This window comes from Lissotriton vulgaris, chromosome 8 (assembly GCF_964263255.1).
Source record: "Lissotriton vulgaris chromosome 8, aLisVul1.2, whole genome shotgun sequence".
NCBI lineage: Eukaryota > Metazoa > Chordata > Amphibia > Caudata > Salamandridae > Lissotriton > Lissotriton vulgaris.
In genome coordinates, this window is record NC_141696.1 from 1,249,545,077 (window position 1) to 1,249,833,434 (window position 288,358).

General features: G+C 44.9%; 1 protein-coding gene across 1 annotated transcript; it reads right to left on the reverse strand.

Moving 5' to 3' along the window:
- Positions 1-48,212: 48,212 nt before the first annotated feature.
- On the reverse strand, positions 48,213-49,697 carry LOC147698556 (uncharacterized). The gene has a single exon (XM_086933458.1). It carries the CDS (start codon positions 49,695-49,697, stop codon positions 48,213-48,215), a length of 1,485 nt encoding a protein of 494 aa, XP_086789584.1.
- Positions 49,698-288,358: the final 238,661 nt, after the last annotated feature.

Genomic DNA, 288,358 nt, shown 5'->3' on the forward strand with positions numbered 1-288,358 from the left:
TCTATTTGAACTGATGGTAGGCAGTGTTACCAGATTGTTTGCTGAGTCTTATAGCGAGATAAATTCATGGAGCAGTTCAAATTGGAAGAGATGCAATGATGCGAGTGTTCAGACAAATGTGGTTTAACCCAAAGTGTAGTGTGTTTGCCGAAGCAGTGTCCCACAGATGTGTTATGTGCCAACAGATGAATGCTGGAAAGAAAACTATGGTTGCTTTGAGTCACATTGGGAATCTGGGAGACCTTTCAACAGAATTCAGCTTGACTTCACTGAGATGCCTAGGCTGAGGTTCATCCTACCAAAATGTGTGGAAAAAGTGTTTTTTTTCAGCTAAAATTGAGGTTTGCAGTGGATTCTGTGTAGGAAAACGTTGGGGGGGACCAGGCAAGCCATACCTCACTGGACTCCCCAGGGTCTCAAGTTTTCAGAAATGGGTGGGTTTGGTAGGTTTCCCTGGCTGCGAGCCCGGGACTAAAAAAACAGGTGCCCCTCTGCAAAACCTGGTCATTTTATGATAGGTAATTTTGAAGTCTCCACAGTACAATTTGGGCCATTTCCTGTTGCTGCCACTATGCCTACCCACACAAGTGAGGTACCATTTTTATTGGGAGACCTGGGGAACCCTGGATGGCAGGAGATTTGTATCAGCCCGGTGATCCTTCAACTTTCCCACACAAAATTGTAAGAAAAATTTGATTTTTTCAACAAAATTTGAGTTTTGCAGGGGATTCTTGGTAGAGGGGGTCCATGCAAGATATTCCTCACTGGACTCCCTAGGGTGTCTAGTTTTCAGAAATGTGTGGGTTTGGTAGGTTTCCCTAGATGGCCGCTATGCCCGGGCCCAAAAACCCACGTGCCTCCGCCCAGCAAAACCAGGTTGTTTTATGATGGGTGATTTATAAGTATCTACAATATGTTTAGGGGCCTTGCCTGTCGTGGGTACTTAACCCACCCACACGAGTGAGGTACAGTTTTTATCGGAAGACTTTGGAGCATGCGAGGTGGGTGGAAGTTTGTGGACCCCCACAGGGTCTAGAACTTTCCATCACAGAAATGTGGGCAAAATGTGTTTTTCTGACAAAGTTTGAGGTTTGCAAGGGATTCTGGGTAACAGAACCTGGTGCAAGCCAGACAAATTACTCCATCCTCGATTTCCCTGGGTATCTAGTTTTCAAAAATGTATAGGTTTTCTAGGTTTCCCTAGGTACCGGAAGAGCTAGGAATCAAAATCTACAGTTTGGCACTTTGCAAACAAAGGTTCGTTTTCACTGTAAAAATGTGGTGTGTCTACCTTGTGTTTTGGGAAGCTTCCTGTCGCGGGCATTATGCCTACCCACACATGTGAGGTATCATTTTTATTGGAAGACTTTGTGAAATGCCAAGAGAGTGGAATTTGGAGGATCCACTCAGATTTCAGAACTTTCCATCACAGAAATGTGAGGAAAATGTGTTTTTTTAAAACAAAGTTTGATGTGTGCAAGGAACTCTGGGTAACACCCCACCCTAGATTCTTCTGGTGTCTAGTTTTAAAAAATGTGTAGGTTTGCTAGGTTTCCCTAGGTACCGGCAGAGGTAGGGTTCAAAATCTACAGCTAGGCACTTTGCAAAAAAAGGGTCAGTTTTCACTGTAAAAATGTGGTGTATCCATGTTGCATTTTGAGCCGTTTCCTGTTGCGGGCACTAAGCCTACCCACACAAGGGAGGTGCCATTTTTATTGGAAGACTTTGCAGAATGCAGGGTGGGTGGAATTTTGTGGATCTACGCAGATTCCAGAACTTTCCATCACAGAAATATGAGGGAAATTTGTTTTTTTGCCAAAGTTTGAGGTTTGTAAGAGATTATGGGTAACAGAGCCTGGTGAAAGCCAGACAAGCCACCCCATCCTGGATTTCCCTGGGTGTCTAGTTTTCAAAAATGTATAGGCTTGCTTGGTTCCCAAAGGTGCCTGCAGAGCTAGGGTTCAAAATCCACAGTTAGCCACTTTGAAAAAAAGGGTCAGTTTTCACTGTAAAAATGTGGTGTGTTCACATTGCATTGTTGGCCGTTTCCTATCGGGGGCACTAGGCCTACCCACACAAGTGAGGTACCATTTGTCTCAGAAGACTTTGGGGAATGCGAGGTGGGTGGAATTTTGTGGATCTACGCAGATCCCAGAACTTTCCATCGCCGAAATATGAGGAACATTTGTTTTTATTGCAAAGTTTGAGGTTTCCAAGGGATTCTGGGTAACAGAACTTGGTGAGAGCCACTTATGTTATCCCATCCTAGATTCCTCTGGGTGTCTAGCTTTCAAAAATGTATGTTATGTTATGTTAATAATAATTTCTAAAGCGCACGGGCACCCAAGGGGTTCATGGCGCTGATAGGTTTGTTAGTTTTCCCTGTGTTCCAGCTGAGCTAGGGTTCAAAATCCACAGCTAGGTACTTTGAAAAAAATGGTTCTGTTTTCACTGTAAAAATGTGAAGTGGGCGCGTGGCCAACCATCATGACCAATCGGACATAACTCCGATCGGTTCCTGTCGATGTCCTGCAAGATCTCTATGGCATAAGGCACCTACATCACCCAAAACCGACTCACCTGTTGTCAGAAGACATCCAACGGTGAGGGGTGTCCCCGGAGGTGAGCTTGAAGCCCTGGGTGTCGTTCCGTGAAGCAGGGTCGATCTGGTGGTCATAGCCCACGCCACCTCGTAAAATGACGGCCGCTCCTGAGTCTGCTTACTGTGACGGGCGCGGCTGCCCCGAGACCTGAGGGGAGCCGTGCGACATCTGAGGGAATAGCGAACACCGGGGGGAATATTTTGCTGACCCCCCCATCTCTCCTCTAAATCTCACGGCGGTGCAAGTCCAGAAGAGGTGCCCATGAAGGGATGGCGGCGCGCCAGTTCAGGATCCCCACCGGACAGAGGAGACCTTCAGGGGTGCTGCAACCCTGAGGACCCGGCATCGAAGGAAGCACCAGGCATGGAGGGTAGTGAAGGGGTACCCCCGCCATGAGCAGAGGCACCAGGAACACTTGCGAGCAGCCTGGTGCCTGACCTTAAGATGGCGGCGGTCAGGCGCTGTTTCACAGCCTCGTGGGGAGCCCTGATTTATGGCCCTGTAGCATGCATGCTGCCTCTGTCCTAGGCGCCCCCTTAATGTGAATGAGGAGTCTCTGGGGCTCACCACCTTTCAATAAGCAAGCTCTCCTATGGCGAGACTCCAGTGGCAGGGAGCTCCGTGGCATCAGATTGGAGGGAATGTGGACCCCGGAGTAGGGAGACCCACTGAGGTCCTGGGTGGCGCGGAGCCTCGGATGACAACACCCCCCCTCAGGCAATATTTGCCAGTTGAGGAGAGAGAATGACAGATAGACATGGGCTGTTTACAGTTGATGAGCGGTGAGGGGCTACTACACTACTTGAAGGGGGTCCCTGGGCCCAGTGAGGTAGGTCTCTGATGCACCCCTGGCAGTGAGCCCCTAGCAAACCGACCCAAGGAATTCCCGGGATCTCCAACAAGATATTACCAAGATCCAACGGTGGTCCGTGCCGACGGCGCTACTCACCCATCTTCCCTCTCAAGAAGATCTCCCAACCTACACAGGGGCGCAGAGATGGTGTGATGGGACGAGTCCTGGTTCCCCCCCTGAGTGGTGTGTTTCTCCTTCCTGCTGCAGAGAGGCCCCGGTCAAGCGGAGGACGTAGGTCCATATGCCACCCAAAAAATACAACTCACAAAGGTCTCCAGCTTCTTCACCACACTCCTAAAGGATAGGGCAGTGCATCCGGACGGAGCAATGGCTCACATTACATGCATTTAAGTAAGATCTCAGAGACGTCATCAAGGCTGACATGGGGGCCTCTTTTAATGCATTCAAGGCTGAAATGGGGGGGCCGACTGGTGTCGCTTCAGGCGGATGTTGACTCAATAAGGGCCCATGCTCTTGACCTAGAAGCAAAGTATCAGGAACTGGAGGACCGCCTGCGTCCCTTAGAGACCCACTCTCATGACCTGCTATCCCAGCTGAAAGCCACGGTGCTCCGATGTGAGGACCTTGAGAATTGCTCCAGACGGGACAATATCCGGGTGAGGGGCTTGGAAGAAGGTTGCGAAGGTCCCGATCTGGAAGCCTTCATGATGGGTCTCTTTTCCACGTTGCTGGGAGACGCTGAGCAGGAGGTGTGTCTTGAGCAGGTCCACAGCGTGGGGCCCCGCTCTGCAGGTGATGCCAAGAAACCCAGGGACGTTCTGACAAAATTCAGCTCCTTCAAAGTCAAGGAGCTGGTTCTTCAGAAAGCAAGAGCAACCAACAAGGTATCCTTCCAGGGGGCAACGTGCTCCCATTTACCAAGATGTAGCCCAAGCCACACTTGCCAGACGACAGCTATTACGCCCTGTCATGACTGCACTAAGAGACCGCAAGGTGAAATATAGATTGACTTACCCCTTTGTATTAGCCTTCTCACTAGATAACCACTGCACTGAACTGGAAGAGGCATCATCTATACTGCGTATCGAGTTGCCAGCTCCAACCCAAGCACTAGAATAAAGAGCAGTGAAGGAACCAACGGGCCCAAGGAAGCAAGGGGGGGGGGCCTTGGCTACAGCAGCAGAGGGCTGGCAGGAAACCCATGGGATGAGGATGTACTTGCTCCTGGCTATACACAAGTCGTATTGTTTGCAGGAGCCTTGACCGGGTCCGCGGTCTGCGGGGCCTGACGAGGGGTTTAGTCTCAAGTCCTTCAGACATCGCCCATTCTATTGACTAAAGCAGAGGTTGGGGGGAGGGGGTCAGGGGTGCTCTGGCCGTCATTGGCACTGAAGGTGATCCTTAGCTTCTAACATTCTGGTGCCCACATTCTACGGGCCTTGGAGGCAGAATTTGGACCGCCCCAGGTAATGCTCGACTTACGATCTCCTTTGTGGTAGAGAACCCATAAGCTTACTGTTATGGACTGTACTTGTTATTGTTTGTATTGTTTGGGTTTCACAGTTCTTCATGCTTTTATTTTACATTGCTGTGGTATGAGGGAAGGGGGGAGGCAGCGCTCCCAGAGCTCAGTGGGTGCATCAAGCAGAAGGCCTGAACATTAGCTGATGGGGGTTAACTGCTTTACATGGAATGTGAAAGGCCTCAATTCCCCTAACAAGAGGAACCAGGTCAGGAAATTCTTACACCACCACCAGATTAAAATAGCAGTTCTGCAAGAGACACATCTCCCACGCAAGGATGAACAGCGCTTGAAGCTTAGGGCCTATACGCAGATTTTTTGCTCCTCGGCACACATAAAACACAACGGGCTCCTTTTTCATGCATCGGTCCCATTTACTTACCATGACACTAAAACGGACAAAGAGGGGAGGTTCCTGATGTTTAGGGGAGAGCTACGTGGTCGAACCTGCGCCATAGCCACAATGTATATATATGAAAACAACAGGAGAAAACCCATAAACCACGTTGGGATGGGTGCAATATGCAGATGAGGACAGTTCCCAACAGGTATTATGTAGAGACAGTTTGAAAGATGTATGCAATAAGCATTACGGAGAAGGAAGAGCCAAGGAGTCAATAAAGTTGTTCATAAACAGTGGTATTATTTCCAAAATGGTTGAAGGTCAATACAGTTAAGACAGCACTGTACAGAGTGGATCGTGTGACAACCCGGTGACACTTGGTGCAGGTGCTATATACAATCAGTGACATGTGAGTGTGCAAGTGTTTTAAAATAACAGCAATTGCGACGCATTAAAACAGAATTCACAGCATCAACTGATGGCCCCAATGGAGACAAGTAATTGTTTACTCGAAACAAAGTTATTAGGATGGGAGCACAAGATGTGGAATGCGTCTTTAAGTTCGAGCTGTCTAGTCGACGGCGTTTCGATCCCTGTTGTTCAGGATCCTCATCAGGACGGGGTTGTCGATGAGAACAGTGGTAGTAGCTTTCCTAGGATGGCAAAGTCCGAATCCTGGATTAAAACTCAGATTTTCAAGGTAACTGGATGATTCTTCCGTCTGGGCAGCGAGCGGCGTAGGCGAGTCCTGAATGAATCAAGGAGGTTGGCCGTAACCGGGGTCTGCTGTCACAGCGGGTTGCAGGCATTGTTCTCATCGACAACCCCGTCCTGATGAGGATCCTGAACAACAGGGATCGAAACGCCGTCGACTAGACAGCTCGAACTTAAAGACGCATTCCACATCTTGTGCTCCCATCCTAATAACTTTGTTTCGAGTAAACAATTACTTGTCTCCATTGGGGCCATCAGTTGATGCTGTGAATTCTGTTTTAATGCGTCGCAATTGCTGTTATTTTAAAACACTTGCACACTCACATGTCACTGATTGTATATAGCATCTGCACCAAGTGTCACCGGGTTGTCACACGATCCACTCTGTACAGTGCTGTCTTAACTGTATTGACCTTCAACCATTTTGGAAATAATACCACTGTTTATGAACAACTTTATTGACTCCTTGGCTCTTCCTTCTCCGTAATGCTTATTGCATACATCTTTCAAACTGTCTCTACATAATACCTGTTGGGAACTGTCCTCATCTACATAGCCACAATGTATGCACCTAACACAGGGCAACATGATTTTCTGCTCTCTTTTCTTGCAGCACTAGAGGGGCTTGCAAGGGGTGACATCCTATTGTTTGGGGACCTCAATCAGATATGGGACTTGCCATTGGACACCTCACACTCCCAGAGGGCACAAGGGGGGGATATTCAGAAAAACACTTAAAAAAGCTCTTATGGGGTTGGGGTTAGTAGACGCATGGAGATTGGCCCATCCTGTGACCCGGGATTACTCCTTCTTCTCGCACTCGCTCAGGACATACTTCAGGATTGACCATGCATTCATAAGCCAGTCCCTTCTCTATACAGTGGCGGGATCCCAATTTTACCCGATGTCTTGTGGATCACACACCAGTAGACCTGGTTCTTGACTGGCCTGCCCCACGTTCCAAACTCGCCAGGTGGTATTTCCCCAATTTCCTGTGTAGAGACAGACTCCTCAGGGACGAGCTAAGAAAAGCAATTATAAAGTTCTTTGACCTCAATGACCCGGAGCAACCCTCCATAGCTAATAATTGGAATGCCTTCAAGGCAGTAATGAGGTGGAAGTGTATTGAGCTAGAGGCCACGCTTAAGACGCAACGCAAAGGAGAATGCTTTCTTCTTGCGGTGAGCATTGCACTGCCGAGAATGCTCATAAGTCAAATCCTTCAGTACAATCCGTCTGTAAGGTTACTCAGGTCAAGGGCAAGCTTCAAGCTATCTATACCGATGGGGCTGAAAAGACAGTTATGCGGAAGGGAACAAGGTGAGCTTGCTATTGGCCCGCCAGCTACGTGTACGGCAGGAGAGGGATTACATCAGGTGCATAGTAGATGAAAGGGGGGTTTCCCACCAGAGTGAGTTGGGGAAGGCCAAGACCTTTGGGTACTTTTATCTCTCCCTGTACACCGCAGACCAATTAGACACGTGAGTCCAAGGCCATTACTTGGAGGACCTTTCCCTGCCCAATGAGGAGTTAAGTAGGCCCATTACCACCAAGGAGGTCCAAAAGGCGATCGATTCACTAAAGCTCCAAAAAGCACCTGGCCCGACGGCCTTAATGCCCACTTCTATCGTGCATTTGGTACGGAAATATTCCCCAGTCTGGTGACGCTTTTGAATTATATCGCTGTTACACACAAGGTGACCCCTTCGATGGGTGATGCGCTGATATCCGTCATTCCCAAACAAGGGAAAGACCCCTCCAACTGCGCTTCTTTTAGATGTATAACGCTCTTAAATTTGAATGCCAAACTCTGTTCCAAAATGTTGACTGCCCCACTGGAAAACATCATACCGTTTCTCGTGCAGCCCGACCAAGCAGGCTTTATCAAGGGGAAACAGACCCATGATAACCTCCGAAGAGTAGTTCACATCATTGAGAAAGCATAGCTGAAGGCCACACCTGCGGTCCTTCTCTCGCTCAATGCAGAGAAGGCCTTTGATCGGGTGGATTGGACCTTTATGACCCGTACCCTACTTCGGTTTGGCTTCGCTGAGACCTTCCTTGGAATAGTCCAGGCAAATTATTGTGCACAGGGTTCCAGGCTCATGGTAATTGAAGTCACCTCAGAACCTTTTAATCTTGTGGGGGCACCCATCAGGGGTGCCCTCTATCCCCCTCCTATTTCCGCTCAGCATAGAACCTTTCGCAGAGCGCATTCGTTCCAACCCAGACATAGGGGGATCCCATTTGGCACTGATGAACACAAGATATCCCTATTTGTGGATGATGTGCTTCTTTGAGTCATGAGGCCGGACTCATCTCTCCCAGCGATCCAGACTGAACTCACCTCCTATGAACAGGCTCCGGGCTTCAAGGTGAATCTCTCACAATCCTTCCTCCTTAATCTCACCGTGCCCAAGTTGGAAAACTTCTATGGAGCTAACTACCCTCCTCTGCTGCGCCAGCTTCAAGTTGATTTTAGTAGATGGCGGACGGCCTACCTCACTTGGATAGGGCGGGTCAGTGCTATAAAAATGAACATTCTCCCACGCTTGTTATATCTCTTTCAAGGCCTTCCAATCTCCGTGGTCCGGGGGCTTTCCTCCAACTGGAAATCAATAATTACCAAGTTTATTTGGCAGGCGCAGAGAGCAAGGCTCTGCAACCGTGTGTTAATGCGGTCAAGTGAAGAGGGAGGATTGGCCTTACCGGACTTCTTGGGATACTATAGGGCAGCTCAGCTATGGGTGATAACAGAGTGGTCCCTACGAGAGCCGGAAAAGCTCTGGCTCCATATGGATCGACAAATAACAGGGAGAACGATCTGGGATCTCTTGTGGAAACAAAACAACATCGGCCATGCAATGCCTATATTAGCACTCCCAGGGTGACTACCCTAGGGGTTTGGGACGTCTTGAACAGATCCACTCGTCTCACTACCTTACCTCCCCATATACATTTCAACCCCAAGTTTCCTCCGGCGTTGCAGGAGGGTCCATTTGAGGCTTGGGGGAGGGAGGTCGTCTTATGCTTTCTCATCTGTTTGAGGGGGGAAGTTGTTAATCTCTCCAGAATGCGCCCAAACATTTAATCTTCAGCCAGTGTCAGAATAAGATTCTCTCCGATGCGACCCCCTCAGGAACAGATGCTCTTAGCCCAGATCCCACTAACCAAGACCAGCGACAGCTGTGAATACACTGTCCCTGAACTTAGTCTCGGGGGAAAGGGGAAGTGGAAGACAAAACAAGAGAGACACGCCTCTGGGCACTGGCTCCAACTTCTTGAATTAAACAGGATACCCTGTAAGATAACACAACAATTATCATTTTCAAACCCTGCTATATCTCTAGAATCTCACTACTCTTGCCCTACTGAAAATAATCTTACCTGTGCCCTATTAGAAGCTAGCCACTCTCTACGCTGTTCTGTCTATCAATATTTATTGTAATGTCTGATTAATTAGAAGAACCCAGCTGGCTCAAAAGTTATGTGGTTGTGAATTTATTTTAAGAAAGCCATGCACAATGTTTCTTCACCTTCTTTTATTATTGTCCAGTCTCTTAAAATTTCCTTCTCAGAATAAATTTTTAAGAAGTCTCAAAGAAAAAGTATTTTATATAATTTGGTCATAATTCTCTGAAAACTTTTCCTTATTGTCTCTGGCCTTTCCTTCATTGGCCTTTTTTATTAATCATTGTGGAAACTCTGCAGTAGCTCTGAATTTATCTCAATGACTCTGAATACTAATGCTGCACAATCAATACAAATATACGTTGTCTCTTGTGGCCACTGATTTCCTTTTAGACCCAGCGAGAGAACAATAAATCAAACTGAACACTCTTAGTTGGAAAATTTGAGCTCTTCTCTTGACAGAAGATACTCCAGAATGCTTGATCCTTTAAGCTCTCTGTTGCGCCATGAAACCGGCACTCATTCTCCTCAGACTCCAGGTTACACAAGCTGCTGAAGAAAAAGGGGTTATATTTTACATTGCTCCAAAACACACCAATGCTGCTCAATATTAATTCTTCCCTTAGGAAAAAAACTAATGCCAGCCAATTTCAAGAACTTCCGTGAGGTACACTGTTTTGACAGCGACCGAACGCCACAAGCTCCTGTCAGATGAAAATATTCAGGTGAAGTGCGCAGGGTGCTAGCCGCGCATGCGCATTACTGTCCGTCTTCAAAACTGGGGAGAAACAAATAGACCGTGGACCACTATAGGAAGTGGATGCAGTCCGATTTTCTATCTTTCTTGTCAGAGCATTGCAGTCCAAACAATAACTGACGAAATGAAGATTTCCAACATGGATTTCTTCTTTTCCACAGTGGTAACTTGATTACTGGTGAGGGGGTATAGGCCCATGCTTTTCTCTTAAAGCCCCCAACTGAATCTTGCTTGGGATTCCTGACAGTCAGCTGAGGAATTCCACTAAGTGCATCTTACCCATTGGGTCCTTCAACCACAGATAAGTCAGGCCGCCACCAGGGAGTTACTTGCCATTGAGAAATTTGGCCAGTCCGGGGCCTCTTCAAAGGGGACCATCTCCTTCCTTTATTCACTCACACAGGCGTTGGGTTCTCATCAAGCTCTGAGACACCAAAGGTTCTGGGATGCACTTTTAGACACCAGATTGCAGAAGATACAATGGTCTTCTCTATATAGAGTTATATACCCAAGTTTAATCGCTCTATGTTTTTAAGAGAGGCTCATTACAAAAGTTGTAAAAATGGTACCTACGCCCCCAGAGGCTTCACACCATCTTCCCAAATTCCTCGCACAGGTGTTGGAGGGGTTGCAGGTTGCTGGGTGATAATTAAATGCACATCTGGTAGGACTATCCCAACATCAAACCCTTCTGGAAGGAGTTCCTTGCAAATATCAAACTGATTTTGGGTTACCCGATTCCGGACACACTGGAACACACACGCTTGGGGATCCAGGATTCCAACTTGAAACACCAGACACATGTTGACTGATCAGTAATGTGGCTGTGTCTCGGGGCAACTAAGATGGCTGTGGCGGCCGCGTGGGAAAAAAAAGGGGACCCCTCCCTCACTCAGTGGCATGGCAGGTTATGGCTGGCGTTGGCGATAGAGAGAATGGCAGACATCGTAGAGGATTCCCGTAAGGGATTTGACTATGTGTGGGCCCCTTGGTTGAGTATCTATCTGAAGGGTTGCACCTGTTTGCTTGTGGTCCGTGACTACGAGCACTCCACCTCTTCCATATCTAGAGCTACCACTGACTTCCCCGATTTGATGTGGAGTCTTCAGGGATGGAGAGATTCCCCTCCCCCTGGGGCCCGGACTTCAACAGCAACTGCATCTGAATTTTCTTTGACAATGACACCTTAGTTTGAATTTTTGTGTTTTTTAGTTATAAGTTGGGGGGGCAAGGGGGAGGGGAAGGTAGATGGCAAGGTTTGTGCGTATCTCCCATGAGATCTAGATGGTGTTTGTAATTGCGGGATCTGGGGGAAACCTATGAGTTGTACGCTGTGCATATTCTAAGTTTGCCGATTCCTAGTCCACAAACTATACGTGATATTCTAGCACACTGTAACGTTCGGCATACACAATGCATTGGGGTCTCCTCCCCTGGTATGTTGTTTTTCCCTCCTGTGTACTGCTATTTCTTTGAAACTAATAAAAAGATATTTGACAAATAATGTGAAGTGTCCACGTTGCGTTTTGGGCCATTTACTGTCGTGGACACTAGGCCTACCCACACAAGTGAGGTACCATTTTTATCCGGAGACTTAGGAGAATACAGAATTCAAGAGCAACTGTTATTACCTATTGACTTTTGATTTACTTCTGCCTTCTAAATATAAGACAATGTGTAAAAAATAAGTCACTTTGAAAAATGTCCTATAATTTACATGCTAGTATCGGTACCCACAATTTCGGAGATGGGAAAATAGCTACTGTTTCTAAACTGTATATTTTGTTTCCATTTCAGAAATACATAGGTATCTTTCATACCGATTTTTTTATTATTTATATTATTTATATTTTCCCAAATGAATTGCTATATACCCGGTACACAGTAAAAAACTATTGCAAGACGCTGCTCAGTTATTGGCTCTGGGTGCGTCAGGCTCTTGGTAAACATACAGGTCCTAAATAGCCCCAGAACCAGAAGGGTCCAGCGGATAACGGTATATTGCTTTAAAAAATATGTCATACTTCAATCTTTCCTATTTTCAACTGTTAGTTTCTATAAAAAAAAAACCTTGAAATGAACCCCCTTGCTGAAATTCAGAATTTTGTCTACTTTTTTGAAATATATAGCTTTCTAGGATCCATTATTGCTTTCTAACCCATTTCTACCATTAACTGAAAGGGGGATGAAAGCACAAAAAGTAGTAAAAATAGACTATGTCCCAGTAAATGCAAAAATTGTGCAAAACATTTTGGTTTTCTGACAAAGGTCTGTGAGTCTCTGAAAGCTGGGAATATGGTTATATCAGCACAACAAACTCTTTGTTGAAACCATTTGCAGGGGAAAAAACTGACGCTTTCATCAGCAGCACTTTTTACAATGTTTTCTAAAAAAAACATTCAGCTGTAATTTGGGAAATTTCTGGGTCCCCTCCTAGGGAATCAACAAACCATGGGTACCTAAATTCCCCATGATGTTAGAAGAAAGGAACGCAAATTTGGATACCTTAGGTGGTCAAAAGGTTACGGGGGCCTAATCGCGAACTACCCCAAATAGCCAAAAAAAGGCTCCGCATAGGGGGAAAAAAGCCTACCAGTGAAGGGGTTAAATCTATTTTTGTACTTTTTAAATTTTGTTTATTTTTTTTGTGTTTTTGAAAACTGATGTCCACATGTAAAAAGTAGTATGAGGTGTTTTAAAAAATGCTTGTTGTACCAATGGCTAGTGTTATATAGTATACTATTAGTATTTTTCAGAATGTTCAAAATATCAATTTCCCTAATCATTAGTACAGGAAAAATAATCATGTTGATAATGAGTAATTTTGTTTAGGCTGTCTTTTTCAGTTAGAGAAAAGTACCTTCAGTTATATAAATGTATTGATTTTCAAATAAACTCAGAACAAAATGGCCTACTTCCTGTACATCGTTATTGTGTTTGCTTGTCCTTTTTCTCTTTCATTGTATTCCTGCCATGAGCAGCCAAAAAGACATATCAGACCTCAGTCTTTGTTATTGGGAGTTTGTGTGAAAATTTTGTTACAAGACTGGAGGCTCAGATTATGTTTATTTCTTGCTTTCATTAAAACAGCAGCCAAGAAAGGACTACAATACCCAGACACCCTGGGAAAGTACAACATACTTTGCATCACAATACAGTATCCAATAGGACATCGAATACAGTAATAAATAGCTTTACTGAGAGCAACAAGCCCTCTCTTCTTGCTGCTCAAAGTCAAGATATTCTGCTTTCATCCATACTAATATAATAAAGAGAGAGCCCAAACCTTTGAGGCGGGTAATCTCAGGAACCACAGCACCAATCACAACACCCAATACAGCGTTGGAAAGGGCAGTTGCAGCAGAAGGACATAGGCTATGCAGACGCCCACCATATACATTTAAAATGTAGAAGAACCGTGCCAGCAAAGTAGTCCTTTGAGGGCGTGTCTGCGTGTGCTGTGGGCGTGTGCTGGGGGCGTGACAAACGCTGGGGGCTTGTGGTACGTTCCGCCCTTCATGCCATATCTCATATTGTGTGCTAATCCCACCCTGCTCCCTTTAAATACCCCTGCACCCCATAATCATAACCCACCGTTACCCCTTAAAATACCCCAACACCCTTAAACCCTAACCCATCTTAACCCTATAAATATACCCTGTACCCCAAAACCCAAACCTATCCCTAAACCCTAAAAATACCCTTGTACCCCAAAACCCAAACCTAGCCCTGAACCCTATTGTAGGAGAGTAGGGTCTGCAATCCCATGATCACCCAGATTTTTCGCTTTTGTTTCACTGGTTTACGACTTTCTCTGGCTGTGGGCCTGCCAATCAGACCCACAGCCTGGCTGTTCTCTTTCTAAATTACGAGATGTACCCTAGGTGCATATACCAATTGGTACTGGGCCACCTTATCAGACCCTGTAACCCAGGGCGTAGGTGTATCCAGGGCCGCCAGGGGCTGCAGCATGTATTATGCCACCCCTGACTGGCCTCCTAAATTTGACACAACTGGCTGCATGACAGCTGGGGCAAAGTCGTGTAATCACCCTTTGCTTTAGATATAGTAGCCCTATATCTAACCCTCCAATGGACACCCGAGTCCCTATCAGTCACTCCTATGGCAGGCCTTGACAATCCTGAAGGCAGAGTGCATGGGCTCGCGTGAACTAAGCTCTGGCCCGAGCCGAGCCCGGTTGCAGCTTGCGGAATCAAGACCCAATGGCTGTTCCATGATAACGCGTACCATATCGGTAACTTCGGTGTCGCGTTATCAAGACATGTCGAGTAAGGTGTCATACGAATCGGGATGCTGTCCTCTCACCAACTCTGGCGACGAGGTTAGCATTCCGCCCTTCTAGAGGGACACGACATGTACGTAACTGTGAACCCCGGTTAAAGTTAACGAAGGCCTCAGTTCCACAAAATGGATGCTGCCACCACAGACACAAGTCTGACCTCCTGCTGCTGGGAGTCCTTCCAGCAAGGAGCACTTGGACAAAGGGTTTCCTGTCGAGGGCGGTGTTCGCACCGTCCCAGACAGGGTTTGTGTATTCTGGGTAGGTAGGGCTTTTGCGAGAAGGTGACTGCGGAGTGGCACCCCGGTGCTCACTACGCATCTGCCGGTTAGAACCAGTTCCAGGGGCGACAGCCCTGGCCTGGGGAAAGTCCGGCAGGGGAGAGGGGTGTAACTACCCCCCTTCCTGGTCCCACCCTTAGGGCAGGACCTAGTCATGTACCCACCCCTTTCTTTAGGATAAAGGCCGGAGCGGGGACCCTTCCAAATTGGATCATCTTTGAATCAAGAATACTTTCTACGAAAGGACTTCAAGACTCTTCTTAAGATTTCTCCCTTGTGACTAAGGAGTAGTCACCCTGCATCAGCGGGCACCATCTAAGAACTCTGCGGTTTGCTGTAAGTCCTTCCTCAAGGAATCCGACGGCCCAGCTCGACGAGAACCGGCTTCCCTGGCACCTCTGACCTCTACCCACGTCATCAGCTCAGCTGTGATCTGTGGGTGCGACGAGACCTCGAGGGACCGGCCATCATCAGAACCTGCACGCTCTTAAAAACCAGCACGACCATCGAGATAACTCTCTGGTGAGTGCTCTGGGGTCCGAGAAGCCCCGACCCTGAGCCGCTCTAGCACCGAAGTGCAGCCTCCCAGCATCTCCACGATCTGCGTGGGGCCCTTCTGCTCGCTGCTCAGCACGTTGTCTGGTCACTAGCCGCTGGCTTGTGCCCTTCTGTGACGACGACCAAGAATCAACACTGCCGGTCTGGTTGCTCCAGACTGGCCCTTGCTTCCATCTTTTGAGAAGCACCCCGGACCCTCCTGGTCCACTCAAGACGCCGACAGCGACATCCGTCGTGGGACAGCTCGCACCTCCACCGTGGTCGCCGATAACGCCTCCTGGTCCGTGAGACTGCAGAGCCTAGCGTCGCCCACTCACCTGGTCGAGGTGACGGCCAACCGGTGCCTTCCTGGTACCCTCTAACTACTGGCTAGTAGTACGAACTTGGTCCCCTCTGCTTTCAGGTTCCATCAATCTCTACGAACTATTCAACACTGGTCGCCGGCCAGCAACTCCTTTTCTTCCGGCTCCTGGCTCGTCAGCGAAGACCCCGACGCCTGTAAGACTTGTGCAGCCGCAGCCCTCGTGGCTAGGTAACTCGGCATTTCGGTGCCTGCATAGCCTCCTTACTCTAGGGTCCCGAGTCCCTCGCTTCCGACTTGCCTTAACCTTTCCGTGTCCTCGGACACTTGTCTTTAAACTGTGCACTTGAAGTATTTGCTAAAGGGATTTGGTTTGTGCTTAGTACCCTGTCCTCATAAAGAGTACAGGGCTGTTGTGATTCTTAATAAATATACTGTTTATTTTCATAACACTTGTGTGGTGTCCTTTCACTGGGTGTTCAAGGGGTACATGTGTGGTAAACAGCTGGCTTAACGCGCCCTCTCGAGTCTTTAGCCTTAGACTGCTCGTATCCACGCTACTAGGATAGCTGGTCTATAGGTTGACTTACAACCAAACACCATAAGGGTCGTTGGAACGATACATAGCGGTCGCTAGAATAGCGAACGTTGCATATCGGGCCAACTTCTCACACCTATAAATACCCGTACCTCAAAACCCACCTACCCCTGAACCCTAAAAATACCCCTGTACCCCAAAACCCAAACCTAATCCTGAACCCTAAAAATACCACTGTACCCGAAACCCAAACCTACCCCATAACCCTAAAATACACATGTACCCCAAAACCCAAACCTAGCCATGAACCCTTAAAATACCCCTGTACCCCAAAACCCAAACCTACCTCTGATCCCTAAAAATACCCCTGTACTCCAAAACCCAAACCTAGCCCTGAACCATATAAATAACCCTGTACCCCAAAACCCAAACCTACCCCTGAACCCTAAAATACCCCTGTACCCCAAAACCCAAACCTAGCCCTAGCCCTGAACCCTAAAAATACCCCTGTACCCCAAAACCCAAACCTAGCCCTTAACCCTTAAAATACCCCTGTACCCCAAAACTACCCCTGAACCCTAAAAATACCCCTATACCCCAAAACCCTAACCTAGCCCTAAACCCTAAAACTACCCCTGTACCCCATAACCCAAAACTATATCTGGACCCTTAAAATACCCAAACACCCCAAAACATATACCTCAGTACCCCAAACATATACCCCTATACCCATACTTACCTTATCCAAACATTAAACATGCTTTTACCATTCATGCATTATTTACAACGAATTTTGTTGTAACTGTATGTGTGGTGAAAGCATATAAAATGTAATGCCATGCGTTATAATGGCATTGCGGAGTCATGGTACTTTCGTAATGAAAGTATGCGGAGTGATGGTATGCGGAAAGACAGTTGCGGAATAATGGGTGTTTACCTTCCCCCGGTAAGTACATTGGTGGCACGGCGGCCCACATCTCCAGCAACTTACTCATATATTTTCACCACCCATTTGAAACATGTACAGGTCTCACTCACTGATGGCCAGCACCGACATACACTTTTAGACACACCTCCCGCCACAAGTTCTAGAATTGCGAACTTTAGAGCTGGGGAGCTACGTTCGAATCTCGGCATCAGCTCAACATCCTCTGATTCCAGGAAAATCGCTTTGTCTCCCCGTGCCTACCACAAATGAATGCGTTCTTCTGTAATGTAAATTGTGCTCATGCCATGTTGTTGAGTTCGCGCTATATAATATTGCAAGGAAAAAAAAAGTAGGGAAACTCGAGTTCACACACTACTGAACGCGCACTCTTAAGTGCATCAGCAGTGCACTGTGAATCGGAGCGTTTCACAGGCCTGTCACAGATAAGAAATGCTATCAAAACGAAATCCTACAAAACAATATACTACTGGCCGGCAGCAATTCATACCCGGACAACGTCGGGACGGGCTTCTAGTGTTTAATATAATGGTTCCATATATCTTTATATTAATATGCTTACTGTTGAGTGTTTGAGGTGTTCCTCGCACTCGAAGTCGCGTTAGCAGTAGCGCTTGTGACATTCTAAAACTGTTGCCCTCTGTTTTTCTTCAACAGCTTTGCTCGCTGCTTCTTTACTCACGTTGGTGTTTGCGGCTTGGTTGGTAGAGCTTTTTCACATTTAGCACTCATGTAGTTTGGCCTGCAAGGGTTTCCCTTGCTTCCCACTGGGTATATTTCGTCTGTCTGTGCTGTTTTCCGTGTCCTGGGTTTCCCAGCTTGCGGCCTGCCCCTGGACACGCCCCTGTCTCCGGCGGTCCACGCCCTGCCTTTGGCAATCATTTTTCTGCAGTTGAGTCAACCCTTTAGGCCCTCTATGACTCTCATTTGGTTAGATGTTATTTTGGGTGGCTTTTTGAGCCCTTTCTGGCAGTTTAGTAATAAAATGGCAATGTCTGATGATGAGGAAGCCCAATCTGTGAAAGAAAATGTTAAATCTTTTATAAAAGATTCTGTACAGCACGCTGTGTTTGTTTCTATGTTGGATGTTTCAAAAGAATTTGGAGGCCTCTATTTCCAAGATGTTACACGGCCTAGTGAGATTCCTTCCAAAAAGGGAAAGAAGCGTGTTAACCCTAGAAGTGGGTTTTCAAAAGGCGTTTCTATCAAGTTCTATCAAGTTTGGTCCTCCCACCTGAGAGGTTGCTTCTTCGGGGCTTCTTTCCTTCCCCCTAAACATTATAAATTTGTAGGACACTGACTTTGATGATGATGGAGTCTTGGATGATGACAGGGCTGATTTGAATATCATCGATGATTTTTCTGATAATGGGCCATGGAGAAAAGGCGTAATTGTCTACCTCTGAGGGTCCTTCCCTTTCAGTGTCCAATGCCCTTGTGGATCATTTGGGGGAACCTATGTTCGATCCTGTAATGAAATATCACCCAAATTACACAGAGTGGTTTCCTTCTGAATATGTGTCAGATTATGTTTCCTTTTATTTGAGGCACTCCCTCGAAAAGTCTTTCAGAAATAAATTGAGATCAGAATGTCGCCACCCGTCCCTTCCGAATAAAGTGGATGATACCTCTTCTATAGACCCAAATATGTTACTGTTCTTTACTAAATTTGGCAAAGACCCCAAAAAAGGGGTTGATACATAAACCACCTTGGTCTAATTGCCAGGACAGAATTCTGGATTTGGTAGGTCCACCGGCCAGGATTCTGGATTTGGCAGAGTAGGCTAAGATGAAGGGAGAGCAGGTGGACCCTGATACCCTCTTGAACTGGCCTCAGCGGGCCAAATGTATATTGAGTAATGCAAATGCCTATATTTCTCAGAGACACATAAGAGACTTTTATTGAAGATAGATCCTAAATTGAGTAGCCTTTTTGCTAACGAAGAAGGCCCACAGGCTAATGGCTTCTTGTTTGGGGATTCCTTCATTAAAAGAAATGAGAAAATATGTGTCAACTTTTGCCACATTTGACAAGGGCCAGTTTAATATAAAGAAGATCTTTTCCAGACGGGTTTTTGGCAGGGCAAGCAAAGATAGGAGTCACTTTGCCAGCTGCTATTCTGCCAGGGGTCAATCCCTCCACAGAGGATCCTTTGGTTAAGGCTCCCAACAGGATCTCTGTCAAGAGTACAGTCCCCAGTTCTATCCCCGCCATTCCTGTGGATTCCGGAATAGGGGATTCAGAACCAAAGGAGAGCTGTTCTCAGGTAATTTTGGCCTTCCTCCAGTGGGAGGCAGGTTGGTGCGTTTTCTAGATGATTGGTTGTCTCTAACCTCAAATCCGTGGGTAATTCAGTCAGTCAACTGTTATTGCATAGACCTGTATCAAGTCCGGATACAAGGCCTTCTTACTCAGCCCCTTCATTCTTTACAAAGTCAGTCTCACCTTGTCCAGGAGGACATTCAATCTATTTTTTTAAAACAGGCCATAGAAGAAACCATCTTCGATCCATCAGGTTTCATCAGCACCATTTTTCTGGTTACCAAGAAGAACAAAAAGTATAATCCAATGATCAACTTAAGGGTTTTCAACAATTTTGTAATATATCATCATTTCAAGATGGAGATCATTCTTCGTCTCAGAAATGTACTTCTTCAGGACGATTGGTGGTTGCGTCTGGATCTTCAAGAAGTTTATCTGACGGTTCCGGTTCATCCATCCTTCCGAAAGTTTCTGCAGTTTCCGTGGGGCCAGAGTTTTTTCTGTTTCAAAACTCTACTGCTTGGTCTCTCTTCAGCCCCTTGGTGTTTCACCAGATTCTGAACCAGTTGTAGCTTTCCTCAGGAGTCGGGGTGTGTGACTCATTGTAAAACTAGATGATTTCCAAATACTGGCTCACGACAGTGCTTGTCTTTTGGCTCATTAGCAGCTTTGTCAAGATATTTTATCAAGGCTAGGAATCCTTATAAATCTTCAGAAGTCCTCTCTGGTTCCCGCTCAGCGACTGGAAGTTTTTGGCTTTGTCATAGATAATACTCAGTCATTTCTTCAACTTCCACAACAGAAGGTGGATGTTATAAAGAAGGAGATTCTTCACGCTATGTCCCTTCCTCTCTGTTCTCTATGGTCACTGGGTTGTCTAGTGGGTCTTCTGGCTTCCTCCATTCAGGCCATATTTCTCGGTCCTCTGCATTACAGGGCCCTTCAGAGACTGAAGATTTGCCATCTGCACAAAGGATTTGCTTACTCGGATCCAGTTGCTCTATATTCAGAATCCAGAGAAGAACTCTGGTGGATGGGACATTTAGATGCTTGGAACCGGAGAACGATTGTCTCTGTCACCCCAGATCTTGTCTTAGAGTCAGATGCAAGTCAGAAAGGATAGGGCAAAAAATCCTGGTCCTTGACTAGAGGTTCGTAGTCTCTTCAGGAGTCATCACTACACATCAATTGTCCGAGTCACCATCAAGTCCCTTTACCTCTTACCTGCCTTTCCCTCTATACACCCCTGAATCCTCAAGTCACACTCATCTGTTAACCTCACCACCTCTGAACCCTCACGTCATCCTCACTAGTCACCCTAACCGCCCTTTACCTCTAACCATTACTGAGACCTGAAATTACCCTAACCTCTCTTTATCTCTATTGTGAGAAAAAATTGTATTATCCTAAAGTGGGAGAAAGTGGATATACCAAATCTCACACATAGTATAGTTACTACAATGTCAAAGGAAATTAAAACCTGTTTGGACCCACTCTCACACACAGAGGAATTAGAAACAGCTTTTGATCAAATTCTAACAAAAATTAATGATACCCTATAGCAGTACGATTAGGGGCACAGTGCACTGATTTAACGACTGATGCACTAAAGCTCTCAAAAGTATTCATACTGCCCTGCGTGCAAATACAAGAGATACCAAGCTGGTAAAATTCCTTCGTCTTACTTACAAATCAGAAAGAGAGAATAAATTAAGGGAGTTAAAAGCAGAGGCATGGGATAAATTAACAAAAGTAGCTACCCAAAAAAATGGTACGGATTTCTGGTGTCTAATTAATGCCCCGTTTCTTAGAGAAGAGTCTGATCCATTCCTAGACTGGCATGTGACGGAAGATGACTGAGTAAGTCATTTCTCTGGGATTTAGGCAGTGAAAAGGAAGCCTCATTGGAGGAATCTCAGTGTCAGCTTCCACGTAATGAATCTCATTTACTTTTTACTTTAGATGAAGTGAAAGTGGCACTGAATCAATGCAGTACTCTGAGGGCAGCAGGCCCCGACAGGATTCCCATTGACTTCTTTTTAAACAAGCAGGAGCTGTGGGCCCCATTACTTACTAATGCTCCTAATGCTTAGTCCAAAATGTATCCACTCGATTCCTGGAAAAAGTCTATTATTATACCGATTTTTAAAAAGGGGGGCAAAGCGCTAGCGAATAACTATCGCCCTATTTTGCTGTTAGACAGCACTGCAAAATTAATGGGACGACTCTTATTAAATATGCTTGAATCATGGGTGGAAGAGAATAACATATTAATTCAAAGTCAATACAGGTTCAGAAAGACAAAGGGGACAGTGTATCAGTGCCTTAATTTAAATTTGTTGATAGCTATATTTATGGCAGCTAAAAAGGGTCAGCTTTATTTGGCCTTTATGGACCTGTCAGCAGCCTTCGATCGTGTGGCCCATTTGAAGCTCTGGTCCATAAGGGCCGAAATAAGGATAGACGGTACAATAATCAATTTCATTTCTAAACTGTACGCCTCAGCGGAGGCTTGCGTACTCATGGGGAGAGAGGGGGAGAGCTCCCACCCCTTTTCCTTAGCATGTGGTGTAAGGCAGGGTTGTGTACACACCCCCTTCCTATTCTTTCTCTACACGAACGATGTAGAGGCAGCATTGGTGGGGACCACGAGCGATGTTCCTATTATCGATTCAGCTCCATTTCCTATAATCCTATAAACTGATGATGCGGTCCTGCTGGCCCAAACTGAGAATGCATTGCAGAGGCTAATAGATACTGACGGAAGTTTCATGAGCAGTTTAGATCTGAAAGTTAAAGAAACTAAATCCTTTGTGCATGTGAAGGGAGCCAGACTGAAAATGCAAATGAGGTGGTATACTGAAGGGAGGAAATTGGAAGCAGTTGAATCATTCACCTATTTGGGAGTATTGTTTGACTCAAAAAACTCATGGCGCAATATGCTAGAAAACCGAGCCCTTATGATGTAAAGAAGCATAGGGGGCATCTGTAGTTTCATTAACCCCATGGCTGCTAAGGCAATTCCCCTCCTGTGCTGGGATTTGCTATATTTCATTGTTTTATGACGAGCTGGGCTCGTCATCAGTGTACGAGGAGGCTACACCATGACGAGCCCAGCTCGTCATCAGCTTGGAAGGGGTTAAGGAACTTGGGACCAAGCCGATAGAGACTATAAAAAAAGATAAATGAAGCAAAAACAATCTCAGTCACTACCTGTGAGGGAGTTATTCAAAGTTTGCAAAGCTATTTGATGATCCAATGACCTGTCCCTTCATCTCCAGGTCGAAGTTGAAAAAACTTTTAATTGAACAGCACGGAGAGGAGAGATGGGAAATCAATCAATTTAAACCTTGGGTAAGACAATATCACCTCGATCCTAAAACAAATTCACTTAGTTTTAACTATTTATCGTTTGTGACTAGTCATTATCAAAGATTTTTGTTGATAAGATTTCGCATGAATTACATCCCATTGATGCTTGGTTACCCTGCTAACACCCAGTCACTGACTGCTCTGACTCATTGCCCTTGTGACTCCTCATCTAGGTAATGTGATCTCCATCTGCTATTCTTTTGCACGCTATATAGAGAGGAGAGAAAGAGATGTATTTGCCCTATCTTGTGTAAACGCGGCCTGAGGCAAGGTCGACCAGCCCTTTATCTTTTAAAACGGCTACCTGACCCGTATATTTCTTATTGCCGGGCTCGGTTTCTCCCAAAGCGTTATAAGGACTCGCAAATGCCAATCATGAGGATAACTTTGTACAATTTACAAATGTACAGTTTATTTTTTAATCATTTTATAGATCTGATTGGAATTTTAAAGTATTTTTTAGTGTTTTTAGATTTTTGATTTTAGATGATGATAGAATACTTTTTATACTGTTTGTTATAACTAGCGAAATAAAGTACTTTGACTGATTAACTGACAATATGGAATATAAAAATGGCTTTTCACCCTTTAGGATCTTGGCATTTCTTCCTTGTTAGTTTCCATTGTCAAATCAGTAGGTCTCATTACAGACCAAAACATGTTAACGCCATCCCAAATCTCCATATATACTAAATTAGCCATCTTCTAACTATTTCTCCAAACAAAATGAAGCATTCTTCGAAGCAGTCATTCAGGCTTTGGCAATGTGAGGCTAAATGACCTCCCCATATCCACCCCATATACCTTGAGAGCCATCCTCCCAGCTGCAGCTTTCCTAGTAAATGGAGCAAGGAAATCAGATCACATCACACCCCTTCCTGGAGACTTTCCTCCTGAAACACAGAATCTACTCCGAAATTATATGTACCAGTCACTGACCACTCCTATTAGACAAGTTGCACACCACAGGGGGATAAACACTAGAATACAATCTCTCTTTTTTCTTGAAATCCTAACAATGAAAAATCTGGTACTCTCAAAAAAACATTCTTGACTGAAGCCCCTAGACTCTGGAAAGGCTTACCAGAGAATGTCATTCTTATCAACAATCTGCTCTTTTCATAAACCTATTCAGGGTCTAACTGAGAGTCTAATTGTTCTCTCCTACTCAATGTAATCCAAGATTTCAGGATATAATAATATAATCTCTGGTTTTACAAACAGTGGTTTGTTGCCCATGTGGCTACGTCCGCTCTGTTTAAATGTATTTAATAAATAAATAAATAATGTTCTTCATTTTGTTATTACTGGTATTATGTTGATTTTTCTCTAGCACAGCAGGAAGATCCCCAGTACTAGTTAAGACCACTACAATCTCCTGTGTCTGAAAGGAAATCACACCATTGTATAAGGTACTCCAACACCAGCATTGTCCTGTTTCACAATGTAAAAAGTCACCTGTGTTACTGAGCAAACTGGGTTCTTTATCTTTTAGGACAGTACTGCATTATAAGCAAATATGAATGTTAAACTATTTAGTTCCCTTCATTTGATATGTTCTCAAGTACTCTTTTATAGGAAGGAGATGTGTAGTATTGGCTCCTTCCACTGAGCGTTTACTATTTTTATCATGAACTGTTATATATTCTTCTGTGTATTTATTGCACCATCTAGTTATACCTTTCACCTCTGTGTAACCTTTGATATGCCCCTTCCCCCCTTCCTTGTTCCCTCCTTGGAACATTCTGTGTTTGGAATGTTATCACAGAATGACAATTGTGATGGTTGACTCTGACTTGGAGTTGTGTAAGGTATCAATAAACTAACATCATCATTCCAACGCTTTGGCTCCTTCGTCTTTAAATCACTACATATATAGTAGCCGCCAAGGATCACCTTGCAACAGGGGAGCTAGACTTGTTGCATTTCTCTACTCACTGCACCGCTAGAAACTCGGAGTCCCGTGATTCCCTGAAACGTGCTCAAAAAGCGCATGAAGTCCTGTGGCCTCGTAGCCACCAGCAATCACCTTGCATCAGGCGAGCAAGCCGTGCTGCATTCTGTACTCACCCCACCAATGGGGACTCAGAATCCTGTGAGCCCCCATGCTTGCAAACGTGGGGGCGCACCCGGGGTGTGCCTGGGCCAAGGGTGGGCGCGTCCATGCCTGTCCTCGCCCGGAAGAGGCTGGGCTGGGCCACCCCCCTTCCACCTGGCCATAGGCACAAGGAAAACAAGGTCTGCAGAACTGGGAGGAGAGATAATAACCACCCTGGACTGCTTTCTGATTACCGCGGCTAATATCCTGTCAGACAAAATTGAGATCACTGAACAACGCCTCTTGTTGGAAGAGCTAAGACTTCCCCTTATATTAACACTCAAGAAGATGTAAGGGAGGGAGGAGGTCCTTCATCCCCATGGGATTGCTTTAGCTAGTATTTCGTCCTCAACAGTGACACCTACGAAGGACTCACTAAAGGACACTAACCTGGCCAGAACAGAATACAGCACCGCCAATTAACCCCCTGGCTAACAGAAGAGGGGGGGGTCAAACTAGGCACAATTAGTACCAGTATCAACAATGGAAAGGTCCCTAAACAGTGCCAAAATACTGTGACATAAGGAACCAGGTGAGAAGGGACACTATAACCACAACCTCAATGCTAGCATCCCCTCACCCCCTTTTAGAGGACACGCTAATAGAAAAAATGGATCTCATTCTACGTACTGTCTTACAGCCAATTACAGATAGGCTAAGTAAGATAGAAGATGCTCTCAAGTCCCTATTGAGAGACAATCAAAAGCTTCCCCAACAGTCATTGGATCAGGGGCTTGCCCCAAGCAACTCGCATAGCAATACACAGGGGGTCATCGAAAACATAGACACTCCCCCTAGACAGTCTCTGCCTCCCAGAGAGCAAGAAAGACCAGAAGTAGATAAGCCCTCTCTGAAACCCCAACAATATGGCGCTTTATAGTGTGATAATATTCAGCTGATTGCATTATCAGGAGTATGAAGACAGGGACAGAACAGGACGGGACCCGTATATGAGGAACAAAGGGGCACTTTCAGAGAGGGAAATGGTCCCATGTTCGTGGAGTATTCAAGATCGATGGAGGAAGCACAGCCCATATCACACGATGAACACATGGACCTACCTCTAGACACATGCCCGTACGTCATCATCTTAGGCAAGGTGCCAGAACTCCAACTGCACCTGCATGAGACAACATCACAGTTGATGGACAAAGCCTTACATTGGCTTTATAAATTTAGCAGGGCGGATCTTAGGATGTATGTCAGAAGGTGGGTTGGTATATGCTGTCCACTAGTTAAAGTGGGCACCTTAAACCAGGCCACACGACCCTTATGATGTCTGAGGTCAAAGATAACCTTATTGAAAGCTATCCTAGAGGTAGCTATGGAGAGCAGCCTTCAGGCTTAATCTTGAAGGAATGTAAAGCAGCTTGTTTTACCAGAATATCACCTCCTAAATGATTAAGTGAAAGGAGAACCACACAGTGTTTATATAAAAATATGTATTTACTAATATAACACTCTCTAATAGTCTCTACACGAGACTAGGGCACAAAACACACAATACTAGATCAATAGAACATTTGTAAATAGCGAAATACACAGCGGGCTCCTGGGGGAGACCGAACCATATACTAAAAAAATGGTATAAGAACAACAACTTCAATAGACATAGTGCCTAGAGCGCGTAGAATCGCTAGGACCCCAAGGAACCACCCAGAGGAGTGACACAGGGAGCCCATGTAGGATGGGTGCAGTGAAAAAACGCAGACGTGTGCTCCGTACAACTCCATGGGAAAGTCACGATTGGAAAATTACAAGTTAAGGACACTTCTAAGAGGACTTCGAGCAAACCTGTTGGAACTTAGGAAGTTCTAAGGCCAACCCACCAGTGAGTACCAAAGTACCCGTGTTACCTATCCCAGAGGAGGTGGGTGCATAGGGGTCAAGTGGTGTCAGAAACCGTTGTTGTTTTTAATGGGGAGCTGCAAAGAAGTCCTGCTGCCAGGAGGACAAAGAATGTCCGGTGGAATCCAAGACTGGATTCGAGGTGAGAAGAACCTGAAAGCAGAAGGGACAGAGTCTGGGTCACTTCAGGTGACCAGGGGTTCGGTAGTTGAATGCCCTCTGCTGTCGAGTGAAGGAGGGTTGCTTGACTCTGCAGCCACGGGGACCAGAAGATGTCAAGGATGACCAAAGTCCAGAGGTGAGCTGTCCCACAAAGGATGTTGAGAGCTGAGGTTTCGATGTCCGGCTGAAGCACCAACAAGCCTTGGCAACTACAACCCGTGCAGTCAGAGGAAACAGAGTACGGTGTGGACCAGCAAGGTCCAGGAGACTCTCCAAGCAATGGAGAGTAAGGGCACATCTGAAGCAACCAGGTAAGCCCAAGAATTAGCAAGGTGACCCTCGCCAGGACCCACAGGCCAACGGACCAGTGATCGCGAGTAGACCTCAAGCAAGTCTGCAAAGCACCAGCCTACAGGACACTCATGGAATGGAGGCCGGAAATCTTTGGTGCAAATACTGCTCAGGGTCAGGACCACACAGAGTCTAAAGCACAGGCTCAGGAATCGTCACTAAGCACATGCACTTGCAAAAGTATGCAGTGCACAGGGGTTCTGGTTGCACGATCCCCACAAGGGATACAGGTCTCAGAATCGCTGAGAGGGTAGATCGACCTCAGGGACCTTTGTGAACCCACCTTCTATGTTGCTGTCCTCAGGAGCTTGGGAGAAGCAAACCGGTCAGATGCGTTTAGGTGCCTGCTTTCGCAGGGGAGTAACTCCTTTACTCCAAGGGAGATTGTTCAGTCGTCCAGCGTTGTGCAGGCAGTGGAAGTACTTGGTTTATTCTTAGCAGAATCTTGTCCAGGTAAAATCTAAAGTCTTGTAGCCAGGTAACCCACTGTATACCCATGGGAAGGGGTTGGAAAGATTCTGTGGACCCTCCTAGGGGAGGAGCAGGACAGAGGGGTGGCTACACCCATGTCCTTTGTCCAGCTTTGCACCAGAGCAGGAGCAAATGGCTCCTGGAACTGGTTTGAGCTGGACTATGCACGGGGACACCAAATGTGCCCCCAGTGCAGACTTTCTGCCACTCTAAGAGTGCACCCACCCAGCCCCAATACACTAAATATTGTCTGGGAGGTGGTTATACCTTCCTGTGACAGGATGCCTATTCTCATGCCTTCCTCTGTGTGAGCTTGGCTAAGCAGGAGGAGAGCTGAATCATGTCTTTGGCTGACAGCATCCATTTTGTGCTGCCCTGGTCGAGAAAGCTGGTACCCGGTATATCGGTGACCCACATATGATTCTTCAGAAGGGTGGAATCATACCTCCCCCGCCAGTTGCTGGCAGTGAGGTATGACTCCAAGGTGTTTGACATCAAGCACAACATGTTTCTAAGCAGCAGTTTTAAAGTTTGCATTTATCGCATGGATAATGCACTTAAACATGCATCACAGACAACCCCGGAGAATGGTCTTCAAAGGCTGCAGAGGGGCTCTGCTCATGCAGGGGTACCCTCTCACATAAATCCCAGCACCCTGCCTTCAGGATTGTTAAGGCCTGCCATAGGGGTGACCGATAGGTATTTAAGTGTAGTGATTTAAATAGATATAGTGAATCTATATCTTAAGTAAGTGGTGCAAGCACCAGCTTACACAGTCTGCTGTAGCAGGCTGGTCAAGTTCATTTTGATTAACTTTTTAGGGGTAGCACAATACATGCTTCAGCCCATGGAAGATCTCTGGGGTACCTATGCCATATGTACATGGTGTATATAGTATATACTAGGGACTAATAAGGCTACCCCAGAATCCAATCTGGAGTGTACCTAAAGTACATGTATATCAATGTACAAGAGAAAGCAGATAGACTGGGGTCCTGGATAGCAGGAACCCAGTCAAAAACAGTGTGACGTCAGCAAAAAGTGGGACTAACCATAAGAAGTAGATACTACTTTCCTACACTGTATAACCATATTATAATGGCGAGCCGAGTGAAATAGGTGGTTACTGGTACAAAATCTGTAGGGGGGACTGTGTTGTGATAAATTTTAACAATCAAAGGCTGGTAGAGCACCTGTTGTATGTATTATCAATCGCGCCCATCCTTGAATCACATAATTTCTCACTGCCACTCTGCTTATTTTATAAACCTCTAGAACCCCTAAGGCACACTAACAATCGACAGGCAAGGCCTTTCCTAACTTGCCCCAAAATAAGCATTTTAATAACTGGTCATTGGTGCCATTGAAAAATAGATTTGAGTTTTTAAGTGATCTAGAGGTGTGTGATTGACTTACTAATCTCTCTGATTGACTCTGTTGTTAAGGTTATTGGGGGGAAATTTTAAAAAGATTGTGTACTTGGGCGGAGGACAACAACATTATCTCGGACATTCAGTACGAGTTCCGCCCAGGGCATTCTACCATGGCCCAATGTCTAAACCTCTATTCCATCATAGGGAAGTACACCATGGCTCGCTCTGGATCCGTCTACAAAGCCTTCATGGACCTCTCATCCGCCTTTAATAGCGTCAATCGGGGAAGGCTGTGGTGGTCCATGGAGGCCATGGGGGTGGAGCACGCCTTGGTTGACTTCTTGAGAGATCTTCACAGAGACACCAAGGCCAACATTAGATATTCCAATGACCTGCAGGTATCGAGGAAGTTTGATATTGAAAGGGAGGTCAGGCAAGGGTGCATACTGGCCCCCTTCCTTTTTAATTTATATATTAACGATCGGGAAGGTTCCTTGCTAGAAATTGGGGCTGATTTTCCGTATGTGGGAAAGCGAGGACTGCCAGTCGTGCTTTGTGCGGACGACGCAGTCCTCTTGGCACGAACCCCCAAAGAGCTCCAAACACTACTTGATGCATTTCATGGTTTTATGGACAGGCGTGACCTGTCCATAAACAACTCAAAATCGTACATGATGCACATAGGGCCTCGTCCTAAAAGAGAGTACACCTTTGCGGTGAACGGAGTGAGAGTGCCAAACTGTACAACATTCTCCTATTTGGGCGTCCTGCTGGATCATCGGCTTAATTGGGCTTCACTCCTAAACAAAAAAAGGGCCAGGTAACCAGGGCAAATGCAGCACTTTTTGGCTTTGCTGCCAAAATGGGCAACCGGCCAGTGGCAGCAATGCTAGAAATTTATCGTCTAAGTGCATATCTATAGCAAGCTATGGCAGCGATCTATGGGGATATTGTGGCCTCGAGGGTCTTCAGGTGACAGAAAACAATTTTTTAAAACAACTATTGAGCCTCCCAAAGGGGACTGCAAATTTGTCTGTCCATGAGGAAACCGGCATGCCCTATTTAAGTGGCACTCTGGCTTTACGTTCGCTTACATTTTGGTTGCCATGCTGGCTCAACAAACACATAAACCTCACTCACACTATACTCAGAGAGACCCTGAGTCTTGATCATATGATAAATATTTCCTGGTTCAAATACCTAAAAACCCATTTTTATGAGTTGGGACGCTTGGACTTGTTTTTAAATCCTGAAGGTATCAATAGACTGGATGTCGCGCTTGTAAAACATTCCTTCACACAAATTAGGAAAATGGAAAGAGAAGAGAAAGAACTATTGAAACCTAGTGTGAGGACACATTTGATACTTAAAACCACTCTAGATATTGAGCCGTATCTATTGTGGCCGCTGCCTGCTTATGAGCGATTTCTACTAACGAGACTCAGATTTAACCTTCTTCATTTTTTATTAGCAGTTCCAAGGGGCAGTCACAAAGGGAATGTGTTGGCTTCCTGTGGCTGCGACTCAAAGTCTCCACAGGACCTACTTCACTTCATGTTTTTTTGTAAATACTATGAAATGCCCAGGACTATTTATTTGAAATCTCTTTTAAAAAGCTAAATTTTGCACAAGTATGTCCCGCTCTGTTTTATTTGCAATTGCTTAAACCTGACTGTATCCCGTTTGTGGCCGGCTTCCTAAAATGTGCAATGAACTACAGAAAATGTCTGGATTTTTTAAATTACCTCAAAGGTCTTTTCTAATGGTCATTTTGCCCCCCCCCCTTCTTGTATTAATGCCATTTTAAATCGTTTTTATCATTGTGAATCACTGTTATCAATTTATTGCTTTTAAGACATCGAATGTGTTGTATTTTAAAATGTTACTTTTATGGTTTCTATGAAAGAATACCGAAGAAAGTATTTTTTGAACTTTGAACTTTGGACTTACTAGTCAAACTGTAGCACAGGCCCCGAATTCTGCCCTCCCATGTAAGTTAACATCTACCCTGGTTCCCGAACAGCACATCCTGACTTTTATCTTGTGGAATATAGCAGCTTCAGGTTGAAATCACAGGATCATGAATGGGCACAAATTGTTTAAAATGTTGATATTGTGTGTCTACAAGAAACATGGGAGTTGAAAACGATCAGCATAGATGGGTTTAGATCTAATCAAATGCCGGCAGTAGCATCACGTATAACCCTGAGCGTACTTCGCGTAGTAGCGCTATGCGTAGCTACGCGAAGTGCACTTCGCACTACGTGAGCTACGCGTAGCTACACGAACTGCGTAGTGCACTGTGCAAAATGCTGTTCGCACTGATTGCACAGTGCCGGATGCTTGTCCGCACTGTGCAATCAATGCAAACCGCATCTTGCATCAAGCGGTCGTTTTCTGGCGCTCGAGTAGACTTCTACTCGAGCGGCAGCTTTCTCAATGTGGACTGGTAGTTTCTCATCGCGAGGGGTCGTGAGCATACACAACCACTCGCAATGAGAAACCTGACCTCCCCACGTTGAGAATCTTGCTGTCAGGTTTATTTTCCACGCTTGCGATCGGCAACTTGATGTTGCTGATCGCAAACGAGGAAAAGTCTCGCCGGGATGTCATTTTGCTCGCGTGCGGTCGCCAACTTGACGTTGAGGACCAAGAGCAAGCAAAAAATGACCGCTACGCTACGCATGTTTGCACTGTGCTATGTGCAATTCGCGTAGTCCGAAGTAGCGCAAACTTCGCAAACTACGCGAGCGTAGCGTAGTACTTTGCCCTAGGTTAATCACGTAGAGGCTGCGCTAGAGGGGGGCTGGTTAGTCTAGTAGCCTGCAATAGTGGGATTGAGGTAAAATAGTTCACAAATATGTCAACGTACTATCACATTCTTTTATGTGAAGGCAGACAAGGAAGGGATTGGCTCCTAATTAACCTGTACAATAACAACTTTGCAGGTGATATGGCTTGACAATCTACAGGAAAGCAATCCTAGTCTGTTAGATATCCTATGGCTGGGGGATTTCAACTTCACACGTGCAATAGGTCAAACCTTCCCTATGTGGTATAACGGATGATCATGGAGACCCGATTTGCCACTTCATTCATAATGATTGTGGCACTTGTCTAAATAGACTACTTTCGATCCATAACTTGGAGATAATAAATTCAGTAGATGTCAACACAGGCGTACTAGACCATACTTTTTTAGCACAATCTTTTAAGACAACAATAGATTTTATCTTAGCCTCTGAATACTTAAAATCTCAGGTTTCCACTTCTAAGACAACAGTTTTCCCTTTCACGACCATGCGTCAATTAGCTGCCAAATACCCTGGGTAGGAAGACCTCTATCTCAGGCGAATGTGTTCCTCTACCCTCTATTGCGAGAAAAAATTGTATTATCCTAACATGGGAGAAAGTGGGTATACCAAATCTCACACATAGTATTGTTACTAACATGGCACAGGAAATTACAACCTGTTTAGACCCACTCACACACCCAGAGGAATTAGCAACAGCTTTTGAGCAAATTCTAACTAAAATGAATGATACCCTGTTACGTTCCTATAGCAGTACGATTAGGGGCACAGTGCACTTAACAACTAACTGTTGCACCAAAGCTCCCAAAAATATTCATCCTGCCCTGAATGCAAATCCAAGGCATACCATGGTGGTAAAATTCCTACGTCTTACTTACAAAACAGAAAGAGAGAATAGATAAGGGAGTTAAAAGCAGAGGCATGGGATAAATTAACAAAAGCAGCTACTTTAAAAAATAATAAGGATTTCTGTTGCCTAATTAATGCCCCGTTTCTTAGAGAAGAATCTGATCTATCCACAGACTAGCAAGTGACGGAGGATGACTAGGTAAGTCATTTTTCGAGGGTTTTTGGCAGTGAAAAGGAAGCCTCATTAGAGGAATCTCCGTGTCAGCTTCCACTGGATGAATCTCACTTACTTTTTACTTTAGATGAAGTGAAAATGGCAATGAATCAATGCAGTGAGGGCAGGAGGCCCGACAGGGTTCACATTGACTACTTTTTAAACAACCAGGAGCCGTGAGCCCAGTTACTTACTAATGCTCTTAATGCAGTGTCCAAAACTTATCCAATCGATTCTTGAAAATAGTCTATTATTATACAGATTTTTAATAAGGGGGACAAAGCGCTAGCGAATAACTATTGCCCTATTTTGCTGTCAGACAGCACTGAAAAATTAAGGGGGCAACTCTTGTTAAACAGGCTAGAGTCATGGGCCGAAGAGAATAACATATTAATCCAAACTCAATACGGGTTCAGAAAGACAAAGGGGACAGTGAATCAGTGTGTCAGAAAAGGATACACTGGCGCGGTCCCCTCAGGAACAGAAGCTCTTACCCCAAATCCCACTAGCCAAAACCAAGGACAACAAGATATCCGCTGCCCTTGGGATTAACTTTGAGGGAAAGGGGAAGTGGAAGACAAAACAAGAGAGACAGGCTTCAGACACTGGGTCCTCCTCGGGATGGGACTGGAGACTATCTGTAAAGCAAAGCAATAATTAACCTTCCTACTTAACAATGTTATTCTATTCTAGTTACTGTTCTCACTATCTTTTCTCAAGTCTTACCAGTGTCAAATGAAAAGCTAGCTACTCTCCAACTAGTTTTGACTGTGGTGTAGTAGTCAATATGATTAACTGGAAGAACTGGCTGGCGCTTTGTTAGACCTGTCAGGGGGGCGTGGCTTGGACGCCGATCGGGATGGCGGCGTGAGCTCGCAGCTCCGCGCGGAATCCCGCTAATTCTCCTGTTTTTCGGGACCCTAGGCGACCCGGAGACGGCGTTCCTGCCCTCTGAAGTGTAAGGGGACAGCTGGACGCAATCGGAGAGTCGCTGGGGGACTGCCGGCCCCGAGGAGATCGAGGAAGAGGCGGCCGAGGTGTAGTCCGGGGTGTGAAGAAAATGGCGGCGAGGAGGTCGGACGGTCCCGAACTTCAGCCCTGAGTCCGGCTGTCGCCAAGTAGCGAGGGACCCTGCACCCGGCTGCCCGACGCACTAGGATTGGCGGCGCGATGCCCTGAGACCGAGGGACGCTGCCCGATTCACCCAGAAGATCAGGGGTTCTCGTCGGCCACCGCCCTAAGACTCATCCTACCCCACAGGCCCAGTGGGGGTGACGGAACGGAGCTCGTCCGCCTGGTCATTGCTCCTGAGACCGTCGGCGGGGACATAGCACTGCCCGGTGTCCGGTGGCCGGCACGGACCCACGGGCGTTCCAGCAGAACGGGTGACCGGACTTGTGACGCAGTGCCCTGACATGGCGGCGATCGGAGGGCCGATGCCCGGGAGCCGCGAGGGGGACTCGGCGACATCGACCCGGCTGAGTGAGAGTCCCTCCCCGGAGCTTGACCAGGAACAGCGGCTGAACCGGCGCTTGGATGCCATCCTTGAGGCGATCACCTCCACTAAGGAGGCGTTGCACAATGACATTGCCCAAGTGGCCACGGGCCTGGGGCTGCTACGCGCGGATCACGCGAAGCTGGCGGATCGGGTCAAGGATCATGACCAACTGTTGCTGGACCTGAAGCCATCGGTGGTGACCGCGGAGCACAGGATCACGGACATTTTGGCCCGACTGGACACTCTAGAGCGGAGGGCGGAGGATGCCGAAGGCCGCAATAGGCGGAACAACGTGCGGGTCGTAGGCCTGCCGGAACGGATTGAGGGGGAGGATGCGGTGGCCTACATGGAGAACTGGTTCCGCACTGTGGTGGCGCCGGAGGGGCTTACTCCATTTTTCACTCTGGAGCGAGCTCACCGGGTGCCCGCTCGCCCGCCGGGGCTTGGCCGCCCCCCCCGACCGATGGTGGTGCGGCTCCTCCACTACAAGGACCGAGATCTCCTCATCCAGCGGGCCAGGATGTCGGGCCCTTATGAGGTGGAGAACAGCAAGGTAACGATCTTTCCGGATTATACGCAGGCGGTCCAGAAGGACAGGGCATCGTTCCTTGCTGTGAAGAAGGAGCTCAGGGAGGAAGGCATCCAGTACTCCTTGCTCTACCCGGCCAAGCTGCGGATTATCATGGATGGCACCACACACTTTTTCCAGACTCCGGACGAAGTCTGGCAATGGCTTGAGTCGTACAGAGCGGGGACGGACAGGACGCACCAAAGTCGGCGAGACCAGACCAAGCAGCCCCGGGTGCGGCAGTCACAACGCATCAGGTCCCGCAACAGGCGCCAGCGGGAGAAACGGGAGGCTCAAATGGCGGCGGAGAAGAGGGATGCACTCGCGGCGACGGCGGCCATTACAGGGTCGCAACAGAACAGCGAACGGGCCGAAACGGACTCGGGAGGGGAAGGCAGCAGGACAGGAGAGGAACTTTCGGAGGCGGAGAGCCAGAAGGGGCCGAAAGTGACCCCACAGACTTCGGATGATATTTTCTGCGGCTGAGATAGACTTGGGACTAGATCGGGACTTCATGGTAGGGTGATATCCTGTTGCTGGGGGGCGGGTTGCCGGGTGGGGGAGCTGTGTGTTTTCGGAGGGGATGAAGGGCGGGACGCGGGCTCCGCTAGCTGGGGTCGGCGGCGACTCACCCCCCCTAGGCCCTTAAGGTCGACTGTGGTGGAGACCACAGGGTAAGTGTGCGAGAAGTTGGATCAAGGTTTGGATGGGGGCGGCCATTGGGTTCGTGTGCTCTGTCCTGGGGAGTGGGGTTTGGGGAATGTTTCAGTTTTGGGACTGTTTGGGGGGGGCAACTGCATTGGGGGGGTCATGGACCGTTGGTATTTGATTCGGACTGTACGGAATTGGAATGGGGACATTACCTAATTTGAAATGCCTAACGTGGAATGTCCGGGGGCTGCGGACTATGGTGAAACGTCACAAAGTACATGCATACCTGGTACGCAGGGGGGTTCAGATAGCTATGCTCCAGGAGACTCATCTCGCCAAAAAAGAGTGCGCTGCCTTGCAGAAAAGATGGCGGGGCCAGGTTTTTGGCACCACTTACTCAGCGTATGCCAGGGGGGTCTTGATCTGGGTGAGGGCGGGGATACCCTTTCAAGTGCTGAATCAGGTAGTTGATCCGGATGGCAGGTTTGTAGCGGTGGAGGGGAGATTATATGGACGGGATGTGGTTTTCTGTTGTGTTTATGCACCGAACACTGACCAAGGCCGATACTTTGATAGCCTCTCGGGGTCCTTGGCCTCTTTCCTGGCGGGTCCGATAGTGCTAGGGGGGGACTTCAACTCGATTACGGATGTGGCTCTGGATAGGTCCCATCCCCCCTAGTAGACTCTCCTGTGCGCAGGCTGGCCGCGCACAGGAAGGACTGGCAAGAACGATGGGGGTTGCTGGATGTCTGGAGGGAGGGGCACAGGGGAACCAGGGATTACTCCTTTTATTCCGCTCTCCATGATCTACATGTCAGGATCGATTCGGTGCTTTGCGGGAGCTCCCTAGCCCCATTGATTACCCATGCTGAGTACCTTGCTAGGACTATATCCGATCATAACCCCCTATTGGTGCATATTCAGTGGCAGAGGGAGCGCTCAGTAATACCAACATGGCGGCTTCGGCTGGAGACGCTAGAGGATTCTGTGTTCGACGAAGCGGTCCGGCAAGGCATTGATAGTTATTTCGGTGTGAATGAAGGAACGGCGACGAGTAGGTCTACTGAATGGGATGCAATGAAAGTGGTGGTGAGAGGGGTGTGCTTGGGCAGGTTCTCGAATGCTCGAACGACTGTGCTGAATGACTTAATGAAAGCGGAGGAAACTTTGAGGGACTTGGAGCGCCGCAGGCCAACTAGGCCAGGTCTACAGGCCCAGTTATTGGAGGCGAAGGAAGTGGTAGCTGCGGAGACGGAACGTTTGAGATGTTATGACTATAGGCAGTACATTATCAGGGCACACGCAGAAAGGGACAAGGTGGGTACCCTCTTAGCCAGACTAGCTAGCCCGGAACTTAGGGGTTGCCCGATCCTCAGCATTACTAATGCGCAGGGAGAGATGGTGTACTCCCAGGCAGCTGTATTGGACCGCTTCAGGGGATATTATGAGGACTTGTACCGGAGTCAGTTGGGAGTGGGGGTTCAGGACATCGTGGAGTACCTGGGGGAGAGGCCGCTTCCGGTCCTGGACGAGGACGACGCGAAGGACCTGGGTAGCCCGATCACACTTACGGAAATCCGAGTGGCTATCAAACATATGGCCCGTAACAAGACGCCCGGGGTGGACGGACTGCCAATCGAGTTCTATCAGCACTATGTGGACGCTCTGGCGCCCAGGCTGCTGGTGGTGTATACGGAAGCCTTCGAGAAGGGGGCATTGCCTGGCTCCATGCGGGAGGCCTTGATAGTACCGCTCCTCAAGCCTGGCCGGGACGCCGCGGACGTGAGGTCTTATCGCCCGCTGTCCATGCTGACGGTGGACTATAAGATCCTGAGTCGCATCCTAGCCACTAGACTGACCCCGCACATGACGGGCCTGGTGCACAGGGATCAGGCCGGGTTTATACCCACGAGGAGCACGGCGATGAATATCCGCCGCCTGGTGGGAATAATGGACGCCATCTTGGATGGGGAGGGAGCGCCGGCGGTTCTGTCCGTGGATATCGAGAAGGCCTTCGATAGTTTGGAATGGCCTTTCTTGGATGGAGTGCTGGAGCGGTTTGGCATGGGCGACGGGTTTCGAAGGTGGACGAGGGTCTTGTATAACTCGGCGACGGCGAGAGTTCGATTGGGCGGCCTGGTGTCTGCCGCGTATCCGGTGGGCAGGGGAACACGACAGGGATGCTCTCTCTCCCCTCTGTTGTTTGCCCTGGCGATGGAACCCTTGGCGGTCCATGCGAGGTCAGGCGACCGATACGCGGGAATAGTGAGTGATGGGCAATGGCATTATATATCGCTCTATGCGGATGACCTGCTCCTGTACCTAGCTGACACCTCGGGGGCACTGGTTGGAGCGATGGATCTGTTGTCCGAGTTCGGCCGGCTGTCGGGCCTTAAGGTCAATTGGGCGAAGACGTGCGTGTTTCCGCTGAGAGCGGGATCGCCAGCCCCTAGCAGCGACTTGGGTGTAGCATGGGAACCCTCTTGCATCACCTACTTGGGTGTCCGTATTTACCACTCGGCTGCTGACCTTTTGGAGGGTAACATTGGCCGTTGTGTCCGGTCACTGCGGGGTAGCTTGTCTTTCTGGTCGACCCTCCCGCTGACAGTCCTGGGCAGGATAGCACTGTTGAAAATGGTGGCGCTCCCCCGCTTCCTCTATTATTTCCGTACGCTACCTGTCTGGATTCCCCAGGGGGTGTTTAGGGAACTGCGGTCAATGATTACTGGCTTTCTATGGGGGCATGGCCGTCGAAGAATAGCCTTGAGCACGCTACTTCGCCCCAAGCTGGAAGGGGGCATGGCCGTGCCCGACCTTGAGCTGTATTATCTAGCGGCGCAGTTGCAGGTCCTTACGCAGAACGTAGCCAGGGTGTTCCGGGGGCCGGAGGAAGACCGGGGTCGGGGGATACAGCGCCACGTGCTGTCATACATCATCATGCAGCAACGGCTCGAGTTACGGGCCCTCACCATGGAGGAGCGGACGCTCCGGCTGTGCTGGCAAAGGAGCCTTCGGAGAGCGAGGGCACCGCGGCCTTATGCCCCGGAGATCCCGATCGGGATGTTGACGGCTTTGCCGCACGGAGGAGATTGGTCCCCGTTGTTGGATTGGGAGGAGGCGGGGTTGCAGGTAGTGGGTGACTTGTACATAGATGGGGCGTTGGCGCCGTTCGACGTGCTCCGGGACCAGTTCGGACTGCCTGAGGGGGGCTTCCTCCTACACGCGGCAGTAGTGGCTGCCATACAAAAGCACTGGAAAGAGGGGCTCCTGGAACCCGCGACGACTATGGCGTGCCAATATGTGGTGATGGCGGCTGGTACATTCAAAGCTGTGACGTGCCTCCATAATAGGATGCTGAACGAAGGGCTGGAACCACTCCATGGGCTCAAAGCTAAATGGGAGGGGAGCGTTGGTCGGCCCATACCGGATACGGCATGGGGCCATATCCTGCGACGCACGTGGAAGGGCACCAGGAACGCGCGCTTCCAGCAGGTCCATTTCTATGTGCTCCATAGGGCCTATTTAACTCCAGAGAAACTACAGCGGCACTTTCGGGTGCCGGATGCCTGTTGCCCCCGGTGTTCGTCCCTCGGGGCGGACATGGACCACTTGTTTTGGGGGTGTCCACAACTGGGAACCTATTGGGCGGAGGTAGGGGAACTCCTGAATGAAGTGACTGACAGGGAGGTAGAATTCGACATGGCGGCGTGCCTATTGCTTTGGTTCCCGCATACTAAGCACACCAAGGTGACAAGCAAATTCATAGATCTGGGTCTGATATTGGCACAAAGGGAAATATCGTGGCACTGGAAGTCCAGGGGAGGCCCCTCACTGCGTAGATGGAAGAATGAGTTGCTGCGGTGGTCTGACTGCGAGAACGTGCTCCGGATGAAGCAAGCAGTAAAGTTGGGGAATGAGAAGGCTCTGGATGCGGCGCGTGCATGGGAGTTAGTGGTACAGGCTCTGCGTGATGCTTTGGTTGAGGATGAGGACGGCGAGAACTAAGCCGCTGGACACCGCGGGGCGAACACAGAAGTATGGCACTACGCACTGTAGTGGACCCATCCAGTACAATAGAGCGAAGCACACACCTTAGCAGTTGCCAGGGGGGGGGGCTTTGGGGGGGTTAGTTGTAGGGGGGTTTGTGGAGGGCCGGAAGCCATTGGAGGGTTGCTGGTTGAGGCCTTGGCACTACTGGGACAGGGGGTATTGAGTGGTGGGTAGACTGATTGGGTGGAACGGCCTGGCACGAAGGCCCGTATAGCCTAGAGCAGGCCCCGGCAGGGGCAATTACGTTGATTTCCACGGAGATGGCTGACGGGAATGTTGTTGCGGGTGGGGGGGTAAAAGCAGATACGTAAAACGACCTTCCGCCAGGGTCCCAATGGGACGTACACTGTGCTGTGTTCCTCTCGAGCGATGTGATATGCCGCCCGGCCTCCGGGATGCGGGCTGAATGTCTGTGTACAACTGTGAACTGTCATTGGACGGGGGGAGCCCACAAGTGCACTGGCTGTTTAATTTTATCCTGTGGTTTATAACTCTGCAATAAAAATATAATTAAAAAAAAAAAAATTGTTAGACCTGTCAGCCCTAGGGTGGTCTTTCACTATTTTTTTCGCCCTTGCCACATATTTTCCCACCTTCTTTTTGCTGGCCCTTAGGTCTCCGGGCACCTTTCCATGGCTAATCCATGTTAAGGCGCAGGTGCTCTCTACTCCAAACATGGCTGCCACTGGCCCCTGCTACTGCAGCGTGGTCTTTTAGTGTAGCACCCTAGTTGCCAGGAGCTGGCTGGGACCCCATACATTGTTGCAATGCCAGCCTGCCATCGCCTGCCCATAGGTAGAGTGGGGAAGCTCCTGGAACCTTCCAGAAGAAAGGCGGAGCCTATCTTTGCCACCTTAGAGAGTGGTCACCTGACCTGGGCATATATAAGTAAGGGAGGGAACTTTTTTTAGTCAGTTGGGGCATCACTGACCTGGGGAACCCATGCAGGAGATTTAGGCGGTAGGGTCTAGTCAGGGACTTATGCCACTGGGAGTGACAGGACTTAGGTGCTGCCTCTTAAGTTGAGTGAGGTATCCTAGGCTAGCCCACTGATCTGGCCCAGCGGTAGGGGAACCCAGGGACCATCTTCAGTGACCTGAGGAAACTTGTAGCCTCCAACTCAAGCCCCCTTCCTCAAGAAACTACCTCATAAGGGTGCAGAACCAACCAAGCGCCGAGAAGACTACTTGCCCTTCATACAGAGACTACTGGGGGATCGACCAGGTACTGGACTGTGTTGCCCCTGCGCACTCCCTGCCTCCACCTGGGCCTGTGCTGTCCTACCTGCCTCCCCCTGACTGTATTGCTTTGACTCCTGTCTTGAGGAGCGCTGTACCTTGCTCTCCTCATCAGCGCTGTCATCTGCCCCGGCTGAAGAGACTGCTGGGCACTGGCCCTAGAACTGCCTCAAGCGCTTCCCTGCTGTACTCCTAAGGAGCGCCGTAAACCCCCTCAGGCACGATCCTCACCAAGCGCCGTGTGTCCCTTTCAGAGCTCACCTGCAGTGCCCGGCGAAGCGCCGAGATTGCCCCTGGGCGGCCCTCGGTGCCAGGAGAGGGTCGCCGCTGTCTGCGTGTGGGCCACGCCTGGCCCGAGACTCTGCCGTCCCTGCGCCGGCCTCCGGAGCTCTGAGGAGGCCTCTGCAGCCATCGGCCTGGCTGTGTCACGACTGGAGGCCCCAGCCCCCGGGCCTAGTAAATTCCTGTCAGCGGCGAAGCCGCAGTAGGCCTGAAGCCAGCTCCTACCCTACGTGACGGGGGAACACCCCTGCCCCGACCCTCCGAGCACCACGCAGCCATTGGTCCTGGCTGGCGCGCCCCCGAGGCGAGCCCCGTGATTGGTCCCTGCAGCCCGGCCCCTCCTCTCTGGGTCCAGTATTGGTTCCCGGGCCGTGGAGGTGCCTGGAGGCCCGGGAACAGCCAGCAACCTCGCTGGAGGGCCCCGAAGGAAGTCCGGGACCTCCCAATTCCAGCCTCCACCGCAAGGGCTCCCGTGGGAGCCAAAGAATGAAAGGTAACCCCCGGGGGGGGGAGGAGGGCGGCCGCGGGAGTGAACGTGGGGCCCCCAGGAAGATCGAGGGAGGCCCCGGGGCCGCGCCTCCCCTGTCGGGACTGTTGTTAGGCCCGGTGGCCTTCAGTCACTGGCACAGGAGACCGAGAGTCGGTGAACTGGGCCCTGTCGGCCCTACTCTACCTAAGGAAGGCCCTGAACTGGGCTAGAGCCCCCAAAGCCACCGTGGGGCCTTAGTTACAGAAAGTTAACCCCTGGCTAGGGGTCTGGATCTGCATAAGAAAGTACTGTTTCATGTTGCCTGATGCCTGAGTTAATTGCTGAGTTATAAAGTACCTTCGCTTGGGGCATTACCTATTTTGGATGAAGAGCACATCGTACCTGATGCCACAGTGGTATAGGAAAATGTGTTATGCCTGCTAACTGAACTATTAATTGAATGCCTTGTGTTGAATTCCTTGCAGGGGCGGGATTCATGGAATAATTAGGGAGATGTGCTATATTGCTTATTGACGTCCCCCCTTACTACTTCAATGAAATGGTTATTCTGGAGGAAGGAATCTAATGAAATATTTACCTTTAATGAACTGTTTATTCTAATAGGATGTATTGCTCATTCTTACTACTTGAAATGCTAGTTCATGATAAGTGAAAGGATCCACTTTATGTGATGAAAAGGTTACTGCGACAGGCTATGTTATTTTCTGAATTGCTACCTTTGCTCCCATAATGAAAATGCTTTAGTGAAATATTCTAGGAAATGTTGATGAATTGATTGCCCTGATCTTAATCTTAATCTTAATCTAATCTTAATCCTATATAAAAGCTATTGATTTTTAACCACAAATACTTGTGTGGTCTCCATTATTGTGCCCACTTATTGTCTCAGTGGATGAGTGTGTTGTGTAGCTACTTTACACGTAAGCCCCTGGTTGCCTACCTGCTCCAGCCAAGCTACCCCCCGGGGAACTGGCGGTCCCAGTTCTTACACGCTCTCTTACTACCTTCTGCACTCTCGTGCACCAGCGACTATTCTCCTCACAGTTTTCCTCTAACGAAGCACTACTGGCTTTCAAACATTCTCTGTTCTTTCAGTTCATACATAACAGGCTCTTGAAAAATATTGCTATGGAGCTCTGGAAATAGTCTCTAGAGAACTCGAATGTCTGTGGTCTATGAACAGGTCTTTAACATTCCTTGAATTCCAAGACGAAGTAAAGAAAGTCTCTTTAAGGCTCGAAGCAACAGTAGGGTTCCCAAACTAGTTGTGCCTAATAACCTTGAAGCTTCTCAGTCATTGCCAGAGACTTGACAATCTATTAAATACTCTTACTTGCAAAGGGGTGAGTCTTCTCTTGACTTAAGACGCTCCTTGAATACCTGCTCCTTATTCAATACAAAAACTGCCACAGGAACTTCCTTCATGAAGCGCTGAGGAAAAAAGCCTGATTAAAACATGCTCTTCATGTTACAATCAAACGTCATTATCATACTTCCCATTTAGAAGACTTCGAATATAATTTTCATCGAATTGTTCTCAAAAATTGACAGCGATCATTGGCAGAAAGCTCCTGTCACAAGAATCTGTCAGTTGAAGTGCGCAGCACGTAAGTCACGCACGCGCATTGCAGAAACGCTCCGATTCTAGAGAAGACAACTAGACCGCTGCCCATCATTAAGAATGGGGACAATCTGATGACCTCCCAACATGGCGGAGCGCTGTAGCTCCAACAGCATTTGCCGCAGTGAGGATCTCCAACATGGACTTCTTCTAGAGCGATGAGGGTGGATCCTGACACAGTGCCTCAATTTAAATTTGTTGATCGCTAAATTGATGGCGGCGGGAAAGAGTCAACATTATATGGCCTTTATGGACCTGTCAGCTGCCTTCGATTGAGTGGCCCATTTGATGCTCTGGTCCATAATGGCCGAAATGGGGATAGACAGAACAATAATCCATTTTATTTGTGAAATGCTCTCTTCAGCTGAGGCTTGCGTACGCATGGGGAGAGGGGGGAGCACTCCAGCCCCTTTTTCTTAGCTTGGGGTGAAAGGCAGGGTAATGTACTCGCCCCCTTCCTATTCTCTCTCTACACGAACGGTGTAGAGGCGGCATTGGTGGAGACCACGAGCGATGTTCCTATTATCAATTCCGATCCAGTTCCTATACTCCTTTACGCAGATGATGCGGTTCTGCTGGCCCGAACTGGGAATGCATTGCACAGGTTGACATATAATGATGTAAGTTTCATGAGCAATTTAGAGCTTGATGTAACTTTCATGAGCAATTTAGATCTGAAAGTTAACGAAACAAAATCATTTGTGCTTGTGTAATGGATTACTTAGTTTGGTATCACGCGCCATGCCAAGAATGTTAGGCGCGTGATACCTTATGTATCGTTGTGTTGCTATGTACATTTGAATTGTACCTCATGCATGGAGCACTGTTGAGGGAATGTTCAAATGTATTTAATCAGTTGACCTTCTAGCAAGAGGATGCTCCGTGTGATGGGTGGATGATTTCACTCTTCAAAATAAACTTCGATCTGACTTTCAAGAAGAATGTATGATTTATTTCATTTGGCGACGATTGGGAACTGCTCCAACCATCAGCCCACGCGTTTTCTACAACCTTTATCCAAAGTGCTGCATCTAAGGGACACCTTCCCCTTACCTCTTCAAAAGTGGTCGGACTTCATTATCAATGGTGGTCTGATGTCAAGTGCTGTGGGGTAAGGTGCAGTAATCAGCCCAGAAGAACAGCAAAGGTATGTTTCAGGAATTTACTTTGGAGTGTTGTTTTGCTCGCGCATCCTTCGCGAGAGCCTCCTCGAATTAAGGCGTGTGCGTATTCAAGTCGAACTTTTCTGTCCCAGCTGACGTCACAACGTTCAATACGTGACGCCATTTTGAATTGGAATATCCTGCCTCCAACTCAACCGGAGAAGTCCAGTTCGCATCTAAGCGGCTATTCGGCTTTTCATTACTCTGCGTGTCACCGGATTTCCTTCCGACGACACGCATGTCATTACCGCTCATTATTTAGATTGCCTATCTGTCTTTTATTACTCTGCGTGTCACAGGATTACTTTCCGACGACACGCACATCATTACTATTCATTATTAAGGTTGGCTGCGTGTTGCCGAACACCTGCGACGACACGCATGTCATTTATGGGCATAATTTATCCATGGAGTAAAGCTCATCATTATTCATTATTTTACCTATGTGTCAATTACTTGCGACAACACGCACATCATTTTTGTGCATAACTTATTTACAGAGTAAACCTAATCAAACAATTGGCCATAAAGTGTTCTCAGCGTGTCACAGGATTACTTCACGACGACACGCACGTGATTAATATTCTATATGTTTTATTTTCAATGAGAAGCACGCCATCACAGTGGGAAAGATTATAATAGCTAATACTTATTCATTCATTTATTTATTTGTTTATTTTCTCTACTTCTTTGTATGTTTTCGTCAGTATTATAGATTCCAACATGGCTGCAAATACACAACAAATCACTCAACATCCACCTTTTCTTAGTAAACCTGGCAGCCCACCAATTAACTGGATTGAATGGTTCAGACTTTTTGAGAACCATCTAGTAGCTATGGACGCTATTAATTATTCTCCAGCATGCACATTTGCTTTACTATTTGGCTGCCTTGGTCAATCGTCTCAAAGAATCTTCAACATCATTATTCCTATTCCACCGCCACCATCTCATTCAGGTGATAATCAATGGAACGTTTATCTGGAGGCTGTCGCACATCTTAAAAAACAATTTGAAGAAGAACCAAATATTATGCTAGAACACCACAACTTTTACAAATGCAAGCAAAAAGAGGATGAAAAAGTGGAGGAGTACATTTCGGCCCTCAGAGTTTTAGCTACCACTTGTGGTTTTGGTCCGCTAGCTGATAACTACATTAGGGATCAATTGGTGTTTAATTGTGCCTCTCGTGAAATAAAAGAAAGAATCTTGAGTTTCAAACATCATTCTTTGTCAGAAGTAATTGAGTTGGCCCTGAGTATCGAGCGGTGAACTATTTCTAGTAGAGTCATGCAAGACCATACCAAGACCAGGATTAATTCAATTACTTCTAATGATTCGGAAAATGAATGTTCATTAGCAGCTGTTAACAGTAAGAGCAAGAATACAAAATTAATTCAGAAGAAATAGCCTGTGTTTTGTTACAGATGTGGTTCAAGGAATCATATTGGTAGTTTTCCAGGATGCCCACCCATTAATAAACGTTGTGTTATATGCAGAAAAGTAGGTCATTTTCAAGGGGTTTGCAGGAATTCTAAGAAAACCATCGATGTTCAAAGCATAGATAGAGAGGTCGATTCATGTTCAAATTCATTGAACAATGTGATTGTGTAACATTAGATTGTGGAAACTTTTGTATTAAGCGTCCTTTATGTTCAGCTTCAATCGATAATTTTACTTTACAGGTCATGGCGGAATCCGGATCTCTGAAAACCCTTTTGAGAGTCTTAACATTTTTTGAATGGTGTAAGGATAAAGAATTAGATTAATCTGATGTATACCTCAAAGATTTCGGGGAGAAAGACATTGATATGTTAGGATAATTTTCTTGTGTTGTACAATGTCTTGGGAGGGAGAGAGGGGCAAAAATTAATGTGGCTGAAAAAGGAAAGGATATATTTGGGTGGAAAGATTTGGCACGCATGGGGTTGTATTAAGGCCCAGGACATGAAAACCCAATTAAGTTGAGAGATTTACCCATATGCAACATCGATTTTCCAGAATCAGGCGGAAACATGATATGTTTGTATGGCATTTTTGATGAATTTAAACCTGTTTTTAGTAATAAAGTAGGTAAGGTAAAGGGTGTTGAGCATCATATTAAATTGATACCTGAAGCACAACCAGTATTGCATAAAGTTCGCTCAGTCCCTTTGAGCGTCCGTGAAGATCTTAAACTCAATCTACAAAATGTATGTGACCAAGGGATCATAAGCCCGACAGATTCTTCGCAGTGGGTGGCTCCCATTGTGGTTGCACGAAAAAAATCCGGCGAGATCAGGCTTTGTGCCGACTTGCGCGCACTTAACAAGAACATAATCGTGGATTACCACCGACTGGCCAGAATTCACAAACTGCTGGCAAACCTAGGGGGAGCCAAGTGGTTCTCATTAATTGATATAATGTCAGCATATCACCAGGTTTCGTTATCTAAAGACACAAGATTTAACAACATTCGTGACTCCATTTGGTGCGTATGAGTTTCTTCGTCTTCCATTTGGTCTAGCATCAGCGGGGAGCGTGTTCCAAAAATGAATGGACACACTTTTGAATGGGATAGTCGGAGTTCAAGCATGTTTGGATGATATCCTGATCTTTGCCAAATCCCTTGAAGAACACAATGTAATCTTAAAATGTGTTCTGACAATTTTAAAGTCCAAAGATGACTGTGAGATCAGATAAATGCAAGTTTGCTGTACAAGAACTTGAATATTTAGAGCATACTGTGTCCGATAAAGGGATTAGAGCGATTGAAGATGCAAAAGCATCAAAGGATAAGGACTTGTTGTGTTAATTTCTCGGCTTGGCTGAATATTATGCAAGATTTGTACCTAGTTATGCTCAGTCTGTGGAACCTCTGCATGAGTTGTTAAAAAAAGGTCATGGGTTTAAATGGGATGATGAGATGGAGTCTGCATTTAAGAAGGTATAGAAATTGATAATATCTGCCCAGGCTGTGGTAAATATTTTAGTAATTTACCTTGATCGGAATTTCTATAATATCAATAAGATCAAGTATGAAGAGCAGAGTCCGTGGTGGTTCGAATTCAGGGTCTTTATTCAGTAACTCGAGTTAAGGGAGAGCTCTGTCACCTGAGGAGGATCGGAAGAATCTCTAACTTTATTCTCAGAACACAATGTATTTATACATAGAAAAGAGGAAGGAGCTTCCCTTTAATGCAGGCACATGTCATATGTTGCAATAAAACAGAAGTCATGACTAAGGAAAAGAGGCTGCGTCATGAAAAATAGGAAACATGGCAGAGGAGATGAGGCTGCGTCATGATTAAATGAGGAAGCACGAGAGAAGCAGAAATGTGGAGAAATAACCCTAGGCTGGTTCCTTAGATAAGAGAGAGATGGTCGTGACAGGATGTCTGTTTGTCGTGTTTCAGCATTCGGGGGCTCTTCTTCTCGGAATTGGTTGTCGTGGTTTAGCAAAATGGGGCCTATTTCTCGGAATCGGCCCGATTATAGGGAAATGGTTACAAATGGGGGGGGGGTCTTTTTCTCTGAATCGGCTTAACCATAGGAATGTACAGTTTGAGTTTTAGAGGAAGGAGAGTGCGTGTGCAACTTTGTGTGCGCGTGATCGGGTTTGCTCGTGTTCTCGTTTGCTTGTTTTTCGACATGATGGGCTCGGGGACGTGACTGAGAGGGTGTATGATGGGACATAAACTACGAAAAATAATCTTTTTCCACATTCCCTCCTTGTCCCATAATATACCCCTTTAAAATTCTTCTTCTTTTTAGTCTACTTCTATACTCATTAGGCCGCCTACTTGTTCCTGTAACATGATTCTTTCCTTTTCTTTCTTTCTGGACTGGGGTTTGGGAATGCAGGCAGTGGTACAGAAACTACAGAGAGCTGGGCCACACTGAATACAGAGGCAACAGGTGAAGAGAATGGCTAGAGCAAGACCTATTATCATAAGGACCTTCCATCCCCATGAGGACAGGAGGCCCCAGAGCCATCCCGTCAGGGACCAGGCAGCATTGTCTGCGTCTAGTTTCTTTGAAAGTACATGAAGGCGGGAAATGGCAGAATATACTGAGGGAGTATTATCTGGAATGTATATACAGCAGCTGGATCTGATCAGTTCACATACGCCACCACGGTCCGCTAATATGATATCTAGGACCATACGGTTATGTAACGTCATGAGTCTATCGGAAGCCATCTCAGCGGTAATGTTACTTAATGCACCAGCTGTTTCGTTTATGGCTCCCTGGACTACACGAGTCAGTTGTCTTATGTGGCGTCTATTGATCATGGGCCCCCAGAAAGGGATGATTCCTTTGAAGAAATCGCCAGCCTCCTGATTCACTGTGTCTTCAGCATCCATGACCCCCCTTCGCCGTCTATTAATCACGGTCGGAGGATCACTTAGATGATAATCTGCTGGGGCGGTGTAGGTAGGGGGGAGGAGAAATGCAATGTAGCACTTTCCGGACCAGCCTTGAGGTAGCCAAGTACGTGCGTGAGGTCCACAAATAAAATAAGTGTTGGGGGCGGTGGTCATTGTTGGGAAGTTTAAATCAGGTAGGGTGTACGTCATATTACACTCACTGTCTCCCATCTTCTGACCCTTGCCCTTACCTCTTACACAAAACAGGCCCTTATGAGGCACAGCCCATCCTCCCTGCTCTGTCTGTCTCTTCTGAACTGAGAATGTTTCTCTAAAGGAGGTAGTATCGTTAAAGAGGGAATAACTGGTATTTTCACTATTATCTGCTCGTCCCCATGTAGCGGTGAAATCTACCATCTTTTGAACAGCGCGCACAGTCTTTGTTTTTATCTCGTTCCAGGTACTAGTGTTCTTGGTCTTGGTCTCAGGGATGTTTCTAACAGAGGCGGAGAATATCATAGAGAGAGCATAGGTAGATCCAGCATAGCCGAAAGGGAGAGGGATAAAAGGCATACCTCCGTGTACGGAGTGTGGCTTTAAGCCGCAGACCCAACAGTTGGTTTTGTTGATAACTAGTTGGTGTTGATGAAGTGTGGAGATGAATGTGTTATTGAAGAATTCTTTTCTCCTACTTTCGAGATGCGGGGAAAGATCTACGTGTGAATGCATAGCAGTGTTGTTCAAAAGCGTAGGGGAAGAAAGTGGAAAAGCTAGAAGAAGGAACCAACCTAGACAAGCCATGATGCAGAAAATAAGAATCATGATAGAAAGGAAAATGGAAACTTTGTTCTGTAATAATTTTGCACAATGAGTCTTTGTCTTCATGATTTCGGCTTCTTAGACTGAGTAAAGTATGCGCCAGTGACCAGACGCTTCCCAGCAACCGCTTCACCAAGCGTCCGTCTTGGACTTAAAGAGCCACTGGTAGGCCGAGGTCAGGCGCAATGTCTCAAGTCTGTTTTGGATACGATCGCAGCCGCGATTTGTACTCTTCTTTGGGCAAAAGTTCTGGAAGGGGTGAAATAAAGTCTGTCGTATCAGTGTCTTTAGAGTCTGATGGTTTAGTGCCTCTGGTCACGGGATCAGCAACAGCGTCCAAAGGAGTTGGTCCGTAGAAGGGCTTGCAGTGGCTCACGTGGAGCCACCCTTTTCGTCCTTCGACTTTGACGGCGGTCCTCGTTGTGAGCAGCACCAGCTTGGGAGACGTCCACCTTCTTTCCAGAGGGCTGGTTCGGTCAAAATTTCTGACGAGCACCCATTGGCCAGGCTGAAGGGAGTGCTCGTCGGGTGTGGTCTTGTCTGGAAAGGCTGCATCCACCTGTGAACGGCAAGAACGTAGTGCAGACATCAAAGAAGCCAAGTAATCTGTCAGTACATTTGCGTCAATATCAGTTAGCTTTTTAGGAGATGGGACACCCCAGATATTTGGAGGTCTCCCATATGTGACCTCATAGGGTGACATGCCTGTCCGAGAATGTGCCACCATTCGCATGTAGAACAGGGCAACTGGAAGAGCTGTCACCCAGTCTATTTGCTTGTCAGCGCATATTTTTGCCAAATTGGTTTTTAAGGTCAGGTTGTGTCGTTCAACCAGGCCTGCTGCTTGGGGGTGTCTAACACAGTGAAATTTGCAGGTATATCCTAACAGTAGGGAGACTGCTTCCATTAATTTAGAGGAGAATGGTTGTCCATTGTCAGAGTAGATGACTCTGGGCAACCCGTATCTAGGGAAAAATTCCCTCACCAATTGTTTAGCTGTCATATGGGCACCATAGTCTCGGACAGGGTAAGCTTCAGTCCATCGGGTTAAGGTGCAGACTACTACGAGGACATACTTGTATCCTCCACATCTTTCCATTTGAATATAATCCATTTGGTTGACTTCAAAGGGGTGATCTGGAGGATGGAACCCTCCTTGTTCAACTGATACACTTTTCCCGGGATTGAACTGACAGTAAATCATACAGGTTCGTACTTTTTGTTTGGCTGCTGCTCGCAGATGCTTGTTGTGCCATATCAAATTCAGACTGTCTAACATTCCTTTTTCTCCTAGATGGGCGGGACCATGGGCAGTTTCTATCATTACGGGAACCATTATGTCAGGGAGAAACCATTTGGACTTGTCTTTTGTTACCCAACCTTGATCTGTGTGTGAACCTCCCTCTTCCTCCCATTTTCTCTTTTCGGTCTCTGTGGCTTGGTTTTGGATGTCTACTACATCTTTGGTGGGATCGATAACTGGACAGATAGTTCTAATGATGGTTTCGGTGTTTAGTGTTCCTGTCTGAGCAGCATGTTTAGCTGTGGCGTCCGCCAGAGCATTACCTCTAGTGATAGAGTCTATGACTTTGGTGTGTGCTTTGCATTTTAGTATAGCTACTTCTGTGGGTCTGTGTATTGCTTCTAGTAGCTGGAGGATAAGATCTCCATGTTGGATTTTTGTTCCATGAGAGGTTAGGAAACCTCTCTCTCTCCACAAGATGCCAAAATTGAGGACTACCCCGAACGCGTATTGCGAATAGGTGTAGATGTTGACTCGTTTTCCTTTAGACCACTCACATGCTTGTGTGAGAGCTATTAGTTCTGCTGCTTATGCTGGATGTACGGGCATCCTAGCTACTAAGAGGACTGTGTTTTCTGTAGTGACAGTATAGGCTGCTGAAAGTTCGCCTGATTGGAGGCGCATACAGGAACCGTCTACAAACAGTGTGTGTTCCGGTGTACTTAGAGGGACATCTGTAAGATCAGACCGGGGCTTTGTGACTAGTTCGACTACCTCAAAGCAGTTGTGAATATGATTGTCAACTGGAATAGTAGGCAGTAACGTAGCTGGGTTGAAGATATTGCATCTTTTGATGATGATGTGGGGTTGGAACAGAGGGACTTCGTAACCTGTGAGGCGGGCTATGGTCAAATGTTGTGTCTGTGTCCTATTCAAGAGTAGTTCTACTGCATGTGGAACTTGTACTTCAAGAGAGTGTCCTAGTACTATGAAATCACTTTGTCGTATTGCTAGAGCTGTAGCTGCGACAGATTTCAAACAGGCAGGCAAACCTTGTGCAACAGGGTCAAGAGTGCTAGAAAAATAAGCACAGGGACGATGTTTGTTGGCTTGTGTTTGTGTGAGTACTGACAAGGCTGGACCTTCCCGTTCTGTGACAAAGAGGACAAAAGGTTCGGCATAATCGGGTGTAGCTAGGACGGGTGCAGAGCATAATGCTTGTTTAAGGGTGTCAAAAGCAAAAGTATGATCAGGTGTCCATGGCAATGGGGAAGAGGTTGTGGTTGTTAGCTGTATCAGGGGTTTGGCCAAGTATGCAAATTGGGGAATCCACTGTGTACAGTAGGACGTGAGGCCAATAAAGGCACGGACTTCTTTCTTTGTCTTAGGGACAGGAATGTTAAAAATGAGTTGAATTCTTTCAGGTGTGAGTGCCTTACCCTCCTTTGACAGCAGGTGTCCTAGGTAGGCCACCTGCTGTAAACACAATTGTAATTTCGAGGGTGACACCTTGTGGCCATGTTGTGCAAGGAACATTAGGACAATTCGTGATGCTTGTTCACATTCTAGTTCAGAGCGTGCGGTGATCAGTATGTTATCGACATATTGTAATAATGTTGTATTTGAGGGCATAACAATGTCGTCTAACTGTCTTTAAAGTGCCTGACTGTAGATACAGGGACTTTCTGTGTACCCTTGAGGAGCTCTTGTGAAACAGAAACTACGACCTTGTAGTGAAAATCCAAATAGGTACTGACTGTTTTGGTGAATGGGTACACTGAAGAAAGCGTTCTTCAGGTCGATTAAAGTAAAATGTGTGGCTTCAGGATCTATAGCTGTTAGCAGAGTACTGATGTCAGAGACCACAGGGTATTGTGGTACCACACACTTGTTTAGTTCACGTAATTCAACTACTAGTCTGTAAACTGGGGGTGCACCGTCATCTGTTTTCTTTCTTACTGGTAAGACTGGTGAATTACATATGTTGGAAGGTACTTCTCTGACTACTCCTTTCTGTATTAAGTCATCGATAATATGGATGAGGGCTTGTTCTGCATCTGGAGGTAACTTGTATTGTCGGACACGAAGTAGGACAACACCTTCTTTTAATGTGACCATGTGTGGTGTAATGTCCATGAACCCTACGTCAGTCGGATCTGTAGCCCATAATGTAGCAGGAATGTCTCTTAGTCTGACGTCTAATTCTCGTGTGGTGAAATGACCTTTGAAATCTCGGAGGAATAGTCGTATTCCTTCCGGGGAACAGCATATCACGGCACCCAGTTCCTTTAACGTCTGGATGCCGAGTAAGTTTTCGGATCATGACTTAGTAAGTACCAAATCAGTGGATGTTGTAAGAGGACCAACTTGAAGTGATACTGGTTCAGAAACCTTGTTGATGACTGGTGTACCTGAAAAACCCAAGGAAATACTATTCGAGCCAGAGAGGGGTACCTTGGGAACTTCGTTGTGTTGTACTGTTATCCTACTGGCCCCGGTGTCTATTAGAAATTTTGTTTCCTTACCAAAGAGTTTAGCATTTACATAGGGACCCTTTTGGTCTACCGGGACCGGGATCAGTGGACGACTATCATGTTCCTCCCAGCTGTCTCATGAAATTGAGGGGAATTCAGGATAGGATGACACTGGGTACTAATAGAGTTGGGTGGCAGGTTTAGTATCAGTTGGGGGAGCTGATGTGGGAACAGAGGGTCGTGGGGGATAGTTACGGGGTTGGGTCTTCCCAGTGGCAATATTATATTGTAATACTGGACAGTCACGGACAAAGTGACCTGGCCTTTTACAATAATTGCAAGTAACTTTTTCTTGTCACACTTGAGACTGTTTAGGGGTCTGTTGGATTGTATTAGTCTGTGCTACCAATACCTTCATTTTAGTATCCTTTGTTCTTTTCTTTTCTTGTTCTTGTTCATCTCTAATTCTATTTTGGTGATATTGGAGCATCTGAAGTGCTTGTGAAGGGGAGCTTGCTTGCCAAGTACTCTCTACCTTCAGTACTCTATTTCTGATCGTAGGCAAGGCATTCTCTACGAATTTGGAGACAAATAATCGACTATAGGTGTCTCCACCTGAAGAGAGGCCGCTGTTGATGAGAAAACATTTATCTAACCTTGTATAATAGTCCCCTATATCCTCATCTGGTTTCTGTTTGCATGCAGAGATAGCATCCCAATCTTCCTTTTTAGTGGTCAACAACTGGGAGAGTATTTTCGGGAGAAGGCGAGGGAGTTCTAGGACTAGAGGTCCAAAGCCTTGTCCAGCAGCATGAGTATTTTCTTCTGCCTCTAAAGCTGTCCATGCTATCTTTTTCCCTTTATCTCCCAATCTTTCTCTTTTAGTTTGTCATATGTCCCTGAGGCAGTAGGACCTTGAGGAGAATATTAAGATCCTTATAGGTAAAGGAACCCATTTGGAGAATATCCTTGAGTTCCCTATGGAAACCCGAAGGATCTTTTTCATGAGAAGGGACCATTTTCTTCATTTCTAATATTTCTATTTTTGTCAGGGGTGTGTAGACAAATGTTTGTTGTAGCTTTCCTCCAGAATCTACAACGGGATGTACTTCTCGGAGAGGGAACTGTCCTTGGTCATAGTGATGGGGATTTGCGTCATAACTGTCTGAAAAGTATTGAATATATCGCTGTCGTAGGTCAAGGAAAATATTTGGGAACTCTTGTCCTCTGGCCACCCACCTCCTTTCTAATCAGTCTCGTAAGAGAGAATGTAACTTTTTGGCCAGGCAACCAGTATCTTCGTACATCGTAATGAGGTGTTGAACCATATATATGCTTGCTAGCCTTTGGGATGTTAGAGGGATCGATAAAAACATTTGAGCGACTATATCAGGGCCATCTATAGAGTATTGAGATACCCAATGGGTGCTTGATCGAGCTAGTTCTTTTTCTTGGGTAGTGAGTGGAGGTTCGTCGTCCATCCAATCATCTAGAGCTTCTCGTGTTCGTTGGAACAATCTATCTGTAGGATCTGACAATTTCTTAGTTTTAATTTTGAATTGTCCACTATTCTGGGAACGAGGGATACGGGAGCACTGCTCCTTGGAAGGCAGTTTCTTCTTCCCTGTCTGTACTCTCATTCTCTATTTCCTGAATAGGGGTGTCTTTTCGATGGGAATCAGAAACCTTGCTTGTAAAGAGTGGAATAAAAAGATCTTTTTATTTTATTTTATTGTAATTACCTGCAACCAATGCTTGATCTAGTTGTAATAAATCATCAGGAACTCTTTTTCCTGCACTAGCTATCATTCTGATAAAACATGTGATCATGAATCGTGAGAGGCATTTTCTATGCGCTATGGGCCTATTTTTAATAGCTTCTTGTAGGGCTTCTAAATTTTCTCCTGTTCGAAGAGCCTCGTAAATCTTGTTTAGGCAATTTGTGACATTCGGTACCTCCCGTATACCTTCTAGAGCCTCTCGTAGGCGAAGGGAGATATCCACTTGTGAACCTTCCCCTGGGGTCGGGTCGTAATCACATTCTAACATGGGTGGATCTCCGCTTGAGGTGTCAGAGATGGTTTCAGTCTGGGTGACTATTCGTCTGGCTGTTATTTGATTGGTATAAGCAGGAGGAGGTTCCATTAAGTAAGTGGTAATGAAGTCTTTGGGAGCAGAAGGAGTTTTAGGACATGGAGGTGCTGTGGGAATACTTGGGTTAACTGTCAAGACTTCAAGCACTATAGCTAGCATTAGGTCAGTGCAAGCGAAAACTCAGCGGTCATTAAAGCAGGTCTCTAAATATCCACGTTGGAGGAGGCAGCATAGAGTGACCACGTTATTCCTGCAGCACTGTGTCCTGAACCTAGGAAAGCGAGTACCCCAACATGGCCGCCGAGGAGGATCACGAACAGTGTGGAGTGAGCGTTCCAGTCTTCGAGAGCGCGCGAGCAGCTGTGGAGATGAAGCGCACGGCTGCTCTGGAATCTGCGCACTTCAACTGACCTCTTCACCGGAGACATAGCGCGGCTCTCGTGTGAAATTCCTGTCAGCGCTTCTTGTTCTTAGTTGTTTCTTATCGCATGCGCAATGTGGGATTCTGGCAAGTGACTTTATTTGAAGAATTTCGTAGTATTGCATTTAGTTAGTGCCACTTCATAGGATTCCAGTTAGATATGTCGTAGTATCAGAGTAGGGGTTATTACCTCACCTTAGATTAAGACTGTTTTCTAGAACTATAGTTAGCTTACTTATAGCAATGTTTAGTCATTTCAGTGTCGACTTCAGCGTTCATTTCTTGAGTCAGAACATTCACCATCCTAATTCCCCAAGAGACTCTCCAAGCCAACTTCCTATTAGTCCTTCGCTTTGGGCCACTTGAAGGAACGGTTAAGAACCCGTCAGCTACCACATCGAGAGGCCATCCAGCTCATACAGAGGGTAAGAGGCATCACCTGTTATTCCAAGTAAATCACAGCAACTGTTTAGAGTGTAATACATAAGTTATTCCTTTTAGAGGTGGTGGGCATAGGAACCTGCGTCGACTCCAGTGTTACTTGAACCTTCTGACAGATTGAAGTGCCAACTTTTCACTCGAGTCGACATGGCTGAGGGATTTGCTATGAACTCCTTGGCGGGAATCTTAGAAGGGTTACAGGCCCAGCTTACATGCTCCACAGAAGAGAATAGAGTCCTTAGGGATGAGGTAAAAAGGTCCCAACAAGAAACTCGTCACGTTCAACAGAAATTAGAGGAACTCATAGCGGGAACAACTCCTTTACCTAGTTTCAATTCCTCTCATAACTCTGGTGCAGAAGTGGCCACGCAAGTGATTCATTCAGTGGCTCCAATTGTTCCTTTAGCCAACCCAGAACGCTTTAGCGGGGACCCCCATAAGGCCCAAATTTTCCTCACGCAATGTTCCTTGCATTTCTTGTGCAGATCAGTAGTTTTCAAAGAGGATCAAGCCAAGGTCGCATTCATGTTGTCTTACTTGAGCGGTGACGCCGCTGCCTGGTCTATGCCGTTGGTCTCTCGAAATGACGCAGCATTATATGATTTTAACCGTTTCAAGAAAGAATTTCTATGAATATTCGATCGAAGAACGGCCAACCAAGCTACAGACAATGAACTCCTAGATCTCAAGCAAGGCAATCGAGAATTGGTAGCATATATAGCCCAGTTCAACAACCTAATCGTCGAAACAGATTGGCCCGACAGTAAACGTGCGGCGATATTCTATCGAGGTCTTAAAGATGAAATAAAAGATGCCTTAGCACAGATCCCAAAATGTCCTCAGGAAATATCAGAACTTATAGATTTAGTTCTTCAAATTGAACACCGATTGTTTGAAAGAAGGTCAGAAAAGAAGCGAGATTACACGTCATTTGTGCCACGCCTAGACCGTATGAGATCTGAACCCTCAAAACCCGACACTGGTACCGGAGAGGAACCAATGCAAATAGGTTCCATCAGAGGACCTCTCTCACAGGAAGAAAAAGACAAGAGGCGAGCAAACCAGTTGTGCTTGTATTGTGGTACCTCAGGACATTTTGTGAGAGAGTGTCCGAAGAGAAACAAAAATAGCCAGGGGTTAAAAGAGCGATCCCACCAGTAAAGGGAGTTGCCCTGGTGGGATGTTCCGAACAGTCAACTCATGAACCTCCGCAACTGATTAACACATTACAGTCAGCGGCCCCTCACCTTACTGTGTTTTTTACAGTCAAATTCGGACCCCAGAAGTTGGAAGAAGTTTCAGTTATGATTGATTCGGGGGCCACAGGGAACTTCTGCGACCTGAAATATGCGCAAGAGATGGGCATAAAGGCGATTAAGAAGAAGAACCTCGAAGTAGTAAAAGCGGTCGACGGTTCCAATTTGACTTCAGGACCCATAGTAGAAGAAACGGAGACCTTAGAATTGGAGGGGTTGCAGGGTCATCGAGAATTTATCAGATTTAACCTCATAGATGCACCTCAGTTCCAGCTGATCTTGGGTTTGCCATGGTTGACTACTCATAATCCGATTATTGATTGGGAGAGGAGGACGGTCAAGATGAACTCGGAATTTTGTCAGAGGAATTGTTTTGCTAAAGGTCCAGAAGAGTGCGAGGGATCGCCGGCTACGGAGTTGGCTAAATTGTTGCTCCGCATTTGCACTGTTAGCGCAGGAGAAATACCTGAAGAATACCAAGATTTTGCAAGTGTGTTCGACAAAAGGAATGCAGAGAAACTACCGCCGCACAGGAGCTACGATTGTAAGATTGAGTTGGAAGCTGGTGCCAACCTGCCCTGTAGTCGAGTTTATGCGCTCACAGAAAAGGAAAACATCTATCTCAAAGAATATTTGGAAGAGTACACTAAAATGGGATTCATAAGGCCATCACAATCTCCAGTTTCGTCTCCGCTTTTCTTCCGGCCCAAGAAGGATGGGACCCTCCGCACGTGTATTGATTATAGAGCCTTGAATCAAGTCACAGTAAAAAAACGGTACCCATTACCTCTCATCAATCAGCTATTGGACCAAGTCAAAGGAGCAAAAATTTACACCAAGCTTGATCTGCGTGGGGCTTACCATTTGGTGAGAGTGGCCGAGGGTGATGAATGGAAGAAAGCCTTTCGGACCAAGTATGGATTGTTTGAGTATCAAGTGATGCCTTATGGGTTGAGCAATGCCCCAGCAGCCTTCCAAAACTTCGTAAACGATGTTCTGCGAGAATTCTTGGATCGAGTGGCTGTAGTGTATATTGATGACATATTGATTTTTTCCGACAAGATGGAAGATCACGTCAAGCATGTGCGAGCCATACTCCAGAAGCTTTTGGATAACCACTTGTACGTGAAGTTGGAAAAGTGTTCATTCCATGCCGAGAAGGTGGAGTTCTTGGGATTCATGTTGTCCGCAGCTGGGGTCGAGATGGATAATTCAAAGGTCCGTACCATTCAGGAGTGGTCGTCACCAGGGAGTGTGAAGGAAATCCAAAGTTTTATTGGTTTTGCCAATTTTTACCGGAGATTCATTCCTAATTTCTCGTCTAAAGTCACTCCCATTACTCACCTGCTAAAGAAGGGGCAAAAATTTGTGTGGACCGCAACTGCAGAACAAGCCTTCCAAGACTTGAAGACTGCCTTCATTAGCGCCCCTATCTTAATGCACCCCGATCCGGAACAAGCATTTTTCGTTGAAACAGATGCATCAGACTTTGCAACCGGAGGAATTTTATCGTAGAGAAACAAAACGACGGGACAACTGCATCCGGTGGCCTACCGGTCCAGGAAGCTGTCTGACACGGAGCGTAATTACTCCATCGCCGACAAAGAATTGTTGGCTGTTTGAGAAGCATTCCAAGACTGGCGACACTACTTACTGGGGGCCAAGCATACTGTCACTGTATTTACAGACCATCGTAACCTCCAATTTCTCAAGTCTGCAAAAACACTTTCGCCACGTCAATTGAGATGGTCTCTGTATTTCTCAGAATTTGACTTCGTGATCACGTACAAACCAGGTGCGAAAAATGGGAAGGCGATGCCCTTTCGCGCATGAACCCAACAGCCGAAGAAAAACCTTCAGTCGAAGAACCGATAGTTCCGTTGAAACAAATTATCGGGGCCATGCAAATGAAAGAATTCGATGAACAAATTCAGCAAGTTTGCTCAGAGGAGGATCTCCGTAAGTGGGCCGAGTTGGATAGAAAAAGAACTCTTGTCGATGGACTTCCTTATCATGAAGGCAAGCTATATCTTCCGACCAGAAAACTTCAAGAAGAGGCCTTGAAAGGTTGCCACGATGACCGGTTGGCGGGTCACAAAGGAGTTAAGAAGACTGAAGAACTGGTCAGACGACACTTTTGGTGGCCAGATTTGGCAGCCCAAGTAAGACAATATGTTTCGACCTGTGAGATCTGCATCAAGGGGAAGCCTAGTCGACAGGCCCCGCAAGGGTTATTGCAACCCTTACCCAACGCACCCTACCCATGGCACACAGTGACACTAGATCTGATAGTGGATCTGCCCCCTAGTCAAGGCAACACGGTGATTTTGGTGGTGGTGGACTCATTTTCAAAAATGGGACATTTCATTCCCTTCAAGACTGTACCCACAGCTTCACAATTAGTGCAGACCTTTAACCAACACATAATTCGGGCAATCGGGATTCCACAAGTAATCATTTCAGATAGGGGGTCACAGTTCATGTCGAAATTTTGGAAGACCTTTATGCACAATTTAGGTATAGATACACGTTATTCGACTAGTTATCATCCTGAAACAGACGGTCAGACCGAGAGGTTGAACCAAGATCTAGAGCAGTATTTACGCCTCTATCTGTTAGAGCATGATGTTGAGTGGTCTGAATTACTGTGGACCGCAGCATTCGCATACAATAACGCAACTCATGACTCCACAGGGTTTACTCCATTTTACTTGAACACAGGCAGACATCCGGTTATCACACTTGGAAAACAGATTGGAGAGGTCCCCGCCGTTACTAGTGTAATGGAAGAGCTACAGGGTTCTTACAAAAGAGCATTGAGAAACTTAATCAGGGCCAAACAATCCTATAAGAAACAGGCAGATAAAAAGAGAAGACAAGGTCCCCAGTTTGAAGTAGGCGATCAGGTGTGGCTATCCACAAAACATTTGAGATTGAAGGGTAATCGGAAGTTTCAGCCTAGATTCATAGGGCCATTTAAAATCCAGAAGATCGTTAACCCTGTAGTGGTGAAATTACAATTACCAAAGTCATTGAAAATTCATTCGACCTTCCACATTTCCCTTCTGAAGAAAAGTCCAGATAAGGTCAGGTTAAAAGACTCCCCACCCGCTATAGCGGTAGAATCTAGCGAGGAGTATGAGGTCAGCAGGATCTTAGATTCCAAGGTCACTAAGAATAAACTGTTTTACTTGATAGAGTGGAAGGGGTACGGACCTGAAGAGCGGTCGTGGGAACCATCAGTCAATGTAAATGCCCCACGACTAGTTGAAGTCTTTCATAAGGCGCACCCCAACAAACCCACTTTGGAAGGACCATTCTTGAAAGGGGGTACTGTCAAGACTTCAAGCACTATAGCTAGCATTAGGTCAGTGCAAGCGAAAACTCAGCGGTCATTAAAGCAGGTCTCTAAATATCCACGTTGGAGGAGGCAGCATAGAGTGACCACGTTATTCCTGCAGCACTGTGTCCTGAACCTAGGAAAGCGAGTACCCCAACATGGCCGCCGAGGAGGATCACGAACAGTGTGGAGTGAGCGTTCCAGTCTTCGAGAGCGCGCGAGCAGCTGTGGAGATGAAGCGCACGGCTGCTCTGGAATCTGCGCACTTCAACTGACCTCTTCACCGGAGACATAGCGCGGCTCTCGTGTGAAATTCCTGTCAGCGCTTCTTGTTCTTAGTTGTTTCTTATCGCATGCGCAATGTGGGATTCTGGCAAGTGACTTTATTTGAAGAATTTCGTAGTATTGCATTTAGTTAGTGCCACTTCATAGGATTCCAGTTAGATATGTCGTAGTATCAGAGTAGGGGTTATTACCTCACCTTAGATTAAGACTGTTTTCTAGAACTATAGTTAGCTTACTTATAGCAAGGTTTAGTAATTTCAGTGTCGACTTCAGCGTTCATTTCTTGAGTCAGAACATTCACCATCCTAATTCCCCAAGAGACTCTCCAAGCCAACTTCCTATTAGTCCTTCGCTTTGGGCCACTTGAAGGAACAGTGAAGAACCCGTCAGCTACCACATAGAGAGGCCATCCAGCTCATACAGAGGGTAAGAGGCATCACCTGTTATTCCAAGTAAATCACAGCAACTGTTTAGAGTGTAATACATAAGTTATTCCTTTTAGAGGTGGTGGGCATAGGAACCTGCGTCGACTCCAGTGTTACTTGAACCTTCTGACATTATCATCGGACTCTGTCTTTTGTGAAAGGACGGGATACATCCCCGTCACAGAGGCCGAAGCCTCCCTCTTTATTTGTTCAAAATTAATATCCGCATTCTGTTCTCATAACTGTCTCATCTTACTTTCTTCTCACATTCTATTTGCTTTCTCTACTTTCCTTTGCTCTTTCTGTTCCCTTTAATGTGCTTCTTTTCGCCATAATTTGATACTCTCTAACATCGAGGGTCTTGCTTTCTTTTCCCAACATTTCTTTTCAACTGCCATGATACAATTCAAATCCCATGTGCCACTCTTTGGCCATCTAATCGCAATTTCTAAATCTTGAGTGTACTCTTTCCACAAATCCAAGTACAAAACGGCACCAATTCCATATTTCATATACATAAGAAAACCAGGAGTATCCTTTGTGGGGACTGGTACATCTTGTTCCAGTAACCCCCTCCGGGTACCCAGTTTACACAACTTTGAAAACAAAGGCATTGTGACAATAAACAACAAACAACAAAAAACTTACACTTGATAACTTGATATATCCTGAGTATCAGAATATAAACATACCGTTTTCTAGAAACCTAGAACCCGTCTTGACCGTGCTCTGAAAAAAAATCAGAACCCGTCTTGACCGTGCTCTGAATAAATCAGAACCCATCTTGATACACCCCCAGCAGTACTCACTGAGGTGCAGAGAACTTGAAGATCTTGAAGATCTGGACACTGGACTAGTTGCGCTGCGCTCTTGATCGGGGGACTTGTCGGGGTTCTGAAGACCTCGGACTCGGCAAACTTCACAAGATTCGGGCTCTGGTTTGAGACTTCCGCTGTCGTCCTCACCGCCTCGTATGGAGGCTCAGACCTCAGACAGTCTCTCTTGGACACGGAGGAGTTCCTGCAGGAACACCCTGCAGCGTGCACTCTTTTGAAGTCCGTCGATGTCTTGAAGAGACCGGTTTGGATCCGCATCACCGGCGTGTGGGGAGAAAGAGATGTTCCTATTCTGGCGCCAATTTACTGTGGTAAATATTTTAGTAATTTACTTTGATCGGAATTTCTATAATATCAATAAGATCAAGTATGAAGAGCAGAGTCCGTGGTGGTTCGAATTCAGGGTCTTTATTCAGTAACTTGAGTTAAGGGAGAGCTCCATCACCTGAGGAGGATCGGAAGAATCTCTAACTTTATTCTCAGAACACAATGTATTTATACATAGAAAAGAGGAAGGACCTTCCCTTTAATGCAGGCACATGTCATATGTTGCAATAAAACAGAAGTCATGACTAAGGAAAAGAGGCTGCCTCATGAAAAAGAGGAAACATGGCAGAGGAGATGAGGCTGCATCATGATTAAATGAGGAAGCACGTGAGAAGCAGAAATGTGGAGAAATAACCCTAGGCTGGTTCCTTAGATAAGAGAGAGATGGTCGTGACAGGATGTCTGTTTGGCGTGTTTCAGCATTCGGGGGCTCTTCTTCTCGGAATTGGTTGTCGTGGTTTAGCAAAACGGGGCCTATTTCTCGGAATCGGCCCGATTATAGGGAAATGGTTACAAATGGGGGGGGGTCTTGTTCTCGGAATCGGCTTAACCATAGGAATGTACAGTTTGAGTTTTAGAGGAAGGAGAGTGCGTCTGCAACTTTGTGTGCGCGTGATCGGGTTTGCTCGTGTTCTCGTTTGCTTGTTTTCCGACATGATGGGCTCGGGGACGTGACTGAGAGGGTGTATGATGGGACATAAACTACGAAAAATAATCTTTTTCCACGAAGCTTTACATGCCTTTAGAGATTACTGTATGTCTCTTATAACAGTAGATGCGAGTATGTCTGGTCTGGGTGTGGTCCTGAGTCAGAGAGTGGACGGAAGAAAACAAACAGTGGCATTTGCGTCCAGATCACTCAAACAATGTGAGAAACAATACAGTATGATAAAAAGAGAAGCTCTGGCGTGTGTATGGGCGGTCCATAAATTTAGGATGTACATTTGGGGACCCAGATTTGAGTAGGTAACCGACCATAAACCTTTGATATATATATTTAACAAAGTTAATACTTCCTGTCTGTCCACTAGACTCATGCGTCTAGTTTCTAAGCTTCAAGAAATCAACTTTTCCGTTAAACACATTCAGGGAAGAATTTTTTTTCTTTTCAAGCTGCTTGTTTGTCTAGGTTGCTGATGGATAAAGATGTCAAAGAAGATTCCCTAGTAGATAATATAGAATGTGTTGCGTTGGAGGATGCTGTTCAGTTGTATGATTCAGTATTGTCAGAGGATGATTGGAAGGATGCATGCAACAAGGATGCAGTGATAAAAAAGGTAATTGAATATTCAACCAGTGTATGGCCAGAACCAATGTGCCTTAACGGGGATCTTCGTATTTTTGCTCAAGTGACGAATGAGTTGTCTATCGAAAACGGGATTATACGCCGGCGGGACAGATTTGTTCCTCCAGTTGTGATGCGTTCAGTAATTATAAATAATGCTCACCTGGGATACTTGGGGTCAACTAAAACTACTATGAAGATCAAGCAACATTATTGGTGGCCAGGGGTCGATTCTCAAGTTAAGTCCACTATTGATAAGTGCCCAGAAAGTTATTGTCTGACAAATATTGGCGTACTGTGAAAACTCCGTTGCATCCCACTGAGTTTCCAAAAGCACCATGGGAAAAATTAGTTTGGACTTTTCAGATCCTTATTCTGTACTCAATCAAACAAGAAGTTCATTATATTGGCTGTTGATTATTTCTCAAAGTGGATGTACCACTGTTTTGGCAAATCTCCTGATACTGAATTGACTTTAGCATTTCTAAAAAAATGTTTTACACTTGAAGGTGCTTCAAAAGTAATTGCAACTGACGGCACACATTTCGTCTCTGGAAAAATGTGTAAATCTTTAAAGCAACTAGGTATAAAACATCTTAAAGTAGCATTGTATTCGCCAACTTCCAACGGATTAGCGGAAAGAGGTAATAAGGGTGTGAAGGAGCGTTTATGTCTTTGCTCTTTCTTTGTGTGCTGCATTCTGTAGAACACATAGAAAGAGCAACTCACCTTAAAAGATTGTTTATGAGCAGGAAGGTACCTCTTCCTGCACATAAAGAATCATTCCCTGCAACACAGACACCCTTGCACCGTGGCACAAGTGTGCCTCGATTGCAGGGATGATTCCCTGCAACGCAGGCACCTTTGCACTATTGTGTAATGATGCCCTTTGTTGCAGGAAATCAGCCCTGCAACGCAGGCACCCTTGCACTATGGCGCACAGGTGTCTGCGTTGGTGCTATGCAGCTATTTTTCGCATCAGCTCAAGGGAAAACAGGGATGCGCCTCATTCTTGTGAATACAGTGCAATCATGAAATTTTAAAAGATGCTGTGCGGTGCTGCAAAATTTACTGCCATGCTGTGCCAATTCCATGTGAATAGACCCCTGTGTTTGAGGTCATTAACAGACATATGAAATGGCTCTATTTATTGGCTCTGGAAATACCTGCTTAACTTCAGGGGGTGGTCAAGAGCCTCCCTACAAGCAGTTACGTATTTGCACATTATGTTCGAAACTAAAAGACAAAACACTTCTCCAAAAACCAGGGCTGGCATCAGGGTGTTTGTGCCTGCACTTTGCAATTTCTTTATTAACTCTGAGTTCCATTTATTGATTTCGATCCAGCATGATGCTCCTTTCTTCACAGCTGACCTGATACTTATTGTTTTATTTTTAGATAATTATAATCTATTATCTTGTTTTCTTGTACAAAAACGTGTCCACCAATCATCTTAATGAGTCAGTAGTAACGGCTGGTGGTGGTGGCTCCCAAACGCCACCTCCGATCAGCCAACCACGCCCTCGCCGCCGTCCCCCGCATCCGAAGAGCGACTTCAGGAGGAAGGTCCTTCTCCTTCCTGGCCGCCAAGACCTGGAACCCCCTCCCGATCGACCTGCGCCTGACCCAAGACCACCTCTCCTTCAGGAAGAAGCTGAAGACCTGGCTGTTCGAGCAGTAGCGGTACCCCCCTCCCCCCCAGCGCCTTGAGACCCTACGGGTAAGTAGTGCGCTCTATAAATGCCATTGATTGATTGATTGAATGGTAGATAAGAAGAAGGCGTGGACTGTCATTATGGTTAAAAGGTGGCATATTTGAAGGAATATCTGTTTATCACTAGATGGGTTTGGGGTTTAAATATGAGAGCATCTGTGAAGACCAGCCTGGTAAATCTAAAGTGATACATATGTAGAAAGTACTAACATATCAAAGAAGCTGAGGCAGCGAAGAAGTCGGTGTCACTTTAGACTGTCATAATGCCTCAGTAGTCTCAACAACCTCTCAGGGAGCGGAGGTGTGGGGCTGAGTAATTCTCAGTGTTGGAGCGGGGAGGGGCAGATTTTGAAGTGAACACTATCTGATCCATTGTAACCTTTCTTGTTGCTTCTCTTGTTGGATGCTGGAATCCGTGGTATCATTAATGGGCGGGCCCTAAAGCCACTACTCTTCTGGGCATAGACCTGGTCCAATCATAAGCTCTCCTTTTACAAAGGAGCATTAAAAGAAGTAATAGGAATGGCAGGTGCAGGCAGTCTCATTTGGTTAAGAACTGTAAAAGTCTATTTACAGAGCCTGACTATGAGGATTATTGAAAGACTCAAGAATTTTCCTCTGTCTGATGAAAAGATGATTCAAATAGAAATATTGGTGCCTGATTGGAACTAGATATATGTAAGAAAGAATGGATGCTAAACTAACCTGACTGAATCTAGATTTACAAATGCTGGTTCACACCACTGAAAATCTCAGGAGGTCCGACTTCCAGAGATAGAATGGGAGATCCCAAGAAAGCAAGCTGGTGAATCCTCACCAAACCCGGCCTGGTGAAGAGCATTGAGAGACCCCGGCAGAAAAAAATTAATATTTGTATAAATTGGTATGGGATTTTTATTGTGTGTTGTGTCTTAATTATTTACTGAATAGGAATTTTTAAAATGCTTTGCATACCTGTCTCTTAAGTTAAGCCTGCCTGCTTGCAGCCAATCTACCAAGGGGTGGAGCATGGGAATAATTTACTAGACCTGTTCCGAGCCCTAGACTGTGTTAGTGGCCTTATTGCCAGAGGTAGATGCATATTTACCACCACTAATAACACGCTTCCCAACAGTTGTGCTTTCAGTTTATTACTGTTTGTGTGCTGCATACATATTTAACACAGTGCCTTTAAGTTAAGCCTGGCAGCTTCTAGGCAGGGAGCTTTGCTGCTCAGCATTTTAAAGTGCAGTGTAGTTTCGAGTAGTTTCTACAGCTGCTTTCCAGGCTTCATAAAGGTGTGCACAGCAATTGCCTATGAAGGGTGTATGTGTTTTTGATGAAAGCTTACACAACTGCTGTCCATGCTGCACCTGGTTTGGATACCTGTTCCCATTATATACAACTTTTTAAGGAGTAATGCATCGCTGCTTTTTGTAAATATGTATTTTGTACGGTATTCCCAAGCGTTACCTAATTTCTGAGAATTGCCTAAACAAATGCTCTATATACTGTTCTTGTTTAGTGTAAGAGAGGGTTGTGCTCCATGTCTTTACCGTTAAATAATTGTTTTCTAAGGTAGGCATAGATAGCTCTAACTGTTTTGTGAGCAAGCTTCTTACAACCGATTTCCATATTTTGGAAGCAAGACTTGTCCAACTACTGCCTGTGCCGTACCAGAGATAGGTCAAAGTTTCTCTCAGAGCTGAGCCTTTTCTGCATGGGAACCATTTGCATTTTAACTGCCCTGGTATTGCCTTATCTGTGTGAGGGAAATTTAATTGTAGGTACCTTTTACATGTTTTGGTGTTTGGAAGGTTACAGTGCCACTATAAATATCTTAGTTTATTTGAAGAAAGCCTGCACAGCTTTTCAACTGTATCTCTTTTTTGAGAAGTGTGCAATTCTACTGAATGTGTTGTGCTGTTGTGAGTGTGTGAAGTTGTGGCTGCTAATACTTTTGCTCTGCCTGTTATCCGGCTCTGCACCCATCTGGAATGTTCTGGCTATGGGTATTTGGAAGTCAACAAGAAAGACCATTGCCATAGTTAAGCTCTACAGAGTTCAGGCAAAAATAATAGAAACCGATAAAAGGTCTTTGTTGAAAGTGTAGAGTTTCACAGAAATGTTTGTCCATTGTGAAACATACAATGGCACATAATGTTATGGAAGGCACATAGGTGATTTTCAGCTGCAAAACATAGTGATTCTTATATCTGTGGCAGACCCTGAAGTGTAGGGATTTTTCACTGTACCTGCTTCAGCCTATGAACCAGATGTTTCTCTATGTATTGTTTTCATTCCTATTTACTTCACCCTCTTACACCACTCAATGCATTCCATTCTCTGTATGCTTATCCCATTCATCCTCACACCAAACCACTTTTCCATCCCCTCCTCCATCCATCCATCCAACCAATCTATCCGTCCATCACATTTATCATACATTGTTTTAACTTAAAGTGTGTACAGTAGTAATTTACCAAATCCAGACTGAAATATTGTACCTATAAATTATGTGAAACCTATGGACATATTTTGTTTACAATACTGTACCGAGGAATGAATGCCAAAAGTAGTCAAGTTCTTTGGATATTAAAATAAGACTTTATTAAGTCTTTTAGAGGAAGAAAGATAACGGACCCACAGCAGGGCGGCTGTTCGTTACAGGAGAGAAAGACGGAATGAATCCAGCTTGAATTCTAGAATGAATAGGAGAGACAAGAAAAAGATAGAAATAGAAGAAAGAGATAAGGACATTACACATCTTCTCCTTAATGGAGAAACAAAAGTAAGATATAAATTTCAAAGTTATTTTAAAACTATATAACATTATAATAATACAACATTTATTTTAAAAATGAGTGGATAACTTATAGATTCTTTTTGAAGACAAATAAAATACAACAAGGTGCATTTTAGGACTACATAAGATTAAGATAATAGAAAATCTTTAAAACGAGCAGGTAACTTACAAATTCTTTTTGAAGGCAAATTAGAAATACAGCAAGGTGTGGTACCAATTAATGTACAGAGGAATGAATGCCAAAAATAGTCAAGTTCTTTGGATGTTTAAATAAGATTTTATTAAGTCTTTTAAAGAAAGAAAGATAATGGACCCACAGCGGAGCGGCTGTTCGTTACAGGAGAGAAAGACGGAATGAATACAGCTTGGATTCTAGAATGAATAGGAGAGACAAAAAAAAGATAGAAATAGAAGAAAGAGATAAGGACATTACAAACACACAATTTTGGGCCAGACTAACATAAGAAGAGAAAGACAAGCAGAAAAAAGAGAGAGGTGAAGAACAAAAAGGAAAGATGAGAGATCGGGGTAATTAAAAGCAAGTTTAGTGAGAAACAAAATAGAAGAATGAGAATAGGAGATATGGTATTGAGGGTTTGACCCAAAAGTACCTTCATCCAGTAATTGGCCTGAGAGCATATAGTACCATAAGAGCTGAAGTTCATTTTCTCATGTCAAACCTATGGGTTTTTAGGCACGTTCTATAGGACATTTTCTCGAAAACACCTAGTTTGCTTTCATTTTTCTTGAATATTTCTTGAAGGGAATCACCTCCCTTAAGCCCTCTTGCAGCTACTGAGTGAAGAGGCTCTAATGTTGTCAGACAAGGAAATCAAAGTACTTAGAATATTTGTCTTGCCTAGAATTACATTGTTTGCTGAAGGAGGCAACAGAGATCTGAATTAAAGTTTTCCAGTTGTGAAATCTGTAACTTAGTCAGTAGTCCATTTGTGGGGCTATTCATACTATCTTTATTTAGCAGTGATGAGTAAGTGGTTCAATTTAATAGCATTGTGAATTCAGTTCTCCTGAGCAGCCACTGCAGAGGTTGTCAATGGGCCCGCTGTAGCTGTTGTGTTATACATTATTAGCTTTAACTTTAATGGACTCATCAACTTTTGAGACAAGAATAGCACTACACAGAAGCTCTTCAGTAACACTACAAGAGAATAGCCAAGTAGAGTTGAGAAATGTGGCTTGAGGCGAGGTAGAGAGAAAGAGAGACAAATAGTGAACACTTGGAATTTGGCCAAGTACATCCTTTCCACACTAGGTTCTCAGGGATGTGGGAGCGAGAAGTCTGAGGTATCTCAAGAAGGTAATGTGGGGAGCAGAGACTCAGAACTCAAACAACCAAGCAACAAACACAATTCACTGTCTTGCCCTGAGCTTGTCATTGTCAAAAAAAGTACTTTAATGTCACAGAAATGAATTCTTATTATTCACAATAATAGTGGGCTATTCAAGAGGCTTCTGTAATTCCACCTATTGCTCTAGTCATCTTCCGTGACCAATCACTCTTCTCAAGCTGTCCCAATATCTTTGGTGACTTAGCAGAGATAGGCAGTCATAGGCTACAGTTAGGCACAGGTGTGACTTCATTTGGCGATGACCTTGTCAGGTGCAAGTTAGGTCATTCAGTTCTTGAGTAAAAGTGTTCAAGCTGGCAAATATTAACTTCCTCACTGTAGGATTATCTTTCTGTGTTCAAGAAACAGTCTCTCTGTCTTTCGATCTCAGGTCCTTTGTTAATTTTTCAGCAGAGATGAGACTTGGTGAGGCACTGGATGGTGTATTCATCAGGCTTACACCAACGGTGTCTTCATCAATGGGTGCAATATCATAGATGGTGAAATCGTTCATCACTCAGGAAACTGGAAAGAAGAAGTGTGGAGGTTTTCCCATCAGTCCATGGTATAGATTCTCTGCTACACTGATCCCGGCACTGGTGCACCACATATTGAGGAAGTGGTATACAAGTCTCACTGGTTGTGCTGCTGGGGTGCCAGACAGCATAGATTTCTTTGGTCTTAGTTACTTCGTGCAGTTAGTCACATGAGCAATGCCGGGAGACAGGGTGACCCCTCACAACATGAGTTAGAACTAGTTGCATTCTTGATGTCAGTCCGCTCCTCTGGCTGTTCCAAAGGCCGGGAACATGGGTGCCCTCTCCTCCTGGACAAATCCTACTCCTGAAGAGCCAGGCACTCTCCTTCCCTCTCAGAGCTGGCACACAGGCCTATAGGTACTAGGTAGATTGACACCTTCTCCAGCAAGCTGTGCAGACTTTCAGTTATGTCCCTTCACCCCTGAGAAACTGGTACCTAACTTGTGTGGGTTGGCCTAGTGCTTGCAACAGGAAATGGCGCAGTTATGTCCCTTCACCCCTGAGAAACTGGTCTGCAGCCGCCAGCCCTCGACTCACAGCAGCTCTCCAAGAACTCTGTGGATTGCTTTCTTTCTTGGTCAAGACGTACTTGAAACCAGAAGAAAGTGGGATGGATTAGATCCTGTCCCACTTTACCATTTTCCAGAGAGGGGATGTTGATTCCCTGTATCAAAACTTGGGACTATTTTGGGATGGTTAATTGTCAACTGTAATTTTCTTGCTGGAAGGCAGGCATAGCCTTCATACAGGGTAATGGCCCTTACAGCAGGTAATGTTGATACTGGTTCCAGGCAGGTATATCCAAACACATTGCCACAATGAAGTGTGAAGAATTCAAAATGAATTCCACTGATTCCAGCAGTTAGACTCTCACCCTCACATGCAGCTTTGCTGCGATCTGCACCATACATACAAGCACTCAATAAACACACACAGAATGTCAGTGCTAGTGTCACATCCGAGTAGAACTTTTACATTTCGTCAGTTCTATTAAATCACAAGAAAATAAGTATGCTGCCACCACATTGCCAATATCCCAGCACATGGACAGTAGACCATGTCCATAAATAAGGCCTGCTTGGTCTGTCTCTGCAGGTCACAGAACAGACTCTAGACCCTGAACTTAGTATGAGGAGGCCTAGGTTTTGGCGAATACTTGAGATTAGCGTGCCAGCTGATGCAACCTAAAGTCAGAAAGCCAGTTTCATATGCTGTCGAGTCAAACAGGGCAGGTAAACATGCCTGTTTACTATGCAGCTGACAACTCAAAAGACACCTGTAGCCCATCTCATCTCTGTTCATAGACTAAAAATGGACACATTTGGCTTTTCACATAGCTGCAGGATAAGCTTAAATACTGGTTACTCCTACCTCCCTCACTGAGTCATCTTTTTAAAGTTTCTATATGCTTTTAAAACTGTAGTTTGTTTTTCTCTGCCAGAATCTTTTGCAGCCTTTTGCATAAATGATGTGTTGTAGAAATGTGCCAATAAATGTTTGCATATGCAGGATTATAAATAAACTTAACATAACAATCAATTCATACCTCATACTTTCCCTTGGTGGACTAGGTTTATTGTCATGATTGTTATTACTTATGGGGCAATAATGTTGACATGGCTGGGCTTCTTTTCTATTTATAGGAATCACATATGTTTACTATTACCAAGAGAAGCATAAGGAAGAATGTGATCACTTACAGGTTTCACACAACCCAAAGCACAGACATCAATGTCCAACCTATCCAAAAAATGTAAGACAATGGACATGACAACATGATTTGAGGTTCAGTAGGGCAGAGTGCTAGTATCAAATTTAGTCATATGCCTTTTCAGTCATGCTCCATGGCTTGTCAGCTAGAGTAAATATTACAAATTTGGTGGATCTAAAACCAGACACCTATCAGTGAAAGGATATGAAACATGCCCTAAGGAATATTGGATTTGAATAATTGTATCAGATTTAGATGCAACCCTGTTAATTTCTTCTTGCTATTTTTTAGCAAGTGTAGTGCTGGTTATGACCAAAGACAATAAGTGAAGTACCAAGCAGATATATAGAGTGTGGCAGTATTAAATATAGTTATAGTTTTTTAAGTCAATCTCAGCTGCTTTTCAACAAGGGTAACACTGGATAGAATAGTGGGCCAAGGGGTATTTATTACTGTAAAATTCAATCACCCACATTTCCCTTCATAGTGCACTGCTTCTCGCTGAGGGTGAATCAGGAGACTATGGAGGTTGTGTGGTCACAGAAGAGGATTTTTGCCAAGCCAAATGCAGCTTACTAAATATGAACTGAAATTGGGGACAATGGTACATGTGGGGGAAGACTGCAATCGATCTGTAACTTTAGGACTCCTAAATGCATTCTTCGGCCTTCTGTGAATACCAAAAGTCTTAAAGTTAGGATTTTTCTAAGTTTAGGAATAGTAAAGTTAGGACTCTTAACTTTAGGACTCCTAAATAAGCATGGGCGAATTTTGCGAATCTCGCGTTCGCGAATTTTGCGGATTTGCGAACTCGCAATCCGCAAAATCCGCGAATTCTCGCGAATTTGCGGATTTTTTTTTTGTGTTTGCGCGGGTTTCTGCCAGTTTGCGAGGGTTTTGTACAATTTCGCAAACGCGAACTTACCTGTCGGGTCGCAAGTTTTGCGAACTTGTTGTTTCTACGTGTCCAGCCTGTTTGGGACACTCTTCTTCATCACTGCCACCCTCTGTCACCACTGCCACTCTCTGACTACTCATGCCACCCTCTGGCCCACCCATGCCACCCTCTGTTTCATCACAGCACCCTCTGGTTGTCCAGTGTACATTATTGTGGCAAAGCAAAGCACACCTTCCCTGCCTCAAGTGACCTGAATTAATTTGGGGCTGATTAATGTGTCACAGAATATTTTTTTAGCTGGCACCTGCTTCCTTAGTGCTTCCTGATTAGTGATCTTTTGCACTTGCTAAGTGCTTTCATTGTTGCAAAATTAGTTACAACACCTGCCCTGCCCCAACTGACAATAATGAATTAGGGGCTGATTAATGTGTCACTGGATTTGAACTTCCAGCCGGGCTCCTGCTTGTCTCCCTTAGCTGTAATTCAGGACCTTTGTGGCATATGTGTAACTATTCTGAGGGTCAGAGCAGGGTCACATAATAGTTGCAAGTAGGCAACTGAACTCTGGAGGGGCCCCTCAGGAAGCACTACAGGAAATGGCTACTAATGATGAGCTTGAACTTTTGAACCTGGTAAGTAGTTTCAGTTTTGCTAAGATCGTATTTCTGCAATTTAGCGCTTATTCGCGGGGCGCGAAGATGAATTGGGAAGCTGCAAACTCACGCGAACAGTGCGAGCAAGCCATAAAATCCGCTACTCGCGGATTTTGAGGGAAATTCGCGAATCTCGCGGATTGCAAATTTACCGAAAATCCGCAAAATTCGCGAGCGGAACGGATTTTCCGCCCATACTTACTCCTAAATGACTTCTGTGAATACCGAAATGAGTAAGTACCTTCTGGGAATACCAAAATGAGTAAGTGCCTTCTGTGAATAGTAAGTAAGTTTAGGGTTTTGTCTTAAGTTAGTTCTGTGAATTGGGACCCTGGTTTCTATCCACAATTCAGCCTTCAATCCTCTAATGACAATCTGATAAAACTAGCTAAAATTAACTTCATAACCAAAGGTGGTAAGATCCTGACCTATCTATCCTCTAGAGACTGGAATTCCATGCCCAAGAATCTCAGGTTTCTGATTCAAGAAAACCAGTTTAGGAAGCAACTAAAAACCTGCATTTTCAATCTCCCAGAAGAATATGTCATGGCCGCTATCTAATTCTGCCTCAGCAACTGCTTGCTAACTATCTAGCCAGCGCCAGGATGCTCCTTCCGGAGCGATAGTTGCGCTTTATAAATACACAATACAAATACAAATACAAAAAGCACTCCTCCAGTTTCCTCATAACAATGTTTTCATTATAGATAATAGTTATATTTGCCTTAGAGTTCTGTTGGACCAATAGACCACAAAGCATTTCTCAACATCCTCTCCCACTGAATGGGGATAGAAGATTTAATCCTGAAATGGTTTAAATCCTTTTTTAGTGCACAATTCAAGGTTGTAAAGTATATGACTACACGACTATAAATCTCACACTTGCTTCTAAAATGTGTTGTACTTAAATGTTCTATCTTATCCCCTTCCTGTTCAGTCTTTAAATGAAACACTGGAGCTATTGACTCCGGGAAATTGGATTTCTTTACATCAAAAAGTTAATGATACCCAACTTTGCTAAGAATAGGAAATCCTGTTCTAGTGTTCTTGTAAAAACTTAACAGAAAAACAGATAAGTTAGATATACTTTTTTTTCTCAATCAATTCCAACTAATATGGAAATCCTCCTCCTACTGCATTCTAGAAAATCTTACTGTGGAATTTAAAAATGGCTTGGCACTCTTTCAGATCTTGCCATTTCTTCCTTGTTGGTTCCGTTGACAAATCAGTAGGCTTCATCATAGACCAAAATATGTTAATAACAACACTCATGTCCATATTTACTAAATCAACCATCTTCTGACTAATTTTCCAAAGAAAATGGGGCCCTCCATCCCTCCAGCAAATTTCAAAGCAGTCGTTCATGCTTTGGCAATATGAATCTAAATGACCTCCCCAAATATACCCCTGCTACCTTGAGAGCCACCCTCCCTGCTGGAGCTTTCCTGATAAATGTAGCAAGGAAATCAGATCACATCACACCCCTTCCTGGAGATTTTTCTCCTGGAACACAGAATCTTCTTTGAAATTATATATATCAGTCACTGAGCATTCACATTAAACATCTTACACATCTTAGGAGGAGAAACACTAGAATACAATCTCACCCGTTTCTTGAAATCCTAACTGTGAAAAAGTCTGGCACACTCAACCAAACTTTCTCATCTGAAGATCCTAGACTCTGGAAATACTTACTAGAGAATGCTAGTTTATCAACAATCTGCTCTTTTCATAAACATATATATGGGCTAACTGAGAGTCTAATTATTCTCCCTCACCTCAATGTAATCCAAGTTTTTAGGATATTATAATATAATCTCTGGTTTTACGTACAGTGCTATATTGACCCTGTTGCTACGTCCGATCTGTTTAAATATAATTAATAAATAAATAAGTGTTTTTCATTCTGTAATTACTGGTATTATTTTCATTTTTCTCTAACACAGTGGGAAAATACCCAATACTAGTCAAGACCACTGGCATCTCCTGTGTCTGAAAGCATGAGGTATTCTAACACCAGAATTGTCCTGGTTCCTACTGAAAAAATAAAGAAAGAAGAATATTGATAGTGATGTACCTTAATGATGATACCCCTGGATTACAGGGCAAACTGGTGTTTGTATGTTTTAACCAATTCGCTGCTAGGCGTTTCCCCCCCCCCCTGTGCTAAGCCTTTTTTTGGCTATTTGAGGTAGTACGTGCTTAAGCCCCTGTAACTTTTTGACCACATAAGGTATCCATGCCAAATTTGCATCCTTTTCTTCCAACATCATGGGGATTCTAAAGGTACCCAGGGAAATGGGAAAAACGGGCTGCAAATGAAAGCGTCTGGGTTTTTCCCTGCAAATGTTATAAAAAAAGGGTTTGTAGGGCTGAAATCACCATTTTCCCAGCTTTTAGGGAATGACAGACTTTTGTCAGAAAACCAACATTTTTTACACAGTTTTGACATTTTTCTGGGACATAGCCTATTTTTGCTATTTTTTGTGCTTTCAACCTCTTTCCAGTTAATGGTAGAAGTTGTTGTGAAAGCAATAATGGATCTTGGAAAGCTATACATTTTAGAAAAGTAGACAAAATTCTGAAGTCAGCAAGGGGTCATTTGTGTAGATCCATCAAGGTTTCTTTATAGAAACTAACAGTTAAATATAGGAAAAATTGAAAATAAGTTGAAAAAAACAGCCTTTTGTGTCAATGTTTTCACCTGTAACTTCTTGTAAATATGACAGTTCTTTAAAAGCAATACAGCGTTACATCCACTGGACCTTCTTGGTTGTGGGGATATATAGGACTTGTAGGTTCACCAAGAACCAGACGAACCCAAAGTCAAAAACTGAGTAGCAATTTGCAATGGCTTTTTATTACGTACCGGGTATATAGCAATTATTGTATGAAAATGTATACATGGAAAAATCGGTGTGAAAGACACCAATGTATTTATGAAATGGGTACAAATTATAGAGTTTAGAAACATTACATATTTACACATTTTCAAAATTGGGAATACTCATACTAGCATGAGAATTATCGGTCATTTTTCAAAATGACTTCTTCTTTACACAATGTCTTTCATTTGGAAGGCAGAAATGCATCACAAATCAATAGGTAATACCAGTGGCTTTACAAATATGAATTACCCTAAGTCTCCCGATAAAAATGGTACCTCACTTGTGTGGGTAGGAAAAGTGTCCACGAACAGAAAGGGCTCAAAACCCACGTGAACACACCAGATTTTCACAATGAATATGTATTCTTTTTTTTCGAAGTGTGTAGCTGTTGTTTTTGAACCCTAGCTCTGCCGGCACCCAAGGAAACCTAGCAAACCTATACATTTGTAAAAACTACCCACCCAGGGGAATCAAGGATGAAGTGACTTGACTGCCTGCCACCAGGTTATAATACCCAGAATCCCTTGCAAACCTAAAAAATTGTCAAAAAGCCACATTTTCCCCACATTTCTGTGGTGGAAAGTGTTGGAATCTGCGTGGATCCATACATTTCTATCCACCATGCGTTCCCCAAAGTCTTGTGAGAAAAACAGTACCTCACTTGTGTGGGTCAGGCTAGTGCCCGCAACAGGAAACAGCGCAAAACGCCACATGGTCACACCTCAATTTTGCGTTGAAAAATGACCCTTTTTTTGCAAAGTGCCTAGCTGTAGTTTTTGAACCCTAGCTCTGCCGGAATCTAGGGAAGCCTAGCAAACCTATACATTTCTGAAAACTAGACACCCAGGGAAATCCAGGATGGGGTGACTTGACTGCCTCCCACCAGGTTCCGTTACCCAGAAACCCTTGCAAACCTAAAAAATTGTAAAAAAAAACACATTTTCCCCACATTTCTGTGGTGGAAAGTTCTGGAATCTGCGGGTATCCACAAATTTCCTTCCACCCCGCGTTCCCCAAAGTCTTCCAAGAAAAATGGTACCTAACTTGTGTGGGTCGGCCTAGTGCCTGCGACAGGAAACGGTGCAAAACGCAACGTGGTCACACCTCAATTTTGCCGTGAATATTACCCTTTTTTTGCAAAGTGTCTAGCTGTAGTTTTTGAACCCTAGCTCTGCCAGTACCTAGAGAAACCTAGCAAACCTATACCTTTTTAAAAACTAGACACCACGGGCAATCCAGGATGGGGTGACTTGACTGCCTCCCACCAGGTTCTGTTACCCAGAAACCCTTGCAAACCTAAAGAATTGTCCAAAAAAACAAATTTTACCCACATTTCTGTGGTGGGAAGTTCTGGAATCTGTGTGTATCCACAAATGTCCTTCCACCCTGCGTTTTCTAAAGTTTTCCGAGAAAAATGGTACCTCACTTGTGTGGGTCGGCCTAGTGCCTGCGACAGGAAACGGCGCAAAACGCTATGTGGTCACACCTCAATTTTTGCAGTGAAAAATGATCCTTTTTTTGCAAAGTGCCTAGCTGTAGTTTTTGAACCCTAGCTCTGTCGGCATCTAGGGAAACATAGCAAACCTATACAATTTTGAAAACTAGACACCTAGGGGAATCCAGGATGGCGTGACTTGACTGGTCCCCACCAAGTTCTGCTACAGGCAAGGGCCCAAAACATTTTTTGATAGGCAAAGTTGATGTTGCCTCAAAAATTTTTGTGCCCTGGCATGTCGTGGGTACTTGGGCCTCCCACACAAGTGAGGCACCATTTTTATCGGAAGACCTGGAGAAACGCTGGGTGGTAGGAAATTTGTGTGAGCCCGGTGATGCCACACTTTCCCACACAAAAATGTGTGAAAAAACGGATTTCTTCGGCTAAAATTGAGATTTGCAAGGGATTCTGGGTAAGGGAACGTTGGGGGATCCACGCAAGCCATACCTCCTTGGAAGCCCCTGGGTGTCTAGTTTTCTGAAATGTGTAGGCTTGGTAGGTTTCCCTAGATGGCTGCCGAACACGGGGCCAAAAACCCAGGTGAACCCCCTTGCAAAACCAGGTGGTTTTGAGATAGGCAATTTTGATGTCGCCTCACTACGTTTTGGGCCCTTGCCTGTCGCAGGTACTTGGGCCTCCCACACAAGTGAGGCACCATTTTTATCGGGAGACCTGGGGGAACGCTGAGTGGTAGGAAATTTGTGTGAGCCCGGTGATGCCACACTTTCCCAACCAAAAATGTGTGAAAAAAGTGAGTTTTTTCAGCTAAAATTGAGGGTTGAAGGGAATTCTGGGTAAGGAAACGTTGGGGGATCCACGCAATACATACCTCATTGGACTCCACCGGGTGTCTAGTTATCAAAAATGTTTGGGTTTGGTACTTTCCCAAGATGGCAGCCGAGCCCGGGGTCAAAATCTCATTAGCCCCCCACAAAACCAGGTAGTTTTGCTATGGGTAATTTTGAAGTCTCCACAGTACAATTTGGGCCATTTCCTGTTGCAGCCACTATGCCTACCCACACAAGTGATGTACCATTTTTATCGGCAGACCTGTGGGAGCACCGGGTGGGAGGAAATTTGTGGATCCACGCAGATTCCAGAACTTTCCCACACAGAAATATGAGAAAAAAGTAAAATTTTGGGCGAAATTTGCGGTTTGCAGGGGATTCTGGGTAGGAGAATGATAGGGGACCCATGCAAGTCATACCTTGCTTGACTCACCCGGGTGTCTAGTTTCTGGACATGTATGGGTTAGGTAGGTTTCCCTGGATGGCCGCCGGGCCCCGGACAAAAAACTCATGGGACCCCCCTTGCAAAACCAGTGTGCTTTGTGATAGGTAATTTTGATGTTGCCTCAATAGGTTTTGGGCCCTTGCCTATCGCGGGCACTAGGACTACCCACGCAAGTGAGGTACCATTTTTCTTCGAAGACTTTGGGGAACGCGGGGTGGGTGTAATTTCGTGGATCCACGCAGATTCCAGAACTTTCCAAAACAGAAATGTGAGAAAAATGTGTTTTTTTTAAAATTGTTTTGCAAGGGATTCTGGGTAACAGAACCTGGTAAGAGCCAGTCAAGTCACCCCATCCTGGATTCCCCTGGGTGTGGATATCGGGGGGTTGCCCCATTATGCCCCCAAGGGCGGCAGAAACACTGTGGCTATTTTTTAAGGGGGGGGGGGGGCATTGGTATGCCCATTCTGGGCAGCCACCACCTCCACGCACAAAAAAGCCAGCGTAATCGGTTGGCGACTAGTGGGCTTTTTGCCCTCCCCCTGGTGGGGCAGATTAGGGGCTAATGTCCCATCTACACTCCCCAGGGGGGCAGAAACCTACTAGATGCCAGGGATTTTTTGGGGCAAATTTTAAATAGGGTGAGGGCTTCCCAAAACTGCATGCCAATGCCCCCACCCTCATTAAAATTTGCCAAAATAATCCCTGGCATCTAGTGGGCTTTTTAACCCCTGGGGGGGCAGATTGGGGGCTACTGCCCCATCTGGCCCCGAGGGGGGGCAGGAAAGCTGTCATTTTTGTGGGGTGGGTGCATCAGCATACCCATTTTTGGCAGCCCCCACTCTAATTAAAATTTGCCCCAAAAAAATCCCTGGCGACTAGTGATCTCCCCCCCTGGGGATGCAGATTGGGGTCTTATGGCCCCATCTGCCTCTCAGGGGGTGCAAAAAGCCTACTAGACGCCAGGGATTTTTTTGGGCAAATTTTAATTAGGGTGGGGGCTGTCCAAAACAGTATGCCAATGCCCCCACCCTAATTAAAATATGCCTGAAAAAATCCCTGGCATCTAGTGGGCTTTTTGCCCCCCCCCAAGGGGGGCAGATTGGGGGATACTGCCCCATCTGCCCCCCGGGGGGGCAGGAAGGCTGTATTTTTTGGGGGAGGGGGTGGGGGCATTGGCATACCCGTTTTGGGCATACCCCACCCTAATTCAAATTTGCCCCCAAAAAATCCCTGGCGACTAGTGAACTTCCCCCTCCCCCCCCCGGGGGGTGCAGATTGGGGGCTAATGCCCCATCTGCCCCTCAGGGGGTGCAGAAAGCCCAGTAGACGCCAAGAATTTTTTGGGGCAAATTTTAATTAGGGTGGGGGCTGCCCAAAACAGGCATGCCAATGCCCCCAACCTAATTAAAATTTGCCCCAAAAAATCCTGGGCATCTAGTGTGCTAATTGTCCCCCCGGGGGGGGCAGATTGTGGGCTACTGCCCCATCTGGCCCCCAGGGGGTGCAGGAAGGCTGTCATTTTTGTGGGGGAGGGGGTGGGGGCATCGGCATGCCCATTATGGGCAGCCCCCACCCTAATTAAAATTTGCCCGAAAAAATCCCTAGCGACTCAGGGGGGCAGAAAGCCCACTAGATGCCAGGTATTTTTTTGGGCAAATTTTAATTAGGGTGGGGGCTGCCTAAAATGGGCAGGCCAATGCCCCACCCTGATTAAAATGTGCCCCAAAACCCCCTGGTGTCTAGTGTGCTTTCCCCCCACCCCGGCGGGGCAGATAGGGGGCTACTGCCCCATCTGCCTCCCAGGAGGGGCAGGAAGGCTGTCATTTTTGCGGGGAGGGGGTGGGGGCATGGGAATGCCTAATTTGGGCAGCCCCCACCCTAATTCAAATTTGCCCCAAAAAATCACTGGTGTCAAGTCGGCTTTCTGCCCCCCGAAGGGGCAAATTAGGGGCCAATGCCCAATCTGTCCACCTGGGGGGGGGCAGAAAGGCTGTAATGCTGGTGGGGGTAGGGGCATTGGCGTGCCCATTTCGTACAACACCCAACCTAAAAATAATTGCACCCAAAAAAATCCCTGTCTTTAAGTGAGCTTTATGACCCTCGGGGGGCAGATTGGGGGCTACTGCCCCCATCTACCCCCCAGGGGGGGGAATAAAGGCTGCAATGGTAGCGGGTGGGTGGGGGCATTGGCGTGCCCGTTTCAGACAACCCCCACCCTAAAAAAAACTTCAAAAATCAAATCCCTGGTGTGTAGTGGGCTTTCTGCCCCCTGAAGGGGCAGATTAGGGGCCAATGCGCCAATGACCCATCTGCCCCCCGGGGGGGGGGAGAAAGACTGTAATGATTGGGGGGCATGGGCATGCCGGTTTTGGGCAGCCACCACCCTTATTCTAAATGTATTTAAAAATCCCTGGTGTCTAGTGGGTTTTTTGCCCCCCTCCCCCGGGGGGGGGCAGATTGGGGGCTACTGCCCCCATATGCCCCCCAAGGTGGGCAAAAAGACTAAATTGCACCAAAACTATTTGGGGGGAGCAAAAGCCCTTGCCCAAGGGGCCGCTCCCCCCTCCCTGGTGTCTAGTGGGTGGATCCCTGCTTGGGGATCGCCCCTGTAGTAAAGGAAGATGCACAGTCCACTGTGTATGTCAAGATCCTTTATTGCAAGTTCCTTCCAAGTTAGGTAGACAGGTTAAGATTGTAAGTAAAACCTAAGAAAGACCCCACCAGGAGCCAGCTGTTAGCAGCTCAGCCTGAGATGACCAACTGCCACAGTAAGTAAGAGAGAGGCACTGTGAGCCAGAGGGACACCCAGGCATTCTATGATGTCACAGATATCATAGTACAGTCTATCCATGGAAGAACAGTGGAGAGGAAATTTACTACACATCCTCTTCCCTTATGGAATAAGAACAGAATAAAGAAACATTCGGCAAAATACCTCAAATGCAACATCAGCAGGAAAGTACAAAATTGAGATGAACCAAAAGTAATAATGTACGACAAGAGATGACGTTAGCATGAGGTAACATTAGCAGAGAAAAGAACAAAGAAAATAACATTATGTCACAATATGCCTCATCCCCATCCCTTAACGAAACAGCATGGTTTCGAAAAAAACAAGACTAACCACTAAGTTAGCTTGTGACACTCATAACCTCCCCACACATGGGTACACCACAGGGTAAACACCCTAGAAATGAAAATGAGTGTAGGCTGGGAGAGACACAATAGGGGTAAGATTCACAAGAGATAAACCAAGAGAGCAAACCCCTTTAACAAGAATTCAGCAAAGAAAAAAAAACAAAAAACAAACTACCCCAGATAAAGATATGCTGACACTAAACGTAAGTAAAATTCACAGCTCAAAATCTTACCAAAATGAAGCCCTGGCCTGAAGCTGCAAGAAGGTAGACTTTGACAAGAAAATAGTGCACAGACAATCTCCACCAAAAACAGGGGACAGCGCAAAGTAAGGAGAATGGACTACCCGCAAACACTGAACCTCCCCTGAAGAGGGTACACTGCAGGACAGTAACCCTGGGAATAAAAATGGGCATTGACTACCCGCAAACACACAACCTCCCCTGAAAAGGGTACACCGCAGGGTAAACAAATTAACCCTGGGACGGAAGATGATGCATGGACTAACCGCAAACATCTAACCTCCTCTAAAAAGAGTACACTGCAGGACAGAGATCCTGAGAACAAAAATGGGGCATGGACTACCCGCAAATACCCAACTTCCCCTGAAAAGGGACCACCGCATGATAAGAACAATTACGCTGGGACAAAAGATGGGCATGGACTACCCGTAAACACTCAACCATAAAGGTACACCGCAGGAAAGTAAACCTGGGAAAAAACATGGGGCATGGACGACCCTCAAATACCCAACCTCCCCTAAAAAGGGTACACCGCAAGGTAAGGACAATAACCCTGGGAAGAGAATAAAAAGGACTGGTGGGGATGCACACCCTGTGAACTGGTATGGGAATTGACTACCCACAATGACACCACGCCCACACTGATAAACAAAACTACACCAAGCCCTACATAGGATACACCACGAGGTACAACATAACCCTAGTAACCTGATTTTGACAAAGCCTGACTCAGAACTTCCCCAAAGAAGGGCACACGGTAGAGTTAAAAGATGTGGACCTGATCCCACATACAAACGATAGGGCAAACACAGCAGAGACCACCAAAAAGTTAAAGCAACAAAACAAAAGATTATGCTCAAAACAGTATGCAATCATCACGAACACTGAGGAGCTAAGCACATCCAAACAAAATAATAAATAATGCCAGCTCCGGTGAGCGACCTCTCACCCGAGGTCTGTGTACACTGCTCCTTGCAGACGCCGCTGAGCTCCCTGCAGTCGCCGTGGACTTTCGTCAGCCAAGTAGAATGTGATCAAGTCCATGAGTAAAGTCCCTTCCACTCCGTTGCTCCGCACTTCCTTTAAACTAAACATCATGGTCAGCACCATGAAGAAAGTACAGAGATGACCAAATATACACAGGTGTGTATATAACCGAAGGAAATACAAACGCGCTAGGTCTCATGCGTTGACTGTAAACGCTACGAGTGGCAGTTGTTGCTATAGCGACTTAAACAAACAAAAGATGGCTGCTACGTTAAAACGAAGTGATTAGCGTGAAGCGTGAAAGGAAGGAGCGCTCCAAGAAATACCCCAGACGTCACTGAAATGTCGCTGCATGAGGAAAGCTTCGCCGACTCCCAGCACGTTCTATTCACGTCATCAATTGGACAGTGGTGGGAGAGGAGAACAGATCGCTGCCGGCCAACCGCCAATCACGTTTAAAACAGCGGAGAGACGAAGACAAAGAGGTACAGTGACTGAAATAGCTTTAGGAAAGTAATTTCACAATTGCGCGCTGAAATGATAAAGAAAACGCTGGAGTAGTCATGCACTTTTCAATTAAAACAGCAAAAAGTAGGACTTGTAGGCGACTTCTGCGTGCTGAGCACACCAAAGCGAAGCAAAGAATCTGACCTGCGCTGATGACCAGTTGTTATGAGAGTGCACGAAGCAGGACTCTTAGAATGCAGCAGAAACCTCTTAAACCAGGCAAAATGTCTCTCGAGTGAACACACGCCCTGGGTGCAGGCTGTCTAGGTGGAACAGGACACTGGGGGGTCAGCAGGGCGTTACCGTTAGTCTGAAAATGAAGTCTCTTTGAAATTCTTGATTTCTTAAGTTCCTTCCTTTAACTTGTTTAGTTCCTTAAGTAGTCTTTATCCTTAGATCACGCGTAGGTTCATTCTTTTAAGCCTCGTCGCCAAACTGTAGTAAAGGAAGATGCACAGTCCACTGTGTATGTCAAGATCCTTTATTGCAAGTTCCTTCCAAGTTAGGTAGACAGGTTAAGATTGTAAGTAAAACCTAAGAAAGACCCCACCAGGAGCCAGCTGTTAGCAGCTCAGCCTGAGATGACCAACTGCCACAGTAAGTAAGAGAGAGGTACTGTGAGCCAGAGGGACACTCAGGCATTCTATGATGTCACAGATATCATAGTACAGTCTATCCATGGAAGAACAGTGGAGAGGACATTTACTACAGCCCCCCTGTGGCAATCCCCAAGCAGGGATCCACTGGGGAGGGATACCATTGGAAAGGGGGGACTCTCCCCTTTCCAACGATACCTCTCTTGCTTTCTACGTGCTCAGGGGGCTGAGATAGCCCCCTGAGCACGTAGAAAGGGAAACTAAAATGAGCCTCTTGGCTCATTTCAGTTTCGGTTTCACTGAAATGACGTCAGCGCGACATGTGCGCTGATTGTCATTTCATGGAAATCAGGGGGGGGCCTCGGGAGCTGGGGAAGCTCTTCCCCAGCTCCTGAGGCTTTGGGGGAGAAAAGGGAATCCCTCTGGTGCCCACACCAGAGGGATTTCCGGGGGTGGGTGCATGAGCACACGAGCACTGTGTGCCATGACGAGCTCAGCTCATCCTCAGCAGGGAAGGGGTTAAGTCAAAACAGCATTATAAGCAAGTATAAGAGGTAAACAACATTAGTCTGTATACTCCAAAAACAAATATTTATATCTCGATACTATTTCTAACCCCATTGATCGGGCTTTGTATTTCAAATTCAGAGTAGAGACGTTACCTGTAAGCGAACTAACTGCCCGCTGGAAATCTTCCAATCAGTCCTCTCCCTTCTGCGCGAGATGCCTAACACGAGTAGAGTCGGTTGCCCACATTTTTTTCGAATGCGTGCTTACTTAGCGCCGACGCGGTGCTGGCTCAAACCTTTATGCAGACAACTAGGCACCCGGCAGCATAAAGTGGCGTTACGTATTTTAATGTCTGATACACGCACTTTGTTCGTCTGCGGTGTGTCCAAGTTTTTAAAATGGTCTTGGTTAATTCGCTCAAAAAGGCTTTCTTTGTCCATTTAATGCTTGTTTTAACTGCTTATACAATGTTTTATATGTGCAAATAGAATGTGCTTGTTTTAAATATTGCCTTTTAAATTCGTTGTACAACGCTTTTATGATATTTTATATATCGATATAAAGCCTTCATTCATTCATTCATTCATTCATTCATTCATTCATTCATTCATTCATTCATATTTGAAAAGCCAAATGCAGCTTCTTAAATATAAACTGATATTTGGGACAATGGTACCTGTGTTTAGTGTAATGCTAATGGTATACATCGCGCGGCCTGTCGCGTGATGTATATTACTCGCGCTGTTGCACGTGTTATAAACATGTTATTAATTGAATGGTAACACTTGCGCATGGACGGCTGTTCTGCAGTTGGCTATTGTCACAGTTGGCTTTACCGCAGAGCAGATGCTTCATGATCGGGTGGAGTATTGATCTTCAATAAACTGGATTATTCACATAAAAAAGGACTCGCTCTTACTTCCTTTGAGCTTGTTACATTTGGCGACGATCGGGAAATCGCTCCACCCGCACCCACGCAAGAAATTATTCATTTTAATTACCTGATTCGAGTTTCTCGAACACCACCTGCACCAGGATATCATCCTGGTAGGAGTAATCTATCATTTATTCGGAGAAGGTATGTTCTGTGTATAAGACATGAAGCATGATTGGTAAGCCACAAGCTATTCATTGGCTTTTAGATTTTGGAAGCGTGTCTGGAGATATCCTCGCATCTAACTGGATGACTGACTGATTTTAATGGGATCTCCTTCACAATTGGCTTGTGAAAATCAGCAGTAACGAATTAAAAAGATACCAATGCATCGAGTGAATGTTATTATACAGGCGCATCGTTACAGCGATGCGCACGCTTAATTGAATTGGAAGCTGTTCGGATTTAGTGCAATTAAGCGTACAGTTACAGCGATATGCACGCTTACTTCTTAAGCGGTTATTTCTTTAATATAAAGGCGTATCTCTACAGCGATACGCACGCTTGCTTTTCGAGTGGTTTTTCAAAATAAAAGTCAAGGCGTATTCATTCAGCGATACGCACGCTTGCCTAAAAATTAATTGTTTCAATATATCTACGATTCAAAAGGTTGTTTCCACTTAAATGACTTCAATAAGAAGCGTATTGTTATAGTGATACGCACGCTTTTCTGCTAATTGATTACTTCATTGTTTTGTGTTACACTGATTTACAATTTGATTAGTTCAATTTAGAGTGTATTCTTAATACAATTCACACACTAGTTTACTAATTGATTGTGCCATTGTAATTCGCCAACAAAAATACTCTGTGATTGTAATTGATCTTTATTTTAAACATTTGGATATAACTTTAAGTGAGTAACAATTTTATGTAATCTTGGCAATTAATTATTGTATTAGTCTAGTAGTGATTATGGCAAACAACCAATGGCATCAAATTACTCAGCCACCCCCTTTTCTAGGTAAACCAGGGACCCCAGATATTATTTGGCCTAAATGGTTTGGTTTATTTGAGAATCATTTGGTCGCAATTGATGCTTCAGAATATTCTCCTCAACGCAAGTTTGCGATTCTTTTTGGATGCCTTGGCCAAGCTGCCCAAAGAATATTTAAAAGCATTACTCCTATTGCTCCTACTCCAACTCAAGATGAAAGTGGCGATAATCCATGGAATGTTTACATTGAAACTGTTGCTAGGTTGAAGAAACAGTTTTGTGATAAAACAAATATTATGCTTGAACATCGTAATTTTTATGCAAGGAAACAAAAAGAAGAGGAGAAAGAGTTCTAGCTATTACATGTGATTTTGACCCATCACCAGACAAATTCATCAGAGACCAATTTGTGTTTAATTGTGCATCAAGAAAAATTAAACAAAGGATTTTAGGTTGTAAAAATCCTTCTTTAAATGAAGTAATTGATCTCGCCTTAAGTATTGAGCGATCTACCTTAACAAGTAGGGTAGTGATGTACTCTCCTAAGCAAGGAGTAAATATGGTTGACTCTTCTGACTGTGAGCAAGAGAGAACTATTTGTGCAATCAACACGAAAAGCAAAACACAGTTTGTCCCTAAACCTGCTCAGAAGAAACAACTTATATTCTGTTATATATGTGGCTCTAAGAATCACATAGGCAATGCTCCAAACTGCCCAGCACTAAAAAAAGTTGTACAATTTGTAAAAAAATTGGTCACTTTCAACGAGTGTGCAGATTTTCTAGAAAACCTCCAAATGTTAATTTTATTGAATATGATGTTAATGAATGCTCAAATTCTTTCAACAATATTGTTGTGACTCTAGATTGTAATGGGGATGTTGACTCTATCAAGGGACCTTTATGTTCTACAATAATAGATAGCATTCCTTTGCAGGTAATGGCAGATTCTGGTTCCCCATTCACAATTTTAGGAGACTCAACGTTTTATGAAAAATGGAATAGGAAAGTTGACCTAGTGAAATCTGATGTTAATGCCAAGGCATTTGGAGAAAAAGATATCAATATGATTGGCTATTTTTCAGGTTTAGTTCAATGCCTAGGAAGAGAAACTGTAACTAAGATGTATGTCGCAGAGATAGGAAAGAATATTGTGGGGTGGAAAGATCTCGCTCGAATGGGTCTGTCTCTGGGTCCTGGGGATGACAACCCTATTAAGGTTGGTGACTTACCCAAATACATTAAGAATGATCTACCTGTCTCCATAGTTGATTGTTCTAATTCTACAGCTACAGCTGTCCAGGATATCCTTGCTGAGTTCAAACCTGTTTTTAATGATATAGTTGGAAGTGTAAGAGGGTTTGAGCACAAAATCAGACTGATTCCCGAAACACAACCCGTTGCACATAAAGCACGGGCGGTTCCCTTAAGTGTAAGGACTGAGATAAAGAAAACATTGTAAGACTTATGTGATCAGGGTATCATAACAGCTATAAATTCATCACAATGAGCGGCCCCGATTGTGATAAAAAAGGACACGCTCTTACTTCCTTTGAGCTTGTTACACTGTGGGAGAAGACTGCAGTCGATCTATACAAATGCACTCCCTTGTGATGTAGTGAACTTGTAACCTACTGATTAGGATGTCATGGCTGCCCATGAAGGTTCTGAAGTTGTCTGTTGTTCAATGCACTGGTAGCATATCAGGAGCGTGGTGGTAGTCCTTTGGATTCCCAGGGAAAACTGGTAGAAAATCGCTTAGATTTGTGATACTTTTTATTTTATCATTGTACTATCTTTTATTTACCTTACTGAATCACCTTAAAATACCTTGACTGGTACAGTACTATCTCAACCATCTTCGGGAGAAGCCCTGCTGGGGCTGATATTGGGATATGGACAGGCACGATTAAGATAGAAGTAGGATTGAGGATGACATTTTATTTTTTATTATCATGGGGTTGAGGGTGAGGAAAATCAGCAGTGTTGTCTAGTATCGAGGGGCAGATTTTGAAGCAAACAATATCTTATCAATTGTAACCTTTCTTGTTGATCCTCTTGTTGGATCCTGGAATCTGTGGTATTAGTCATGATACCGGGTGCTGATGCCACTACTCTTCTAGGCAAAGATCTGGTGAAATCATAAGCTCTCCATTCACAAAGCAGTATTGAAGGATGCAATAGGACTGCCAGGTGCAGGCAGCCTTGTTTAGTTAAGAACTATGAATGTCTATTTTCAGATCCGGACCATGAGGATTATTGACAAATTCAAGTTACTGCCTGTCTCTGATAAAAAGATAATTTAAAGAGAAATATTGTTGCCTGATTGAAAATAGATGGATGGAAGAAAGAACAGATGCTAAACTAACCTGACTGAATCTAGATGTGCACATTTGTGGGGAGAGAACCATACCTTAATTGTGTTAGGAGATTAAGTTATATGAAGCTGTACATGACATTTAAACTGGGATTTCTACCAATGACAGTAGCAACATACAAGTGACAGACAGGAGATGGTCCATGCTCCATGGCTTTTCAAGTAGAGTAGAGATTACGAATATGGTGGATCTACGATCAGACACCTATCAGTGGAAGGATATTAAACATGCCCTAAGGCATACTGGATATGAATAATTGTATCAGATCTAGAGGAAACCCTTTTAATTTCTTCCTGTTATTTTTAGCAAGTGTAGTGCTGGAGACCACAGATAGTTTATGACCAAAGCCAATAAGTGAAGTACCAAGTAGATATATAGAGAGAGGGGCAGTATTAAATATACTTATAGCTTTTTAAGTCAATCTCAGCTGCTTTTCAACGAGGGTAAAGCTGGATAGAATAGTGGGCCAAGGAGTATTCATTACTGTAAAATTCAATCACCCACATTTTCTTTCATAGTGCACTGCTTATCGCTGAGGGGGAAGCAGCAGACAATGGAGGTTGTGTGGTCATAGAAGACGATTTTTTCCCCTTAAAACAATGATAATACTAATCTGCTCACCATGAACTGCCTTTTTAGCCGCAACCATACTAATGAATGAGAAGCTGGTTCGGCCTCTGCCTTAGTGAGCAGATTAGTATTGCATTCATGTACAGGAGCATACATGCAAATGCAAAGGCCTCACTTCAGGACATGCCTGCTGCAGCATGAGGTTATCCATCTCTCTGTGGAGCTGACATTGGATCTATGAAGGTATAATATTTTACTGTTTTATTTGGGAAAGGCAATGGTAACACTCTGGAGAGGGGTTAGACTCCAGTACAGTGCCTGCATCTGTGCAGGTTAAAAGGTGAACCCAGGTAAGCAGTTCTACACATGCACACACGATCAAGCATACATAAAAGCTCATACATGCACACACTCTCTAACACAAACTCACCCACAAGTGTGCACACAAAATACATTTAAAAGCTTTTTATTTTACCTACCTAATATGCTATTTAAGATCCAGTTCCAGATCCTGCTGCTCCACTTTTTATTACACTAATAGTGAATGATAAACTAGTATTCATTGTTAATGCAATAAAAAACAGCAGATAACTAGAAAGTTTTAGCCTGATGCTGATAATGAGAGACACCTTTGTGATCTAACCACTGATTTTTACATCTCTGAGGTCAGGGGTCGCAAAGGCAGTGCCTGTGGTCTCACGGGGCAAGCCAGGGGTCATAGCTGTAACCCCTGATGATCCCTACATTGATTGCGTTCATTTCTTGAACTCTGATCATCTTATTAACATAATGGACAGTATGGACATTTAAATATGGAGATATATTTGTATTGTACTTTATGAGAAAGAGTGAACATCTGGTTTCTATCCACAATTGAGCCTTCGAACAGAACTCCTACAGTTTCCTCATAATATTGTTTTCATTATAGATATTAGTAACATTTGCCTTTGAGTTCTGTTGAACCAATAGATCACAAAGCGTTTCTCACCAACCTCTCCCACTGAATGGGAATAGAAGATTTAATCCTGAAATGGTTTAAATCCTCCTTTAGTGCACAATCCAAGTTTGTAAAATATATGACTACTTAGCTACAAATCTCACACTTGCTTCTAAAATGTGTTGTACTTAAATGTTCTATCTTATCCCCTTCCTGTTCAGTCTTTACATGAAACACTGGAGCTATTGTTCCTGGGAAATTGAATTTCTTTGGGACAACTTCACGGCTTCCAGTTTACTTGCAGATGCTCAAGCACACGCGCCTCATGCTTTTTTCACCTTCACTCCAGGAATCTGTTCTGGGCACATTGTTTGCATCAGCGATACACACGCCTGTTGTGTATCCAAAACCTGCATTATTGGAAGAACACTGCCTCTCTCTTCGGCAATACACATGCCACAGTACTCCTCCATTAAGTATTGAGCGATCTACCTTAACAAGTAAGGTAGTGATGTACTCTCCTAAGCAAGGAGTAAATATGGTTGACTCTTCTGACTGTGAGCAAGAGAAAACTATTTGTGCAATCAACACGAAAAGCAAAGCACAGTTTGTCCCTAAACCTGCTCGGAAGAAACAACTTATATTCTGTTATATATGTGGCTCTAAGAATCACATAGGCAATGCTCCAAACTGCCCAGCACTAAAAAAACGTTGTACAATTTGTAAAAAAAATGGTCACTTTCAAGGAGTGTGCAGATTTGCTAGAAAACCTCCAAATGTTAATTTTATTGAACATGATGTTGATGAATGCTCAAATTCTTTCAACAGTATTGTTGTGACTCTAGATTTTAATGGGGATGTTGACTCTATCAAGGGACCTTTATGTTCTGCAATAATAGATAGCATTCCTTTGCAGGTAATGGCAGATTCTGGTTCCTCATTCACAATTTTAGGAGACTCAACGTTTTATGAAAAATGGAATAGGAAAGTTGACCTAGTGAAATCTGATGTTAATGCCAAGGCATTTGGAGAAAAAGATATCAATATGATTGGTTATTTTTCAGGTTTAGTTCAATGCCTAGGAAGAGAAACTGTAACTAAGATGTATGTCGCAGAGATAGGAAAGAATATTGTGGGGTGGAAAGATCTCGCTCGAATGGGTCTGTATCTGGTTCTGGGGATGACAACCCTATTAAGGTTGGTGACTTACCCAAATACATTAAGAATGATCTACCTGTCTCCATAGTTGATTGTTCTAATTCTACAGCTACAGCTGTCTAAGATATCCTTGCTGAATTCAAACCTGTTTTTAACGATATAGTTGGAAGCGTAAGAGGGTTTGAGTACAAAATCAGACTGATTCCCGAAACACAACCCGTTGCACATAAAGCACGGGCGGTTCCTTAAGTGTAAGGACTGAGATAAAGAAAATATTGTAAGACTTATGTGATCAGGGTATCATAACAGCTATAAATTCATCACAATGGGTGGCCCCGATTGTGATAAAAAAAGGACACGCTCTTACTTCCTTTGAGCTTGTTACACTGTGGGAGAAGACTGCAGTCGATCTATACAAATGCACTCCCTTGTGATGTAGTGAACTTGTCACCTACTGATTAGGATGTCATGGCTGCCCATGAAGGTTCTGAAGTTGTCTGTTGTTCAATGCACTGGTAGCATATCAGGAGCGTGGTGGTAGTCCTTTGGATTCCCAGGGAAAACTGGTAGAAAATCGCTCAGATTTGTGATACTTTTTATTTTATCATTGTACTATCTTTTATTTATCTTACTCAATCACCTTAGAATACCTTGACTGGTACAGTACCATCTCAACCATCTTCGGGAGAAGCCCTGCTGGGGCTGATATTGGGATATGGACAGGCACGATTAAGATAGAAGTAGGATTGAGGATGACATTTTATTTTTTATTGTCATGGGGTTGAGGGTGAGTAAAATCAGCAGTGTTGTCTAGTATTGAGGGGCAGATTTTGAAGCAAACAATATCTTATCAATTGTAACCTTTCTTGTTGATCCTCTTGTTGGATCCTTGAATCTGTGGTATTAGTCATGAGCGGGTGCTGATGCCACTACTCTTCTAGGCAAAGATCTGGTGAAATCATAAGCTCTCCATTCACAAAGTAGTATTGAAGGATGAAATAGGACTGCCAGGTGCAGGCAGCCTTGTTTAGTTAAGAACTATGAATGTCTATTTTCAGATCCCGACCATTAGGATTATTGACAAACTCAAGTTACTGCCTGTCTCTGATAAAAAGATAATTTAAAGAGAAATATTGTTGCCTGATTGAAACTAGATGGATGGAAGAAAGAACAGATGCTAAACTAACCTGACTGAATCTAGATGTGCACATTTGTGGGGAGAGAACCATACCTTAATTGTGTTAGGAGATTAAGTTATATGAAGCTGTACATGACATTTAAACTGGGATTTCTACCAATGACAGTAGCAACATACAAGTGAAAGACAGGAGATGGTCCATGCTCCATGGCTTGTCAAGTAGAGGAGAGATTTAGAATATGGTGGATCTACGATCAGACACCTATTAGTGAAAGGATATTAAACATGCCCTAAGACAACCTGGATATGAATAATTGTATCAGATCTAGATGTAACCCTTTTAATTTCTTCCTGTTATTTTTAGCAAGTGTAGTGCTGGAGACCACAGATAGTTTATGACCAAAGCCAATAAGTGAAGTATCAAGTAGATATATAGAGAGAGGGGCAGTATTAAATATACTTATAGCTTTTTAAGTCAATCTCAGCTGCTTCTCAATGAGGGTAAAGCTGGATAGAATAGTGGGCCAAGGAGTATTCATTACTGTAAAATTCAATCACCCACATTTTCTTTCATAGTGCACTGCTTATCGCTGAGGGGGAAGCAGCAGACAAAGAAGGTTGTGTGGTCATAGAAGACGATTTTTTCCCCTTAAAACAATGATAATACTAATCTGCTCACCATGAACTGCCTTTTTAGCCGCAACCATACTAATGAATGAGAAGCTGGTTCGGCCTCTGCCTTTGTGAGCAGATTAGTATTGCTTTCATGTACAGGAGCATACATGCAAATGCAAAGGCCTCACTTCAGGACATGCCTGCTGCAGCATGAGGTTATCCATCTCTCTGTGGAGCTGACATTGGATCTATGAAGGTATAATATTTTACTGTTTTATTTGGGAAAGGTAATGGTAACACTCTGGAGAGGGGTTAGACTCCAGTACAATGCCTGCATCTGTGCAGGTTGAAAGGTGAACCCAGGTAAGCAGTTCTACACATGCACACACGATCAAGCATACATAAAAGCTCATACATGCACACACTCTCTAACACAAACTCACCCATAAGTGTGCACACAAAATACATTTAAAAGCTTTTTATTTTACCTACCTAATATGCTATTTAAGATCCAGTTCCAGATCCTGCTGCTCCACTTTTTATTACACTAATAGTGAATGATAAACTAGTATTCATTGTTATTGCAATAAAAAACAGCAGATAACAAGAAAGTTTTAGCCTGATGCTGATAATGAGAGACATCTTTGTGATCTAACCACTGATTTTTACATCTCTGAGGTCAGGGGTCGCAAAGGCAGTGCCTGTGGTCTCACGGGGCAAGCCAGGGGTCATAGCTGTAACCCCTGATGATCCCTACATTGATTGCGTTCATTTCTTGAACTCTGATCATCTTATTAACATAATGGACAGTATGGACATTTAAATATGGAGATATATTTGTATTGTACTTTATGAGAAAGAGTGAACATCTGGTTTCTATCCACAATTGAGCCTTCGAACAGAACTCCTACAGTTTCCTCATAATATTGTTTTCATTATAGATATTAGTAACATTTGCCTTTGAGTTCTGTTGAACCAATAGATCACAAAGCGTTTCTCACCAACCTCTCCCACTGAATGGGAATAGAAGATTTAATCCTGAAATGGTTTAAATCCTCTTTTAGTGCACAATCCAAGGTTGTAAAATATATGACTACTTAGCTACAAATCTCACACTTGCTTCTAAAATGTGTTGTACTTAAATGTTCTATCTTATCCCCTTCCTGTTCAGTCTTTACATGAAACACTGGAGCTATTGTTCCCGGGAAATTGAATTTCTTTGGGACAACTTCACGGCTTCCAGTTTACTTGCAGATGCTCAAGCACACGCGCCTCATGCTTTTTTCCCCTTCACTCCAGGAATCTGTTCTGGGCACATTCTTTGCATCAGCGATACACAGACCTGTTGTGTATCCAAAACCTGCATTATTGGAAGAACACTGCCTCTCTCTTCGGTGATACACACGCCACAGTACTCCTCCATTAAGTATTGAGCGATCTACCTTAACAAGTAAGGTAGTGATGTACTCTCCTAAGCAAGGAGTAAATATGGTCGACTCTTCTGACTGTGAGCAAGAGAAAACTATTTGTGCAATCAACACGAAAAGCAAAGCACAGTTTGTCCCTAAACCTGCTCAGAAGAAACAACTTATATTCTGTTATATATGTGGCTCCAAGAATCACATAGGCAATGCTCCAAACTGCCCAGCAATAAAAAAAGTTGTACAATTTGTAAAGAAAATGGTCACTTTCAAGGAGTGTGCAGATTTGCTAGAAAACCTCCAAATGTTAATTTTATTGAACATGATGTTGATGAATGCTCAAATTCTTTCAACAATATTGTTGTGACTCTAGATTGTAATGGGGATGTTGACTCTATCAAGGGACCTTTATGTTCTGCAATAATAGATAGCATTCCTTTGCAGGTAATGGCAGATTCTGGTTCCCCATTCACAATTTTAGGAGACTCAACGTTTTATGAAAAATGGAATAGGAAAGTTGACCTAGTGAAATCTGATGTTAATGCCAAGGCATTTGGAGAAAAAGATATCAATATGATTGGTTATTTTTCAGGTTTAGTTCAATGCCTAGGAAGAGAAACTGTAACTAAGATGTATGTCGCAGAGATAGGAAAGAATATTGTGGCGTGGAAAGATCTTGCTCGAATGGGTCTGTATCTGGTTCCTGGGGATGACAACCCTATTAAGGTTGGTGACTTACCCAAATACATTAAGAATGATCTACCTGTCTCCATAGTTGATTGTTCTAATTCTACAGCTACAGCTGTCTAGGATATCCTTGCTGAATTCAAACCTGTTTTTAACGATATAGTTGGAAGCGTAAGAGGGTTTGAGCACAAAATCAGACTGATTCCCGAAACACAACCCGTTGCACATAAAGCACGGGCGGTTCCTTAAGTGTAAGGACTGAGATAAAGAAAACATTGTAAGACTTATGTGATCAGGGTATCATAACAGCTATAAATTCATCACAATGGGTGGCCCCGATTGTGATAAAAAAGGACACGCTCTTACTTCCTTTGAGCTTGTTATACACTGTGGGAGAAGACTGCAGTCAATCTATACAAATGCACTCCCTTGTGATGTAGTGAACTTGTCACCTACTGATTAGGATGTCATGGCTGCCCATGAAGGTTCTGAAGTTGTCTGTTGTTCAATGCACTGGTAGCATATCAGGAGCGTGGTGGTAGTCCTTTGGATTCCCAGGGAAAACTGGTAGAAAATCGCTTAGATTTGTGATACTTTTTATTTTATCATTGTACTATCTTTTATTTATCTTACTGAATCACCTTAGAATACCTTGACTGGTACAGTACCATCTCAACCATCTTCGGGAGAAGCCCTGCTGGGGCTGATATTGGGATATGAACAGGCACGATTAAGATAGAAGTAGGATTGAGGATGACATTTTATTTTTTATTGTCATGGGGTTGAGGGTGAGTAAAATCAGCAGTGTTGTCTAGTATCGAGGGGCAGATTTTGAAGCAAACTATATCTTATCAATTGTAACCTTTCTTGTTGATCCTCTTGTTATATCCTGGAATCTGTGGTATTAGTCATGAGCGGGTGCTGATGCCACTACTCTTCTAGGCAAAGATCTGGTGAAATCATAAGCTCTCCATTCACAAAGCAGTATTGAAGGATGCAATAGGACTGCCAGGTGCAGGCAGCCTTGTTTAGTTAAGAACTATGAATGTCTATTTTCAGATCCCGACCATTAGGATTATTGACAAACTCAAGTTACTGCCTGTCTCTGATAAAAAGATAATTTAAAGAGAAATATTGTTGCCTGATTGAAACTAGATGGATGGAAGGAAGAACAGATGCTAAACTAACCTGACTGAATCTAGATGTGCACATTTGTGGGGAGAGAACCATACCTTAATTGTGTTAGGAGATTAAGTTATATGAAGCTGTACATGACATTTAAACTGGGATTTCTACCAATGACAGTAGCAACATACAAGTGAAAGACAGGAGATGGTCCATGCTCCATGGCTTGTCAAGTAGAGGAGAGATTTAGAATATGGTGGATCTACGATCAGACACCTATCAGTGAAAGGATATTAAACATGCCCTAAGACATACTGGATAGGAATAATTGTATCAGATCTAGATGTAACCCTTTTAATTTCTTCCTGTTATTTTTAGCAAGTGTAATGCTGGAGACCACAGATAGTTTATGACCAAAGCCAATAAGTGAAGTACCAAGTAGATATATAGAGAGAGTGGCAGTATTAAATATAGTTATAGCTTTTTAAGTCATTCTCAGCTGCTTTTCAACTAGGGTAAAGCTGGATAGAATAGTGGGCCAAGGAGTATTCATTACTGTAAAATTCAATCACCCACATTTTCTTTCATAGTGCACTGCTTATCGCTGAGGGTGAAGCAGCAGACAATGGAGGTTGTGTGGTCATAGAAGACGATTTTTTCCCCTTAAAACAATGATAATACTAATCTGCTCACCATGAACTGCCTTTTTAGCCGCAACCATACTAATGAATGAGAAGCTGGTTCGGCCTCTGCCTTCGTGAGCAGATTAGTATTGCATTTATGTACAGGAGCATACATGCAAATGCAAAGGCCTCACTTCAGGACATGCCTGCTGCAGCATGAGGTTATCCATCTCTCTGTGGAGCTGACATTGGATCTATGAAGGTATAATATTTTACTGTTTTATTTGGGAAAGGTAATGGTAACACTCTGGAGAGGGGTTAGACTCCAGTACAATGCCTGCATCTGTGCAGGTTAAAAGGTGAACCCAGGTAAGCAGCTCTACACATGCACACACGATCAAGCATACATAAAAGCTCATACATGCACACACTCTCTAACACAAACTCACCCACAAGTGTGCACACAAAATACATTTAAAAGCTTTTTATTTTACCTACCTAGTATGCTATTTAAGATCCAGTTCCAGATCCTGCTGCTCCACTTTTTATTACACTAATAGTGAATGATAAACTAGTATTCATTGTTAATGCAATAAAAAACAGCAGATAACAAGAATGTTTTAGCCTGATGCTGATAATTAGAGACACCTGTGTGATCTAACCACTGATTTTTACATCTCTGAGGTCAGGGGTCGCAAAGGCAGTGCCTGTGGTCTCACGGGGCAAGCCAGGGGTCATATCTGTGACCCCTGATGATCCCTACATTGATTGCGTTCATTTCTTGAACTCTGATCATCTTATTAACATAATGGACAGTATGGACATTTAAATATGGAGATATATTTTTATTGTACTTTATGAGAAAGAGTGAACATCTGGTTTCTATTCACAATTGAGCCTTCAAACAGAACTCCTACAGTTTCCTCATAATATTGTTTTCATTATAGATATTAGTAACATTTGCCTTTGAGTTCTATTGAACCAATAGATCACAAAGCGTTTCTCACCAACCTCTCCCACTGAATGGGAATAGAAGATTTAATCCTGAAATGGCTTAAATCCTCTTTTAGTGCACAATCCAAGTTTGTAAAATATATGACTACTTGGCTACAAATCTCACACTTGCTTCTAAAATGTGTTGTACTTAAATGCTCTATCTTATCCCCTTCCTGTTCAGTCTTTACATGAAACACTGGAGCTATTGTTCCCGGGAAATTGGATTTCACACGCCACAGTACTCCTCCATCCTCAGTGTTTCAGGTACTTTTGTTTTGGAAAATCGGGGGCACACTCAGCTTTACTTACCTAATGCAATGAGTTAAATATCAATACTATTTTCACAAAAATCCATTGTTTTCATACATGGTATTTACTCACTTGTGCTAAAGAAAATTCCACTTTTCATTGTTTTAGTTTGAATTTGTCATGGCTTCACAGAATTGCTCACAAAGTTGCTCAGTTGTACTGTCCCCAAGTTTTCCCGCTAATTCTGGTCAACCAAGCATATCTTGGGAAGATTGGTTCCCAATGTTTGGGAATTACCTTGATGCTCTTGACGTCTAGGAATATTCAGCAAAAAGGAAAAAAGAGTTATTGTTGTGTTCATTAGGGAAAGAAGGTCAACAAGTTTTTCGTTTTCTTCCTCAAGCTCACCAAGCGAATGGCCAAGCGCTTCCAGATGAGTACAAGGAAGCAATATCGCGATTAGAAGTTAGATATTCTAAAGAGGAAAACTTAGTCATGAATAGATACAAATTTTATACCAAGAGTCAGAAGACTGATGAATCAATCAATGATTTTGTTTCAAGATTCAGAGAAATGTCTGTCAAATATAAATCTGGAAACATGACCGACGAACTAATCAGGGAGCAACTCATAGTCCAATGTAATAATAAAAAGATCCAAGAACGTTTTTGGGCAGCTAAAAATCCAAACTTGCAAACTGCGATAGAATTAGCCAAAATAGTGGAACAGTCAGAAGGGTGCATGAAGGATCTTGAGAAAAGGTCGTCTTCTAGTGATGTCAACGAAGTTTCAGTCCAAGAGTCAATAGATCAAATTCAGAATGATGATGATCAAAGTGAAATTGCAGCGGTCAAGAGCAAAAAGATGACCAAGAAAACTGTTCCAGTAAAAACCATTAACACTCCGAATTTACTTAATGTCATAATGTGTATAAGGTGTGGAAGTACTCTACACTCCTCTGATTCAAAATGTTGTTTTGCAGCAAAACAGGAGTATCTAAAGTGTGGTTGCATAGGCCACTATGCCAGAGTCTGCAAGGGTAAACTTCGTTCTAGTGTGGCTTATGTACAACATTCTTCACACATGGTAGGAGAATAACAAAATTTTGGTGGTCGAGTCAAATTTCTCATCTGAGCTAGAGGAAGACAAAAGTAAGAATAGACCCAAAGCCTTGTTCACGGTTAATAGTCAAGACATTTATTTAATGGTTGACACTGGGTCGAGGTACACAATAGTTCTTAATGATTTGTTCATAAAGAATTGGGGTGTCTGACCACTTCTTCCAAAAGACAACACTCCTGGAGGTTACCAAGGGGAATCTATAGATATTTTAGGTTATTTTGAAGCAGATATCAAATTCTCTCACAGACATATACAGACATATACAAGGCAAAGTTTTTGTGTCAGTTTCTGGACCTGCCATCCTTGGATGGGTTTACCAATATGACCTAGGGATTATAGTCAATCCCTGCTCTAACCCTCAGGTCATGATCATTGAGGATGGAGATTTAAATACTATTCTCTCTGATGGCAAAAGTGTATTTAAAGAACTCAAAGGCTATTCTCATCAAATCATTTTGAAAAAAGGTTCAATTCCAGTCAACACAAAGTTAGGCGGGTTCCTATTGTTGTCAAAGAAGAAGTTAAGGGGCTCATTCAGGACATGTGAGAATCTGGAGTCATAGAACCTGTAGAGGCTTCACCATGGGTTTCTCCCATTATCGTCACAAAGAAGTCGGACGGAAAACTCAGCTTCTTTGTGGACTTGAGGTCTTTAAATCAGTGTGTGGTCGCAGACACATTTCCATTGCCCAATATTTCAGAACTAGTTACTACTTTGAAAGGTGCTAAGGTATTCTCTAAATTTGATTTTAGGAGTGCCTATCACCAAATCAACTTACACAAGGATTCAAAACACTTGACGGCTTTCATTACACCCTATGGCACATTGCAATTCACACGCCTTCCTTTTGGACTCAATTCCGCGGCCAGAGTTTTCCAGAGAATGGTGTCCAATATTTTTGAGGGTGTAGGTAATACTGTCTACTTTCAAGACGATATTTTGGTTTATGGACAGTCAGTTGAACAACATAAGACCACTTTGAAGGTAGTTTTAGACAGACTCTCTTCAGCTGGTCTCACTCTACGTAGAGAAAAGTGTAAATTGTTAGTCGATCAGATTGATTACTTAGGTTACACTATTAGTTCTTCAGGGGTGAAACCAAAAAGGGATTAATGTCAAGCTATTCATTCAGCACCTCAGCCTAAAGACAAAGACCAATTACGTTCTTTTATGGGTCTCATTGAGTATTACTCAAAATTTGTAAAAAAAAATTCAGATAAAACATCATGTATGAGATCTTTACTTAAACGTGGGGTGAGTTTTTCATGGAGTGTTCAACATCAGGAATGTTTTGAGAATATCAAAAAAGAAATTTGTAATGCTAAGGTATTATCGCCTTTTGATGTAAACAACAAATCTGTTCTTACGGTGGATACTAGTTCTAGTGGCCTTGGAGCTATGCTTTCCCAAATTAAAGATGGGTCTGCACATACTGTGGCTTTTGCGTCACGGACTCTAACTGATGCTGCAAAAAACTATTTGCTTATCAAAAGAGAATTGCTGGCTGCTTCTTGGGCAGTGGAGTATTTCTGAACTTATCTGTGGGGCATGAAATTTATTTTAAGAACAGACCATAAACCACTTCTTAAAATTCTTTCTCCTGGGGGCACTAGCAAAGGTTCAGCTAGGCTTGTCAAGCTTGATTCAAAACTTCAAGAGTTTCAATATTCCATTGAATATATCCAGGGGTAGAAGAATGTACAGGCCGACTGTCTATCAAGAATGTCTTTAGATTGGCGTACCATTCATGATTCATTTGTTTCTGAAGGTGCTGATGACATTGCTGTTGCTTCTATAGAGGATGCTGTGTTTGTGGGTGAGGGTGCCTTTGAGGCTAGTGACTGGGAACGTGAAATTAATGCTGATCACACTCTTCAGGAATTGATCAAACTTCTTAGGCTTGGTTCTAGGAAAGAAAGTTATGTCTCTTTATCAGTCAGACCCTTTGTCAAAGTTCTAGATGACCTTCCTATCATCAACAATTGCATTTTGGTTAAAGATGAAAAATGTATACCTCCATTCGGTATCAGAAGTAAACTTTTCACCTTAGCACATGCGGGGCACTTGGGTCAAACTCTTACACAGCGTCGACTCAAGAACCGCTTCTGGTGGCCAGGAATGGTTTCTCAAGTTGTAGAATGTGTGGAGAATTGCTCTATTTGTAGGGAAGATGAAAAAAGACTCAAAGTGGGACCCAAGTCCAAAGATGCACACATAGCAAACCCAGGTTCATCCTGGCACACGATCTGTCCGGATTCTATTGGTCCTATGGGGGAATTCAATGAAAAGGACAGATTTGCTATTGTCGTAGTTGATATCTATTCTAAATGGTTGGTTGTAGAGTTCACCAATGATGTCACCACTGAAAGTACTATTAAGTTCTTAGGTAATCTCTTTAAAGATTAAGGTATTCCTTCAGTCATTATTACGGACAACGGCACACAACTTACCTCTAAAGAGATGCAAAAATTTCTTAAGAGTTGTGGTGTTTCTCACCATTACACTTCTTTGTACAATCCTCAAGGCAATGGAATATGTGAGAGAGCTAACAAAGTGGTCAAAGGGATTATACAAATGGCCTCTGCCAATATATCTATTGTGCGGAAAATGGTTAAAGAGATGTTATGGTCATATCGCACTACTCCCTTGGTTGATGGTCAGCTTTCGCCTTTCCAACTTATGAGAGGGCAAGCTCCCGGTTTGAAATTAGTACCAGCTTGGATGAAGCAAGTTGTTACTTTACAAACTAAAGCCATAATCTTGCCTTTGTCTACAAAGGTGTAATCTCCTTTCATGGTAGGTGATCTTGTTAAAATTAAGAGTGATAGAGTGCAAAAAGGGCTGTCTAAGTTCAAAGGACCTTTTACTGTCAAGAAAGTTCTTGATCATTGTGTGATTCTCAATAATAGCGAATGTTGGATTTTCAGGAAAGTGGCGCTATATAAAAGAGGGGTTGTTGTGACTTCTGTCAAGAATGGGGCATCTTCTACTCTCAGTAATAGTGGCTATCTTTTAGTGCATACACCTGTCGAGACTGTTTCTTTAGTTCCAAACGGTGAACCACGCAATGTGGGAAGTGGAGATGCTCCCAGTTCTGATAATCATTCTCTACACACATCTAATTTACCTGCTAGGGGTTTGGTCAGTGATCGTGCTCCAAGGCAACTTATTTGCAAGATTTCATTTGCTAGTAAGTTCTTTATGTAACTTATTTTTCTTTTCATTTATTAAGCTTTTACCATTTTTCATTTGTTGTTAACAATAGAAAGGAGGAAGATGTGTAATACATAAGTATCATCTCTAGTTTTTACAGAATGTACTTACTTCATTCAGAATGTACTTCTCCCTTAAGTTCTATGTTCGCTTGTAATTTATGAGTCCTGTTCCACAGCAGTTACTGGTTACCTCCGTGGTGAAGAGTCCGCTCTTGTTACTTCTCTGTATTCTATTAATGGACTTTAATAACTTCACTTGGATCCTGTATCACCTATTTACCACAGATTTCTACCATTGACAGTAGCAAAATATACGTGAAAGACAGGAGATGGTCCATGCTCCATGGCTTGTCAAGTAGAGTAGAGATTACGAATAGGGTGGATCTACGACCAGACACCTATCAGTGAAAGGATATTAAACATGCCCTAAGCCATACTGGATATGAATAATTGTATCAGATTTAGATGTAACCCTTTTAATTTCTTCTTGCTATTTTTTGGCAAGTGTAGTGCTGGAGACCACAGATAGTTTATGACCAAAGACAATTAGTGAAGTACCAGGTAGATATATAGAGAGAGTGGCAGTATTAAATATAGTTATAGCTTTTTAAGTTAATCTCAGCTGCTTTTCAATGAAGGTAAAGCTGGATAGAATAGTGGGCCAATGAGTATTCATTACTGTCTTAGTGAGCAGATTATTATTGCATTTATGTACAGGAGCACACATGCAAATGCAAAGGCCTTACCTCATGACATGCATGCTGCAGCATGATCTTATCCATCTCTCTGTGGAGCTGCCATTGGATCTGTGAAGGTATAATATGTTACTGTTTTATTTAGGAAAGGTAATGATAAATCTCTGGAGAGGGGTCAGACTCCAGTATCATGCATGCACTTGAGCAGCCTAAAAGGTGTACCCAGGTAAGCAGTTCTACACAAGCACACACGATCCAGCATACATAAACACTCATACATGCACACATCTCTAACACAAACTCACCCACAATAGTGCACACAAAATACATTTAAAAGCTTTTTATTTTACCTACCTAATATGCTATTTAAGATCCAGTTCCAGATCCTGCTGCTCCACGTTTTATTACACTAATAGTGCATGATAAACTAGTATTCATTGTCAATGCTTTAAAAAAACAGCAGAAAACAAGAACGTTTTAGCCAGATGCTAATAATGAGAGACACCTTTGTGATCTAACCACTGAACGTGACACCTCTGAGGTCAAGGGTCGCAAAGGGCAAACCAGGGGTCATAGCTGAGTGGCAGTATTACATATAGTTATAGCTTTTTAAGTCAGCCTCAGTTGCTTTTCAACAAGGGTAAAGCTGGATAGAATAGTGGGTCAAGGGGTATTCATTACTGTAAAATTCAATCACCCACATTTTCTTTCATAGTGCACTGCTTCTCGCTGAGGGTGAAGCAGGACACAATGGACGTTGTGTGGTCATAGAAGAGGATTTTTGCCCCTGAAGACAATGATAATACTAATCTGCTCACTATGAACTGTCTTTTTAGCCGCAACCATACTAATGAATGAGAAGCTGGTTCCGCCTCTGTCTTAGTGAGCAGATTAGTATTGCATTTATGTACAGGTGCACACATGCAAATGCAAAGGCCTTGCTTCAGGACATACATGCTGCAGCATGAGGTTATCCATCTAGGATTCATTGTTGATGCAATACAAAAACAACAGAAAACAAGAAAGTTTTAGCCTGATGCTGATGAGAGACACCCTTGTGATCTAACCACTGATTTTGACACCTCTGAGGTCAGGGGTCGCAAAGGCAGTGCCTGTGGTCTCACGAGGCAAGCCAGGGGTCATAGCTGTGACCCCTGGTGATCCCAAAATTGATTGCATTCATTTCTTGAACGCTGATCATCTTATTAACATAATGGTCAGAATGGACATTTAAATATGGAGATATATTTGTATTGTACTTTATGAGATAGAGTGAACATCTGGTTTCTATCCACAATTCAGCCTTCAAACAGCACTCCTGCAGTTTCCTCATAACATTGTTTTCATTATAGACAATAGTGATATTTGCCTTTGAGTTCTGTTGGACCAATAGATCACAAAGCATTTTTCAACAACCTCTCCCACTGAATGAGAATAGAAGATTTAATCCTGAAATGGTTTAAATCCTCTTTTAGTGCACAATCCAAGTTTGTAAAATATATGACAATTTGGCTCCAAATCTCACACCTGCTTCTAAAATGTGTTGTACTTAAATGTTCTATTGTTTCCCCTTCCTGTTCAGTCTTTACATGAAACACTAGAGCCATAGCTCCAGGGAAATCAGATGTCTTTACATCATACAGTTAATGATACTCAACTTTGCCTAAGAATAGGAAATCATGTTCTAGTATTCTTGTAAAAACCTAGAAAAACAGATACGTTAGATATACTTTTTCTCTCAATAAATTCCAACTAAAATGGAAATCCTCCTCCTACTGCATTCAAAAAAATCTTAACATGGAATTTAAAAATGGCTTGGCACCCTTTCAGATCTTGCCATTTCTTCCTTATTGGTTCCGTTGACAAATCAGTAGGCTTCATCATAGACCAAAATATGTTAATAACAATACTCATGTCCATACTTACTAAATTACCCATTTTCTGAATAATTTTCCAAAGAAAATGGGGCCCTCCATCCCTCAAGCAAATTTCAAAGCAGTCGTTCATGCTTTGGCAATATGAAGCTAAATGACCTCCCCAAATATACCCCAGCTACCTTGAGAACCACCCTCCCTGCTGCAGCTTTCCTGATAAATGTAGCAAGGAAATCAGATCACATCACACCCCTTCCTGGAGATTCTTCTCCTGGAACACAGAATCGTCTTTGAAATTATATATACCAGTCACTGAGCACTCACATTAAACATGTTACACATCACAGGAGGAGAAACACTAGAATACAATCTCGCCCGTTTCTTGAAATTCTAACTGTGAAAAAGTCTGGTACACAGAACCAAGCCTTCTAATTTGAAGCTCCTAGACTCTGTTAATGCTTACTAGAGAATGCCCAGTTTATCAACAATCTGTTTTTTTCATAAACGTAGAAAGGGTCTAACTGAGATTCTAATTCTTCTCCCTCTCCTCAATGTAATCCAAGTTTTTAGGATATTATAATATAATCTCTGGTTTTACGTACAGTGCTTTATTGACCCTGTTGCTACGTGTGCTCTGTTTGAATATAATTAATAAATAAATAAATAAATGTTCTTCATTCTGTAATTACTGGTATTATGTTCATTTTTCTCTAGCACAGTGCAAAAATACCTAATATTAGTCAAGACCAATGGCATCTCCTGCGTCTGAAAGCATGAAGTACTCTAACACAAGAATTGTCCGGGTTCCTACTGAAAAACTCACAAAAATAATGAAAGAAGAATATTGATAGTGATGTACCTTAATGATGGTAGCTCGGGATTACAGAGCAAACTGGTGTTTGTATGTTTTAAGCCAAAACGGCATTATAAGCGAGTATGAGAGGTAAACAATATTAGTCTGTGTACTCCAAAAACATATTTGAAAAACCAATTGCAGCTTCTTAAATATAAACTGATATTTGGGACAATGGTATCTGTGGGAGAAGACTGCAGTCGATATGTACAAATGCACTCCCTTGTGATGCAGTGAACAGTCCCCTACTGATTATGACGTCATGGCTGTCATGACTGCCCATGAAGGTTCTGAAGTTGTCTGTTGTTCATTGCGCTCGTAGCATCTCCGGAGCTTGTTGGTAGTCCTTTGGATTCCCAGGGAATACTGGTAGAAAATCTCTTGGATTTCTGATAATTCTTTACTTTATCATTGTGCCATCTTTTATTCATCTTACTGAATCACCTTAGAATACCTTGATGGTACAGTTCCATCTCAACCATCTTCGGGAGAAGCCCTGCTGGGGCTGATATTAGGATATGGACAGACACGATTAAGATAGAAGTGTGGTTGAGGATTACATTTTATTTTTTATTGTCATGGGGATGAAGGTGAGTAAAATCAGCAGTGTTGTCTAGTATGGAGGAGCGGATTTTGCAGCGAACAAAATCTTTCCCATTGTAACCTTTCTTGTTGATCTTCTTGTTGGATCCTGGAATCCGTGGTATTAGTCATGAGCGGGTGCTGATGTCACTACTCTTCGGGGCAAAAATCTGATCCTGTCATAAGCTCTCCATTCACAAAGGAGTATTTAAAAAAGTAATTGGATTGCCAAGTGCAGGCGGCATTGTTTAGTTAAGAACTATACATGTCTATTTATAGATCCCGACCGTGAGGATTATTGACAAATTCAAGTTACTGCCTGTTTATGCTGAAATGATAATTTAAAGAGAAATATTGGTGCCTCAATGGAACTAGATGGATGAAAGAAAGCACAGATGCTAAACTAACCTGTCTGAATCTAGACGTGCAAATGTTTGGGGAGAGAACCATACCTTAATTGTATTAGAAGATTAAGTTTTATGAAGCTGTAAATGACATTTAAACTGGGATTTCTACCAATGACAGTAACAACATATAAGTGAAAAACAGGAGATGCTCCATGCTCCATGGCTTGTCAAGTAGAGTAGAGATTACGAATATGGTGGATGTAAGACCAGACACCTATCAGTGAAAGGATATTAAACATGCCGTAAGGTTTTTTGGGTTTGAACAATTGTATCAGATTGAGATGCGACCCCTTTCATTTCTTCTCTGCTGTTCTTTTTAGCAATTGTAATGATAGAGACCACATATCATTATGACCAAAGAGCAATAAGTGAAGTAACAAGTAGATATATAGAGAGAATGGCAGTTTTAAATATAGTTATAGCTTTTTATGTCAATCTCAGCTTCTGTTCAACAAGGGTAAACCTGGAGGGCTATGGAGTTATGTAAGGGGTATTCATTACTGTAAAATTCAATCACCTACATTTTCATGCATAGTACACTGCTTCTTGCTAAGGATGAAGCAAGAGAAAATGGAGGTTGTCTGATCACAGAAGAGGATTTTTTGCCCCGGAAAACAATGATAATACTAATCTGCTCTATATGAACTGCCTTTTTAGCCGCAATCATAGTAATGAATGAGAAGCTGGTAAAATAGGTTTCAAGAAAATCTATATATTTATGAAATGGGAACAAGACATAGAGTTTAGAAGCAGTTGTTATTTGCACATCTCTAAATTTGTGGGTACCCATACTCGCTTGTGATCTAGAGGGCATTTTTCAAAACAACTTTTTTTACACACTGGCTTACATTTGGAAGTCAAAAATGCATAGAAAGGCAATTGGTAATAGCCCCTGTTCTACTATTCTGTGTTTCCCTATGTCACCCAATAAAAATGTTACCTCACTTATGTGGGTGTACAAATGCCCACAACCGAAAAAGGCAAAAACTAAATGTGGACACATCACATTTTTGCACTGAAAACTGAACCTTTTCCAATGTGCCTAGCTGTGGATTTTGGACACTAGCTCAGTCAGCACCGAGGGAAACATAGCAAACCTGTACGTTCGAGGGAAACATAGCAAACCTGTACGTTTTTAAAAACTAGACACCCAGGGAATTCCAGAATTGGGTGGCTTTAACCACGTTCAGTTACCCAGATTCCCTTGAAAACCTCAAAATATGTCTAAAAAACACATTTATGTGATAGAAAGCTCTGGAATCAGAGGGGAGCCACATACTTCCATCCACCCAGCATTCACCCAAATCTCCCGATAAACATTGTAACTCACTTATGTTGGTAGGCCAAGTGCCCGTGAGATGAAACAGCCCAAAACCTACTGTGGAGACATTAAAATTATCTATCACAAAGCAACCTATTTTTGAAACGGGGGCATATGTTCTTTTGGACCCAGGCTTGGCGGCCATCTAGAGAAAGCTACCAAACACAGATATTTCTGAAAACTAGACATTTAGGGGGGCCAGGGATGTGTGGCTTGCATGGATCGCAATGTTTTCTTACCCAGAGTCCCCAGCAAACCTCAAATTTAGCTAAAAAATCGAATCATATTTTCCTCACAGAGAAAGATAGTAAAGATAACTGTTTCTGCCCATCCATCTATTCCACAAGTACACACACACATACTACTTGGATTAGGCGCAAGGGTGAGTGAAGGTTAAGATTGTAAAATTGTATTAACAAGAGAGTTCACAAAAATGATATGCACTTTTAATAATTAAAAAGGTTAAACCGTGAATCACTGACTCACAGCTCGTGAGCTGTAAAGCCACGGCAAAGCACCAACCTCTTTACTGGCCATTCACACACCTTTTATACGAGACACACAAAAGACAATTTACACCATCAGCTTCAGGCCCAGCACATTACAACACTCACATCAATGGACGGCGCCTTTCAAGGACCCATCACTTCGATACGCCCACATGACTGACATAGCAATTACACCGCTTGCTGGTTGATGGAGTGTGTATAGTGGTGCTTGGCTAGCTGTGTGTGTAATCACCAGCAGCAAGCCACTACTCAAACACCGCCAGCAAAACGCCAGTCCACACACACCGCCAGCAAAACGCCAGTCCACACACACCACCAGCCAAACACCAGTCCACGCACACCACCAGCCAAGCGCCAGTCCACGCACACTACCAGCCAAACGCCACTCTATGCACACCTCCAGCCAAGCGCCAGTCCACACACACCGCCAGCCAAGCATCAGTCCATGTACACTGCCAACCAAGTACCAGCCCATGCACACCACCAGCCAAACGCCACTCAATGCACACAACCAGATAAAACACCAGTCCACACAGCACCAGCCAAATGCCAGTCCATGGACACTGCCAGCCAAACACCATATGATGCACACCACCATAAATAAAATGTATACAAAAAAAGAAAACACCAACCAAATTTAAGTAGATACAAAACTATAACTACAAACACAACAGCTCTAAGTATATACATCACACTAATGCCAACCATGAAATCTGAACAAAAAATATAAAAACGATACTGACCAGTCAATTTACTTTTAAGCACATGGTTTTTTATTTTTTATTTAAACAGTTTTATATAGCGCTGGCTAGACCCAGAGGTATCAGAGCGCTTTACAAGGGTTTGAAGTCGAAACAGAATTACAGTTTTATGATCATACAAAGGAAAAGGGAGTAAAAGACAATATAAACAGAGTATGCAGAACATTAAATACATTGGCAGGACGGTCAGCAGTACCGGAAGACCATGAATATGATTAGCATAATCGTACAAGCATAAATAGCAAGATATGATGGGGGAAGAGTATGGGGGTAGGGCAGAATCTAGGAGATACAAAGCATGAGGGAGTAGATGGAGGTAGTAAGGGGGTAAATAGTAGGATGGTGGGCGTATAAGTGAGGAAAAGTGTAGCACTCAAATGGGCAGGTTGAGAGACCATGTAAGGTGGCGGGATTAAGGACCCCAGCATTTCAGGAGAAGATGTTGTTTGAGGCCTTTTTTGAAGCTGAAGTAGGAGGGGTTCCAACGAACATCATTGGGGAGAGTGTTCCAGATAGTAGGCGCGTTTCCGGCGAAAGCGCAAGATTGGGTAGACTTCCTTTTAGTTTCAAATGTGTTTTATTGATTTTTCCAGTAGAAGTAAAGCAAGACATCGCAATAGATTGTAAAGGCATTAGGCATATACAGCGGACGGGACAAACAAGCATGTCTTCCCTGAAATTGAATAGCAAAGCTGGGTACATATGCCAGAGATATATTACGATATCATAGATGCAAATGTCAAGCGTTGCAAGAAGACAAAATAAGAAAATTAACAATAACCAAAACCCCCCACCCAACGCAGCCCCGGCCCCCCCACCACCACCCCAACCAGTGTGCCATGTAGTATCAAAGGGTCCGTCAACAGGCCAGTGAGGATCAATGCGATTGTCCGAGAAGTCACCGAGAGTCATGGGTGGTGTCAGTGAGGCGTAGAACCTTAAGGTACTTAGGACATGTGACTTCATTGAATTCCTTGGATAGGAGGGACAGCAATGAAAGCCACATTTTCCGAAATGCATCGGTGGAGTTTGTAATAAAAGTCAAAGAAACTCTCCAGGAAACAATGGAAACGGAATCCAAATTAATTCGGTAAGCAGATCCTTTAATATGCAGCCAAAAGCATCAGCGTACAAATTGAATGCCGTTTAACTGCACGGCAACACTATTTAAGCAAGGCATTTACGTTCAAGCAACAACACAGACACGCGACTCAAACCTGCATGCACGCCGCAACATTCAAAGGACAACATACAGACATGCGGCACAAATCTACATACACACCTCACGCGAACACAACACGCGACATACACACATTCAAACCATTACACGATGTTTATTGTTTGTGAATGACGCGCGTGCGTTCACGCGCGTCATTTCAAACAATAACCATATACCACACACCTCCCTCTTTTTTTTTTAAGAAAGAACAAAGTCATTGAACCTTGATGGAATTCTGCGATACCTTGAACTTCTTAGTAACTCTTGCGTGTTGGAACCACAATTGGTGGAAGTAGTAGGTAATTCAGATGACTTTGAATCATTTGCGTCAACATCCAAAAATACATTAAATGAGTCATCCTCATCCGAAACCACATTAGATGAATCATCTTCAGAAGATTCTTTGTTGATATTATATTTTGAAACTCTGCTAAAATGCCAAACACTTCCATCAAATACCCTTACAGCATTCTTAAATACTTCAACAACCTTAACAGGATCAGACCACTTCGCCAATCCTTTATGTACATAACTGCCTTTTTTTAATCTCACAAGATCACCTACACGAACAGACACACAACTCCTTGTTTCCACTTTTGACAGATCCCTCTTCATTTTTTCCTTATAAACATCAACTTTCCTGCGAATTTCCTCAAAATCAACTTCTGCAAAATCAATACGACTACTATCCTTGTTCTTTAACCACCAAGGAACCAAATTAGTACTGGGTTTACGCCCTCTCAACATCTCAAAAGGAGATAGCAAAGTAATGGCATTGGGAGCAGTCCTATATGATAACAGCATGGACTGTAATGCTTTGTTCCAGCACACCCCACCTTTGACAGCTAATTGGATAGCCTCCTTGACCACTCTATTGAATCTCTCTATTTGACCATTGGCTTCGGGATGGAATACTGCTATTCTTCTGTGAAAAATGCCACATCTACTAAAATACTTTTCCATTTGCTTACTGACAAACTGTGGACCATTATCCGTTACTACTTCTCGAGGAATACCCTCTCTGCAGAAAACTTCATCCATAAATTTCCAAGTGAAACAGCCAATGAAAACGATTTGTTGAAAAATGAGAAAAAGCTTCTGAAAATATACTCGTTGCACGCATGGAAACGTGTTCCTGATCGTCGCCAGTGTAATAAAAGTCAAAGAAACTCTCCAGGAAACAATGGAAACGGAATCCAAATTAATTCGGTAAGCAGATCCTTTAATATGCAGCCAAAAGCATCAGCGTACAAATTGAATGCCGTTTAACCGCACGGCAACACTATTTAAGCAAGGCATTTACGTTTAAGCAACAACACAGACATGCGACTCAAACCTGCATGCACGCCGCAACATTCAAAGGACAACATACAGACACGCGGCACAAATCTACATACACACCTCACGCGAACACAACACGCGACATACACACATTCAAACCATTACACGATGTTTATTGTTTGTGAATGACGCGCGTGCGTTCACGCGCGTCATTTCAAACAATAACCATATACTACAGAGTTGGTAAGTGTCGCCTGTATGCGCTCCATCCCAAGTGTAAACCAAAGCTTGTGGAGCCACCCCGTGTGTGTGTGTTTAGTCGCCGAGCCCCACAATGATAGGATATGCTGCGTGGCTGCTTGTATGGTGATCACCATCTGGCGACCCCGTAGTGATTTCAGAGGGAAAGTTCATGCATTGGGGAGACCCAGTAGAGCATATGCAGGGAATCTCGGGATTTCAGTCTCAAAAGTGGAGTCAATATCATTCAGCACCTTCTCCCAGTAGTCCCCAAGTCCAGGACAGTCCCAAAGGAGGTGGGTTAGAGTGCCCCTTTCCCCGCAACCCCTCCAACAAAGCTCGCTACGTGACGGATTTCCTTTGTGAAGTCGGTCCGGGGTGAGGTGCCAGTACATAGCCAGTTTCACTGCTGCCTCCCTCGCTGCTGTATTACGTGTGGTGTGCGAGGCCCTGTAATATACGTAGCTCCATTCTTTAGATGTTAAGGCCCTACCCAATTCAGCCTCCCAGCGCCTCTGACTTGGTGTTTTATCCGGGGTGTGTGGTGGTGTAAGCATTTTGTAAATTTCTGAAATGAGGTGTTTATCTGTGTCCTTAGTAAGTAGCCATTTTTCAAAGGTCGTCATAGGGTGACCCACCATGGCGGCAGTGTCTGGGTTAGTGAGCCAATGTCTAAGTTGAAAGTATTGGAAGAGGTGAGGATTCTCTACGTTGTACCCCTGTTTGATGTCTGTGAAAGGAAGAAATCCTCTTAGGTCGAAGAGGTCGCCGGCGGAGCGACACGCCGTACCTCGCCACTGGGGGAATGCGCCTGCACCATTTCCCGGAGAAAATTCTGGGTTATCCAATATGGGGGTGAATGGGGAAGGAAAGATTGTCAGCCCATTCTTGAGAGCCACCCTATCCCATACATGTAAAGTTGTGAGGGTAATGGGTGACTTTAATAAGTATCGTGGTCTATATTGCCTAGCGAGGAATGGAATCCTCCAAAGCGGAGTTTGCGCCATAGCTCTATCCTGGAAGAGCCATCTCTTCTCCGACTCTGGTCTGTACCACTCTACTAAGTAGCGGAGTTGGGAGGCATGGAAGTACTGCAGTAGGTTGGGGATTCCGAGGCCTTCTTCATCCATGCTCTTGTACACCAATTGTTTATGGACACGTGCGCGTTTCCCCCCCCCAGATGAAGTGATGGAGAGCGGCCTGTAGGTCTTTCAGGGTACCTGCCGGAGGCATGACCGGGATGGTCTGGAAGAGATAGAGGATTCTAGGCAGGATCGACATTTTCACCGCTGCCACTCTTCCCAGCAAAGAAAGCGGCTGTTTTGACCAGCGCGCCAGATCCGTCCGGATCTGGGTGGTGAGAGCTTTGTAATTGGTTGATACTGTTGAATCTGTTGAGGAGGTAAGGGTAATCCCCAAGTACGGGACTTGGGCGGCCAGCTGAAGACCGCTCCTATGTCCAATGGCAGAGTCATGTATCTGTGCATTTTTGCCCAGCGGCAATATCAGAGATTTACCTATGTTAATGCGGAATCCCGAGACAGAGCTGAATGAGTCAAGTTCCTCTATAAAGGCGGGTATGGAGCTATCTGGGTGGTCAAGGGCGACTATCACGTCATCTGTGTATAAACTAATCGTATGGGGTTCATGCCCGAAGTTGATACCCTGAATTCCGGGGTTATCCCTGACCTTCTGCGCTAGAGGCTCTATATACAGGGCAAATAGAAGGGGGGAAAGGGGACAGCCCTGTCTAGTGCCGCGCTGAATCTCAAATGGGTTTGAACGTAAGCTGCCCAGTCGGACTTTAGCCTGGGGGTGATGGTAGCAGCATGCTATCCAAGAGCAGAATCGGTCACCCAGTCCGAAGCGCCACAGGACCTGTTGTAAATATGTCCAGTCCACGCGGTCGAACGCCTTCTCCGCGTCAATGGCAAGCAATGCGGAGTCCGAGGCTTGAAAATGCGATTTGTCAATTAGATGGAGTACCCTTTTAGTGTTGTCGCTACATTGCCTGGGTACAAAGCCTGATTGGTCTGGTTCCAAAATCCCAGGAAGGCAGGGGCCAAGGCGTGTGGCAAGGATGCCAGTAAAAAGCTTTAGGTCAAGGTTCAATCATGAAATAGGGCGGAAAGCAGAGCAGTGTGTGGGTTTTTTACCGGGTTTTGGCAATACCACCACCTCCGCGGCCAGCATGTCCGGAGGGATAGCGCCTGGGCCCTCGAAAGAATTGAAGAGGCGGGTGAGCACTGGGACTATCTGCCGGCTGAAGATTTTATAAAATCCCGCCGAGAATCCGTCGGGACCCGGGGACTTGAGCGGGCGCAAGCGAGATAGGGCCGCATGGACTTCGTACTGGCAGATGGGGACATCCAGGGCGTCCGCGTGTGTCTTGGAGAGCTCGGTAAGGGCCGTCGTACTCAAGTAAGCCTCTATGTCCGAAGGGATAGTCTCTACCGCCCCGTACAACGAGGCATAGTAAGATCAGAATGCCTCGGCTACTTGAACGTCATCCGTGAGAACTGCCCCAGTGTCGTCCGTGAGACCGGTAATCTTAGAGCGTTGGGTCTTGGCCTTCAAAGCACTGGCTAGTAAGCAGCAGTTCTGTTACCCCTGACATAATAAGTATGTCGAAGACGGAGGGCCGCAAATTCCGCTCTGTCGGTATCTAGGCTAGCTAGTTGGGCCCTAGCTGCTTTTAACTGCTTCCAAACACGCGGAGCGCAGGTGCGACTGTGGACCCTTTCCAATTCGGCGACACGCGCTGTGAGGTCGTCTCTTTTAGTCTTGCGATCTTTAGCCTCAGCTGCTGCTATGGCAATTAATTCGCCGTGAGTGACCGATTTCAGGGCTCCCCAGAGAGCCGTCATGGAGATTCCCGGCGTGTCGTTAGTGGCCAGATAGTCAGTAATGCAATCGCTAATTCTTTTGGTGACATCAGGCCGTTGCAGTAAGGTTTCGCCTAGGCGCCACGAGCCTCGGGGACGGTGGGCCGCGCAAAGTCTTAGTGACAGTTCTGCCGCGTCATGGTCGGAGATGGCTGCAGGTAGTATGCTAACATCCTCAAGAGTTTTGAGTAGTTCCGAAGAGCCTAGGAGATGATCGATTCTAGCGTATGTGCGGTGCACATGCGAGTAAAAGGTGAACTGCGATTCAGTTGGCAGTTTGGCCCTCCAGAGGTCTACCAATCCCCTATCTTTTAGCCACTCAAGTCCATTTGACGAGACCGCACCAGTCCCTCCATAGTAGTGCCCTGACCTATCGGCATATGTATCCATGACGATGTTAAAATCCCCGCCCAGGAGTAAGGGTGAGTGCGAGGATTGAAGCGCCTCCAAGATTGCGCCTTTTAGAAAGGCCTCCTGTCCTGTATTCGGGGCGTAAAAGGAGGCGATCGTGAGATGTGTATCTTCCAGCTGAAATGTGTGTGCTAACAGGCGACCCTTAATCTCCCCCACCTTGTTTCCCACCCATCCTCGAAAGAGTTTAGATATTAGGATCGCTACCCCAGCAGTTTTCGTAGGGAGGGAGGAGAAGATTTGTTGTGGGAAGGCATGGCAACGCATTCTATGCCAGTCCTTTTGCAAGAGGTGAGTCTCCTGTAATAAACAGATATCGGCCCGGAGTTTTCTAGGTAGGAGATAATAGCCCTTCTCTTAACGGGGTTATTCAATCCTTTCACATTGAGGGTCAATATTCTAAGGATGGTGTCAGCCATGGCCCAGTGAACACGTGGCGTAGCTCAAAGTCATCAGCTCTTGTATGTGGTGCATCGGCGCCTCAGTTTGCAAACCGTAATCCCTCCTGTGACCTCGCAGATCCCCCTCAACCCCCCGGTGACAGTGAAGTGTCATGTATCGTAACTGGCGTAATAATGGCATGTCGATGCTGCATTCAATAGAACCCGTCCGGCACACTGGTTCCCACCCTTGGACCCCCCGCACACCAAAACCCCCCCAAACAATCCAAAAATCAAACTGCATGTTCAAATGAAAAGTAGTCTGTCCTGAGGCTAGAGGATCACCCCCCCTTCCCAACAACCCCCTCCCAACCCCAACACCCAAAAAATACAGAGTCCCAGTCCTGTTAGTCCGCACAGGGCTATGGTATAGTGTTCTGAAAGGGTCATCTCCGACGGCGGCCTCTCCGGCCCCCCCCACCCGACCCCATGAGCCGCAGGGGCAAAGCGTGTGCTATAGGTAACCTCCCCTGGAAAGGAGCATTTACTCAGATGTAGAAGTTTCTTTGGCTACCTCTGCCATCGCGGTCTCGCGCTCTCGTGAGATGACAGAGGCGTCTGGTTTAAGGCGGTGTGACGGGGATCTCTTATAGCTCACAGTCCGCCAGCCCCCCTTGGGTGGTCCTTGTGAGTGTCTTGTCATAGGTTCATCATCGTCCTGGTCAAGTCCCAGGAGGGTGCAAGTGTCTTTGAAGGACCGCTGCTGATGTAGACATCCATTCCATTTGAATATGATTCGAAATGGGTGTCCCCACGAGTAGGGGATCTCCTGTTGTCGCAGGAAGTCCGTCGCTCTCTTGAATTCCTTTCTTTTTTGTAGGGTGATGCAGGAGAGATCCTGGCATAGGGCGATGGGATGACCCTGAAATTGAAGGGGTTGGGTTCGCCGAGCCTCACGGAGAATCTGCTCCTTCAACGGAAAGTCAGGGAGGAAAACCAGGATGTCTGGTGGCGGGGCTGGGGCTTGTCGAGGTAGCCCAACTCTGTGTGCCCTGTCGATGCGAATGGCAAAGTCCGCAGGTTCCCCCTGTATGCTCCTGAAGAGGGCTTGTAGATATCCTGAGATGTCGGTCCCCACTTCCTTTTGAGGGACCCCCCGTACCCGTATGTTGTTTCGACGGGAACAGTTTTCAAGGTCCTCCGCGTGGGCTTGGAGGTCAAGCTGTTGGTCTGTGAGGCGCAGGATCTCTTGTTGGAGCTGCGTAGCTTCCTCGCTCCTGGTCTGGTCAGCCTCTTCAACAGCGACCATGCGTTCTCCGAGGCCCTCCACATCGCGCCGGAGCTCACGAACTTCGCCCGCCACCTCCTGCTTTAGGGACTTGAAGTCCTCCCTGAGCGAGTTAAATAATGTCTATAAAAAGAATCTGGTATTGGGCACTTGGTCCTCCGTTGGTGGTGGCTGCGGTTTCACGGTCATCGGGAATGGTGGGTGGGTCCTTATTAGACTTGGGCTGGGACTTAGCCATCATTTCGGGAAGTGTCTGGGGCCCCTTCTTCCCACGTTGTCCCGCCATGGCTAGCGCAGCCTCAGAGAAAAGTAAGTGGTTGGTGTTGGGGCTTGCGATGAAGGAGGACGGTGGCGTAACTTTTAGAGCAAATTTCACCAGTGCAGTTCAGGTAGCACCTTTGGAGACTCGGGGTCAGGGAATGGTGGTGCACAGTGTCCCCGTACAATGCGCCCGGTTGGTCCCACCACATGGCTCAGCTACGGCCACTGCAGCTAACCCCATGCCGGGGGCTCGATGGTGCCCCCCGAGCCTTCTCTTGTGCACACATCTGCCCTCCTCATCTCTGCTGTCGTTGTATCAGGAGCGGCCCGTCGTCTTCGTCCGGAGCCCCAGCGTCGTTCGCTCCTCCTTCGAGTAGGACCTGTGGCTCTGGGGGAGGTTGCGGTGTGTGGTCCGCCGTCAGCAAGGCCCGCTTTGGCTGTGCAGGGTCTCTCCGGCCGGCCGCACCGATGTGCTCGAGAAGTATGCCCGAAGCCTGGGCCTCTATTTTCGTGACCCTCCGGCTGGGTCCACCTCGATCGCCGGTCGGGCCGCCGGGGTGGCGACACGTCGCCTCTTGTTCCCCAACTCTGGTGGTATCGGCGGGAGGTGCAGAGCAGGTCTCCCAGCCCGCAATGGTGCAGGAGTGTCCGGTCCGCCACAGAGACTCCGAGGCAGCGGCACCCAAGCTGTTCAAGTCTCCGGCGCGGCCGCCATTACGGACCGCGGAGTAGCGTCTTCACCCGTCCGGGTTCCCGGACGGAGCTCGCAGGCTGATAGAGGCTCAGCGAGTCACCGCTTCCGTGCTGTACCTTCTTGTACGCTGTAGCTCGCCTTCCAGGAGGAGATTAGGCGAATTTAGCGGCGTTTAGGCGGGATCGGGCATGGAGCTTCGGAGACCTGCGTCCGATCACGCCGCCATCTTGGACACGCCCCCGGTAGACTTCTTTTTAACCAAGGGAGGTACCAGCATGAGAGAATTAGTGCTTCTCAATTCTCTGGCACAGCCCGGCTTGTGGAGTTTTTGTGATAGATACAGTGGGGTTTGAAGATGCAGGGCTTTGAGTGTAATGCACGCATTCCTGTAAAGGGATCTGCCCTCAATTGGGAGCCATTTGAGATCTCTGAGGACAGGAGAGATGCAATCAAACCTCTTACAATCAGAGATAAGCCTAGCCGCGAGATTAAGGACAGACTTGATTGTGGATAAATGGACTTTCGGAGTTCCGGCAAGAATGGCGTTTCCATAGTCCAGTCTGGAGAGTACTAATGATTGGACAACAGATTTGAAGTCGTCAAAAGAAATGAAGGGTTTGATTTTCTTGAGGTGATGACAAGAAAAGAGAGCACCTTTTGCTGCATTTTTTATGTGGGGCGAGAGGCTGATGTTTTGGTCAATACTTATTCCGAGAGATTTAACTGAGCTGGAGGTGGATAGAGAGCAGTTAAGGGCTTTAAGATCAGAGATCCAGTGATGTATAGGAAGTTGATTATTTTTAGGGGCAAAGAGGATGACTTGTGTTTTTTTGGGGTTGAGTCTAAGGTGATTGTGATGGAACCAATGTTGGATCTTAGCCAGGGCATCATTGAGGTGAAGAATGTCTGAATGGGAATTGATTTTATAGTAGAGCTTGGTATCATCGACATAGAGGTGATAATTGATTCCAGCTTCCTTGAGAATGAGAGTGAGGGGTTCCATTAAGAGGTTAAATAAAGAGGGAGAGAGGATAGAGCCATAGGGAACACCCAAGGAAACTGGTTTAGGTTTAGAAAGACAAATATTGTTTTTAATCTGTTGAGTTCTGAACTGGAAAAAGGAGGTGAACCAGTTGAGAACAGGGCTATTGAAGCCGAAGCCGATCCTTGAGTGTGTTGAGTAAGGCAGAGTGATTTACAGTATCGAAAGCTGCCGAGAAGTCAATAAGAATGAGAAGGGAGACCTCCCCCGTGTCGAGGGAGTGATGAATATCATCCACAATGTTGAGCATCGCAGTTTCAGTACTGGTTGCACCCAAAACCTATGTTGCGTGTGTGGTAATTTAAAACATGTGGACCCACACAGCCCAGGCTTAGAAGGACAATTGGGGCAGTACATATGACTCTCCTTTCGCATACCTCTTCGGACACAGATTTCATTTCTTAGCAGGAAAGTTTTTTAACCTTGGGAGGAATGTGATCAGGAAAGTGGCGATCTTTCAGTTAAGCCACATCCTCCAACACTGCTTCTCTAGGAACTCTTGCCTGTGCCAATACAACAATGCTGCCTGTCAAAGACTGCTGAAACTGAACAAAAGTAATCTTTGACTCTGGAGAACAATCTTTAACAACAACAAAAGCATTTAATGTTGTTAAATAGAATAAACGGATAGCCAACTTCTTATACCAAACGTACACCTTACGAACAGCAGTGTAAGGTTAAATCCTCTTATCTACTCTACCTACAACATCTGTGTGCTTATTGTAGTCTAAAATGCACACAGGTTCGTGCACTTCAGCAACCTGACCCCAAAAATCCCAGGTGAAGTACTTTCATCATGGTTGGTAGTCAGCATGTAGACATCTCTCCTGTCAAAACGTTTCAGAGCTAGAAGTTCATCGCTACGCAAGACACTGCACTTTCCCTTCTTTTACAAGCGAGCTTGTTTCTCTAATCCTTATTGTTAGAGTGGATTGTACCCCAAGCAACAGAGTCCCTGAACACCAATGTGAAGATTATCTAGGTATAAATGGTGAACTTTGGTAAAAAGTCCTCTAACAAGTTCCCACACAGTTTTTTCTGTAACTCCAAAAGTAAACAGACAACAGGGGGTCAATACTGGAATTCCTACTGGTACACCCAGATTCATAGACATATCTAGTACTAGTCTCAAACAGCATCTACATATTAATTCCAAAATGTGCCCTCTTGCTAGCAATGTACTGCCTAAAAACAAATCAGGCCTTGAAAAGGACATAAGACTCATCCACAGCTATTTCTTTCCCTGGAACACAAATCTCTGAAAATCGATCTACAAAGTGATCAAGGACAGGCCAAATCTTAAAATGACGGTCACAATCAGGATGATCTTGTGGCAATGCTAAAGCATTATCAACAAAATGCAGCCGGAGAAGAGGCGAATACCGATGCGGCTCATGGCTGCAGGAAATATAGATGTTGCCGTCAAGGGACTAGTAGACCAATATGAAGACAGCAACGTCATCAAAAAAGTTAAATCCAAGAACTTCTTCAACTCATCCAGATTTGTGGTAGTCCACTGGGTAGCTCTAAAGTGGAGCTTAAGCCTGGCACTGTTGTCTTTCAAATACTGTTCAGCATACAAATTAGTCTGCTCAACAATATCATCCAAAAATACATTGTCCATAAACAACTGAGAACAAGTTATAGGCAAAAGGTTTTCAGTATTCACTCTACAACCTGCAACACTACCAAAGACAGGCAACACCAGCTGCACCATATTTGAGTTTTCCCAGAGCCCAGCACTTCCAATGGTAAGCCTTTGATCCCCGGCTTCAATCCAGATGCCTCTTGATGCTGTATTGGCACATCAGCTTCTTCCACTAAAAGCAGCACATCATCGGCACTGAGAGTGGCTTCATCATCAGATGATTTCCCTTTGCCAAAATTTTCACTGCCAGAAACCTGGACTTCCGCCTCTGCCTCCGATGCAGAGCCAGTCTCATAATCATGGTCAGAAGAAGACTCGAAAAGCATTCTAACAACCTGCTGAGCGGTCATCCTGTGGCTAGCCATAATTACTAAGAAAAGTAAATTGACAAACAAGTCGACAATCCCCAACACTGTATAAAATAGGTAATAAACAAAGTGTGGCTTTATCAAACGTAAGGTAAAACTACAGGGTATAGTAAAATCTAGAAGGAAAAGCCAATCAATAAAAAGCACACAAAGAGCTCTCTACTCTAAAATGATACAGCCCACTTGCCAGAGACAGTAACACTAAGGATCAACTGCATTTACTCCGCACAGACACAGCAAGCACTATAGAGATCCCACTGGAATGAAAGGAAAACAATGGCAAAAAACAACATTATACGTAAGGCAGTAAATAACGTGCATAAATCTAAATGTTAATTTGAAAGACAATCACACAAAAAGCTAACACAACCAATCATACAAACAGGCGAATGATACACATTAGATGAAAAGATTACGAAATGAGTAGCTTACCAACCACAACTTCACAAACTGCAGATCTGCCAAAGCTGCACCTGCAAACAGGATTCACCAAGAAGACAAAGGAAATAATTGGTTCTACAATAAAAAATAAAAAAAATTAAAACTCGACTGATAATGAGAACAATATATCAAAATACACTGATATTCCCCCGAAAGGAGGGGTGGTACCACCAGATGGAAGTAAATCAAAAGCATATCTCCCACCACATACGTAACCTTATTCCTAGGTGACTAAATGTTGCCACCCACCCTGAGGCTCAATCCACTCATAAATCTCTCAAGGGGGCAAAAACACACCCCAGAGGGCAGATAGGCCAATACAAATGCCCAATTTGCCCTCAGTGGAGGGTGACACAAAAATAAATATGGCCACCAAGGGGTCTCTCCCCATTCAAAACATAACTCCCTGGTTTCTGGTAGGTTTCTGCCCCCAAAAAAGGCAAATCAACCTGAAAACGGCTGATCTGCCCTCTGGGGAAGTGAAATAACTAAAAGAACTCTCCCACAAGGGAAGAACCCTTGTCCTAGGGGCCGCTCCCCAAACAAAAAACAAGCCCAGGTGGTTTAATGGCCTTCCAGCCCCGAGAGGGCAGCTCAGCCTAAAAACGGCTGATCTGCCCGCTAAGAGGGTGGAACTACCAAAAACAGATTAGTCCCCAAGTGGAGTGACCCTTGCCCAATCATAATAAAATTAATACTCCCTGCCTTTTAGTGGGTTTCGACCCCCCTCCCCCGTCGGGGGCCAAAACATGTATCAAATAAGCAGAAGTGTTTGCTCCCCCAAATATCACCAAAAACCTCCCTGGTATCTAGTGTTGTGGATTCCTGCTCACGAGCGTGGCTCTACCTGCGATCGTGGAGCAGGACTCCACTCTACAGACTCAGGGGGAAAGTATTTTCCCCCTGTGTCTGTATTCCGATAAATCCCCCCCTTAGAGAAGGACTCACCAAAAACTCATCCTCACCCCGAAAGTAAATCGTTTCCAGCACGCCAACGGTATCAGATAGCCGAGGTGGGGGCCGGGGTGGCAGGGGAAGCGCTTCTGCTGCCATCCCCAGTGGGGACATGTGCGTGGGTGCCCCACGAAGGTACCACCAGCTTTACATCCTTTGCACAGTAGCACCATGGCCTAGGACGTAGCCATTACGTCCATGGCACCCAAGTGGTTAGAGAACAGACGCATCAAAACCACTGCACCGCTGCCGCTGCAGTATGGGAAGATCGCTGCATCCGCTACAGAACAAATGCCTCTCGCTCGGCATATCGTGTTCAGAACTGGTGCATCACCAACACTGCATCAAGAAAATTGACACATTACCTAAACTATGTGATTGACACCAACACATCGCTCGGCTATACCCTGCACCGCGCTGTTGCGAGCAGGATCGAGGTACTTTGGTCAGTGTGCCTACTCAGCTCCTTTATCCGTCTTGCTCTCCATGGCAGTTGGCCTGAACTCTTGACTTTGCCAGTCCAGCACAATCAGATAAAACCTGTAGGGGCTTATTGCTTCCAAACGCTATTTTTACATTTAATCTTTAAAAATTCACTTTGGTCTTTTTTTATTTATAAAAATGTATATCTATTTTACTAACCTGGTGTGGAGTCTCTTTGGGGTGTTTTCATTGTGCTGCTGTATGTTGTGTTGCACAAATACTTTACTCTTAAGTTAAGCCTAACTGGTATGTGCCTAGCTACCACTGGTTGAGCACAGGTTAATTTATGATGCATATCTGACTTACCCTGAATAGAATTGTGGTTCCTGCTTGGACAGTGTGCATATCGCTGCAAACCAGAACCCCAATTTCTAACAGTTTCCTTAAGAGGAACCAGTTGCTTAGACATGGAGCAATCCAATGCCTGATTCAGTAATATTATGTTTGCGTGAGTAGGTGCAAATATTTGCTAATTTTCCAGGAGTTACCTAACCTGCCTGAGAAAAATGTTTTGTAAATGAAACCCTTAAACACAGATAAGTGAAATACCTTGAACCCCCTTGCCAAGACTAAAACTAAGGTAGGCCCTAGGAGCCCATAGGGCAGGGTCCCATATAATGAAAAGGTTGGACATGTAAATGTAACTTTTACATGTCCTGGTAGTGAAAAACTCCCAAATACATTCTTCACTACTGTGAGGCCTACCCCTTTCATAGGAAAGCATTGAGGATTTCTTGTTACATTTAGTAAGCTGTAATTCCTAATTGAGAGGAGGGAGTGTAGGAAGGTGGCTACCTGACTATGGTTACCCCAGATTTTTTGCCCTGTGTTTAGCTGGTTTTCGACTTAGTTGGCCTGGTTCCCTGCTAATCAGGGCCCCAGGCTATCTGCTCTCTCTGTAAAATGGATTCCATGTACCCTAGGTGCATAACTAGATTGGCTTGGGTCACCTTATCAGCCCCTGTACAGAGCACTATAGGTGCCCAGGGCATAGGTGCATCCAAGGCCTACCAGGGGCTGCAGCATATCTTTTGCCACCCCGGGCTGGTTCTTAAATTGACACAACTGGCTGATCACTCAGCTGGGGCAAGTGGGTGTAATCACCCCTTGCTTAGATATAGTATACCTATATCTAAACCTATATCTGGACACATATATAGCCTGTAAGCCACTCCTATGGAAGGCCTCATCAATCCTGGAGGCAGAGTGCGTGGTTTTATGTGAGATGGTGCTCTGGCATGAGCTGAGCCTGTCTGCAGCTGTCGGGAACAACTCCCTAAGCTGATAATGCCATACCATATACTCTTAAGCGCATTATAATCCTCGCGGTTATATAGCAACTTTGGTTTGGCTTTATCAAAACATGTCGTGTAAGGTGTCATACGAACTGGAATACTACCCCCTCGCCAGTTCTGGCGACGGGGGTAGCATTCCACCCTTCTAGAGGGAGAAGACATGTTACTTTACTGAAACGCGGTTGATTTAAAATGAGCCTCAGATCCACAAAATGGATGCCCCTGCCACAGACACGGGTCTGACCTCCTGCTGCTGACCGAAACCCGGCAGAGGAGGCCTGGACAAAGAGTTTCCTGTCACAGGGCGGTGTCAAACCACCCCAGACAGGAGATAGTGGATTGGAGTAGGGAGGTTTCGATGAAACCAGACACTGCCTGGGGAGCACAAGGCTGCCCCTTGCAGGATCCGGCCAAACCGGTTCTGGGGCCTCCCAGCCCCTGTCCCAGCGCGGCCAGGATCAAAGGAGAGGGGTGTAACCACCCCCTTCCTGGGTCCCACCCATAGGAGGGGACCTAGCAGGATGTCCAACCCCCTAGATTCGAATAAGAGGGGGAGCAGTCCCAACGGACCTCAGATCATCCTGAAGAAACATAAGAAACGAAATCTGGACCCTTCGACTTTCTACACGACGTGAGAAGACTGAAGAATCTCCCTTGTGGTCAAGGAGTGACCACCCTGTGCAAACAGGCACCATCCAGCCCTCGACCCTTGCTTTGTTGCAGTTCCCGCCGGAACTCGAGCGACAGAGATCGACGAGATCAAGCTTGCCTGCCTTCTACCTGCCCGATCCACAGTCCCTGCAGAGCTGGGACCCGTGGAGGCGACCGGAAGCGTGGGGCACGCCATCTTGAAAAGGCCACGAGACGCTGACCGTGCGGCCCACGAGTGACCCTCGAAGCTGTACACCGGGGTTTGAGAAGCCCCAGCCCCGAGCTCCACTTGCACCAAAGCTCACCCCTCTACACTCGCTGAGTGCTGCGTGGGGCCCTTCTGCTTGTGTGCGCTCGACGCGTTGGCCCGGTCACTTGCCAGCTGGCTTGTGGCCCCTGTGCCGACGAACTTTGAAATCCGACTTGCTTTTCTGGTTGCTCCAGATCTGCACCAGCTCCTGTGAAAAGGAGCACCCACTCTGACCCTCCTGGTTCGAGTGATAAGCAATCTCCCGGTTCCGCATGGATTGCTTTTGCCAAGTGCTGTTTGCTACAATCTTCAAGCCGACGGTGCTGACGGCGAGAGCCTACGTGGGACAGATCGTGACCCGCTCCTGGACGTCGCAGATGCCCCAGAGCCCACGTGACAGCGGAGAGAAGCCTATCGACAACTGCCTGATTGCGCCCGACATTGCCTGGTTCCGTCCTGGTTCCACCCTGGTCACTGCTGAGTGACCCAGACTCTGTCCCCTCTGCTTTCAGGTACTTTTCTACATCGATCCACCCTTGGATCGCACCGGACACTTCTGCTTCACAGCGCCTGCAGCTGCAACAGCTCCAAGCACCCAGAACCTGCGTGACAGAACCCGACGCCACTTCGACCCTGTGCACCCACGGCCTGTGGGTGAGGTAACTTTGCAACGCCGGTGTCTTTACACTGGTACACACCTCTAGGGTCTGTGTCTAGGTTCAGCGGAAGTATCTTTTTATTCACTTTAATTGACTTTTACGCACCATTGACAGTGCATTGGTGCGCGCCGCACTTTCCGTGCTGCACCCGTCTCCTGTGGGCTACTCCCGACTTCTTCATTGCTTGTCCTGACTGCTCCCAGCGAATCTCTAGGCCCTAGGCCTAACCATTGTTCGTAAAGTGTTACTTATACCACTTTTTTGATATATGGTCTGAGTGGCCACCCGCCCTCATCCATAAACGTGCAACTTTATATGTGTAACAGTGCTTTTGATTTAACGCTTGTGCCCCTTTCCTCATAAAGAGTACTGGGGAGTAATTTAGAAATAAATACATATATTTTTATAATATATACTTGTGTGGTGTCCTTTCATTTGATTACAGGATTGTATGTGGTAAAACAGCTCGCTTAACACGACCTCTTAAGTTAAGCCTTTAAGGCTGCTTAGTCCATGCTACCACTAGGATAGCTTGTCTACAAGGTTGACTTACAACCTGACATCTTTGGGGTTTGTTTGGACTGATAACCAGTGGTTCCAGAATTGGAAACACTACCTATCAGGCCAACTTCTCACAGGGAGATATTTCATGTTTGGTACCTATGAAATTGTATTGATAGATCCTCTTTATTAGTACAGTTGGATTTTTCATTACAGTTTTGAAAATGCCACTTTTAGAAAAATGTGTTTTAACTTGAAGAGTTGGGCCTATACAACAGTCTGAGACTAGACCACTTTAAATATGCAAACTATGCAATGCCTAGGCTGCAATTATTTGCCACACTAGGGGCCAGATGTAGGTAGCCTAATACCGGTCGGTAACGGCCGCAATTCGGTAATTTCAGCCATTACCAACCAGTATATTGTAAATGAGATGAAGGAGTTAAAAATCTACCGATTCGGAAAATATGAGTCTGTATTTTTCTGAATCGGAATTTACCGAATCCTTAGTTACCGAATTCTTATTTACCGAATCGGTAAATAAGAAATGGTAAAAAATGTCTATGGAGATGTAGGTAACCAAAAAAATACTGAATTTCATGAAATTTGGTATTGAAGAGTTGGTGTTTACCATGGATTGAAAGCAGGTGGTAACCAGGTGCAGGCTATAAAATAAGGCCCCTAAATGCAACAGTGTAACCAGAATGGCGGCATTCTACGTCATAGCAAGGCAGCTACGGCTACAGGCAGCAGGAGAGAGGGAATGGATAAGGGAGGAGCTAGTGTACAGGCAGAAGATAACACTCTTCCAACTGACTGAGCCATAGATACTGCAAAGGTACAGGCTACAACCCCAAACCATCCTGGACCTGATCAGGGTCCTGCACCCACTCCGGGAGCACCCAACACCAAGGGTGCCTACCATCCCACCCCATGTGCAGGTGTTGTGTAGCCTACACCTGCTTGCCTCTGGTAGTTACCAGAGTGTGATTACTGCAGTAGGTGGTGTATCCCAGAGCTTCCTGTCCCGTTTCTTCAGGAAGTGCCTTGAGGCCATGATGCATAGGATGCATCATTATATTCGTTTCCCTGACACACCTGTGGAACTTGTGAAGACCAAAACAGATTTATATCAACTGGCACACTTCCCTCACATGATAGGCTGCATATATGGAACCCACAGCTCACTCTGCCCACCTGCAGCCACAGAACACATATACAGGAACCAGAAGTCAACACACTCCATCAATGTGCAGGTGATATGCAACGCTGGCAACATCATTACAGACATTGTGGCCAAATTCCCTGGGAGTACCCATGACTCGTACATATTCCAGAACAGTGGGATTTACACATGCCTTGTTGCTGGAGAGTTTGGGGACGGATACCTGCTAGGTAAATGACTGTGAGACACCCTAATATTAATAGCAGATGAATGTATCATGACTATGTAACTAATGGCACTCTCTTTCCCACCTAGGCGATAGTGCATACGCCCTGAGGTCTTTTATGCTCACCCCCACCTCAATCCATCTAGCGAAGCCAACAAATCCCTCAACTCCTCTCAGTCTGGCTTCCGAGCAAAACACAGCACTGAGACCGCCCTCATCGCAGCAACAGACGACATTCAAACTCTACTGGACAATGGAGACACAGTCGCCCTCATCCTCCTCGACCTCTCTGCAGCCTTCGACACAGTCTGCCACAGCACCCTTTTACAACGCCTCAGAAACATCGGAATACAAGGAAAAGCACTTGAATGGATCACCTCGTTCCTCACCGGAAGAACCCAGAGAGTCCGCCTCCCACCATTCAAGTCCGAGGCCACTGAAGTCATCTGTGGCGTACCACAAGGATCCTCACTCAGTCCCACCCTCTTCAACGTATACATGAGCCCCCTCGCGGCCATCGCCCGCCAACACAACCTCAACATCATCTCTTACGCGGATGACACTCAACTGATCCTTTCTCTCACCAATGACCCCAGCACCGCCAAAACTAACCTACACGAAGGAATGAAAGAAGTTGCCGAATGGATGAAACACAGCCGTCTGAAACTGAACTCAGATAAAACAGAAGTCCTCATCTTAGGTACACCCCCCTCTGCATGGGACGACTCTTGGTGGCCGGAAGCCCTTGGAAAAGCACCCATCCCGACAGACCACGCACGGAACCTAGGCGTTATCCTGGATTCTTCACTTTCAATGAACAGACAAGTCAGCGCCGTCTCCTCATCCTGCTTCAACATTCTTCGCATGCTCAAAAAAACATTTCGCTGGATCCCAACCGAAACCAGAAAAACAGTCACCCATGCTCTGGTCACGAGCCGACTGGACTACGCAAACACCCTCTACGCAGGTACTACCGCTAAACTCCAGAAAAAACTCCAACGAATCCAAAACGCCTCAGCCAGGATCATATTGGACATCCCGCGTAACGAACACATCTCTGGCCACCTGAAAAACCTCCACTGGCTACCCGTCAATAAGAGGATCACTTTCCGACTTCTGACCCACGCACACAAGGCACTCTACGAAATCGGACCAGAATGCCTCAACTCACGACTGTCCTTCTACACCCCCCCCCGCCAACTACGATCCTCCAGCCAAGCCCTCGCCACTGTACCTCGCATCAACAAGACCACCATGGGAGGTCGATCCTTCTCATACCTGGCGGCTAAAACATGGAACTCACTTCCCACTTACCTTCGCCTTACCCAGAACCACCTAGCATTCAGAAAGCAACTTAAAACGTGGATATTTGACATGTAATCCTCCTCCCCTCCCTAAGCGCCTTGAGACCCTCTGGGTATGTAGTGCGCTATATAAATTTTATGACTTGACTTGACTTGTGGCTCACAGATCGATTCGCAACGCTGTTGAACGCACATTTGGACTCCTCAAGAGCAGGCTCCGCTGCCTCCACACGAGCGGAGGTACACGCCAGTATACTCCAATCATGTGCTGCAAAATGATAGCGACCTGTGCCATGTTGCAAACTCTTGCCACCAAGGAAGGCTCAGAGGTGGAGATCACACATCATGAGGACATTGATGATGACACAGAACAGGCAGAGCCCTATGCAACAGGAGCAGCACCAGCAACAGATGGGAGACTGAGACGGGCAGAGATCACACGCCGATATTTCTAAGTAAGGAGACACGACCAGGCTTAGTTTTTGAAGTACGTAGTTTAATTGTCACTACAGCATTTAAATAATACAACACCATGGTACTACAGTGTCTATTATCAGGAGTGGGTGGTCACAGTTAACCTCACCGTGACCTGTCCTGTGGGTTGAGGGCATGTTCAACGTTTGCGTCCATGCACTACAGTGCGAGATGCAGGAGGCTGGGTCTCAACGCTTTCGGTGGTGCCTGGGTCAGCAGATTGGCGCCTGCTGCTCCTACGCATTTGAGGGACAGGAGTGCTAGAGCCACTCCTGCTGGTGGAGTCTTCTGTTTCCCCGACACTTGTGTCTCCAGCAGTGGCTACTTGTTGTGTGAGTATCAGATCCATGGCAGAGGTGACTCTCCCCATCCCCCTTGACAAATCCGTGCAGCAGTGCATAATTGCATCCTGCATGGTGACAGAACGCCGGCACAGCAGGGAGGTTGCAGTAGCAAAGCGGTTCATTACTTTTGTCTGTTGCCGCCTACACTGGCGATCCCTGCGCCTCTCTGAGTGGTCTCTATCTAATTTGTCACAGAGAGCACTCATGCAGTGGGTCATGTCCGTCATCCCCTTTGCGATGGACTGCATTGCCTCTGTCATGTTGCCAATACCCTGGTCTATGTTTGACATCTTGCCATTTATACTGCGAACCTGCCTGTGAATTACTAATATTGCCTTTGCCTGCAGGGGCTGAACTTTTACCATGGTTGCCTCAAGACCGCAGAAGACCCCTCACCATCTTGGCCTTCGCCTCTCTCCCGTGCCGTTCGGCCTCGGACACTGGCCCGCACAGCTCCTGAAGTAGTCTGCTGCCCAGCGTTGTCAGACACAGGTGGATTACTTGGCATGACACCCTCCACATCTTCCTCATCTGTTGTTTCAAGAATCCTGAGAGGGGGCACTTCAAGCCTCCTTGACCTTCCCTGCACAGATGACTGTGATATTTGTGTGGGGGATAGTGCTGCTGGTTCCGACTCCTGTGTCCCGAACAACAGAGGTGACTGAGGCTGTGGTGTGGTGGGTTGCTCAGGTGTAGTGGCTGCCTGCGCTGTGGTTGTGTCTTGCTGAACAGCGCTATGACCTGCTCTGTCTTTTGTCTTCTCCTACCTCTCAATTGTAAGAAGTTCAGCGGAGGGTTATGGAAGTGTTCAGAAATATGATGGCGCTCTACAGGTAGTGGTCAAATGGTAGTTGCGAGGTCTGGGTGATTGGTGCTTCTTGATCAGAGATAACCCTGGGCTCCGAAAAAAGAAGGGGGAGAGGAGCTCTACCTTCTGTGAAAATGCAAAGTCAAGCGCACACAACCTAAATTAGTTAATAGGTAATGTTTTGTGTCATTCAAGGAAAGGATAAGATCAAACTCAAATGTTATTGTCTTGTATGTTTTTTATTCATCTGATGAGAAGCTCCCCTAACCAGAAGGGAAGTTTTTCTTTCACAAGAAAGCAGCCGACACGTGTTTCGTCAATAATGGGGTAGACCCGTGACTCTTCAGGGCTGAATAGTTAGGCTGAGGGCAGTATCGGGGAACCGGTGATAATTCCAACCTGGTCCTGATCAGGTACAAATAACCGTAGACGCAAGAAGAAGGTGCTTCAAATGCATCAGGAAGCGGGTGTAAGGGATCGAGAGATCCGCCGCTGGGTATGCGGTCGGACAGCGTAGGGAAGCAAATCCGCTTGCCCTAACTCGTTGGCTTGTGGCTGTATTGAGGAACTAAAGAAAAGTACGTTGGTTCTCCGGGTCGGTGGCCTCTCCTCCCTCTCCAGTGCTGTACTGCGCGATGACTCTCCTGTGGACAGATATGGACATTGGGTCAGTGGTGTAGTTCACCTGTGTGTCATGATTAAATCACATTCCTATCACACAATTGCCTAGTCTCCCTCAGCTTCTGGAAGTAGTGTGTCGCATGCCTTACTGAATTCTATGGTGACTGCATTGATGTATGTACCTATAACTACATCTCCCGTGATGCATTGCTGGACATAGGTGAAACCTGTTCTGGAGTGTGATGCAGACACACACAGTGGGGAAGGGGGACAGAGAATGGGTGGGGATTTATGTCCATGCATCTTACCTTGTTTCCTTGCAGTTCTGGCAGAGCTGTCAGCGTCCCCAATCCCATGGATACTTTCTGGCTCCAGGGTGGATTCAACCAGCTCCTTAAGGTCTGTCAGTCTTGGTGCTCTGTTTCTACATCCACCTGTGGCTGCAGATTCTTTTTTCTGTGCAGTAAGTTTTTTCTTTGTGATGATCCGCAGATCGTACCATCTTTTTTTGAGGTTATCTGTGGGTGACCCCAATGGCATTTACCTTGGACTGGATGTCAAGCCAAGTGGTACGTTTCAGAGACTCTGCAACATGCAGTGACTGTTTTCTAAAAATGTGAGTGTGGTGTTTAACCACCTCCTCAACCAGGACCTGCAGTTCTGCTGGGCTGAACTTGATTTTCCTCATGCGCTCAGCTGCATCTTTCTGGCCATTCTGGGTCTCCATTCTGCTACTCAGGTATGCTCTGGGAAGCCTGCTCCTCTGTATTTCCTCCTGGTCTCAAAGCAGTTCAGTTTCTCTGCACCTGCATGGATGTGGCCACTCCCAGGTACTGGGGAGGGGTGTGTCTAGCGTGGAAGTATATCTAGGCAGAAATCCAATCTCCTCGGAAGCGACAATAGTATCACTCTCTTTCCAAAAGATATCACCCTAACAGCGTCTCAAAGAACACCAAGGTAAACATCTATCAAAAAGGGAGAGACCAAAATCCACAGGTCCGCCAAAGGAAGAGGGAAGAAATTCAGGTAGGGCTTCAACTCAGCGCCTCTCACTGCAGTAGGGAGAAAGACAAACACAGGATAGCAATGATAAGCGTGTGTACAATAGACAACAGAGTGATTCGACAAATATCCCCTGATTGTGTGCTACCCCACACTCACCTGACCTGAGGACCCAAGATGCATAGGAGATATCCAATGGTCTTGAAATAACTGAAGAAAAAAGGAAGGTGCTTTAATTTGGTCTCTCCTTGAAAGAAAAGCAGAGTTGCCGCTATACTCTGTAATGGATAAAGAAAGAAGGAGGAGGAAACGCTTCCTTGCATTTTCCTGAGGTCTGGAGCAAAGGAACCACGAGATCTGGCGTTATCAATTCTTATTGGGGTGTCCAGAAAAAAGACGTGTCCTGCGTCTTGAACGGAAGGGGCACACTCGCCACTTCTAAGAAACAACAACTAAAAATGAACGCGACCTTGCGTTTAAGAAAAAAGCAGCTTGTCACTTTGTAGTGTTCCCAAGGAGTAAATGCGTCCTAGCGTTTACAGGATTTGGCACATGAGGGGGACAGGTAACAGAGCTTCCCAAGGCAGCGGCAGGTACCGGAGCTTCCAAAGGCGGCGGCAATATCCAAGGAACCAGGCGGCCGGCGGTGTCAAAGCAGCAGCGCAGCCGGGATCAATAAAGTTCAAACAAAAAGAAAAAAAAGAAAAAAAAATGTCTCAAGTAATTTGTTTGTTGGGAAGTGGGGGGAAATGCTTTCCGATGTTACAGGCAGAGCGATAACAAAGGGATTGGAAATCCCTGGGATGAAGGTATGATCAAGGGAATACACGAGTCTTCAGGAGTCGGATACTGGTAACGAGTATTCAAGACAACGAGTAAGGAGAGGAGGGTGATTAGATTATGGAGGGTTCAGCGAGGAAAACCAAGCACCGCCATCTTCGCAGGAGAGGCTTAAGAACCTCCTCTTGGATCACATGATTGGTCCCTAGGCAGTATGGGACAGCACACAATCCTTCTCTATGGTAAGGCATTCTGGGACTTGTAGTCCAGAGAGAGTTTACATGCTTCTAGTCCTAACAGGGTGGTTGTATCTGATTGGTTGGTTCCTCTGTGGCTTTTTTGTGGGGTGTGGTGGGTGTTCCTGATTGGTTCACAGGCTCACATGGGTTATTTTTATAATGACCAAATTGGTATTTACAGAATCGGTATTTTCCGAATCGGTAAATACCAATTCGGTAAATCCCATTCATTCCTATGACCCAGGAGGATCATAGGAATGAATGGGTATTACCGATTTGGTATTTACGATTCGGAAAATACCGATTCAGTAAATACCGATTACATACTCCGAGTGTTACAGAATCAGTCAATTTTACTGATTTTTTTCCTACATCCCGTTTTCCGATTCTGAAATACCGATTCGTTATGAGTCGGTATTTAAGAGTCGGAAAACGTATTTTACCTACATCTGGCCCTATATTTCTTTATTTAGGGTTCAGGGTTTTGATTACCTGACACCTTGGTTTTTTTTTTACCAAGGTTTAATAATTCATTGTTTTTTTTGTCAAACTCATTAAATTGCATACATCATCGGGTATATGTGCCCCGTTGTGCCTGTGTTTAAAACAAAGTGACGATTTTTACATTTATATACATTCCTAAAAAACTCTAAATCCTATTTTAAAACATGGCCAAAAGTGAATAACTGTTACCAACAAATTTGCTGCATAAACCATATATGTAGAAACCTTCAGAACACCCTGTCTTGAATTTTTCAAAAACACGAGTCGGTACTTAATATCACTATTTGTGTAAGACTCATGAATGTCCGCAGTTTAGTGAGGGTTTGTGTTGTCTGCTAAATTTCAAGGAGGACACCTGACACAGTTCTCGGTTCCCTCAAAAATCGAGGTTCAATTATTTAAATTCAACACCCTCAGAGTTGAGAAAAGTCAAAGAGTTTCAGATTTATGAACCACATCTTCTGTATCTGGATAGGGACAGAAAATGCTTTGAAATCTTTCTTCAATTGGCTGAAACACAGGCTACAAGATATACAATTTTGCATGGCCCACAGTTCAAACAATATTACATTTTTGGATGTAGAGGTAGTCGTAGAAGAAGGAAATTTATCATGTGTGTTGGTATTAAGCTTCCGGCATGTAATGCAGTCAGTTCAGCAGCAGTAAAAACAGTGGCTGGTTTGAAAAATGCCTAGTGTGCAGAACATTGAACTTTTCTGAGCTCTTCAAGCTCTCTGAGCAGCTTTGGATATTCTCGCCCAACATGAAATAACTAAGCAGCTCCGCTACCTTGTTTTCTGTATCACAGACCTCCCCCCTCCCTCAGAGTTATCCCCTTGTTCTGCCCCATCCCACCTTCCCCTACTCCCCTATCCCCTTCTAACTAGGCCTCTAGTCCCCCGAGACCTACACCTTCAGCGGCCAAGCATAGCATCGTTGATCTGACAGACAGGGGACGAGAACCAAGAGGAGGAGTTACCATTTCACCTGGCCCGACCGAGAACCACTGCAGTGCCCACGGAGAAGTATGGTGGCTTGGTCAGCAATATAGAGGGGGCGCTCGAGGTGAAGACCATGGACTTCGGCTCCTTGGTTGTAGGGAAGAAGTGAGCCAACAAGCCACCACCAAAGGCAAGTGCCACGGGAGAACAGGCAAGGGGACCATGGAAACACAGCCCCTCAGTTGCCCATGGGCAATGGCAGCGCTGGCATCGAGATCTTGACCTCAACAGGGAAGGAAGTGCTGCAGAACCTTAGCGCTGAAAACAAGTGAGGGTGGTCCTGTAGCTCCATGCACAACGTCTCACACAGACATGAAACTGTGCAGAGTTGCAGACAGATTCTGCGCAAACATAGACAGCTCTCTGTGAACAACACTGGTAGTTCACCTGAATGGTGATGATTCTGCTTTTTCATACCTTTTTCTGCTTGATGGGTGACGCTGGTCTGATGAGAGCAGCAAGGGCTGTGTTGGTTCTCGCACAATGTATACCCCATCCTTTAATTTGCAGCACCTTTGCCAGCTGCACTCTGCTAACAAATCTGGACGGGTGACTAGGCAGTGTTTTAGATCCTTCAGAGAAAATGACAATGGTGAGACATCACAATTTTTTTGTGTCATTCACAGAAAGAAATACACAGACCACTCTATAATCTGCTTCCCGGCGTGCAGGGCACGAGTTGGGGGTATATGCAGGTACTCCGCGTCCACCCACTATTTTCACAGACTGGATGCCATCACCCCTGCCAAGAAGTTGGGCCCCACAGAGATATGCTGAACTTGTCCCGGTGTAGTTTTTTGACACCAAGACACGTTCAGCAGCACCTGTACATTGTCTGCTTCTATTCTCAGCAGCAATGTGCACGCAGTGAGGGGGCTTTCCTTTTCTACTCCAGCAAGGCTGAAATTCAGGGGTCACCAGGCCTCCTTTTGTTTGAATATACTGACTGGAGTCCGCCTAGAGCCTTGCACTTAAATGTGAATGCCTCATTCAGTCCCTGTATATAAGAGATGCATGTAAGAATGTCAGAAGTGTTGGTCTGTGCCAGTATTTACACAAATAACTATTTCAATAGCACTGTTTTATTTCTTTTATAGCGCTATGCAACCCAATTCACAGTGTCAGAGCTCTTTACCTAACATACACATTATTTATTGACAATAAATCATACACATGTGTAAAATCAATGTACAAGATGAGTTAAATGAGGCAGGGTTACAAGTTGTAGGAGTCACATGTCCTTCACAGCGCACTGTGTTATAAGACAAGGCTTACAATTTATGAACTGCAAGTAACAAAAAGATCTCTGTATTAAAAGCAGTAACCCACTTTACTATCTACATAAAATAAAAACTGTCATCTGCGTGTTACGTGATGTGCTGTGCAGGAGACACATTAACCTTATACTACTTTGAATCTCTTCAAACTTATACTACTTTGATTCAAATCTGAGACTTTACAAAATGCAGATACCTCAAAAAAATTAGTTAAACTCCAGAGTTATCTCACCATTAATACTATTCCCTGCGATGTACTGCTCATATTAAACAGCAGATGTCTTAACCCAATCAAATATTTTAAAATGCAGACTTTGCAACCAATTAAGCCTTTGCATTCGTTAGTAGGCTTGTTAGTCCCTCCTTAGTATGGCCTTGTCTTCATTTGTAACCTACCATGGCTACTAGCCCTTTTACTTTGGTTGTTACACAGGACCTGTATTTAGTCCATAAGCACTATTTACTTTATTGAGTTTCTCTTACTGCAGGCCGGACATGCGCTGCTTCAGCTGAAACCGATTGTGTTTTTTAAGAAGCACGGCCGCCCCCATAACACGGGTGCCTGCTTTCAATCACTTTAACCGGCATTATTTCATGTCTATTTCAAAACCCCCAAATCAATTGGATGTAGAAATGATTAGCAAATTAAGTCATGTGAATTCTAGGTAGCACATATTCATGTGCTAATGGGCTGAAGCTGAAAACAGCACATCTGTGTTATATGTCATCTGTACTAAAGCCACCGGACGGGTTGTTTTCAATAACCTGTTTTATTAACAACACCACCACCAATACCACCACCACCAATACCAATACCAATACCACCACCAATACCAATACCACCACCATCACAATACCACCAATAGCACCAATACCACCACCACTACCAATATCACCACCAAAACCAATCTCACCTCCACCAATACCATCACCACCAATACCAATACTACCACCACCATTACCATTACCAATACCACCACCAATACCACTATCATCAATATCACCAAAAACAATACTACTAATACCACCCGCCACCACCAATATCGCCAATACCAATACCACCAATACCAACAATTCCATTACAAATTCCACCAATACCACCACCACCACAACCACAATCGCAATACCCATAATACCACCACCAATACCACCATCAATACCACAATACCAATACCACCACCAATACTTATACCACCACCACAAATACCACCACCATCAATACCAATACCACCACCACCAAAACCACCACTACCAATACTAATACCACCACCAATACTACCACACCCACCAATAGCTCCACCACCAATATCCCTCCACCATTGCCACCAACACTACCACCAATACTAATACCAACGCCTCCACCACCAATACCACCAGTACCACAGTCACCAATACCACCACCACCAATACCAATACCACCATCACCAACACCACCACCAATACCACCACAAATATGACTGATACCATCACCACCAATACCATTACCACCACCAATACCACCACTAATACCACCACCACCAATACCAATAATACCACCAAAACCAATGGCATCACCAATACCACCACCAATACCACCACCAACACCAATATCACCAACACCACTAATACCAATACTGCCACCACCCATACCACCACCACCAATACCACCACTAACAAAACCACCACCAATACCACCACCACCACCAAAGCCACCACCAATACCACCACTACCAATACCAATACCACCACCACCAATTCCACCACCACCATTGCCACCACCACCAATAGCACCAATACCAACACCACCAAAACCTCCACCAATGCCACCACCAATACCACCATCACCAATACCATCACAAATGTCATCAATACCACCACCACCACCAATAGTACCAATACCGCCACCACCAATACCACCAACACCAAACCATCAATACCACCAACACCACCAATAATACCACCAATGCCACCACCACCAATACCATCACAAATACTACGAATACCACCACCACCTATACATCTACCACCATCAATACCACCACCACTACCAATATTACCATCACCAATACCACCACCACCAAAACCACCAAATACCACCACCAGCAGGGGCACTGTACGAGGCCGCAGCCATGACCATCCCTCCCTCCCTCCACGCCTGCCATAAAGCACAGCCTGGCTTGCACCAGGAAGTAAAGCCAGGGCCATACTACAGCTGGGGTGTTTTTAATTAAACTAAACAATGTGGATGAACCCACTGAGTAAATGTGATATAATCACTGTTGTGATAAGCACATGGAACCATTAGTTTTTCTTAAAAGACCCCTCAGACACCAACCTAGTTGGTGTCATGCTTCATCATTGAGGTCCCAACCGGGTGGCTGAATACCCCCGGTTGTGCTACAAAGCCTGAATACAGCACAGCTTGTGTGGTGTGAATAAAAAGTATCTCTGAAAATCCTTGCCTGTAGTATTTATTACTGACGGCCCAGGATATGGTTAAAAGCTGGTGGTGCAACTACTGGAGGGGTATTATTTGCTCCTAGTTGGCTTGTAACATGCTCTACATGTTTCAGCCCAAAAAGGTAAGTACAGTGGGCTTTCTTCAGGACCAGGTGAGTGAAAAACGTGAGTGGCAAAATGAAGTTGTCACGTGAATTTGTGAAGTGCCGACACACGTGCTAAGGTGTGTGGCAGTAACTTTGGGTGTCGGTGTACTTACAGACACTGTCAAATAAAAACCTTTTGGGAGAAAGAAGACAAAACAGCACACATATAGCAGCAACATAAAATGGGTTCTTAAATTTGGGCCGCTGTTTGAGTCCCAGGTAAGTGATTACAACAGTGAGATAATACATAGCCTTTGTTGAGTGGCAGCCCTGCTGCTAATGACTCGTTGTGCTTGCAGCGACATTATTGCGACATGCAGCGGTGGAGCTCATACTAGTGGCTGCACAGCTTAGGCGGCGTTTCGTCGTGGAGGTTTAGTGTGCAAATAGGAATTATGATAAATGCAGGGCCAAGGTGTAACCCTGTGAGGGCCCATGGTGAGTTGTAGCACGATGGGCTCAGCAAGGGGTGACCACTTGTGATTAAATGTCTTGCGGTCACCTAAGGTGGTATGCAGTTCAAAAAGCATTTAGATTGCTAGCATGCAAAATGTTACATTTAGATAGCTCATAATTACACTAGATTTAAGTGCTAGGCAGAGATTCGATGCTCGGTAGGGGAATCATCTGTAGTCCCGCTCTGAGGAATGAAGAGAGGGAGACATCGTGAGCAAAGGTTTCTAATGGTGGTCTGGCGTCTGGGAAAGAGAAGCGGATGCGCAACCTTACTTGGTGTAGATGAGTATCCCGTCAAAAACCTGATGTTGTCTCCTGTAGACCCGGCTGGTAAGGCATCGCGTATGCTGGCCATTTTTATGCATCTGGATGGGGTAAGGTACGTGCGAGGTTGTGCGACCTCTGGGAGACAGGTAGTAACCGGAACTGTCCTTGCGCATACACGCGCTTGCGCAAAGATCAGGAGATCAGGTCAATGGATGGCAGGCTTGACCGCAAGATGCAAGTGCAATGTGTGGCAGCCATCTTAAGAGGGTGATGTGAATTATAATACTAAGTACCCGCAGGCAGGCAATTGAGAACCGGGTGTTAGATGTTGAAACCACGCATCACTTAACTTAAGCTTGTTCTTATTTATGGGTTGCATTGGGTATGAATGAATGGGACATACAGACCTGGACAGCCACTTGTATTAGGTTTGGGCCGGTTGATGTGGACTGAGGGTGTAGGTTAGAAAGTTTGGATATCAAAATGTTCACGTCCTTGTTAGCAGACCAGAAAAAGAACCTGGAAGGATGACAGAGTATTAACAGTTTGTATGCCAGTTTAGAGCCTCTTGAGGGTTTCCTGAGGCTGTTCCATGGAATGTTGTCATTAAGGCCTGTAACATGGTAAATCCATCTTTGCTCTTTCTCTAGTAGGCGGCTCTGTATGTTGGGTAGATTAGGGTCTAGTGTTTCAATCCCAACTCACCACATGTCATTTATTGTATGGCCCACCTCTAGGAAGTGGTTAGTCAATCGTGTGGTATTTTTCTTACATCTTATGGTAGTGCGATGCTCACAGATCCGGGTCTTTACCTTGCGGTTTGTCATCCCGATGTACGTAAGGTTGCAGGGGCATATGATGCGATAGATGACATGTGCAGTATTGCAGTTCAGGTGCTGTCTTATTTGCCACGTTTTTCTGGGTTCCAGATATAGGCTTTTAGTTGTTTCTGTGATGTGGCATACACTGCAGTTGCCACATGGGAAGTAGCCAACAATGTTCAGTAGCCCCCAAGCATTGGGAACTGTGCTTTTGGGTTGTTGTGGAGGAATTGGACCTGTAGATACTAAGGTGTCTTTTATGGATTTTGCTCTTTTGTGTGAGAGAAGAGGTGGTTCCCATTTGAGGTTGCCAGTCTGGAGTATCTTCCAGTATTTTTTGAAAATGTGCGATACTTTGTTAGAGACTGCGTTGAAAGTGGTTATGCATGTTAGGGGTGTGGAGGTTGGTTCTCGTATTGCGTCTAGTAGACCATCATAGTTTTTTGTTACGTGCACGTTTCTTATCTTTTTCTGCGATACGCTTTGGGTGGCCTTGGTGTTGTCATTTAGTGCTTAGGGCGTTGGCCTGACATTTGAAATCATGGACATCCCTGCAGTTTCAACGGAGCAGGAGAAACTGGCCGTAGGGAAGATTTTCACACAGGGTTTTGGGGTGGAAACTGGTGTAGTGTAAGAGAGAGTTGCGGGCAGTGGGTTAGATATGTGTGTTTTACTTTTCAGTTCATCCCCCACTGCTTGTATCTCTAGGTCCAAGAAGGTCATGTTATGTTTGTGGAAACTATATGTGAATTTAAGGTTAGGGTCACAGGTGTTTAGCCATTGGCAGAATGTGATGAGGAACTGCATGTCCCCTTCCCAAATCAGTAGGATGTCGTCTATGTAACATTTATAAATCCTGATTTGGGGGACCCGTGGCATGTTGTCGTCAAGTAGGTACCTAGTCTCGAAGTTGTACACATACAGCCCCACTACACTGGGAGCAAAAATGCTCCCAATTGAAGTGCCGTATTTCTGTACATAGAGTTGTCCCTCATAGCCTCATATCCTATAAAATCACACAAACTAGAGAGGCGCACCACAGCTTCATGGAGGGCATGGGGAGCAGTAAGCCATACTATGAAATGAAATGAAATTAAATGAAAAGGGTTCTTATAAAGCGCATGGCTACCTGGGAGTGTCCCAGTGGAATCATAGACCCTCTCCCCCTCACACCTCCCTGGGTCCCGGAAATGGAGCCATCACAGCAATATTAGTCTACAGAAGCAGGCTAAGGGTCAATACATGTCTACTCATCATTGACAAAACGTATAATGTGGTATAAAAAATACTCCACCCATTCACAGAACTCCACGAGCTCCGCCCAGGCCTATGGTGAAATTGCCTCTAGGTTGAGATTGACTACTTTTTCTGCCAAGCTATCTAGGAATAAGCGTATGTTAATTTAGTTATTTTTTCTGGCTTACCCTGCAAGGGATTGTGGTTGTAGCTTGACCAGGGCTCACACCCCAGTCAGCCAAGAACCCAATTCCTCACAGTACTGTTTACAAATAGTTAGATTGCTGCCTTCTATGGGTGTTTTCAAATAGTTAGATTTCTGCCTTCTATGGGTAATCTTAAATAAATTCCTGGAAATTGGATGATTTCGAAATGTATTTATGGTTTATAATTTTGAGTAATATTTATTGATTGTTTTATGACAATTGTTTTAAAACTAAAACACAATTGAATTTAGTTCACCTTTTCTCTTTATTTTGAGGATGAATTGGATCGCAAGGCAGGATCATCAGATCAGGCCCGCAGATGAAGGTGCCATAATATTCAAGGACACAATCAGCGACACCACCTCCATGGACACTTCTGCTACCTACATAGAACACCTCTCATTAAAACTACACATCACTATGTGTGGAACTCTTGTAAACAGAGCACCAGGACCTTGCACCAATCTACCAGCAGCATCACAGCCTTTGTCCTGTCTCTAATCATTACTACACTACCTCCATCCTCATCGGAGACCTGAACTTTCATCTGGAAGACCACACCACCCCAAACTCTATAGCCATTCTAGAAAACCTCAAAAGTCTTGGCCGTACCCAGTACATAACAGAACCCACACTCACCTCCTTCGGCAACATTAAAGTCGATAAATCATCACTGATCACCTGTGCAGACTACACCCTCATCAGATTTGGCATTCCTTTAGCACACTACCACAGATCCACAATCACCAGACCCACCTCCTGGAGCTGGATTCACTCTTTGAGTCTCAGTGTCTCAACTCCTGTTCCGGTTTCTGAGTTCTGACGTTTGTGAGGCATGGCGGAGCAGAGTGCAGCAGCAGTGGTCTCGGCTCCTGGCTCCTCAGCCCCCTTGTAGCTGGCCTGTTCGAGCAGCTGCGACAGCCATTCTCTGGTTTCGGTCCGGCTCTTGCCGCCTGCCTGCTATTCGCTATCCAGTTCCAGTTCCAAGACCCGCTCTGCCAGGACGGCCCGGGTTGCTGCAACATCATCCTGCCCACCCTTCAGCCTTTCTGCTTCACGGGACAATTCCAGGCTGGGCCAATTCAAGGCAGTAAAGAGTGACACCAGTGCTGACGGAAATAGCAAAGTGAGGGGGAATGTTTTGACTTCCGCTCGACAAAAGACTTCCAGTAGGGGAGCCATGTTAGGTGGCCGAGCCAGCACTCGGTGTGGCTAACAGCCCTGTGCCCCCCTTGGTCCTCTTGGCTCTCTTGGCTGCTCTCTCCACCTCTCCCCTACTGGCTCTTTGCCAAGTTAAAGATACAAGGATATATAATAAATCTGCCTGCAAAAAATACATGAAAAAAAACAAAAAAGCATCTTGGCAACTGTTACTTCGCACACTCTTGTTCCTGCGTGCTCATGCTCCCCCTCCCCAACTATAGCAAGGCAAGTCTTGTGGGAGGGGTGAGACAGCACAGCCCTGTCAGAGAAAGACCTGCGGATAAATCCCCAAGCCTCATTGACAAATGCAAACTCGTAGTGCCACGTTGGCTCCAATCCAGTTTCAGCAAAGACCTCCCAAGCCAGCAAAACACCAAAAAGAGATACTTCTGTAATCTAGCAAACGTGGTTCCAGAAATACTCAAGGAGTGACTTAGGAAAAAATTAACCAGGATTTGGATATACGTAAGGAGGACACCTCTTAGGCTAGCAAGGAAGCCTGCAAAGAGGTCGACCTTGTCCAGGGAAAGCTCAAGAACGACTTTCAAGGATATTTTGCACAGGGTGTATAGCATGAATTATATATACATGGGGCACAGGGTCAAGACTGATTTGCATATGGCTGGGTCCAATCTAGGGTGGCGCAGTGAGCAAAAGAACAATGGATTTAACCCAGATCTTTTGACTGGGGGAGAATGTTTGCATTGTCAGCATTCTGCCCATCATTTGTTTGCTGTAACACATGAATCATCTATACTAGCACAGATAAATAAACTCAGTCATGAAGCACGAAACAGTCTAACATGGGCCAAACAATGGGCCTCTCTAGGACATATTCCTGGGCAGCCACTTGGCAGAGTGATACCAATAAGCCCTGATATACGAGTTGTTAAAGGAAAATCTATTGCATAAAAGGAAGCACGGAGCTCCATGGGGGACCCTTACCCCTCCATACATGGATCATTCAGTGGAACTCCTAAGTACCCGCAGTAACATACACAGACGAAAAGCTACTATATGTCCGAGATCTGGAGACAAATTCTCTCACCAATACTGTGCGAAGTGGAATGATTTGAAAAGCTCTCTGGTTTCCAGATCAATTGGGATAAATACATAACTTTCACGCTCATCGCTGCAATGACACCTATAAGATTTGAATACCCATTGCATTGGACAACTGACTCTGTCTGATATTTGGGGATGCAAATTCACCTCAACTCTGAATATGTTGTTAGGGATAACTACGGTACAGTAGAGCAATGTATAAGCTAGGACAAGACATCGATCGATGGATCAGACTCCCCGTGTCCCTAATGGGGAAGGTCCACCAAAGACCTCACAAATCAGCAATATGCCAAAAACAGAGAGCAAACTTTGTTCAAGAATTACTCAAGGAGTGACTAAGGAAAAAAATAACCAGGATTTGGATACACCCAAGGATGGTAAAGAAACCTGCAATGAGGTCAAGATTGTCCAAGGAAAGGTCAAGAACGACGTTCAAGGATATAATTCGCAGAGTCTCAAGCGTGAATTGTTTATGCTAGCACAGATAAACCAAATCCTGGAGCATGAAACAGACCATCATGGGCCGAGCAATAGACCTTTCAAATACACTTGGGATGAAAGTGTAACATCTAACCTGCCCACACACTCAATCGCAACCCAAATTGCAACATCAAAACCTCATAAACCAAATCTCACCTTGGATAAAACGAGGGCCCAGCATTGGCGATCTTCTCCATCAGTGAACTCAATCTTGTGGGTGGAGGGCACAGCCCTCACTGAGGAAAAATCTACCAGGGATATTCCTTGCCAGGCATTTGGCAGAGTGATACCACTAAGCCTTGAATGACAGTGGTAAAATAAAAGTCTAATATAGAGAAGGAAGCCCGGAGCTTCATGGGAAACCTAGGTAACCGCTCCACACACGGAGCCTTGAGTGTAACTCCTAGGTACCCTCAGTCAGAACCCCCTTCTACACCCTCCACACAACAAAAAGAGATATCAGGTGCAGGAGAAGCCATGAATACAAAAGAGAAAAGAGAAAAGGGTAGGGTAAATGTCGGATTGCAGGGAAAAAAAACTAATTACAAGCAGTAGGTCAGAAAATGCTAGAGAAATCTTAAAACTGCATCTCAAGCTGATGCTCCGGCAGGAGGGCCGGTATAACTAGAAGCATTTGGTAACCACAAGCCCTTGAAGGAACTGCCAGATGAGGCTGGTCCAGAAAAGTGCTCCCTGTCCAGCTGGTGCTCTGACTTCTCAAGCTCATGCTTCATTTACCATCAGCCGCCGGAGGAGCCATCCAGCATGGCGGAACAGCAGACAGCAACTATGCCGCAAATTACAGCACTAGTAAACATCAATAAAAAACTTGATGCAGGTGTGGCCAAGATGGCGGCAGAGTAGCAGCTACTTTCAGGAGCTCCACTCGCCGTGTCTGATTAAAGCACATTATTTGCACATCCTGGGACTATAAACATCACTAAGGTGTCGCACGGACGCAGTCACGCAAGTGGACAGAGCTGGGCATTTCACCGGGTCCGGGAGACCCACTGTGGACAAAGAGGCGGGACCGCAGCTCTGCAGGCTGCTGCAGAGGAGGCCTGGGGTGCAGCATGTGGACAGTCGAAATGCTCGGGCAGTGATTCGCGCCAATGGAGCGGACGGAGGACCTGTCCTCAGCAGTTGAGTGCGGAGCAGTGCTTTCCGGCTCAGTGACACGGCTGGTAGAGGCTCAGAGCCGGATCATCAGTCCTGCCAGATCCGAATGCTCAGGCCACGACAGTGGGAGCCACGTCTAACGAGCCCGAGCAGGGGAGCGTGCACGGCAGCTGGTAGTAGAGGCGATGGCACGGTCCCAACAGGCTGGCATGAGAGCAGGCCCTGACGCTGGAAGTAAAGGCCGAGAGTGACCACATCGGTTAACGGAGTCGTCACCGCAAACAGGCAAAAAGGTGAGCGAAAGGTACCCAGCTCCCCCTCTGCACTGCTCATGCTGATTCAGAGAGGCAGAGAGGAAGGTCGCATTCTGGCCTGGCTGAGTGAGGCTCGGAAGAGGCATCGGCCAGCAGCAACCCCGAGCTAACGTAGGCCTACAGGCGTCCGGGCGGGAGATTCAGGCGGAGTAAGAAGGCCGCAACCATAATGCACCACAGGCTGGTCCTAGCAAACTGTGCTTGAACTGGGCCTTGCACTGGGAGAAGGGGACTGAGACCGACCCTCTGATCAAGAAAGAGTACACCGCAATTGCAGTCCCGGGGTGACTCCGCCTGGGGTTGGAATAAGAGGCCCGGGTGAGATCTGATTTCAGGGGCTCCAAAAGAGACGAGGCCTGCAGATCAGTGGCGCTTGTGAGGCTCAGGGTCCGAGCCCGGGGCTCCTGATTGTTCTCATCACCAGTGCGAGTAGACATAGACACCATCGAACCACTGGGGTATCCGGTGCAGACCAGTGAGCGCCTTGGCCAGACCGACTGGAGCTACTGAGGAGCCCACCAGGAGAGACATGGGACGGAGGAGGTAGGTCAACTCACGATCCAGGACAGGAGAGAGGAGTCAGAATTGGTCCTTGGCCCAACCTTGCTTGCTCAGAGCTGTATACAAACAGCCAATCATGATGTCAACTCATAGGGCGAGGAAGGACTCCACAATCAAAGACCTCCTGCAAAAATCAAGTTCCAAAAAAAACAGAGACACAGGGGCCAGAACAGCTACAGCTGCAGCCCCCACGGGAAAGATATGGAGCTGGTGAGTGACCAACTGATTGAGCCGATAACACGGGGCTTCTTGGAATAACTCATTGGCATGCTCAGGTAGGATTTTGTGGCCCTGACCAAGGACGTTGCCTCAGACATTAAGCAGCTCAAGGCAGACGTCCAAGAGATTGGAAATCGGGTGGACTCCCTCAAGCGAGCGGGCGACCGCAGGGACTAGGAAATAATGGAAAAGATCCGAGAATTGCTGTAACTCGGGGACTGCAATGAAGAACTTCACCTCCGCTTGAAAGACCTGGAGAACTGCTCTTGGAGGTCCAACATCTGCATTAAAGGTGTGCCACTGCATGCGGATGGTGTGAAACTGAATGACTGGCTGGTGCACTTTTTCCGCCATGCTGCCCCCGAACTTGGGGACGGTGAGATTATTCTAGACCGCACTCACCAAGCAGGTAGACGGGCGTCGGTCACTGGGCAGATATTCTAACCTGCCTTCACTTGTACAGACAGAAGGAGCTCATAATGAACGCTACCAGGGACAAAGCAACTATTGCCTTCGAGAGACTCCAGGTTGGAATATATCAGGACCTCTAGCCTCTCACCCTCCTGCGCTGTAGGGTCCTGAGACCGGCCACTCGTCTATTAAGAGAGGAATGAATCCACTATATCTGGGGACACCGATTCAGTGTGTCTTTGTGTGGGATAAAGAACTGTGGACGGTAAGGTCCCTGAAGGAGGCTCAAGAAGTTCTCAGCATCAACCTGGATGAGGATGAGTCCTAGGGCCGTCAACGAGAGGCCTCATCATCCCAGAGGCAGACGAGCCCAAGACGGCGTCGGAGGATGGGCAGAGGGAAGCCCACAAAACCCATATAACTCAAACGGCAGAAGGAAAGGGAGGCCCTGATCCGACAATTGCAGAGCAGGGGGGACCCGGAGGAACCCAAGAGCAACTGATTCGAGACGCCCTGCGGATGATACGGGCCATCGGCCATCGGCCTCCAACTTCACGAAATGCCTGAACTTAATTGAAATTGGCCTGGGGATGGGTGCTCCACTTCCCTGAAGATGACGACTTACTGTGGGACACATGGACCCATGCACATTAGTGTGCTCAATGCCCGATGGAGGGTGATCTCTTTGTTCCTGTTGACTCTCTATAATGTTCTATTGTGTCGTTCCTCTCCCTTTCACCTTTCTCTTAGAACTCTGGAAGCGCTTCCTGTAGATACAAAAATAAGTCTTCAGTTAGACAATACAAAGACACAGGTCAGATTAGGACTGGGCGTAGTTCGCAGAGTTTTGCTTCGCGGAACTCCGCAAAGTTACAATAAACTCCACAAAGTTCCGCAAGTGGCAGAGAGCAGTGCAAACTGCAGTTTGTGCTAGTATTTCTGCCGCTTGGGTAGAAATTCTATCCAAGCGGCAGTGGGAAAAAAACTCCACTGCACATCGCGAAGCGGAGTTTTCTGCACTCTGCGAGCTCCGCAGAGTGCGGAGTGCAGAAAACTTAGCAAACTCCGCAAAAGTAGCGAAGTTCACCGCCCAGGCCTAGTCAGGATGGGCTGTGTGATGACAAGGCAGTTTGGGAGCAGTCGCTGGTGGTTGGAGGGAGGGGGGCTAAAGGATTGTGGGGAGGTTGGAGATACCCGGAGGTACTTGAAGGGGGACTTGGCGTAGACCCATCAACCAGGCCCCATGATGGCACTTAAAGTGAGTATCTTGAGCTTTAATGTTAGGGGCCTCAATTCTCATGTTAAAAGATGTGCGCTCCTGGTTCTACTGAAAGACTCCACGTGTGATAGATGTCTCTTACAAGAGACTCACTTATTAAAAGCGGACTGGAAGCACCTCCGATCCAGATGGTTTGACAGGCAGTACTTCTCCTCCACAAGGGGGATGAAGGCGGGATCGCAATTGTTTTTCCTACACATTTCTCAGGTTTAGTCCTGGACATACAGGCAGAGGTGCCAGGCAGAGTATTGGCTTTGAGAGTAGCAGTGGGGAACCACACATATAGAATTGCATCTATTTATGGCCCAAATGAGCACCAAGAAGTATTCCTTGTAGACGCATTGAGCGCCGTACTAGAGTCACCAGATGAGGATCTAGTTCTGTGGGGAGACTTTAAAATAGTACCATATGCGCTGCTAGATAGATCGGCACACCGACTGGGACACTCTGGTACATTCCCAGACTCAATGCTGCAAAAATTGAGAGATGTCAGGCTGACAGACGTGTGGAGAAATCGACATCCCAATGCAATACATTTTTCTCAGCCGGCCATCAAATCTATGCGCACATAGAATTGTTTTTAACCTCCCTGCGGGTTACAAGGGACACACAAGAAGTCACGATGGGGACCTCTACGCTCTCAGATAATTCGCCGATCCTCCTACAGCTGCAAGTTCACGGGGGACCGCCAAGTCAGAGATCATGGAGGCTAAACCACAAACTGACCACTTATGAGGCTAATATTTAAGAGATTCGGGGCTACAATACTGTCGTACTTAAAGATCAATGGCGACGGTATGACTCCAGTCTCTCTTCTGTGGGACCCACTTAAGGCTGTCATCCAAGGGTGTTTTTTAGCAATTGTCACAGGCACGAACAGGGATAGGAGAGAAAAACTGGAACACCTGGAATCATAGGTTAAATAATTAGAAAGGGTGCACCTCCATAGGAGAGGGGTCCAAGTTCGGTGACAGCTTAACGCTGGTAGACAGCAGCTGAAGGCCTTGGACTATGATAGCGCAGAGCACTCTATCTTGCAGATCAAACAGGGCAACAAAGCTGGAAAATTCTTGGCTAATTTGCTACATGCCCAAACAAATGCACACTGTATTGCAGGGATTAATAACCCCAGATGCGAGATTCTACAATCAGACTTTGATATCTCTGCCACTTTTGAGTCTTTTTACACTGACTTGCACGCGGCTGATATCCTAGATCTGGAGGCTGCCGAGGCTTTTGTGCAGGATGTCCCGGTGGCGTTTCTCCCCCCACTGGAAGTGACAAACTTGGACGCAGATGTCCACCTTGATGAGGTTCTTAAGGCTATCCTAGGACTTACATTGGGTAAGGCTCCTGTGGAGGACAGATTCTCTACTGACTTTTAAATTTGCCCATGATCTGGTGCCAACGCTGGTTCACCTGTTTAACTCTTTTCAGTGACACCGGAGGTCTAATCCTGGCCATGACTACGGCCGAGGTGGTCGTGATACCTAGGCCTGGCAAAGATCCACTGGATTGTGCATCATACCACCCTATTTCTTTGTTAAATGTTGATCTGAAACTCTTTACAAGTATACTCACCGTTCGATTCGCAACCCACATGCAGGGTCTAGTGGATCTAGACCAGTCGGGGTTCATCCCGGAGTGTGGCTGTAGTGAAGGGACGAGGCGAATGTGTCACCTGCCGGACAAAACCCAGCGCACTCAGCATCCTGCGGTGCTTCTCTCGATAGATGCAGAGAAGGCATTTGATTGGGGCCACTGGCCATATCTGAAACAGGTCTTGTGCAGGTTTGGGGTCAGGGACCGATCTCTGAGATGGGTGGACTGCATATATAGAGACCTGCAGGTGCGGATCAGGGTGAATGGGGTAGTCTCTCGAGCCCTTCGAATTAGGAGGGGGACAAGGCAGGGGTGTGCTCTATCGCCCCTGCTCTTTGCTCTATATATGAAGCCGTTCATCGAGAGAATCTGATAAGACCCGGATATCTCTGGGATTAGAATGGGAGACAGAGAGCATAAAATATAGCTATATGCAGGTGATATGTTGCTATTTCTTACACAGCTGATGACTTCACTGCCCCTCCCCCAAAGAATGAACTTGAAACCTTCAGTCATGCTTTGGGCTTTAAAGTTAACTTCCACAAATTGCAGACCCTCAGCTTGACCCTCCCTAAAATTGAGCAACAGAATCTAACAGCACAGATCCCTTTCAAGTGGGCTTCGGATGGTGTCCCATACCTGGGTCTACAGATTTTCCCGACGCTCGATAAGATAGCACAGCTGAACTATTTTATACTTTTGGCTGAGATCGGGAGGGAGCGCTCAAACTGGAAAAGGCACACTACGTCTTGGCTCGGCAGACTGGGGGCCATTAAAATTACCTTTCTGCCGCGTATCCTATACATAATGCAATCACCATCGCTACGGCCTCCAGCCTAGCTTGTGGCACAGTTGCAGAATCTCATAGGGCACTATGTATGGGTAGGGAAGAAGATAAGGATGGCTCAACATCTGACGTATCTGAAGCAGGAAGATGGGAGACTCGGGGTCCCGCACCTGGAATGATTCTTCTAAGAGGCACAAATGAGATACATGATCGAGTGATACAAATTGGAGTCATAGAAGCACTGGTGCCTTAGTGACGGCTCGATAGCGGGAATGCATGTTTGGAAAGTACCATGGCTCCCACGGCGACACCGCCCACCCGGGGTCTATGTCTCCCCGGTCCTGAGAACCACCCTTGGAGTGTGGGATAGAGAGCAGGAGTGGTGTGACCTCTCGTCCTCCTTGTCTCCCCTGATCCCCTTTATGACCCCCTTTATAGGCCAAGAACGGGAAATGGCTACCTACACTGGCAAGAGGCCAATTGCAAAAGAATTGGAGACCTCTATGACGAGAAGGAAGTAATGGAGTTCACTAGCCTTATCACAGGTTTTGGGACACCCCAGAATGTGCAATGCCAATATCTGCCATTGGGTGACCCTACCACAGGTGTACCCCCATGCTAATCGTCCCCTGACCAAATTCAAGCTGTGGTATATCACCCGTACCTCGGACAGACGCCTGCTATCGGACATATACACTTTACTGAATGCCCCTAAACAGGGTAGAAAATCTCCTGAGCAGCACCGATGGGAATAGGAACTTGAGTATGAGTTTTCCACTAAGGAGTGGCACGACATTATACATAGAGCTAGAGCCTCCTTGTGCAGCACAGCTGGCAGGTAAATGTTTTTAAAGATAGCACACTACTGGTACTACCCCCCGGTAGAATTACTAGGTGGAAACCAGGAGGAAATGGTCTATGTTGGCACCAGTGTGGTCTATCGGGCACCTTTTCACATACTCTTTGGTATTGCCCAAAGATGCAGAGTTATTGGGAGGCGATCCTCCAAGACATAGACGACATATACCATACGGACATACCCAAACTTGCCACCTTTACACTGTTGGGATTTCCCATTGCACTAATGTACGCTCTTAAATCCTTCCAGGGGAGAACAATCACCCTGGCATTCGGTGCTGCCAAACAGGTGTTGTCCAGGTGGGGAACGGAACCAAGAAGATACCGACCCGACTGAACTGATTGCATAAGCTTTGGGAGACGTTGGGGATGGAAAAGATCACTGCGGGTTCACACGTACACTCCCCCAGTTCGACAGGACCTGGGGCACCACCATAGAATTCTAATCCACAGAATTCACAGAGCTCACATGCCGGAGATAGCTCCGAGTACTGCAATTCACTAATGCACGTCCCTCCAAGGACGAGTGAACACACACAGATTAGAAACCCCTAAGATAGCCATAAGATACCTGGTCGATTCAAAGCCTCCCTCCAAAGGGAAAGTAGGCTTATCTCTCTTCTCCTCTCTTCTCTGTCCTATCTCTCTATTTGAGTTATATATTAATTTTGTTTCCCACCAGACCAGTGGATGTAGGTGGCGGCTATTGTTATCATTGCCTTTCACGCTAATAAAAAGATTTAAACCATAAAATACTTGATGTCATGATTAACACTGCACTGTTACATGCAGATAAACTTCAGGTTCAAATTTCCATTCTGCAAACAATCACCACTTTAATCAGAAGGATTGATGAGAAATTGGATATCCTAAATAAGTTTATTTTCAAAGCTCAAGATTAAGACCATATTGTAATAAAAGCATGATCTGTTCGCTTGAAGGCCAAATAGAAAAGTTATCAATGTTACCAGCAGTGATGACCTGAAAAAGTCAGTTATCACCCAGGATTCCAGAAATAGGCCAATACCATGTCATTGAAGCCGAGGAACACACGACCCTTATAAGAATGCTACCCCTTTAGTAGTAGAGCCAATGCAGGAGGATGAGAACGTCTCCCAGAAGATATGGGGAGCTGCAAATGTGCACATGGATTCTCTCACTGAGCTACATGTATATCTGGCACCACCAAAACCTGCATGGATACCTCTGCTAGTGGTCCTGGCTGACCCCACCGAGATTTTGGGTGTACTCGCTCAGTCAATCCACATTGTATATCTTACATAAAGTTATTGTTTAGCTCCTAGCTTTCTCTTAACCTATATGTACCTCACATGCATGACCATTTTCTTTTGTACTAAAACTAATGGTCCATTTGACAGGGGTTTTTCTATCTCCTTTCGTAACTCTCTGTCAGTAGCCTAGTCTCAGGGGGCCCAATTCACAGAACTAACTTACGACAAAATCCTAAACTTACTACTTTTGATATTCATAGAAGGCATTTAGTAGTCTTAAGTTAGGATTTTGTCCTAAGTTAGGATTTCGTCTTCAATTAGGATTTTGTCCTAAATTAGGATTTTGTCTTAAATTAGGATTTTGTCTTAAATTAAATTTAAGACAAACTTAAGTTAAACTTAAGTTTAATTTAAGACAAAATCCTAACTTAAGACAAAATCCTAATTTAAGACAAAATCCTAACTTGTTTTTTTTTTTAAACCATATTTTATTGGCATTTAATTCTTAGTATCACAGACATTTCTTGATGTTGAAGAAGTCCATTGGGTACTTGACAAGTGTGCTGGTGATCGTCATGAATTAGTACAATCAGTCTTCTCACTAGGTAAAACAGTAGAACAGTAAAATAGTTCCGCCCTCCCCCTTCCCCTCCCTGGGTTGCAATTGAACAAACAGTATATGAGGGCAGTGTTTCAGTAGCTGCAGTACATGCTGAGCCCATCGGCCGTGTGTGGTGTTGGCCTAGTTAGGATGTGTTAAATTTGGTGTCCTCCCAGTCCATTGCCTGGAGCCGCGTCATCTGCCCTAGGGGAGCCCGGATCTTTAACGTCCTCCCACCCAGATGCTATTAGTTCATCTACCAAAGTTCACCAAACTTTGGCCCCTGTTCATCTTACCAATCCCTCGGCTGGCTTCTCTAAGTAGCAGCCTACTTTCTGCGCCCGCCCACTTTTAGAGTTCTCCACCTTCCAGTGACGTTACTGGTTCCATAGTGGTGCAAATTTAACTAATCTTAGTTTTCTTTGATTAAATACAATGTCTGATGTGCTGTTTTTGCCATGCCAGCTATGATCCTCATCAGCAATTCATGTTCTCGTGGGTCCCTCCTAATATCGCTCTGTGCCTTAACTGAATTTTGCCCTACCCTCTGCAACCATATATGCTCCATCATCCCACTTTAGTGGTTGTCTGGTCTGGGCCTATACCACTAATGATTAGCCCAAACTACTCCTACGTGATGTAACATATTATGCCTTTTCGCTGTTCCCTGCTCTCTCCGAGCTGGAAGTTGTTACCCACACTTCTATAAATCATTTCCCCATAGAACCTTCTACTACGCTGCCCCTGTCCTTACAGGATTGCTGATGGGGTCTATTTATCTGGTGATATGATGGGTTTAATATAGCATTTTTTCTGTTATTTTATAAGTTAGCTAAGCCCCTTGCTCTCCATGTAGTTCCCGTTTGACCCCTGTGAGATCCCATGCAGTCATGGGGTTGTCTTAAGATTCTGCTTACTGCATTTAACACAGACTTTATTTCTCTCCGTCCTTTTCTCAGTCGAGCTGTGCAGATTTGCTCCTGCTTTTGCACAATTACTTATCCATTTTTCTCTACAGGTATGTCCTTAGTTTCATATGATTGTGGCAGGGGTTGGAGTGGTTGATGTTGTATTTATAGCATCACTCCCCATGCCTTCTCCTCCACTCTCCTGTGAAGCCTTCCTAAGCATAATTGCTTACTCTATATGTGATTGTATTGCCTCATAATGTAGCCATAGGCTTGAGCCCTTCTCTCTGGATCCTGCCTGCCCTTGCAAGTGTTGCCAATTGTCCCTTGAACGGTATTACGTCCTTTTAGATCTTTTCCTTTCAGGAGATCCTTCCCTTTCTCAATGATCCTGCACCTTACATTACCTGACAACTCTACTTTTACAACTCTTTTTTGTCCAGAGTCATGTGATACTTGTGTCTCCCTCCAGATCTCCACACACAGTGTGGTCAACTACATGATGTAGCCTCTTGGACAACTACCTCTCTCCAATGGCTACATCTAATTCCCCTATGCTCAAAGTAATTTCCCTGAATGCCAAGAGACTTAATCATCCTATCAAATATAAGAAATTCTCTGATTACTGACTCTCTCACAGGAGATTTAGTGTTTCTCCAAGAGATGAAAATAAAGAGGTACTTTCCTTTCATACTGGATGGGTTTCAGACCTACCCTGCTCCCCTGCCATTGCAAAGAAAAATGGGTTTCCAACCTTTATTTCCAAAAGCTCTTGCCATTCTATTATTTTCTCTGAGACGGAAAACCGAAGTAGATGGCTAATTTCATGCTTTCAAAACCCTTCCCTGAAATATTTGCAATAAACACTTAAGCCCAAAGAATGATGATCCTAAATTTTGGAATGAATTATTCGCTAAAATGGCTCTTCATCCCCAAAATGCACGCATTGTTCTTGGGGGTGATTTTATTATCCCTATAGATCCGCCATTAGACAGGCAATCTGCCTTTTGATATAGAATCCCTAAATCACATAAAGCACTTCAAGCCATGTGCTCTGCACATAAACTATCCAATGCTTGGTGACTTGAAAATCCCAAAGGCTGTGACTTCACCTTTTCTTTCATCACCTCAGAACACATTCTCTAGAATGGATTATCTTTTATTTGACCCTACTCTTCTCCCCCTCTCCAACAATGCCTACATTGAGCCCATAACTGTTTCGGTACAAATTCAGGTTCTGCCTACCACCCCACCACCAAAAATTTGCCACATGACTCTAGAAATTCTAGAGAACAGGCAAGCTACTAAGGAAATTAACAATTAACTATTGCATACATTGAACAGAAGTGTTGTCTCCTCTCCAGTATCAAAAGGAATTCCTCTCTGTGTTACTGACTTTCTATTAGTGACCAATAGGCCTACACACTAATGGGAAACTCTCTTTTTTGAAAGTCTCCTCTCCAGTTACTCTTTGGGACTCCGGTGAAATGCTACTGTAGGGGCCTTGTTATCAGTCGTATGTCTCGTAAAAACAAACTCATTAAAGTTTCTGTTGAAAACTAAACACGGAAATCAAAGTGGCACAATTGTCCTATTGTCATCAAAATGACCCTGCCACCCTGTAACACCTAAAACGCCTTAAGTATGAACTCAGTGTCATCCTCAGCAAACGTGCCCACCTTTGTGTTCATGTCCAAAAAGGAAAAATACTGTTCTATCTCAATGGAGCTTGTAAAGCATTGGCAGCCTACCTAATGTTTAAGTGCAATTCTACGATGATCAGTAAAATTTAAGATTAGCAGGGCACTCGCCCTTCCTCCACTGACATGATCCTCAAAACTTTCCAAAGCTTTTATTTAAAGCTGTATACACCCTCAGTTCACTCACCACTCGGTGTCTGTCTACATTTTTTGGACTGCCCGCCCATTAAGCAAGTCTCACATACTGACTAGCTTGCCCTTGCTGATCCAATCGCGGAAAAGGAGATTGCATGGGCCATCAAATTTATCCCCCATGGTAAAGCATCGGGACTCAATGGATTCTCCATTGAGCTTCACAAAACATGTCTTAGTATAATTATGTGACCTTTAAAATCGATCCTCTACCATTTTGCTAGATTTTGGCAAAGTATCAACTACCGCTTCTGAGGCCACTATTGTGGTTATTCCCAAGAATGGCAAGAACCATTCTGATGGCAAAATGATAGGCCAATCTCACAGATTAACATGGATGCTAATATCCTGGCATTTCGATTATCCCCCTTGATTACCACACTAGTTCATCCTACTCAAACTGGCTTTATCAAAGGCCGACTTGCTAGTGATAGCATCCCTCTTTTTTCTCATATTATTGAGAAGGCCTCTGACATGCTTTTTTCGCTGGCCTTGGCAATTCCCCTGGACGCAGAAAAAGCATTTGACAACGTTTCCTGGCCATATCAAGAAGCCGACCTTCCCAGACAGGCTTTGGTAAAGAGTTTATTAAGATGACAATGGCACTTTACTCAAGCCCTTCTGCAAGGATTAGATTTAACTGATTTCTATCTCAGCCCTTCACTCTTCATCAAGGTACACGTCCGGGCTGCCCCTTATCCCCGTTGCTGTTTTTACTAGCCATTGATTACCTTTTACTAATGCTAAACACTTCATCAGATATTCCTGGCATCCTTTTTAGTAATTTCTCATACAAAACGGCTGCTTATGCTGGCTGCATTTGAATATTTACTCAGTCTCTAGAGTCCTCCATCATCGCCATTCTATCTTGTATCGACATTTTTACTAAGGTATCAGGCTATTCTTTGAATAGGGATAAGACGGAGATATTGCCGCTTAATATACACTTTCACCCTACAATGGATGGTTCATCTAACTTCCAATGGAAAACCACCCTCACTTACCTTGGTATATGGTTCTTCAGAGATCTTAGAGAGTATGGGCTAGATGTAGGTAAATCTAATTTACCACTTCTAAAATACCGAATCATACCGATTCGGTATTTAAGAAGTGGTAAATTAGAGGGGGGGAAATGTAGGTAATTCTGATTCGGTAAATACCGAATCTGTAAGATTCGGTATTTACCGATTCTGTGAATACCGAATCGGTATCCCCCATTGATTCCTATGGGCCTTGAAGCCCATAGAAATCAATGTGGAATACTGAATCGGTATTTACCGATTCGGTAATTACCTATTCTTGCAAGGGTGCAGGGGGTGTCACTTTGACACCCTCTAGCACCCCAATTACAGGCTAGTGTGCCATGTGGCACACAAACATGCCCTAAGGGCATGTCTGTGTGTCACATGGCACAGGTGTGCATGCACAGATGTGCATGCACACCTGGATTCGGTATTTTACCACCCAATTGGATTGGGTGGTAAAATACCGACTCTTGAAGGCCTGTGGCACTCTTCAGAGTGCCACCTACATCTCTATTTACCGATTCTGTACATTTACTGATTCGGTATTTTACCGAATCGGTAAATGTACAGAATCGGTAAAATTACCGAATCTGTACTTATGTAGCCCCCTACATAAGAAAACCGTAATACTGGTCGGAAACGGCCGAATTCAGCCTTTTCCGACCGGTATTAGGGCTCCTACATCGGGCCCTATCTCTCTATCAATGAGGTTAACACTCTAAACAAAATTAAAGACTTGCTAGCAATATGGTCCCTGAAGAACATATCTTGATGGGAGATATTAGAAGATGATGGTCTCTCGGCTAATACATTTTTTATTGAGTACCTGTCGCTCTCCAGAGTTCTTTCGCAATGTTCATAAGGCTGTTTCACTCTTCCTTTGGGACAATAAAAAAACATGCATTAGCCTCATGTAATGGAGAATGCCCATGAAAGCTGCTGCTGCACGTTCCCAGATTGTGCCATTTATAAAACAGAATACTCTGCCTCCCAAGGTGTTAGGTGGTTTGAACCTAATCCTCTTCTAAAACCTTTTTGGCTCGTGTTTGAGGATGCTATATGCCACACCTTTCAACTCATCCACTCTAACAATGTCAAACTATCCCTACTCCCAATCCTATACAATTTTTAAGGACACTATAGCCACTATGCTTTCCACTGACTTTATATTGGAAACTACCATCTGTACCTCAACTATGGCATCCCTCTGGTATAAAAAGAAACTATTCACTCCCAACTCTCTTGAGTTTGGACATTTGTGGGCTGCCAAAACGATTACAACGATTTCTAATTTAACCCCTTCCTTGCGGGGCTAGTTCCCTTGCTGTGCTGGGGGCGTGCACAGCGCCCCGGTGCTCGTGATGAGCTCAGCTTGTTATGCGCAGCATGGTGGCTCGTCATGACCACGCCTGTTTTAATGGAAAGCTCAGCACAGCGGGGGAATTAGCCTCGCGTGTGAGCGCCGCGCATGTCATGACGAGCCTAGCTTGTCATGAGCACACGGCCACCATGCCTCATGACGAGCTGAGCTCGTCATGAGCACGGATGAGGTTAAACGATACTTCCAGTCCGCTACCTTTCTCATCCTTACAATATATACATAACCTGTCCAATACAGACTTTTAGGACTTCTCAAAATTAAAACATAGAACAGTAAAAGGAGTCCTCTCTCTAATTCTCAACTCGTTCTGAAATTACAAATGTTTCTTACACAAGGTCACTCTATCTCAAAATTCATCTTCAAAATTTCCTCAGCATCCACCTCAAGAACAGAAATTGTCTTCTTTTTTCTCCTCCAATAACCTTGTTCTACCAGAAGCGGACAACTGGTCTAGGGTAGGTTCACAACTACTCCAACATAAACTGATTCTGTCGTTAACCCAGACCAGACTCTTTGCAGTGCACCGTATTTATTGGATCCCGATAAAACTGTTCTGGCTAAAGTTAAAGGACGCTAATACATGCTGGGCCTGCGACTCGTCCCCCGGTGATGAGGAACACATGTTCTTCTCCTGCACTCATGTACCAAATCCTACTGGCCGGAGGCATCTCTACAGCTTCAGGACATTTTTAGAACACATATCTCACTGTCCCTTCTAATCATCCTCCTGGGACTTCAGATGGCGGACTCTCCATTTTTATCTTTCTGCCAAGGACCTATCACTCCTTGCTCTTCTTCTCACCATTGCTATTAAAGTTATACTACTTGACAGGAAATCCTCCAATAATGTATCCTTTCATACCTGGTCTGCCTGGGTAACCTATCTACATAGAACACATCTCAACCAATCTCATACAAGAGGTTGCCCGGCCTCCTTTCAGGGTATTTGGAATTTGCTTGACCTTTTTATTTTCAACTCTTCAGCTGAAAGGAAAACCTCGCAATCACCTACTGACCTGCTAACTCTTGCTCTTCTTACCATATCTGAATCTCAGAGCCTGCATGCACATAGTATCATATGACTCCCGCTCTCTTTGCTGTCCTACTTCTCCCCCCACTCCCCTCTCTTTCCTACTTTATCTCTTTTTCATTTACTGCATCATTGGTGGATTCGTGGAAGGTAAACGTCTGACAGGTGCACCTGGTTCATTTCACCGAGTCCTATTTGATCTACATAACTAGGTACCAACTGCTTCTGTTCCTTATGTACTGGATTCATACCTATTGTTTTTTCAAGCCCTTTATCATCTATATATGTAAATGCCATATTAATGTATACCCTCTGCAAGTGTCAAATGTTGGAGATTGAATCTTTTTCTTGCCTCCTCACTTTCTCTGTACTGCTTTGCATTATAAAATCAACAAAAATGGATCAGCTTTGCATACTAGCAACAGGTTTACTAACGAAATACTAGTTTATATTAGTATACCTTCAATTTTGGTCCCTAAAGATCACTGAAGAAAATTCAAGGATTGCAGAGTATCTCTTATGTCTCTAAAGAAGTATCACTACATGATATGATGCCTTGCAATCGCACCCAATTCGCGACATAAAAGAGTGGGTAATTGTGCGAGACCAAGTCTAAAACATACCCGCTAACTTAGTCATTATAGGAGTATGGGAGATAACAAGTAACACCAAATCCACCATTCCCAAACATTCCCTTTAATGAGCAGAAAAATAGCACACTGTGGGCATGTACACATTTTAAAATACAAGTGGCATTTAAAAAATATGACTGATGTATAAATCCCGAAAACGCTTAAGTCAATGGATAACAGATAAGTCCTTATGGATTCAGGCAGTCCCCCTTAAGAAATGTTAGAATGATCCCCACTCCCTCCTTTACACCCTGGCATGCGCTGCAGAATTGCTCCTGCAGCTCCTTTAGAATTTAACTTCTGACAGGTAACATGACAGCACAGAAGCACAGGGCCCGTTGCGTCATTCTGATCACCCCACCCATCAGATTTTTTCAAATGCATTAGCCTTCTTTCATTCACGTTCTTCACAGACTGGGCTCAGGCAGTGTCAAGCCCAATTAAAATCTTCTTCTCCAGGTTTTTCAATTCAGCGTGTTGCTTTAAGAATGCAAATTTGATAAGGACAGTGTTATAATCAATTTGTTTATGGTTGTATCTGGAATGTCAGCTCGTGGCATGGAATGGAATGATCTCATGGGAATATCATGGATCATTCATTCTATGCACAGCTGGCCAGCTGACATGTCGGTGGTTTTCTGTCCTGAATAAAAAGACTTCTGGAAAGGCCTACAGTCTCCTGGATTTAATACTTGCGACAAGTGACTCCGCCTTATTGAGGACCAGCGATCTGACCACCAATTCCCCTACTCGCAGACTTGGACCCACAACGGAAAACGTGAAATGTGAGGAAAATTTCAGGCAATTGTGTGTATTCGCTTTTTAACTCGAAAAGAGCTTTATATGAATGAGAGGATTGAGTCAATTCCACAAACCGGATCCTCTACTTTCACCAAAATATTTCATCTAAATAGTGAGTACTTTCAAACTAACCATTTGTCTTGGCTCATGCAAGGCTCACTTCTGCTTAACGCACTCTCCGTCGGTACCTCAAGCTCGCATCTGAGGGAGAGTGGGGGCCTCGTAGAACCTGAGCAAGGTCCAGGTGAGGTGAGGTCAATTCCCCTACCATGAAGGAAATCCTACTTTTCATTTGACATGGAGGGTTAATGTTTCCGGTTGTTACAGGTCGTATTGTATTCAACCGTTTCCTGAATTATTCCACTTTTGTGGTGGTGGTAGTTTTTGTTTTTGGATCACTGTAAGTGCAATGACTTAAAGAACAGAGGCCCTGATGAAAGCCATGGGACAGGTTGCCCGCTAGTCAGAAACATGGTGGCCCATTATTAGACATGTATTTGTTGACTGTCTCTTTTGCACTGTTCTAGTTTTTAATTAGGAGGTGTTGTTCGGCTGCAGAATGAAATTTATATATGGAGGACATACCATCCTATTTTAATTCACTATATTGTTTGTGTTGCACTAGAATTCACTTAACCATTAAAGATCAGCAATCATAGGGCGGCTCATGTGTGTTGGTGGACCAAATCCGGAACCAGCAACAAATGGTGTGGCTCTTTAGGTCCCAATGATCAGGGGACAAGCCTAACTCACAACTTGGTATGGCCAGATGACAGGACTGATCATCAAGTCATTTTGATGGTAACCCATTGCTAAATGGTATGGATTTTGTAAACCAATCTCTAAAAGACCTATAAAGTGTCTGCGTTTCCTAGAACATAGTGTTCACCCTTGTTTTAATAGGCTGTCCTTATGTGATTTAGGCACTCCGAGATCTTGGTAATTCGGATTGGCAGCCCAGCTACATAATTTGGCTGTTAGACCCCCTTTCTTCTTGTGTTGTATATGTAGAAGTAGCTGGGGATATTAACCAGGCATGGGTCTCTAAACTTTAAATCCCTGTGACCCTCTCTCAACGGTTTGTTTTTGATAATGTTGATGGGGAACCTGCTGATGTCTATGAAATGTCAATGACAATGCTGGAAAGATATTTTGGTCCTCGTATTAATGTAGTGCTAGAGCATCACATATTTTTCACCAGCATTCATGGGCCAGTTGAATGAGTGGGTAGTTAAGTGGCATCATTAAAGACTCTTGGCAACGCGTGAATTTGGTGATTTATCTGATTCCTTAGTAAGAGACCAGTTGGTGAGATGTACCAACAGTACCAGGGTACAAGAGAAGCTGTTATCTAAGAATCCCTCTTTGGCATAGGCTATAGCTATTGTTGAAGGAGTTGAAAACACATCAACTTGGGAAAAAGAAATGAGAAAGAATCTTGAGGACAAGAAAGAAGCCCAAGGCAACGTTCATGCCTTGTCAGACTCTGACAATAATTAAGTGTTTTCTGACAGTGTTGCTAAAGTTTCTTCCAATGATAAGGGAAAAGGGTTTGAGAAAGACACATGTGTCTTGCACAACTCTAACAGGCAAAGTACAATTGTGTCCTGAACGTGACGTCCGACAACGAAGTTCTGATCGTGATCTACATGAGAAGGGTATCAATGACTCTCACAAAACAGGGTGTTATAGATGTAGAACTGTAACTGTTATGCAAGAGGGTCAGTGTGTAAGAGATGCGGAATTAAGGGGCATTAAGCCCGTGTGTGTAGGTCCTCTGGAAGAAATGCAGTGGCTGAGCATACTTCTGAAGTAGTACGCACCATAATTTTGAATGTTAAGGATGGTGATGGTGAAGTTAACTCTGGAAATGTGATTATGCCAGAGTGTGACATTGAAGTGGATGGGTGAGATTTTGTTGTGTTGGTCGACTCTAGTTCACCTTTTACTATGATTGGTAACAAACAGTGGGATGAAAGTGTGGGATTAAGTATCATGACACTTCTACCTTCTGATATTAATCCAGTTAGTTATGGAAGTTCAAGCATTAATGTACTTGGATATGTTGTAGCGGAAATTCAATTTAGAGGCAGACATACTGTAGGGGAAGGTGTATGTGGCTGAAAGGGGTGACAACTTGTTGAGGTGGAGGCATCAGCATGATTTGGGTATTATTTTGAATCCTGGTGTCAGTAACCCTAAAGATCAAGTTATGTTGGTTGATTATGTGAGTAGTGTGGAGGAATGTTTTGAAGATTTTACTGAAGTGTTTGTCGAGATGCTGGGATGTCTCAGGGTTTTGAATATCGCATTATCTTGAAAAATGGGGCCAAGCCATGTGTGCATAAGGTACGCAGAGTGCCTAACATGATGATGGAACCTTTGAAAATGGAGCGTAAGAGATTGTTGGATTTGGGAGTCATTTATGAAATAGAGGCTTCGGAGTGGTTGGCTCCGATTGTTATTGCTCCTAGGTATGGTGGTGCCAGTGTCAGGCTGTGTATGGACTTGGGAGGGCTGAATGAGTGGATTTGGGAGGATCGTCAACCTGTTCCAAACATTTCTGAGTCCACTAGCATGTTGAAAGGTGCAAAAATGTTTTGTGTGTTAGACCTCTTGTCTGCTTACCATCAAATTGTTCTACACAGTGACTACAGGCACCTGACTTCCTTTGTAACTCCGTTGGGAGCTTACAGCTTTTTGAGGATGCCCTTTGAACTAGCCTCGGTGGCGGCTTGTTTTCAGAGAGTTATGAAGGTGGTTCTTGGTTGTTTGGCTAATGTCCTGTTCTTTCAGGATGATATCCTGATTTATGGAAAGGATGAAGTGAAGCATGGAGTGATGAGAGTATTGGTAAGATTGAACGAGAAAGGGCTTACAGTAAAAAGAGAGAAGTGTTGTATTGGTTTGAGATCTGTTACCTAGCTTGGGCATGTCTTATCTGGAGAGGGAATTCAACCTAAATTGTAGCTTGCTGAAAGTATGGTGAAGGCTCACACGCCAAGGTGCAAGTAGGGGCATTTTTAGGACTGGCGGAGTTTTACATCAAATTTGTCATGGGGTTTGCAAGTGTGGTTTAGACTATCAGGGCATTGTTGAAGAACGGAGTGCATTTTGAGAGGTCCAGTGACTGTGAAAACGCTTTTGTGACAATTAAATCTGAAATTGGAAAAAATGCCAACCTGGGGTATTTTGATGTCAAGCAAAAAAACAAATTTTGACCACGAATGCCAGTCTCAAAGGGCCAGGGCCGTACTTTCTCATATTGTTGGAGGAGAAGAAAGAGTTGTTGCTTTTGCTTCCAGAGCATTCAAGGATGCTGAGACAAACTACTCTTCCCTAGAGAGAGAGCCCTAAAGTGTGTTTTGGGCAGTGAGACATTTCAATTTTTATTTGTGGGGTGTTTAGTTTTTGGTCAGGTCTGATCATCGACCTCTGGTGCAAGTTTTTTCTTGTCATCATAACAATCACATGACTCCCAGACTCAAACGGAGTGAAGGACTACAAGAATACCATTTTCATGTGCAATACATTCCTGGTCTGAGCAACAAGTCTGCTGATTGCCTGTCTTGCTTACCTTTGGGGCATGAACAAAGCGAGGATGAGGTGAGTATGTGAACTGGGTTGCTGAACCTACCTTGTCTAATGAAGAATGGTTAAACAGTGTCAATAAGGACAAGGTGTTTTCTTCTCTCAAGCCAATCATTACCAAAGGATGGCCTTATTACAAAACTCTTGATCTGGACCTTAGACCTTTCTGGTCTGTGAGGAATGATTTGACTTTTTGCCAAGGTAATCTCATGAGGGGAGATAGAGTTGTTCCGCCTACTGATTTCAGGGACAATATTGTTACTCTTGCTCATGAGGGGCATCTTGGCTGAAGTCTCTCCAAGGCTTGTGTGAGGGAGCGGTATTGGTGGCCTGGGATGGACCGCATGATTGAAGGTGACGTTAAGGATTGTCTGTTGTGTGCTATTAATGACAAATCTCATGTCACCAGTCATGCCCCTTTTTCTCCAGTGGAAGTCCCAAATATGGTATGGTCCAAATCGTGATCGCTAGTTGAGCCAATCAAAGAGCATGGAGCTTTAAATAGCGCTGCACAGATTGTCAGGTAGTAGCGGATTGGCCGACATTACGCAAACGAGGGACGTTTTCATTTCTCAGTAAGTACAGCGCGAGAGAGGAGCAAAATGTTTGTCAGGCTAAACTCTTTTTTGTCTAGTATTAGTTTGTGGTTAAACCAGATCTAATGTGTTTTTTAATCAGGGTGTTTTATTTTGAGCGTTTAACAGGGTCTTGGTGTTTGGCATATTTTTAGCGCTAATACAAAAACGTACATTTTTTGTGAATAGTGAAAACGATCGATATAAAAGGACATGCCATGATTTACAGATGTTTGTTTGCACTTAAGAACATAGTAGGTTTAAATATATGTAAATGTCAATGTACATATGCACAAAGGTTAAAGGGCTGATAGCAACTTTTTCTTGATTTTACCAATAGAGACCCCCGAAGAAGGGTCACCATAGACCCGAAATGCATTGGGTAAATGGGAGATGTTAATTTGAATTGTCCTGGAAACTAAAGGATTCAGATGAATTAAAAAGAAGTAATAAACAGAGATCTTTGAAACAAGGAGTACTGTATGGATCCTCATTATTATTTTGGTTTACAAGTATACCTGAGGAGAACCAAGTGGTTCAAGTGAAAGTGTGCAGAACATTACCATTTAGACATCGGGATTTCCCAGTGTCTCACTGTTCGCCAAATTGGGATTGGACATAATTGGTCCTTTCAAATGTATGCCCTCTTATGAAAGGATTGTTCTTCTACTGGTGGATTACACCTCTAAGTTGTTTGTGACTAAGTGTGTGGCTGTAGTCAATACCAGAACGGTGATTGAATTTCTTAAGGATGTGTTTGTGTCTGAGCATGTCCCGAAATGCTTAGTCATGGATAATGGTGTGCAATTTGCGTCTCAAGAGATTCAGGTTTTTCGCAAAGATTTTGCTATTGTTCATCACAAAACGATCTTGTATGAACCACAGGCCAACCATTTGACAGAAAGAATGAACAGGGTGGTTAAAAGCTGTGCTCAATGGGTATTAACATTAAGGCTGTCATTTGGAAGTGTTTTGAGAGAAACTTGGTGAGCTCATCATACTGTTCCTAATATGGTCACGCAGAGATCTCCCTTTGAGGCTTTTGAGAGGAAGAAAGGCCACTTCTAAGTTGAATCCTGTGTGGTTACCTTAGTGCAACAGAGTGGGTGTTACTGATGAGTCACGGAGGACCAGGCTTTTGAACTATCAGCAAAAGTATAAAATGAGTTATGATGCTAAGACGTCTGTCAAAAGGAAGAAGTGGTGTCTTGGAGACCAGGTTCTGGTGAAAAAAGCGGGACACAGCTGCAAAGGGATCTCAGTTTTATGGGTCCTTACACCATCACTGCCATCAGGAAAAATGTTGTAGCAGTTGATACTGGTAGTACTTGGAGCATGTTTTTTTTTTTTCTTTTCTTGATTGTCAAAACAGCCAAAAGATTGGCAGACGCTCTGCTGGACAAAATTACAGCTATAGAAACAACGATGAAGACAGCCGTTAGTAAAAATTCTAAAACGGCCTTCTCAGCTAAACTCGCAGAGATTAATCAGGAGATTGCCGATAATCAGGAATATCTCCTTAAACAGAAATTGTCCAAACTTGAAAAAGATGTAGCAAGGTTTGAGAAAGAAAAAGTTTACCCTTACCTTAAGGAAGGATACACCAATAAGAAAACTGGGTATTCCTCCGATGAGAATTCTGGCTTTGAAAGTCGAAGAGGGTCCTCAAGCAGTGACTCTAGCACTGGCACCACCCCTAACAACAACCGCCAGCAACGGCGCCCCAACTGGAACCGGGGCTTCCATCAAGGACCCATGTTCCATGGACCCCCACAAATGCTGCCTCCATGGCAATACCCCTTTTACCCGCAAGGCCCCCCACAATTCTACCCCCAGAACCCTTTTCACGACAGAGGTTGGGGCAGAGGAAAAGGGCGCAAACGAAGCGGCACAAGAGGGGTGCAGTGGCAAGACCAGCCATCGACATCAGCCCCGATGGAAACCAGGAGTACAGCGAGGGGGAGAAGAGCTTAGTGGTCAATCTCTCAAACAGAGTTCTCTCTCCTATAGAAACGACTACTCTTGAAAAGGGCTTAGGGTTTGTTCCCACGCCCATCCCGGACAGTTTTACAGAAATATGCGAGATTAAACAATTTTTCCGCAAAGTACGCCTTAGGGCCTACTTCCAGGACCAGCCTTCCAGTGAAAAAACTGATACGGGTCTACATAACCCCTCCACCTTTACCCCAACGGACGGGATGGTCCCCCCTGAGGTATTGACCTTTGAGAAGGCTGTACTTAAGTCCTTGGAGAATAAACCAAACTCCAGTAGTTACAATAATCTGAGCAAAGCTGAAAGACAAGCAGTCCTATCCCTTGGCAATGACACCGCCATCGTGATAAAACAAGCTGACAAAGGGGGAGCAACTGTCATACAAGACGCCATCGATTACGACACAGAGTGTAAGCGCCAACTGGCCAACACTACCCACTACAGACCCCTCCCAGCAGATCCAACTAACAGACTAATTACAGACATCTCCAGTCTGATCATTGAAGGTGAAGCCAATGGCTGGATCTCTAAAAAAGAGGCAGAGTTTCTCCTGACGAAGCACCCTGTGGTCCCGTATTTCTATACTCTGCCTAAAATTCATAAAGGGACCAGTCCAGTCCCAGGGAGACCCATTGTCTCTGGTATTGGCTCATTACTGGAACCCTTATCTAAGTTTTGTGATGTATTTCTTCAACCCATTGTAAAGGAAATACCCTCCTACCTACAAGATACAAGAGATGTCTTACGTCTCATTGAGTCAATTGAAGGGCGAGAAGATGTAGACCTACTTCTCACGCTTGATGTAGAAGCGTTATATACTAACATTCCCCAAGCAGCCACACTAGAAGCCGTGGAATCCGCCCTTATGCAGCAGGAGTGGTCCTCGCCTACCCATATATCTTTCATCATGGCATGTGCAAGTATCGCGGTGACGGAAAACTTCTTCCAATATGGGTCACAGCTGTACCACCAGATCAGAGGTACCTCTATGGGTTCGACTTTTGCTCCTAGCATTGCTTGCATCTACATGGCGGCTTTTGAGAACCAGATCATCTATCCCGACTCTAACCCCTTCCGACAACATCTCACACTATGGCGTCGGTACATCGACGACATTCTGATATTATGGAGGGGTGACCGAGAGAGCTGTAATCAGTTCTGCACCTGGATTAACTTACAGAATCCCTACCTTAAATTCACTGGGACAATGTCAGAGACAGCTTTGCCCTTCCTTGACCTCACGATACGGCTGGGACCAGCCGGTCTGAGTACCACTCTGTTCCGTAAAGAGACGGACAGAAACAGCCTCCTTCTGTTTAACAGTCATCACCCCAGAGCACTACGCGAAAATCTTCCCTTCGGTCAATTCTTGAGGATACGTAGGAATTGCTCCTCAAGGGATGATTACAGACAGGAAGCTAATACCTTACAAAGTAAGCTGCTTGACAGAGGGTATCCCACCAAATTGATACGAGACTCTAGTAAGAGAGCCCTTAACAACCATAGGGAGGCCCTCCTGGAAGTACACCAAAAAGAACGCGACAATCTTATAACATGTGTCACTAGCTTCACCAGGAATTCAAACTTCATTAAGAAAACAGTGAATAAACACTGGGGCATCCTCAATTCAGGGGGCACTGATTTACCCAAGCCTAGGTTTGCATTTAAACGGACAACGAACCTAAAAGACTCCCTGATACACACACGTCCTAAGAAATCACCTGTTGCTGGACAACGTACATTATGGGACCTCCCACCCGTGGTTGGACACTACCCTTGTGGGGGCTGTGCCGTCTGTCCCCAATCTAGACAGTGCAAAGAAATCACATTAACAGACTCTTTCACTTGGAAACTGAATAGACATACTAACTGTAATAGCTCTAAGTGTGTCTATCTCCTTATCTGCCCTTGTGGCAAATTCTACGTCGGGATGACCATGAGACAGGTCAAATTGAGAATAACGGAGCATAAAAGCAACATACGATGCTCCAAGACTCATACGAGACTGTATGAACACTACCAACAACATAATCACCCGGCCGACAGCATCCAATGGCTAGTGCTTGAGTCCCAACCAGCCATGACTAGACAAGCTTTGTTCAGGCTTGAACAAAGATGGGTGCATCGTCTCCAGCTAGACACAATAGGGCTGAATGACGCTATTCCCTGGGCGAGTGTCTCGAGGTAGATACCCTCTACTCTAACACCTGTTTACCCCTCCTGTAATGGTATCACATCCTAGACACACCTCTCCTGCCATATACCCCTGACTAGCGGTGCAACATAACCTACAGCCCAACCCCTTACTGTCTCTGCTATCCCTGTCCACCTTGATCCCTCTTAACAGAGCACCTCCAGTACATTACTCCACGGACTGACTGGGTTTAGTCACGCAGTCCCGGCAGCACACAGTCATTACAGACAGTGTCCTGACATTATGTGTAGACTATGACGCAATATGCGCTAACATCCGCACCATCACACTCCTTATGGCCACTTTATGAATACTCACTCAGGCACTTCCTGTTACATCTCCTCCTCTGGTCTAATCACACCCGACTCCCTGAGGTATCTGATCTCGAAGCAACTCTCGATTTGTTCAAGCATTATTGCCACTCCCAAGATGGCCCCTTTACTGAGCCATTCGAGTATCTAGCTCTGCCCATTGTACCAGACAGGGTGCTGCGCATGCGCATGACGCATTACAGATGCGCCTTCACTTCCTTTAAAACGGCGGACACCAGCGGAAACCTCCACCAGCTGCTCCGCACCCTGACCAGGTGCCGTGAGCGTGAGGGGTAGGTGTTCCGCCGTTCCAGTGTCTACGCCAAGGTAAGCTTCATTCGAGACCGTCAAAACCCCAGTTTCCCTATGGAGCGTGGATGACGGGACAATATCGGGCCGAGTTGTTCGACTACCGCATGGGCCCGCCAAAGATCACCTTGCCGATCGGAAGCCTTCCCGGAGGCCCCGCGATTCAGATTGTATATGACTAATTATGCCCCGCCTGGCCATTCACCTGACCCGCCCCCAGCTCGCCGGGTCTCCATTTATATAGAAACAGGGCCGGGTGTTGTTTCACATAAGCCTCCCTGGGGTCCCTCTGAGCGTATTTTTAAGCATAATATGTTAAAGCATAAATATTATGGCCCACTTGACCAGGTACCCGCCCCCATCCCGCCCGCTCTATTGCTGAAGGGGCTGAGGGCTGTACCTCGGCTGCCTCTCTGTCCCCTATGTCAATGGATAGGAGTGGTGTGAGTGATACGTGTCTAACATCACATGACAAGTACTGTTACCCAGGGAGCCATATTAAATGGGGACTATCCCGCCCAGCCTCTCTCCCTACCTGACCCGATTATGAATTGCTGCTGGGAGAATGTTTTACGCTCTATCTGGGGCCGCTATTGCTGCTGCTAAGTGTACCACCATTCACATCTACCTTACCTGTCTAAGTTACCAGCTACCAATTTTTACATCCAATAGGTGTTTCCAAACTTATAACGCTGGCCTCCTGGGAGCATGCTGCGGGGCCCAGTCTTAATCCCCTTAGGGTAAGAACATGACTAATGCTGCACGCCTGCTGTTGTTTCCTTAGGGACGGGTTGTTATCTTGAAAGCTTCGGCTATATACCACAGTTTTTTCTTAAACACACAATGGAAATTCCCCAATTGTGACATTTGGGTGGTGTATGACATAGAAGGGACGTTGCACCCAAATTCCCGGTTCAATTGGTTTTCCCTTCCACACCACCCCCTTCACTTCTCACAGTGTGGAGCCTGTGTCACAAGAGTCACGCTGCACGATTTGAGCATTGAGTCACTATGTTGCATTTGACTTGAGCTGTTCTTTCTGTTTTTATATTTTGTTCCCCTACCTCTAGGTCGCCTAAATAGAGCAGGACCCCTTGGCCCTCTTGTCCTCCGACCCAGCGAGGTTGTATTTGCTTTCTTTATATAGATTGAGCATTGAGTCCACTTTTGTTTCTTTGTGTAGTACTTTATTTTAGGTCCTGACGAATCGCCTCTTGGCGAGAAACATGTTGACCACACTAGGGGGTAGAGTTATTGTTCTGTACACCTTTACGGTCTCTAAACTCCCCTCCCACCCCTTTTAACTAAGGAATCAGCCACGTTATTAAAGTTGGAAGTGGACTGATTACCTTTTTTATCGCCTTCACTCACCATTGCACTGACTACACCTTCCTTTATCCTCACCCACATCCACCATCGGCAAGGAACTAAAAGAACCCCGTTAAAAGAGTACCTTTGGGGACTCCGTCAGACATTGCAGCGCCGGTCTGACGAGGGGCAGTGAGCCGATGATGACACCGGACACCCTCTAGTAAGGGTGTGTTTCACGCTTATTACTTTGGGTGTGTGAGGCTCTCTAAGTTCCGACTAGGGAACCCTTTCTTTGCAGCCACGGTATTTATAATACCAACTCCTTGCTCCACATTGTTAAACGCCCCCTGGGGAACTTTGTACTCTGCTGCTAGCAGTACTTGGAGCATGTCCAGACTTGTTAAATTTTCTGGAAGATCTCCTGGTGTCGTTGTTTTTTTTTTTTTTGTTTTTTTTTTATCCTCGTTTGCCGTCTTGCCGCCCATATCTTTGTTACTTTCCCACCTCTGGGCTGTTATTGTCTCTTGGGCTGGTCTAGAGTAATGGGGCGTGAACCGCACATATTTTTGAGTCTGGTCCCCTCTCGAAACTCCTTCTTGACCACCTGACCCAAGATGTGTATTCTCCACCATCTCTATTCCTCGTTATCGATTCCAAATACCAGCGAGACAGGCACGGGCTTAATCATTGGACTTTTAACATAAATATAACTTTAACCAAAATTTAGCAGGAAGGGTATCCAAAAACCTCTATTTCTTTTAGAGGTATCTAACATATCTAACTTTGATGTATATCTCATGGCTAATATCCAGTCCAATAAAGTAGGACTGAGTGGTGAGACCCATAATTTACATATCTCCCGACGTGCTAATAACATACCATAAAAAATAAGTCTTACATTATTACCCAAAACTCTATTTTGCAAATCATATCTCCCAGAAATAATTAATTCGGGGCTTACCTCGATGGGTTGATTCAATGATTTGGAGAGGGAGTTACTCACGTCAATCCAAAATTGTTTGATATTCGGGCATGATACGAACATATGGAGGTCATCAACATTTGGGGCTTTACATTTTGGACATTCCACCAATCCTCCATTCTTAAATTTAGAAAGCCTGTAGGGGGTCCAGTATGCCCTGTGGATAGTAAATAAAACATTTCGCCTTAGATTGGCAGGTTTAACAATTCTATATAGCATGCTCATAGTTACTTGCCATTGGTCTTCTGTAGCAATCCTTGGCAAGCTATTCTTCCACAGGGTCTCTGGTAGATCAAATATCCCATCCTCCATCTCCAATATTTGCCAGTACCAGCAGGCAACTTCCTTCTTAAAACCCTCTCGTTCCAGTTTTAGTTCAAATTCATTTTCCTGTCCAATCTCTGATACTGCGTGGTTTGCCCAACTTTGAATCTGTACATACTTGTATTTTGAGAAAACTAAGCCCCAATTTTGCTGACATAAACTCCATGAAATTAGTCTTCCATCTTGAAATAGATCTCTCCATCTTTGTAGAGCTGGCTCCTTTATCAAGTTTGAAGCTAACGCATCTCTTGTCCAAGTCGGAGCTCCCGGCGATTCCCATATTGGAGCCATGTAACTAAGATAAGGAATCTTAGTAATTTTTCTTATTTTATACCAAGTCTCAGCCAGATCTTTTAGAGTCTTGAGTTTCACTTTTTTAAAAAACTTAGGGTCTCCAAACTTATATAAGTAACCAAACTCATGATACCCCGATACTTTCAGCATTATCTTAAAAAGTTCGCCTATATGTGAATGAACAAGGGAACCCAATAACATCCTGCAATTTTTCAAACAAAAAGCCCACGCATATATTTGTAGATCAGGAGCCGCCAATCCTCCTTTATTTACGCTTCTTCGTATTTTCCTCCATGAAATTCGAGAGGATTTAGATGCCCAAATAAATGACGTTATCATGCTTTGTATTTTCGCCAACCATTCCTTTTTAAAACATAATGGAATAGCTTCAAACAAAAAGGTAATTTTTGGAATAATCATCATCTTTACTAGATTAGATCTCCCATATATTGACAGAGGTATATTCATCCAGCCCTTCAGCAAATCACCAACCTCTTTTTTTACTCTGTCAAGATTAGTTTTAGCCAAGTCCTCAATCTTCTGTGATATCTCATTTCTGATGTTGTTTTTACTCCTCTTGTGTTAAGATTCCAGGTCATTATCTCAGTCTTTTCTTGGTTTAGCTGGTAACCAGAAATCCTACCAAAATCTTTTGTTATTTTTACTAGATTTTCCAACGAACTAACTAAACTAGTAGAATAAACAATAATGTCGTCCGCATATAAACCTAGTTTCCTTGACCAGTCCATCACTGCAAAAGGGGGTATCTCTTCTGATTCCCTAATTTTACAGGCTAAGGGTTCTATATATATATTGAAGAGTAAAGGTGATAAGGGGCATCCTTGCCGGGTGCCCCGCATTACCCTGATGGGAGATGTAAGAGTGCCATTTACAAGTACACGTGAAGTCGGAGCACTGTATAGTGAGAAAATGGAGTGGGTAAATTTATCTCCTAGATTGAGATATTGCAGAAGAGTTTTTAAATAAACAAAATTAACACGATCGAAAGCCTTGGCAGCGTCTAATGCTATCGCTGCCAAGGGATAATCATACTTAGAAGCTAAATCTATCATGCCTATCAAAGAATAGGTAAGATCTTTTAAATACCTCTTCTTAATAAAGCCTCTTTGATCTTCATGTATTAATTTATGGATGATTTTACTAAGCCGGTCAGCCAAAATTTTTGTATAGAATTTATAATCGCAGTTTAAAAGCGAAATCGGCCTATACGCATCCATATTTTTTGGGGATTTCCCTGGCTTAAGAATTAGAATAATATTTGCCTCATTCCAAGAGCTTGGGATTTTCGCTTCCCCCCGGAATATTTTATTATATAAGTGACAAAGAGTAGGGACCAACGTAGTATCAAGAGCTTTATAGACTTCTGCAGGTAGGCCATCTGGTCCAGGGGCTTTTCCTCTCTTGCTATCTTTAATAACTTTCATCAGCTCCTCCTGAGTGATTTCCTTATTAAGCCCACTCATATCCTCATCTGATAATGGTTTCATTAAAGATAGCCAGGTCTCAATCTCCCCCATATCTGGACACAAGTCTTCTGCATAGACATTCGTGAAATGTTCCTGAAATGCTTTTACCATCAGTTTATTTTCCGATATAATTTGATCTGTGCCTGGTTTCTTGATCTCTTTAATATGATTGCGTACGACATCTTTCTTAGCTTTCCAGGCTAGTAGCTTGCCACATCCCTCCCCATATGAAAAATGTGCCAACCGACTAGCTTCCCATCTTTCTTTGACTCGTTGTGCAAGTATCGCAGTTAGCTGAACCTTTAGGTCTAAAAGTTTTTTATCCCAGGGACCATCTAAAGTAATACCATCCTGGGGAATCCGGTTCATTTCGCACTCTCGAATCTCTTTTTCTAACTTAGATACCTGGCAATAATACAATCTTCTTCTCTTTGCGCCCTGGACTCCCATTCTGCCTCTCATAAATGCCTTGCACGCTTCCCATACTGTGTCGTCCCTGGCTGAACTCACATTTACTTCTAGGAAAACTTGTATCTCTTCTTTGAGAATCTCTAAGATTTCTGTATCGGCTAAAATTGTCCGGTCTAATCTCCAAACTGAAGTGATTTTCTCTTCTTCCAAACTCAGATTTAGACTCACCCCCGAGTGATCTGATAAATGCGCCCCTAAATGATCTACATCCGTAACCCTCTCTCTCAATCTACTATCAACCAAAAAAAAATCTATACTTGAGTTGTGTTTATATTTTTTGTTATAGAAAGTAAACCCTGACTGTTGTGGAAATTTACATCTCCAAATGTCACAAAGCCCAAGTTGCCCCATCATTGACTTAAGTTTGGCAGTCATTTTAATATTTGTTATTGCTCTAGAATTACCTGCCCTGTCCATCTTCCCATCTAGTACCGTATTAAAATCCCCTGCCATGATTACTTTGCCAGGAAAATCCAATACCTCCAATTCAACTTTTTCTAAGACTGCGGGATCGTCTATATTCGGACCATAGTAACCCACTACTATTAACGTTTCACTCAAGAGTCGCAGACTACAAATCACCCATCTTCCTCTACTATCTACTACACTGTTTTCGACTACTATGTCGGATCCTTTCCTTATCAGAATAGCTACCCCCTTTGTAACCAAGTCTTGGGATGTGAAAATAGCGTTTGCTATCCATTTTTGGGTGCTAAAAATCTCATTGCTTTCCTTTTGTGTTAAATGTGTTTCTTGCAAGATGATGATCTGTGCGGATGAATCCTCCAAATATTTCAGAATCAACTGTCTTCTAGATTTAACTCGGAGCCCATTAACATTCCAGCTAAGGAACCTTAACTCCTTATCTCTGGCCCTGGTCATTGTAGTTATCATGCTTGCCATATGCTGACCATTTCTTCTTCCTGTTTAAGTCACAGCAAGACTGCTCATGAGGAATATTTTTTTTTAATTTTCTCCCTTTCCCTTATCCCACCCCTCTCCCTACTCTCACTTCCCACCCCGGAAAACCCAACCATTACTCCCATGGCCTAGGCCTGTGGATGTCTGAGTGGTGGTGCCTCTTAAATTTACGAATTGTTATGGTCGATAGTCTTATCCCCTTGCAACATCCAAAAAAGCATCTACCTCATCCACCGTTCGAAAGGTATACATTTTGTTGTGCCACATAACTTTAAGAAAGGCTGGAAATTTTAATTGACCGTGGCTCCTAACTCCCTTAATGGTGCCAACCGCTTTCCCATCTCCCATTGCCTATTTGCTGTAACTGGTGACAGGTCTGACCTAATATCAACTGATATTCCATCTATTAAAATAGATTTTTTTTTCAAAGCAAGTGACAAAATTTTTTCTTTTAATGAGTAGGTTGCGAAATTGATCAAAATTTTTCTTGGCTTAGTCCGGTCAGGATTCAACCTAAAAGGATCGCGATGTATTCGTTGTATGTCCCGAGCCAAATTTTCCTCATCTTCTTCTAGTGCTAGCTCTTTCTTCAGTAGCTGCACTACAAAAGCCTTTAAGTCTGTCCCTTCTTTTCCTTCTGGCAGTTTAAGAATTTTTAGGTTATTACGCCTTTGCATATTTTCCAACCGTTCTAGCCTTTCGTCCATATGCCTATCTTGGGAATATAGAGTCTCTATCTCCTTTCGATTGTCCTGGACTCTTCCCTGCATAGTTTTCATTGCAGATTCCATCTCTCCCGCCCGAGTCGTTAGTTTATCTATCTTGTCCTCTAACAAGACGCATGTAGCACTAATACGCTCTTGATTTTTTCTAGAGGCTTCAAACCCTAAATGCATGTCTCGTTCTAATTTTTTTAAGAGTTCCATGACGGTCCCATCTGTGGAGGCAGAGCTCTCTTGCTGTCTTAAAGTTGACTCAGTGTTAGAGAACCCCGACCTTTCATTCATAGGGGATTCTTCTTTCCTTGTGAATATATCCTCTTCCACCTTATTTTCCATGACATCAATAGGTGAACTTTCAATTAATTCACTTAATGTGGCTGGTATGTTAGATTGAAATATCTGTTCCGTAGGCGCCTCAACCTCATCGCTACTGCCCTTATCCCCCTCCATCTCTGTATCTAAAACCTGAAATGGGTTAGGTGTAGAAAGAATTGACCAGTCCTGTTCGCGTTCTTCCCTATATTCGGATATATAATCCCTTTTTTCTTCAGATTCTACCTCTTTGCCAACCCTATTTTGACGCTGAGAGACAGACTCAGGTTTCAACACCAACACCTTTGGGACTGGCTTAAAATAAAGGTTCAGTGAGGGAGCTATAGGGGTCTTAAACACTGCCCTTTCTTTTTTCTGTCTTTTTTTCCTTTCTTTCTTAGACGGTGAAGCCTTAGATTTATGCACTATAGATTTAGAGAAAGCACTTTCCTCTGACTCCTCGTTATTTATTTTTTCTACTTGTATGTTTTCACTTCCACTTGGTCCCACAAACGTTTCTTTGTTTAGCTTCTTACTCCTCAACTGATAACCTGAGGACTTATCTCCCTCCTTCCCCTTCTTGCTTACTTGTTCTGTAATAGTCCGCTGTAAAACACTTTTCAATTCCGGATTACTTGTAGCAGCTTCCAGCCCTTGACCCCTTCCTCCGCTTGCTGGAGTGCCGATTTTTGCAAGCACTCGGCGGCCTCTGCAGACACCCAGTGCTGCTCGCTCCCAGCTCCCGGCCGGCAGGTAACGCGACTCCGCCCCCACAGTCTCGGTCTCGGCGGGTTGTTGCGCTGTGTCCTCCGCCATCCGCCGCTGCCGTTTCTGCTGGTCTCCCGTGTCCAGCCGGCAAACGGCTTCTAGTATCCTCCGGTAGCTCGCCGTGGCTCACAGCAAGTAAGTGCTCGTAGAAAAAACAAAACTCCAGTAATCGACGATCGACCTCGCATTAGCCTGACACCATCACTCTCCTGACATCCGCGACCCGCTAGTTAGCCGGCCGCCATGTTTTCCTTGCCTCCTGGTGTCGTTGTTACTGTATTTTTGGATGGCAATTTTCCTGGGACCGCTGGTGATAGAGACATGAGTAGCTCTTTTTCAAAAAGGTGCAGAAATGTGCCTAAGAAGTTGAAGGATTATGTTATTTATTAGAACCATTGTTATGGTACTTTTCCAAAGTTGAATAACATCTTCTGTCAAATTTATGAATATATTCTTCGCTTATCACATGTTTATGTGAACTTAATTTCCTTGTTTTTCCTTATTTTTTTCTTGTTTTTTATTTTTGTTGTTAGGGGGATGTGTTATAATCAACTTGTTCATGGTTGAATCTGGAATGTCAGCTTGTGGCATGGAATGGAATGATCTCACGGGAATGTCATGGATCATTCCTTCTATGCACAGCTGGCCAGCTGACATGTCAGTGGTTTTCTGTCCTGAATAAAAAGACTTCTGGAAAGGCCTACAATCTCCTGAATGTAATAGGCAGCATTTCAAATGCTGCCATAGATAAAGCGAAAAATAGAAAAATGACCTAAGCCTCAAATCGCTTCAAACACATTACTGATATGAAGTAAGATAAACAAAAATTAATACGTTTATCTTGGCAATGAATTTTGCCTTTTATTTCATGTTTTTTTTTATTTATGATTTTAATCACAAAAAGAACACATCATCTACTAAACAGAATGCCACAATGGTACAAAAACTGTGCAAAAACAAATAAATTGTGTCTTATCGTACATATAACTACAAATACATATTCCATACATTTACACACAACAAATGATATGTCAAAAAACAGTTGATATATACATGATTAATCTCATATAGTTGTCATAAAATGAAAGAATTTCGACAACTAAACAACCCTATACTTAGAAAATAAATAATTCTAATACTCTAAGCATTCATGCACTTGAATCAGTTTCCTAGTTATTCAAGAACTTAATGCCATTGCCGACGCGTTTCGAGTTCTGGTTTGTGGATTACCGGACTCTCATCAGGGCTGGAATAATCTTTTCCATAAAAGACTGTTTATGACAAAAAACACAAAAAAGTTTTTTTAGAAGGCTTCCCCAACGCCCTAAGTGCTCATTGCGTTATTTACATTGTTCATGGCCACATACCTGCATGGTGCCAATGTAGGTTGTGAGCCTTAGCAATGTGTTTCAACGCAGTGGGTGCCACTCTGCAACAAAATGCCAAATTCTTAGTAATACTGCATCATTAAGCCTTTTGAATTACATATTACGACTGTTTTGGGGAGGAGAAGATTTACCTTATTAGCGGTGTGTTTGTTCAAACCCACTTGTGCTTTCAGAAATTTTGGTCAGGACACTCGCAGGTCTTTATTTCTGCAAAAACGGGTAATCACGATTTAACCATATGTTGGTATGTTGTATGGAAACATTGTATCCCAACAACCAGGAATAGCTACTTACTCGTTAGAGGGCCGGAGCTGCAAACTGAGGGAGAGGTTTTTTCATTTTTCAATGTCAGTCGTTCTTTGTTTTAAGATTGCTCGACTGTGGAGACAAGGGCAGAGTTAGTCCCCGAATTCCTACACGGACAGCGCTGAGCTAAACTAAGTCCATTCCGATGGTAGCTCACCTTTTTCGGCTTCTGGAGATATTTCAATTGCGTTCCCACTCCGTGTTTGTGAAAAACAAACAGGGACAGCTTTAGTTTAGTTTACCGAGCTGCGTCATCACGTGATCGTTATCGTGACCAATCACGAATGCGGGCCTCCCCGTGGCATTGGTGATGGATTGTGGGAGTTGTATTTCAGTGACAGAGATTAAAAAAAAAAATTTAAATCTTATGTTTGAGAACCCTCCCTGTTTGATAGCATCAATCGGGGCCTGAACTGCATGAGTGAGTTAAATAAAGTGTAACTTGTATGTCACAATTGAATGGGTTTGCTTAGATTGAGCCGCACATCTTAGATTTGTTACGCCAAGTGTAATCGTGACAAACAGTCATTAGGCAATTGCAACTACGGCGAGGGTGCTGAAGGTATATGACACCTACCCACCAAGGTGTCGTTTCCTCCCAAGATCCAAAGGGAAACTTGGGTCACATATGCAAAGATACAATACCTCAGCACACCCTTCTCATTATTTCTGTAAATCGTAGTCTCAGTATTACTTGACACAATTTTGGCAAACTCAGTGCCCTGTACGATATAGTCCAGAAAAACAACTATAGTTTCAGGAAGTAATGATATGATAGTCCAAACAGGTCTCCTTGGATTGAAGTTTGTTTATTTTCATATATCACTGGAAGCAAGCAGCCTGTTTTTCTGGACTATATCGTACAGGGCACTGAGTTTGCCAAAATTGTGTCAAGTAATACTGAGACTACGATTTACAGAAATAATGAGAAGGGTGTGCTGAGGTATTGTATCTTTGCAAAGTGTAACTTGTATCCGGCAATTTATCCTACTGGGTTACTCCATACAGGGATGGGGCACCAAACTGCTTATCTCTGTCCATCTGATTAATATGTGATTGGGAAGCACATATCTGCTAATTTAAACATGAACGGCAAGTTCAGAACGGGGAGGGTTCTCAAACATACGGTTTAATTATTTATTTTTTTAAATCTCTGTCACTGAGAACTAATGGGTTGATGACCCAAGGGAAATTGTCTCTGAATATTGCTCCTCAGATGAAAACACAGTAGCAGAGTTGCAGGTAGCAGAATCGATCCCCTTCAGAAAGAACATATTCCCCTTCCACCTCTTCAAAGGATTTACTTTTCAGCTGTTAAACAGGTCACACATTCTACAGCAACCTCTTTCTCCCATGCTGAAAATCCATTACTAGCCAACCAAAGCTAAACGCAGTATGCCCCAATAAAAGCGAGAATAGTGATGGCAATATAACTAGTCACCTTATTTTGGTTGCATAGATCCAAAGTTTGAATGTGGTGCTGATGGCTGAGGAGGCACAGAGGCCACCCCCTCGTCTCTTAGGATCTTAGGGATCTTTTCAACAGAGCAAAATCAAGATTCTTATCAATAAAGCACCACAATGTATCTGTTTGCTAAAGTCACGGTTCAACATATATTGAAGGTGGAAGCTTTAGTAGTAATGCAACAGATCTGGTACAACCAACCCACCTAGTCTCAGCTACGCTAAGCACCTAACCAAGTTTAATCTAGGTCTTTTCCCTCCCCAGATATATGCAGTGTAGGGTTTCTGTAAACAACTAATGTCTCTAAGTATTATGCATGAGGAAAGCCAGAAATACATATATCATCTTGGGTCAAATGGTCATTTTTCAGGCTTCAATCCTGCCAAAACAAGACAAATTTTGATTCTTCCAGGCTCCCACTGTAGATTTAAACAAACAAATAAAGATGGAGAAGTTGGCAGCTGTGCAAATTTACAGATTCAGAGTCAGTCTGGACCCCAGATATCTGCCATTGACTAGCTAAATTGAGTCCGGAGCTGCAGAGTCACAAATATTTCCTTCATATTTGTGGAGGTTCACACAGAAAATGGATTGCACACGGAAGCTATCTAATACTCCCATTACTGCCCTCCCGCCCGCCACAATTGCCGTTCCTTTGACAACATCCTAACCCAACCAAATATCCCGGATCGTAGCTGTATGGATGGTCATGCATTTGTTGATGTATGCTGGTCCTACATTGTGCAGGGCTTTGTATCTGTGGGTTAATATCTTGAACTGGAATTTCTTCTAGATCGGGAGCCAGTGTAGCTTCTTCAGGGGAATAGTTCCATATCTAGAGATAAGCCCTGTGTCCCCCCCTCTTGTATTTTTCCCAGGTGCTGTTAGTTTCCCATTCAAGAGCACATTTGCCATTGATTGATGATAGTTGGCTGATACCCAGTGGATCAAATGTCTTCTATAGTTTACATGGACGACACCGTGAACTTCAATCAGACAAGTGTTGGCCTTCGGCATACACTGAAGTGCTAAAAAAATTATTAAATGTGTTAACATTTGATTTATGCATTGTTAAAACTTGAAAATAATCTTACTGGACCATTGAGCGATGTGATCAAAGCAACATTCACTCAAGGTTTAAGAAATAAATGAATGCACCTCCATCTTTGTTTAGTACTGTAACTTGTTCAGATGACTATTTCCCCTGCCAACATCTTCATCACAAGCCCAAATTTGCATTGAATGTAATCTTCTAAATGAGTCTGTGTATCAAGCTGGCTGTATCTTACATTTCTGGCATAACTGCAGATCTGCACAACAGAATCAGGGCAGCAATATGGAGTAAAGTTCAGTCTTGCAAAGGTTGAAACAAAAGTTATTTCAAGAGCATAAGTCAACTCGATCTTCTAATGAAGACAACAACACTTATGCTCTTTTACTATAGATCATTTATTTTTTCACTTTAAAAAACACATTGACACTTTATTCACACCTTATTGGCCAAATGAAATGCAGCTGTACATTAGGGCCATATGATCATTCAGAATGAAAAGGGAATTAACAAAATAACACTTTGGGGGATATGCTCTAATATTTTGCGCTGAGTTATCGTCACAACTGTGATGCTAAACAGCACAAAAAGTTTTTTTCCTGATTCACTTTTCAGTGCAAAACTTGTTTTGTGCTGGAAAGTACCCAAAAGTAACACAAAGCAGAGTGAAACGGGGCTTCGCATGACTTTGCGTAAAGGGGCGTTACATGGGTGGTACATGGGAGTTCCCATGCAACTACCCATACTTTTCGAGGCTAAACCCTATCTACTAACATTAGTAGACAGTGAAAAGTAGGTGTTAGATGGAGAAAACTTTTCATTTCTCATACAAAGTAAGAAAAAGGTTTTTTGACTTGTCTAGCCATAGTATTTTGTAAAGAAAGGATACCCATCCTGTACAAAACCGAGGGTTGACTCAGCATCCTAGCACTGTGGCACTAAGGTGTGTGCCTGGCAAACAGCAGCTGAAATCAGCACCGGCGCTAAAGAGAGGGGAGGAGAGTGGCATATCTCTGTGAATATGGTGCTCTCCTGCTCTCTCCCTATCACGCAATGCAGCGCAGAATTTGTGGTTGATGCTCTGCGCTCCGTGACACCTTGGAGAATCTGAGCCCATGTCTATTTGATGTGGGAGAGATCAGACAGTAATGCAAGTACGTATGTTAATTGCCAAAATGCCGCTTTTGTCAATATTGGAAAGAATCATTGTTGGACTTAGCCCTCTCTGCAGGAACACACCACAAACCTTTTGCCTCTACTCGTCCTGTTTGCTTTACCTATTCTTTTGTTGACTTTAAGGACTCTGTGCACGTTACCTCTGTTAACCAGTGATAAAGTGCTTGTGCCCCCCCAAAACATGGTATAAATGCCTTAGACTTGATTGGTGCTTTCAGTTCACTTTTAGGTCCTTCGCAGGGCCTGTAAATTAAATGCTACTAGTAAGAAGCAGCACTCATTGTGCCTCCCACTAAAAGAAGCCTTTTAAAACATATCTCAGTGCTGCCTTTGCTGCCTGTAGTGCAACTTCAAACAGAATAATCCTTGTGAAAAGCCTAAACCTGTCCCGGTAGTGAAAAACTCTTAAATACGTTTTCACTACTGTAAGGCCTACCTCTCCCATAAGATAACTTAAGGGTATAACTTTATTACATTTAAGAAGTGCTAACTTTTGATTGGGAGCAGGTAGAAATGTTATATTTGCACCCAAATAAATTGTAATTTAAAATCCTCTTTAAAAGTAAAGTTGGGTTTTAGATTACAATTTTGAAAAGACCAGTTTTAGAAAATAGGCATTTTCCTACCGAAAACATTCTGAGCACTTCGAGGAGTTTCCAGCTGTCAGGGCCTGTTAATTGCTCCACTATCAGGAATGAGTACTGGGCACAGACAGTGAACAATAGGACCTAGGTGTAGCTGGAAGAGAATCTTCCCGCCAGGTAAGGAAGGGTGAAGCTGAGTCCTGCCCCACTTACATTTCAAAGTCCTGCCTCCCGCACACTCACAAAGGAACTTGACACTGGCCTTTTGTCACCCTAGACCTCTTCCAGTCTGGACAGGGCAAGAAAGGGGAAAGAAGGAACTATCCAGAACCAGATGTGAGGGTGGACTAGATTTTTCACCCACTTCAAAGGGTGACACCAGGTATAAAGTTTTGACGTCCTGAACCACTTTTTAGTACACTCTCGGACCTGTGGAAGACTTTAGAAGGACTATCTTGCTGCTTGTGGCCTGCCTTGTCTATCAGAGGTCAGCCCTGCTGCTACCAGAGGACTGCCCTGCTCCTTGAGGTCTGCTTTGCTCCCCGGGGGCATGCTCTGCTGCTTGACGCATGCCTTGCTGCTTGAAGAAGAAATGATTATTTCTTTGAACCCAAGATTACCAGAATGACTCCAAGGGCCAATTAGCTGACCTCCTGTATGAGCTATAGAAACATACCACGCTCCAAGCTCCAGGGACCCTGAACCTTACACCTGGCCTCTGCTGGAGTGAGTCCTATCCCCCCAAGTGGTGCACCTCTAGGTCTTAAACCCTTAGTTTTGGTATTGGTGGTACCACTCCCGCCTGATCCCTAAAACTTGGGTATTGGAAGGTTTGGTGGCCTGAGAACTGACAGAAGCCCGGTCCCACTGTTGTACTGTGCCTATTGTTTTCTTTGTAAACGTTCTTGTGCTTTGCTACTGCATACGCGTGAGTGCTGTTCTCTTTTCCTCACCGCTCACACGTCTAGCGCACCGCGTACGCCAGAATGGTGGGTTGCCTTTGTTCTGTTGTTTTTTGCACTTGCATCAGCGCACAGATGCCTTTGATCTGCGCACAGAGGCATCTTTCCTTTCAAAACCAATAGAGCTTTATTTATACAGTTGTCCAGGTCAGTTAGGGCAGATCCTGCCTGGCTTTTGTGTATCTCTGACTTGCTGCTGTGGGCTCCATATTATTTGGATGTTAAAAAAAATATATTTTGGATTTTACTAGCTGCCTTGCTGTTCTCTTCATTCCTGAGGTGGTACCTTCCTGCCTGGATTCTTGTACACACACACCTATTTATTGATCAACCCAAGATTCATCGCCAGTCGACCTGACTACTCAGTAACTCCTGAAACGTCCTTCTCCACATCAGCAAATCCTGTTAAGTAGGTCCTCTGGGTGAAGGTATCTAGGCTTGTGGAGTCCTCGCTGACTATAGCCTGCAACTTATTCTCTATGGAGATTTTCAACTTCCAAAATGACAAAGTCTGAAACGAAAAATCTTCGCGACAACTTCGTCCAGCTGCACCCCAATGATGACGGCTCCTCCTCATACACAACTGGCTGCCTTACCCCACTAAACCTTACCTTCACAGAAATTTTCCTTCAAAATTTCTTTTAAATCTGAAGGTATGCCAAGACCTGGCCAATCCACCTCATATATCTGACCTTTGCTCCATTGCGGCCGGCCTTAACTTTTGTCCATTTGTTGGTCTCGTTCCCCGTTCCTGAGTGCATCTGTGCACTGCTCGGCCAGTAATTGTAGTTTTATTTGCTTGGCACTTACTTTTGACATTTGTACTGGTAATTGGCATTCTCAGGGTTTTTTATCAGGCTCGGGCATTTTCAGTAATTTGTGCCATTTCCTACCATTTTTTGCTGCACTCACAATCCCCAGCTCACTGCCCTTCCGCCTCCCTGCCAGCCCCTCCCACCTCAAAGGACCGCTCATGGAGGCTCCTGTGTGTTCCTGCTGCTCCTAAGGTGCACCAAAGGCTATCCAGTCTGTGCCCGTCCGCACCTGGACCACATCCAGTGCTAGGAACCCTGGCTCTCCGCTCTCCCATAGGTACTCCACCGCAGACCATCATGCCCTGGACCCCAGATGCAGCATCAACTGCCTACTGGCATCACCTCACTTCACAGTGGAACTCTTCAACTGCTTCTGCAACCGGTTTACCGCCACCCTGGCACTGACTAACATCATAACACCCAGAACCACTATAGCCCAGGAGGCCGAGACCCATCTAGAGCAATACACCTGCCATCTGGTCAGCTTCAGATCATAAACACGCCACCAAAGTCTGGGACACAATCTCCACCATTACCCACGTCATAACCTCAATTACATAGACCTGGCTCACCCCTGCATCGACCCCAGACATCGCCACAGCAACACCCAATTGTTACAAGATGAAACATTGCGACGGCACCAACAGGCAGGAAGGTGACACTGCCATCCTTACAGATAACCAATCACCTCCACCATCTCCGGCGACAAAACCACGACATACATGTGACACAGCTCAGCACCAATGGCAACACCACCGTAAGTGTAAGTAAGTGGCCCCCCTGCATACACACTGCCAGGACCATGAAACGGCCTCTGTGATACCATCACTGAATTCATCACCCTCCTCGCCATTGAATCCGAATGCTACATCTTGCTAGGAGACCTCAACTTCCACCTGACACCAACTCCACTGACCTCCTGAAAAGATTAGACAGCATTGTGCTCAAGCAGCTGGCCAGTGACCCCATGCATAAAGCAGGACACATGCTGGACTCCATCTTCAGGCCCAGCAACAGAGTCAGATCCAGCAACTCCTCGGAACTCACCTGGTCAGACCACTCCATTGCACACTTCATCCTTGCTGGTCCTACCAGCACCGCTCCCAACCGACACAGAGCCCCATTCCGAAGCTAGTCCAAGGCCACTCAGCTCAATAGACCAACATCCTTAGTACCACACAACCCAAAGACACCACCATCTTGAATCAGGCAGTACAGAACTTCAACTCAACAACTGGATCTCCAGTGCCGCAGACCAAGTCGTGCCTACCAAGCAAACCAAAACTCAAAATGCAGGTGCACACCACTGCAAAGAAGATGGCGTACCTACAGGAAGCACACCGACCTAGCAACTTTCAAATCAGCTCTCAATGACTATGACCAACAGATCAAAGCTGCAATAAAGGATGCGCTGACCCCACAGATCGAGACCAGTGCCAACCAAGGACCTCTTCATAATCATCCAAGAGTTCGGATGTCTGTCAGCCACCAAAACTCCATCTCCTTATCACAGAAACTCTGTGACGCCCTAGCCGACCACCTACATAACAAGATAGTAACCATCTATAACAACTTTGATCCCCAACCCTCCTACCCCCTCAGCTTTTGACCAACCACCACCACTGACCACCCACTCACCACATGGGAACGACTCAGCACACCGAACACAACCACTCTTATAAACTCAATCCACTTGGGAAAAGCACCGACCCCAGGCCCCACTGACACTTCAAACTTGGACGAGGCGAGATCAGCCGCCAACTCACCACCATCCTTAACTCCTCAATAATCAAAGCCACCTTTCCAGATGCCTGGAAACATCCCACGGTCTGACCCCTCCTCAAGAAACCCTCAGCAGACCCCAGCGACCTCCAGAACTACCAACCCATCTCACTACTCCCATTCCCCACCAAAGTCCTGGAGATGACCATCAATCCTCAAACACCTGGAGAGAAACAACCTACTGGACCCTTCCCAATCAGGCTTCCAAACCAACCACAGCACTAAGACAGCTCTGATTGCTGCAACAGACAACATCCGCACCCTACTCAACATAGGTGAATCATCCGCCCTGATCCTGCTTGACCTTTCTGCTGTCTACGACATGGTCTCCCACCACACACTCATCATCAACCGCACTCAGAGAATGCACCTCCCTTCTTTTCAATCCCAAGCCAAGCACACCATCTGCTGTTACCCCCAAAGCTCATCCCTCAGTCCAATCCTCATCACCGTCTACATGACACCTCTTGCAGACATTGTCAGATTGCAATACATAAACATCATCTCCTACGCCGACGACACAGCTTGTCCGCTCGCTTTCAGCAGATCCTACCTCGACGAAAACCAACTGCCACAACTGCATGAAGAGAATCTCAGCCTGAATGAAGGACAATTGCCTGAAGACGAGCAAGCATGAAGTTCTGATCTTTGTCAAACACACTGCCCTTTGAAATGACTCCTGGTGGCCATCTGAACTTTGACCTAATCCCACACTGAAAGACCACACACCCTACCTTGGCATCGTCCTCAACAGCAAGCTCTCCATAAAATGTCAGGTCAATGCCATGTCCTCAGCCTGCTTCCACATGAAAAATCTTCAAGTGGCTCCCCATCAACACCAGGAAGACATTAATGCAGGGCCTCATCACCTGTCGACTGGACTACAGCAACACACTCTACGCAGGCACAACCAACACACTCATGCAAAGTCTCCAGATGATCCTGAACGCAGCCGCCAGACTGACTCTCAACCTACTCAAGAAAACCCACATAACCCAGTAACTGAAAAACCTCCATTGACTCCCTGTCCTGAAGAGATGCCATTTGAAGCTCCTGACCATGCCTACAAAGCCCTCCATGACCAAGGACTTGCCTACATGAACCAACCCTGCATGCACTACCCCAGGAACCTCAACTCAGCACACCCCGCCCAGATCCCATACGTCACTTCTGTGCCAGAGGATGCTCCTTCTCCCATCTTGCCACTGAAGCCTGGACACTCTCTCTCTCTCCACCTCCACACTACACCCTCGCTGACTGACTTCATGAAGGGACTAAAGATCTGGCTCTTCAACTAAGATATGTAGCAAGCGCTGGATATGCTCTCGGGTTATAAGCAGCGCTCTACAATTATGACTTAGCAGATTGATTGACTTTTCTGTGGTCTCGCACGGCCAGGTACCTGTGTTTGCCAGATTGATCTTTTAGGAGCCAGATTTCAGACCAAAAATGTAAAGTCATAACGCTGGTTCTGCTGATTTAACTTATGTCGTTTTTTATTTATTAACATTTTTTCTACTTTTCTAAATTGGTTTGGGATTTTTCTTGTGTTGTTGTTGCAAAGCCATCCTGTGTGTGCTGTGCACCCCCATTTTTTGCTGACTGATACTGGTGGTAACTTATCCTGATGGTTCCTTGGCTCTGCCTAACCAGGCCCAGGGCCAGTGCTATCATGAAAACACATTGAAAACCCACACACACATGAGGGTATACTATATATTAGGGTACACTTATAATTGACATGACCTACCATATAAGTCCCTACTACATAATAGAGCAGGGGGATCAAAACTACCTTTAAGTCCCTAATATATAATAGGATATGGCAATTTAGAGGCTAGCAGCCCATTCTGCACTTGCATGTGTGCACTGCTGAGAGCCTATGGTCATTTTAAAAACAGGCCTGTATTGCAGCACTGCTTTTACATTTATATTTTGCACAAACTCGACTTTGGCGGTAGGGGCACTTGAGAAGTGATACACTACAATATATTGGCATATTAGGTACGCCCAGGGCTTCCCCTAGATTTCCAGGGTGGGCGATCATGTACTCATAAGGATGACCTTTAAAAATGGTTTTATATGCCCTGGGGATAGAGAAATTGGATATTTCCTTTCTCCAATATGGTAACTTGCTTCCCAAAATTGACTTTTGTGCTAGGAACACTGTGGAGTGAGGATCTAAACTCTTTTTGCGTATTCAGGATCCCTAAAGTCTCCCCATAGGTGTCCCAGGGGTGGGGGTCATGTAGTTATAAGCAGGGTCCTCATAAAATATGTTTTATAGGCCCTGGTGTTGGAGAAATTGCTCATTTAATTTTCCCCATTGTAGATCCCCATAGGCTAACATAGTAATAGCTAATTAATGGCTAACTATCGCTAGGAATTTATGAAAAATACCATTCAAGGACTTAAGAGAATGGTTTTGATAAATCCAACAATATGCTATTATTTAATTTATCCTAAAATATACAAAAAATAAGTTATAAGACTTTCTTGTCTATAAGCAAAATTCAGCCTTTCTGACCCAGCATGCCCTGCTGGTCCATTCCACTGAAAAGCTCAGGAGGTCCGACTTCCATAGTTTGAGTTGGAGCTCCCTAGAAAGCAAGCCAGCAAACCCTCACCGAGCCCAGCCTGGTGAAGATAATCTAACCCTGGCATAACAAGAACCAAATAAGTTTCTATGTCATAAAGTAAAATCTTGACAGAGGCCAACAGCGAGGGGTATCCGAGCAGAGCTCCATCGCGGTTGGCCTGAAACTTTAACTTTGTCCAGGTCAAGTGCGACCAGATGTCCTAAAGTGGGCTGGAGGTTTTTAACTGCTATATAGTGCTGACTCTTTACAAATTCATATTGTTGGTTCCCTACTTTGGATTCGTGTCATTTTGAAGATAACACTTTTCCATTTGTTTAAATTGGTGTGGGATTTTTATTGTGTGTTGGATCTTAATTATTTACTGAATTGGTCGTTTTAAATGCTTTACATACCTGTCGCTAAAGTTAAGTCCTGCCTGCTTTTAGCCAAGCTAACAAGGGTTGTGCATGGGAAAAATTTACTGAGACCTATTCTAAACCCTAGACTGTGTTAGTGGCCTTATTGCCAGTGGTAGATGCATATTTGCTACTACTAATAACCCACTTTCCAACAGTTGTGTTTTCAGTGTATTACTGTTTTTGTGCTGCATACATATTTAACACAGTGCCTTTAAGTTTAGCCTGACTGCTTCTAGGTAAGGAGCTCAGGTGCTCACCATTTGAAAGTGCTGTGTAGTTTCCAATGGTTTCTACAGCTGGTGTCTAGGCTTCATGAAGGTGTGGCATAGCAATTGCCTAGGGAGGATGTGTGAATTTTGATGAACGCATGCACAACTGCTCTCCATGCTGCATCTGGTTTGGATACCTTTTGCCATTATATACATCTTTTTAAGGAGTAATGCACTGCTGCTTTTGGAAATATGCATTTTTGTATGGTATTCCCAAGTGTTACCTCATTTCCGAGAATTGCTTAAACAAATGCTCCATATGCTGTTCTTCTTTAGTGTGAGAGATGTTTCTGCTCCCATGTCTTTACAGTTAAATAACTGTTTTTTAGGGTAGGCATACATAGCTCTGCCTGTTTTGTGAGCAAGCTATGCATGACTGATTCCTATATTTTGGAAGCAAGACGTGTCCAACTGCTGCCTACCAGATTTAGGTGCAAAGCTTTTCTCAGTTCTGAGCCTCTTCCATGTGGGAACTATTTGCATTTCTGCTACCCTGGTTTTGCCTCATCTGTGTAAACATTAAGAATAAAAAATCATGGTAGTAAACTATCACAAAAGGAAAAATATCAACTGGTACTTAGACGGGAAATGCCTGGACCAGACAACCAGCTACAAATATCTTGGAATCCTCATTAAAATCCCAGCTACAAATATCGAGAAATCCTCATTCAAACCCCAGCTGGAGTGCCTACATGGGAAGGGAACCATGAAGCCCCTGAAAAAAATGCTGCCTGATTTAACGTCCGAGCCCTTATTACAGGTAAGGGACTTGACCCACCCTGTGTGTTTGGCCAATATGGTCGTTGCTTCGCAGGCCCTATGTGACTCTCTGGCCTGTGCCTTTGAGGAGAAGACTGCTAAGATCCTGGATGGCTTAAAAAATCCACTGCCTCCGGCTCTTGGCCTGGGAGCTCCGGGTGGCCCGTCCAGTCGACCCCGGCCGGTAGGCTCTGGCCCCGGCTTGGGAGCTCCGGACCAGTCACCTAGTCGACCCCAGCCGAGTGACCCAGTCCTTAGTTTGGAAGCTCCGGATATTCTCTCCAGTCGACCCCAACTAAGACTCTTTCCCAGTCCCTCCTTTGAGGAATTCCGCAGCATGGCATGTACTGTGTCTTCGGGCTCTCCGCTCGATCCATTGCCACTCAAATTCTGGAAAGCTTTTCAGGCGGAACTTTTCCAGCCCTTGTATTCCATCTGCCTCCAGTCCTTGGAGTTGGCAAGCGTTCCCGAATGCTGGAAGCTAGCAGTCGTGTCACCACTGCTTAAGAAACCTACGCTGGACCCTGCCTGTCTCTCCAACTACAGACCCATCTCTTTGCTCCCTTATCCTATTAAGATCATGGAGAAATGGGTGACCCACTCCCTCTCGGGCTTCCTGGAAGATATTGGATGGTTCGATGAGACACAGTTTGGCAATCGTCCGGGGCATGGGACGGAATCCGCACTGGTAACCGTATTGGATAATCTTCGTTCGCGTGTCGACAGTGGTCCGGCAGCCTTTTTGGTGCTGCTCGACATGTCGGCCGCGTTCGATACGGTTTGCCATCGGACCCTTATCACAGTGGCGTAACGAAACCTGGGGGGGCCCCCCTGCAAAGTACATGGAGGGGGCCCCTCATTCTCCGCGCCAGTCAAGAGCTCTCCAGCCAGCGACCCGCCATACTGCAGTGGCTCACCCCAGCCATAAAAAAAGGATTCTGGTTCCTCCATTGGATACATCCGCCTTTTTATCAGGTGATTTACATACATCAGTAAATTTTGCTGCGCCCTCCAGCAAAGTTGCATAACACTGCCTCCAGCCACCCGCCAAACACATCCTTCTATGTAATGTTAATGATCCACCTTCAAGCGAAGCCTGCTCAGTTAACCACCTCCAAACACAGACCACTGCCTTCGTGCCTGCTACTAACGCATCCCTCAAATCTACTCTCGCCCCTACGAAACCCACAGTTATGCTTTCCGCCCGCCTTTTCAAACCACCCCTCGGATGTCACTGCAAACCTGTGACTGCCGCCCATGGCTCCCCTGTCCACCACCGATAGAAAGACTGATGGCCGGTCCCCATGTAACCGCTGCCTACCAGTAAAGACAGAGCCTTTCAGCTGCTGCCCTCCCCCAATGCCACTGTGGTAGTTTAAAACATGTTAAACAATCTCTTCAACTGACCACCCCAAAACAGATCTTCCTGCTAGCCTCTACAGCATCAAAGCCATTCCTGCTACTTTTCATCTTCTGAATGATGCACACAATAATATTAAATGTACAAAGAGTCCTATATTTGTTTCTTCACACCAACATTAATTTACACTATGTTCCCCACTAAACCATACCTCCTGTCAGAGGCAAACCTGATCCCATGTGTAGCACCAGTCAGCAAGTACCCCAAGGACAAACACCAGAGAGAATGTGCGATTCATGTAATTAAACCTATAGTGACAACGTAGCATTTCCCCACCCACTGTCAGCCCTGCGAAGTCTGCAACCGCATAGTAGCCATCAATACCAGCAACATCTAAAGCGCATTTCCACTTCCTTTCAATGGCAGCCCTGGATAAATATACCTATGACTTCCGGGCGGCATCTACCACAGACCACAGCATTCTTTGTCTCCCTAAGACTAACCGAATGCTGTCGGTGAACGCTCCTTCATTACTAATAACTAAGGGAGGATAACAAAATAAAATATAGTATTTTCTTATGCAAATAGCGTATCAAGCACTTGCTGCCCGCAGTCCTCACCAGATCCACATGTTTCAATATTCTGCTATCGCACCATCCAGTCAACCCTATTATTATCTGGACATGTTTTTTATCCCTTTCATGAACTGAGAAAGGCAATACCTTGCACGAAAACAAGTCCCGTTAAAACCTTTGCTACTTATACAAGCACTTACTTGTTTTACTAACTGTCATTTTAAAGCAAACAGGTAACTCATTCTCGGATTGGAATTACAGCTTAGAAGTCTGGAAGTTAATACTGAGACGTAGGATGATTTTGTGCATGTCTGGCAGACCTGCATGCGCACACAATGCAACAATGCAATTTAGCTTAACAAATTGTTCATAAATGTACCGGAAGGTAAAGAAACAGCCCATATTATTTTTACAAAGAAAAATAGACAAACGTCCACTTTAAACCCCATGACATAAAAGCCTTAGCATGCCCAGCTTGTCCAAATCCACGCCACCTAATTCAGTCCTGCCAAGTACCACGCATCTGGTGTTAAACTAACACATTTCAGTGTGGTGATCCGCATCACCGAACTGGAATGCAAAATCACGCATAACAGGCATTGTGCCTCCTCGGGTAGCGCTGCTAATCAAAGCTGGTATAGTTTTTCTATGTGGCCACCGTCTTTTTTCTGGTGCTTTCCCTGTTTCCTACACATGATGCAGTAATTTTCGTTATGCAGTACAGCTGCCTGCATGGTAGTCTTGTAATGAATGTCCCTTTACTATGCCCGCAACATTTTGCCATATTTCCGTAGTGTGTCCATAAAGTTAGGTCTCTCGAGGATTTGTTGCAGGCGCGTGCGCCATGCCCCAGCAGCCCTACGATGTCAGCCGCTTTGAGTGCGACATCTGCAAGGACTGGTTCCTGACAGGAGCTAGGGGTTTGAGAAGGGCACCGGAGCTCTGGAGTGGGTGATGTTGTGACCCAGGATAACCTCCGCCTCCCTGCAGGGAGCGATCTGCAAAAATGGCAGCTCTGCATGGAGAAGCCGGGATCTAAGATTCCAACACAATGACACCACAGCGCTGAAGTGCCCAATATAGCATCACACTGGACCGCCCACCGGCGGTCCGGCGTCATGCTGACTGACATGCATTGTCAGACCAGTGGGTGGTGCGGAGCACACAGCAGCACAAATGCACATGTTGGGTTTAGGTCAGAGAATTTTTCCGACCAGCCCAGTCATGCGCACTAGTGTTAGCTGTGGCTGGTGGCTGCGCATTAGGAGAGCGAGGGTTGATCAACGATGCAACCCTCAGTCTCCTAATGGGCGGCAGGGCAGCGAGTATCCCTGCTAAGCCAATTCTGGTGCTGCTGGGGCAGCGTCAGTATTGGCTGAGAGGGGTTGCCAGTGACGCAGCTGTTCCTGTTGAAGAGCACCAACGCTGGACCCTGGTCCAGGAGCAGAGGCGGTGCGTTACCGGCAAGGTACGTTTTTATTTTAATTTTCAACTCCCCCAGTCTCCACCCAGCAAGTATTGTGAACCACAACTGTGTTAATTCTTTTTTAAAGTTAAAAGATTTCAGAGTGTCCATACCAGCTCTTTTTCCAGTAAAATATTTTTGTATTGATGTTTAAAAGGCCAAAATAAATGGATGGAATACTATTTAGATAATGTCCAATCCACTGGAATGTATTCAGGGCACGCTGTGCCAACTGTGATTCTGTGACTCATCTGGCAGATTCATCACACTGTTATTTATTTCATTTAGTCAGAGTTTTTATAGAGTTCAAACCTACATGCCAGGGCACCAGTGTGCGGCATAATTAGTACAGTCACAAAGGCACACTTCACGATTGGTTCCATCTTTAGGCACTAATAGTATTATTATTGTTCAGTAACTCTGAATCGACCTTGGAAGGATGCAACGTTTAGTAGGCACTGCAAAATGTGAAGCTGTAGTTTTCAGTTTTCACACAGATCTCTATAGTGGGTGCCATTAGTCCACTAAAGCATTTTACAGACAGTAGGCGAAGACATAGGCGAAAACTAATGATCAGCCGGCCTAAGAACTATGCTGAATTCAAATAGATGCAGGACATAGATTGAAGGTGAAAGTTACTCATGGGTGAAATGGTTGCCAAATGGAAACTGTTCAGAAGTGATTCTTCATATGATCTTTTTTAAAAGCTGATAGATTTGTTGTCGACCACACCTAGCCTTCGTGGCTGTGAGTATAGTGTTAGGGTCATTTATCCAAGCACAGCACCTCCTTTACCCCCCCCCCCCATCACTCCAAACAGTAACTCTCTCTGCCCTTCCCAGCAGTGAACTGTCCAATTGTGAAAATGTGCCTGTTACATACAGTACGTCACTGCCAAAAGCATACCATATGCCAATCACTTTTTTGATGTGTGATCCTTACAGTGCTCAAAATAAAAGGGTTTTGGTGATCGAAATACAATATATTGTTATCACTTGTGTTTAATGCAAAATGACTTTATTCCCCACCATGATGAAGTGACACAGTTTTTGCGGTACCCTTTCAACTTCAGCACATTCAGGGATACACACGCAGACACTTATGAGCTTTGTAACTTGGTACAGATATTAACTAACTCAGAGGCACTATTTTTTACAAAGGTTCACTGTGTGCACAAAGCTGCATAGAGGCTGATCATGTGCACAGTGCTGTACCAGAGTTGGCAGGGCGCACAGTGCCAGACAAGGGCAGTTAATATTTAGTAATGCACAGAGGTTCAATAAGAGGGGCCGCTCGTCTGCATCTTGACTAACCGCCAATCGCGCTGTACCAGGAAGTGCTGAATCCCATCCCACTCTGCCTCCACTCTCTCCAGTTTGTACTCCTGCTCATCCCTACTCTCTACTGCTACACCCTCATTCATGCTCTCCAAACTTTCACTCACTCTCCACTGCTCCTTCACTTGCCTATAACTCCTCTTTTTTTTCTGACACATTTTTCCTATCTTCTCTCCATCTCTCTGCTTCTTCTTGCTGTCCATTCCCCTATCTCTCTGACTGGTCATTAGACCCGCCTGTCTATCTCTCAACCAAGCCTTCCATACAACTTACGCATTTTCTTTCCCCCTCCTTCCTCACCCTTTTACAATGTCCCACTCTCCCAGATCTTTCTATTACATACTTCAACCTTTTTACACTACTCCCTCCTTCTTGCTCACCCCTCTCCTAATTACACTTGTGTTTCTCCCATCTTTATCTTCCCTTTATATTCCCCTCCTTCTAACACCTCCTCCTCCCTGTGCCTGCACCTTCTCTTGGCAGAATGCCCCCTTCACACACTATCCTTTCCTCCCATTTACCGTTCATTATCTCAAAAAATTCTTGGGGTGTAACTCCCCTCATCCCAAATGTTCTCAGTTGGGCTTGTTTGTTTGCTCACTCACGATATAAAACTCATCCCGCAACTTTTACGCCCTCCCACTTTCAAAACTCACCAGCCGCCACTGTTCACACAACATATTTACCCTCCACAAAATGCAACTCTGTAACATGCTGCATAATTCCATTTCGCACAATTGTACACCACACCATGCCACATAATGCCACACGTCACACAATTCCACAGCTAAACCTCACACAATTCATCACACAACATAATTACACTCCACATAATACCACTCAGCACCACATAATTTACCTCCACATAATTATTCTCTACTCCATATTGCATAAATACATTCCACACAAATCCAGTCTATGCCACGTAGCAACATTCCACATAATTACACTGCACACCATGCCACATTATTTCACTACACAGATCTAATCTACACAACACAAATCCATAACTTACAATTGTAACCCAAACCATATATGACTTGCATATATGCAAATGCATATATTGCAAAACCATATATTGCAAATGTGTGTTTACCTTCCAATGGGTCCCAGCAGATCCTGATCCTGGAGGGAGCTGCAATCCTTCTCCTGCCCCTGTCAGCTCTCCTCTCTGTGCTGCCTCATGCTTTAACTGGGCCCCCACCCCATCCTCGAGCCTCCTGCGCTCTGACAGAAGAGAAACAATGTTACTTGAAACATTGTTTCGCTTCAGTCCTGGGTCAGAGCGTGCAGGCTGCTTTAGGCTGCTTAAAAGACAGAGCAAGCCTCTCTCTCACCTAGTGAGGGGGCCCCCTTCATTTAGTCCCCTTCCTGGGGGGCGGGGGGGGGGGGGGGCTGTTTCCTGTGTGGCCCTGTTCAGCTCCTGAGAGCGAGGCCTCACAGTACAAACCGCAATGACATTGCAAGGATTTTTATGCTTTTAGCTCGGTGGAAAACAGGCTGCCTTCCACGAGCTTTTCTTTTGGAAGCATGGGGGCATGAGGGGCCCCCCTTGGATAGTGAAGCCTGGGGGCCCCCCCGCACTGCGTGGGCCTGTGTTACGCCCCTGCCTTATCAGGAGGATCGAGGAGTGCGGAATCACAGGGGGGGCAAGAGACTGGCTGGTTTCTTATCTCAGCAACCGGAAACAGCTGGTCGCGCTTCCTCCATTTTGATCTGAGCCACGGAAAGTAGGGCAGGGGGTGCCACAGGGCTCGGCCATCAGCCCTATACTTTTTAATCTGTACCTCTGACCTCTGGCCCAGCTTATAAAATCTTTCGGTATCTCGGCTTTTAATTACGCCGATGACACCCAGCTGGTCTTTTCCCTGGAAGGAATTAACGCGGTCCCGCTGGAGACATTCCATCGTTGTATGGCAGCCACAGCGGATTGGCTGCGGGCCAACTATTTACAATTTAACAGCACAAAGACGGAGGTACTTCATTGCTCCATGGACCGGATTCCGCGGCTACTCCCTGAGAACTTTTGGCCTGCCACCTTCCCTGAGCCAGTGTCGGCTGCGGAGTCAGCTCGCAACCTGGGTGTGATCTTTGGCCCAAACTTACAACTTGACTTGCACGTCAATAAGACCATCTCTACGTGCATGATGCTGCTACGCATGCTGCGTAAAGTTCTGCCCCTCCTCCCCGCCCAGGCCGGACCGGAAGTAGTTCGCGGGACCATAGTAGTTCTCTGTGCTATGCTACCAAGCTCACAAGGTTTCATATTCACCTTACACCTAGTTCTATTCAGTTCATGAGTGTATCTAATTCTCTGTGCTATGCTAACGGGTACTGGTGATTTCTTGGCATTGTCTCTAAATTCTGTCTGAGCCTATTAAGTTCATTTGATGATTTTCTCCCAGTCTTCTCTTGAATTCAAACCACATTTTACACTGTTAAGGGTGGACATATAAAATTGTTCCCTTCTTTTCCTCTTATCATCTTGGTTGCCACCTCTCTTACTACCAGTTATTTTTTCTAATCCGCACCATTTAATATCATCAATTGCATGTCCAGCTATCCTCCAATGTTCAGTGAGAGGTGCTCCTATTTTGTTTGTTCTCAGTGCTGATCGGTGCTCATTTAATCGTAGCCTGATTTCCCTAGATGTCTCACCTACGTATGATTTTTGACAGGGACATTGAATAAGATAAATTGCATTTTTTGTCCTACAGTTGATGAAACTTTTAATGTGTACTGATTTGTCATTAACTGTAATTTTATTACCTTTAATAATACTGGTGCAATTTGCACATCCCGCACAGGGGTGTGTCCCCGTTGGTAAGAATGTATATTATGATGTTTTTAATGTTGTGATTGTGAATAATGAATTCATTTTGTATATGAATAAATCCAAACAAAGTTTTACCAAACATGTATTGTGATGATCATCTTTATAATTAGTAATTGTTGCAGTATTTTATGATAATCCATAATTGCCCTTCCTTAGAGACTGTTATAACTTGAACACACCACATTGTACCTTTGCCTTTCCCACCCAATTGATGGCATGCTGCTTTTTAGATAAATAGATATACCCTCAGGAGTACTTATTGAAATTGGACATATCCCTACACTGTCCATTCTCTTGGGGCTTCTTTCTTTTAAATATCACAAAAAGTTTGGACATAGTAACCAAGAGGCTCAAACATGCATCGCAAGTGGACATTGGTTATATAGAAATAGCCAGGCCGGGCTGTTAATGAAGTCAGACTTGGCAAGCCTTGCTATTGCACTGTATTAACGCACATGCACTTTAGATCCGCCGAAGGTTGTAAGCTCTAAAATGTGAATTTTAATAGGATGTATAATGATATCTGCTTGACTCGGCAAAGCACCTGCTAGCTCAGCTGTCCTTGACGCACACACACTTTAGACTCATTGAAGAGCGTAATGCCCAAATATGAAATTTTAACTTAATGCATAATGATGGCTTTTAGCATTGTTTTATTCATTGAATTATGTATATAAAATTTTGTATTGTTATGTGAGTGCAACGGTTTTAATTAATCACGCCTAATAAACTCACGTTTCTCATCTGTGTGAGGAAAATTTTATTATAGCTACTTTTACGTGTTTTGGTTTATGGAAGGTTGCACTGCCACCATGGAGATCTTAGTTTGTTTGAAGGAAGTCTACACAGCTGCTCAGCTGTGAAACTAGCAGTTCTACTGAATGTGTTGTGCTGTTGTGAGTGTGTAAAGGTAAAGTTGTGTCTGCTGATACTTTTGTTCTGCTTGTTTTATGGCTCTGCTCGTGCCTGTAATGTTCAATCCTTTTCTGGCTGTGGGTTTTTGGAAGTCAGCAACAAAGCCATTGCCACAGTTAACCTCTACTTTTTAGAGGTCAGACAAAAATTATAGAAACTGATATGGAGGTCTTTGTTGAAAGTGTGCAGTTTCACAGAAATATGTGTCCATTGTGAAACATACAATGGCACATAATGTTATAGAAGGCACAAACGTGATTTGCAGCTGCCAAAAATAGCGCTTCCGGTATCTCTGGGAGACCCTGAAGTGTAGGAATTTCTCATTGCACACGCTTCAGCCTATGAACCACTTCTTTCTCAATGTATTATTTTCATCCCTAAGTAATTCTTCATATTACACATCTCGCTGCATACCATCCACTTTGTTTGCTTATCCCATCTATCCTTCCACCAAACGACCTTTCCATCCACTCCTCCATCCCTCCATCTATCCACTAACCATCCACTCAACCCATCCAACCATCCATCTATACATCCATCCATCATACCTTTATCCATCCATCACATTTACCGTACATTGGTTTAATTCAAAGTGTGTACAGTAGATATGGACTAATTCCAAACTGAAATATTGTAACTCTAAATTATGTGATACTTATGGACATTTTATATTTACAATACACTTTAAGTGTAGAATTTTTTTCACCACTATAAATGTCCAAAAAATAACGATAATATTATAGACCACTCCACTTTTGGGCCAGACTGACATGAGAAGAGAAAAACAAACAGAAAATGGCAAAAGTGTTTGAAAGAAAATAATTAAATTAAATGGAGGAGTAAGAGAGGGGTGAAGAACAAAAAACAAAGATGAGAGATCGGGGTAATTAAAAGCAAGTTTAGTGAGAAAATAACGAGAAGAATGAGAATAGGTGATATGGGATTGAGGGTTTGAACCCTCAATCCCATATTACTGGAGTAAATTACCTTTACTCCAGTAATTGGCCTCAGAGCAAATAGAACCATAAGAGCTGAAGTTCCTTTTCTCGTGTTGAACCTGTAAGTTTTTAAGCATGTTCTATGATAAATGATCTCTGAAACACATAGTTTCCTTTGATTTTTCTTGAAGATTTCTTGGAGGGAATTATCTCCCTAAGCTGTCTTGCAGACACTGAATGAAGTGGCTCTAATGTTGTCAGACAAGGGAGGTTCATGTTGGTTAACCCGTTAAGAACAGGCAGGCGGAAAGGGATGTTGGGGGCCCTTTTTGCGTTGCGGCGGGTGTTGTAGCCAGCAGCACCCACAGCAATGCAAACTATAGGCATGGCAACCGCTGTTGTAATGGTCGCATTGTAATGCCCATTGCAGGACTGCAGACAGCCTGTCAGGCGGTCCCTTCTGCGACAGGGTGGTGGGCGGACAAATGTCTGCGCACCATCCTAATCGGACCCTTAGTCACTAGTCCATATGTGAGCCAATTCATACTATTTTTATTTAGCAGTGACGAGTCAGTGGCTCAGTTCTACAGCATTATCAATCCCCTTCTTCCGAGCAGCCATGCAGAGGTTGCCAATGGGCCCTCTGTAGCTGTTTTGTTTTACATGATTATCTTTAACTTTATGAGACTCATTGACTTTGCAGACACAGACAGCACTACACAGAAGCTCTTATATAACACTACAAGAGAATTCCCTAGTATAGTTGAGAAATGTTGCTGGAGGCGAGACAGAGAGAGAGAGAGAGAGAGAGAGAGAGACAAGTGGTGAAATCTTGGGAATATGACCAAGTACACCCTTTCCATACTTGGCTTTCAGGGAAGTGAGGGCGAGCAGTCTGGGGTATCTCAGGGAGATAATGTGGGGAGCAGAGATTCAGAACTCAAACAGCCAAGCAACAGACATAATTCACTGTCCTGCCCAATGCTTGTTTATGTCAAAAGGAAGTTCTTTAATGTCACAGCAAATACTTTATAATATTCACATGAATAGTGGGTTATTCAACAGGCTTATGTATTTCCACCTATGGATCTAGTCATCTTCTGTGACCAATCACTCTTCTCAAGCTGCCCCAGTAGCTTTAGTGACTGAGCAGAGATAGCCAGTCATAGGCTACAATTAAGCACAGGTGTTAGTTCATTTGGCGATGACCTTGTCAGTTAGCCTGCAGTCAGATCATTCAGTTCATGAGCAAATGTGTTCAAGCTGGCAAATGTTAACTTTGTCACTGTAGGATTATCTTTCTGTGTTCAAGAAACAGTCTCTCAGTCTTTCAGTCTCAGGCCCTGTGTTATTTTTTCAGCAGCGATGAGACTTGGTGAGGCACTGGAAGGTGTATTCATCAGGGCCGCACCAATGGTGTCTTCATCAATGGGTGCAGTATCAAGGATGGTGAAATCATTCATCACTCAGGAAAGTAAAAAGTGTGGCAGAATTAGTTGGCAGTTTTTTACTTCGCTCCATGGAATAGGTTCTCCGCTACGGTTGTAACACTGATCCCGGCACTGGAGCACCACATATTGAGGAAGTGGTAGTACAAGTTCCACTGGTTGTGCCTCTGTGGTGCCAGACAGCATAGATTTTTTTGGACTTAGTTACTTCATGCAGTTTATCACATGAGCCATGCTAGGAGACAGGGTGACCCTTCACAACTTCATTCTCAATGTCAGTCGGCTCCTCTGACTCTTCCAAATGCCAGGAACATGGCTGACCTCTCCTCTTAGACAGTTTCTCTTCGTGCAGGGCCAGGCACTCTCCTTCCATCTCAGAGCTGGCACACAGGATTATAGGTACTAGGTAGACTGACTCCATCAAGCAGTGCAGACTTTGAGTTATGTCCCTTCACCCCTGGGAGACTGGCCTGCATGCAGCCACCAGCCCTCAACTCACAGAAGCTCTCCAAGAACTCTATGGATTGCTTCCTTTATTGGTCAAGAAGTACTTGAGTCAAGGAGGAACATGGTGGCAGGCTGATGTCTGCCATGAGAGCTCCGGACCGGGAGGTGATTTCCCCGCTTTGAGGCAGAATCGCAGGCTCCGAAACGGTGAGAAAGCATATGTAGACTCACATTTTACAGCGGCCCTGCTCTGATGTGCTTTTTATATTATTTCCTTATGTTTTTCTACGGCGAGAAATCAACCGCTCCTTAGCCGTGTCCTGGCTGTCCCTGCACTCAACGAGCACTAGGACCCTGCGGACGAGGCAAGCGAGGCGAGCGCCCAGGCTATGGGCTGGTGGGGACGTTCTTCCTGTTGTGTGGTGGACCGGGAGGCTGGAGAGGCGGCTGGAGAGGCAGACGTCGGCTTCGTTGGGTTAAGGAGGAGGCGTACCGGTGAATTAGCGAGGCACATTGGAGGAGGAGATCGGGCGAGTATCTGGCGGCGTTCGAGGCAGCTGTTGGCAAGAGTCAGCCTCAGCTCGCCTTTAAACGGCAACCATTCATACTCATATTCAGAGAGGTCAGTCAAGGGGACATGGGGGAATATTTGGGAGTTGGATTGCCAATTTGCAGGGGCAGTAGGTTTTGGGTTCTTTGGAAGGAGGTCATCAAGGGCTGGTATAGGCTGTGCGGAACTTGTGAAGTGTGGCCCTGCTATCTCAAACCTGACGCAGTGTAAGGGCATGGACCCAGGTACAACCCCTGACACAGTGCATTTGTACCCCCCTCCCCCCCCATATAACAGCGACCGATACAGTATCCTTGACTGGTCCCTCTAAGTGTAGCCTGGTAGGGGAGGAGAGGAATTTCAAGAGAAAGGACAAGGGGCTTGCACACGTGCCCCCGCTCCCCTGGCCAGGAATAGATACCAGCTAAGGTCTAGATTAGAACTCCAGAAGACTGGGGCTGGGACTGGAACTGGGTGTCTGAGTACCTTGAGGGTAGAAGCTACACCATTAACCCCCAAAGAGAAGAGGAGAGAAAGGAGGGGGAATATTGCAAGATCTGGTGAGGTCAAGAAGCGAAAGCTTCCGAAAGTGTGCTTGTCTCTGCCAAAGCCTACACCCTCTCTAAAATCCTATTTTAGAATTATGGAGAAGATGGTTGACCCCAAGGTGGGGGGGCTACTACCCTGACCCCTATACAAACATCTAGTATGGGTATACCTAGTACTCTTAGCATCAGTACTCCTAGCCTCCAGTCAGCTGATTGTCCGAATGTGATAGATTCGCTTAGCGCTCAAAGTTCACCTATCGACAGCTCACCCAGTGTGCTCAGTATGTCCCCCCCCCAGTGCCTCTTAAAAATAAATACACCGTTCTGGCATAAATAGAGGACAGAGAGCGGTTGGAGGAGCAAGCTGAACAAACAGAAATTGAAGGAACAGAAGCAGGGCTTCCAAGTCAGAACTCCCCACAGGCAGATCAAGTCGATTCTTTAATTTCTCCAACTAAACCAGCAGTCGAAATTGGGAGCGATAAAGCCACAACAACCCCACCAGTAACTGCAGAAGGGAGCATATCACAGGTAGAGTCTCTTCTTAGCCTCAGGGAAGACCTTTTGTTGAAATTGGATAAAAAATTTGAGACATCCGAAGCTAATCAAAGAAGCATTCAGGAGCAGTGCGCCAATCTGGAAGCGAAGTTAGACGATGTCTGTAAACGCACAGATGTTTTGGAGGAGGAAGTTAGCCTGCTTACTGGGGCCTCAAAAAGGCATGAAACCCTTAGGGTGCAGAACAAAGCCCTGCAGATGGACGTCGAAAGACTAGAAATCCATTCAAGGAGAAACAATTTAAAATTCTTAAAGATTCCTGAGGGAGCAGAAAATGGTGACGTCTAGCGTCTTATTTGTAAACTCCTAAGAGAGGGAGTTCTCAAAGACAGCCCAGATATTAATCTAGAGGCTGAGATCCAAAGAGCACACAGAGACCCCTTCAGGCAGCGCGCAGGGAGGTGAGGCCCAAAAAAAAGATTTTGGTAAACTTTCTCACTTTCACCGTGAAAGAATTGATTTTAAGCAGGGCACTGCAAGACAAAACTCTACAAATTGGCTCTGCTCACTATCTTATACGCTCGGATGTGGAGAAAGTAACTGCGCAGAGACAGTGGGAGCTGGGGAACCGGATGCCAGACTTAAAGAGCATGGACGCACAGGTGCAAATGAAGTTCCCAGCCTTTTTCAGAGTGGTGTGGAGAAATAAAACATATAATTTTACTTCACCTCAAGAAGTTGATGATTTTCTCACCCTAATGCGCGAAAGTGCACTTTAATAAAATATAAATATATCTGAATTTAAATCATCAGGAAGTTGGTTAACCATAAATACAGCGTAAGACTATTGAGGTATAAATTTCAAGACTGTATAGGATTTCTGAGAAAATTCACAACAAAATGTTGGGTAAGAATAAAGAAAAAAGAGAGAAAAAATAAATAAATAAATAAAAATAATATATATCTTTTGGGTTATAACGGAATAATTTGAAATTAAATTACATACTGTTGGATGCTATGAGAGGGAGAAAGAGTGACACAAGTAGGTAAAAAAAAAAGTTTAAAAAAAAGGGGGAAATAGGAAAGCACTCTTAGGTATACCGGAACACATGAACATACACACGTAGAAGAATAAGGATTATTCAATGGTTTAAGGGTTTAAGGGTTTATAGGTAGGATTTAAAGCTAGCGTTTAGGCGCCTGTATTTAGTTTAGCACACTACAGAGGGACCACCGTCAAGCGTTCCGACGAGCTCTCAAATTGGCGACAAGATCGCCAGAAGGATAAAAGGGGGGGTTCCTCATGGGAGGTGGGTAGGTGGGCGGGGTGCAGGGGAAAAAGCGGGAACAAATAATCCTCATATACATAAACAAATTACACTTTATTCTAATTGGGAGCTGGTTAATGAATCATTAGGTGGATATATCATAATTCGGTCAATATGACATGTAAAATAAAACTCATCAGTTGGAACGTCAATGGGCTGAGGGACAGTAAGAAAACTCGCAGGATAATTGATTTTCTGTATAACTCGGGAGCACATATTTGCCTATTCGAGGAGACTCATTTAGAGAAGGAGGAATGCAAGCAAGTTTTTAAAAAATGCAGGTGGATCCAGGAAGTTGTCTGCTCAGAGCAAAGTGGCAGTACGAGAGGGGTGGCCATAATAATTAGGGCGAACACAGGGATCAGGCTTACGAAACATGAGACAGATTACTCTGGGAGATGGTTAGTGACATCTCTAATTTTAGGGCGTACTCCTCTCACCTGTGCAGTTTACTACGGTCCCAATCAGGATGCTCCAGGGGCATTGTTGAAACTCAAAAACAGCTTAATAGAGACAGATGGTCCTATAATTCTATACCTAATTAACCTAATTTTTATAGAGATCTGGATCGTACCTCTAGAGTGAGATTCACTCCCCCCAAAAAAACTAGATTGGAGCTGAAGAACATCATGCAGGATTTTAACTTAATAGATATCTGGAGACTTAAAAACGCAGGGAAAAGGGATTACTCCTTCTATAGCAGAAGGTATGGCCATCATTCCAGAATAGATTTTTTTCTACTGGACAAAACTCTTTCCTCGGTAGTGGACTCCATAACTTATATCCCGGCCATCTTGTCCGATCATTCAGTTGTGGAAATGGTGATTCATCTGAGGCAAAAAGTACAGCAAAGGAGGTGGACCTTAGACCGGGCATTACTACTAGATGAGGAGGTCAAACAGGACCTTGTGACTCAGACTGAGGAGTTTTTTAGGGTCAACAATGGGTCAGAAAGCAAACAAACTGTTTGGGAAACATACAAAGCTTTCACCCGAGTTCTTCTGACCACCCTGATGATAAGGAAAAACACACAGGGGAGGAAGAAAAGGGAAGTACAACTACAGAAAATTAAAGCAAAAGAACTTGAACTGCAGAGAGCATCAGCAGAGCAGTCTCATAGTAGGCTCCCCCTTCAAAGGGAACTGGACAACCTGCGAGCAGAGTATCAAGCAGAGCTAGATAAAGACTTAAAAGACAAATGGGATGTGAGCAAATTACAACAGTTTGCATATGGGGAGAAATGTGGGCGCCTTCTCGCGTGGAAAGCCCGAGCTGACAGGACGAGGAATGAGATCGATAACCTATTATTGTCAAGCACAGGGGAAACCACAGATGACGATGATCTCATCAGAAAGGAGGCCAAGAGGTACATGCAGTCCCTATACGGTCCCAATTCTTCTCTGAACAGGGAGCAGGCAGAAATCTGGTTGCATAATATACAGCTCCCTGAGTTATCAGACACAGAAAGGTCTTTCCTTAGCTCTGAGATAAGGGAAGGTGAGGTGAGGACTCAATTGTTGAAAATGGTTAAAGGCAAGGCCGCAGGCCCGGAAGGGCTTCCAGTGGAACTTTATAAGATTGTATTGGAACAAATAGCTATAGTCTTGACATTATTATTTAATGAAATCTTACTTCAAGGAAGGGCCGGCTCCAAGGTCATGGGCTGAGGCTATAGTCACACTACTACTGAAGCCGAATAAAGATCCAAGCAAGATAGAGTCATATAGATCCATCTCTCTATTAAATGTGGATTATAAGGTATATGCGGGGGTATTAGCGACTAGACTGGCCAATGTAGTAAAATCGGTCGTACACTGTGACAGATAGGCAGCTCAATGAACTGACTTTTCAAGTGGTTGCGGCAATAGATGTTGCTCAAGAGAAAAAGCTGCCCCTGACCATCGTGGCAGTCGACGCCGCCAAGGCTTTCGATCAGGTAGATTGGGAATATCTCTGGATGGCTATGGCAAAATTCGGCCTCCCAAATAACTTTATTACAGCTATCAAGTCATTATACTCTTCTCCAACAGCAAAAATCTTAGTAAACGGCTCCCTCACAGATCAGATCTTTATTGCACGAGGTACTCGACAGGGTTGCCCCCTGTCGCCCCTTTTGTTTAATCTATATATTGAGGCTTTTGTTTGTTTGTTAAGATCAGATGCACTAATTAAACCCCTTAAGATCGCAGACTTAGAGCTGAAATTTGCATTATACGCAGATGACTTGTTGATGTATACCTCAAATCCGGAAGAAGCCATCCCTAGACTTATACATCTTGCTGAAGGTTTTGGTGAGATCTCCGGGTATACAATCAATAAAGAGAAAACGGAAACAATGGAATGGAATCAGCAGGTAGATACAGTAGGGAGTAAAAATAAAATGAGGTACTTAGGAGTCCATCTAGCTAAAAAAATTGAAGAAATTCCAAAAATTAATCTAGATAGAGCTATCAAGGACACAAATGCCCTACTACAACGATGGTCCTCTCTCCCCTTAAATATCTATGGGAGGGTGAATCTTCTGAAGATGATTATCCTCCCCAAAATCACATTCTTATTTAATTCTATTAGAAAGCTGCAAGGGAAATTGGGATCATTTATTTGGAATTCTAAAGTCCCGCAAATCGCCTGGAAAAAACTAAGAAGAAGCCTAAAAACAGGAGGGCTGGCTTTTTCAGACTTACTTCTTTACTGCCAGGCGTTTCATTTCAAACACTTTAGATTAATGGCTGGCCAAATAGAGCAATCATCTATGGGTCTGCGATTTTCTGCCCTACTACAGGATGTCCCACAGGGATTAGACTATTTCCTCTTTAAGTTTGGGGACCCACAATTTTTTTTAAAAGTAACGCTGAAGATTTTGGGGACAGCCCTGAAAAACTGGGTATTTGTGAGGAATAAGTTGAATATCCCTTACTATGCATCACAGGCCCCTATATGGGATTCACCAGGCCTTCCAGCATGCCTAAACAACCAGCTGTCACTGCCATTAAAGCGGGCGGGGCTGAATTACTGGGGGGATTTGCAGGAGGATGGACAGCTTTTGTGTTGGGATATGTTTTCCAATCTGACAAGGGGTACCCTCACCAGATTTAAATACTATCAATATCTGGGTGGTGGGCAGCAAGGCCAACAAGACCCTCAGATAGTAAAACCCCAAATCCTAAATTCGATGCAGTGACGAGAGGTGGCAGGTGGAAGAGTCAAATATCCTTTTGGTACTCAGCGCTGCTAGAGGGCGAAGAAGTGACAGAAGCGGAGGTAAACAAACTGTGGTCCAACGCTTTAACACTGGACAGTAGGACCTTTATGGATTTTTGGTACGACTCTTACAGCATTTTACTCGCAATAATAAAGCCAGCAGCACTAATAAGAAATCATTTGTACACAATGTACAGTGTCTATATAACTCCAAAGAAACTGGCTAAATATTCCAACATAGATTAACATTGCCCGAGATGTGGTCATCCGAAAGCAGATGATGTCCACATGTTTGCCGATTGTCCCGAACTAAAAGAATATTGGGACAAGATTAGTGAATTTCTGGAAAATGTTCTTTCTATGCCCATCACAATCTTTACCCCCACTATACTATCAGGGCTTATTTCGGGTTATAAAGTAAACGATCTCCCCACTAAATTTGTTTTTTATGTTATTTTACTTGCAAGGCGTGAGATCTGTAGAGCCTGGAAGGACCCAATTCCACCCACCTTCCCAAGCTGTTTACGGCAAATCATGTTAACTAGTAAGTCAGACATGGCTTGTGATCCCGCGAGTCAGGTTAATGTTTGGGCGGCCCTGGAGGCATGGCAACTTCGATGATTGGTTTTCCAATGATTTATCTGGAGCCCTGCTGGTTCCCTAGACTCCTAAGTAGCATGGGCGCCCACAGGTTGGTGAAAAGGAGTATGGATGGGAAGGTAGTGGCCTTGCTTTTGGCCGATTACAACAAAGGATGGATCAGGATGACCAAAGTGCATTGAGGCGCCAGTTTCCCATCAAGAGTTCCAATCATGGTATATGAGGATTACCACAAAAAAAAAAAAAAAGAAGTACTTGAAACCAGAAGAAAGTGGGATGGATTAGATACTATCCCACTTTACCATTTTCCAGTGAAGGGATGTTGAGTCCCTGTATCAAAACGTGGGATTGGTTTGGGATGGTTAATTGTCAATTGTCATTTTCTTGCTGGAATACAGGCATAGCCTTCATGCAGGGTAATGGCCTTTACAGCAGGTAATGTTGATACAGGCTCCAGGCAGGAATATCCAAACATATTGGCACAATGAAGTATGAAGAATTCAAAATGGATTCCACTGATCCCAGCAGTTAGACTCTCACCTTCACATACAGCTTTGCTGCGATCTGCACCATATATACAAGCACTCAATACACACACACAGAATGTCAGTGCTAGTGTCACATCTTAGTAGAACTTTTACATTTCGTCATTTCTATTAAATCACAAGAAAAATGCATGCTGCCACCACCAGTTCATGTCAACATCCCAGCACATGGACAGTAGCCCATGTCAATAAAGAAGGCCTACCTGGTTTTCTCTGCAGGTCACAGAACAGACTTCAGACCCTGAATTTAGTACGGGCAGACCTAAGTCTTGGCACACATGTGAGATTAGTTTACCAGCTGATTCAACATAAAGTCAGAAAGCCAATTTTATATGCTGTCAAGTCACATGATTCAGAAGAGGGGTGGTGATGGACAGAGTATCTGAATTAAGCAGAACACTCCTACCCAGTCAAGAGATCAGGGCTTGATCCATCACCGTTTTTTAGCTCACTACGCCATCCCAGCTCAGAACCTGGCTACATGCAAATTAGTCTGTCCCTGGCCCAGTGCATCATGGGAACAGGGCAGACCAAACTACCAAGCCAATTCTTATACTGGAAAGGAAACAAGCTTCCGAGGACCAGTTTCTGGCATTACAGCCGTCTTCGGCCCGGCTTGCTTGAATCCTGATGGTGCAGTGAGCAAGGGACTCACATCTGAGTATACCCTTCCACGCTTATGGTGGACAAAATGATTCAGAAAAGGGGGTGGTGATGGACAGAGTATCTGAATTAAGCAGAACACTCCTACCCAGTCAAGAGATCAGAGCTTGATCCATCACCGTTTTTTAGCTCACTACACCATCCCAGCTCAGAACCTGGCTACATGCAAATTAGTCTGTCCCTGGCCCGGTGCATCATGGGAACAGGGCAGACCAAACTACCAAGCCAATTCTTATACTGGAAAGGAAACAAGCTTTCGGGGACCGGTTTCTGGCATTACAGCCGTCTTCGGCCCGGCTTGCTTGAATCCTGATGGTGCAGTGAGCAAGGGACTCACATCTGAGTATAACCCTTCCACGCTTATGGTGGACAAAACGATTCAGAAAAGGGGGTGGTGATGGACAGAGTATCTGAATGAAGCAGAACACTCCTACCCAGTCAAGAGATCAGGGCTTGATCCATCACCGTTTTTTAGCTCACTACACCATCCCAGCTCAGAACCTGGCTACATGTAAATTAGTCTGTACCTGGCCCAGTGCATCATGGGAACAGGACAGACCAAACTACCAAGCCAATTCTTATACTGGAAAGGAAACAAGCTTACGGGGACCGGTTTCTGGCATTACAGCCGTCTTCGGCCCGGCTTGCTTGAATCCTGATGGTGCAGTGAGCAAGGGACTCACATCTGAGTATACCCTTCCACGCTTATGGTGGACAAAACGATTCAGAAAAGGGGTTGGTGATGGACAGAGTATCTGAATTAAGTAGAACACTCCTACCCAGTCAAGAGATCAGGGCTTGATCCATCACCGTTTTTAAGCTCACTACACCATCCCAGCTCAGAACCTGGCTACATGCAAATTAGTCTGTCCCTGGCCCAGTGCATCATGGGAACAGGGCAGACCAAACTACCAAGCCAATTCTTATACTGGAAAGGAAACAAGCTTCCGAGGACCGATTTTTGGCATTACAGCCGTCTTCGGCTCAGCTTGCTTGAATCCTGATGGTGCAGTGAGCATGGGACTCACATCTGAGTATACCCTTCCACGCTTATGGTGGACAAAACGATTCAGAAAAGGGGGTGGTGATGGACAGAGTATCTGAATTAAGCAGAACCCTCCTACCCAGTCATGAGGCAGGTAAACATGCCTGTTTACCATGCAGAGGACAACTCAAAAGACATCTGTAACCCATCTTATCTCTGTTCCTAAACTGAAAATGGACACCACATAGCTGCAGGAAAAGCTTAAATCCTGGTTCCTCCTACCGTTCTCACTGAGTCATATTTCAAACATTGCTATATGCTTTTAAAACTGTCGTTTATTTTTCTCTGCTGGAATATATTTTGCAGCAGTTTGCATAGCTGTTGTGTTGTAGAAATGTGCCAATAAATGTTTGCATTTGCAGGATTATAAATAAACTTAAGATAACATTCATATCATACCTCCTTCTTTCCCATGGTGAACTAGGTTTATCGTTATGAATGTTATTACTTATGCGGGCAATAATGGTGACATGCCTGTGTTACTTTTAAATTTCTAATCATGTATGTTTTCTATTACCAAGAGAACCATAAGGAGGAATGTGCTAATTTACAGGTTACAAGCAGCCCGCAGCACAGAAATCAATATCCAATCAATTCAAAAAATTTAAGAAAATGGAAATGACAACTTTATTTGAGATTCAGTTGGGCAGAGTGCTAGTATAAAATGTAATCAAATCCCTTTTCAGTCATGTTCCATGGCTTGTCGAACATGGTGGATCTAAGAGCAGACAACTATCAGTTAAAGGATATTAAATATGTCTTAAGGTATATTGGGTATGAGCTATTGTATCTGAATTAGATGGGACCCTTTTAATTTCTTATGTGCTATTTTGTAGCAAGTGGAGTGCTGGAGACCACAGACAGTTTATGACCAAAGAGCAATAAGTGAAGAAACAAGTAGATATATATTGGGAATGGCAGTATTAAATAAAGCTATAGCCTTTTAAGGCATTCTCAGCTGCTTTTCAGCAAGGGTAAAAGTGGATAGAATGGAGGGCTATGGAGTTATGTAAGGGGTATTCATTACTGTAAATTCAATTTACTGCAATTTCATTCATAGTGAACTGCTTCTCGCTAAGGGTGAAGCAGGAGATAATGGAGGTTGTATGGTCATAGAAGAGAATTTTTGCCTCTGGAAACAGTGACAGTACTAATCTGCTCAATATGAACTGTATTTTTAGCCGCATTCATAATAATTCATGAGAAGCTGGTCCAGCCTGCGTCTTAGTGAGCAGATTATTATTGCATTGGTGTACATATACAAACGCCAGGCCTCACTTCAGATTTTTTATTTTTTATTTTACAAAGGTCCTAGGTTTTAGTGATACTTAGAGAAATAATTTTCACAGGCTCGAGATAAAGACTGTGTTTTCCTTCTTCAGTGTCCAGCCGGACCTAGAAGTATTTATTCGGAACACAATTTTGGAGTATAAACAGAGTAGGGCGAGAAAAGTCGCACATTAGTAACTGGGCACAAGCCTGTACCTAGTCAGAGGAAGACAATACATGGGAGAAAGAAAAATAATTTACAGGCAAACAAGGAGAGCAGGGTGGCTTATAATGCAATGCAAACAATTTTTGAATAAGCTCAAACCCACAGTAACTGCCATGAAAAATGCAAATCATAAAACGAGCAGTACTGCAAAACAGTCGACGAACGTTTCGATCCCTATCTCGAACAATATAGTGGGATCATCTTCAGGACTAAAATGAGCTTTGCCTGATTGGTTGAGTGAGCCTGTAGGGTTTAAACAGGAAGGAAAAAGGGGGAAATAAAGATTTTTCATCATTTCGTTACATAGTGAAGGCTAAACAGCTAGTCAGTAACCACTCTTTACATGCAGGGTGCAACAGGTGCACATGCAGTTGTTTGTTCCAAAGGGCACGGGTGGCTATGTGCTCGTATTTGGAGTGTGAAGTTGACCGAGTAAAGTGGGACATACCGCGTTTGTACATTGAAAGTAGTGCTCAGTGACGGGATACATGGTGCTTGTGCAAAAAATTGACAATGTGGGGGAGTGTTGGCCAGAAGCTCGTCAAGGTTGTGAGTTAACCTCAATACAAGAATTTACCACGAGCGAGGCAAGGTGGGCCGGACGTGGCTGAAAGCACTTCAGTTGGAATTCAGGTTTCGATGTAGCTGATGCCTATAAGAAGGTATTTTTATTATCAACTTTGCGAATAACAGGTTTAATTCAATAAAAACGGAATAGTGTTACCGGGTTTACCGTTTCCGCCTAGCAATTTGTGCGCGGCGTCAGGGAAGTTACTGGCAACAACTCGGTAGGGTCGGTTCAAATTGGACCTGTAAAAAGGTTGGTCAGAAATTAGGGCCTGCTGGGTGAAGCAGAGGTAGCGAGTTAAGTGCAGTGAAGGAGCAGAATATTACCGTTGAAGCCTAGCGTCTCTGGCGTGGGCTTGACGGGGAACTTCAATTGAAGTTAGCCTGTGAAAAAAACATGAGCGATTGAAGGTTGGAAGTGAGTGAGGGTGAGAGTGAAGGCGGCGAGTGCAAGCAGGTAATTACCGTAAAAATGTGGCTTGTGCTCTCCGCAGGGCGCTCAATAGCGTGAGCCTTTTCCGTGCGAGCCTGCAAAGAAGGAATATAGAGGGCGCACATAAGGCATATTGGACTGAGAGGGGCCCTCGTAGGAGCCAGGGTAGTGTATCAAGTCAAGGCTTACCGTAATTTGCTCGTAGTGGGGCCGGAGTGGGGTCCCGTCTTGAGGCTCGATGGCCTAGTGCTGAGTGTCTGCATGCAGCGACGCCTAATGTGGTCCTCGATTGTGGTGATGGAAAGTGAGAAGGGACTAGTCGGAAGTGACAGTGATTCCGATATTGGGCGCCATCTTGGAATGGTCAAGCCAGCGAGTGAGTGAGATAGGTGCATACAGGACGCGGTCTCTAACATAGAACGGTCACAAAAACCAACTGGTGACATAAAAAGGGGGTTAAAAGGAGCACATACAATTATATGGGCTCATGTAAAGGTGCGTTCAAGGCGCGGTTCTCAGCATAACATGGTCACAAGCTAATTAAAAACAACTGACATTTTGGAATAGTTAAAAATGAACACAGACAATTGTATAGGCTCATGCAGAAGGAAGTAAATCATTGATAACCAGCTTATATTAAGCTAGTCCAATCCTCTGTTCTGTTGAGGCCATCCTGGATAGAGTTGAACTGTATGATGGACTTCAGCTCTTCTTTATTGAGTAGTTATCCCATGTTGCCACCTCTCGGTGGAAGTCTCAGTACTTTCAAGACAGTCCATTTCAAATCTCTATCAGAATGTTTTTGGGCTGCAAAATGTTCCACTAAAGGTGCATTTGGAGTGCTGCATCGGATGCGGCTTCTGTGTTGCCCAATGCGAATCTTTACCTTCTGGCTGGTTTGTCCAATGTACACTTTTTGGCATGGGCATAGGATTAAATAGATGACATTGCAGGTGTTGCAGTTGGAGAAGGAACGGCATTGTATGGTAACATTGTTAAAGGTAAAACTTTTTCCTTCTATAGTGCTGTCACAATTATTACACCCACCACATTTAGCATGCCCAACAATGGGGGACAGACCCCATACATTATCAAGTGTAGCCGGAGGTAGAGAATTGGGTAAAGCAGCCCTCACAAGGTGGTCTCTGAGGTTCTTACTCTTTTTAAAGGCAAAAACTGGTTTTTCAATGGAGAGGACACCTGTGTTTAGTATTGGCCAGTGCTTGAGAATAGTCTTTCTCAGTTGGTCGGAAATTGGTGAGAAAGTCGAGACACAAGCTATGCGCTTTGAGTCAGTCTTTGTTATGTTATGTTATGTTATGTTATGCAGGGGTTTTGTATAGCGTACGGCTACTCAGAAGAGTGTCCCGACGCTTTGGATTGCACACTAATCTCATAACACAACAGGGAAAATAAGAAACAGAAATAGAAGTCACCTAAAAGGGACCGAAACTAAGAGGAAAAGAGCCAGGTTTTAAGCCCTTTCCGAAAGGCCAACAAATTAGGAATGCTACGCAGGGACACAGGCAGTTTATTCCATAACTGAGGCGCTAGTAGTTTAAAAGAGCGGCCTCCGATGCGGGCTCTCTTCACACGAGGAACCGTCGCAAGAAACAGGGCTTCAGACCTGAGCGACCTGGCAGGCAAATAAAAGGCCAGCCTCTTCTGCAGGTATTTTGCTCCGGAGGCGTGCAAGGCTTTGTGCGCCAGAGTAAGAGTTTTAAAAATTATCCGCTTCCGGACAGGAAGCCAGTGCAGAGCCTCCAGAAGACCCGAGGCTCTGGCACGGCGCGATAGTCCAAAGATGGCCCGTGCTGCCGAATTCTGGACCACCTGTAGCCGTTGGAGCAGATACTCTGGCAAGCCGAGATACAGGACGTTGGAAAAGTCAATTCTCGAGCCTATAATCGCCTGCACCGTGATCTTCCTATGTTCCTCCGATAACAGGGGAAGGAACTTGCGTAGCATCCGGAGTAGGCCAAAGCAGGTACCCGTGAGACCGATTACCTGAGAACGTAGTGTGAGGCCATTATCGATCTTAATCCCAAGGTTTTTAGCCACCTGGGACGAACTTGCTGGTGGAAACATGTTCTCAGGCCACCACACTTTCCAGTCCGGATCCGAACTGCACCCAAAAAAGAGGACCTCGGATTTATCCGAGTTGCACTTGAGGCTGTTGTGATGGAACCATTGAAACACAGCCTCAAGGCAACCCTGGATCCTCCCTCCATCGAAGTCCGCACCCCTCTCACAGGTGAAGAGGAGCTGGGTGTCATCGGCATAAGAAACGATCTGGGCCCCGAAAGACTCCGCCAATGCCGCCAAAGGGGTCATGAAGATGTTAAATAGAGTTGGACTCAGGACAGAGCCCTGAGGAACTCCGACACCCAATGGCGACATCTCGGCGGAGCAAGCAGAAGCCCAGACCGTTTGTCGACGACCTGCCAGGAAAGATCGAAACCACTGGAGCACCGTCCCTCGGAGACCAACCTCTTTTCCATCGGTGTAAGTAAGGCTTCCCTAGGGCAGTACCAGGCCCGCTTGGTAGCGTTTTTTACTAGTTTCTTTGGATACCCCCTTTCCTTAAGTTTAAATGCTAGGGTGGCAGCTTCTCGGAAATAGTCATCCTTACAGGAGCAATTGCGCCTGATTCGCAGAAATTGAGAGTACGGGAGTGAATCGCGTAGTGCTCTCGGATGATTACTGTTTTAGGCCAAAAGGGTGTTTTTTTCAGTGGGTTTACGATAGAGGCGTGTCAATAAGGAGCCTTCGCTGTGATAAATCGTCAGATCCAAAAAGGAAATGGAGTCATTATTGGTGGTAATGGTGAAAGTGAGCCCTAGACAGTTATTATTCAGCCAGTGTAAGAATTGGCGCAGGCAGTCGTTGTTTCCATTCCATATAATGAAAATGTCATTGGTATACCTGCGCCAAAACTTTATCCCTGAGAGGAAAGGATTAGTAGGGTTGATGATCACATTGGTCTCTATCTCATCCATAAAAAGTATCGCCAAGTTTGGAGCAAAAATTGCGCCCATGGCAGTCCCCTTAATTTGTTCATAGAAATTGCCATCAAAAAGGAAAAAATTCCTTGTGAGGCATATTTCTAGAAGTTGAAGGATAAACATGCTCGGTACAGCGTGGGGTCGAGGTCGTGAGTCCAAAATCTTTTTTATCACTAAGAGTGCTGTGGTCTGCGGGATATTAGTGTAAAGGGACTCAATGTCCATAGTAACCAGAATTTCAATCATTGGGTTATACGGGTGGTGCTCGATCATATTAATCATGTGCATCGAGTCCTTTATGCAGCATTGGGTTGGAGGAACAAAGTCTTTGATAAAAAAGTCTACATAAGATCCCAATGGTTCTAAGATGGACCCGCAGGCTGAAACAATGGGACGGCCTGGAGGGTTTTTCTCATCTTTGTGAACTTTGGGCAGCGTGTATATTACCGGGATTCTGGGCGTCCTGACATTTAAGAAGTTGTACTCTTTTTTGGATAGATATCCTGCCTCAAGGCCTTCTTTTGTAATTTTTTGTATTAGGCTCTGTATTTCTTTAGTAGGGTTATGACTCAGTCTTTTGTAGTGCTCTCTATTCTCAAGTTGTCACATTATTTCTGAAATGTATGCAGTTTTTTCTTGTAATACGATGCCTCCGCCTTTGTCGGCGCTCTTGATTATGAGATTGTCATTGGCTTTGAGTTGGGAAATGGCATTTTTCTCTTCCCTAGAAATATTATAGGGAATAAACATTTTCTTATTTTGGAAGTTCTGCAATTCCTTCAAAATAACCTTCTCGAATGTAACCACTTCAGTGGGAATCATGCTAGCAGAAGTTGAAAAGATGGAAGGTGGTCGAAAGGGGGTATTGGTTGTCCTTTCTGATGTAGGATGTAACTGAAAGAAGGCTTGTAGGCGTATACGTCTGAAGAATCTCATAAGCTCAGTTTGTAAGTCCATGTAATTAGGTGGAATTGTGGGCATGAAAGAAAGGCCTTTCATAAGTAATGATAGCTCTTCTTGTGCAAGTGTATATTTAGAAAGGTTAAAGATTGGAATGCTGTCAATTCTCTGTGGGGGAGTTGGTTCTGCACTCACCACTGGTAATAGTTGTTGCGAGTTCTGCGCTCGCCGGGTGGGTTGTGCTATCGTTGGGGTTTCTTGACCTTTCCGCGTTGCGGTGGGTCCTGGGCCTCACTTCAGGGCATGTATGCTGCAGCATGCGGTTATCCAGCTCTCTATGGAGCGGACATTGAATCTATGAAGGTATATAATTTTACTGTTTTATTCCGAAAAGTTAAGGGTAACATTCTGGAGAGGGGTCAGATTCCCATATCATATACCGGTCAGCCTAAAAGGTTAACCCAGGTACACAGTTTTTCAAATTTTAATATATTTTTTCATGGAGGAGCCAGACTCAGTAACGTCATCTCAGACACCATGTGCTGAAAAATATGGTTCATCCATATGCAACTCTTCTTGCAGATGAAAGTCCATTACTTGTTGAAAACACAGACCTGTCTTCTTTTGCATAACCAATTCATGTGTCTAAGGGTGCATGCTTTCCACCAGTACTTGCAAGTTGCAGCTTTATGCTAAACCATACCTATGCGGAGAAGTCTTTGGGCCAGATATATCAAAGGTTTTGCCCATTCTGTGTCAATGGGGAAATGTGTTGATACATATGGCCCTTTGTCTCTATAGCAACATTTTTCATTACATTTTACATTTTTGTCACAGCAGATGAAATCAATTGACAAAAGCAAAACAAATGAACTCATATTTACCATGTAGTTTTTCACATAAAATACATTCTGTAAGACAACTATAAAATCCAAGCAATAAAAATTCAGTCATTTTAAAATTTGGATAACACAATGGTCATCATCTATCTACGGCAGTCAGATCTCAGAATTCCAAATCTCACACACCAAGCTTATTCTAGGAATTTGGGTAGAGAAAATATCACTTGTGAACTAGAATCCTATTAAAAATGCTCAGCACTTCTTTATAACGTATTATGCCCAGCAAGCAGCAAAGCAGGACCATCCATGTGGTTTGCTGTTTTAGATAGCTGTACAAAAACGAGGGCAATCAGCAAACTGTTTGGATTCTGTAGATTGTCTTCTCCACTTACTAGGAGAAGAAGCTAATGGGAAAGCCTCAATTTGATGTCAAACACCTTCTCGTAGCAGGGTTAGCATAATTGAAGAGCTCTTTAAATCTTGGTTCACATTTCATAGTAAAGAAAAAACATAGCCGGATACCCATTGATGGAGCTGTCTAAAACCTTTACAACTCGCAGTACTAGAATCTTGTTTCACAATATTACGCAAGGCAGAGGTAATAGAAGAAATAGTGTACCAGTAGGTACTTAAACCAAGTTCTATCAAGGTGGTTTTGATATGCCCCAACTAAGACATGTTAGGTACATTCAGCTTTTGGAGACTGTCTAAGGTCCATCCTGTTGAGTTCCAGCTCATCTGTATACCAAATATGAATAAAAAAAAGAACCAGCCTCAATTTAATAAGCCTAATAATATGTTTTATAGCCTCAGTCTCAATGAAAGTAGCGTAGTACATTTTTGGAGTCTCAGCAAATGTCTTAGAAAATTGTTTTCAGTAAGTAGTCCCATGAACATCAACATTGTAGTGCCCCCAGAGTTCAGAGCCATACAATGCAGCACTAATGACTTGCTTTCTGTAAACTTAAATCAATAGGGACAACAGGTGAAAGATAGTATGCCTGGCACACCTAACTATGGTTAGGCCGTATGTTTCAGCAAGATAGAAACTTTGTAATTTGGAATGGCATTGAATGGGTAGGCACATTCTGAGACTCTATCCAGATATGACTCTCCCAACATTAGTTGGCCCCAGAAATTCTTATGTGGGTTGATTGACATAAACTTAATTTTCAGTGTTGATTTCTAGACCATGAACAGTACAGAAAGAGGCAAACCATTACAATAAAATCTGGATCCCTTTCAGTTTTTTTAATACCAGAAGAGTGTTATCAGCAAATAACAGGGCAGGGGTTTTTAAATCAGCCAGAGTAGGCATATCATTTTCACAATTAATTAGATACTCAACACAGCCTTTTATGAAAATAGGAAGGAGTGTAGGCATCAAACCAGAGCCTTGTGGTACTCCTTTGCTGACCGATAGGCTCTAAGTGAGTTCACTATTTGTACACCATGATACCGTAGCAAATCTATCTGTGTGTAACGATATTATATTTTGAAATAAGTCAGGCAGAACTCAGAACCCCTTAATATTTTCATATAAATTCTGCAATGATTAATGCCCACTGAAAGCCATCTAAACATTAAAAAAACAGTAGACCTAGTCAATTGTCCTAATTCTAGGTCTTACACCCCCTGGAAGTAGTTGAGGATATCATTGTCAGACATCAAGACTGTCAGCCTTTCAAGGACTTGTTTAGAAAATATATTCTGGATGTTATCAGAATAATAGGGCAGTATTTACAGGGACATTGTGACAACCCTTCATATGAATCAGGACTATCTCCGCAGCATTCTATGAGGTGGGAACTAGTGCACCAGCTGCTGTAGACTTTGAAAGAGCGTTGATGTATTGTACCCAACCAGTGGGCTCTGAACCATACAAGTCTGTAGGAAATATTTCTAGTGCAGGAGCCTTCCTACTTCTCTGAGTACATACAGCCAAATTGGTGTAGAGGCTTGTTACTTTAGTCTGTAACAAGGAAATGATGCAGGGGACACACTTGAGTCAAACTCCAATGTTTTTCACTTGAACAGGCAGTCCACAAATTTCATATTTTGTATGTGTCACACAGAGGGTTATTTTTAGGTTTTTATTTTTAATGTTTTGAGAATTTAAAAAAGTTTTTCCAAGTAAATGTGTTACAAACAGTACTTCACTCTAATTCCAGCAAAAAGATATAAACTACTAGCATTAAAATGATTAACTAACACATTAATAATATTGTAAAATATTACAGAACTTCTTTATAAAATTGAAAGTCAACACAAAGCTAGCCTTCCTCATATTCACTATGTGAGGGGTGACATTAGTTTAATGGGGATAACATTTTTTATGAACCCCCACTTCACAACAAGGAAACCGGTGGTGGCATCTTTTTCAACCCACCTACTATTCCTGGCAGAGCACACAGCACAGTTTATTTCCTTTTGGCCAGGCAACAATGTGAAGCGATACTCCTCTGTGCAAGCAGAAAGCAGTGGTGTTGTAGGTGTTTTCTCTTTAGAGACCCCATCCTGCCCCAGACAAAGTGCCTCTACAACACGGATTGTAAATGTATGATGGGTTTGGACATTGCTCAGATAAGAGTTAATTTCACATAATTAATGAGCGTTCATGATCAACACATCAGTCAAATTATGCCAAACCATGAACAAGTATCTGTGAGCCATTCTCTCAGCTGCAAATTTGTATATTTTTGTTCGCTTACATCTAACCCACTCATTTCTTTGTGGCAATACAGAATGATTTGAGGTTGGGTGATTGATTTTCCATATCTGGCCAGTACCAGTCAGATTATCAGCCATTCTAGAGTGGGACAGCAGTAGTAAATGCTTCACTTTTACTTTTCTTTAAAAGCTCTTGCCCTTTCTTCCTCATTCTTTGACATATCTGCCTGCAAAAGGCCCTTTGCGATTTCTGTAGGCACTCATTTAGAATGTTCTTGCACTGTGCCTGTTAATGAAGTTCAGTTCGAAATTGGTGTCTCAACAAGACTGACGCTTGGGCAATAGCTGTCAGCCTTCAGGTGATACTCCTTATATAGTTAATTACAAGGGCTGAGACGACTGTTCAACTTATTGAACACAACCCCATTTTTCCTGTTGTTATTCCCTTGCCAGAAAATAGGTCTAAATAAAAAACATAACTAGTAAATGTTGTCCCTGCCGCGATTGATTGATTCAGATGCTCCGTCCATCACCACCCCCTTTTGTACCGCTTTTGGCCGCCATAAGTGTGGCAGGGTATGCTCAGATGTGGGTCCCTTGCTCACTTTGCCACTGGATTCAAGCAAGCCGGGCTGAAGACGGCTGGAATGCCAGAAACCGGTCCTCGTAAGCTTGTTTCCGGTCCAGGGAAGACATGGCTTGGCAGTTCGGGCTGGACTGTTCCCATGAGGCACAGGGTCAGACTTATTTGCATATAGCCATGTCTGAACTGGGGTGGCAGAGTGGGCTAAAGAATGGTGATGGATTGAGGTGCCGGGTTTTTAGGAACCCGGTGGTGCCAGGGGATAACACCCGAAGACCTCTGAGTTCTCCCTGTTCCGGACCACAGAAACACAGAGTCTTCTAGGTGAAGTCAGAGATCGAGTTTTATTGGCTGCAACCAAGTAACATGTGTCCTAGAAATACAACAGCATGGGTCGTAAGTTCTCAGGAGACTGTTCGTTTTTACAGAACCAGCCTTCTCTCTTTATACAGAAATAACAGCTGCAGGCAAGAATTCTTGAGTTTATGATACGGTTATACACATATTTCTATAACAAGGCAAAGAGCGAAGTCATGCTGGCCAACCCATATTTTAGATGTCCAGTTTGTGATAGATGGCCCAGCCTGACCCAGAACTCCCATCAGATATCGATGAAACCCCAATAAAATCGGGCACCTCCTCATCTGACCATAAACAAGAAACAGGGACAGGTGTATGTGCGTGGATAACATGGTTTGCACGTAGTGAATGGTTTATGGCATGTTGCACCTTGATGCTATCTTACTTGGCCACTGGGCAAGGGACTGCCTGAACAGGTTTGGCTGGAGGCAGTGGAGTCAGCTCGGCCAGGTCATGGGGAAGTCAGCTAAGGTGGACGTGTCTTTTTAGATCAAGCTCGGCCTTAATCAATTGACTTATATGAGGGCAAGCCATGAGATGGATGCCGTTCACAAAATGGAGTCCAAGGGTTCAGAACTAGAACCATGATTTAAGGGTGTTAGCATCGCTCGATCACGACGCAAATGCACAGGGATAATGTCCTAACCATTACCGGTCTGCCGATACCAAATTCGTCATGGTATGATGATATTTTGAGACACGAGTGTTGGACCTCAGTACCGGTATTACGGCAGGGCTCAGAATTTCAGAACCACAGACCCTCCTTTTGCCCTCATATTAGGCAATAACTCATGCTAATCTGAGTCCAAATCTGTATTAATGAAGTCATGGAGATGCTGCTGTAGCATCATCCTGTTACTCAATTCGTCCCTTGACATAGGCTTCCTAACACATGATGTAGCGCAGAGGCCACATATTGCAGGAGCGCACTGCACAAACAGGCAGAACAGGAACAGGATGGCTAAGATCATCCCAACGAATGTCAGTGTTTTCCATCCCCAGGCAGATAACAGTTCCCAGAACCACCCTAGCAAGGACCAAACCCCTTTCTCCACGTGGAGGGAATCAGATATTTTGTGTAATTTGGAGATGGCCTGGTACACTGTCGGGGCATTATCAGGGATGAAAATGCAGCAACTGGATTGGATCACTCTGCATACACCACCACGGTCTGCAAGTATGATGTCTGGAGCAACCCTGTTCTGAAGGGTCATAAGTCGGTCCAATTGAAGTTCAGCTGTCAAGTTACTAAGGGCACCGGCCGTTTCGGTCACGGCGGATTCGATGACCCTCGATAACTGGCGAATGTTCCTGCTGTTCACCATAGGCCCCCAAAATGGCAGAAAACCCTTTGCGAAGTCTCCAAACTCTTGACCCGCAGTGTCGTCTAGACTCACGACACCCCTAACTGTCCTTGTCCGGTGGTAATCTGCCTTGGCCGTGTAGGTGGGTGGCAGCAGAAATGAGATATAACATGTGCCAGAGAAGTCAGGGGGCAACCATGCGTATGCTCTGTCATGGCAGACGAAGTATGTACCCTTAGCCGCTAAGAATGGAGGGGAAGTTCGGGATGCAAACACATACGTTTCCGTGCATACCCTCTTCCCCAACTGTGATTTGGGATCCCTGCCAATACCTTGCAGACATAGGTGACCTCGGTGGGGTACTATCCAAACCGGGGAGGATTTCTTTGTTGTCTGGCTCCTACTCAAGGGAATCCCATACTTGGTGATGTTCCATCTACTGTACTGGGTAAACTCATTCTTGGGAATCGTCCGAGATGTGTCGATATCCCTGCTCATATTTCTTATTCCTGCCACTAGTGCCTTGTTGCTGGAATTGCTCCCTGTGGGACGCGGGGAATATGGTTCTATGGCAAACAGGAACATTGTCTGGAAAGCCCACAGAGAACCATAGTAACTGAAGGGCAGGACAAAGTAAGGGATGCCCTTATCGGTTGCGTGCGGCATGAGTCCACATATCCAACAGTTCGATGTGTTCATTATAGATTGGTGCTGGTGTAGGAGTTGGATGAATGAGTTATTTACAAATTCTAGTCTTCTGGCAGACTTGTGTTCTGGTAGGGGGTGAAAGGAGTGCGGAGAAATAGTAGGAGGAGGTGTGGGCTGAGTGTTATGTACAAAGGTAACTTGAAACGTGAACAAAGTATAGCCAATCAAGAACATCATTATGCTACACAACATAAAAATACATGTCATCAAGAATCTTTTTCTGGTTATCATAGTGCATATTTTCCTCTTAAAGTTCGTGGGTCTAGCAGGTCTCTCTACCCTCGGAAACTCCATCCTCTAGTTGCTGCCCGCGGTGGGAGATTGATTCTGCCAAGGAGTGCGCTCCGTTCAGTCCGAGGTAACTCCCTCAGACGTCCCCAGCTGCACTCCCCAGACCTCAACTGCGTCCCTAGCAGCAGAACCGGATGGCGGTTCGAAAATCAAAACATGAGCTAGTTCCCTGGGCGAGAGAGCTGTAAAATCAAAAATAGTTCATGGGAAAAAGGGGGGGAATCGTATCAATCTGTTTTTATTAGTTCTTTTCCTCTTGACCTCAGATTATATTGTTGTTTCCCAGGTACGGTGTGGTCTTCAAACAACGTTTCAGGTTCTGTAGTGTCCAACTGTATTGACGGGGGCACAAATCCTTGCAAAATACGATCACTTTCCTTTTCGGTACCGGTTCCTCTTAAATGTGCATCGCTGAAAGGGACGAAGCGTGGTATGGACTCAGTCTCGGAGTCAGCAATTCCCTTCTGGACCCACCGGTCATATGGAAGGGGCAGCGGGACCCGTTTACAGTGGGCGCCGTGCACCCAATGTTTTTTCCCGTGGACACGTACTGCAGAACGGGTAGATAGCAGGACCTGGAAAGGTCCGGTCCAACGAGGCTCCTCGTTCTTGGTTCGCCTGAAGTTCCGGACTAGGACCCAGGAGCCAGGTTCGATGGCGTGGCCTGGATCGTCAGACGCCGGTGGAGAGGAGCTGTGGACCTGTTGATGTAAAACATGCAGTTTAGTTGTCAATTCGTGCAAATAATCAAGCAGTGCGGGGTACTCTACTTCACTTAGTCTCTTGGGCCTTGGCACACCCCAGATGTTGGCTGGGCGGCCAAACACAATCTCATGGGGGCTGAGTCCTAATCTGGAATGGACAGTCATTCTAGTTGATAGGAGTGCTAAAGGTAAGGCGTCAGGCCATTTGAGACCTGTACTGGCTTGAATTTTGGCCAACTTAAATTTTAGCGTGCCGTTGTAGCACTCAACTAATCCTGCTGATTGGGGGTGATTTGCAGCGTGAAACTTCTGGTGTATGCCTAGACATTCGCACACTCTCCTCATCACTCGTCCCACGAATTCACTTCCATTATCGCTCCAGACCACTCGAGGCATTCCAAATCTAGGGAAGAATTCCTTAACAAGGGCTTTGGCAGTTGACAAGGCAGTGTTGTCCTTAAGGGGATACGCTTCCACCCACCTGGAGAAGGCGCAAACAACAACAAGCACATATTTCAGATTGTTGCACCTCTCCATGTGGATGAAATCGAGCTGCAAGACCTCGAACGGATACGTTGGAGGTGCAAAATGACCAGCTGGAGTTGGGGTTCCCCTACCTGGATTGTACTTCAAACACACCATACAGTTCCTGACCAAATTCTCTGCACATTTTGGGATACCACTATTCTGCCATACTGGGGCCAATAGTTTGCAGATTCCCTTTGCACTAATGTGAGCCATTCCATGGGCCATTGTCACCACTGCAAGCACATATGCATCGGGTAACAGCCATCGCTGTTGTTCTGACAATTCGACCCAACAACCATTCGCGTCCAACCTACCCTTGCTTTCTCTCCATTCATTCACCTCTTTTTCAGTGGCATCAGTTTGTATAGACTTCACACTTTCAATAGTGTCCTCACACATACCTACATCGGCAATCCATCTTGCAGGACCTACAACATACATTCGACTCATTGTGTTCCTTGCAGTCTCTTTCGCAACTTCGTCCGCAAATGCATTCCCGCGACCAACTTCATCTTGAATCTTTCTGTGTGCACTGCATTTCACAATCGCAACCTGTAGGGGCAAGGTCAGTGACTCGAGAAGGTCGTTCACCAGCTGACCATGTTGGATTTTTGCACCGTGTGATGTCAGGAACCCACGTTCATGCCACAATCTTCCAAAACTGTGAGCTACGCCGAAGGCGTATTGGCTATCAGTATACACATTCACTCGCTTTCCTTTTGCCAACACACATGCTCTTGTAAGTGCAACTAACTCTGCTGCTTGTGCAGAATTATGGGGGATGCGAGCTATCTCTACAATCGTGTGCAATGTTGTCACAGCATATGCTGCAGTTGTATCACCATTTGGCAACTTGAAGCATGAACCATCAACCCATAAAGTGTCATTACATTCAGGAAGGGGAGTGTCCTGCAAGTCTACTCTCCCTTTTGTCTCTTCTTCTGTCCTAAAACAGCAATCATGCATTTCGACCTTATCTGTCTCTGTTGGAATGGGCAATAGCGTGGCGGGGTTGAGTGTATCGCACCTTTTTATGTGAATGTGACTCGCTAATAGTGTCAGTTCATAGCTTGACAGTCGAGCACTAGTTAAGTGCTGCGTCTTCGTTCTGTTTAGTAAAATGTCTACCGCATGTGGGACCATAACAGTCAGAGTGTTATTCATTACTAACCCAGCAGACTGTCGAATACAGACGGCTGCTGCAGCAGTGGCCCTCAAGCAACTTGGTAATGCCCTAGCTACAGTATCTAGAGTCGCTGAGAAATACGCACATGGGCGCTGTTTGTCCCCAAAGTGTTGCGTCAGGACTGATAATGCGCAACCTTCCTTCTCATGGACATATAATGTAAAAGGCTTACTGTAGTCGGGGTTGCCCAACACAGGAGCCGAACATAATGCATCACGCAACTCGTGGAAACTTGTCTGACAATCTTCAGACCAAGGCATAGGAATGGGTGTGTCTTTACGGATTAGTGTCAGCAAAGGTTTGGCCAATAGTGAGAAGTTCGGTATCCATTGTCTACAGTACGATGTAATGCCCAAGAAAGCACGCACTTCTCTTTGTGTCCTTGGGACACTCAATTCTGCAATTGCCTGTATCCTTTCTGGGGTCAATCTCCTTCCCTCCTTCGATAAGATGTGACCTAAGTAGGTCACTTCTTGTCGACAAAATTGCAGTTTTGAAAGAGAGACTTTGTGCTTCATGTCACATAAATGATGCAACAATGACAATGTGGCTCGCTTGCAAATTTCTTCAGCGTCTGCAGCGATCAGCAGATCGTCCACATACTGTATCAGAGTTGCACCACTAGGTAGGACAATCGTGTCCAGTTGTGTTTTCAGAGCCTGACTGAATATTGATGGACTTTCGCAGTAGCCCTGAGGAGCGCGCTTGAAGCGGAAGCTTCGTCCTCCTAAATTGAAGCCAAAAATATCTCTGCTCTCCTCAGCGATCGGGATGCTGAAGAAAGCGTTCTTCGAATCAATCACCGAAAATCAAGTGGCTGAAGCTGGAACCATTGTCAGTAAGGCAGTAATGTCGGGGACAACCGGAAACTGTGGTACAACGATCTTATTCACTTCTCTGAGATCAATCACAAACCTGTACACAGGTGGCTGTGAAGGATCGGTACGCTTTAAGACAGGTAAAATAGGACTGTTACAAATGTTGCCTGTTGTCTCTTCAATTACGTCTTTCTCCATTAGATAGTAAATGATCGCTAACAAAGCCTTTTCACATTCGCTAGGGATTTTATATTGGGGAATACGTGGCAACCTAAAATTGGCTTTCAATGTTATGACATATGGTGCTATTTCCAAACGACCTACATCATTAGAACAAGTAGCCCAAAGTATATCCGGAAGAGATGACAATTCAGTTGAAATATTTTCCTTTGACAAATACATTGGAGAAATAACTTTCCTACCTAGGGTAAGATGTACTCCCGAAGGGGAACAGTACAACGTCGCATATAATCTCTTTAACAAATCCAGACCTAACAAGTTTTCGCCGCAACCTGTTGTAAGAATGAGGGGTGCTTCTAATTTGCATGGGCCAACAGAAAGGGGCATGGGACTAGAGATCGGGTTTCTAACAGGGGCGCCAGAAAAACCTACTGAAAAATTCATTTCGCCAGACAAAGGTGCGCCAGGAAGTTTTGAGTGCATAATAGAACTTTTTGTAGCACCAGTATCCAGCAGAAATGGCTCTGACACTCCTGATGTAATCACCTCGACATAAGGTCCATTCTGATCTACTGGAACTGAAACAACTCCCTCTCTTTGTCCATGGCTGTCCTAGCAATTATTACCCTCATTCTCGTTTTCGGCGTAATAGTCATCAGCATAGTACTGGGCTGACCTGGAAGACGCATTATTCTGTTGATCAGAGCTATTCATGGAATTCTGAGGCGGAAAAGAAGTGGTATTCTAGGGGAAATTTCTACGACCCCTACCCCTAGGAGCCTGTTGAACACCTCTACCTCTTGCACCGGAAACACCATTTAAACATCGCGCCAGAGCTGGACAATTATTTTTGAAATGACCCTCTTCTTTGCAATAGGCACATTGATTCGGGCCATACGGAAAACGCTGATGGGAAAACTTGTTTCCTTGCGCGTTTCTTGAATACTGCTGTGGTTGTTGATAATTGGGCTGACTAGGTGTGCGAGGCGGATAGGCTTGCTGGAGAAGAACTTTAGTTTTTAAATCTTTAGTCTTTTTGTCTGCCTTATCTAGCTCGTCTTTGAGCCTGTTGTCGTAGTACTGGGCTGTGGCTAAAATCTGCGCTGACGTGGAAACAGCCCAAGCACTCTCTGAATCTTTCAATTTATTGCACAGTTCAGGAAGCAGATTATGTACAAATTTGTCTACAAACAATCTTTGGCCACCCTCGGTAGCCATATCCTGGCCACTATGATCGACGAAAGTCTCCTCAAATCTCGTGAAAAAGTCAGACACATTCTCATCTTTCTTCTGCTTGCACGCAGATTGCTTGTCCCAATTCACGCGCAATTCGGGCATTAAAGTTTTCATGTACGCGATAATTCTACCGGGAAGTTCGGCTACTAAAGGCTCAGGTTTAGAACCACCAACTTGTCTAGCATCTGTAGCAGTAATATTAGCCCATGTGTCACCTAGTTCTTGATCATGATCTGTATGACGAATTTTACTCCATAAAGGATGCAGAACAACATTCCCAAACAACATGTCTACATCCGCTAAATTCATTATATATGAGCTTGCAGTCTGTGATAACTCCTTATAGTACCCTGCAGGATTTTTACGGGGATCAGGTAGTGTCTGCTTGAGTGCTAAAACTTCAGATCTTTTCCAGGGGACATGTACCCATACACGCTGAAAATGTGGCAGAATTGGTGGATTTACATTCGCGTCACCTTCCCTCCATACTGGAGGAACCTCTCTCATTGGGTACTGTCGCGCCATTTTTCTACCTGACACGTCATCTTCATACGATGATCTAGAGACGTTTCCCTTACTCCTATAAGACAATAATAAGTCTATTGCTCTTTCAACATCGGCACCTACAATCATGCCTTCATAGAATTTAAAACGCATACGGAATAATTCCTGCATCTTGCGTTTGGGATCATTCGTCTCCAAATCTTCGCAAAGATATACACACATCTCTTCGAATACGTATCTCTGAGTGGGTGCATCCCATTGACGGAAAACTTCCATAACAGACTGAACATCATATTTTACAGTATCAGTAACCCATTTTCGCGCTAACTCATTCAGCACTTCTCGTTTCTCGTAATCAGGCAGTTGACTACGCAACTGTCTACGTCCTTTTTTGGGGGTCGTTTTAGGCGACCCAAAGAAAGGTGAAAACAGACCAGTGACGGTACTCGCCATTCTCTGTCGAACAGAAGGAGAAGCTTGTGGAGAGGCAGATGTGCCGGAAAAGACAGGCTGATGTAAAGAGGAAGTCGAGGCAATAGCAGAAGAAGTCGAAGCAGTAGCAGAAGTAGTATTGGGATAAATAGTTGGAGCAGTAGGCAAAGTTGTAGAAGAAGTAGATGGAGTATGTAGCAAAGGCGGCGCCCCTTGAGAAGGCTGCGCCGGAGAAGTAGGAACCAGCTGGAGAGGAGCTGGTGCTTGTGCAAGAGCTGCATTTCGTGCGCCAGGGCGCGGTATAACAAAACGCTTCGGGGGTCCAGTAATACTCGATGTGTATGGGGGTGGTGAATTCAGTACATGGGACATTAATGGATCTTTCTTGGATGTTCCCTTTGAATCTTGTCCTTCATGGGGCAACATCGGGTAGCATTTATCTATTGCTAATTTCTTGCTTCTGAGCATTTGTTCACTTTCCTGCTCTTCCTCATTATCCCTGTATGCAACGGCGGCTTGCACCATTGACATACCTCTTTTATTCTTCTTCGCTAATTTCATTTCTTTCTGTTTGGCTTCTTTGCGCCATAAGCGAAAAGAGTCAAACATCGCCGGCCGGGCTTTTTTCTTGAACAATTTTACCTCGAGGTTATCTAAAATTTCTGAGTCAAAGCTACCATATTGGGGCCATTTTAAAACACCATCTTTGCGGGTGTACTTTATCCATACTTCATTATATGTGATAGGGCCTACTCCGTGCTTTATATATAACTCATATGTTGGAGTTCCAATCGGAGGAACCGGACACGAATCCTCTAATCGGGAGTCCTTACTACAACCAAGACAAAACAAGTTTCCAAGTCTGCTAAGACCAGGCATCTTTGCTCACTAGTCTAGCTTCAAACTTCAAGGGATTATCTATTTATGATATTCTCGTGAATACACGAATCCCTCGGTTTTGGCGCTTGCAAGCTCCAATACAAAACCGTATCTCGAGGATACCAAAAACTAAGAACCAAACTAAGGACTGGGAGACGCTCCACTTATACTTAACTGAAGTTATTGAAGATCGATGACGTCACTAGAAGACTCGTCTATCGTTTCGCTCTACCAAGGATCACTGGGTCCAAAACAGGGCGATAGTCAGGGCAGCAGTCCTTCGTAGCCGTCGGAACGCGGGGAACCTCGCAGCAAAGACCTTCAGAACCACGTCGACATACAGGGGTCGCTGAAGTGGCTGGCCGTCCTCCGGAATTTTCACACGAAGCTCCTCACGAACATCTGGCTTGGACCGTCACCGCTTGATACTGCCCCGAGTTGGGCGCTAACTGAGGTGCCGGGTTTTTAGGAACCCGGTGGTGCCAGGGGATAACACCCGAAGACCTCTGAGTTCTCCCTGTTCCGGACCACAGAAACACAGAGTCTTGTAGTTGAAGTCAGTGATTGAGTTTTATTGGCTGCAACCAAGTAACATGCGTCCTAGAAGTACGACAACACGGGCCGTAAGTTCTCAGGAGACTGTTCGTTTTTACAGAACCAGCCTTCTCCTTATATACATAAATAACAGCTGCAGGCAAGAATTCTTGAGTTTATGATATGGCTATACAAATATTTCTACAATAATACAAAGAGCGAAGTCATGCTGGTCAGCACATTTTTAGATGTCCAGTTTGTGATGGATTACCCCGCCAGATCCAGAACTCCCATCAGATATCGATGAAACCCCAATAAAATCGGGCACCTCCTCATCGTAAAACTGGCCATAAACAAGAAACAGGGACAGGTGTATGTGCGTGGATAACATGGTTTGCACGTAGTGAATGGTTTATGGCATGTTGCACCTTGATGCTATCTTACTTGGCCACTGGGCAAGGGACTGCCTGAACAGGTTTGGCTGGAGGCAGTGGAGTCAGCTCGGCCAGGTCATGGGGAAGGCAGCTAAGGTGGACGTGTCTTTTTTGATCAAGCTCGGCCTTAATCAATTGACTTATATGAGGGCAAGCCATGAGATGGATGCCGTTCACAAAATGGAGTCCAAGGGTTCAGAACGAGAACCATGATTTAAGGGTGTTAGCATCGCTCAATCACAACGCAAATGCACAGGGATAATGTCCTAACCATTACCGGTCTGCCGATACCAAATTCGTCATGGTATGATGATATTTTGAGACACGAGTGTTGGACCTCAGTACCGGTATTACGGCAGGGCTCAGAATTTCAGAACCACAGGATTAAACCCAGATCTTTTGACTGGGTGTGAGTGTTTGATTGATTCAGATGCTCCGTCCATCACTACCCCCTTTTGTACCGCTCTGTGATGTATAAAACAATAGAAACAGTTTAAAAAAAAACATAACTAGTATTACTGTCACATGCCTCAAATATCTTAATATCAAACCTAGCACATATTTTTTTAGACATATACTGGAGTTTAGCTACTCCTTTTTAATGTGAGTCATTGATTCAATAGAAATTAAAAGCATTGTTTAGTAAATCATGTACTGTCCTGTTCTGTCATAACTTTTATTCATCTCCCCTCACCTCCTGTGCAGTGCCATTATCATTTATGTGGAGCATTCTTGTGAGAATAAGATTTTGCTACAATTTAGTGACCTGCGCAAAGAAAGGTATGGTGTTAGAAGGCTGTGATAAATCCTAGTAATGCTTAATGTTGCATTTCTTCATAGGACTCGTGGATAAACCAATCCATTGTTTCATGAAGCCTAAAGGAAAACACCCATTCATCTATTGGTGAAGCCGTAAACAGCGCCTGAACTCCGATCCATTTTGTCATCTTATTCAGCAAATCCTTTGCATATTTGTTTGTTTCACAAGCTTTGTGAACAAGTAGTTCCACTCCTAAAAAGAATTGCAAATATACAACTGGGAGGGGCCGTCGATTTCAGGGTGGAACATTTATGCCTAGCTTCCTTGCAATGACCTCAACCCCATTTTAGTTTGTATCATTGCTTAGTAGTATTTCATCCCAAAGAGTCTTGCAGATTACTTCTTGGGATACCTATTTATTTGTTCCAGCCTCACTACAGATATTATTTAAGCTACTTTCATCCCCACTGCTGGACTACTGAACCTCTGAAGAATCTACATACATGCCAATAGACCCGATTCAGGCGGGAGAATCACGATTTTTCAAGCAAACAGTGGCTTCATTTTAGCTGTCTCCTGCCTGAAATTGCATTTTCTGCAATAGGAGTCAATGGGGAAATTACATTCTCCCAATTTCTATTTTAAAATATCCCACTTCCCTGCTTTAAAATGTTGCCAAGTCTGAATCTACCTCAAATATTATCTGGAGCTTTGTCAAGAAACTGAAACATACATTCCTCTCTATGAATTTAAAATCATTTGGAGTTTATGATCTTAATTTCCAAACTAATGATACAACAGCACAGGTGAAAAGCTGAGCACCATTCTTAACAAGCCCCAATTGTCCCCTTCTGTGTAGTAGAAATTGTCACATAATGCTGCCTAGGTATGAAAAAGTAGGTGAAGTCTGAAGTTAATGTAAAAAAATACCACAGGAGAAAAATCAGAAACTTCTCTCAAAAATGGCCCAAATTTTCTCAACGAATGGTTAAAAATATATCTTAATATTCCCTATCATTGAAAAGTAATTTCTAAAATCAGTTTATCAAATAAAAAAGCAACAAATATTGATTGATAATTCTCACACAAACTCCAAATGACTCAGCCTCTCTCCAACACACACACAAAGACTGAGGGCTCAACTGTCTTTTTCCTGCTCATGACAGGAGTGCAATGACATAGAAGAAGGACAAGCAAACACAATAAATCACTCAGTACAGGGGGTCATCCATTTTGTACTATGTCTGAGTTAAATTGAAAATCAATGCACTGATATGACTGTAGGTACCGAAAAAGCAGCCCAAACAAAATTCCTCACAATCAACATGATTATTTTTCCTGTACCAATGTTTCTATTTGGGAAATTGATATTTTGAACATTCAAAGAAATCCTATTATTATACTACATAAAGCTGGCCATTTGGGGAACAAACATTTTTTAAAACATCTCACAATTCTTTTTATATGTGGAGATAATTTTTCAAAAACGAAAATAATAAACCTAATTAGAAATGTAAAAAATGAGAATTAAAACCTGCAACATGTGACTATCTTTCATCATTTTCTCATCTTTGACCTTAGTTTTGTGCTATTGTAATCATTATATATATTCCCTTATATACAAGATGTCCATGCTCTGGTTTTATAAGCTCTATCGTCTCCAACGTTATCTGTAGAGAGGACCAGTGGTATACAATTGCAAATGCTGGTGACTGAATTTGATAGTTATGTTTAAAGCCAGCACATGTCCTTTCTAATTTGCTGTGATGGACATGCAGACAAACACACAACTGTTGACGGTCTTGATCAGAACAGTCACAGGGACCATTGTTTAGGTCCCTTCATCAGAATTCCCTAACTAACAGATTAATAATAATGTAAAATATTACAGAACTGCTTTATAAAATTTAATGTCAACACAAAGCTAGCCTTCCTCATGTTCACTAGGTGAGGGGTGACATTAGTTTAATGGGGGATAACATTTTTTATGGACCCCCACTTCACAACAAGGAAACCGGAGGTGGCATCTTTTTCAACCCACCTACTATTCCTGGCAGAGCACACAGCACAGTGTATTTCCTTTTGGCCAGGCAACAATGTGAAGCGATACTCTTCTGTGCAAGCAGAAAGCAATGGTGTTGTAGGTGTTTTCTCTTTAGAGACCCCATCCTGCCCCAGACAAAGTGCCTCTACAACACGGATTGTAAATGTGTGATGGGTTTGGACATTGCTCAGATAAGAGTTAATTTCACATAATTAATGAGCGTTCATGATCAACACATCAGTCAAATTACGCCAAACCATAAACACTGTGTATACTCAAATGACTAAACTCAAATGTACTGAATTCAACCACAATGTTTTCTTGGGAAAAGGTGGGTGGAGTTGTAGCATTTATCACAGCCTTCTTACTCTTGCACCAGTCTGCCACCCCCTATTGTGTCCTGGCTCTCTCAGAATGCTACTGCATGGGTGGCGGGACACCAGAAATAACAAAACCACTGTTGTGTGTTCCTGAAACGTGAGAATTGTTGATACCAGTCCAGGCCTGCCAAGCACTCAGTTAGCTTAGTGTGACATTTCATTTTTCGAGGAATGCTTATGTGTGACATTGTCACACGTATGTGTAACATTTTGATGTGACCCTTATCACCTCTGTGACCCTAAAGGTCGCTCTGAAAACCCCCTACAGGCCCTATTGAGACTTCACATTACAAAGGCCCACATTCTTCCAGCATTGAAAACGGAGAAGCCTAAATACAAAGACCTATGTGGAGTTTCCTGCTTTTTCAGAGACAAGCGCATAAGCATCAATAATGGTAGACTACAAGTACTAATGTACACAGACAATACATGTGTAATTGGCCCCATACTGTGCCAAGCATGCATGAACCTGCAGAAAGCATACATTATTTTGCCCAGGTTGTATTGGCACATTTACAATGACCTTTCTGCTGGGTCTGATGGCTTAGTGGACTAATATGCCCACTGTAGGATCCTGTGTTTCACCTCATGATCACTGGTTCGAATCCTGGAAGGGTTCACTTAGGCTTTCATCCTTCTGAGGTCGATAAAAGGAGTACTGTTAGGTAATAATAATTATCTGTTATTCAGCGCCAAGATACCCTTGGGAGAATGTGTGTTTTATGTTTAGGGTCATAGAGTCCCTGACCCTGGTGGCGTAGTAGACTTTCTTTCTTCCATTCCTCATAATCACTGGAGTACACCTCTTTTTACATACTTATTCCAGTTGCTAATAAAGACCCTGTAGCAACAACAATATACTGATATATACTTATTTGATGTTTTAACACAGCCCTGATGAAGTCATTGGCTGATCTGATAGGCCAGACGAAACGCGTGTTGGCTGTGAACTGAATGTATTGAAATCTGAAACGTCGAGTAGAAAGAAACCGAAGAATAAAGAAGTATTCTATGACCAGATATACTTTTTGTGGACATTATTTTGGACTCTTCTTTTGGATCTGTTGAAACTTTTGTACCAGGATTTGAGGAATGAACACTGTCCTTATGTGACCAATAATGTTTGGTTACAACATTGATATTATAACTGTGCTATATAGCAAATCTGTGTTATTTGCTAATACGATTACTTTGACTAACCTGTACTAGGTGAATTCGATTACCAGATACTTAGGAGCGCAGGTGAGATCCACCATTGTCTAATCTTATTCCCCGCACACATGTTTGGTTTTGAGGATAGTCTGGTAACCACCCTTTTCTCACCTAGCTGCACCATAGATGCACAAATATAGTGTGAATTCCTGGAGATATTTTGAGTGCCCTTACCTGCGCGGTTACCAGTGGTATTTGTCTTGACCACAAGATAATGCCCAGCCTTGACCAACCAGGCCCGGCCCCACAACCAGCACCCCCTGCAGCACCACCGACGCATCTGCACTCCCAAGTCAGTGCACTTTCCCCTTTTAGTGAGTTGATTGATCCTGCCACTGCATCACCTAGGTGGAATTGTGGATTGGCCGACTCAACAACTATTTTATAGCCACGAGGGAAATGGATGGCGCCGTTAAAAGATTGCTGTTGTTGCATTTTGAGGGAGACGAAATATACAAGCTGTTCGCGCACCTGCAGAGCACAGGAGTGCCCACAGACTGTGACACCGTGGTCAGAGCTCTAAACGCTCACTTTGACCCCCAACTCACTCCTGATTATGAACGCTTTAAACTCTGACAAGCCCGTCAGAGAGAGGGGGAGGTCATGGACTCTTTTCATGTGCGCCTACGAGAGTTGGCCAGCACATGCACCAAAGACGATCAAGCCAAAGATGTGAGAGTGCAGGTTATCCAAGGGTTCCGCAACAAGACTCTACGGACCTTCATTCTTCGGCAGCCCTGTAACACCTTAGAGGATATACTCATCCTGGCACGCTCACATGAGCTGTCGGACGCCAGGTCAACGGCTATGGAAGCAGCGCTCACCCACCCAGGGGAACCAGCGGTGACAGTCAAAACGGAGCGAGTGGACGCAGCTCGAACACCTACTCGCGGCGGGTGAGGACGATGGCCCAATAGAAGTTCGCGACGGCCACAGTGCGGATACTTTGGGAAACACCCACAAGACGAATGCCCGGCCAGAGGCAAGACATGTGCAAAATGCGGAATCCTCAATCATTTCGCAAGTGCATGCAGAGGCTGACTGCGAAACAAAGGGACTCCCGGACGGAGATTGCCATCCAAAGCAGTGAGACACCTCTCACTGGAAGAGCCCGCAACCTCGAGAACACCAACGACAGCGACACACCACAGGTAGTGTCTTGAAGACTGTGACAATGAGGAAGAGTGTTACCTCATATCGTTTGCGAGTGACCTCAAGCGAAGGAGGCGTCCTCAGCCGACATGTGCCATTGAGATCACAGGGTCAACAGTCACGGCCCTCATTGACACTGGGGCGTCTGTGAATGTCATGGGATGCCAGCAATACAAGTGACTGAACCCGAGATCAGCCTTCACGCCATCCAAAGTCAAGATCCTCACGTATGGGAGCCAAACCTCGCTTCCCCTGAAAGGGAAAATATCTGTCTGACAGTCGCCAACTACCCAGGCAGTGTGCATGGTTTCTACATCTTCTGACAGTCCATCATCAACCAGCGCTTCCAGAATGGCACCTACAGAAATGCACTGCTTGATGGTAAGTACCAAATGAACACACCACACACTTCAAATCCATCATCATGCAATTCAGAAACTCTGGGAATGCACATGTCACAAAGTCACATACAACGTGCCAAACAACACGCCCACCCACCAGAGTCGACAGTGCAACTTACTGTGAGAACCTGGGCTAGCCATGTACAGAAGCCATCAACGGCATGGCACCTCAGCCACACATTAGCAGAATGTGGGGAGAGGTGGGAACCAGGCATGTGCGAAAGAGGCAAGTGACCCAAGAATGAGAATATACACAATGACAAGTGTGGCGTGGATTTACTGGACAGACTGCAGTATGCAGGCCACACACAGATCCATGTCTACATACACCGCTGGTGTATGGAGTGTTGTGGACAGTGGACGCAACCATGTCACCCCAGCAAGTGGGGGGGATCACGGAAATGTAGCTTGTGACGTCCCCCCCTGAAAGTGTGTGCAGAGTGGGCTGGCCCGGCGTAAGCCAGGCCAGTGTAGTGGTGTGAATAAAATGCACGTAACTCTGGGCGTTGTCCTCTTCCGGAATGCCCAACGTCTTTGCTAGGGTGGAGCCTCTGACCCCGCCACGAGGCCGACACCGTGAACGGTGGTGTCTGTGATCCTGTGCGCCTGCTGCACCCCGTGCCGCTGGTCCTCGAACCCGTCTTGCCCGCCCCTGCGCACCCAGGCCTCACTGCTCACCTGCAGACACCGATGTTGACTTATTCCACCGGCTGACAAAGCGGACCAGTAGGTCACACATTTGGAACTGAGTCTTGATTACACTATGGCAGATGACATTTTATTATAGCTGTATTTAATTCGCTATACTCCCTTTGATGTGGTGCCACCAACGCCATGCAAAGCATTCCAACCACACGTGTCTGTGGGCCCTTGCTGACCTGCCTTTGGCCTACACTCCGGTCCTGCAGGCCTCACACCAATCCAATGCAGTCCGTGTCAGGCAGGACACAGCATTGTCGCTGGCTACACACCCGCTCAGCATGCCATCCCAATGTTGTGTGTTAGAGATCCAGGAGGAGATGGCTGGACATCCGTTGACCGCTGCCTCTGGCCCACACTGCGGTCAACTAGGTCACACATTTGGAACTGAGTCTTGATTACCTCATGGCAGTGTTCATGTCACAGTACGCAAGGAGAGGAGTAAGAGGAATATGTGCTTCAGTCTGGAGGAGCAAAGGGTCTCCATTACGGAGGTGATGGGACACTACCAACAACTGCACTAGTATGTATGTATAGGCATTTATATAGCGCACTACTTACCCGGAGGGTCCCAAGGCGCTTCGACCGCTGCGAAACCCTTCCTGGCTTCCCTGAGAGATGGTCCCTTAATGGGTATCTCCAGGGTGAGACCAGGCATCCCCGGCGGTCTGGTGGGGCCGTTAGTGAAGATGAGGCAAGCTAATGCCCAGAGTTGCCGAGTGTGATCGCTGATCAGAGTGGGCACCGAGGCGAGAGAATTATCGAGTCCGCTGACCCTGGTCCAGAAACCTGCCGCGCCGGGAATCGAACCCTGGTCCCGGGCCGTCCTCTGCTCTCGGGTCTGCCGCCTCTAACCAGTGAGCCACACTACTTCACTAGTGCCACTAACTCTGTGCCACGCAGGCCTATGACACATGGTTTTGGGCCACTGCTACTGCCTCTGACACACACTGTGGTGTAGTAGGTCACACAATAGGAAATGAGTCCTGCTCTGTTCATGGCAGAGTTTATGTAATTGTGCAGGCATTATCACAGACTGCATCCCCTTCCAGCTCTGGTGCCACTAAGTATGTGCCCCGAAAATCATGGGCACTTCCTAGTTGAACTTTGGTGGCGTCTAAGTCCATGGGCTGGGGGTTGTCTTCATCATCATGTAGCTGATACTGACGTGGTGGTAAAGAGGAATCTGTAGCATTCAACTCCACCATTTGCCTGTTTCTGTTTGCTTCTGCCCTCTGCATCATGCCCTGGAAGGACACCTTCCACTGTCCCCCACAACCCTCACGGACATTCACCTTGGACATCGACGAAGACCCACTCAGCTCTCATGGCCCTACCTCAGTGCAGCGCAAGTCACCGTCCTGTGGCGGCCGCAGTGTATCCAGGGCCACTAACTCTGTGCAGTTCAAGTCATGGACCCTTGCCGTTTGAAGCTTGTACTGCTGATTGTCTGATCACTGTTGTGGCTGTTGCCAGCACCAACCAACCCCTGAGGGGTGGCTTACACTACCCAACACCCATCCAGCACAGGCGTCACAGGGCTGCAGTTCTCCTTCCTCGTTGACTTATTCCACCGGCTGACACAGCGGACCAGTAGGTCACACATTTGGAACTGAGTCTTGATTACACTATGGCAGATGACATTTTATTATGGCTGTGTTTAATTCACTATACTCCCTTCGAGGTGGTGCCACCAACGCCATGCATAGCATTCCAACCACACGTGTCTGTGGGCCCTTGCTGACTTCTGCCTTTGGCCTACACTCCGGTCCTGCAGGCCTCACACCAATTCAATACAGTCCATACCAGGCAGGACACGGCATCGTTACAGCCTGCACACCTGCTCAGCTCTGGTGCCACTACGTCCGTCAGCCACAAATCTTCTGCACACGCCATCCCAATGTTGTGTGTTTCAGATCCAGGAGGAGATGGCTGGACATCCGTTGACCGCTGCCTCTGGCCCACACTGCGGTCAACTAGGTCACACATTTGGAACTGAGTCTTGATTACTTCATGGCAGTGTTCATGTCACAGTACGCAAGGAGAGGAGTAAGCGGAATATGTGCTTCAGTCTGGAGGAGCAAAGGGTCTCCATTACGGAGGTGATGGGACACTACCAACAACTGCACTGGTGCCACTAACTCTGTGCAACGCAGGACTATGACACGTGGTTTTGGGCCACTGCTGACCACTGCCTCTGACACACACTGTGGTGGAGTAGGCCACACAATTGGAACTGAGTCCTGCTCTCTTCATGGCAGAGTTTATGTAATTGTACAGGCCTTATCACAGACTGCATCCCCTTCCAGCTCTGGTGCCACTAAGTATGTGCCCCGAAAATCATGGGCACTTCCTGGTTGAACTTTGGTGGCGTCTAAGTCCATGGGCTGGGGGTTGTCTTCATCATCATGTAGCTGATACTGACGTGGTGGTAAAGAAGAGTCTATAGCATTCAACTCCACCATTTTCCTGTTTCTGTTTGTCTCTGCCCTCTGTATCATGCCCTGGAAGGACACCTTCCACTGTCCCCCACAAACCTCACGGACATTCACCTTGGACATCGACGAAGACCCACTCAGCTCTCATGGCCCTACCTCAGTGCAGCGCAAGTCACCGTCCTGTGGCGGCCGCAGTGTATCCAGGGCCACTAACTCTGTGCAGTTCAAGTCATGGACCCTTGCTGTTTGAAGCTTTTACTGCTGATTGTCTGATCACTGTTATGGCTGTTGCCAGCACCAACCAACCACTGAGGGGTGGCTTACACTACCCAACACCCATCCAGCACAGGCGTCACAGGACATGTGACCCTGGCAATAAAAGGGCCCGGGCGCCTTGCCATTAGTCAGTTCCACAAACTCACTCAGTGTGTCCGTGTGGTCATTTTGTATGCATGAGGCCCCCGGGCCATAACACATTACATTGTGCTGTGTACAGCCGGCGCAACCATGTCACCACAGGCAGTGGGGTAGACCTGGGACATGTAGCTGTGTCGTACCTCCTTGTGAGCGAAAGCAGAGTGGATGGGCGTACAAAAGTACAGCGTAGGGGTGTGGCTCTTCCACACGTGGACCTGGGTGTGATTAAGTTGAGGCCTTGCCAAGGAAGTGGCTAATATGTGTGTTTCTGTTGTAGTGTCTGCGCCACCCGTCCCGCAAAGGACAATGTTGCCATATGACATAGCCCCGGAGTGCGGGATCGGCTGAAGTGGTACATGAGGGAGGGTATGCCCATTCTGGGTCAGGGATCACACATGCCAACTGTTGTGTGTGTCGCTATTTGCGCAGCATGCACCAAATGTCTACCCTCAACTGCATGGTGAGTTCAGCCATGCAGGTGCTCTACATCTTACATTGGGCCTACACACACGTCGCCGGCAACCCTCAGCGCACATCATCACTGTGTCGTCAGGCTTGTGGACATGTGCAGACAGGCATGACAATGGTGTGCCGTAGGGGTGCAAGTGATGCAACCGCGCTGCACACACTAGTGACTATGCTCGGGGGAGGGAGGAGCAGCAGTGAGGCTATGTAATACACATTGATGCCACTCATTTGCAAGAGGCAGTTCATGTCATTCAGGAATCACTAAGTCACACATATCACACACCAATGAACCAGTGAGCCTGCCAACACATCATGCAGTGCATAGTCCTGACTCATGTCTCTCTGCACTGTCACAGGTGACCAAGGATATACACTCTGGGCTTGGATGATGACATCCCTCCGAGCCCCGAACACACAGGCCCAGAGGCAGTACAATTTGGCCCATGAACGCTCCAGGGGCATCGTGGAGCGCACATTTGGCATGTTGAAGTCACTTTTCAGGTGCCTGGACGTCACAGGTGGAAGGATCCTGTACAGCCCAGACATTGTGTGCAAGATGATTATTGCATGTTGCGTGTTGCACAACATATGTGTACGCAGCAATACCCCATGGATACAAGTGCCAGATGCACCGGACGATGATGCTGAAGATGAGGCAGGTGGACCACACCCCACTGCATTATTATTGACAATTTCTTCTCATGTTGAAGTCACATTGTGATGATCCCTGGCAATAATGGGACAGCACGATGAATGACCACAGGCATAGCATGTGCAAATAAATGCATTCCATGACACATTCCCAGCATGCATGCCATTCATCTGTACAGGCACATCACTCAGACAAGTGTGGGTGTGACAAGTAGTGCTAGTAATTTTGAAATTTGTTAATGTATGTGGGGTGTGTCACCTCTGTGCAGTGAGGCTGTTTAGGGTGTCACGTATTCGAACTGCCAGTTCTGTGTGTCACAGTTGGACTGGTATCCCACTTTTTGGCGTTTCAAATATGTCCCAATTCATTCCATTTTGGTTGTCATTTGTGGCCTACAAGTGACAACAGGGCTTCTATTGGGCTCTGATATGTGCCACCATGATGCAGGGATGCACCCTGTGACTCAAGTCCCACGACATGGGCAACATGTACATAAAGGGGAGTAACTGCCCCTACATTAGTCCATGCTTTCATTATTGTTCGGTCATGGACATGGCACAATTGTGTGCAGGGGGTGTTGATTGTCCCTCTGCAATGTGAAGAGGAGATGCGGTTTCATAGTGGGTTCCATGTATGTTCCGCATTGGCGCAGGTTACATACAGAATGCATGTCAATGTACATTGTGACTGTTTGTGAGGAGATGCCGATCTGATGAGGGACAATGGTCATTTGTTCTACGTCACAGCTGGGGTTGTGCTCGTACAATGTTCTCTCACAATATTTTTTTGCTCAGTTTATATGTAGCATTTTCCCACATGACGCGTGGGAATCGTGGGCCTGTCGCTGGTTATTGCTGATGTTTGTATCACGATTGGCCTCATCTCTACTATTTTCACGTTAGTGTTTCGCATTTTTCGGCATCGCGTTGGTTTTAACTCTGACATTTGATGCATTATCGTGAGCCTATCGCATGGTACCTCCATGTTGTGAATAAGCCTTTACCATTGCATTGTTTTCCCGCGATAGACTGCGATGTGCAATGCTGTGTTACGCTTATTTTGCGATGATTACCACACATTCTTGAGAATATCCCCCTTAGTCTTCTGAATTTCATATAGCTCTTTTGCAGGCTTCTTTGTTAGTGACAGTTAAGGCTTCTGGGGTATTAGTGGCTAGTGTATCCACTAGAGTTGAGAGCCTCCTAATCTTGTGTATCAACAAAGAAGACTACCTATATATGACTTTATGGGTTGTACTCTGACTAGTTTTGTCAGTTGGCACCTTATAGGTGTATTCATGAAGCCCTCACCCACCAACCTAGTTGGTGGCATGCTTCATCATCGGGCCCACCCAGTAACACCTAATGTGTCCCGGGTGTGCTACAACGCCTGATTACAGCGGAGCTGGTATAGTGAAGTGACAAATAGTATGTATTACACCAACCCGAGAGCAGAGGACAGCCCGGGACCAGGGTTCGATTCCCGGCGCGGCAGGTTTCTGGACCAGGGTCAGCGGACTCGATAATTCTCTCGCCTCGGTGCCCACTCTGATCAGCGATCACACTCGGCAACTCTGGGCATTAGCTTGCCTCATCTTCACTAACGGCCCCACCAGACCGCCGGGGATGCCTGGTCTCACCCTGGAGATACCCATTAAGGGACCATCTCTCAGGGAAGCCAGGAAGGGTTTCGCAGTGGTCGAAGCGCCTTGGGACCCTATGGGTAAGTAGTGCGCTATATAAATGCCTATACATTTACATTTACATTTAACCCACCTTTTTTAACTTGCACCAGCACTCTTTTAAATAGGTCCTGAGGAAAGCCAGATTAATCCTAAGGCACTGGCTGAAACATGTTGACCGATAATGGATGTAGGAGGTCGTAACTCACCACCAAACATTCTCTTTCCGTATTTTTAACCGCTGTTGGCGGCCCAGTTATTAAAGTTTAATTTACCCTCGGGTACTGGGACCTCTGCCAAGCCATTTTAATTGTCACTTCACCAAAACCCCAACACTGCACTCTCAGTAATATACCAGCTCCGCTGTAATCAGGCATTGTAGCACACCCGGGACACATTAGGTGTTACTGGGTGGGCCCGATGATAAAGCATGCCACCAACTAGGTTGCTGGGGTGAGGGCGTCATGAATACACCTATAAGGTGCCAACTGACAAAACTAGTCAGTCCAACCCATAAAGTCATATATAGCTAGTCTTCTTTGTTGATACATATAATCCCACGGGGACAAGGACTAGCTATCTAGTCCTCTCTCTCTCTCTTGATACGTCTATACTTAGGCAGCGCACAGCTGCGAGAGTCTCAAATTGAACCATGGCAGAGAACCATGGTCTCACCTTCAGCGAGGACGATGTGAGTGAAATACTCACAGATCCCTCCTTCCAAGCTGATTTCAACATCGCAAATTCAATAGCCCAAACCACTGACTGGGAGACCTTAACTGAGAAAAAGTGCAACAGAATACGAACAATCCTCCACGGAGTGATCCTGACCCAATATTTAAGAACTAACACGGCCCGAGAGGCCTACTCGTCACCAACGCCCCCAGGATTTTCCTATAAGATCCAAACTTCAGGAAAGACTGGGCCCAGATCGCTTGGCACTGTACCAGGGACTGGATGGTACTGATCATCAAGACGGCCAAACGTCTGTCAGACGAAATTATAATTGACATCCAAGCTACTGAGAGCTACTTCAAAACGACAATAACCGCATATAAAAAGAAATTTGAAGACCAAAACAAGGAGATGAATGAATATAAAGAGTACCTCACACAAGCCAAGATCAAAAAGTTTGATAAGGAGCTGAAAAAATTTGGCTTTTCAAAAATATACCCGTACTCCGAGGATGATTACACACCACAACCCAAGACCCTCAACACCACTAACTCATCAGCTGATGACAGCTCTGCTTCGAGTGACTCCAGCACCGGTTCTTACAAACGGGGCAGCAGAGGTCGGCGCGGCCAACGATGGCCCAACACATGGCAGGGACCCCAACATGGGCAACTCTATGGACCCCCCCACAATTTTGTCCCTATGCAGAATCCATACTACGGATACAAACCAATGTACCCACCAGGACCTATGCCACTCTTCGCAGGCATCCCCGTCATACGCATTTCTTTTTAGGACAGGGCCGAAGGTCACGGGGCAGAAGAAGACAAAACCCACCACAACAACAGGTGCACTGGGCCGAAGAAAGAAACCCTGTGAGCTCCAATACCCGCCAGAAGACGAAGGAACTCTCGGGGACAAGCAAACAGTGACACATGAACCACAGACGTCCATAGTATTCAACTTATCCAGCTCCTCACTGACCACCAAAGAACAATCAGTGTTGGAATAAGGACTGTCATTTGTCCGAACGTCAAAACTTGACAAATTTAAACTACACGTGGAACTGGCAGAATTCTTCCGAAAAAGGAAGAGGCCTTTTTTGAAAAATCGACCGTGGACGACCACCTGGCTAACGAGAATCCAAACACCACGGGCCTCAGACCAAAGTCTACCTTCAACCCACCACCCTCCACTATCCCTCCTGAGATCACCAACTTTGAACTGGCTGTGTACAACGATGTTGAAAAACTGAACCCAACTAATAACTTCAACAAACTATCCAAAGAAGATAGGAACACAATCCAACTCCTCCAAAACAACCCCTCCATCATCATCAAAGCAGCTGACAAGGGGGGAGGCATTGTACTCATGGACAAGAAAGACTACGACACGGAATGTTGCAGATTGCTGTGCGACACAAGAAATTACAAAAGACTGGACCAGGATCCAACCAACAAACTACGAACAACCATCCAAGCACTGGTAAAGAGAGCTAGTGAGGCGGAACACATCTCCAAACAGGAAGCAGAATACCTGTGCCCACAAAAAGTTAAAATTCCATACATCTACACGGTACCCAAGGTACACAAAGGCATAACTCCCCCTCCAGGCAGACTCATAGTGTCTGGCAACAACTCCCTTCTCGAGCCCCTTTCACGATATTGCGATTACTTCCTTAACCCTCTAGTGCAACAAACTCCCACCTACATTAAGGATACAAAGCACCTTCTGCATGTGATCAACAACACACCCTTTGATACCAACACCCAACTATTGGTTGGATTAGACAATGAAAGCCTATATACCAGCCTCCCCCAGGACGCAACTCTGCAGGTACTTAGGAATATCCTCATGCAGACACCCTGGCCGCATCACACTCCCAGGGATTTCGTTCCACAATGTGCATCGCTCGCACTCAAAGAGAACTATTTTGAATATGAAGGATCTTTCTACCTCCAGACCAATGAAGCATCCATGGGCAGTGTTTTTGCCCCCAGCATTGCAGGGCTGTACGTCCATCACTTTGAACTAACGCATATTGCACCCAACACCAACCCCTTTGCGAACCACATCCTCCAATGGCGTCAATATATAGACGACAGCCTCATGATCTGGGAGGGGTCTCAACCAAATCTGGAGAAATTCCTCACATGGCTGAACAGCAGAGACCCTTACCTGAAATTCACGAGCACCTCTAGCGCTAGCGAACTCGCCTTCCTAGACCTAGACATTGCGGTCAAAGAAGGTGCGCTCGTCACCACCACGTAGTATAAACCAACTGCCAGGAACTCCCTACTCCACTACACGAGCTTTCATCCTCGCCCACTCAGGGAAAACCTCCCCTACGGGCAATTTTTACGAATACGCAGGAATTGTAGCCATATTGCAGACTACAAAAGACACTCACGAATTGGCCATAGTTCTTCCGTAAACCGACGCTGATGATCCATCCATCTCAGTGAGTGACTGCAAAGAAAAAAGATATATTACTTAATCAATCATCATGGTATATTGGTAAGTGAGTCCACTCCAAGGACATTTTGCATATTGGAAAATGCAACATAGTGGCCCCTGAAGTTGAAGTACAATTTGAATTAAACAAGGTAAAAAAAAACAGAGTAGTAGGCATGAGTTACAATTACTGTGTAAAAGATTAAATAATAACTAAGACAAGACGTATGATTCATTTCATGCACAAAAAACAAACAGCAATTGGTTTAATCAGATCCAGACAGCCATTGCTGTCCACTGCATGTCATCTTCTCATTATTCACACATGGCCAGGCCCCAACAACACCCCAAAAAGTCGAAAAACACACAAAAATCACCACAATCCAATGCCATCCATGCCCTCAATGATGTTTAAATTCAAGACACCCCACAGAAAGACTTGGTCCATGCACCACTCACTACCCCTGGGCCTAATGGAAGAAAGCAAGGCAAACTGGTTGAGGCATGAGCACACTGCCTGGCTTCAAAATGGGCCCCTGACCGCCAACTACATGGCCAGGCCCTGCCTGGACCAGGCCTCAAAATGGCCCCCACCCACATGGCCAGGCCCCAACAACAACCCAAAAAGTCGAAAACACACACACAAATCACCACAATCCAATGCCATCCATGCCCTCAATGATGTTTAAATTCAAGACACCCCACAGAAAGACTTGGTCCATGCACCACTCACTACCCCTGGGCCTAATGGAAGAAAGCAAGCCAAATTGGGTGCAGGCCTGAGCACACTGCCTGACTTCAAAATGGGCCCTTGACCCCCAGCTACATGGCCAGGCACTGCCTGGACCAGGCCTCAAAATGGCCTCCACCCACATGGCCAGACCCCAACAACACCCCAAAAAGTCAGAAAACACACAGAAATCCCCACAATCCAATGCCATACATGCCCTCAATGATGTTTAAATTCAAGACACCCCACAGAAAGGCGTGGTCCATGCACCACTCACTACCCCTGGGTATAATGGATGAAAGCGAGGCAAACTGGGTGCAGGCCTGAGCACACTGCCTGGCTTCAAAATGGGCCCTTGACCCCCAGCTACATGGCCAGGCACTGCCTGGACCAGTTCCTCGAAATGGCCTCCACCCACATGGCCAGGCCCCAACAACACTCCAAAAAGTAAAAAAACACACAAAAATCCCCACAATCCAATATTATCCATGCCCTCAATGATGTTCAAATTCAAAACACCCCACAGAAAGACTTGGTCCATGCACCACTCACTACCCCTGGGCACAATGGATGAAAGCAAGGCAAACTGGGTGCAGGCCTGAGCACACTGCCTGGCTTCAAAATGGCCCATTGACCCCCAGCCACATGGCCAGGCCCTGCCTGGACCAGGCCTCAAAATGGCCCCCACCCACATGGCCAGGCCCCAACACCACCCCAAAAAGTCGAAAAACACACAAAAATTACCACAATCCAATGCCATCCATACCCTCATTGATGTATGAATTCAAGACGCCCCACAGAAAGACTTGGTCCATGCACCACTCACTACCCCTGAGCCTAATGGAAGAAAGCAAGGCAAACTGGGTGCATGCCTGAGCACACTGCCTGGCTTCAAAATGGCCCCTTGACCCCCAGCCACATGGCCAGGCCTGGCCTGGACCAGGCCTCAAAATGGCCCCCACCCACATGGCCAGGCCCCAACACCACCCCAAAAAGTCGAAAAACACACAAAAATCACCACAATCCAATGCCATCCATGCCCTCAATGATGTCTAAATTAAAGACACCCCACAGAAAGACTGTGTCCATGCACCACTCACTACCTCTGGGCCTACTGGCTAGTGAGGCTTTATAGGCACCCCACATTTTTTAAAAAAAACAACATATAACAGTGAGCTAAAATTCCATGACATAAATTAGAATTAAGTAAAAATAAAATCACAGAAACAGTTGTATCATGCACCCATGACTAACCCTGGACCTACTGGATGCTGTGGCTACCCACAATATATATTTTTTTTAAGTTGTGAAAAAAGTTTTAAAACTGTAGTTGCAGCAACTGTAATGCCCCAAACAAACAACACCAACTTACTTGTAAAATCTCAAGTCCAAAAGTGATCCAAACTCCAAAGTCCAAAAAATCCTCAAATCCAAATATCCAGCAGCAGCCACAAAAAGTAATCCTTCCAGCTCCAGCTACAGATCCAAATAGGAGCCTGCTGGACAGGAACAGGAAGTTGGAGACTCTGGGGCACTAACTTCCTCCCACCCCCCCCCAAAAAAATAATGGACTGCTTGCACCAAAAAGTGCAGTCAAATGTCAATCTGAAGAGTTATTCTGATCAAAATCATAATTTTCAGAAGGTTTATGCTGCCTGCGGTGGATTTCTTGTGCAGAATTGCAATTTTTGCAATTTTGGGAAAGCAAGATGTTCAAATCTCCCGCCGGAAGTCAGCTGCGCTTCGCATCTACATGTTCGGCATTGTTTACTCCTGTGATGCGTGATTGCGAGCCCTTATGACATACTAGCGTTGTCAAACTCTCGCTGTGCAAGATGGCGGGCTGCGATGACGTAATCACAGTCGAAAAACTCTCGCGCAATCACGCAGCAAGTTTCAAATGGCGCAGCACACGCAAACGGGGAGAAAAACAACTTGGCGGACTCAGAATCACGGTAAGTCAACGCAGCGCGCGCGATATTGTATTTTTCCAGCGCGACCAAGCAAAAAAATCCACAGCTTGCGAATTTGCGGATTTCGGGGCAAATTCGCGCAATTCGCGGATTGCGACTTTGGCAAAAATCTGCAAATTTCGCGAACGAAACGGATTTTACGCACATGCTTGCTCACAATCCACAGTCACCTACATGGCCCAGCAAGCTCACACTGAACCATGCTCACTTCACAGGGGGTGGAAATGGATTGGCAAGAACTCTGTGACTGGGCTCAGTTGTGGGGAGCACAAGGCCCTGCTGTGAATTAGCCACCAACAAACACCAGGACTGTACTGTCAGCCATCTTGTCAGCACAGGCACACCTCCTCACAGGGAAGCAGAGTCCAAATCAGGTAAGTAAGGGCATGCTGGGAAGGAGGGTGTAGCCCAGATCATGGTGGGAGTTACAGCCACTCACCATCCTCAGCCACCTACAGGTCCAAGCAAGCTCACACTGAACCGTGCTCACTTCACAGGGGGTGGAAATGGACTGGCAAGAACTCTGTGTCTGGGCTCTGTTGTGGGGAGCACAAGGCCCTGCTGGGAATTGGCCACCAACAAACACCAGGACTGCACTGTCAGCCATCTTGTCAGCACAGGCACAAACCCTCAGAGGGAAGCAGAGTCAAATGTGAACATGGATGACACTCCTGTGCCAGCCACCTGATGGCCCTTGAGTACCAATGACCATGAACAGTGAAATCCATACATGAGCTTGGCATGCACACACTTCAACATGCAAATTGAAATGCTTCATGTTGGCTGGACAATGTGCAACAACAATATCAATCTCTGTCTGTGACGACTCAAGACAATTAAGTGTACAGGCACCCATCCTGACGTACTGTTGCAAATGTCATGTATACGAACCATTGAAACAAAAATCAAGGAGGGGAGAATGGTACACTCGTCCTATGCAACCCAGGTCTTTATGTATTGTGTTGCCTTCATTGAAAACCTCACATACGTACACAGGCGTAGTGCAGTATATCTTGGTTTTCCGCCTCAGTGTACTGTAGCAGCATTATCATTGGCTCTCCATTGTGGCAAATATGCTGTGCCTCCACCTGGAGGTAAAATGGCTGGTTTCCCAGTAGTGTCCAGAGATGAAAATTAAGAGTGTTTGTCTGAACTGAAGTGCTGGGAGTCAAAATCCCTCACATCACCCAAAGGCTAAGGTTAAATGGTAAACATAGTGATGTACAAAGTTACAAACAAAGGTGTTGCATGTGTGGATCCAGCCACTGATCCACTTCACCAGGGTTGTTCACTGTTGGTCAACATGTTTCAGCCCCATGTGATCCTAGAGGATTTTTCTTCTCTGGACACTACTGGGAAAGCAGCCAGTCTACCTCCAGGTGGAGGCACAGCATATTTGCAAGAATGGAGACCCAATGAAAATGCTGCTACAGTACACTGATGTGGAGAAACAAGATATATCGCCCCATGCCTGTGTACGTATATGAGGGTATTTAGTAAGGAATGAAAATACGTAAGTACCCTGGTTGCACAGGACGAGTGATCCATTCGCCCCTCCTTGATTTTTAGTACTAACCATTGCAAGCTGAATGGATCAGTGCCTCTTGCTCCCTCCCCGTTGCTAAATGCATATGTGAACAAATGATGCCTGTAGTAACATAACTGACAATGTGTGTCTCTTCCAAACACAGGTGGTGCTGGGGACACAGCAGTAAGTGAAGAGGAGTCCTCGTCCCAGACTCTGGTGGAAGATGGGCTCTCCGCTGTGGATCTGGCCTTGTCCTCTTCAAAGGACGAAGAACAACCTGGCACCTCCAGTGTGAGTCAATATGCAGCCCCAGCAGCACAAACAACTGCACCCCCTGCACCCACGCCGAAAACATCTGGCAACAGACCGAGCACCCCCGCCAACACGGGCAGACCTAGGTCACAGAATTCAAACACCACAGGGACACCGGCCACCCAGGAAGCTACGGACAATACCACCAGTAGCAACACCCAAGGGGTCCCAGGGTCACCTGTGTGTGCCACCACAGGTCCTGCCCGTGTGGCTAGGGTTGGTGGGAGGGGTGTTAGGCAGAGGTCACGGCCTGCAGAGGGGCCGAGACTGCATGATGAGCCCCAACTGCTACGCATCATAGATGCGTACCAGGATAGCACCGGAGGATTTGGCCAGGTAGTGGGGATCGTCAAGGGCATGATGCAGGCTGGCCATCATGCACACATGGAGGCCAAGTGGGACAAACTTACTGCGGTGCATAGTGACATAGTTTAATATATACCCATATTAGTTTAATAGATACCCATTAGTTTAATAGCTACTCCCATTAGTTTAATAGATACTCCCATTAGTTTAATAGATACTATTCAAAAAATAGTGGGGCGAGTAATTGTTAATAAGTTGCTCGATTGGGCTGATGATAACAACATTCTATCCCCCTTCCAGGCTGGATTTCGCAGGGCAACCAGTACTGTGGATCAAGACTTCCGTTTCCAACTGATACAGTGGAGGACCGTGGTGCTAGGCGGAGGCAGCCTGTACGCAGCATTTGTTGATCTGCGGGCTGCCTTCGACCTGGTACCTAGGGCAAAACTGTGGGAAGTGCTTGACACACTAGGGGTCCCAGGGGACTTGTTGACTTTAATTATGCGACTGCATGAGGGCAACTATGCCAAAATTCGATGGGGTGGGTATGGAAATGACACTGCCGAATTTCCCGTTGAGCGCGGGGTTCGGCAGGGATGCTCAATGGCCCCTACTTTGTTCACCCTTTTTATCAATGGTATTGTTTCCCGCATGCAATCTCGGGCTGGGGATGCCCCTTTTCTTGCAGGTGAGAAAGTCCCTATTTTAATGTTCGCCGATGATACCTTAATTTTATCTAAAACCCCAAGTGGTCTGCAAAAAGCATTGGCAATATTTGATGAGTTCTGTGTTGATCACAGACTGGAGGTGAACGCGTCCAAAACAAAACTCATGGTTTTTAATCCACATAGAAACTTTAAATCAAAAATTTCCATGAGTGGTCGCATCCTGGAAGTTGTAAAATCCTTCACTTACTTGGGGATCCTCATCTCTAATGACAATAAGTGGCAGCAACATCTTAATATTGCTAGATTAAGGCACAAGCAGCTAGCTGGCACTATTATCAAGGAACATAGGAAATCACTGACTAAACCTATTAAACCTCCCTTGATAATATATGAGGCAAAGGCAATTGGGTCTGCTTTGTAGGGTGCGGAGCTATGGGGGCATGAAAATCTCCAGGAACTCCAAACTTCAGAAAATAAATTTTTCTGTTCATTGACAGGTACCCCACAGAGCAGTCCGCTACTGCCCCTGCGTTATGAGCTAGGTAGGAGAGAAATTTCGGAAATGGCAAAATTACGTCCGATTCTATACTGGCGTAGGCTCTGGACTACGCCAGAGCTCTCCCACTACGCGGACGGGTTCATTGATGTTATTAAAGCTGACCGTTATAATAAAATCAGATGGTTTAAAACATTGAAGACTGCACTGTTCGATCTAGGACTAAATGCTTTATGGACCGATCCAGCTGGGGCTTCATTTCCCACTAAGTCCGCTTTAAAAAACATTTTCTGGGAATATGTTGTCAATAGGAGTATGCTCAGTACTAATAGTGGGACCATGACCACCAGTTTTCTAGAAGTCAAGATGTACCCTATTTATGAAAAGTATTGGGATTACATAACGAACCCCATGGACAGAAAACTGCTATTCCAATTGAGGGTAGGTTCGCTCCCCCTCCGTAATATAACATCTAAATGGAAATTAGGGGGTGCAGCAATTTGTCCAGCTTGTGGGGTAGGAAAAGAAACTCTAGGTCACTTTTTGTTTGCTTGCCCAGTATATTCTGCCCCAAGGCGAGCTTGGTTGGCTCCTATGTGCAGGAACTTAGGCACAAAAAGTAGCATGGTGGCGCTGCGTATTGTAAAATCCACTACTGTAGATTGGATCATAATTGCCACTGCAAAGTACTTGGGGTGGGCGTGGGTTTTAAGGCAGAGACTGCTGGTATGTTAATTACTCACTGCCAAGTTGATCAGAGACTGCTAGACAATTGTCTATTCTCTGTAACTGCTTATTAATAGCTCAGAGTCTGCTAAACTACTGTTTATTCTCTGTAACTTTTATTTAGCTGATCAGAGACTGCTAGACTTGTGTCTATTCTCTGTTAATGTTTATTTAATGTATCATCGGTATGAAATTTTAATGTTATGAATTTTTGAGGATTTCTATACTATCATTGTGATTATCATCTTTCTGGTATTCTTAATAGTAATGATCTTTGCACCTGTATATATGATGTGTTATAGTTTTTTAAATTGTCTAAATTGTGTAATGTGCTGCGTCTAATTGACTCTGTAAATTTAATCGCTTTTTAATATATGTTTGTATGTCTGCTTTTATGAGTAATACTCGAATAAAGCACTTTTGAATTGAATTGAATTGCATAGTGACATATTGACTTGTCTCCGCCATATCAGAAGAAATATGTCCACACCTCCCTGTGGGCCCATAACATCTTTTCCTGCAACATCTGTCAATGCCACAGGGAGGGAGGATGAATCTGGGAGAGAGTCTGATGCACCACAGACGTCTGCATGTGAGGATCCCCCCCAGAAGAAGAGGGGTCATCGGAAGAAGGAGAAGTAAGCCACAGATGTCCATGCACATCCCCCAGGAATCCAGAACCTGTTTTAGATATTGACTTTTGTGTGCAAAGTGTTCACATTGTTGCACGTGACACAACTCCCCAACATGACATGGAGGGTTCATGTTGTTCTAAAATAGCAGATGAATGTGGACTTAACTTTGGATATTTCATCTACCAAGACTTCAAACTCATCTATGAACTTTGGATTCCAAACCTTATGTGCAGCACCCACAATCCTTTGCACTGTTTCCACACATGCATGTAAATAAACTCACTATTACACCATACTTGCCTCTGTTGTGATTTAAACTTGGTATGTGTCATGGAGATGATGATTTGCCAAAGAACACAGTACATGCCAACTACTACAGAAATGTCATTACCGCAATGTGACTCATGTTGATGTGACACATATGAGGGAGAACGAAAGTAGTGGGTTGTACTGCACACTCAATTCTTGATAGTGATCACTTGTTTCAATAGTTTAAATAGTTTCAAACAGGGCGTGCTAGGTCGGGAGGAGGGAGCTAATCTCCTATGAGTAAAGAATAAGAAGTAGGTGATAATACTTCTTTACCTGAACAATTAGAAGATAAGTCCTCTCGATACCAGTTCTGTGCCCGGAACGCGAGAAGTTTTGTGCCGGGTATGTTTATGGCGTTGGAATAAAAGAGCTAGAAGAGGGACTGTGGAGAAGCGGGAGATAAGATCGGCCATCTTAAGCAAATAAAAAGTACTGGAAAACGGGCTGAAAAAGACGGCCAAGATAGACCGGTCATGATAATGAGAAAAAATGCCAGTGAGAACTATCTGGGGCTAATAAGGAGTGAGCGTGAACAGAGTACAATAGCGAAGTAATCCGGAATGGGTGGATATCTATAGGAGATCATGAGGATTATCGGAAAAAACACAAAAACGGAAGATACAGCCCTGATAGTCACATGTAAGAAACGAAGAATAAACTAAGTTGATGGCGCATCAACAAAACTCATGATGGACACGCTACCTTTGCCCTACTGAGCGTTTTGAGGACACGCATATGTTTGCGCTGTGCTGCAGGTGCGCTGCGTTTTATTTACCAGTTTTTTCATCTTAGTTGTATTCATTTTTATTATCCCCTGTTTTTAAATCGTACATCATCTCCTCTTACCCGCATTTTAATTTTGGAATCACCGCTGCTTTGGCGGGTCCGGGTCTGGGGTTTCCTGGTCTATAGGGAATCGGCCTCCATCTTGAAAGTGGTTGGGACGTTTTTCGCCGCCATTCCGAGCGGTCTAGTGTCTTAGCAGACACGCGCTCTACCTTCTTAAACCAGTCCCTTGCGCGCAGCGGTATCGCACAGCGGGAGCGCCCTCATCGCGCCTGAGTCAAGCCAGAGTCCAGCCCGTCTGCACCCGTCCGCGCTAAGGCAGCGTCAGGCGTGGCGGTACTCTGCTTGTGAGGGTCTCTTCTGTAAACGCTGCCGAGGTATGTTTATTCCCGGTCCGACTTGCTTGTCATTAGCCTTTCTATCCCTTGTTGCCACCTTGAGCCGGTTAGTCCCCTCTGTGGCCCGCATACCTGTACCTGTGGGACATGGTCCCTTACTGCCCCCGCTCCTATTCGTGCCCTTAGAGAGCTTCCCCCGGAGCCCCCCCCCCCCCCGTAGCAGGCCTTCGGTCCCTCAAGATATCACGGTTTGGAATCTGAACATTAGATCCCTTCCGAAGCACCACGCAGAACTTTATGATCTCATTAGTGAGGAACTACCAGACATATTTTTTATGACGAAACATGGCTCCAAGAAGCCGATGCGGCCGCCATTAATCTTGCACTCCCCTCTGATTATTCCATCTTTACACATAATCGATTATCAAGGGGTGGTGGCATTGCCTTAGTAGTAAAATCCTGCTATCCATGTGAATGGAGGGTAGTAGACCTAGTGGGGTGTGAAAGCGCTTTTTTTAGAATTTCTATCAGCCATCAGTTCACTCTGTCCGGTCTCCTAATCTATCGCCCTCCTGGCTGTGACACTGCTTTTCGAAAGGCTCTCCCAGAATGTGTCAGCTCCCTGGCATTGGGCTGCGCTAACTTTTGCATTCTTGGAGACCTTAATCTTCATTTTGACTGCGCCCATATGCCCACTATCAGCAGTACCTTGGCTGATTTGGAGGCACTTCAGCTCAATCAACTGGTCACCTTCCCCAACCATCTGGAGGGCCATATTCTTGATCCTTTCTTTACTAATTTAACTGGAGCCAAGGTAACCTGGCCCAGTTTTGTAGCTTGCACTGATCATTTTCTGGTGAAAATCTCTCTTTTGATTAAAGAGCATCCGTTTAAGCCCCAAGATAGAGTAGTGATGAAACGTCACTGGAAGAAACTCAAACTGGAGGATTTTCATCATCTCCTGGAGGTCAACCCACTAGGCTCTCACCTTAGTGTTGAAGCTGGGTATGACGCTTTTTGCGATTGGGTTTCTCGTGCTTTCAATGCTCTGATCCCCGCTGCCTGGACTAAATGACGTTCCAGAGAACCCAGCCCATGGTACGATAGTTCCCAGGTTCTGTTAAAAAAAAAGGCAGGCAGGCAGAAAGGGAATGGCGGAAATCCTATGAGGCTGGGAAAAAAACTGCCTATCTCTCTAAAATTAAATTATATCATAGAGCAGTATGTAGAGCTCGTGCAGCCTACTACGCCCAGGAATTTAGAAATAGCCCCAATCCGTCCAAGTTAATCTTCAAAGTCCTTAAGGACTCGATGGCCAAAAGAGCCACTGCAGCAGAAGTCTGGTCTGTGGACCACTGCGTAAATCTGGCTGTTTTTTTGGGGGAAAAGGTTCAAGCTATTTATCGCCCCTTTCCCACCATTAATCAGGGAGATGAGCCTTCCAGTCCCACACTTACCATAGGTGAGGCCTTATCCTCACTACCTAGTTTGCCGATGGAGGCATTTTACAAACTGGCCTCTAAAATTAAATCAGGCTCACCAGAGGATCCATTGAAGCCTGTCCAGTTCAGAGAATCTGCTGCTGTCTGCCTCCCTCCAGTATGCCATCTCATTAATCTCTCCCTCACTTCGGGCACTATCCCGATAAAGTGGAAAGAGGCTGTTGTGGCACCCATACTCAAAAAGGCTACCCTGGACCCCCTCAAACTTGAGAGCTATCGCCCTATCTCTCTCCTTCCCTGGGCCGCGAAAATTGCGGAAGCCCATGTGAATGAGGTGCTGACTGAACATCTTGTGAGGGAATGTATTCTGGATCCTTCCCAGAATGGGTTCCGTGCGGGCCACAGCACGGAAACTGCCCTGCTCTCTATGACGGAACATCTTCGTTCTGTGCTTGACTCCGGTCAGACTGCGGCACTGATACTTCTTGACCTCAGTGCCGCGTTTGACACGGTTTCGCACAAAATTCTACTTCAACGTCTACGAGAGGCAGGTGTTGAGGGCACTGCACTCGATTGGTTCCGCTTCTTCCTAACTGATCGGACCTTCAAGGTTGCCACTCCACCGTTCGAGTCCAAACTCTATCCCCTGGATCTGGGTGTGCCTCAGGGTTCGTCATTGAGCCCCACATTATTCAATCTTTATGTGAGGCCGCTGGCTGCTGTCGTCAAGCTTTGGAGTCTGACCATGGCCTCTTATGCTGACGACACTCAGCTGGCGGTCACCTTGAGTGGAGACTCCGACCATGATGCCCCCAGATTTCGGGAAGGACTCCTGGCAGTGGCCAGCTGGATGAATACCAACTGTCTCCAGCTTAATGCCAAAAAAACGGAGGTCATGATAGTGGGCAAGCGAGCGGATCTCTGGGGTGATAAGTGGTGGCCCCCTGAGCTGGGTGTAACCCCTACTCAAGTGACAAAGGTAAAGAACTTGGGGGTTTGGCTTGACCCTGCCCTCAGCTTCTGTGGCCATACGAAAAAAGTAGCGGCCACCTGTTTTGGCATCTTACGAGGGTTAAGACCTATCCTGAGGTTCTTTGATGCCTCAACCAGGCAGCTGGTCATTCAAGCATCTATACTATCACGGCTTGATTACGCCAGCTCACTATTGCTGGGGGCCAACCTGGCTGAAATTGCACGGATGCAACGTATCCAGAATGCTGCAGCCAGAGCCCTGGTGGGGCTACCGAGGTTCTGCTCTGCAGAGAGTACCATCCGCTCTCTACGCTGGCTGCCGGTGGCACAGAGGATCTATTTTAAGACCCTTTGCCTGTCGTTCAAGATCCTCAGGATGGCCTCCCCTCCGATTCTTGACAATCTTCTGAAGCCTTATGTTCCAGCTGAAGACCTGGCTGTTCGAGCAGTAGCGGCACCCCCCCCCCCAGCGCCTTGAGACCCTACGGGTATGTAGCGCGCTTTATAAGTGTCAATGATTGATTGATTGATTGATTCCTTTGCGCCCTTTGAGATCCATGGGCCAAAACTTGGCTGTGGTCCCACGATTCAGACTGTGTAGAGCGGGAGGACGTTCCTTCCGAGTCTTGGCTGCGAAGCTGTGGAATTCTCTACCGTCCCACATCCGCGAAATTGATGAGCTGCTGAAATTCAGGAGAGCCATCAAAACGCATCTGTTCCCTCATTCCTCTTCGGATCCTGATCTGTGTGTCTCCTCCTTCATACTGCTATGTTGTGTCTGGGTACCCTTCCAGAAGCGCCGGGACGCCTCTTGGCTGGGGCTTCTGTGCGCTATAGAAGTGTTATTAACATAACATAACATGATGCTAGGTAGGAAAAAACACTAATAAAACACAAAATAAAGAACTGTAGGATAATTATTGTTAGAAAGAGAAAAATATGTGCGTTAAAAGCTAGGGGCCCGATTCACAGAATGAATTTAAGACTAAATCCTAAACTTACCACTATTTGGTATTCACAGAATGCACTTACTACTTTCGGGATTCACAAAGTGAACTTACTACTTTCAGGATTCACAGAATGAACTTACTACTTTCGGTATTCACAGAATAGATTTAGGACTACTAACTTTACGTCCTCACTCGGGCCGGAAATTCCGGCCCGGAGGCGGAGTTTCCGGCTTGGGGCGGAGCTTACGGCCCAGAGGTGGAGCTTGCGGCTTGGAGGCGGAGCTTCCGGCCCAGAGGTGGAGATTTCAGCCATTGGTGTTGTTGGGAACTTCGTCCATGTATTGCCCTAAGGGCTCAAAAATAGATCCGCATCCACTTACTATAGGTCTGAAAGGAGGGTTTTGGAGATTCTTGTGGATCTTAGGCAGCATATAGATTCGTGGGCATCTTGATGAGGATGTTGTTAGGAATCTTTTGGTGTTGTTGGTGATCCAACCCATTTCTGCTGCTTTCTCAAGAAGGATTCTAGTGTGCTTGTGATGTCATTTAATGGATCTTCTGATAGTTTCAGGTATGTAGATTCATCTTTAAGATGTTCAGACACTTTAGCTTCATAGAAAGAGGTATCCATAATGACCAGGGCTCCTCCTTTGTCTGCTAATTGAATTGTAATGGACAAGTCCTGAGCTAAGTTTTGGATGATTTTCTCCTCATGTTTGTTGATGTTTTTCCTCGTTGTTTTATTGCAATTTATTTGTTGTAAGTCTTGTTTCACCAAAATTTCGAAAAGTGTCTAGCAGTTTGTGTGATGCCGGTGGCATGAACGTGCTAGGTGGCTTGAATTCTTTGTCTTTGCTCATGATGATTGGTGAGGGCTCTGGCAATGTAGGTATTATGTTAGTGAAGAAATGTCTTAAGCGTAATGAACGCATACATTTAAAAAGGCTAACTTCAGTGTTGAAGTAGTTGCTCGAAAATGTGGGTACAAAGCTTGTGCCTTTTTGTAGAATTTGTAATTGTTGTTTGTTCAGTTCCTTGCTCCAGATGTTTATCACTAGGGTTTCACCTTGCTCCATAGATTTTAGCTTACTGGTTCTTTTGCTGCGTCTTGTTTTCGGGTTCCTGCCGTTTCCGGCGGTTTGCCCACTGCTGGAACCTTCCCTAAAAAACTCTGTTGAGCGATATCTTAACTCCCAGAAGCTTGTATCAAACTGCCGTCACTGATCACAGGTGGTGTTGCGCTTGTTGATGGTTGTTGCGATAAGGTTAATTCTTGATCAGATACCACACTCTCTTGTGACGATGTTACTGTTCTTGGGGGAGGTCTCCGTTGTGCATACACCTCTGCCCAGGTGTAAACCTCATTTAACTTGTAATCAATAGTATTGCGTTTGAATTTGCGCAACTTTGGATCCTCTGTATTTTTGCCGTATTTATCTAGTTTGTCATTCAACTCTTTCAAAATGGCACTCCATTCTTCTTATGCGAATAAAAAGTACTAGAAAACGGGCTGAAAAAGACGGCCATGTTAGACTGGTCATGATAATGAGAAAAAATGCCAGTGAGAACTATCTGGGGCTAATAAGGAGTGAGGTTGAACAGAGTACAATAGCGAAGTACATCCGGAATGGCCGGATATCTATAGGAGATCATGAGGATTATCGGAAAAAACACAAAAACTGAAGATACAGTCCTGATAGTCACATGTAAGAAACGAAGAATAAACTAAGTTGATGGCGCCTCAACAAATCTCATGATGCTAGGTATGAAAAAACACTAATAAAACACAAAATAAAGAACTGTAGGATAGTTATTGTTAGAAAGAGAAAAAGATGTGCGTTAAAAGCTAACAATCTAGTGACAAAGTAAATGACAAATATCATTAGTAATGGGTGCTCATGATGTATTGGTTATGGCAAACATAAATGTGCTCATGTCATAGTACTAACTAACTTGTAAATTAACAGATAACATGTAAACAACATGCACATTATTGCCTATGAAACCGTGCATATCACAGGTGTATTGCTCTGTGCTCCCTAAGTAGTCTGAGGATATTGTGATATATGAAACAGTGCGAAACCATCTGTATGTGATCCTAATAGAATACAAGAATCAATGATAACTGTCTACCTGCCTGGTAAACTCGATGGAATACAGACTTATTGCTGTATTTCTAAGCATTGTAAATAGATAACATTCATGAGGGTTAATATGGCAGTGTTCATTGATCCTAGCTCATCACAGGAAACAGACCATATCTAGCTTGTCGTTAAGGTCTTTTGGCATCATGGATTCCATATGTTTGATCCACCATATTTCTCTTTGTGATAACCATTTAATGTTGTCACAATCTGGTTTTTGATCTATCACTTCTAACACTTGGAATCTTAGTTCCTTAGCTCACTCCTTAGTAGCCCCAGATAGTTCTCACTGGCATTTTTTCCTATTATCATGACCAGTCTAACATGGCTGTCTTTTTCAGACCGTTTTCTAGTACTTTTTATTCGCTTAAGATGTCCGTTCTTATCTCCCGCTTCACCACAGTCCCTCTTCTAGATCTTTTATTCCAACACCATAAACGTACCTGGCACGAAACTTTTCGCGTTCCTGGCACAGAACTGGTATCGAGAGGACTTATCTTCTAATTGTTCAGGTAAAGAATATTGCCGCAACTAATTTTCTAGACCAAAATTTCGCCGATGTTAGTCAGTCTTAGACAGTCTTTTCGTTTTTTTCAGGAAGCAGTTTTCTTCATACTCAGCCAGTTCAGACTTCGACCAGGTCTGCTGAACACCAGGTATTGTTGCATACACGCTAGTTATTTTGACTTTGTGCACCCTTGAGCATGGGTATAGCGTTGTAGCAATTGCTATTTCACTCTTGCTTTATAAATATCGTTGAATACTGCTGAAATACTGTAGCGTTGTAGCAATTGCGTTTTTACTTTTGCTTTAGGAATATGGCTGTTTATTGCGGAAATACAGCTGCATTTCTCTACTTACCCTACAGGTATGCTGAGTTGCCCCACATTTCTAGTTATTTCGTTGTTAAAGAGTCACCTTTGAAGCCAGCTTTCTTTCAGCCAGAATAGTTATATTTATGTCTCTTATTCCTTAGTCATCAGTTACCTACATCAGAGGGGCAAGTAGGACCCCACGAGTTCCGATATTATTAAAACCTTAGCTGCTGGTAAGCACCTTTCTTTGCTTACCACACGTCTTGAGTTCGCTTCATTTCACACTAGCTACTAACAACTTAGTTTGAAACACTGCATGTCACGATTCTGTTATCGTCTGTCACACAAATTTACTCACAATGACACAAGGATGTGTACACATATTATCGATCCTCTTTGTTTGATTACAAGTGATTTACATGAAATTTATATGAATTCTTTTACATAGCAGTTCTCCTGAAGAAGAGATCATGTGATCTCGAAATGCAATGGGATTCACAACAGCACTATGCAATGATTTTGTGAAAATTCATAATATGTGTTTATTGTTAATTGTGATGAATCAATTTTCATGTGGAAACAAACAAATGCACATAAATTTGTTAATGTAAATAAATCACGAAAATATCAAGAATATTCAACAAAAGGTTGATGAAGTATTATTATTTGCATAAGAGTGTATATATAACAATTTATTCAAGTAGCGAACCTAAAGGTTTAGCATTTGCAGTTCAGGAAGAGTTCAGTGATAACTTATCACCTACTACATATGAGGGAGACACACCACTAGGGCACCACAACACATACTCAGCATGGCCATGTGACACATTGCCTACAAAGATGTTTCCCAGAAATACAGTGGAATGCGCAGACAACACACCTATCCACTGTCAGTGGTAACAAGCCCACAGGTGAGGTAAGCAAATATCAGTCAGATGTGTGAAGACAGACAACACACATAACTAACTGCAGCACAGGTTCATTACACATCAGCAACAAGTTTATTACACAACAGTTACAAGGTAATTCCAACTGACAGTGGGCACAGGGTCACCAAATGTTGTAGAATTGAGCTTCAGGGGTGTGTGGTGCATCACATGATGGGATACTCGAAGTTCCACCCTGGGATTGGATTCTGGTTGTTGGTTGTCAGAGTTGACCAAGCAACAGGCAAAGTGCCTTGGGAAGGACTGACATAAGACACAGTCAGAAGCACACCAGAACAGGATAGAAATGCAATACACATGCACAAAACATGTCACAAGAAACCTACACAGAAACAAGTTAGCATGTCGACACTATTGTGGACTACAGACCATCTGACAGGGCCCATCACTGCACGCATCCAGTCAAGTACCACACGGACAAACTCAAACAGCAACTGAGCAGAACCAACACAGCTCAGGCTAGCTCAAGACATTGACATAACAACCGTATAAACTCACATTCAGCTGAAGAAGTTGTTGATGAGCTGTGTGTGGACATCACCCTCATCATCATCTTCACTGGCATCGTGGCCCAGGCCATGATCATCCACAGATGGGGGATGTTGGTAATCATCATCCTGTATGAGAGGCCCCTTCTTCCGCACTGCCATGTTGTGTAGCATGGAGCATACTATGATAATATTGCACACCTTTGCAGGCTCATATGGGAGGGCCCCTCCAGTCTTGTCCAGACCAAAGGTACACTCAATGACTCTCCTGGTTCGACCATGTGCCTCATTGTAGCGCATCTTGGCTGCTGTCACAGGGTTCCTGAGGGGTGTCAGCAACCACAGCATGTTGGTGTATCCAGAGTCACCTGCATACCAAGAATTGCACATTAGTTGAGTCTCGTAAGAGGGTGGGATACAACATTGCCAAACACACACAATGGAAAACAGTACACACCAACAAGCCAGGCACGCTGGTTTGGCATCTGTGACATCATCAACGCAATGTGACTCCTCCTCATGATGTAAGCATTGTGCCCCAGAACCGGGGAAACGTACACACACGTGTGATACACATGTCCGCTAGACATACCACCAGAGCATTGATGGAGTGGAAATGTTTCCTGTTCTGGTATGTTGCTCATGTGCCCATGGTGGTATCAGGGCCACATGTGTACCATCAATTGATCCAATGACGTTTAGCATCTTCCCCAGTCTATAAAAAGCATCCTTTATGTCAGTGAGTTCACCAGGGCTAGGAAACCTGATGTACAAGTCCAGGAAATGCAACATCCCCTCCAAGACTTCACGAAGCACATGGCTGAACATAGTTTGTGACATCCCACCAGCAGTAGCCACAGTGTACTGGAAGGTACTAGTGGCAAAGAGGTGCAGGGCTGCCATCACCTTCACTTTTGGGGTCAGTGCTGTAGAGTATATCCGCCCAGGTAGCAGATGTGGCGCCAACTGCTCCGCCAAAGTCCTCAATCAGTTGCCTGGTGAAGCGGTACCGTCGGATGAAATTGCGTTCCACTATGCTTTCAAGGTCTGGGAATGGTCTATGGACAGCTGGTGCCCTGCAGTACAGAGATGAGCAAAGTAAGATTCCTCCACCCATGTGACACTGACCTTGCAAAATATCACATGATACATCATAGCAATACACTATGAACTGAGGTGTATGCTGTTGGGTATGGACACATATGTCAACTTCATGCCCATCATCTCACATATCAATGAGACATGTGTACAGAGGTTCCATGGAGTGCAATGGCAAATCATTGGGCCGTGGTGCAGTACCTATGTACTGCTGTCACGTACAAAACACACAATACAGTGACAAGTGAGGACTGATGTCTCACAGGCATTAGAACTCCATGACAAGAAGATAGCCTTGGTCCCTGTATTGCCACATGGGCACTGGAATGACATGGAATATCATTTACACCCCACAACAAATCATGAGTCATACAGGAGGTGGCCCCTGTGGTCTCTGCTGAGGCATAACATGCACACAGACTGTGGGTGTACATTATAATTGTGGCTATGGGTTGCGCTGTGACATACATACCTTCCCACCCTGGACTCAGGGTGTATGTGACAGGTCACACACATATCCAAAACTGCTACTGGGTTCATGACTCATGCCCATAACTGAACAGTTGCACATTACATTGGTGAGGTGCACAACATAAAAAGGATTCTGTCCCCATGAAGCCTTGCCCAGCCTGGGAGTGGCTGCACCAAAGTGCCGCACAAGAAAACAAATGTTGCCCCCCATACACACACCGGTATTGCAGCCTTACATGCCATGGGATGAAGTGTGGCACATGCTGTGGTGTTGTAGGTGTGCCCCAGGCAAGTAATTCTGTGTGGAATCCGTCTGCAAGTCACAACCATGTCATTCGACGCAGGTGATTCAAATGCATACGTGTCGCACATGCATGGACCGAGTTGTGCGCACGCCTTGGCCATTGACTGCACGACTCGTATGCATTGAAGTCACCCGCGTCAGTTCACATTGAAGTCAATGGCCAAGGCGTGCACACGGTTTGGTCCATGAATGTGCGACGCTTATGCAATGTGACCCGACGTGGGTGACTTCTACAGAGACGCGTTGTGCAGTTCTGGACCTAGCCGTGCGTACGTCTTGGCCATTGACTTCAATCTGAACCGACGCGGGTTACTTTTATGCAGATGTATCGTACATGCATGGAGCGAGTTGTTCGCACGCCTTGGCCATTGAATTGTGTGGAGACAGGTGCGTTTGGGTTTTAAAAGCAGTGTTGTACAGTCAGTTTACCGAGCCGTGCGCACTCCTTGGCAACCAACAGTCATGGAGACGGACGCAAATTCAAAATTTGTATGAGTCGTGCGCTGGTAATTCAGTTGGATGCCTACAACAATGTTGCAATCCTAGGGTGTCATGAAGGTGAAATTTTGAACAATGCGGAAGACGTGTACGAGTTTTACATTTCCTTGGATTGGACAGATTCATAGAATGCAACCATGTTGGACCTATCAGTAAGGAGACATGGCACATAATCTGCCTCTACAGCACTGATTTGAGGCTGGCAGGCCCCCAGAGAGCTCACTTGCCTGAACTACATGCTACAGGACGAAATCTCTGCTACCACTGCTGCTGTCTCTGCATCCTCTGGCTACTGCAATGGCACGTACTCTGGAGAGGGGCCCAACCTTCACAAAGGAGGAGAACCAGGCCCTGCTAGACGGGGTCTTCCCACAGTACTTCAAGGTGTATGGGAAACCAGGGGAGCAGGTGAGTGTGCAGTTCACTGTCTACCAATTGTGCAAGTTGTCTGACTAGCAGTAATAGAAGTGTGCACAGCGGTGGGAAGCATAGGCACTGAGTACTTTCAGCACCCAAAGTGTGTAGGTACATGTGATGAACAGGTGTCCTGCTGCAAAAGTGCAGTAGTGCTAGCTTTTGATTCCCAGGCAATGTTACCATGTCAGACCTTCAGCACAACTGTCCATTTCCATGGGTGCACTACCTGTGTACCTATTTTAGCTTTGTGATGGCTACATGTATTTTCAACTGTGTGAAGCACAATTATGTGGCATGTGTGGTAATGTCCTTTTCACTTTGTCATCCTCACAGGTTGATGTCCACCAGAAGCAGGAGATCTGGCTGACCATTGCCCAGGCAGTAAGATCAGTGGGGGTCTAGATGCGCCAGATCCGCAACTGCTAGAAGAGGTGGCAGGACCTTCAGGCTGGACCCGGAGGAACACAAGGGTCCAGCTGAAGCTGGCTTCTCCTCGCCGAAGGGGTGGACACCTGACCCTGACCCCCACATGCTCCAGATTCTGGCAGTGGTCTTCCCGGACCTCGATGGGCAACTGAAGGCCAGACAGCAGCAAGGAGGGGGTGAGTCTATGCCCAATTTGTGAACTCTGTCTGACATGCTATTTGAAGTCTTTTAGCCTGGTCATACTTCCACATTGCGTTGGTCCTGTAGTCCTGGACTCATGTCCCTCAATTGTGTGAGTCCCACTTCTCATCTAATCCACAGTTGTGGCCCCTACAGTCTGTGACTTTTTTCATTTGGGCACTGTTTCCCTGCAGTCAGCTATGCTTAAGGTTCTGGACAACCTATGTTACTGGAACTCTGATGTGTGCTTCGTGGGTGGGTCAATTGTTTGCATAATGGCTGATCTCTGACATGTGTTCTGTGTGTGCCTTTCATATGTGTTCCAATTGCTGGTCTGACTCGCAACATGTGCCTGGGGTATTTAAAACACACCCATGCAGCAGGTGAGTCCATTTAGTGGCCTCTGGAGTATGTATATCAAGTGAGTCACACTTGCCCAGACACCAGCCTACTGTCCAGGCCTATACACTGTTTCAGGTCCCTACACGTATTCTTTGCCGGACCCTTTCTCCCTGACGTTAGTTTCCTGGTATTGATAACATATATACCTGGAACTTGGAGTTCCGACTTTTCAACTTGAACATTTTACCTACTTTGTCACACTGATAGTAGTGGATGTTCTCGACACGCTAATAGAAATCGTTTGGACCTTGTGGACAGTTACTTAACAAATACAATTTATAAGACGCCACTACTTACGGTGCAACCATGGACCAAACTTTGTGAACTCCTAACGATTATACGTCATAACCACATTGCTTATCCTCACATCAGAAATTTTTTTCAAAGCCTTGAGAAAGTTATGGTACTTATATAGTACTTACGAAACATGTGTCGGCTGTTTTCATTTGTGATTAATTGAAGAATAAAATGAAATGAAGATTCTCGAACTCTAAGGACATTGACTGATTTTTCCTGTCTTGTATTATTCACTGTAATTTTTTAAAAACCTAGACTAAATAATATGGTGTTTTATGGTGACTATTAGATCCCTTATTCCAACTATTGTTACCTAGGATGGTGCACGCCTAACCCAGTTCTTCTTGAACTGTTTCAGGTTTACCTGGGCAGTGATGCCCACTCAGGGCATTGTGGGACTCTGTACTCACACACCTGTGTATCAACCTACTGATTGTGCTTAGTGAAATGTGCCATCAGGTGTCTGACTCAATGTCATTGTGGTGTGGCTTCCTTTTTGTGACAACTGGTGTGTCCATGATTTTAGAGTCAGCAGGACATCTGAGATGTGACTATGGGGACGATACCTGTGCACCATATAGGTGTGTGATCACTTGACTGTGATATATATATTGTTATATCAGGTTTTTCATTCTACTGGTGCATCTATAACTATCCTTAAAGATGCAGCAAAGTGCATGTGCACTGTCCCCAGTGAGCAGTCACCACCACCACACTTTACCTCAACCTCATCGGTTTAAGTCCTTTTGTAAATGTGTGAGGCTGTCCCTGATTTCTCTAGTTCTTGTTTATCTTTATGATTGCATTTCTCCTTCAGTACCTCATTTTATTGTACTGTGAACAGGTGGAGATGTTGAGAGACACTACCTTCTGTACTAGTGCCACTGTGACCACACTCCTAATTGTAACCTCTTGCTTCTCATTGAGTCAAGGTGCTCACATCCGGTCAGTACTGTAGCAGCTAGAAATAAAGATTTTATCTAAATTGCCATAAAGTCCAAATACATTTTTCTTAGATCCTTACAACAGGTGAATATGTCATCTGCGGTTTAGGAAGTGCCATAATGTACCGATTTGAGCCAGAGGACCTGGGTCTGTCACATAGTCTGATCCAGGCCATTGAGAAGATCCTGCAATTCCTCAAGATACTATTTAGTGTTCAAAACAACCTGAAAAAACTTTCATACCAACCTCAATGATGACCTACTTTAAAGGAATGTTTACCTGGCCAATGGCCAGGATATGGTGGGTGGCAGGAGGATTTCTCTTGTTCAGCTCAAATGACTAAACTGTCTTACTCTGATGTAACAACAATCAAATATGATCCATTTCAGTCACTAGAGCTGATCCCTTTGAAGAAGATCTAGTGTGTTTAGTCTTTGACCTATCTCCATGTCACTGTCTTGGTAATACTAGTGAAGCTATGTACAGTATCTGATAATAGCCCTTCAAAATCTTTTTTTCATCCTCCACTGTGCACTTTTCCAGTATTATTTCACAAAAACAGATATCAGCCTTTTCTCTGTATTTTTGAGCAACAGGAAGCTCATCCTCATTTATGTGTAACTTTACTTTCCTTGTTTTGAGTTACAATTTCATGATGAGCATTTATATTGTAGTTCACTGATGTCAGTGTCATATCAGCCACAGTCTTAAAACTCAGCAAACGGGCACTTGAAGTACATGAATTGGTGCTTGTACCACATCTCAACTAATTCATTGATCCTTTCACCTGGTCTCTGGCATTCTTGACGGAATATGCATCTTTCGTAATCCACATTTGGCAATGGATGAATGCATTAAAGGCTGTTTTGATTTGTTTGTGCATCACTTCACATTCTTATGGTATCTTTTTCATGGCTTCTTTCACTCCTTCACCAGCCATGTATCTCAGATACTTCCCATATTGTGTTATTTTGGCAGTATCAAATGCAGCTGGGCGTTTTTAAGAATGCAGAAGCCGTAAATATATTGGTGGACAGTATTGGTCTCTTTCAGGTGCTTTGTGAAGAACCTGATCAGGCAAAGGTTCTATGGCACCTTGTGACGTGCTGTCTGAGGGGTCAGCCTTGCCAACTTTTGCCGCTTGGATCTTGCTCGGGACGTTCCAGCCATTTTGAAATCTAATAATAGCCTTCCGTTTAACAGTCAAGAATTCAAGGATTACCTAGAGCATCAGAAGAGTACACCTTTGTAGCCGCAGGTCAACTGACTTTTTGAACGTTTTATGAGAACGCTAAAGAAAGAAGTGCATTGCGCAACTCTTGTGAGGCTCAGTTTAAAAGCAACTAAATTCCATCCTACAAGTCAATTGTTCAGCCTCACCCTCGTCCACAGGTTAGAGTACTTTGACTTAAATGCTCTGGATAGCAAATAACAATAGCTCAATGGACCACCCACAGAGAAAGAAATCAGAATACAATTCAGGCGAAGAACTTGGTTAACAAGAAAAAATGAAAGCCTATGTCAACAAGAGGGGACATGCGAATAACAATTAGTTGAAAATAGGAGATCTAGTTATCATCCAACAAATGCGAAGGAGGAAATCTGATGCTCCATATGATGCTGAATCTTTAAACGTTGTGTCCTAGAAGGGACATATGGTAACTGGTCAGTATCATAAAAAGTCGGTTTCTAGGGACTCTTCTCAATTTCCTCATTTGAGTCACCAATCTTCTGAATCAGATACTGAAGAAAAGACTAAATCTGAATATTCAGTGACTGCCATTACTTCTTCACCATCCTCCACTGTGCACTCTTCCAGTATTATTTCACAAAAACAGGTATCAGCCTTTTCTCTGTATTTTTGAGCAACAGGAAGCTCATCCTCATTTATGTGTAACTTTACTTTCCTTGTTTTGAGTTACAATTTCATGATGAGCATTTATATTGTAGTTCACTGATGTCAGTCTCATATCAGCCACAGTCTTAAAACTCAGCAAACGGGCACTTGAAGTACATGAATTGGTGCTTGTACCACATTTTTCTGGTATTTCATTGTGGCTAAAAAAGACCCTTAACTCTTTAAGGGAGTCGAAGCAGCTCATCTGTATACTTTCTTTTTGTCATAGTAAGTTGTGGTAACAGAGACACTTCTTGACACTTCTCCACAGGCATGATATTTATCAACGCACCACTGTCGTTTATGAATGATATTGAACACCCATTTATTTTTAGAGTGATCTTCGGACAATGTTTGAATGTGTTTGGTGCTTCTTCTTGACGATTATTCTTCACATTGAGTTTTTTCTCAAATTTGACTAGTCCCACATGTGCATACCCTTCTGAGATAAACATTGACATTGCACAATTACCATTGTCACTTTCAATGGAAAATAAGACTGAGGAACTCTGTCAATTAATTAGAGGACGATTTACTTTGTTTGGTGTTGATTTGCCTCAGTTGGTGTGATCACTTGGTCTTTTGGGAGTGCTTTGAATGTCGCTGAGGGAGTGTTTGTTGACCATTTTGTCTTCACTCTGTGACACACTTACTTTTCTCTTTTCCCTGCAAGTCATCACAAAATAGTTTGCTTAACCACAGCCGGCACATGCTTGTCAAATGATAGGAGATTTACATTTGTTTGGAAATGACAATCCACATCTGTAAGACATTCTCTTTTACTGTGGAGACCTCATCTTATGTCCCTCAGCCTTGTACCTTGGCTTACTTTTCATGCTGATTGACTGAGCCGCTTTGACGGCCTCCGGTCCTTAATGTCAGTCGCTTGACGATCAGCAAGCTTTTCAGCGCAAGCAGCCTGGAGGACTTGTTCTAAGCTCAGCATTTTCTTCAGCATTCTTCGTTGAAAGGAATCTGACAGACATCCGTCTATTAAGGTAGCTTCCTCTTCATTAAACTAACTGAATCTATAGTGTTTCACCATTACATCCAGTCTCTCAACTAATTCATTGATCCTTTCACCTGGTCTCTGGCATTCTTGACGGAATATGCATCTTTCGTAATCCACATTTGGCAATGGATGAATGCATTAAAGGCTGTTTTAGTTTGTTTGTGCATCACTTCACATTCTTCTGGTATCTTTTTCATGGCTTCTTTCACTCCTTCACCAGCCATGTATCTCAGATACTTCCCATATTGTGTTATTTTGGCAGTATCAAATGCAGCTGGGCGTTTTTAAGAATGCAGCAGCCGTAAATACATTGGTGGACAGTATTGGTCTCTTTCAGGTGCTTCGTGAAGAACTTGATCAGGCAAAGGTTCTATGGCACCTTGTGACATGCTGTCTGAGGGGTCAGCCTTGCCAACTTTTGCCGCTTGGATCTTGCGCGGGACGTTCCAGCCATTTTGAAATCTAATAAAAGCCTTCCGTTTAACAGTCAAGAATTGAAGGATTACCTAGAGCATCAGAAGAGTACACCTTTGTAGCCGCAGGTCAACTGACTTTTTGAACGTTTTATGAGAACGCTGAAGAAAGAACTGCGTCGCGCAACTCTTGGGAGGCTCAGTTTAAAAACAACTAAATTCCATCCTACAAGTCAATTGTTCAGCCTCACCCTCGTCCACAGGTTAGAGTACTTTGACTTAAATGCTCGGGATAGCAAATAACAATAGCTCAATGGACCACCCACAGAGAAAGAAATCAGAATACAATTCAGGCGAAGAACTTGGTTAACAAGAAAAAATGAAAGCCTATGTCAACAAGAGGGGACATGCGAAGAACAATTAGTTGAAAATAGGAGATCTAGTTATCATCCAACAAATGCGAAGGAGGAAATCTAATGCTCCATATGATGCTGAACCTTTATACGTTGTGTCCAAGAAGGGACATATGGTAACTGGTCTGTATCATAAAAAGTCGGTTTCTAGGGACTCTTCTCAATTTCCTCATTTGAGTCACCAGTCTTCTGAATCAGTTACTGAAGAAAAGACTAAATCTGAATATTCAGTGACTGCCATTACTTCTTCACCATCTTCGAAAATCTCTTTCAGTGCAGATGACAGTTCCCAGGTTCCAGTAACCAGATCAAGTTCAATGATTAAACTGCCAAGAAGGTTGATTGTTGAAATCTAATTGTATATCAGGGAGAAAACGACTATATCATTGGTCTCTAAACCACTGTTGATCATTCCCAGTCCTACTCTGGAGGAGTTCAAAGCCTTGACGACAAAAGTCAAATCCGGCTCGCCGGATGACCCTATGAGACCCACTCAATTCCGGGAACTTGCCGAGTGCTGCTATCCTGCCATGCACAGTCTCATTGATCTGTCCTTTAACACGGGCAGTGTTCCCACTGCTTGGAAGCAGGCGACTATTATTCCCATTCTTAAAAAACCTGCCCTTGACCCTACTAAACCAGAACACTATCGACCCATTTCCCTTCTCCCCTGGCCAGCCAAATTAGCAGAAGCGCATGCTAATTACATTCTATCATCTCATCTGCAGGAAGCTAATATACTGGACAATTCCCAGAATGGGTTCCGTGCGGGCCACAGCACCGAGTCCGCTCTCTTGGCTGTGGTGGAGCACATCAGGAAGTTGCTGGACCAGGGTCAGACGGCGGCACTGATCCTATTGGATCTCAGTGCCGCCTTCGATACGGTTTCCCACCAGATTCTTTTACATCGTCTGGTGGAGGCAGGAGTTGGAGAGGTAGCACTTGAGTGGTTCTGTTCCTTTCTTAAGGATCGAACCTTCAAAGTATCTACACCACCCTTTGTCTCTGCTCCTCGCCCTATTCTTCAGGATGTCCCCCAAGGATCAGCCCTTAGCCCTACCTTATTTAATTTATATGTTCAGCCGCTGGCGGAGGTAGCCCACAGTTTTGGTCTCTCCTTGGTGTCATACGCCGATGACACGCAGCTGGCGGTGGCACTCAATGGTGATTCCAACATGGATGCCCCCACCTTTCAGTCAGCTCTAAAAGCTGTGGCAGGCTGGATGGCGAACAATCGACTCCAACTTAATGCCTCTAAGACCGAGGTTATCATTTTTGGTAGGGAAAGTGGGTTATGGGGAGATCAATGGTGGCCATCTGAACTAGGCCCTGTTCCCACTCCCGTGGCGGAAGTTAGAAACCTCGGGTGTGGTTCGATGACAAACTTTCTTTCACTTCCCACACTAAACGTGTGGCTGGCACATGCTTTGGTACTCTGCAGTGTCTCCGACCTATTTTCAAGTTTTTTGATGCGGACACCAGACAGATTATAGACCAAGCTCTGGTTCTTACCAGACTGGACTATGCCAGCTCTCTGTTTTGGGCCTGAATCAGGCAGAGTTAACCCGCCTCCAGAGGGTCCAAAATGCGGCGGCCAGGATGCTGGTTGGCCTTCCGAAGTTCGTCTCTGCTCGTCGAACTATCCAAGATCTCCATTGGCTACCTGTGGGGCAAAGAATTAAGTTTAAAGCTCTTTGCCTAACTTTTAAAATTCTTAAACTAGCTTCCCCTCCTATTCTTTCGCAGACTATTCTTCATTATGTTCCCTCTAGAGCCCTTCGATCTGCTGGATTAAATCTTGCCATTGTGCCACGCTTCAAAAAAGCTAGAATGGGTGGACGTTCTTTCTCAGTGCTGGCGGCAGCTCTCTGGAACTCTTTGCCTGCCCCTCTCCGTTCCATCCCCGACTTGCTCCCTTTTAGGAAAGCATTAAAAACCTTCCTATTTTCTACAGTTTAGTCCGATTTTTTCTAGGTCATCTCTGCTGTGTTGTGTTACACAATCTCCAAAGCGCCGGGACGCCACTTGGCTGCGGCATCTGTGCGCTATATAAAATAAAATAACATAACATAACATAACATATATATCTACACACATACATATTTTTTGTATGCATTGGCATTTTATTGAGTATTGATATTTACAATCGAATAAAGCTTTCCTTGCCTTGAGTATTAATATTTATAGATGGGTTTGTGCAAAATCCACTGAAGTCCCCCCTGAAGATATATATATATTTTAATATATGCATTAGCACTTTATCTTGAATATTTAGCACTTCAATTGAGTGTGTGCAATAGTCAGTGCATTAGCACTTTATCTCTAATATTTAACACTTTAACTGATTATGTGCATTAGTCAGTGCAGGTACAAGAATGTTGATATGTGATAATGTGATTAATCTAATGCATTATTTCCCGTGCTACTTTGAAACTTCCATTGTGCAAACCAAAATTAAATTTATGTGGTACTGTTCCTTGAATTGAAATAGGCATGAAATGACTATGGTATATGTAGAAATTGATAATTTCAACATGGCTGCTGCTCTGAGACATAAGCTCAATGGTATGCAGACGAATCTTGCTGTAGACAGGAAGTGCGTAATGACCATGTGATCGTTTTTTTAACACTGTTGTGGGTCACGGAGTTGTCCAGTTGAAGGTATAAGCCAAAACGTGTTGGCGTCCTGTGTTGAATATTGCTGCATTTTAAAAATAAAAATTAAATTAAGCATCTGGACAGTGTTCGGCCATCTTTGTGGGATTCGCAGGGAGAGTGCATCTGGATTGTATGAAAAGGAAGGCCTCTGAGCTATAATATATATATATAAATATAAATATATATATATATATATATATATATATATACACACTGATATGAAAACATTTTTCATTTCACAGAGAGGGAGGTGTAGTATCTTGCAATATTTCATGATGGAACCATGGTTGCTCCTAATGGACTCTGTATGGCTGTGATGTAGGTGTCAGAGTGCATTCCCATGAAAGCTTGTTTTAGAATGTCGGGTTTGCAGTTACACGCAGCAGAATACAGAACACTTATCTATTTATTTATCTTGCAGTAAAATTAACAGAACGTATAAAAAATAGATAATTATTCTGTGTGATAGTCACATAATTTTATGCTTTATAAGTCATTCATCAACTCCTCATGGGCAACAAATTCCTGATGGTTACAACACCAAAGGATGATATAACATTTTGGGATAGTACATTGCCGGTAAGTGTAACTTTCCCATGTCAGGCAGCAGCATTGGATGAGTGAGAACATGTTATGCTATGTTAAATGCTAAAGCTAAATATATTTTAAAATGATGTTCATCGTTTCATTTTCACTCACTAAACATACCTTTTCCACATCCCACCAGAAAGAAGAAGCAGAACCAGGGTGCAGACTTAAGGTAACCCTTTCCTCAAATTTAGCCATGATCTTTCTGAAGATTAAGTTCTTGTTTATGATCAACATAAGAAGTCTAGATTGTGATGGAGTATGTGGCACTTGTTCTGGCAAACAAACTATTTACCATTAGCAGCAGAGAAAACTTCCCCTATCAACTTTGTGGAACGGAAGTACAGCAGAATGAAAAAGAAAGGATTGACCTAACGCTTCTCAACTCGATAAGGGTTTTGCAAGTCTGTAAGTGATAACGGATAAACTACCTCTCCCCAGTTTTAAAACAGACATGTGAGTGTTACAGGGAATGAAAAAAAAAATGGGAATGCATGTCATGGTTTTGCATGGGAGAGTGGGATGGGGAATCTCATGTCCACTCCTGCTTAGTTATTTAGATTCGGACAAGGGCACACATTTTCTCAGTCATGGCATGTCTGCTTTTTAAACACAAATTCCAGTGTGATCTTAATTTATATATTGTTATATCAGGTTTTTCATTCTACTGGTGCATCTATAACTATTCTTAAAGATGCAGCAAAGTGCATGTGCACTGTCCCCAGTGAGCAGTCACCACCACCACACTTTAACTCAACCTCATCCGTTTAAGCCCTTTTGCAAATGTGTGAGGCTGTCCCTGATTTCTCTTGTTCTTGTTTATCTTTATGATTGCATTCCTCCTTCAGTCCCTCATTTTATTGTACTGTGAACAGGTGGAGATGTTGAGAGACACTACCTTCTGTACTAGTGCCACTGTGACCAGACTCCCAATTGTAACCTCTTGCTTCTCATTGAGTCAAGGTGCTCACATCCGGTCAGTACTGTAGCAGCTAGAAATAAAGATTTTATCTAAAATTGCCATAAAGTCCAAATACATTTTTCTTAGATCCTTACAACAGGTGAATATGTCATCTGTGGTTTAGGAAGTGCCATAAGGTACCGATTTGAGCCAGAGGACCTGGGTCTGTCACAGAGTCTGATCCGGGCCATTGAGAAGATCCTGCAATTCCTCAAGATACTATTTAGTGTTCAAAATCAACCTGAAAAAACTTTCATACCAACCTCAATGATGACCTACTTTAAAGGAATGTTTACCTGGCCTATGGCCAGGATATGGTGGGTGACAGGAGGATTTCTCTTGTTCAGCTCAAATGACTAAACTGTCTTACTCTGATGTAACAACAATCAAATATGATCCATTTCTGTCACTAGAGCTGATCCCTTTGAAGAAGATCTAGTGTGTTTAGTCTTTGACCTATCTCCATGTCACTGTCTTGGTAATACTAGTGAAGCTATGTACAGTAACTGATAATAGCCCTTCAAAATCTTTTTTTCATCCTCCACTGTGCACTCTTCCAGTATTATTTCACAAAAACAGGTATCAGCCTTTTCTCTGTATTTTTGAGCAACAGGAAGCTCATCCTCATTTATGTGTAACTTTACTTTCCTTGTTTTGAGTTACAATTTCATGATGAGCGTTTATATTGTAGTTCACTGATGTCAGTCTCATATCAGCCACAGTCTTAAAACTCAGCAAATGGGCACTTGAAGTACATGAATTGGTGCTTGTACCACATTTTTCTGGTATTTCATTGTGGCTAAAAAAGACCCTTAACTCTTTAAGGGAGTCGAAGCAGCCCATCTGTATACTTTCTTTTTGTCATAGTAAGTTGTGGTAACAGAGACACTTCTTGACACTTCTCCACAGGCATGATATTTATCAACGCACCACTGTCGTTTATGAATGATATTGAACACCCATTTATTTTTAGAGTGATCTTCGGACAATGTTTGAATGTGTTTGGTGCTTCTTCTTGACGATTATTCTTCACATTGAGTTTTTTCTCAAATTTGACTAGTCCCACATGTGCATGCCCTTCTGAGATAAACATTGACATTGCACAATTATCATTGTCACTTTCACTGGAAAATAAGACTGAGGAACTCTGTCAATTAATTAGACGACGATTGACTTTGTTTGGTGTCGTTTTGCCTCAGTTGGTGTGACCACTTGGCCTTTTGGGAGTGCTTTGAATGTCGCTGAGGGAGTGTTTGTTGACCATTTTGTCTTCACTCTGTGACACACTTACTTTTCTCTTTTCCCTGCAAGTCATCACAAAATAGTTTGCTTAACCACAGCCGACACATGCTTGTCAAATGACAGGAGATTTACATTTGTTTGGAAATGACAATCCACATCTGTAAGACGTTCTCTTTTTCTGTGGAGACCTCATCTTATGTCCCTCAGCCTTGTACCTTGGCTTACTTTTCATGCTGATTGACTGAGCCGCTTTGACGGCCTCCGGTCCTTAATGTCAGTCGCTTGACGATCAGCAAGCTTTTCAGCGCAAGCAGCCTGGAGGACTTGTTCTAAGCTCAGCATTTTCTTCAGCATTCTTCGTTGAAAGGAATCTGACAGAAATCCGTCTATTAAGGTAGCTTCCTCTTCATTAAACTAACTGAATCTATAGTGTTTCACCATTACATCCAGTCTCTCAACTAATTCATTGATCCTTTCACCTGGTCTCTGGCATTCTTGACGGAATATGCATCTTTCGTAATCCACATTTGGCAATGGATGAATGCATTAAAGGCTGTTTTGATTAGTTTGTGCATCACTTCACATTCTTGTGGTATCTTTTTCATGGCTTCTTTCACTCCTTCACCAGCCATGTATCTCAGATACTTCCCATATTGTGATATTTTGGCAGTCTCAAATGCAGCTGGGCGTTTTTAAGAATGCAGCAGCCGTAAATACATTGGTGGACAGTATTGGTCTCTTTCAGGTGCTTCGTGAAGAACTTGATCAGGCAAAGGTTCTATGGCACCTTGTGACGTGCTGTCTGAGGGGTCAGCCTTGCCAACTTTTGCCGCTTGGATCTTGCTCGGGACGTTCCAGCCATTTTGAAATCTAATAATAGCCTTCCGTTTAACAGTCAAGAATTCAAGGATTACCTAGAGCATCAGAAGAGTACACCTTTGTAGCCGCAGGTCAACTGACTTTTTGAACGTTTTATGAGAACGCTAAAGAAAGAAGTGCGTTGCGCAACTCTTGGGAGGCTCAGTTTAAAAGCAACTAAATTCCATCCTACAAGTCAATTGTTCAGCCTCACCGTCGTCCACAGGTTAGAGTACTTTGACTTAAATGCTCGGGATAGCAAATAACAATAGCTCAACGGACCGCCCACAGAGAAAGAAATCAGAATACAATTCAGGTGAAGAACTTGGTTAACAAGAAAAAATGAAAGCCTATATCAACAAGAGGGGACTTGCGAATAACAATTAGTTGAAAATAGGAGATCTAGTTATCATCCAACAAATGCGAAGGAGGAAATCTAATGCTCCATATGATGCTGAACCTTTATACGTTGTGTCCTAGAAGGGACATATGGTAACTGGTCAGTATCATAAAAAGTCGGTTTCTAGGGACTCTTCTCAATTTCCTCATTTGAGTCACCAGTCTTCTGAATCAGATACTGAAGAAAAGACTAAATCTGAATATTCAGTGACTGCCATTACTTCTTCACCATCTTCGAAAATCTCTTTCAGTGAAGATGACAGTTCCCAGGTTCCAGTAACCAGATCAAGTTCAATGATTAAACTGCCAAGAAGGTTGATTGTTGAAATCTAATTGTATATATATCTACACACATACATATTTTTTGCATGCATTGGCATTTTATTGAGTATTGATATTTACAATCGAATAAAGCTTTCCTTGACTTGAGTATTAATATTTATAGATGGGTTTGTGCAACATCCACTGAAGTCCCCCCTGAAGATGTATATATTTTTTAATATATGCATTAGCACTTTATCTTCAATATTTAGCACTTCAATTGAGTATGTGCAATAGTCAGTGCATTAGCACTTTATCTCTAATATTTAACACTTTAACTGATTATGTGCATTAGTCAGTGCAGGTACAAGAATGTTGAAATGTGATAATGTGATTAATCTAATGCATTATTTCCCGTGCTACTTTGAAATTTCCATTGTGCAAACCGAAATTCTGGACAGTGTTCGGCCATCTTTGTGGGATTCGCAGGGAGAGTGCATCTGGATTGTATGAAAAGGAAGGCCTCTGAGCTATAATATATATATAAATATATATATATCGACATACAAAAGAGGCGGCACAACCAGGATAATTTCAATTCTGTTTATTAGACTTCACCCCACCGGTGGAGGATTCAGAACGCCGCAGCTAGAGCAGTGGTAGGCCTGCCAAGATTCTGTCCTACTTCCAGTACCCTGCGGTCACTGCATTGGCTCCCGGTGGCCCAGCGGATCCAGTTTAAGGTCCTCTGCGTCGCCTATAAAATTCTGAAGGGGTCTTCAGCAATGATCCTCATGGCCCTCCTGGCCAATTACATTCCAGCGCGACCCTTAAGATCGGCAGACCTTGAACTGGCCGTTGTGCCGCGCTTCAAGCGGAGTAGGGCCGGTGGACGCTCATTTCGAGTGCGTGCAGCTGCTCTGTGGAATTCCTTACCCCCGGCAATTCGCGCTATGAACGATTTGTTATCCTTTCGCCGCGCGGTGAAAACTTTTTTATTTCCTTAGTTGTTACATATGTTGTTTTTATTGTTTTGTTGTGTTGTGCAGCTGCCTTGTCAGGCGCCAGGACGCTCCTTAGCTGGAGCATCTGTGCGCCAAATAAAAACGCATAACATAACATAACATAACCGAGTCAAGGTGCTCACATCCGGTCAGTACTGTAGCAGCTAGAAATAAAGATTTTATCTAAAATTGCCATAAAGTCCAAATACATTTTTCTTAGATCCTTACAACAGGTGAATATGTCATCTGTGGTTTAGGAAGTGCCATAACGTACCGATTTGAGCCAGAGGACCTCGGTCTGTCACATAGTCTGATCCGGGCCATTGAGAAGATCCTGCAGTTCCTCAAGATACTATTTAGTGTTCAAAATCAACCTGAAAAAACTTTCATACCAACCTCAATGATGACCTACTTTGAAGGAATGTTTACCTGGCCAATGGCCAGGATATGGTGGGTGGCAGGAGGATTTCTCTTGTTCAGCTCAAATGACTAAATTGTCTTACTCTGATGTAACAACAATCAAATATGATCCATTTCAGTCACTAGAGCTGATCCCTTTGAAGAAGATCTAGTGTGTTTAGTCTTTGACCTATCTCCATGTCACTGTCTTGGTAATACTAGTGAAGCTATGTACAGTAACTGATAATAGCCCTTCAAAATCTTTTTTCATCCTCCACTGTGCACTCTTCCAGTATTATTTCCCAAAAACAGGTATCAGCTATTCCTTGGAATGGGTGGAATATGACTGTGGCTAACTCTGAACCCTGATATTATGGGTGATTCCAACTGCCCACATGCTTGAGAGCAGTTTTATTTTTATCTTTTCCTTTTAGTTAGTGGATAGGGTTTGATAGCTTAAATGATAATCATAGTGACTAATGGTAATAGTTACACTTTTTTGTGATATATGTATCTTAAAAATCCATTGACAGAAGGAGACACAATTTTGGTTGGTTTCAGAAACCAGTGATATAGAACTGGGACTAGAATATAGAAGTGACGTGTAATTTTCCCATGTTGCACTGCAGGATGTTTTAAGGAAAGTGTAAGATCAGTTTATGTATGGATGAGCAAAGAAATGCGTCTCCACATTAACACTGCTTCAATTAGGCCTGGGGGAGAGGTGGAGGAGACTGATCAGAATTGCAGTTGCACCCTCGCAATTGGGGTGTTTCAGCTCCCCACCTTATAAAGGCCGTGCTGATGACATTTTGGCAATAATGCATATCAATAATTTTCTTACTCCCTCTAAAGTCCCTTGAACATTTTGGCTGCTATGCTTACACTATTTTATCAATTCCCATATGGTATTTATTGAAAGGAAAATAAAGATGGAACATTGATTTACATAAATTCTTTAAATATTCCCCTGTACACTGCGACCTTAGTTCAATTGTTTTAGTTTAGTGTTAGACATTAAAAGGCAATGCTGCAATCAGTCTGTCTGTATTTGTAAGATGTTCTAAAAATACTATTGACTATTTATTATGAAACAAATGTCATCATTTGGGGCAATTATATTATTTTACTCAATGGGATGTAGCATTAAAGAGTTTGAAGATGATTGCTTTATGAGCATTGTCTTTGTATTGGATCATAAATTGAAGCTTAAGAAACAAATGTAACATGTGTCGTATTATTCCCACTCATGTTCAGAGACTGCAGAAGAATGAGAAGAGAGACGGGTGCAGAACAAATGTTTTCTATTTATATTTTGCCTAAGGGAACAGGTTATTCATATGTTGCAGCATTTTGCTGCAGGTAGTGAAAGGGGTGTGGGCGGGGCATAGACTTTTTGATATTGATACTGTATCAAGTCATTGGGAGTTTGAAAGCACTTTAAATTAACTTTATTCCTACTTACTAGTTTATCTTATGGTAAAATAACACAACTGAGTCAAAAAGCTTGAAAAAAGCTGAATATTATTTATGATGGCCATAGTTACATAATTATATGATTTACATGCTATAAATCCATTTCTGATGGAGAACACATTTCATATGATTACAGAGAACAATGGTATGAAATGTATGAGAACAACATTGTTGCTAAGTGTAACTTTCCAATGCCAGGGAGCAGAAATGGATGAGCAAGAACCTGTTTATCTATGTTGAGTGAAAAATCGAAATACATGATCCAGTAGTGTTTGTTCATTTTTGTATCTTTAAACAGTCCTCCTGCGCTTCCCTTTGCAAAGAGGATGCCCATCCTGAAAGAGGAGCCAAGGTAAGCCTTTCCTCAAATATGTACAACAAGGGGTGGTGAGGGACAGAGTCTCTGAATTAAGCAGAAAGCTCTCACCCAGTCAAGAGATCAGGGCTAGATCCAACACCGTTTTTTAGCTCACTGCACCATCCCAGTTTCAGAACCTGGCTGTATGCAAATTAGTCTGTTCCTGTCCCAGTGCATGATGGGAACAGGGCAAACCAAACTACAAAAGCCAATTCTTACACTGGGAAGGAAACAAGCTCCCGGGGACCGGTTTCTGGCATTACAGCCGTCTTCGGCCCGGTTTGCTTGAATCCTGATGGTGCAATGAGCAAGGGTCTCACATCTGAGAATACCCTTCCACGCTTAGGGTGGACAAAAATATTTACAACAAGGGGTGGTGAGGGACAGAGTCTCTGAATTAAGCAGAAAGCTCTCACCCAGTCAAGAGATCAGGGCTAGATCCAACACCGTTTTTTAGCTCACTGCACCATCCCAGTTTCAGAACCTGGCTATATGCAAATTAGTCTGTTCCTGTCCCAGTGCATGATGGGAACAGGGCAAACCAAACTACAAAAGCCAATTCAAGCAAGCCGGGCCGAAGACGGCTGAAATGCCAGAAACCGGTCCCCGGTAGCTCGTCTCCTTTCTGGTGAAGAATTGGCTTGGTAGTTTAGTCTGCCCTGTTCCCATGATGCACTGGGCCAGGGACAGACTGATTTGCATATAGCCAGGTTCTGAGCTGGGATGGTGCAGTGAGATAAATAACGGTGATGGATCAAGCCCTGATCTTTGGACTGGGTAAGAGTGGTCTGCTTAATTCAGACACTCTGTTCATCACCACCCCCTTTTCTGAATCGTTTTTGGCCACTATAGGTGTGGCAGGGTATACTCAGACATGAGTCCCTTTCTCACTGCACCATCAGGAATCAAGCAAGCCGGGCCGAAGACGGCTGAAATGCCAGAAACCGGTCCCCGGTAGCTTCTCTCCTTTCTGGTAAAGAATTGGCTTGGTAGTTTAGTCTGCCCTGTTCCCATGATGCACTGGGCCAGGGACAGACTGATTTGCATATAGCCAGGTTCTGAGCTGGGATGGTGCAGTGAGATAAATAACGGTGATGGATCAAGCCCTGATCTTTGGACTGGGTAAGAGTGGTCTGCTTAATTCAGACACTCTGTTCATCACCACCCCCTTTTCTGAATCGTTTTTGGCCACTATAGGTGTGGCAGGGTATACTCAGACATGAGTCCTTTTCTCACTGCACCATCAGGATTCAAGCAAGCCGGGCCGAAGACGGCTGAAATGCCAGAAACCGGTCCCCGGTAGCTTGTCTCCTTTCTGGTGAAGAATTGGCTTGGTAGTTTAGTCTGCCCTGTTCCCATGATGCACTGGGCCAGGGACAGACTGATTTGCATATAGCCAGGTTCTGAGCTTGGATGGTGCAGTGAGATAAATAACGGTGATGGATCAAGCCCTGATCTTTGGACTGGGTAAGAGTGGTCTGCTTAATTCAGACACTCTGTTCATCACCACCCCCTTTTCTGAATTGTTTTTGGCCACTATAGGTGTGGCAGGGTATACTCAGACATGAGTCCCTTTCTCACTGCACCATCAGGATTCAAGCAAGCCGGGCCGAAGACGGCTGAAATGCCAGAAACCAGTCCCCGGTAGCTTGTCTCCTTTCTGGTGAAGAATTGGCTTGGTAGTTTAGTCTGCCCTGTTCCCATGATGCACTGGGCCAGGGACAGACTGATTTGCATATAGCCAGGTTCTGAGCTGGGATGGTGCAGTGAGATAAATAACGGTGATGGATCAAGCCCTGATCTTTGGACTGGGTAAGAGTGGTCTGCTTAATTCAGACACTCTGTTCATCACCACCCCCTTTTCTGAATCGTTTTTGGCCACTATAGGTGTGGCAGGGTATAGTCAGACATGAGTCCCTTTCTCACTGCACCATCAGGATTCAAGCAAGCCGGGCCGAAGACGGCTGAAATGCCAGAAACCGGTCCCCGGTAGCTTGTCTCCTTTCTGGTGAAGAATTGGCTTGGTAGTTTAGTCTGCCCTGTTCCCATGATGCACTGGGCCAGGGACAGACTGATTTGCATATAGCCAGGTTCTGAGCTGGGATGGTGCAGTGAGATAAATAACGGTGATGGATCAAGCCCTGATCTTTGGACTGGGTAAGAGTGGTCTGCTTAATTCAGACACTCTGTTCATCACCACCCCCTTTTCTGAATCGTTTTTGGCCACTATAGGTGTGGCAGGGTATACTCAGACATGAGTCCCTTTCTCACTGCACCATCAGGATTCAAGCAAGCCGGGCCGAAGACGGCTGAAATGCCAGAAACCGGTCCCCGGTAGCTTGTCTCCTTTCTGGTGAAGAATTGGCTTGGTAGTTTAGTCTGCCCTGTTCCCATGATGCACTGGGCCAGGGACAGACTGATTTGCATATAGCCAGGTTCTGAGCTGGGATGGTGCAGTGAGATAAATAATGGTGATGGATCAAGCCCTGATCTTTGGACTGGGTAAGAGTGGTCTGCTTAATTCAGACACTCTGTTCATCACCACCCCCTTTTCTGAATCGTTTTTGGCCACTATAGGTGTGGCAGGGTATACTCAGACATGAGTCCCTTTCTCACTGCACCATCAGGATTCAAGCAAGCCGGGCCGAAGACGGCTGATATGCCAGAAACCGGTCCCCGGTAGCTTGTCTCCTTTCTGGTGAAGAATTGGCTTGGTAGTTTAGTCTGCCCTGTTCCCATGATGCACTGGGCCAGGGACAGACTGATTTGCATATAGCCAGGTTCTGAGCTGGGATGGTGCAGTGAGATAAATAACGGTGATGGATCAAGCCCTGATCTTTGGACTGGGTAAGAGTGGTATGCTTAATTCAGACACTCTGTTCATCACCACCCCCTTTTCTGAATCGTTTTTGGCCACTATAGGTGTGGCAGGGTATACTCAGACATGAGTCCCTTTCTCACTGCACCATCAGGATTCAAGCAAGCCGGGCCGAAGACGGCTGAAATGCCAGAAACCGGTCCCCGGTAGCTTGTCTCCTTTCTGGTGAAGAATTGGCTTGGTAGTTTAGTCTGCCCTGTTCCCATGATGCACTGGGCCAGGGACAGACTGATTTGCATATAGCCAGGTTCTGAGCTGGGATGGTGCAGTGAGATAAATAACGGTGATGGATCAAGCCCTGATCTTTGGACTGGGTAAGAGTGGTCTGCTTAATTCAGACACTCTGTTCATCACCACCCCCTTTTCTGAATCGTTTTTGGCCACTATAGGTGTGGCAGGGTATACTCAGACATGAGTCCCTTTCTCACTGCACCATCAGGATTCAAGCAAGCCGGGCCGAAGACGGCTGAAATGCCAGAAACCGGTCCCCGGTAGCTTGTCTCCTTTCTGGTGAAGAATTGGCTTGGTAGTTTAGTCTGCCCTGTTCCCATGATGCACTGGGCCAGGGACAGACTGATTTGCATATAGCCAGGTTCTGAGCTGGGATGGTGCAGTGAGATAAATAACGGTGATGGATCAAGCCCTGATCTTTGGACTGGGTAAGAGTGGTCTGCTTAATTCAGACACTCTGTTCATCACCACCCCCTTTTCTGAATCGTTTTTGGCCACTATAGGTGTGGCAGGGTATACTCAGACATGAGTCCCTTTCTCACTGCACCATCAGGATTCAAGCAAGCCGGGCCGAAGACGGCTGAAATGCCAGAAACCGGTCCCCGGTAGCTTGTCTCCTTTCTGGTGAAGAATTGGCTTGGTAGTTTAGTCTGCCCTGTTCCCATGATGCACTGGGCCAGGGACAGACTGATTTGCATATAGCCAGGTTCTGAGCTGGGATGGTGCAGTGAGATAAATAACGGTGATGGATCAAGCCCTGATCTTTGGACTGGGTAAGAGTGGTCTGCTTAATTCAGACACTCTGTTCATCACCACCCCCTTTTCTGAATCGTTTTTGGCCACTATCGGTGTGTCAGGGTATACTCAGACATGAGTCCCTTTCTCACTGCACCATCAGGATTCAAGCAAGCCGGGCCGAAGACGGCTGAAATGCCAGAAACCGGTCCCCGGTAGCTTGTCTCCTTTCTGGTGAAGAATTGGCTTGGTAGTTTAGTCTGCCCTGTTCCCATGATGCACTGGGCCAGGGACAGACTGATTTGCATATAGCCAGGTTCTGAGCTGGGATGGTGCAGTGAGATAAATAACGATGATGGATCAAGCCCTGATCTTTGGACTGGGTAAGAGTGGTCTGCTTAATTCAGACACTCTGTTCATCACCACCCCCTTTTCTGAATCGTTTT

Excerpts from the sequence above, each read along its gene's own strand:
- LOC147698556 (XM_086933458.1), bottom strand. The coding sequence starts at position 49,697 with ATGAAGACAAAGACTCATTGTGCAAAATTATTACAGAACAAAGTTTCC.